The following is a 242,236-nucleotide window of genomic DNA, read 5'->3' as shown; positions in this document are numbered from 1 at the left end:
TTATAATTTTTCTCTTTTTATTTTTCCATTTTTTTCCCATTAAATTTGTTTCTCTTTTTCCTTTTATAATTTTTCTCTTTTTATTTTTCCATTTTTTTCCCATTAAATTTGTTTCTCTTTTTCCTTTTATAATTTTTCTCTTTTTATTTTTCCAGTTTTTTCCCTGTAGTTCTTTGTCATTTTCTCTCTCATGTTTCTCTACTTCTTTATGTCACCATTTGTGTTGGTTTGTGGTTATAAACGTGAGTCTTGTCTGAATGTCGCTGTTGCTCGTCTTGCCGGGAGCAGAATCGGCGTCGCTCTGACCTCAGACCGTTCGCTGGACGGTCGTGACGCCGCCGCCCTCCTCCTGCCTCCCTGATTGGTTTTTATACGTTATCTACTCAAGGGGAAAAATCCATTTCAGGTGCAGCCGTGCAGGAACAGATGGCGGCGCATGTAATGATTACAGAATCTCCACGTTAAAATACTTTAATTACTAAGTCAATAATGGCTGCAACAATTGCCGGAGCTTTAGTGTAAAAACAACAGAAGGCTGAAGGCAAACTTTGGGCCAATGTTTAACCAGAACCCGGCCTCCATGTTTGAGCCTCGGCTTTAACTCGTTTTATTTGGTGAAACAGACTTTAACACAGAGAGAGAAGGAAGAAAAACAATTTTTTTCCATGTTAATTTCCTTTTATTCACTGCTAAATCAAAAAATTATAAGAAAGTTAAGTGTTTATTCTTAGCTTTTTAATGTTTGTGTGGTTTTCTGTCAGCTTTGATCGGGTCTGCTTATTTTAAATGTCCTGTGTCATTTTAAAATTAAACATATTTACATTTTAAGGCAAATATTTTCAGTTTCTTTGGCTTAAATAAATCGGCAACAGAGGATCTAAAGAAAAACATGACAAAAGAACTAAAGAGTTATATTTACCCACCAAAACCTGAATAAAAACAAAATAAATCTGAGAATTTTATTGACATTTCATGAAGAAACGTGTGAAAACAAATTGAAAAAACACAATATTTATGAAATCAAACAAAAACTGAATAAATCAAAAAACAAACATAAAAATACAATTTATTTTATTTACAGTAAAAAATCATATTGTTTCAAATAAATGTGTGTGAATTTAAGTGACTAAGTGAATAAATAAAAAAAATGGAAATAATTAAAAAGTTAAAATCTTCAAAAACAAAAGAATTTGATAAAATTGATTTGTTTTTTATGTTTTTTTTAAACATCACAAATATTTTTGGAGAAACAGAAATTCCAGGTATTATGCTGCTTTTTAATCTAAAAATTATCTGCACATTTCTGTAACATTTTAGATTAAATCATCACTCTTTAGTCTTAGAGGCTTATTTTAGATGTGGTTTTAAAAAATAAACTATCAGAAAACTTCCTCTTGCAGCATTAAATGTTGTCCACTAGGTGGCACCAGTCGACCTGCTTCCAACATTTTAGACTTGCTGTCATAAATAGAGAAAATTGTTAAATTAAATAAACATTTTTTACTAAAGTGAATTTAAACAAGTTGTCTTAATTTTTTCACCTCATATGAAGTAAAATTATATATATATATATATATATATATATATATATATATATATATATATATATATATATATATATATATAAAATTAAACAAAAAACATTTATTTTAATTAACTAGACAGATAAAATAATATCTAAAGATTAGAAGAAAAAATATACAAAAAATAATCATTTTAAATAAATTGTTAATCATGTATTATTTTATATTACGTAGTTGCGAGGTTAAAAATCATCTCTCTGAGTTGATCTGATTGTTTTTGTTTTGGTCATCTTCCTGAATTTCACTTTGCCACATTTTGCAGATATTTTACGGCCTCTCTCTGTTTGGGTTACAAGTGACCAAAATGACAGGATGAATTTAAAAAATGCGTTTTCCTTCTGCAGGAATCCAGCAAAGAGAAAAATCTTAAATTCTCGACTTGAGTTTGTGCCGGATCTGCTGTGCAGATGCAAACTCGCATCGTTTTTGTGAAACAGCAACACTCTTGGCCTCTTTTCGGGAAGAAAATTTGGAGAAAACATAAGATTTTCAGGTCTTTTCTGCTTTTGCATTACTTGAATTCTTCAGCACTGAGAAGCTAAATTGAAATGGACAAAATTGGTTTGGAAATGTGATTTTTAAATTCCAAACACAATATTAGAAAACATCTCTGTAGCATTTTGGGCAAAAAAAACCAAAACACATTTCTTATGAAATATCTGTAATTGGAAATGAGACAAGATGTGTATCTAAAGATAGTTTGAAAGAAAGTATTTGGGATTTTTGCAGAAAATATTATTTATTTCTAATTCAGAGACTGATGGGTGTCTATCAATCAATTTTCTCTTTAATTTATAATTTCACAGAGAAATAAATCAGTGAGTGGCTTTTTTAACATAAAAGCTCAAAAGCGTCAAGTATCAAATAATTTTTATTATGATAATTAGATTGAAGTGAAAGTAAATAGTTTCTTAACTTTACAGTCTGGCTGATTTAAATAAGTCATTTGGTTTAATTAAAGTAATTATTTTACATCTAGTCATAACACAAAAGCGGAAAACCTTATTGACTGAAAACAAACGTGGTGACGATTTATTTGTTTTTTTAAACATATTGATATTTCATATAGTAATGATAAATTATGACATATTATCCAGTCCTTTTTGCAACATAAAATGTGAAAATTTCACATAATTTCTACATTTTTTATTTTAAAAACCATATTGCAACAATTTAAAATAATATAATAGCCACATTTTTTAATATGTATATATTTTTAAGTGTTTTGGTTTCTGCCTAATATTTTTGTGCATTTCCAATTCACTTAAAATATAAAAACCTGCTTAGCTTTATAGCATCACTGCTTAGTTATTACAAACACATTTTATATCTTCATTTAATCTGCAACAAAGTGTAAAAACCAGAATGTTTTAAAATTTAAAAATATAGAAAAAAAATATTTTATTTGCATTTTTAAACTGCAGCTCTTTTGATCAATATTAGATTAAATTACCTTCAGTTGCTAAGAGACTCTTAACTTCAGAAATGACAGTTTGGATGTTCAAACATTTATCCTATTAGCTAAAAAATGACAAGAACGTTTAATGTTTCGCTGATAAATATGAAGCTAAATTCACTAATTGGCCGTTTTAAAGCTAATATGTTGTAGTTTTCAAAACCAAATAAATGAAGTGTTGAGTGCATACAGGATGAAGATCTGTGGAGCAGTTTTCCATCTTTTTCTGCATGGATGCACACACAGATACATTCTTTAACGATAAAACGAAACGAGCTATTCAGTGCTGCTGCTGCTGTCCTCCATGCAGAAGAAAAACCATAACGGCAGATAAAAAGACTTCGCTGGCTTCTGCTCTTTTTCCTAACTTGTGTCACCTTGGAGCGACTGACATTAATAATAAGACTCCTAATTGCGTCCTTAGCAGATCCTCAGTAGCTGCAACAAAGGGCCTCACATCAAAGTTGAATTTAATTTCTGAGTTAGAAACGTCGAAGGTTTCTGCTCTTCATTGTCTGGTTTTGTTTTACCTTTTGCAACCCTGCGATAAATGTTTTTTCTCCAACTGTTTCACATATGTATGTACGGGTGTTTCGTAGCGTTTTAAGACGTAAAGATGTACCGATGTTTTAATTAAACACCAGATGGAAAAAAAAAAAAAAAGCAGATGCAACATGTTAACGCTTGACCTTCGCTTAAAGCGTATTTTTAAGCCGTATTCAAGCTGAAGACAGAAGAGAAAAAAGGTTCAGAAAGGGAGAAAAGTTGTGACTCTGTAATCACAATATGCCTTTTACTCCTACGTGTTTTCAGCCCTTAAAGCGCCCAAGGTAAAAGACTCTGCCAAGTTAATTGCGTCTTTTATCTGTCTGGCTGAATAAAAGCACAAAGCCTTTTACTTATATGTGTAAAAACTGTTCAGTCAGAAGTTCTTGGTTGAGAAAAGCTTTCAATTAAAAACAAAAAGCAACAGAATGTACAGGCTGAAACTCATGTTCAGCCTGTAATATTAATATATGATTACGCTTTGATACTTCTGCAGTTTGTTCATTTTGTTGAAAAGCAAATAACAAAGAGCAAGAATGGTTTGTAGATTTCCAGATAACTGTAAAGACTCCAAGTGAATCAGAGAAAACTGTGTTTAAGACAGAAATGAAGATATTCAACACTAATTTGACCTTTTGTTTCCAAATTATACAAGTTTTCTCTGTTTTGAAGAGATTTTCTTCAACTCTTGATTAAAGTGGTTTGGGCCACTAACATTAGTTTTGCACACTTATAATTAATTAATCAATCAATCAAGTTTATTAGTATTTCACATTTAACCAGCAAGGCAGTTTCTATGCTAATGCGCTAACAGGTTTCCCCAACTCAAATTTAAGACTTTTTAAGACTATTATGAATGAAACTTAAGACTTCTTTCTCCACAGAGGTGTACAAACTTCATCCAGCCAACAGGAAATAAATTTGCACTTTTACCCATGACGGACACAAAAGAGCTGTGGCTAACATAGGCTATGTTAGCTAACATAGCCTAGCTAACATAGCTAGGCTATGTTAGCAGCTAGTTAGCAGTGGCCTAAATGGTCAAACTCATTTTCAATTTGGATGGAAATCAAGATAATGAATTGTTTCAAATGGCCAGTTGTTCCAGAATGTACTGATAAAACCCATTAAACTGTTAAAATAATAATAGGAAATTATGATCTATATGATGGTAAATGTGACTTTTTCTTACAACAGCGTATTACGGCCACTGTAGAGAAAAAGAGTAAATCTTTGCCAAAAAATTCAGAAATTTTAAGTTTATTTTCTAGAGCAAAACTTGCTAGAAAAACTGATTACTCTGAGATATTTTCTGGTAAAAACCTGACAATTTCTGAGTTTGAAAAAGTTGAAAATTTGCCAGAAAAAAAATCTGAAATTTTGAGATTAATCTGAGAAATTTTCTAGAAAAAATATGGAAATATCAGATTTTTTTTCCCTAGAAAATGTCTGATATTGTTTTCAAACTTTCAGATATTTTTTCTAGCAAATTTTCAAAAAATTTCAAACTGAGAAATTTCCAATGTTTTTTCCCTAAACATTTTCTCATATTAATCTTATTCTGATTAATTTCTCACATTAGTCTAACTACGCCTTCATAACAAAGTCACATTTACTTAAATTTCCAAATTTGATCACCAACTATAACAGTGTTTCTCAACCTTTTTCAGCCCAGCGCCCCCCAGCCTTTATCCAGGTCCCTCACCGCCCCCCACCAAAGAATTTGCAGGCCACTGACTATTATTTTATCATTGTATTACTATCACTATTGTAGATGTTTTGATTTTTATCCTATTTTCTGTATTTATCATCAAAAATAATTTCCCAGAGAACAAAAAAGTCATGGGAATAGAAATTATTTTCACAGGCGTCTACGAAAAATGCAATGAACATTCAAGTTAAAATCTGTAGACCTAACAGCAACCAGAGTGGAAACAATATTCTTATTCTGTGCCATTTTCTAGTTGTTAAATATTCCACAAAATGACCAGATAAAAGATGTTCAACATGCCAGTTTAAACTTTGAACTATTTGCAAAACGATTGAGCTCTGCAACATTAAAACATGGATAGAACTGTAACTACATTAATCATAACTTCTTCTCTTCAGTGTTTGTGAGTTTCTGGTGGTGCAGCTCTGTGCTGCCTTCAGGAGAATGGGACATCAGAGTATCATCCATAAAACTTCACCCACATGGCATTTATTGTGCAAACCAGAGCTTTCAGTGGAAAAACAAAAGTTCCAGGTCCTTTTAATGCCATACAAATATGAGACAGAAACATGGATTATATATTTATATAGATCTGTCTATTGATTATAGATTAATAGTTTTACTGGACAGAAATTACAAAGAACAAATCTGGTTCTTAATCAAATCCTAATGAGTCAAATTGAAAGTGTCATGGCGTCATCAGCCTCATGACATTGACACTGACATGAAAAATAATATTGAAGAAATAAATATATCAAATCTAATTAAAAACATAAATAAGTGATCAGTTCTTTACTGTTATGGTCTGTAAGATATATTTATTCTCAGTACTAGATATGGTCTCAACAAACCCATGGCACTTCAACAATATTATTTTACCTTTTATCTGGAAATAGTGTTTGTTTATTCTTGCCATTCTGTCCCCTGTATTAATTATTGCTCGAAAGGTCTTGCCATACCAGTTTATTCCTCTGTATTTACTTTAGTTTCTTAGTTTATTCTTGCATTTTGTTCTTCATTCATTTCCATTTAGTTTCATTTGATTAGTTTTATCCTCTCTTGGTTTATTGCTATGTCCACTTTAGTTTCTTTCCTGTTGCTAGATTTATTTTATCGTTTATTGACCATCAGTAATCTTCACTCATCACCTGCTGCGCCGCCTAATCGTCATATGTTTCACATCATGTGTTGATTTTCCACTGTTCAGCGTCGGATTCTCTGTTTTTATGCCATAATTCACATCTAGTTCGTCGCTCCGTTTTATGTCCCGCTTCTCCTGTTTAGAGTTTTGCGCAATGTAGGAGTCCTTTTTTTTTTAACCCCCTACGGTGCAGGGCGGTCGGGAAGCGTATCGATGGGGAAAATGCAGACTGACATAAACCTTTTAAAACTACGGAAACAATTTCTGCATTCTGATTATTGAAGTTTAAAAGTGCTGTGTTGTTGTATCACCCCCGTTTCATACCGGACCACTTACAGCACCGGTGTTAACGCTATAAAATGAACGCGCTCTATCGAGGTATCACCCATGGAGGGATTTCTTTATTTAAATGGGTTCATTTTTCAGAGGGATACAAAGTCGTGATTTTACTAATTACATGTTTATAAGAGCGATTTTCTGTTGTCCTTCCATGGAATCGGGCAGCTTTCAAACGGAAATAAAACACCTTTTAATATACGTTGCTGTTTAACATGATCACAGAACTGCCAAAACATATGTACAAAAATACCAGACAAAGTGAATCACAGCAACGTCATCAGCCGGTGTAACGCTGAACTGATGCGGTGAAGCTACTAGCAGGAGAACGGAGCTGCGCCTAGAAGCTAACAGAAGCTAACAAACACTGAAGAGGAGAGCTGCCATCGAAAACGTTGCAGCCAAGCATGGTTTAATGTTACACAATACAGTTTTAGCAAGTTGCTCAAAGTCTAAACTGGTATTGTTGTGGATTTAAGGTGTAAAGTTTAACTTGGACCAAACGCCCCCCAAAGGCATACCAGCGCCCCCCTTTTGTAAAAATTTCCACCAGCGCCCCCTGCCGTCCTCTGAACGCCCCCTGGGGGGCGGTACCGCCCACGTTGAGAACCGCTAAACTATAATTTGACATCAAAGAAGGCTGAGGCAGCAGCAGAGTAGATGTAAGACATTCTGCCACCTGCAGGTCGGAGTTGGCATTACACCAACCAAATATTTTTCACCCTAGCGGAAAATTTGCAATAGACTCAGAATTATGCATTAGCGTGAAAAAGCGCTGGGATTTTGCATGAATTTGCTCATTCACAAAAAACTGGAGGGGCTGATTGATGTAATTTAGTTGCTTACAGATAAAAACTGCCTTGATTTTATTGATAAAATATTTAAACAGCTTTTACCTTTAAGGTTCTATCTTTGCATCCCTCTGAAGTCTAGAGGGCCACATAGAAAGCTACAGCGGTTCGTTTGACACAGTCCAGTATGTACATTTGATGCTTTTTTCAAATTCTTTGGTTCAGTAACAATGAGGATGTAATGAGTAAAGAAGGAAAAAGCTCTTGACTTTAACTTTTAATTGAAGTTAGACAAGAAAATAGATTAAAATATTATTTATGTGTACATATGGATCAAAATATGAATCAGGAATCATTATGTTGTACCAAGTAACATGCTCTGATGCAATTTTATTATTTATGAAGAGTTCACTGCATGTTTGTTGGTAACTTAACATCAAAAATATTAAATGGCTGAAGAGTTTAAACTGAATTCAACCTGAACTTCAAATAAAAAGTCTCAATTTCTGGACTTTATTGGGTTGAAATGCACTCTGTGGACGTGTGAGGAACTATTTTCTCTTTTTAATTCTGTTCCCTCTCAGTCAGTCGCACAAGGAACCGTGTGAGCGAAATTTCAGTCTGTAAAACGAAGAAGAGTTGACATTGTGTACATCACAACCTTGACGAAGACTCATCTCTCCAACTTGACGCCACTGAAGACCTTTTACCTCAGTCGTTCTCGGAAAGTTTTGAGTTTGTACATTCTTCATTTTTTTCTTTATTTCTTTTTATTTTTCACTTCATCCAAACTAAAACTATTTTTTTTTCTCTTCTATCAAGAGGATCTTTGTCCTTTATTGAGCTTTTGTCAGATTATCCCATTCATGCAACTCAAGTCAAGGTGCTTAAGTCTCTTCTTGAAGGGCAAAAAGCGAGAGAGGTATGTGTTGGGAGGACGAGTTACACACACACACACACACACACACACACACACACACACACACACACACACACACACACACGCAAACATACACAGAAATACTTTAAAACTGGTTTCATGCCTTCACAGGATTCTGTCAATCAGCCTCTTCAGCTCAGCTGCAGTTTGAATTTATTTCATGTTTTATATTCAGAATTAAGTGTATATATAGAGGGGAGATATATTGCGATATATAGCATATTAACCTAATAATTAGCTTTAAGGAGATAAAAATACAACACTAACTGTATATTTGGTCAACAGGGTTAATCCACAGAACAGTTTTTTATGTTTTTTCTTCATCCTGATTTTTTGTTGACATTAGTGGCTTTTTTTATTTTATTTTATTTTTTTACAGTAATCAGACACAAAGAGAGATAAATCCCCAACTGTTTCATTATTATTCACAAATTATCAGCCAGTCTTACCTCTGGATCTCTATATTACATTTTCAGAAACATCCGCAGGAGTCCGAAAAGTTTGATCTGAAGATGTAATATATATAAAAACTTTAATGATTTTCTCTCCGTTCACCTTAAAGAAATAAAATTAATCTCCATCAAACTTGTAAGAAACAAAGCGACAACAGACTTTAAACTTTCTTTTGCTTTTAATCACTGATCTTCACGAAATAGACAAAGAAAATGAGCAAAACCTGCAAACTCAAAACTAGTTCCAGACAGTTTACCTTTCAGATGGAAAAATAACTTTAAGACGACACATCGAGGAAAAATCGGACGTAAAATTTGACAATATGAAGGACAGGTATTCAGCTGAACACACGATGTTTTCTGCAGAGCTTGAAAAGAAAAATAAATTTTCCTAAAAGAACGTGGAACTCGACTACAAGCTCCAGATAAAGCAGGAAGGAACAAGACGAAGGGTGAAGATTGCGAGTAAAACTTTCGGAAACGTAAGACATGTGGTTCTCATGGTAACATCGACTTATTTAAAGTTCAGAAACATCAGGCCAATGAAGACGCCTCGCAGCAGCACCAACACTGTAAAATATTAAGTTAAAACTGGTAGGATATATTTACAGAGTCCATCCATTTTCTTTCACCCTTGTCCCTCAGTGGGGTCAGTGGGTGCTGGTGCCCATCTCCAGCTAATGTTCCGGGCGAGGGGCGGGGTCACCCTGGATAGGTCACCAGTCTGTCACAGGGCAACACAGAGACACACAGGACACACAACCATGCACACACACACTCACACCTAGGGGCAATTTGGAAAGGCTAATTAATCTAACAGTCATGTTTTTGGACTGTGGGAGGAAACCGGAGTACCCGGAGAAAACCCACCATGCACAGGGAGAACATGCAAACTCCATGCAGAAAGACCGGGCCGGGAATCGAACCCAGAACCTTCGTGCTGCAAGGCAACAGCTCTACCAACTGCGCCACTGTGCAGCCTATTTACAGAGTCGTTTTGAATTTTTAACTTAAATCCAAATGTGTATATAGTTTTGTACAGATTTGGTTTATTTTGTGCTCTGCGTCGTTTTTCTGCTGTTTTTGCCAGTTAATGATTAATCGATTACTAAATTATTTGAGAATTATCAATTAATCATATTAGTCAGACTTACTATTAATACAGTGTAGAGCTGACCTGCTGATTATGTACGGTTGTGATCTGAGAGTGTTGTTCTTTCAGCAGATTGTCTTTTTTTTTACCAGTTGATGAAGAATTGTTATTAAATTTGTTGACAATTAGCGATTAATCACGATTAATCGATTCAGACTTTCCGTCAGTTCACTGTAGAGCTGATCTGCTGATTATTTTATAATTAACCGATTAATAATTTCATAGCAAAAGATGATTAACAGAACATTTTCTTCTTAGAATTTGAACCGGGAAAAGCTAAAACTGTACCTCGTGTGTTTTGGGTCGAACATATTTACAAAGTTTTTTATTATTATTTTTTTTATCTTAGACTAAAATGTGTTTATATTTTGTACAGTTTTGGTTTAATTGCATCTCTGAAAGTGTTGTTTTTTTTTTCAGCAAAATGCTGTTTGTTTTTACCAGTTAATGATTAATGACTGAATTATCTGATTAGTCACGATTAATTTGTTTAATGATGTCACCTGCTGAGGTTCTAGGTGTTTACTGGTTTTGCTGGAAACTGCCAGATCTGGCAACCTTGATCGATTATTACATGCCTGCTACTCGTCAGACGTCGCACCAAATCACGTCCAGATTGGACTCGACTTGTTTTTGTTTTTTGAGTGAACCTCAGACCTGATCTTCAGCTCATCACCAGCCTCGGATGGAAACCTTCTCCTCTACATGTTGTGTCCTAAAAGTCCTCTGTGCTTCTTGCCCGTCCCTCATTACTGCCTCCTTAAAGGACTATTCTGTATTTCTGCACCGTTGTCTCCCTCGTCTCATCCTTTCTGACCTTCTATTGTGAGTTGCTTGGAGACTGACAGAAAAGAAGCGCGGTCCAACCCTTTATGCTCTCCTTCCCTCCCCTCCTCCTCGCGTCCGTCCATCCGTCACCCATCCATGTCTCGGGCCCTTTACCCCTCCGCTCTTTGTTTCTGTCTTTCCCCTTCAGATATCAAATGCGCTCTCACTTTCTTGCAGCATTCATGGAGCACAGTCGACCACACTTACAATGTCAGCCGTGTGTGTTTAATGGGCTGTGCGCACAAACACACACGCGTCCTTTATTCGCAGGCCTTCATTGTCCCGCCTCTGGCCTTGGGATGGGTGCGTGTTATACCTCCTCTGCCCTGTTAAACATTTGATTTCAGGCGTCTGAATTGTTTCTGCACGGCTAAATATCGAATTGATCATCCCCCTAAAACTGAGCAGCCGTCGTCGTGTATTAATAATGGCACCAGCTTTATTTTTGATTTGATTGATTCCCATTTGTCTGTGTGTTTTGCACCTGTGCTGCAAGGACTGAATGGGAGGAATATGTCACATAGTGATCTTTGTCCTCTTAACAAGCCAATTTATCAGGTGGCTCCGAGGTCCTTGGTGGACACGGGGCTTTTCATTATCCAGCCTCTCCCTCTTCTTCTTTCCCTATTTATCTTCCAATTCAAAGAAATCCTTCAACAGAAAAAACTTAATAATGAAAACCATTCCTCTGATAGAAAAAAACATAAATGACAGTGAAAGCAGCTCTCTTCTCCTTCACAACCAAACCGTTGAAAAGAGGATAAAGATGAATCTTCTTAATTAAAGAGCGTGAGTTTTCAAGCTAACGAGACTTCTTAATTAAAATCGTCCTGAAAGGTGATGAGGTGATGAAGAGGAGCGAGACTCTAGACCAACACAAAGGGACGTTTTCGAATGTAGCATCCCAGCAGAAGTGTGTTTGAAACGTGATCATCAAATGCTTTGCTTTAACATAATTACAGTTTGTTTTGCTGCTCAAGAGGCGCGGCTGACTTCGAGCCGGACTCCCAGGTGATGGGATATTTATTCACCCCGGCAAACGTTGAGCCGTTTCCTTCTTCCGCTTGGTGACACCTGGGAACAGGAATGTAGCTGCTGCCCCTTCGGCCTTTATGTCCAAAGCCGGTCCGGATAATCAGCAGCAGGTTCCACTGAGAGGCATGAAAGCAGCCAGATGTGGGTGGAGCAGTGACAGAGCAGGACAGATGATTAAAATTACATACACAGCAATTAAAAAACAAAGTGTAGTTTATTTTAGAGAGTTGTGTTTCTCCTCCTCAAGTTAGCAGTTTTAAATTCTTTACATAAAGTTTTTAAAGGTGACCTAATATGAAAAGTTCATATTTTGAACATTTTTATATCTCCTTTTGAGTCTCTACTGGTTCTGAAAACCAACCAGTCATTTTTGGTAATAAGTTGATTTTTTTTTTTTTTTTTGGTGTCTGAAAAATGAACCATTTTAAAAGCCTGGAAGCCCTACCTGTTACCTAGCAACCCCCGCAGCACTCTGCCGTTGCCTAGCAACCCCCGCAGCACTCTGCCGTTGCCTAGCAACTCCCCCAGCGCTCCGCCGTTACTTAGCAACCCCCACAGCGCTCCACCGTTTGTCTCTAAAGTCTTGTTCATTTGTGGAGTTCTGAATGAGTAATCGAACCAAAAAAGCAAACTCTGGTTCACAAACCTATATCTCAGTTCGGTTGAAGTAAACTCTGGCACGGTTTGAATCCATATGTGAACACTAGAGACTGCTCTAAAAGCAGGAAGTGGACCACAGCGCAGGGCATTCTGGGTAAATATATCCAAAATAAACACGCTAGTCTAACGCTAGCAGGATGGCTCGTGGTTTTTTTACCGAAGAGAAATCCTACAACTGCGGGAATTTGACGCTACTTTGTAAGAAGAAGGAAGTTACGCTCGTGTCTTTGTGAGTGGTTTTTGTGTAGTTTCCTTCAGTGGTTCCTGGCGCAGCGCTCCCACTGGTGAGGAGGGGAACAGGTTTTCTATGAGTTTGGTTTGTTTGATATAGTCCAGTGAGAAACTGAACAGCAGCATCAGAAAATGCAACAATTGTTGCAATTTTGATCCCAAATCGAACTGAATCTACTGGACTGTCAGGTGTGAAAACAAACTAACAAACTAGGATCTAGAATGTTATTAATAAGTCTAAAAGCTACTTATTGGGTGAGTTATAAGTTAAATTATAAGCATCAAGTGGTTTTATTGTTAAGGGTCATTATTAAGGGTTTATAGGTATTTGCTTTAGATTCACAAAAACATTTTTGACCGTAGATGTTGAAGAAACTACATTTTAAGGACTTTTTCAGAATGACTTTAACACAAACAAGATTTTTAGACTTTAAAAAAGACCTTGAGATGCTTAAAACACACACACACACACACACACACACACACACACACACACACACACACACACACACACACACACACACACACACACACAAAGAACATGCATGATTACAGGAAAAAGGCATATCACACTTTTCAATGTCAACATTTTGTAGCGTTCTTTCTTTATTTCTCTTTGCGTGGATATAAAGTATGTAATCTATTTGGAAATATGTTTGTCGGTAGCAACCATTTCAGTCTTCTTTCATGAAATCCTGTATGTCTGCTTGGTTTTATCACAGTGGTGTGATTTGGCGGTCAGGTCAGTTTAATCAGGAATGTTTTATTGCTCCATGTCTATCAAAAATATTTAGTAATTAAGTTTCTGGTTTCTATCTGAGTTAGAATTAAAGAGTAACAAATTACACCTGGATACGTTTGCAGAAACGGTCCAAAAATAAACATGTTTTCAGTGAACATAATGCATTTCTTATTACTAGAACAATAATTTTCTGTAATTATAACTCAGGTTTGCCCCTGGATTTAATTTTCAATGACCGCAGTTTGGTCTGGTGCACCAGTGAGTCAACCAGTTACCTCCTGCCTGATTCTCAGTAAACCTCTTCATGACCTCAGCCTCAAATAAACACAAAAAAACATATTTTCTCCATTATTCTCCGTCCTGTCCCTCTGCTGCCTTCTGAAGGTTTTCAGCTGTTTTAATCTGTCTCTTTTCATGCTTCCTTCAACTTTTGAGGACATTTACTGGCGAAATGCACTTCAGAGCCCCTCGCTCTAACCTTAACGCAACTCATGATTAAATTTTTATGTGTCCTCTTTGGTTAAAGGACACAGACAACCTTGCGGCGTTATAACTGCTTTAAAATTACCTCTTTGAGACAACTTTGGGTTTTTAAATCCTGTTTTCTTTTGTCAAGTTTATATTAATTTTAATTCCTATACTTATGTCTTTGTGTTAAATGATTTAAAACCAAAACATGTTGTAGGAATTTAAAGGGGACCCAGTATGCAAAGTTTATATTTTGCATGTTTTATTCATCCATTTGGGTTTCTACTAAAAACAGCCAAAGCACATTTAGAAGAATAAAAAGTGCTTTTTATTCAAAATAGGTTAAAAACATTTTGGGTCAAAATGTTACAGAAAATGATGTACAGAACTTACTGTTGTATGTTCTGTACAATGGCTGCTGGAAAAGACGTGTTTGGTTGTCGACTTGGAATCGAGAAACGTTGATTTTGAAAAAAGATGAACAGTATCTGTGCAGCCATTTTAACATCCATCCATCCATTCATCTGTACACCCTTGTCCCTTAGTGGGGTCGGGAGGCGCTGGTGCCTCTCCAGCTGGCGTCCATTTTAACATGTGAGTGTAAACGTTGAGGTAGGAGGCGTGGCCAGCAACAGCTGGTTTGAATTTAAAGTGACAAGACGCCGATAAAAGAGCTCAACATTGGCAGAACTGATCAGACTGAAATCTCATTGTCTAAGAATAATTTAGCATAAAAACTTAATTAACAGGTTTTGTATAGGCCGTAGACCTAACCCAGCCTGTTCAAGGAAGCATCCAGGGCAGCTTTATGTTCCTTAAACTGCAGAAATCTCCATGTTTCACAGAAGACCTTTCAGATTAACATGACTGGGTCTAACTTTGGCTCTCAAGAAGACGGGAGCCACATGACTTTTGATTCATGAAGAGCCTCATAGAGCTGTCACGCTGGAGGCAGGTGTCTGTTCCTCAACCCGGCAGATAAAAACCGGAGTCTGACCTCATCCCTAAACACTGCAACATGGCGGCTGGGTGCTGAACTCTCGCGCTGAGGTGGACGGCCCTTTTCTAAATGTTGGGCTGAAACCCGATCGGCCTGGCGAAGCTGCAAAATGATGCCCAGAGTTATGAGCTGTCATGGTGATGGATGGCCCGACTCTGGAGCCAGTGCCAGTTCTCTCTGTTGCCACATTTGTTTCTGATACCTGGACAATTTAATTACTGCCATGCAGAGTCTCTGCTGCTTACAGCTCTGAAGGCCATAAACTTATCATTATGTTTCTGTAAAACTCTGTTGCTCTGCAAACAACTCGCTCATTTAGTTTCTAAGAAAACTGATGCTGAGGCGAGGCTACATTTATGATCTGACAGTTGTTTTAAATAAGCAAACAAGCTTCTGTAATTAGAGAAAGAGCAGAAGATATGCCACGCCCCCTAGTCTCAAAGCCCCATCAACAACTCTGCTAAACGTTATGAATATTAGAAAAAATATAAGGTTAACAATAAAACATTTGTCTTTTCCAGCAGCCATTGTACAGCAGTAAAACCAGCTGACCAAACGTTGTGTTGCTAGGTAACGGGGCTGATTTGTGACGTTATATTCCAGAGCTTTTTGAAATGCAAAAACACAAAATCTCCCTCATGTTGTTAGTCTAGTTTCTTAGATGAAAAAGTACAAGTTCCACTAGCTGATTATTTCACTTATAAGAAGGAAAAAGTCTTGTTATAAATGAAACAACCTGCCATTTCTTTGTTTTTATGTAGTATATTTAATATAATTTAAGTTGGGCCACAAACATCCACCATTTCTGTACCCAACAAACTTGGGAACCCAGACATTAAACTTGGACAGTCAGGACTTTAGCGGAAGGTTTTCAGTTTTGTTGCTGAGATTAAACTAAAATATTTCCTAAACCAACAAATCAGAAAACCTTTGACCTAAAAATGTTTTAGAAATCTTTCCACCTTTTTTTTTTTTAAGGAAAAAACACCTGGGACTGTTTTCAGGACCCACGAGAAATTGCCCTTTGTACTTTTTTTGTTAAAATATCTCATGTTTAAATCACAAAAATGAAGGATAAAGAAATTATTTAGTGTCTTTAATTGGAAAGAAATTGGCCACTGAGGGTTTTCAACTTTTGGTCATATCTCTGTTTGCAAAATAACTTGAAGATAGAAAAACTGACATTTTAAACATTTTTCTCACCAATAACAAAATAAGAGATTTGTTTCACTCGAATGTTTTATTTTTAAAAATCTAAAACTATTTCTAGGTCTCACTAAATATTACACTGCAAAACTTTTCCAGTGCAGGTAAAAGTCAAATATACTTGGTTGCGAAACCAAAGCAAAATTTTAATTTCCTTCCAAAACACTTGAACTTTTGCAGTATGGGCAAAACACAAATAAAGAAAGGCAACGACACAATGCCTGCTGATTGTCACTAAAGAATTGGGAGGTTTTTGAAATGGCTCATTTTCCAGACACAAAAATATGGCTGGGTGCTTAAATTTATTTTCTTTTTTTTGTGTTGTTTTTAAGTGCGTGTGTTGTTGTTGTTTTTTTTTATAGAAACATTTAAAACCAAAATATAAAAATTTGCAAAATGTGAATTTGGCATAATCCCCTTTAAATTGTTATTTTTTATCCTTCTCTCATATTAGAAATAGCTTAATGATGTGAAATATTTAATTTTGTCAAAAGAGAAAATCTGTTTTTTGTTTTAATTTTTGTATTATTTCATTATTTTTGCGAGCTGTAATTCTTTGTTCTGTACTTTTAAAGGTTTTCTGCTCTGACTGATCTGCAGCAAGTGCCTGCAGAGAGTCGAGTGGCTCATATTTTTCTCCAGAAATGAATTGTGACGAGCCGTGAATTCCTCCCCTCGCTACACCGACCTGAATTCCTCATTTATGGACTGTGCAGTTCAACTTTTTATTGAGACACTATCGCAGGATTTGTGTCAGGAATCCGTGTCATGTTGGACACAATCCCACGAATGTGGCTCGGTTCTAACGCCGGTAACCCAGTAATGCGGCTGTAGCTCAGATTTCTGGACTCGACCCGTTAGCTGGTTCTGTGGCTCGTCTGCATTCTGCTGATTTCAGGTTACATTAACCGCCTTCAGCTGCTATTAACACATAGTTAAGTCACTTACAGGATTGTCAAGAGGAATTTTTACAATGTGTGTAAATTAATGGAGCAAAATTTACAGCAAAAAATACTAGCTTGTATTTGCAACTTTAAATACATTTACATTCTTTATAATGCAGCACAAATATTTAGTTTTGAACTAAATATTTAACTTGCAAATTAAATATTTAGTTTACAAACAAATATTTAGATCTTTGTTCAATATGTACATTAAATTTGAAGCTTATTATTTGGTTTGCAAACTAAATATTTCAAACTGAATGTTTAGGTCAAAGTTAAATACGTAGTTTACAAATTAAATATTTAATTATAGCAAAATAATTAGTTTCAAATTAAATGAATAGTTAGCAAGCTAAATATTTAGCTTGTGAATTAAATATTTAGTTTGGACCTGTGGCAATAGTTTGTAAGTTTGTGGCACCATGAGAAACTTTAGTATTTATTCACTTTTCTACTTGACACTTGATTGGCCGATGATTTCAAAGTAGCCAATCCAGAAGCAGCATTTGTTTTCCTTGATTCTGATTGGCTGCATCTCCAAAATCAGAAATAAGGAAACGGTAGATGTTAGCTTCTACTGTTGTGCTAAAATTAACACTGTATGTGTTAATGCATATTGAGGCATATTTGGTGGTTGGGTAATTAAAATCTATAATTGTTTTTAGCTGCAGTCTTAAAATTTACGGATTTCTACTATCAGTAGAAGATTTCATCCCAGTCTTTTATAGTTGTTTTCTAAATATTTTTGTTCAGTTTTGGTTCTTTGACATCATTTTTCTGAACACCTGAACAGTTAAAAGGCATATTTTTCAGCCTCATTACACGACAGTACAGATGGTGACGTCCCAGATAGCACACAATGTTAAATCAACGTTGAAAAATAGTAAGAATCGTTGATTTTTGGTTTACTCTACTAGGAGTTGTACAGTCTGACTCCTCCTTTTTACACTAGTGGTTTGTCCCAACCAAACAGCCACTTTGCTGCTGGCTTGTTTGCAACTGGCTTCTGAATTGAATTCTCCTCTGAGCAGTTTTATGGTAAGTTTTTCAATATTACTTTGATCTTAAATGTGTTTATTGAAAAATAAGGGCATTGTTTTGTGCCTATAGTAATCCTGGTTATTTTGGGGCAAAACAGATATTTTTAATTAATAATTGAGGTCATGTCTCATATTGTATTATTTTCATCCTACCCTCCACTCCAGGCCGAAGTATGAAATCCTGTGAGATTTTGTGGGATTTGAGTTTTTAAAATAGGGAGTGGCCTGTTGTTTGGTCTGAGAGAGCATGTGGTGGACAAGGAAGTGTAAGGCTGGCTGCTCCAGGTAGGCTTTAAATTGTTCTGATAGTAATCACTTGTTTTTCATTTTTTATTATGATGTGCTTAGGGACATGCTTAGACGTGTGTCTGTTCCAGAACAACTGAGTTATATATTTGCATGATAGTCTGCAGCCATCAAGAAGTGGAGAAGGTTGTTAATCATCCACAGATGATTGCACCCCTATTTCCCTATTTCACCCCTATTTCCAGGTGAGGCAGAAAGGAAACACTTAAAACGTATAAGGCAGGTGAAACACTGAACTAAACCTGCTAATGACTGATTCAGTCTGTTGATTCTTGGGTTGGTAACTGGTTAAACTGAACTGGACTATTATTACTTGTGTGGGATCTTTATCAGCACGTAGACATTTTTGAATGAATTTAATCAACATATTTGGAAATATTTGTAGTTGATTGAAGATTAAACCAGCTATTTGATGGAAGTTTATTCTGTATAAATTATACATAATTTTTCCAACTACAGTATAAATCACCTTTTGCTCCATTTATCTGTCTCTGGTGTGTTAAATAAACCCTGATCCTCCCTGAGTTTTATCTTTAGGTTTTCTGATAAACAGCCTTTATTTTAAATATAGTGTAGGGATAAATCCTACACTAGACTGCAGCTTCATAGGTAAATGTAATTGTACGTGTAAACATTGAGATAAATATTAATGAAAGATTAAGATAAAAATTTGCTTAACAGTGAGTGTACATGGGGAACTATATGGTTTGTATTTGTTCTCAGACCTGTAACCAGTACACTGTTTAATCTTTCAATGTCTTTCAGAACTTTTCAAATGTTTATCATATTTCTAACCGGCACCTTCCTCACTCTTATTTTTGTGTTTTTCAGCCGTTGCTCTGCAGTTTGACTGAAAGCTGACTCTTAGGGACTGCAGTAAAACTGTCAAGAAGTGGCTTCATTACACTCCAGAATGAGAGGAAAGTGATGCCAACCAGAGTCTAACTGGGGTTACCACAACTAGTACCGTTTCCCTCGTTCATACAGTACAAAGCTGAACCTTATGGACTCTGTTCTTCTGTGGACAATAGACTGTTATTCTGACAGTCAAAAATGGGTCAAATGTGTTTAAAGATTTGTTCCTCTTTTCTTAAATAAAATGTTATATCAAACCCATGTTGTCATTTTTAAACTTTTGTACACAGTTTACCCATGATCTGCCAATAATATAGTGTTTAACACCAGTGAAGAAACTTTTAGTGGTATGTTATGTAGACCTATCAGACCTAAAAATGTACATAAATCCTTAGCTTTCATTCAATATGAAATCTACCCAAATCTGCATGTAGATCCACAGTCAAATGAGTGTTGAATCAATGTTGATTCCTAACTGATTCAATGCAATAACACAAATATGCATGTAAATTGACATACAGGTGATGGTTGAATCAACATTGATATGTCAGTTATGGTTGGAACCCAAATGTTGATTCAACATACAAGTCACCGACCACTTTCAGTGTTGTTTCAATGTTTCTGGCTGACATTGATTCAATGTTGTTTCAATCATTCTGTGGTATCTGGGGTACAAGAAAGTCTTCAAAGGGGAACAAGATCAGCCTGTCAAACGTCTCAGTTTAGCTAAATGTGTGAAACGATGAACTTCCTGTTTTGTTTGGGTCTTTGCAGAATCAAGCAGAAGAATCCAGCAGATCTGTTTGGTGTTTAGTCGCAGATCTATGGTCAGTTCTATAGATCCATCAAACAGATACGATTTTATTTAACTTTTGACAAACTGCTGGTTTCCAGTTTGATCTCTGAAGGGTTTGATCTGACTGTGGTGAACAGCAGCAGCAGAGCTCTGCGGTTTTAACTCTGTGATCAGAATAAAACACATCATTGATGTGTCATTTATACACCAACCAACTCAGTTTATTTTAAACTTGCAGCAACACATTTGCAGACTTTTTTTTATAGTTCAGGGATATATCACTTTGCAGGCACTGTGAAGTTTAAAATACCATCAAGACATGTCATATTTAACCTGCAGAAAAATCCAGCTGACCTGATGATGAAGAGGCAAATCAAAAGTCTAGTTCTAAAGATCCAGGTACAACTTTAACTTTATAAAAACCTGCTGGTTTCCACTTTGACATATGAAGTTTTATCATGTGTGAAATGATGAGGAAGTGTTTGGTGACAACTTGGTGAGCAGCAGCAGCAGCAGCTCTGAGGTTTTAACCCACAATAACTAGAAAATAGACGTGGTTAGGAAGTTTATGGGTTTTATTTCTACATCCGTCAACTGAACCTGCAGCTATAGAACATATTACATAACAAAAACTCTTTTTATTGTTTGTTTTACATGTTTTAGAAGCTAAAGTGGAAAAACTGAGAATATGGTTTGACAACATGGAAATATATTTTTACAGATTGTATTTTAATTTACTTCCTTCAGTCTGTATGTTCAAACAAAAAAGGTCAGAAGTAAATAAATGCTTACATTCTTTCTCAAATACAGTAAATATACTATAGGTTACAAACCTCAAATCAAAACTCGAATGATTTACAGCAACAAAATATAAATAAATACCTAATGTCTCATAAAATACACAACTAACACTGTAGCAACAGATTTTATGCAAATATCTGCTTTACTTTGGTTTGATGTTTGTTTTCTTCAGGAACCGCTAAGAAATGAGATCATGCATTTCAGATAGTTATTCTATAAACAAAATAAACAGTAAAATATCATCGGACACTTTGTGCATGTCATTAATAGAAACAGCAAAATATAAAAACTCCTTTTATTGAAAAATGTGAAATTTTTTCCATTAGTAGATGATAATATTTTTAATTCCAATCATTTCTAACATGTGACATTATTATGAAGCACTGAAATGACAGCAGTTTGAAAAATACAAATAGTGACAATAAAATATTACAAAAACCTTGTAATGTTAAAGTTTACATGACCAACAGGTTTTATGGAGAGAACAAACAGAATAATCCAGTTTTAATATAAATCAATAATCAGTTTCTGAGCTTTATATCAATTCATCAGAAGCTTTGTGAGTATTTTCATTCTGCAGATTATCAAACTGTTTCATTTTTCTTCCTCATTTTAGTTCTTGTCCAAATATTGACGCTCACAACAGTTAGTGAAAGAGCAGCTAAAGCCACAGAGACGATGATGAAACGGCACAGAGCTGAAATAAAGGAAAAATAGATACATTATTCAGTTTTAGGCTTAATATGATTACATGTTTAGATATTTAGCAAAGTATCTGTTGAGATAAGTTGCAGTTTCATAATCTATCCTAATGAAGTGATGAAGTCCTGACCTCTGACCTTCCTTTATTGTTTATCTGGTTTATTCATGACTCTCAGATTTTATTCATATTTATATGAAGCCTCAACTCATAGGGATGATAATTATCCAGGACTTTATAGCTGATTATTCTCATACAGAATGAAATACATTTACTGAGTATTATTTATTTATTACATGTGTTTTATTTACATATTTAACTTTGTTACATTATAAATCATTCACTAACCTGTGAAAAACATTTCTGGATTAGGAACAGCAAATTCACAACAAATCAGAAAAATGAACATTGGAGTCATTTAATCTTAATGGAAAACTATAAATAAGACAATAAAATTAATCAATAAAACTAAGGAGTTGTTGTTACAGGAAAAAGATGAGAGTCAATAAAGACCAGAAAGAAAACATCAAATATATACAAACAGTTATAAAAGCAGCTGAGAAAGAAAGCTAAGATTAAAAATCACTGACTTCATAAAATGAAAACTAAAACTCAGAGAATCCTATCCTAACTAAAAATAAAAAACATGAAAAAAATAATTTTAATATTAGGTCTGAAATAACTGATGGATTTTGATCTGGATATTTCCAGATGTCATATTGGTTGGAGCTGAAGTTGGAGAGACTTTAATAGAATAAGTGGCTTTATTTGTAGCTGGGCTCCAAATGGAAATATAAAAATAAAATACAAATATCTCACACGTAGAGCAGGTAATGTTCAAGATTATGTTGGTAATTCAATATTTCATAAGAAATAAAGTGATCTAAATATGTGTGTTTTAGAAAAGTGTAGGAATGCCAGGTAAATCTTTAAATTATATTTTAAGACAAAATGTAAAATATACTAATATTATGTTCAGGATATTAGTCAAATCATTACCTTCAGAGATTTTTGAAACATTGTCTGGTTTTGGTCTGGTGGTTGTTCTAGACGTTTTGTTTCCAGGTTTGGTTGTTGGTTGAACTTCTGACTTTTCTATAAAACAGGGAAAAAAATGTGTATTTGTAACTTTAACCTCTTCTAAATTTTAATAAAAATACACAAACAATTGGAAAAACAGTGTAAATGAATCCAAATCATGAAGCCAAAGACATTTTCATGTGACGTTGCTGATATTATAGCATTTCTCATCATCTAAACTCAGAAAGAGCCATTCAACTGCAAACATGCCAAACTAAATTAGAATAAAACACATTGTGTTCTATAAATATGATGTTAAAGATATTAGTAAAATCATTACCTTCAGGAGTTGGTGAAACGTTGCTCTGGTTTGGTCTGGTTGTTTTTCTGTTTCTAGGTTTTCTTGCTGGTTTAACTTTTCTTCCTGAGATTCAATAAACAAAACAAATTAGAAAACATTTAATCTCTGAACAAGTTTTAAAGCCAAAGACATTTTCATGTGACGTCGCTGATCTTCTACAGTTTATCATCGTCTCACCTGACGGCTGCAGACTGAAGGTAAACTCTTCACTAGATCCAGTTTGAGTCACTTTACACTGAGGAAACTTTGACCCTGATGATAAAGTGACAGCAGCAGAGCAGACAGACTCTGATGGTGATTCTTTGTTGGTCACATCCTGATAAAACCACTGAACTTTGTACCAACAGGGGTCAAAGGTCACCACAGAGCAGCTCAATGTCACCCTCTGGTTCTCCTTCTGTTCAGTCACTGATGAAGACAGAAATGTTAAAACAACACAAGACCAATTAAAATTAATATTAATTACTGAAACAAAATGTTCTGATATGAACAGATATTGAAAATAATGACTGAACAAATATTAATACTTACGATAAACAACAGACAGATCAATATCAGACTGATGAACCAGAGTGTGATTGTTTTTGCCTTTTGTGTCCCATTGTTGACATCGATAAAGTCCAGCATCTTCCTCTCTGATCTTCTTTATAACCAGAGAACATTTTGGTGTCAGACTCAGTCTGTCTGGTTTATAGATGTTAATCTGACCATATGAAACCAGAGCTACTGCTCTGTTACTTGAATGAGCAAATATCCAATCAGTATCTCTACAGCTCTGTTGACCATCGATCACATCTGAACATGACAACATGGCTTCATCTCCAGCTCTCTTTATAACAGATGTTCTCTCTGCAGTGACTGTTGGAAGATAAAACAGGAGCATAAATATTAAATCTGACCACAGTGAGTAAAGCAGATCTATGATCTGTAGCTCTATAGAAATGTTGAGTGTCTTCCTACCTGTGAGCTGTAGGATGATGAATAAAAAGCCTTGAATCCATGGGAGTTGATCCATTGTGCGTCTGTTGCTCTGACAGTCAGACTGACTGACTGAACACAGATGGAGCTTCTACTTCCTGATACTCACCACTTCCTCACTCTGACTGATGGAGGCTCACAGCTTTATTTGGTCACATCTGGTTGGTTTCAGCCATTTGCATTTAGAAATAAGTTATTGCTCATTATTTAGATTGTATTTATTTTGAAGTCCACATTAAAATCTACAAAATAGTAAAAATGCGAACATTAAAACACTGCAGACGTTCATGTCTTGGCTTAAATTATCTCATAACATCGATTCTCCAAAGGTACGATTATAGCTAAAGTTTGCATATTTTCATCATTGTATTATTTACAAAAACCTTCAAATGTTCTTTTGGCAAGCAGAGCAAAAAACAAACCTCTTAGCGCTGAGATTTCTTTCAAGCATTTCACATAAACTGCTGTAGGATGGATTTCCGCCTGTGATGATTCTGATAACAGAGAGAGTTGGGTCGCGCTCGTCGGCCAAAGCCTGCGGATTCTCAGCATTCCCTGCAGCATAGCAGCCGCGCTTCGCAGTGTTTCTGCAGCTTGTTAAGAGGGGATGCCGGGCATGGTTCTGCCCGTGTATATTTTCATTCAGTCTGAATGCTTGGCACACTGGGACGGTAAACAGAGAGGCAAGGTGGGCATAGACGGCATAGTTACTTTGCACTTGTATGCGATGAGAGAAAACATTCATTAACGGATCTAATTTACATTTCTCACGGAGGCGGCGCCGCGCTCAGGGTGTGTAATTAACACCATTCAGATGCGTGGATGTTTTAAACAAAGAATCGCAGAGATTTGATGCTCTTTTTTTTCCTGTTACTGCAGTCAAAGACTGCCTGGTATCACTTTTAAAGGTTAAAGGTCAGCTGTTATGCTTCCTTGAAGAGGATGGGATAAGTCTATGAGTGATACAAAACGTGTTCATTACATTTGTTGGAACAAAATAATTCTTAGATAATTACATTTTGAGCTCCTTTCAGAAACGGCTGCATTAAGGCGCCGTCACTTTAAATCCAAAGAAGCTGCTCCTGACCACGCCCCCAACTAAAAGTTTACACTCGCACGTGAAAGTGGCTGCAACAGTACGTCTTTGAAAAGCGGAAGTGGAGCCTTCTGCACACCCAACTAGAATGCAACAAGTGGTTTCTGCTTGGTAAGTCAACAACAAAACACTTTTTTTCCAGCAGCCATTGTACGGCAGTAAAATCAGCTGACCAAACATGTTCAAATTTGGTTGCTAGGTAGGTTTTTGAAACGACTCATTCACTGCAAAATCAAAAAGTATTTTTGTTCTTGATTCTAGTGCAAATATATTTGCAAACTTTAAATAAGACATAATTATTTTACAAGCATTTTGTTTTAAGTCAATAATTCCTTAATATTCTTGAAAAAGTTTTAGTTCCACTGGTGGATCAACTTATTTCATGGAAAAAAAAAATTGTATTACAAGCAAAATAATTGATCAGTTTAACTTGTTCAGCAATATTAAGAAATTGACTTAAAACAAACTGGACATTTTTTAATGAATTTGCACTTTTATTTCCTTTTTCACTGCAGAAACACAAAATTTTACCAAGTATTTTTAGTTTAGAATGTAGTGCAAATATCTTAGTTATTTTAAATAAGAAAAAAAAAACTTACAAGCATATTTTCAGCAAAATTTAAGAACCTTTTCTTCTGAGTCAAAAATTCCTTAAAATTAATGAAAAGTTTTACTTCTAAATAATCTACCAGTGGAACTTGCACTTTATCAACAATATTAAGGATTATTGACTTAAAACAAGTTGCATGTAAGTTGATTTTGTCTCGTTTCAAGATGTCTGCACTAGAAAACAGAAATATAAAATATTTTGTGTGGTGAGATGAAATGTTTTCTTGATGCCAAATATCAGCTGTTTTTGCAGAAGTGGTAGAGACCCAAATGGAAGAACAAAAACGCGCAAAATTATAATTCAGCAAGACGGTTGCACTTTAAAAAGTCGAGTCTGATTAAAACACATCCATCCTGGACATATTATTGTTTCCCTGTGACTTTTCATGTCTTTTTCTCCTGTATGCGAGTCTGTTGAGCTCCTCTCTTCCAAGTATGGTCACTATGAAGGAGAGCTGTCGCTTGAGGGCCTTTGGTGGAAATTAATGGGCTCCAGCCAAGGGCAAGAAAAGAGGAGACAGCTGGGCCTGTCAGCACCGCCAACAGGAGCGCGGAGAGGCCGACAGGGAGGCGAGGCTGCAGGGAGCAGAACAGCAGAACCGCAGCGCGGCGGGATGCTGCCCATGTTACAAAATACAGAGGGAAAAATGCTTTGATGAAAACAGAATTAACAGTTTGCGGTGAAAAAACAAGGCGATGCCAAAAGGTCACCCCATGAAAACAACTGGAAGTATTTCTAATCTACTCCTGAATTCTTCCTCTATATGTAACAGGTTATATTTTAGCAGAAGCTTCTATAGATGGAATGTAAAATTAAGACCCGGGAATCCAAACAACGCTTTTATTGCTGCCATAAATTGGTTTATTGTACATTTAAAATCGATTTTTCCTCAACGACACAATCAAAGCTTCGGCCTGAAAATCAAGCAGATTTTTTTGAAGCCATCAGCTGAAATGAGGCTGGAAGCGCAAATAGTTTTTTTAAATAGTTGCTTTTAAAGCATCAAACATTTTAAAATGGTCAGGCAAAGACACAAAGTCTTACCAGGTATTTTTGATCTATTTTCTAGAAGAAATATCTTAATACACTTGAAATAAGATTAAGTTAATTTATAATCCACGTATAAGAATTAGTTTTAAGTCAATAGTAGTTTATATTGATTAAAAATCACTAGTTAGAAGTGAAATAATCTGCCAGTGAAATATTTTCCCATACTTCTGTTTAATGCAGAAGTCCAATGATTCATCTCCATCATTTATCTCTTAGCATCAGTAAAGCATTTTTCATGTTTGCTTGCCTTTTGTTCAATGTTCTATTTTTTTATTTACTCATTTTGTACCTGAACACTAAAAGTCACAGCGATGGCAGCATGTTGGGGTCACTGTGGAAAAACGGAGAAAAACGGCCAAAAAATCTGAAACTTTCAGATTAACCTCAAAAAAATTCTACAAAACACTTTGAAATTTCTGAGTTTCAAAAGTCAATGTTCAACTTTTGAAACTAAGAAATGCCCACGTCTTTTTGTGGGACGTTTCTGAGATTAATCTAAACATTTCTCTGTTTTTTCTGGCAATTTTTTTACTTTTCTAGTTCAGAAATTTCCTTATTTTTCTGGAAAATTTCAGAGATTAATCTAAAAATTTCTGAGTTTTTTTTCTTGCAAATTTTCAGCTGTTGAATCAGAAAATCTTTATTTTTTTTCTTAAAATTTTATGAGATTAAGCTCAAAATTTTTCAGCTATTAGGCAAAAATGTACACCTTTTTTTATCTACAATGTCCTAATTCCACCGCGTGTTTTAACATATTTAGACATATTTCAGGTTTGAACTACTAAAATAAGCAGATATGAGAGCTGAATACTGCGGTTCACTCCATAGAAAGTCTTACAGGAATACATATTTACTGTTTCTTATTGCTAATAACAGTTTGCTGGGGAAATATGAAGACAAAATATTCTGTATTTTCACTCAGAGTAAAATTAGAGAAGCTGCTTTTGTTCCTGCTTGTTTGGCTGATTTGTGTCAGAAAACTGAAGTTACGTTGGGAAAAGATGTTTGTTTATACAGGAGGTTTATTTCTAACATGAACTCTGACCTGGAAAATCAACAAAATTGATGAAGATCCTTATAAACACAAATATCTTTTTAATTTAGCATCAACGCATCAAAACATAAAAGCAAAGAGACGGAGGAAAGCGAGTTCCTCCATTCTTCATATTGCCAGAGAAGTGGAAGAGCAGAGAATAAAATATTTGTCCTGCAGGAACAGCTGTGCAGACAGTTGGGCTGCAGCAGCGGCTGTGATGGAGCAGCCAGAGCATTTCATTTTTTTATGAACGTGACTTACCCAGCCTATATTTAGGGGCGTGAAGGACAAAATTATTTACAGCTCATCTAATACATGCATGGATCTATATTAGATGAGCTACATGAAATCATTTAAATGCATTTTTTTCTTTTTACAAAAATCTAATGTACAGAGGTTTTTTTTTATTATAAAATGTGTGTATTAAGCGGAACCAAATCTCATAATGTACACACTTAAACATGAGAGCAGAGAGACGGACAGATGAAGCTCCGTCCTTGATGAGACGCCGGTAAACGCAGGTCACGGTCGGGTCATCCTCCTCATCTGGTCCGACAAAACAGAAAGAGTCTCAATCAGAGCAGAAAATCAGCATTAAAGGCTCATTGTGAAAACATACGGAGCCTTTACAACCCGTCCAGCTCACAGCTATGATGCCTTACAATGTGGGTTTAAACATCATTAACAGTCGCTGCGTGCCGGGTGGCTCGTTTGATGAACTCATTAAGGCTCAGATGATGATTTTTTTTTTTTTCCAGCAACTTCCATCTAAAATAAAGACTTTTTCACCCGAAAGCAGGAAGCCTCGTGCGGAAAACGTGTTATTTGATTAAACCAGAGGAATTACATCAAACATGTTTCTAACTACATTTCATGAACTCACAAGGTGCAAAGAGAGATTCGGGAGAAGACTCCAGAAACACGGAGTCTAGAAAAGATGTTTCTTAGCAGACCGACATGTTTCAGCTTGTTGCCCTTTTGAGATTTGCAAAAGACCCTGATGAAGGCGAAACTCCATGGCCTGAAAATAAACTTGATTCCTAAAACTAAAGAAGAAAAAGTAATTGTTACATGTGGAAATTATTTTTCAAAAGTTGGACTTTTGCAGTTTTTATACTTTTGAAATTAAGAAATTTACAGGTTTTGCTTTGTTTGTTTTTTAAAGAAAATTCCTGAGATTAATCCAATAACTTTTGAGTGTTTTTCTTGCACATTTTCATTTTTTGGAGCTCAGGAAGCTCCTTGTTTTTTCTAGAACATTTCTGAAATTAAACTCAAAATTTCGCAGAAGTTTAACTTTTCTTTTCTATGTACAGTGACCTTGATACGCCGTCGTCGAAATGGTTTGTGGTGTTTTACCGAAGGCAAAAGAGAAATCCTACAACCATTTTTGTTTACATTTCGTGAAGAAGTTTTGCTCAGTGTTTTAGTCAGAAGTTTTCATGTCGTTTCATTCAGTGGTTCTTGTTACAGCGCCACCACAGGCGAGGAGGGGAACTGGTTTTCAATCAATTTGGTTCATTTGACAATTGGAATCAATCAAACCAGATATCAGCACTATGAGCTGTGAAAACACTGAGGCTGCGACTCCGGTCCTTTAGTTCTATTATGCTGCAATGTTTTGAGGCTTTTCTGCTTCAAAACACCAGGATCAAATGAACCTGCTAACAAGACACGGAGGAAATTCAGCCTTTCAGTTCTGATGTATGTGGAAGTGAAGGAATGCTAGTGCAGATTTGCAACAGAGTATTAGGGCCATTGTACATAAAAAATGTAGCAAATTTCCATTAAAAAACTTGGAAATGTTGATGTTAAGCTTATACATTGTATTTTTAAAAAACTTTGATATTTCTGAAATTGAAAAGTTAAAAATGTTCAAGAAAAAAGTTTGAAATTTTCTTGGGGAAAAAAATTGAATTTTGAGATTAATCTCAGAAATTTTCTGGAATTTCAGTCTGGAGTTTCAAAATTTGACAATTTTTGACTTTTGAAACTCAGAAATTTCCCAGTTTTGCTAGAAAATTTCTGAAATTAATGTCAAAATTTCAGAATTTTTCCTTGTCTACCTCGGTTTTACTGCTGTACAACGGTCTGTACAGTTATTTTTTTCTCTTGAGCATTTTAACAATAATCTAAAAACTCCAGTTTAGATGGAAGTTGTTACACTGATGATTATCAATTAGCATTTAATCTGCTAAAAACTATTTAGAAATTCAAAATAATGTCCAACTTTCCTCGCACATTACAAAGTTTTCACATTTAAGGAAAGACGTAAAGCCCTTGGACTTGGACAGCCTTAAAATTACTTGAATCCAGCCTTCCTTGTAATCTAATTTAATCTGAAGAGCGTCAAACACCTGCCTCTTCCAATAACCTTCCCTCAAATCAATCAAACCGGTGAGTGACAGCGGAGACGACACCCAAAGTCCTGATTGAAAATTCCTCATTGAACCTTGGCCGACCCGGTTCAATAATACTCAGAACCCAACGGCTGAGTGGAGCCTGAGAGATGAGCTGAGCTGGGCTTCAATGGGGGATATTCTGGGTTTTAATGGCTTCTCTAGGCCACTCCTGCGGGGGAACAGGTGTGCTGGTTCCTGGAAGAGGTCAGCTGAGAAGGACAAAAATCACAACAAAAACTTTACGTTTCTTGGATTGCTGCACAAATAATTATTAATAACTATAGCAAATTAACCAATTTACAAATATAAGCATACATAGACCAAGTAAAGATAAAAGAAAGGTTTTTTTATGGGATAGAATAAGGTTATGTTGGTACATTTTATGGAAATCATTGATGAATATGATGAAGATCAAAACCTTTCAGGTTTCAGAGCTGGATGGAAACAAAAATTCCGTCTCATATATTCATAAATATTGAAATTTGATATTATCAATGTGCTTTGTAGAAAGTTAAAGCCTAAAAAAAATCATCTGATTAATTCCTTGCAACTGTTTTTCCTCTTTCATTGTTTGACTTTAACAGTTTTTAGTCACATGACCCGGTTTTAAAGTCCATTTAAAGTCCCTCCAGAACCAGAACCAGAACCAAACATTCAGCTTCTGATCACCAACAAATGCCCAGAAAACGGCAAAACTGCAGAAACACTGACTTCCTTTAAATCAAGGCTGAAAACCCACCTGCTTACAGGTTACTTTGATTAATACACTGAAAAAAGAGAGCAGCTTAAAAAAATGCAGATAATTTATTACATCTAATCGATTTAACTTGATTAAACTTAATTGATTTATCTTTGATTAACATGACAATTTAATAAACTTAATATATTTACTTAGATAAACTCAATTTTATTAATGATCCATCCATCCATCCATCCATCCATCCATCCATCCATCCATCCATCCATCCATCCATCCATCCATCCATCCATCCATCCATCCATCCATCCATCGCTGCTCCTCTGTTGCTCCTGAGTGGGACAGAGAACAGGCACAAGGGGAGGTCCAGAGCAAAATGAGGATCACTGATGAGTTGATGCTCAAGTATTTTTATTTATTTATGTTTAGTTCACCACACAACCTGCACCTGAGTACCTGGTAGTCAACAGCATAATATCTAATAATTCTAGTTTTCCTTTTTTTTTTAAATGACTAAATCTGATATTACTAACACCTGCAGTCTGTTTTAAATGTGAGAAAAAGTTCTGTAGGTAAAATCAAATTAATGTAGAGCTTAATTCAGAGCTTAGATGATAATTATAAGAGACTGGTTAATTGTTCAGACATGAATTTATCTATAAATGTTTATTTTAGGAAGATAAAACTTTGATCCCTGCAAGCTTTTTTAGTTTTCTTTTTTTATGTTTGAAACTGCATTGAAATTTAGTCTGATTCTGAGCTCAGATTTGAATTTTGAAAACTTTACATGATTTTAAATTAACGTTTGCTTGTTTTGAGATGACGAACACGTCATTATGAGTTTTGGGTGCAATAGATGGTGACCAGAAACTTCCTGGCTCAAACTGGAACCAAACAATCTGACCTCTTGAGTTTAGGAGGCCGCTGAGAGATCCCAGGAGTTCGTAGCTTAACATTCTTCTCATTGGTTGGTTTAATTTGTTTACTCTTTCAATTAGCAGGTGGTGACTGTGACATTCTTTGCAGCTGCTTTGGAAACCTACAACTAGGAGGAGCAGCGCTGCACCCTTTCTAAATATAATATTTCATTTGAAGTGGCTTGTTTATTTGAGCTTTAGATGGTCGATATTATCAAATATTTAATTTTAGGGAATGTTTGGGGTTTGTCTGAGCTGTCCTAACATCAGACCAGATTGTTTAATCCCTGCTCTCTTCTTTTTGGATGATATTTTAATGAAATTTATGTCATTTAGAGGGATTGCATTTCCTCTCCTGCCTGAAAAATCCAGGAAGTTCATGAAAGTCTTGTCAACCTGCATTACTTCTGGAGCTAAACTGAAAAAAAAGGAACTAAAAAAAAAAAATTAAACTGAACAATTATTTTTGAAAGAAAAACAAAAAAACTTGAACCTTTCTGAGTTTGAAAAGTGAATAATTTCCAAGAAAAAGAGACAAATTTTGAGATTAATCTCGGAAATATTCTAGAAAAGAACTTTTAAATTTATGAGTTTTAAAAGTGAAAAAATAGCTAGAAAAATATCAAAAATTTTGAGATAAATCTCAGAAATTTTCTTGAAAAAAATCTTTAAAAGTTCTGAGTTTAAAAAGAGAAAAAAACTGCAAGAAATAAATCTGAAATTTTAAAATCAAGGTCAGAAATTTTATAAAAAGAACTTAAAAATTTATGAGTTTCAAAAGTCAAACATTTTCAACTTCATCAGAAAATTTCTAGAAAGGACTTGGACATTTTAGAGATTAATATCAACATTTCTGAGGTTTTTTTTGGCAGAAATTTTTACTTTCGTTTTTATTGTTTTATCTACAGTGGCCCTGATATGCTTCCATACAAAGACGTGTTTCTGAAGGATCTATTGTTTCTGGAGGGAATCAACTCAGGTGCTGTCTGAATTATTCCAGGTTTCATTTGTTTATTTGAGCTGATTTTTTTTTTAATTTTATTTCTGACGTTTCTTCTTCTGTCCTCAAACTGCGTGGTCAGCTGTAAGAACCTTTCACAAAAGAGATAAAAACGCGCCCAAATTCCCAAGAAAACTAATAAAATTATATATAAAAAACGGTGTCCTGCTGGAGGACAGACATACAGAAATGAGCAGCTTCTGATTTGTTTCATGTTTCTTAATTAAAAGCCCATTAAGGCAGAGGTGGAGCTCTGGCTCCTGATTGGTGGGTGTGCGCGCGTGCGGTGGGAGGAGGCGGGGCCGTGGGGTCGCTCCTTCTCGGGTCCGGGCCGCAGTCCGGTGCGTAAAGAGCGCAGAGAGCGCGCAGAGGAGTTGAGCACCGGCTTGGACTTTTCCGATTCCGTCTCTCCGTCCGACCTGAGCGGCTCTAGATGACGCTTGGTTCTTCTTCGTGAGTTGTTCGCCATGAGCTGCCTGGATGTGATGTACCAAGTGTTTGGTCCTCAGCCTTATTTCAGCTCCTACAGCCCCTACCACCACCAGGTACGCTGCATTTCCGCACGGCTTCTCTTTACGTCGGTCTAAATTCACAATATAATCGTAATTAAACTGAGTTTAGATTGTTTTTAAAGTGACCAGCGGTTCAAATCCGTCTGAAAAGGTAATAAAAAGACGTTTTCTTCAACTTAAAGAAGTTACTGAACCCGTAAAACTGGATTGGTTGATAGTTTTAAATACTTTTAATGAATAAAAAATGTGTAAAAAAGATTTGACACAGTTTTCCATTTATTTATGTTTTGTTGGATAAGTTAATATTTAAATAAAAGACAATTAATTGCAGTATTTCGAAGTTTTATGCATTTATAAACACAATATGCATCTAAACTATATATTATAGTAAATGCATCCAGCTAATCTATGTAGCTGTAAGGCAGGAGTACTCAGGCTAATTGCATGTAAAATAAAAACTAGTTTGTAAATATTTACTAACTAGAGTCTTAGAGGCAGCAGGTCTGTTTTCTGGTCTGTTCAGACTTTTTAAAAGTTTTTTTTCTCTCTGTGTATCAAACTCTCAGTCAACATGCAGACGTGTTTCACATGGTGTGAAAACTCACTCTGTCCGCCACCTAAACACTCTGAGACCCAACCTGCCGTCATAATGAACAGTTTCACAGCTGATTTGTTTTATTTCACGGAACATTTCCACCTGCATGTCTAATTATGCTGCGTACATTTTGGCTTTTAATCAGAAAATACAAACAGCAAAACTGATTTCACCAACTTGCGCGTTAAAAACATCAGGAAACAAAACAGTTCAAAGTTTCTGTGTTGGTCTTAGATGTGGAATTCAAACTAAACATCACCCGTGTCATCAGATCCTGAAATAAACCTCTAAGAGGTTTGCAGGTCAGAGGTCAAGGTTTTTTTTAGGTTAGCAATAATAACAGGCAGTAAGTTGCATCAAGGCAAACAAGAGCAGACATGATGTATGTCTGTTTTTACTCCAGAAGCTGGCTTTCTACTCCAAAATGGAAAACCCCCAGGAGCTCAGCAGCCGACTCGGCCCCTCGGGGCCGCCGGCCATCAAAGAGGAGGACAAGGAGCTGCCGCCGGGCACCGAGTACCTGAGCTCCCGCTGCGTCCTGTTCACCTACTTCCAGGGTGACATCAGCACGGTGGTGGACGAGCATTTCAGCCGAGCGCTCAGCCAGACGAGCGCGTACCTGACGGCGAGCGGGAACAAGGCGCCCAGAGGTTCGTGGATCCGCCGTTCAGCCGGTTCAACGCAACTTTAATAATCTGCAAACGGAGTTCCAGCTGAACTTGGAGTCAGTTTCTACTTCAACACTGCAGCCATACGATGGTTTTGAGTCCAACATTTACATCTGAATCAGTTTTTAGTGCAAACTGAAGAAGTATTGTGGGACAGAAACGATTAATCAGAATAAACGTGATTAATCGATTATTAAAATAATAATCAACTATTTTAGTAATCGACTAATCTATAACTGGAGTACACAGACTCAACAAAAAGACTATTTGTAGAAAAACAACATATTCAGAGCAGTAATTAAACCAAAACTGAACAATACAGTGTTGGAAATCGCTCAGTGTCGATTCGATTTTTAGTATCACGACTTGACTAATTTATCTAATCAGATGTTTTAGATATTGTGTTTAAATTTTGTAAGTGACAAGAGGAAAAAACTTTTACTTAAAATTATTCCATCAGTTTATATTTAAACAAAATTAAATGCATAAAATTCTGTAACTTAAATTACAAGTATTGGGTTGGTTTAGCCTCCTGGCTTTTTCTTATCAAAGAATTATTCAAAATACATTTCTACAAACAACTAAACAGACTAAAATAGATTTTTGAGCATCTTGAACTGATCCCCGGTCTATGAAATGTGATTCTCTGTAGAATCTTTTTTTTTTTTCCTGCACCTCTAATTGTAGGAATGAAACGATTAATCAGATTATACGTGATTAATCGATCATTGAAATTTTGTTGTCGATTAATCATTAACTGCAGTATACAAAGTAAAAAAAACCCCAATATATTCAGAGCAGTAATTAAACCGAAACTGTACAAAATAAAAATACATTTAAAATAAAAAACATCTTTATCTGTAAATGTTTTAGCCGAACTTCGCCTGGTTCAATTTTACTTAAGGAATGCTGTGTTATTGCAATAAAATGTTTATTTTCTTACTTAAGAAAATATTTTAATAATTTTTATTTACACCTTTAATATATTTTAATGTAAAAAGACTTGTGTAGTTATATCTGTATTTTTTTTAGCCGATTAATCGATTAATTGTCAGATTAAACCATTTTTATTCATTTACTTAACCTTTTATTTAACCAAGTGAGCTGATTGAAAACAAAGTCTCATTAAAACCCAAAGTACTGTAATAAAACAAAAACACTCCTGATTTTCATCCACTGCTGCTTTGTGCAGATTTCAGATCAGTTTATCGGCACAGAAATGGACCGATCAGGGTTTCCCTAATCGATCAATTTCTTGTTTTCTTTGAGTTCTGAGCTGCAAATTAAATTTTCCTAAAAGAACAAATCAACATGTAGCAGAGAAAATAATGTGCTGCATTGTTCTGATGGAGGTCGTTTTGGATCCAACAGAAATTTAAGAAATTACAAGATTCTTTTATTGTTTCTTCATCCAGGTTTGCGTCTCTAAGCTTTATCTGTTTTCTATTAAACTCAGAGTCATTTGATAATTCAAGCTGTTGGTTATTAGACAGAAAAATATTCAACCTTTTCTGCCTGTGATCTGCTAATCACCAATCAGAGCCGATCACAGGAAAATTGACCGTTTCCAATCTCTGCAGCTTTGATAAAACACATTTAATGAATTTATGTTTTCTGTTTGCAGATTTGCATAGATCACACATTTATCCTCTTACTGCTCTGTCTTTATGCTTCATATAAACATTTTTTTTACAACATAAATCAAGCTTTTCTTTTCAAATAATGGCTAACTGATTAAAACAATTGTACTAAGACATTTTCTTTCCACCGTAAACCACAGTGAGGTTAATTTTTTTAATGCATTTGCACAAAACCTCTAAAATTCCAGTATTTTTATGTAACTGAATAACTTTAGATTCAGCAAGTAGATTTGCTGTGTTCAGAGAAAACTATTAGATTTTTCGTTGCTTCCCAAATGCTGGAATAAATAAATGTTGTTGGCAAACGGCATGTTAAATTGCAAAAACCTTCAGAATTGATGCATAAAGCTTTATATTTAAACTCCTTATACATTTATATACTCATTTATTTATTAGGCTCTTCAACTTGGTAAACTTTATTAGGCTTCTTAAAACTCAACGTTTACACTCACACATGAAAATGGCAGCAAACAGATGCACAATTGTACAACCATACATTTTGAAAAGCATCGGTAGAGCCTCCTGCACAACCAACAAGAAAGCAGCCAGTGGTTTCTGGATGGTTAAGGTAACAACAACACACTTGTCTTTTCCAGCAGCCATTGTACAACAGTAAAATCAGCTAACCAAATGTGCTGGAGCTCAGCTTGGGTTGCTAGGTAACAGCCGATGTTACAAGGCAACAGTGCAGAGCCTGCAGATTTGTAATACATTTTGAAGGTTTTTGAAACGGCTCATTTTCCAAACGCCAACAATCATGAACGTATTGCCAAAAACATCTAGTTAGTTTTTTAAGCACTTGTTCTGTTTTTAGAAGCAGCAGAAACCCAAACGGAAGCACAAAAATGTGCAGAGTTTGAATATTTAAAAGTTTGAGTTCTTCAGACTCTGTTCTTGTCTTTTCTAAACATTTTACTGAATGTTTTTTGAAGTGACTCCATGATTTGGGTTTTCTCAGACGGCTCCTTCCCCATGAGTCAGAGGAGTTTCCCTCCGTCGTTCTGGAACAGCTCCTACCAGCCGGCGGCCTCCTCCACGCTGGGCGGCGCTCTGTCCGCCCCCCATGCAGACATCTCCTTCCCCGCCGACCCATACTCCTCCAGCTCCCTACACAGCCACCTCCACCAGCCCAGCCCCGACACCTGGCACCCGTCGCACCACCACCACCATCATCACCACCACCCTTATTCGCTAGGGGGCGCCATTAGCGCTCAGAGCTCAGCCTACTCTCGCCCAGGCGTCCACGAGATGTACGGCGCGGCGTTCGACCCGAGGTACAGCTCCCTGCTGGTGCCGTCAGTGAGGTCGCACCACCGACTGTCGTCGGGCAGTTCGGTGCCGGGGCCCAGCACCTCGCCCTGCGACCTCGGCGGGAAGGCGGAGTCGGGGACGGGATCGGCCTGGAGCGGCTCCTTCGCCGGAGCTGGAGCGGAGATCGGACTCAACATAGATACAGGTACAATAATCCTCAGAAATCAGCCGACATCTTTCATTAAAGGGATAGTTCAGTGTTTCACCTGGGGTTGTGTGATGTAGAAATTAACAGGCAGTATCTTACTTCCTGTAGAAAGTAGAGAACTCGGTTTGAGTGAACGGCTACTGGACGTAAGAACTAAGACTGTTTTCACACCTGATAGTCTGGTAGATTCGGTTTGATTGTCCACCAAAATTACAACATTTGTTAAATTTCCAGCTGAGGTTCACTTTCACACTGTTGTCTCAATCAATCTAAACCAGTGGTTCTTAACCTGGGTTCGGCCCCTCAAGGGTTCGATGAGTCGGTCTCAGGGGTTCGGCGGAGCCGCGGAGGTAAAGACACACTTGTGTAAAGTCGTGATGACGCCCAGCTTTGCCATCACTTGCTGCAGAGGATCACGTTACATTGCTTAGCCAATCAGAGGATCACGTTACATTGCTTAGCCAATCAGAGGATCACGTTACATTGCTGAGCCAATCAGAGCTGCGGAGGAGCTGATGGAAGGAGCTCCACTCTCAGCATGAATTTGAACTTTTGTCTTTATTTACTTCAGCGCAGCTCACAGTTTTTACCAAATTCTGTAGCTTTCGGTGAACTTCTAAATCTGCTCCTTAGTCGCATCTTTTCGGGCCTGCTACTGCCTCTAGTGGCGTGGGGTGGTAACACAACTAATATAATTACATTACTAAATCAGAATACCGCAAAGTCTTTATTATTAATTTTTCATTCTCTTAAGAATGTAGAGCTAATTAAATGATTTAAACAAAACCTTAAAGTGGTTCCAGTTTCTCTCGATGGTCAATCTGCTGAAACTGTGGCACATTTTAAATACCTTGGGTCGTTCCTGGACAGTCAGCTCAACTTTGCTGAAAACACTGACTATATTCTGAAGAAGTGTTCTCAGAGACTCTACCTTTTAAGAAGACTTAGTGACCATGTGGTGACCCAACTAGACTGTAGTTGGGTCACCCCTATGTCTTGAATTTGGGGGGAAAAAAAATCATATTTCATATTTTATTTATCACTACATAAGGGTTCAGTGAATGCGCATATGAAACTGGTGGGTTTGGTACCTCAAAAAAGGTTAAGAACCACTGGTCTAAACCCTTTGAAAAACCTGTCCCACTCCTCGCCTGTGGGGGCGCTGCACCAAGAACCACTGAAGGAAAAGACATGAAAACCTCTGAAGAAGACGCTAAGCACAACTTCCTTTTTCATGAAATGTAAACAAAAATGAAGTTTCATCAAATTTTAGCGGTTTTGGCAAAACGTAGATATTCCACTAATGTCGAAAAATCACAATTTTGCAATTACAATGTTTCTCTTAAATGAGAAGAGAAACATTGTAACTGCTTCTCCTCTTCTGAATAAGTTTTTAAACGTGAATAAGTTATTAAAAACATGCCACTTCCTGTCATCTTCCTCTTTGTCGTTTTCGACAGTAGTAACATCCAGCTGTAGATCATGCGACTCGTGTGAAGAGAAAAAAAGTTTTTCCTTTGCAGTTTTGCAAAATAAACCAATTTCAATACATCCCAGCGTGACAACTTGAGTCTTTTTCTAAATTTCCATGTTTCCATTAAGTGAACTCATGAACCAATTTGTGCGATTATAAGTTTAATGTAATCGCAGCTACGGTGTAATTAAATGAAAATCTGTTTCTGTCCCTCGGATCGACTTACACAAAGTGCTTTTAACGAACAAAACGTCCGTCAGTCGGCACCTTCACTCCAGCTGTCAGCTCCATTTTCTGCTGCTGTTGCTTTTTTCCTCCTTCTTCACCTCGGGCCACTTCCTACTGCTTTTATCAACAAGCTTTTGTCAGTGTCTAATCTTCCTTTTCTTGCCTTTATCTTGTCTCGCTCTTCCTCCTTTTCTTTCTCATCTTTCTCAGGTCTGCAGGCGCAGGATAAAAGCAAGGATTTGTACTGGTTTTAGAGACTCTTCCTCACCTTCCTCTTTCTATTTTGGCCTTTTTTCCCTCCAACTCTAAGAAACTGTGAGGCAGAAATCCGTTTTTTAAGGGGGTGTAACAGCTTCTGGTCTGCTTGCAGCTCTGCGCTACAGTGGACTGTGCAGCAGCGGCGGCGGCGGCGGCGGCAGCCCTGCTGAGCTGAACGCCGACAGCATGGATGCTAAGCAAGCGTGGATTCAGAAAACCAGGAGGGAAACCGATCTGAACGGATACGGACAAAGACAAAAGCCTCTGTGCTTCTGTGACAGGGAGGGACTACATTCCTAAGCTGGGAAAGAAAAAAAAGAAACGTCCGGAGGGACAGACGGACAGAAACACATGTGGGTTTCGCACTCGAAGGACTTGGCAGACCCTTCCTTACTGGGAGTGTGTTATGGCTGTGCTGGTGTTCAGGACAGGACCTGGCAGGCGATGAAAGCAGGAACAGTCTGGACACTTTGGTGTTCGGGGGAATCACGTTCCGACTGGACATATCAGCTCAGAAACAACAACAAAAATCAGGATTTTTGGACCTCAACTGATTTCTGAAGCATTTTAGCTGCAACAGCAAACCTCATCCACGTCCAAACCGTATCGAAGGTTTGCAAACGGCATCAAGACGAAGCATGCTAACTGTAAATCCTGTTTTATGAGTGTACAGTGACATTGTCCTTAAAGGTATTGCACAAAGTGAATAAATTTCAAATCTACAGATTCAGAAAAGATGGCAGCAAACAATGTTCTATTTTTTATTTTGAAATCAAGCTTTGACAGAAAGTAGTTTCCTAATTGAAAACAAAAATATTTATGTTTTAATTATTTTAAAGGCAGACAAAACGGGAAATACCTTTGAGTTTAAATGCGACTTTAAGTTAAAAGTATTTCAGCAGATATTCAGTGCCTATGAAACGTATTCATACCATTGGAGGTTTTAACGTTTTTATAACTTTTACATCATAATTTTTTAATCTTTGACAAATATTGTAAAAAAAAAAAAAAACAACCTTTTAATGTCAGAGTGAAATCTGATTTTTACAAAATAATAACAAATGGATGAAAACTATTTAACATTAACATAAATATTCTCTTTTAAAGTTGATCAACAGAGGTCCAACCAAATGGGGCTTGAAGTCTCACAATCAGTGGAATGGAGATCATCTGAGTCAATCAGTATTTAATTGATCATAATTGATTTGTAACAGCAATAAAAAGGGTAAAGCATTTATTATTTTTAATTATCTGGAGAGTACTTTTACTTATATTCGTATATTTTTATTTGTGAAATTGCAAATTAAGCCAAAAGTCTGAAGTATCTGTCCGATAAATCGCTGATGATGTTCCGATTTCTTTTGTGCTCTAAAATATAATTCAGAAATTTAGCTTTGACTTCTTGAATGCAGTCAGACTTCCTCAAAAAATATAATTATATTTACTGTTTTTTCATGATTTAAAGCTCAGATGACAGAAAATTATTTCAAGTTCAGCTGTGAGGCTAAAATCTTTAAGATTTATCCACGAGTGTAAAGCAAAATAAGAAAACTGTCAATAAAAGTAAAATCATTGCTAAGTTCAAACTAGATATTTCACATCACTGCCTTCCTAAAATAATGGCCTAAGTCACTTTTGCCAAAAGTAAAAGTAATTTATTTATTTTATGTTTTTTGTCTAAATCATCTTTCGACAAAAAAGTGATTTTTGCAAAAAGAAAAATCAGTTTGGTGATGATACGTCAAAGCACTCATTATTACACACAAGCTCCTTATTTGGTACCAATTGAGACGGAGAACAGGCACAAGGGGAGGACCAGAGCAGAATCTGAATCAGTTATTGTTTATATGCACAAATCACATTTCATTTTAGTTGTTCATCCTGCCTTCAGCTGAGTGTCTGCTACAGCGGTTTGTTAGCTAATCCATGTCACCTGTTGCCTGTTTGACCCTAATGTGTGTGATGTCATCGTGATGTCATTGTGATGTCATCTGAACCCACCTACTGGAGCAGGAGTTGATGTAAAGAGACATAACTCTCATCTGTAGTTTCTAAAACACTCCACAGTTTTATGTAAAAGTGGCTGATAAGGATACGGCAAGTCATTACGTCACATAATGTCACACTTTACAACACCTGATAGGAAATATGTTGTGACTGTAATAATCTCGCTAGACACAAACGATCCTCAGCTGCTTCATTAAGCAGCACCTGGTGGGGATTTTATTTCTCTGAATGCAAAACGCATCGACCTCCTTCACAGCTACATGGTGGCGTTCTTTCTAGTCAGGGATCAAAGGTGCTGAGTGGTTGGTTGAAGAAGAAATGGAGAAAAAAGTGACTTCACATTGAGAGGAATTGTTCAAATTGGGGAGAAAAGTAAATGTTCCGACTGCATGGTCCTTAAAAATACTTCTTTATTGTTGTTTTCTTTATCTTATGTGTGTTTGAGTGGGAGTTGCAGCAGATTGGTTAGATTATGTTTATTTACCTAATTATAATTAGGCCAAAATTACGGAAGAGGATAAGTGCCACTACGGAGGGAAAAAATGTGACTTCAACCTCAGAATTTTATATTTAATTTAATTATTTTGCCTTTTTTTCCCCTCATAATTCTGACTGTATTTTTGTCAGAATTCTGCCTTTTTCCTTATAGTTCCATATTTAATAACTTTAATTCTTGAACCCACTTATTCATACTAAAAAAGTTGTTTTCATCCCATTTTATTTCAAATATTTTTTTTATTTGTTCTTAACTATAAATTCAAGACTTCAGATCTTAATGCATATTATTACACAACAAATAAATGATTTAACTTCACTGGCTTACAAAAGAAGTCAATTTTCAGACTCGCATCTGGACAGTAATTTAGATTAAATAAGTTTTAGGGTCATATATTGATTAAAAACTGCAACAAAGCCAGTAGAAATAAATTACTTGCATAGTGTTGAATATTGAGTTTAATCGGTCCCGTTTCATGTCTTTGTTCTGGACATTTCATGAATCATTACCTTCAAAATATCTCCAGGACTGTGTCAACATGAAAAAATGTAAACTTCACACCAGTGGCTGCTGAGAAGAAGAAGAAGAGCATGATGAATGAGAGGAACGTCGACTATTTGAAGCCACTTGACTCTTTCTCTCCTTGCACTCGTGCAGCTGTCAACGACAACTGCTCTTCAACTTGGTAAACACACACACACACACACACACACACACATGTCCCTGTGTGCAGCATGCAAGCTGAGCCTCCGACCCTAATAAAGGGGCCATTTAGTGTGAGTGGAGTCCGGCCCTTCTGGGACAACTGGTGTGATGTAACTGGAGGGGAAAACACACCACTGTCCAAAACCCATTTCTAAGTGTTGAGTTTTAACAGCTTGTGTTTCTGCTCCTCACTTTGGGACTTGGTATTTAGAATTAAAAGTAGATATAACACTTTCAAATGATTTATATACCAGAACAAATTATTTAATTTGAGTTTACATTGATCTTATTCAGTGGTAACACTGTAAAAACACAAAGCATTAAGTATTATTTCTAGTGCAAATACCTTAGTAATCATAAGTAAGTTTTCAGCAAGATATAGCTGCTCGTTTTAAGCCAATAATTCCTTAATGTTGATCAACTTAAAAGAAGCGGCTGCATCTTTCTGAAATGTTACTCGTAAGTTAATTTTATCTTATTTGAAGTGGACTAAGATATTTACACTATGAACTAGACCAAAAATACTTGGTGAGACTTTGTGTTTTAGCAATAAGCATCATGTATGGTAAGATTCTGTCATCATCAAGAGATGTTCACTAGTCAGTTAAACATGTTTTTGGTTTTTGACAACAACTAAAATCCCAAAATACTTTAGACTCCTTCTAAAAAATTTTATTTCTGCCTATTTTAACATTTCAAACACCAAATATACATTTTTATGCTTTAATATGACCAGTAGAAACCATGTTAGCATTACAGCTTTAGGTAACATCTGTAATCGCCACGCTTCAGGCTACAGCCAATCAGCATCAAGGAAAACTGCCGCTGGTCCTGGATTGGCTGCTTTGGCAACACCAGCCAATGGCGTGTCAAGTAGCATATTTAAACTTCTCTTGCTGTATTTTATTTAACATTTTTTAGAAGTGCAAAAACAACCCCAAAAACAGGACAATTTCCAACAAATAATTGATCCTGTCATAACAACTAATTTATGTAATTGGACTTAATTGTCCCAGAAGGTATGATAATATTGTTGTTTTTGTAATAATTTTCAAGTAACATAAAAGTAATGACATCATAATGCAATTTCTGAGTTTCATACGTCAGAAATTTGATAAAAAATCACCCAGAAATTTTGTGATTAATATTGAACAAAAACATTTTCAAAAAATATTTCTCAAAAATGTCCATTGATCTCAATTTCTGAATTCTAGCAAAATTTCGACTCTTTTTAAACTCAGAAATTTCTTTTTTTTCCCCCATAAACTCTTTTCTAGAACTTTTTTTCACTTTTCAAACTCAAATTTCCTTGTTTTTTATTTCATTTTATTTTATTTTTTATAAAATTTGAGATTAATTGTAAAAAATCTTTGAGTTTGTTTTAGGATTTTTTTTCACTTTTTAAACTCAACTTTCCTTCTATTTTCTCTTTTTTCTACCTAAAATGGCCCTGATACTGCTTGTAAAAATGCCCTTAGATGTTGTTTTTACGTTTATATCTCGCTCTTTACTGTCCGTGTTTTTTTGTTTTAAATTTTTCTGGATGTTTCTTGTTTGAAAGCTATTTGGGGGAAATTAAAGGAGAATATGAGGCGGGAAAACAGAAACGCTGCAATTTTTACCGACTTCAAAATAAGAGCATGAAAAAAAAAATTGGCTGATTTAAGAAATAAATGTTTGTAAATATTTGGTTTCAATTGTCCTTAGTACCTTTTAGGTATTTTTATTTTTTATTTTTTGCTTTTTAATGCCGATTAAAGAAAAAAGCAAAAGATTCTCATCTATATGTGGTATTGTGATGTACTTACGTTTCCTGGGAAAAATTCAGATTTAAAAAATTGTATTGGTTTCATTCACTAATTGGAAGCAAAATGAAAAAAGGAGGAAGAAGTCGAACAAAAGCCGCTCCATATGTTCCGTTTCTCAGCCGCAGCGACGCAGAAGCAGCTGTAGATTGATTTCAACCTCTGACTCTGGCGACGACAGACATGAAAAGGGTGGAGTGCTCCTGTTCCTTTTGTAGTAAATACTCACAAACACTCATGTATTTAATTTTCTGTTTCTCACTGGAGCATTTAACCCAAAAAGAAAGAGGCTTTACAAAGACGCGAGCGTTGATTCAGACTGAGGAGGTGTGACGCTGTGCTGACTGAGTGAAACAGAGCTGAGGTCAGGGACGAGGGCCTCCTTTTAGTCAGGCTGCCATTGATTCGCCGCTTTAATAACTCGTTAGCATCATTATCTATTAATCACAACATATAATGCACTGTTTTTGCATTTTATATTTTATATTCACGATCTTTTATCAGCTACCAAATCTTAGAAACTGTAGTCATTCACAGTTTAAACGTGTGCAGTTATTCTAGTTATTTCAATTAATTTTATTCCCAGTGTATTTGCTCATGTTTCACTTCTTTTTATTTATTTAAAAGGAAAATGGACATTTATTAAGAAGAGCACTTCACTCCTTCATACAGCGTGCAGGATTTAGCCATGTACATGTCATTTCCTGCAGCTCCTGGCAGGTCAATGGTATAAATATGACCAAAACTTTAAATATAAGGTTGTGAAATTACAAAATAATTAATAAAAAGTTGTAAGAATAAGCAGCAAGCTCTAATTTACTCACAGATTATATTGTAAGATAAAAAATGGTTCCAGGATGCCAACATTCCTCCCGTTTGGGATCCGATATTCCCCTCTGGTTACATTTCTTATTGATAACGTTGAGTTTATTCAACGTTTTCTATAAAAATAAGGAGTTATTTTGTCTTCACAAAATAACTGCAGCTCTAATTTCTATTCATTTGGCTCAAAACCTGACAAAACAAACGGTCAGTAGCTTTGTAAGTAATAGCGAGGACAGAAACTAACAGAAAAAAATACCATGCGATTAGAAATTACTCAATTTACAATAATTTTGACTGAATTATGTAGTGAAAATTAATCGTCAATAATCCAGAAGATTTCGTACCAGAGAGGTGCAGAAAGAGGCATTTTTTGCCTTTCTTCTTTTCAAAACAGCACAAGCTCAGTGAGACTGGGTGGGAAGTAAAATCGATTTTCTGCTGGCTAGAAACGTTATCGATCAATTCTCGCTATTTCAACTCCTGACTCGCCAGCAGGGGGCGTGTCTGAGTGAGATGGTTTTATACCTGCAACCAATAGAAAAATTCAACTGCAGTGGCAAGCGTTCAACCCAAGAGGGCAGCACTGAGACGGTTTTAGGTCACAAATTGCAGAAATGAACAAATTTACATGAAAATGTCAACATTTGCACAGAAATATAAAGATACAATCTTTAGGAGCCAATTTTTAAAGTTTATCTGCAAAAAAAAAGGCGATTTTGGGTTTTGTTAGTCTTTGATTCATATTCATGTGTTAACCATTTTAACATGTAGATTGATTTAAACCAGAGTAGTTCAAGCAGGTGAACCAGATGAACGTGAGTTTTGGATTGAATTGCTTGCACTGGATTTTGTTTAAGGGGTATAGCAGTAAAATGGGGCTGAATACATACCACAATTTTCTGATTTTATTAGGAAAAGAAAATTCTGCTCTACGACATAAAAAAACACTTAAGTTTGAAGCTGTAATTGACAAACTTTGACAAAATATTCCGTCCAAATAGTTTTTTTTATCTCATAGTTCGGCTGATTTCCTGGCCGCTATTGATTTTTTGCGCTTTCTCTTCGGCACCTGCTGGACAGAAGTCCAAATGGCTAAACGCAGATCGCTTTCTGAAACAACGGAAGCCGGACTGCCTGCTTCTCCTCTACCTTTTTGAGAACAGCTGCAAAAACATCCGAAGGTTAAATGAACTATTTATTGGAGGAATGTCCAAACATGAACACAATGAGAAGAAATGCAAGGAATGAAATGACTTTTATCATTGTTGATTTCATTTAGATGTCCTTGTCTTTTTTTATAGTCATCACTTCCTGCTGCGCTGATTCACCGCCAACAAAACGATCAATAAATTCCTGAAAACCCCGCGGAGGAATGCGAAGCCCGCTAATTCCTCTGAGCTGCGGAACCGCTTGCTACCGCATTCACCGCACATTAACAACTCATTCAGCTGATTCCTAACACTGAAAAAAGCTGAGTGGCTGCCAGCTGTGCAAACGGATTCTTCTCAGTGAGATAACCGTCTTTCAGGGGAAACATTTACAGTTTTCATTCAGAGCTGCGTTACAATCCAGCTGATAAACGTTGGAGGAACTCTGCTACAGTTTTGGACATTTTTGGGCTCTGATAATTGGTTTGAGATGTTACTGCTACTGTAAATGTAAACGAAAGTTATTTTGATGTCGTGTAATTTTCGGATGTGAAGCAAACTCGGCTCTAACTGAAAAAACTTTCCTTCAAAAACCAAGACACCAAGACGAGATGTATAAAAGATCATCTGTGAAGTTAGAAACGTCTTCACTTCCATTACACATGTCACAATTGCAGTGTTTCCATTAAATAAGAAAGTAAGTAAGTTTGTTAATGTGAGAAGTCGTAACAGGCACCAACATTATCCTTCTACCACTTCCTGTCGTCTTCTTCGTCTTTTCCAGCAGAAGCAACGTCCAGTTGTTGATCACTGATGAATAAAGGGTTGCATGGCCATCAGACGAGATGTCAGCGTCTTATTGAGGTGGTGGAGTCACAGCAGCTGTATGCGGGAAACTGTAGTCCGACATTATAGCTGCGGATTCAACTCAACTTTTTATGAACTGTGCAATGCTGGGAGCGCTCAGGTGGGAAAAAACATCCTCCAACTACTTTCTGACTTCTTCTCAGTATCCGCTGTTCCTTTCCAGTTTTGCAAAATATATTTCAATATGGCTGATGAAATAAAAACTGAAATAAAAAATCGTGGCCACGATTTACTCATGGGAAGAACTTGCTTAATTTGTGGGCAGGACTTGAAGCTGCAGTATGTGACTAATAAAAATAACTTATTTGTTGAAACTGTCACCATATGACACAGATAATCTGTGAAAAGACTGATCTCCTTCCTGAGTTAATATTGCCATCTGAAGAAATACACCCCAAAACAACCAATCAGAGCCAGGAGGCGGGTCTTAGCGCTATCAATCAATCCGACAGCACTAAGACCCGCCTCCAGGCTCTGATTGGTTGTTTCTAGTTAGCGCCGGGAAAATTCAGAGTTCTTTTCTTTCACATATTATTTGTCTTGTACTATTAGAGCTTCAACAAATGTTAATAAAAATAAAAGTTACATAGTGCAGCTTTAATATCTTATGCAAACAATTTCCTAATAAGTCGTGCAAACGGATTTTCCATGAAGTGATTTTATTTTCGTAATGTAAATCCTCTCAGTTCTATGGTTAATGGAAACCCAGCTACATTCAGTTGTTTTGGAGCAGGAATCATTTCAGGATAGTAACTTTTGGGAATGGACTCGGCATCCCTGAGTTCTGGACGTTTCCGTCGCCATCTGGCAGCTTTTCCCGCCAGAAACATTCCTCCAAACAGCAGCCACAAGTTCAGGCATGCTCTGCACCGATCTCTGTGAAAGTGGAAACATCAATAATCAAATTGCAACATTTTTGCACCTTTGTAGGGACGATGAGAAAAAAAACTGCAGACAAATTGTCCAAATTTTGATAGACGGTTTGTGCATTCCTTAAACTCATCCTTTTTCCTACTTGCTCTATTTGGTCAGATAATTTCTTTTTCTCGTCCTCCGTCGTTTCGGCTGTGATCGCCGCAGTCTGAGCAGATCCCAGCTAAGTGAAGTTCTCGGATTTCTTCGGCGTTGACGGCTGTTTATGAGAGACGGAGCGGAACAGCTCCAAGACAAAAGCGAGTGAATCCCCCGGCTCTGTTCTGCAGCATTCCCCGAATTTCTACAAATGCTTGTGACAATTTGGAGGGCAAGAAGAAAGACGCAGGGCAAAGAGGGATTCACCTTTTAACCTTCCCGTTATTACGCTTTTGTTCACCTTAAAACACAAATTGCAAGCAATTCAAGGTAGAAAAATAATGTTTTGGTTTTGTGTTTCACTCGTTTTTGTTTAGTTTTCGCCGTTTCTGTTTTGGCTGCAGTTGGAAGCGCTGGAGTCTTTCAGGACGCAGTTTGCACGGTTTCTCCATGCATGTGTGGGTTCTCTCTGGGTACTCCATCTTCCAAAGACATGCCTGGTCATCTGTCTCTATCAGCTGCCCCTATAATGGTTCTGTGTGTCTTTGCTGCCCTGCAACAGACCAGCAGCCCGTCTCCACACTGCAAAAACATAAAATCTTACCAAGTAATTTAAGTAGTTTCTAGTGTAAATATCTCAATACACTTGAAATAAAATCAAACTAACTTATAAGAAACTTTTCAGCAAGATATAGGAGCTTGTTTTAAGTAAATAATTTCTTAAAATGTATGAAAATTTTTTGTTCCGGTGGCAGTTTATTTAACTTATACCAAGCCATTTTCCCATGTCATAAGTGAAATAATCTGCCAATATAACTAGTTCTTTTTAATCAATATTAAGGAATTATTGGCTAAAACAAGTTCCTGTATCTTACTGAAAAGTTTCTTATAAGTTAGTTTTGTCTTATTTTAGGTGTACTAAGATATTTGCACTACAAGATGGACCAAATATATTTGGTATTTTTGTGTTTTTGTTAGTTTGATCTTGAAATAAGATCAAACAAACTTTTCAGCAAAATATAGGAGTTTGTTTTAAGTCATTAATGCGTAATTATTGACGAAAAAGTAATATTTACACTGGCAGATTATTTTATTTAAAACATGAGAAAATGTCTTGTTATAACTTAAATAATCTTCCAGTGGAACTAGTACATTTTCATCAATTATAAAGAATTATGTACTTAAAACAAGTTACTTATAAGTTATTTTGTCTTATTTTAAGATATTTGCACTGGAGACCAAGAATACTTGGTAAGATTGTGTGTTTTTGCAGTGTAGTTAGTACTGTGTACTGGCAGAGAGTTAAGCTGCTGGAGGAAATCATTTTGTTCTCTCTCTTGCCTTATTTGCTGTTGTTTCCACTTTATTTCTGTCTCTGGGTTTTCACTAAATCGAAGCGACGCCAGTCTTGGCATTTTGTTCTGCTGTGGCACCTTCTTAAAGGGGGTGTTGGCTGAGCTACTGCTGTCAACAACTTACCGTTATTCTTCTAGAGGTGATACACTTGGCCTTGCCTTTCAGTGTTTAACCCTGACCCTCTCCTAGAAAAAGCTGTGATTCTGGCTGTTTTCACACCTGATAGTCCAGTTTGATTGGGGCCCAAATTGCAACATCTTCTCCATCCGTCAGTTGGCCCTAGGAATGGTTCTGTGTCTGTGTTGCCAAGTAATTTAGGTCTGGTTGTCACATTTGTTACGGTTTCAGCTGCTGCAGTTCTATTTTTCATTTCACTTGTGAAACGAACCAAGCCCTTTGAAAAACCTGTTCCCCTCCTCGCCTGTGGTGGCGCTGCACTAAGAACCACAGAAGGAAGCAACATCAAAACCTCTAAAGAAGACACTGAGCACAACTTCCTTCTTTGCAAAATGTAAACACAAAAATGGAGGTAAATTTTAACGCTTTGAGGATTTCTCTTTTGTCTCTGATAAAAGAAAACCAACAAAAAAACAATTTCTCCCGCTAGCATTAAACTTACACATTTACTTCGGTGGTATTTACCCAGAATGCCATGCGCTTTTTGCTTTTACCGCAGTCTCTGGTCTGCATGCGTTCACATCTGCATCCCTCCAGTTCTCACAATTCCACCATCGTGGAAATTCAATCAAAACCAACATTGTCTCGCACTTTTTCATGCTGCATAATTGGGAATTTGTAACAAATTTTCTGCAAAAAAAGTAAAAGAACATTGAGTTTCAGTGATGCTAACTTTCACCTGCAGGTGGCAGTATTTCTTACTTCTACACTGCTGCTTGTAGTTTTAATAATGTCAATTTATAATCTGGTAGATATGCCGATTAACAAAATATCAAATTTACTATTATACATAAGCGCAAATATTGGAAAATTACTTGCAAATATTTCAAAATTAGCATCACAAAATAAATTAGAAATCCTGGAAGGACTGAATAATGTGAAAAAATGCTCGATGTTATTTAATTTGAATAACTTTGTCTTGAAGAAGATGTTCTGGCATAACTGGCTCTGGAGAACATTCATGATCTGATGAGTTTGAGTTTGATTTAGTGTTTTCATCAATATTTTCTAGGTTTTTAACTTTTTCTGCTTATTTTGTTCACATTCAGAACATGTTGGGAAACTTGAAATTTAATTGTAGTAGTAGCCTTGCATGTCAGTTTATTTATTTTATGGATATTTTACGAGACATTAGGATGACATTATCTAATCAATGCGATGTTATTTCTTTATTTCTTCCCACACTTTATAGCATAACAGCTAACACGTCAACATCTGTGTCCATTTCTCATAAAACCGTGCTTTTCCTGTATCCGTCTAACAAAAGCATATTATTTTATTTCGCCTTACGGAGAGCCAAACTAACCAAATGTCAGAATCATTCAGCCTTTTTCAGCGTCAGTAAATCAGACGACAACAGAAAAACCCGCTGCCAACGCTTACATCAACAACCTCAGTGATGGGAACCATTAAAAAGGTCTTTAAAAGTGTCGATCAGCTTGTCATGGGCCAAGCGAACTGAGAACCATGTCTGCTGGAGGCACAGCTGCGGTTCTTGTTATCCTGCCTCCGGCTGCCAAACTGTCAGCTGGACGGTTAAACAAATCCTGCTGCTGAACTCACACCGACGGAGCTCTGTTTAGATCACACATGATTTCCATTGATTTAAAGTAGACAAGTGAAAACTGTAATGTGGGCTGAACCATGAACAACGTGGTGGTTCTTTGCCAAGCTCCATATTCAAAAGATTCACTTTTGAGCTTAACGAAGCTTTCTGATTCGACAAGGTTCTTTTCAAGGTCAAGGAGGGTTTTAGTATTTATGCGCTGTTCAACAAAAAGAAAACATGAAAACGATGCATCTGCTTGATTCTGTTGCACATTTTAGCAAAAACAATTCTTTGTAAGTTCCTTGGTGAAGATGGAGAGTTTACTTTTTGAAGGAGGGGATATAAGGAGTAAGCACGAACAGTCAGTAGCTGCATCTCCATTACACGTGAGCAAAACTTTACACTAACGTCAAAAAAAACAAAATTTCACAGTTGTGGCGTTTCCATTAAATAAAAACACAATTAAAATCACACTTTAATAAGTTTGTTCATGTGAAAAATCATTAAAAAAACATGTCGCGTCATCATCCTCCAACTACTCCCTGTCATCATCTTCTTCTTTGTGGTTTCCACCAGTAGTAACAGCCGGTTGCTGATCATGTGACTGTAGTGGTACAAAGGAAGAGTTTCTATTGTAATTTTGCAAAATACACCAATAAAACCAACCCAACCTCATCCTAGTGCCAAAGCTTTTAGCCAAAACACAAAAGTTTTTTTCTAAATTGGTTTCCATTAAGCAAATATATTTTTTAAATGTCAAATTGTGCAATTATATGGTCATTGGAAAAGCAGTTACTGCCCTGCCTGTAATAGAGAGTGGTCAGATTTGTGGTTTTTCTGGTTTTGTTGCTGTTGAGAAGTTTTGTACTCGCCCGCTACGTTTGCTTGGCTGTTTTAAGCTACAATATTCAACACAGTATTTGTACAATTCTGAATATAATCATTTCACTGGTGTGAACTGTATGTGGATGTTTAGCTTAATTTACTCAGTTATATTTACTTTTGCATCATTTTGGAAAACAAATACTTTTAGGAGTACTTTAATTACGCTGTACTTTTTACTTTTACTTGAGTAATTTTATAATGAAGTAATAAAATCGCTACTCTTTTTGAAGAACAAGCTTTTTTTAACCAAAAAGTAACCAGATGCTCACCTCCAGTTTTTGTTAAAGTTTTGTATTGAAAAGAAACTGATTTTTTAACACTTGGGCTGTTTTTAGAAGCAGTAGAAATCTAAATGTAAGTACAGAGACATAAGTCTGAATCTCAAACTTTCCTCTGATGTTGCTGGATTTCTACCGGTGGTCCTCTGATCTGACCCGTTTGACCACAGTTGCCCCCCAATCCGAGCTAAAAATACCTGAACCAAAAGAACCCGGAGCGCCTTAAAGCCCTGCTTTTACTGGACTTTGCTTCCTTCTTTTCAACATGGCCGTAGATCAACCGGCCTTCGTTCTCCACCAATCACTCTTCATCCCCTCCTGTCTCCGTCTCTCACACACCTGTTGCTTCTCCATTAGGAACACACACAGACAGAGAAACCCCGAGGCCCGGCGCTGCTTGCTATCACTCGTTTAGGAAGTGTGGAGGAGGAAGGGCGCCTCCTCTCAGGTTACCTGTCCAGGTAAGGTGTTTGTTTAGCGTTACCTCCCAGCAGGCCGGACGTCCAGCCTGATGTGCGCGCACACGCACACACACACGCACACGCGCACGCGCACACGCACACGCACACACACACACACACACACACACACACACACACACACACACACACACACACACACACACACACACACAGCACTCTGAGAGGTGAGGCTTTGTTGATGTTTGAGAGCTGATACCCATTATGGAAACCCTCAAGATCGTCCTCCATGTTTTCTCATTCTTACCGACCAGCAGCAGCAAAGACAGACAGACTTTATACTCATTCATTTAAAATGTACGAATTGAGTCAAATTTTGTTGCAAGGCTTGAAATAAAATATAATAAAAAAGTCCAGCAGATTATAGAAGATGATTCTAAAAAGTTTAAAATCAGAATAATTTTCCCCCAGTTGATCTAATCCTCTTACTTAGCAGTCAAAGTTTTAGCCAGAAATAGTATATAATATATATTTCAGATAAAATGCATCCAACGTTTGTTACGGATGAGGGAGAAACGATTCATCACTGCTTCTGAGACCTTTAGACGACAGAAAATAGAGACTATTTTTGGAAATATGGTTTTATAGCGTAGCAATGACCAACAAACAAACTTTAACTTAAAGTGTGATTCATGCAAACTCGCACACTCATGAAAACAGAGCAGGAATTATTTTAATCTACTCAAAATGGGTAGATTAAATTACAATGTGTCCCAATCAATGGTCATACTGTAATATTCCCACATACAGTTATATTAAACATAATAGCTGTGATTGCTTTTTTGTAGTATCTGAAGTGAAATAAGCTGACTTGCAATGGTTAATTTTTTTAACTTTGATTATGTGAGCCACATTGTTTCATTACAAACATAAAATGGAAATCAGATGGAATTAGATGCTAGATTTATATATTTTGTTTGTTTTGCCAGTTTTTTTTCCAAAGTGTAGTTTTAACCTGAGCAAACTGAATTATTTGGAATGAAAACAAAAGAAGACTTGTTTAGAAGTCTATTTAGTTTGAAGGAACATGAAGTTTATGTAGCTTTCCTTCCCTCTGCAGCGGTTTTAAACTCTTCAGCATTCCTCAGTCTAATGCTCTGCAGGAGGTTTGTGTGGCTCCTCAGAGCCGTGACAAAACAAACCGAAAGCTCGCTCAAAGAAACCCGACACCTTCTGAGCAGCGAGTATATTTAGCAGAAAGATTTGTTTCTTTATGATGCACATCTTCTTCTTTCAGCTCAGTCTGACGCAAAATACCTCCCTTATTTTCACCCAAAACAGAACTAATGAAGATTTAAACATTTTGAAAGGTTAAACACATTTTATACCTGATGTACTTTCTTTAAGATGCATATCTTTATGACGTAAAGGAAACGCTATACATTGAAAAATCTGCAAAGGTTAGAAGATTCCATGTCATTGTTCTAAAGGTTTCTAAGTCTAAAAAATGTCTTGTTCCACTTTTTCATTGCAAAAACACAAATCACAAAAGTATTTTGGTCTAGTTTCAGTGCAAATAAATTAGTTCACCGTGAATAAGACAAAACAAACGTACAAATATCTTTTCAGGAAGAAATAGGAGCTCATTTTTAGTTAATAATTCTTGAATATTGATGAAAACTATCAGTTTTGTAGACCAGTAGATTATTTCACCTTTAATACAGGAGTAATTTCTTGTTATAAGTCAAACAATCTTTCAGTGGAACTAGTACTTTTTAATTTCAAGTGTACTAAGAAATTTGCACTAGAAACTAGGCCAAAATTACTTAGTAAGATTTTGATTTTTGCAGTGAAAATTTGGACAAGATGTTTATTTTGATTTTATGAGTTATAATTTTGGGTAAATATCTTGTTCTATTGGCAGTTTATTTAACTTAGAAAGTTTTTTTCATTGATATTAAGGAACTATTGACTTAAAACAAGATCCATGTCTTGCTGAAACCTTGCTTGAAAGTTAGTTTTGTCTTATTTTAACTGTGCTAAGATATTTGGCTAGAAACTAGAGTTTAATACTTGCTAATATTTTAGTAAACCTACATATTAGCAGTATTTTAAGTAGAGAATAAAGCGTATTTTTGTAGGTCTGATTAAATGAGTATTAAAGCAGCAAACTTCAGCCCAAACAGGAGGCGTGGAGCGGCTGGAAGTGAGGCCTCTGCGGGCTGACTGTGGGAGAACAGGTGGGCATAGTTTCTGTCACGCAGTGAGAGATTGATGGAGTGGGTTAGAGCGCTGACGGCGGGTATTCCCTTACAGTAATGGCTGAACCGGAGACAGCTGGGCACTGGACCCGATGCGTGCAGCGCGGCGCGGCGCCCACGGCCGCCACATGGACATGCTTTGTGTTCCTCCTGAAAAAACTTCAGATGGGACGCTAAGCTGCAAGCTGACCGAAAAAGGGCGATAGATTTAAAATAAACCATAATAAAAAACAACACACCGCTCTGTTACTATTTAAACATGTTTTTGACCGATACAAAATTATTCTTGTATTACGAGATTTTAGGGATCATTTTCATGGTCACATGCGGGCAAAAACGTCAGTAAAGCAGCCATAATTTGTCTCCTTTGTGGTGACATTTAGTCAGTGGCGACCCCTAACGTCAGGGAGGATAACTACAGCAATCAAAAGTGAAGCGTCTTCAAGACCTTGACTATTCCTGAAGAAAAAACGTATTGTATGATGTGTTGGTTAAGAAAATGTTATAAGTACAATTACTTCGTTACTGTTACAATTTTCGTGTATTTGCACTTAATTAGATTTAATAATGGGTACTTTCCACTTTTACTCCACTACATTTTACAGTAAGTATCTGTACTTTCTACTTCACTACATTTCTACAAAAGTGTCGCGTTACTCGTTACATCCAATTCGCATTGCTCTTTTTTTCCGTTAAAATGTGAAGTTCAGGGACTTAAGGTGGCGCCGTGAAATCCGAGCAATAACGTGACTTAGTGTCTGTTGTCACCCATCTCCTCCACCTTAACTCGCACGCGGAGCTCCAGACATGCGCAGTGGTTTCCTCTGAGCGGGAGAAGATGTCTGTCTAATCGTCAGTAATATAATAGTGCTGCATAAATTGATATGGCGACATGTAAAATCAGCAGCACTTCGCTTTCACAGACGGTGAGGACTTTGTCCAACTTTTAGCGTCACTTGGAAGGAAAGCTTAAAGAAAGGTAAGCTATGTGGACGTGATGCTAGCTAAGCTAGCTGTACTGACTGAGACACACATGTTGCATCCGGGATTTAAAAAAAAAAAAGTTGTCACCCATGCACTGAATTATTGTGTGGAGGTATTGACTGAAGTGTCACAATAATGGGACAAGCTGTGACCAAAGTCTGCATTGATATGACATTCAGGAATGATCCGATTCTTCTGGACTGATCTTTACTGATTACATTTATTTAAACTCTAAGTATTTATTATCTAGGTGTTTTATGGGAATGTGGATCTTTCAGATCAATTTGAGAAGCAATTTTGATAGGTAAAAGTAAATTTTTTTGTGTCACGTAGCGCGGGGTGCTGGTCTTGGTCTTGGGTAGGTGGTCTTGACTACAACTCTGCTATGTGGCTCCTCGGTTTCATGTCTTCCCCACCCACCTTCTTTCCATCCCCTCTCTGTTGGATTTCTTTAAAAATAAATGCCAGTAGTAGCAAAAAAAAGAGAAGTTTATGTTATGTTAGGACAGGAGACAAGATGTTTCCATTCCTGAAATTATGATGCATAGAATCACATATCTAAGTCTAAACTATGTTACAGAGTAAGCACAATAAAAACATGCTTCATGTGGCATTGTTCATTAAAATGACACATTTCTAATGTTTTAAAATTTAATACGATCGGTACACTTAATGATATTGTATTAGGGATTAGGTAATGCATTCAGCAAGTACTTTTACTTTTAATACTGAAGTATTTTTAAAAGCCAGTACTTTTTTACTTTTACTTAAGTACAAATGTTAATGTGGTAGTTTTACTTTTACTCGAGTACATTTTTGTCTGTGTATTTGTACTTTTACTTAAGTAAATTTTTTGAGTACTTTCTCCACCACTGGTGTCACAGAACTGATCAAGCCTTCAATCTCACAATTTGGCTTTATTTATTATTCTCAAAGACATATTTGAATAAAATGGAAAAAATTATTCCATGGGATTCCATAGATGCAAATCTTGAGCAAAAATAAAAGAAATAATAAATGTTGCTACTTGTACTACAAGTATTTCAGTGAAAAACATTCAACAGCCTTTATTTTTTTAAAGCAATTTCCTCTTTTTTTTCTCTCAGATATTTTTGTAGAACCAACCAACATGGACAAAGATGCTCTGGATCGAGTAAAGCAGTTTCCTCAAACGCCTCTCTCCAATCTGATGAGTTTGATACGATGAAGCCGTTTGTGCTGAACATTTTTATCCGTCCATTTCAGGTCTTTGGCCAAACGTCGAAGGCGGACATGCTAAGCTACGTCTTCGCCGTTTCTCTCGCTCACGTTCAAAACCTCTGTGAACTCCCCAAGGCACGCAGAGCGAAAAATACCGTCACTGTTTGGAGTTTGAGAAGCGAGCAGTGTTTAATCACACATCCTTCAAAACCGCATCGCTGCACAATGAGTCCAGTCAAGGGCAAGTCTCTTAAGCAATGCTTTAATCAAAGCAAAAATGCACTCAATTTAAGGAACAATGTCTAAAAAAAACCATCATTCTGCGGTGGTTTTGCAGGGCCTTCCGTCCGATGAGGTTGTCACTGAAATCTCACAAAGCGCTGATGTTTTGAAAGAGCAATAAATTAGTTTTTTTCCCCTGGTCCATAATACAAAACGGCCATGATATGTTCGTTGGTCTTGATAAGGACGGTCCGTCGGGAGAAAAAAAACGATTATGCATCTGCTTCAGGATAACCGTTTGTAGAATAGGATGTATTAATTTAGCGTTAGCTCTCACTTATGATGTTATCCAGCTTTAGAAAAGAGGAAAATGTAATTTAATCTTCTTCACACCTTTGATTACACATTTCTTCCATAAAGAGAAAGGAAATTCAACTCATCTGGACTCTGGAAACATCAAGAAAATGTCTTACAGGTGGTGCTACTAAACACAAGTTTTATCCTGATCCCTAAGAAATGGTTTTACATTTAAACCAGTTTAATACACCAGAACGCAATGGTTTCCTAAAATCCCTAAAGGATATTCTTAGAAATATTAGTAATCTAAAACACTGATTGCAATTGTCAAAGTTTGAGAATTATTACTGCAGTATAAGTGAACAGATTTTAGCTAATGTAGCAGCTTATTTCGCACCAAACTCCAAACAATAAGAGCCGTTTTTAGGAAGGAAGAATTGTTGTGTTCATATTAACAACACAAACTGGTACAGGATAAAATTTACATCTAATCTGTCTTGTTAAAACCATAAACTTAAATATATTTTATAGGAATTTTAAACAGTAACCCAACTTAAGGTGCCACATAATTATGGAATGGAATAAATTTTATTTTACGAAAAAGCATCAAAATTGTATTTGTCTACAGCCTTCCTGACATTCACTGCAATTACACTGAAAAAAATAAATGGAGCTCCAACTTATTTGGTCACAAATAATTGAAGTTTGTCAAACTTACTTTATTTAACTTGACAATAAACTAAATTAGCTTGGATAAGCCTCATTTGATTACTTGTGACCAATTAATTGAATATATTTAAGTTGGATCACCTGTTCTATTTTTTCAGTGTAGTCTGGTTGTTTGTTTAGTCCAGTGGGAAGCTGAACTTCTACCCAGTATAAAGTCTTTTACAGATTCTAACTGGTATTTTATTTTGTTCCAGGATCATCCTGGATTTTTCTCTGTCCATTTTCCAATCAGATTTGAGCAGCTTCCCGGTCCCCACAGCATGATGCTGCCACCGCCATGTTTCATGGTGAGTATGGTGTTTTCAGAGTGACATGCAGTGTTTTCATGTCGGTCCTATAGTTTAATTCTGCTTTCATTTGACATTATCTTTTCCTAAACATTATTTCAAGTCATGGAGTAAAGTGAAGTTTATTTGTTTAACAAAATAAACTTGCCTTAAGGCGACAAAAATCAATTTATAGGACAAAAAAAACCCTGCAGTAAAGAAACAAAAACATAAGTAATGAAAAGTTGCAATTAAAGCTGGAAAAATTTATTTTCCACTTATTCAAAAGCAGCTCTAAAAAGGGTTTTCAGCCTTGACTTAAAGGAAATCAGTTTTTCGGCTGTTTTTCAGTTTTCTAGAAGTTTGTTCCAGATTAGATTAGCATAGAAATTGAATGCTGTTTCTCCGCTTGATTCTGCATATAAAATTACATTTTAGATGGATCATTTAGTACATTTCTTATCTTTTAAAAAAATAAAAACATCATTTCAATTTTTAGGATTTAAAATAAAGATAAACATAAAAGAGGATGAATTTTTTAAAGCACATATTCCAAACTAATAAGTCCTAGAAATGTTGCTGGGACTTTTAGTGTGAATTCAGAGCAAATATTGCAGTAAAAACAGATAAAAACCTGCATTTACAAACATTAACTGGCTAGTTTTAGTTTTTAGTCAAAGTTATTAAGATCTATTGTGGAAGAGCCAAAGAGCCACTTCTAGACTATAATATATCAAAATTATGAATGACTCAAAGTTCTGTTTCCTTTTTAACTTTAGGATGCTTTAGATCTCAGCTTACCGTTTTTGCACATTCAGAAGATACTCATGCTTACAGCAACCTACAAAGCAGCTAATGAAATGCATTTAAAAGAAACAGAAGACTTAAGAGTAGGAAAGTGTATTTGGTGTGTTTTGTTGTCATTATTTAGTCCCACAGTTCAAAAGAAAGAAGCAACCCTGAGCTGCAGCTGCAGAAAGAAGCCCGTATTTTATTTTTTAAGGAGAGGGCGGCGTTCCTAAATTGAGGTCTGACAGTCGGATATTGATTGAGCTGAAACCTTGGACGCTGCAGAGCCCACACCTTTCCCTCGGTCTGCTGGATTGTTCTGGAAGAGACTGACCTTCAACTTGACTGATGGATAGTCCGTTAGAAAACAATGGCTGAGACCTGAAACTTTCCCGAAGAAAAGATGAGTTTTTATTAGTTTAACTAAGCTACAATTAAAAAAAATAAAAGGAAAATTGAAGGTCGATTCAAGAGGTTTAGTTAAAAATATATTTAACATTTTTATAATTATTTTCTTTCCAAATAATAAGTGAGGAAAGGAGAGAAAATGGTAAAAGTGTAAAACTTTTGAGCAACATTTACTGAATTCTGCCCTTTAAATCAAAGAAATTTGACAAGTTTTAGATTTTGAACTTAAATTTGTTTTTGTGAAAACAGTAAAATGTGTTTCTTCAAGAGTTGAGAACTTAAAAAAACACAAAGAAGAAAAAGGCGGGAGTGGAAACTATTTCCCAGTAGGGCTGAAACGATTCCTCGAGTGATTCGAGTACCTCGATTATTACAATTCCTCGAGGAAAATTGACCTGCCTCGAAGCTTCGTTAATTTATGTTTTATCATTTAGCGCACCGTGTTTCAGCCGGAACATTATTTGCGTTGCGCGGAGCTCTGACTTCCGCCTCTGAGTTGTTGACGGAAGCTACGTGTTAGCGGCATAACGTCCAATCTTCACGTTCGGCCCGCGGGGATTTTACTGATTAGTGATAATTCCGGGTTTTCATCGTTTTTGTGGGACCAATAAACATCCTTAAAATGACCGGCGCGATGCCGGGAGTTCGGCAGCCTTTCTGCTCCGGAGCTGCTGGTTGAACGGCGGGAAGAAGCTGAGGAGGATTTGTACAGGTGAGCGGAGAGACTGAACACGGCGGGCGGCTGAGGGTTGATGCTTACAGGGTAAGAGCAGCTTTACGGACGAACCGCACAATAAACATATCATCCCGGTCTGAACAAACGGGAGGCAGAACATGGCTGGTAGACGAGTTTCTGAACGGAGGAGCCGTAAATATCCCGTATTGCTCCCCCGGTCTACAAAAAAGTAACTGGTAGGGAAGCACAAATGTGGAAAAAATAGACTGATGTTGATATCCGATAGTAACACTGGTGTTATGGAAGATTTACCAATATTTTATTTCATAATTGTTTTTATCCGATTACTCGATTAATCGTAAGAAAAATCTATAGATTACTCGATTACTAAAATAATCATTTACAACAGCCCTATTTCCCAGGATGCTTAGCGGCTGGTTTTTGCATCTTTTCTTGCACCGTGAGGGAGATGGATGTGTGTGTTATGTTGTGTGTTATTGAAACAAACATTCATTTCAATCAGAAAAGTGTTTTCTCACACTATTTAAGCCCCGATAAAAATATTTCTGAGCAGAATTCAGTGTAAAGCTTAATAAAATTCATAATTAGATCAGATATTTTGTTCAACCCAGAATTTAAAATCATCCAGCATTAATTAAGAAGTTATTTTTCTTGATAATGTGATTGAAAATGATACAGAAATGAGGACAGTTTTCCTGCCTAATGTGAAATTATTTGGTTAAAATTATAAATGATCGATAATAACTATAAAAACAATCTTGAGACAACACATCTCCTGTTAAATCAACTTTATACATTTAATTTCTGAATAAAACCAAAACATTTTTCCAATTTTCTTGACTTGCATTCAAGGCAGCAGATGAACAGTCATTTTTAAGTTATCTCCTCAAAATGTTTTACAGTGTAGAACCATATTGCTGCTACAGTTTATCTGAAAGTATATCAATGTGTCAGAAAGACCCAGTCAAAGTCCAGACCTGTGTGTATACATGCGAGATGTAGTGGTAAGACTTTACAGCTTCTGTTTGTTTTTTGTCTGAACTTGAGATATTTTGCAAAGAAAAATTGACAAAGTTTCATTAAAACAGCAAAAAAAAGTGATTTTTATAAATTAACTCTGAAAAGCTGCATTTTTATTGATTTTTATACATTAAAAATAAATTATCTTTTCTTTAATATGTTTTATATGGACAAAGATCAACCGCTTTGATATCGTTGATATTCTGTTTTTCTCTTAATGTGCAGTTTAACCCAAACACGTCTGCAGGTTTTCACTCTTTGATGCGCTGAAGGTTGTTCAACAAGCTGAAGCTGCAACGGTGCGTCCTGTGATTAAATTTGCAACTTTCTTCCGCAGAGATCCGCCGTTCTCTTTATGTTCCCGCCTCTCTCCTACTTGTACAGGTTTTTCTTTCAGGTTACAACCGAACAAAGACAAAAATGTGTTTGAATTTTAAATAAAACTCAGACTTTTAATTCCTATAAAATGTCTTAACCTTTAAAATAAAGTTGAACAAAAGTAAAGGCAGCACCTGATTTAGCTTTGTGGTGCAGATCCTTGGGCCCACCCACTCCCACTCTGATGCTTTGTGGTTCCCGCTCAGCGCTGCGACCTTCTGAGCAGGAATCAACACATCATCAGAGCCGTTTCACTTCCCATCCTTGACACCACATTTTTCGACTTCGGCTGTGTTTGTTGTCACTTTCTTTTCACACGCTGATGCTGTGAAGTGTTTTCTCTGCATTATTCATGCCTCTCTCTCTCTCCCGCTCTCGGCTCAGGGTGAAGGTGGAGAGGCTCCAGGCTTTCATTCAGGGAGCCAAGCGCCTCAAGGTTGCTGCCGATCAACAGCACCCTCTAGAGGCCAGGAGCGGGAAATGCTTTGGAGGAAAGGCTGTGACTGAAACCAAAAACTCTGATTATTGATTGAAATCAGGTGGAATACAAAGACCAGATGATGCAGATTAGAGGACATTTTATATAAACTAAAAGTGTGATTTTTATAACATTTTTTTAAAACTCTTTCTTAGCTTGAAAGACTGGATTAACTCTCATATAAGAGAGGAAACCAAATTCAGGATACATATATTACTTTATATACAGAAGAGAATTAAGGCCATTGGGGGGAAAAAAACAAACTTTTTTCTAAAATGTCACTTTATTTTAATCTCAGAATTCTGACCTTTTTTCATATAATTCTGATATTAATCTATTTTAATCTCAATTCTGATTTTAATTTCACAGTTTTACATTTTTTTTCCCTCAAAATTTTGACTTTTGATCTCCGAAGATTAAAGTCGGATTTTTATTTTATTTTAGTTACCGTATTTTTCAGACTATAAGCCGCTACTTTTCCCTCTACGCTTTGAACCATGTTGCTTAAAGCCCGGAGCGGCTTTCTGTGGATTTTTCTTCAACCGCCCGCTAGGGGGCTCTCTTTAGCAGGAAGTGAATCATTGGAAGTCAAAAATTAGAAATCAAAGAAGAAAGTGCTAATTTCCATTTAGGACAAGCACATGCTAGCAGCAGTCACGACGGATTTAATACATTTCTAAAGATGATGCGGCTTTTAAGTTGAGGACTCTGGATCTGAGTACAGGAGGGAAATAGAACCGCGGCTTGAACAAAACCATGGTTCGGCTTTGGAGACGGAGGACTGCGTCCTTTATAAATCCAGCAGATTTATTAGGAAAACCGAGACCGGCGAAGATAGCAGCAGGTTATAGCCGTGTGGCTTATACATGTACGTTTCTAATTTTATATATTTTTTAAATTGTATGTGCGGCGGCTTATAGTATGGTGCGCTATATAGCCCAGTATATATATATTTTTTTTACAGTGGCCCCAATCCTCTTTCATGCTTATGGGTAAAAAAAAACTTAAATTGTAATAAATAAAAATTTTCCAATTAAAAAAAATCTAAAAATTTCAGAAAAGTAAAATGTTCTTTATCAATCCGACTGCCTGCCATCGTCTCATTTTGTATTTAAATAAGTCAAAGGTTTTAAATATCCTCGAGTTGAAATCCCCAAATATTATCTCAGCTTTTTACAAAGAACTTTGAGAAATGCAAATCTATCATTTGAGGGTCAAGCTTGCCTCAACCTTGATTGCGTTTCTCTTAATCTTTTTCACAATATTTTCATCTTGATTAGGAAAAGTTTGTTAAATCTTTGGATTAATGTAGAGAAAATCGAGATCCAATCACCAAGAGACTGACCCAACTTTATCTAATATTACTGTAACAGATTTAATTCTATTGTTGGTTAATTCAGATTGATAAATGTGGATTTAATCGGACTGGGTTGCATCTGAAATGTTGCACTGGGATGAATAGGATCAACAATACCGTCTAAACTTTGTGCAGAGTTTGTAAAATTTATTTCCGTCCTCAGAAAACTAAACTCTGGATGTTCCCGTTTTACTGAAAGTAGGTTGTTTTGAAATGACTTGTTTGCAGAGGAGGACACTGATCTCTCTTAGCTGAAGATTAACAGTCGATATTGATCCTGTTTCATCTGGTTCACATCAGCAAATCTGCAGTTTTGTCCTCTGAACATTCAAAAACAGGCTTTAGTGATCGAGTCAAATTCATATATTCACCAAAAAATAAGAAGAATATCAGAGTAATCATAGAAGGAAACAAATAACAGTAAGTATTTGTTGCCTAAAAGTAAAATCAGACCAGAATTTGCAGATTAAATCAAACAGAATCAAAGTCCAGGAGTCAGATTTTTAAAACCTAACATGGTGGGTTTAAAACAACAGATTGGGTTGTTTCAGACCGACCTGCTCCTTCTTTACCAGAACACAGAAAGTGGCTCTGTGAATGAAATACTTTGACAATGGGGTGCTGGACTGCTGATCTGGTCCAAAAACCTACCATAAACAAGGATTCTGACCCTTTGCTCTTTGCTGTCCTCGTCAATGATTGACGAATAACTGAGCCGTCTTATTTATCCTCCCAGCTGAGCAACACGGACCGTAAATATACATCAGAAGGGGCGTCTGGTTGAGTCGATGATGAGCTGCTAGTCTGAATCCTCAACATGGACTCATACAAGGCGGCTCTTCTGTTTGGAGCCTTCATCTGCTCTGGTAAGAAACAAAAAATGTTGATTCCTTGAACTAAGACTTAAAAAGATGGTTTAAAACCGATTTCACACAAACAGGATTGGATCAAATACTTCTGGTTTGTATTTTTTTGTTTAAATGATTAAAATGTGATGTATAAAGCTGCTGCTTTATACATATAGTTACCAAGTTCTCCTTTAAGCAAAGTGCTTTTCACTGGATGTTTTCCATTCATCGAATCCGACATCTAACCTGCTAAATCAAATAAAAATTCAAATAAAATGGTCACATTCTTATGTATTTATTGCAGTTTGCAGCTGTTTTGTTCCAGTCCTGTGTATCTTTCTGTCCTTGTCCCTTTAGTACTCAGGAAGTATGGAGTGAATAAAGCTTCTGTGCAATCTTTTTTTTGCTCAGAGCCTTTGCAGGAGGATTTTAAATCGCTGATTAGCTTTCAGATAAATCAAAGAGGAGACATTTGATCGGATTACTCAAGCAGAAAATCATGAATCATGTTGTATGTAGCTTTTTCTTTTGTATAAAAACCCACTTTAGACTTTCATACAACTCAAGTTTTGTTAGTAGGAAGAAAATAATGACTTTAATTTGTATTAAATCTTCCGTGTTCCAGAACAACGCAGCTTTTAGGCTGCATTTTTTTCTAATTACACCCATTTTTCGGGTGAAATAATTGAACATTAAGCATTTTAAATCAATGAACATTAGAGTAACAAGTGTAGTTAGACAACTTATGTCTCAGAAACCATCTTTAAATTAAAACTAAACCCATCTTGCAGAAAAAATGTAAGACATTTTGAAAGGACTAATGTCTTTTTTCATGATGTGTGAAACAAAAGAAGAGTTGATGGCTCACCATACTTGAAATCAGATTATTTTTATGCAGTTAACAGATAATTTAATGAAACTAAAAATGATTAACATTGAGTTATATGATGCTAACTGGTCAGTGTAGCTAAATGCCACCAACTTAAATAACACAAAAAGAGATGACAGTGAATAAAAACCTTAATGTAGTTTGGATAAATGTGATTAGTTAATTGAATCTAATCCTGTTTTATTAAAATGCTAAATCTATTATTATGTTTATTATTTTTTATCTTATTTTTAGCTAGCATGCTAGCAGGAAAGCAGAAATACATCTTATGAGAGGAGCACGAAGAAAATCAAACCGTTTTAAATGTTTTATGATTCATGAAAGTTTTGTTTATTTATTGCATAACTTGTTTTTCTTGTGAGTTTAAAATTTGTTTTGTAACCTGAAGTCGGACATTTTGCTCACTGATTGTTCAAAACACTCGACTTTCCATGCAGAGCTGAAGAGTTTAAGTACGACAGAAACACAAACAGACAAAAATCTGTAAGATTCTGGAGAAATGTGATTCAGAAAACATCTTTACATTTCTATTTTAGGAGCGTTAGGAAATGTCTGAGTGGTTATAAAGATGAGAACATTTGTTAGGAATTTAAAGTGTGTTGAATGAAACCCTGAACATTTAGAAACCTTTGTATGACTAAACTTGCCATCACATTTTCTTACATAACGAGGGTTCACTAGGTCATGGACCTGCAAACATCCATCCATCCATCCATTTTCTAACACCGTTGTCCCTCAGTGGGGTCGGGAGGGTTGCTGGTGCCTCTCCAGCTAACGTTCCGGGTGAGAGGCGGGTTCACCCTGGACAGGTCGCCAGTCTGTCACAGGGCAACACAGAGACACACAGGACACACAACCATGCACACACACACTCACACCTAGGGGCAATTTGGAAAGGCTAATTAATCTAACAGTCATGTTTTTGGACTGTGGGAGGAAACCGGAGAACCCGGAGAAAACCCACCATGCACAGGGAGAACATGCAAACTCCATGCAGAAAGACCCCAGGCCGGGAATCAAACCCAGAACCTTCTTGCTGCAAGGCAACAGCTCTACCAACTGTGCCACTGTGCAGCCGACCTGCAAACAAATTTAGATAAAACAGTTAATGAATTGTCTCAAACATCCCAGTTTAGCTAGAATATTTCATATTTTTTAATTTATCATAGAATGAAAGACACTTTGGTGTCCAGCAAACAGTCCAGTTGTTATTTTAGGCCATTTTTTAATGCAAGTAGCATATATTGGATTAAATAAGCACTTTTGTGTCATTTATGTTGTCATTACTTCTTTTCGGTTCATTCACTTCAAAAGAAGTAAAAAACGAGGAGTAATATCAGCAGGTAGTGCATCCAACAAACATAAAATCAGCAGTTTTTTAAATTTTCTACCTGAAAATAAGTACTTCTGTTTAACAAAAGTAGACAGATAAGATCATCGTCTTTAATTAATGTATAAAATGTTTATGTTTTATTCCAGTTGGTGGAACAGACGTAGACGGTTACTCCAAAACCGAAGGTGCGTGGGTCCTCTCTCTGAACAAGAGGCAGTACATGGTAAACAACGTAGCCGAATGTGCAGCCAAATGTGAAGCTGAAACGTCCTTCAGGTGCAAGTAAGTCGTCCCCTAAAAACTCCCATCTTCTCCAGCCTCTGCAGTGAATTCAAAGTTTGATGCGTCTTCGTCTTCCAGAGCTTTTGTTTTTGTGGAGAAGGATCAGGAGTGTTGGACAGCAGCAGCAAATTCAAAGACGGAGCTTGTTCTGCGCAGACAGAGCTCCACTTTGTATGAAAAAAAGAGTGAGTTGCTTTTTGTTTTACTGAAGACGTTTCCACCTCATTAAACTCGTCGTGGGTCAATATTGACTCTGTGGTGCAACAGCAGCGACGTTTGAACCACGTCTGTAAAACGGCAGCGATCAATGACAAGCGAAACACTTGCTCTTGATTTGTGGACTCAAACATCACCGTTTGGTGCCGGTTGCACGATTCCGTTTGGTGCCGGTTGCACGATTCCGCTTGGTGCCGGTTGCACGATTCCGTTTGGTAGAAGTAGCACGATTCCGTTTGGTGCCGGTTGCACGATTCCGCTTGGTGCCGGTTGCACGATTCCGTTTGGTAGAAGTAGCACGATTCCGCTTGGTGCCGGTTGCACGATTCCGCTTGGTGCCGGTTGCACGATTCCGCTTGGTGCCGGTTGCACGATTCCGTTTGGTAGAAGTAGCACGATTCCGCTTGGTGCCGGTTGCACGATTCCGTTTGGTAGAAGTAGCACGATTCCGCTTGGTGCCGGTTGCACGATTCCGCTTGGTGCCGGTTGCACGATTCCGTTTGGTAGAAGTAGCACGATTCCGCTTGGTGCCGGTTGCACGATTCCGCTTGGTGCCGGTTGCACGATTCCGTTTGGTAGAAGTAGCACGATTCCGCTTGGTGCCGGTTGCACGATTCCGCTTGGTGCCGGTTGCACGATTCCGCTTGGTTCCGGTTGCACGATTCCGCTTGGTGCCGGTTGCACGATTCCGCTTGGTGCCGGTTGCACGATTCCGTTTGGTAGAAGTAGCACGATTCCGTTTGGTAGAAGTAGCACGATTCCGCTTGGTGCCGGTTGCACGATTCCGTTTGGTAGAAGTAGCACGATTCCGCTTGGTGCCGGTTGCACGATTCCGCTTGGTGCCGGTTGCACGATTCCGTTTGGTAGAAGTAGCACGATTCCGTTTGGTAGAAGTAGCACGATTCCGTTTGGTAGAAGTAGCACGATTCCGTTTGGTAGAAGTAGCACGATTCCGTTTGGTAGAAGTAGCACGATTCCGTTTGGTGCCGGTTGCACGATTCCGTTTGGTGCCGGTTGCACGATTCCGTTTGGTGCCGGTTGCACGATTCCGTTTGGTGCCAGTTGCACGATTCCGTTTGGTACCAGTTGCATGATTCCGTTTGGTACCAGTTGCATGATTCCGTTTGGTACCAGTTGCATGATTCCGTTTGGTACCAGTTGCAGGATTCCGTTTGGTAGAAGTAGCATGATTCTGTTTGGTACCAGTTGCAGGATTCCGTTTGGTAGAAGTAGCATGATTCTGTTTGGTAGAAGTAGCATGATTCTGTTTGGTAGAAGTAGCATGATTCTGTTTGGTAGAAGTAGCATGATTCTGTTTGGTGCCAGTTGCAGGATTCCGTTTGGTAGAAGTAGCATGATTCTGTTTGGTAGAAGTTGCATGATTCTGTTTGGTACCACTTGCATGATTCTGTTTGGTGCCAGTTGCATGATTCACCCTGGAAAACTACTTTGTTTCATCTAGAATACCTCCTGGAGTGCATCAGTGGAAACGGAGCAGATTACAGAGGAACCAAAGACAGAACAAAAACAGGAAAGCTGTGTCAGAGATGGGATGCAAAACTTCCACACAGACCCAAGTATCTATTCACAGACTCCAGATTCATTCCACTTATCATTTTATATCTTTTTTCTAATGTTTCCTTTTTTGTCTCTCCTGAAGTTACTCGCCACAGACTCATCTCCTGAATGACCTGGACTCAAACTTCTGCAGAAATCCTGATTCGGATCCCCGAGGACCCTGGTGTTACACCACTGACCCAGAAACCCGCTGGGAGCATTGCAATGTCCCCAACTGTACCGGTAGGTCTACAGTAAAAAAACAAACAACTAACAATAGAGTCTCTCTAAACACAGATCATACCAGAAACCTTGATTTAGGGTAGAAGTCGGCAGGTTTAGGGATTGTTTGGACCCGTTGAATGACGAATCAGTCCAGGAGAATAGGGGAAGTGGCTGCGGATGGCTAGTGGCAACAACACCGCCAATGTTGAAAACACACAAATAAGAAATGCAATTGAAAACCCCATGCTTATAAGTTTGTTCATGTGAAAGGGTCATTAAAAACATACGGCGCCATGATCCTCTGACTACTTCCTGTCGTCGTCTTCTTCATGGTTTGTTCCAGTAGCAACATCAGTTGTTGATCATGTGACTTGTGATGGAAAAAAAAGTGTTTTCAATGCAGGTTTGTTAAAATTAGGCAAAATTTTACAGGAAAACAAGTTTTTTCAAAATAAGTGCAAATTGTGCGATTTTATCGTCAGTGGAAACTCAGCTAGCATTTCGCTGATGTCAAAAAAACAATTTCGCAATTCTGGTGTTTCCATTAAATAAGAAATGCAATTTAAAATGACGTGAATAATATGCTCACCCAATGTCATTAAAAAAACTGTCTTCTAACTACTTCCTGTCATTTTCTTCTTCGTGGTTTCTGTAGCAACATCCAGTGATAAGAAAAAAGTTTTTTTAAATAAAACAATTTCAATAAAGCTGAAAAACACTTGGTCCTAGCACAAAACCTTTTTTTCTTTTAGTGAAAACCATGTTTTTTTTTCTTATCACATTTCCACAAAGCAAATTTATTTTCCAATTTGCAGTTTTAAGGTAACAGCTGGAAATTCTTTACATTACAGGAAAAGAACGCATTTCTTGAAATATTTGAAGGCAGAAATCTGTTAAAAACCCAAAGAGAACAATTTTAGAAATCAAAGTTTTCACCATTATTGCAATTCAGGGTCTCTCTCTTGATATTTTTGTTTCATAACACTCCTAACTTCTTCAGTGGGTGTCAGATCTGGAACTCCATCTGGTTATTTTACCACATGAACAGTTTTTCATACCTTTTGAATGACGGTTACTGTTGTGTGTGAGAAGAAACTCAGGCATCAAACATGTCAGAATCTAATTAGCATGAACAGCGACTTCAAAGTTTAGAAGTGATTATGCTCTTGCTTAAGTTGAGGTGGAATGAAAACATCACAAGGGAGAAGAGGGGAGAATATTTGACTGGTTTTAAAAAATGTCAACCTTCTGACTGGTTTGCAGAGGACTGCATCGTCTGCAGCGGTGAGAACTACAGAGGAAAAACCTCCACCACTGAAAATGGCTTCACCTGCCAGCGCTGGGACTCCCAGAAACCTCAAAATCACGGCTACAACCCGTCAACGTAAGACCAAACTGACCAGGTTTAATTTTAGTCTCAAATACGTGTGATTTAGGGGATAAAATACATCTTGTTGTAGTCTTCCAGAGAAGTTCCTGGAGGAGAACTACTGCAGAAACCCAGATGGAGATCCGCGGCCGTGGTGCTTCACCACCAGCCCGTCCAAACGCTGGGATTTCTGCTCCATTCCTCGCTGCAGTGAGTCCAAACATTTCTCTTTATTTGCTCCGACTCGGACCAATCCTCTGCATCCTGTGAATCTCAACTATTTTATCAATTTCAGAACACAATCTTTAAGTCTGTTTTTATTTCTTATACGAGCCTTGTACTTTTTCACATTGTTGGATGTTTATGTGGGAGATTTTAAACAAAGCAGAAAGGAAAATGATGCATGGCATTCAAAATAATTTACAAGTAATTTATTTTGACGGAGTGTTAGGGTGAAGCTAAGAAAATGTAAAAAAATAAATCAAGTAATAAGATTACCAGAGTAAAAATTAGAGCTTTATTAAATTACAATTTCATTCTTAAAATACTATGACTTTGTTATTTTGACTATTCACTTACGACTTTATTCGCGTGATATTTTGAGTTTATTCTTGAAGTGCTGCAACTTTATTCTCTGAATTTTAAGACTTTATTCTTGTAATAAAATGTTTTTCTTAGTCTGGCCCTTTTACTCCACTGAACAAATGCAACGTATCCATAAATAAAAACCATGTTGCACATTTCCTTCCACTTCACAAACTCTACTTTCATTGATCTGTCACAAAGCATTTTAAAATTATACATAGTAGTTTGTAGAAAAACTCCAGGTGTATGAACAACTTAGAAAGGCGTTTTCCCTGAGCTCTGCTGGTTTCTTGTTTTTAGCATCGGAGCCTCCCACCATCGTCCCGGAGACGACCTGCATCACCGGCGAGGGTCAAGCGTACCGAGGAACGATCGCCGTCACGGAGACGGGTAAAACCTGCCAGAGCTGGTCGGCCCAGACGCCCCATAAACACAACCGCACACCTGAAAACTACCCCTGCAAGTGAGTGAGAACAAAACACTTCTTAAATACAGCGATGTGGATCGGCTTAGGAATATTAGTGGGATTTATTAACGCTCATGACGGAAGAAGAGAACAGACATTTTCCGCATGTAGAGATGATTTTCTCGAGAAAACAAAGTTTATTTGAGATCACAAGATGATTGGTGTGTTAAACCTGATTACATCCTTCAAATGCTTCCAATCATCTCGAGAAAACCTTTGAGAAATTAACTTGCCATCTCACGAAAACTGTTCAGCTCGAGAAAACTGTTGGCATGTTACCTCATTATTTCGGAAAAATAATCGGATAAACCAGTGTTTTTCAACCACTGTGCCGCGGCACACTAGTGTACCGTGAGTGATCGTCAGGTGTGCTGTGGAAATTATCCAATTTCACCTACCGTATTTTCCGGACTACAAGCTGCTGCTTCTTTCCTACACTTTGAACATGCAGCTTTTCTGTGGATTTTTCTTCAACCACCAGGGGGCTCTTTAGCAGGAAGTGAATCAAGTGCTCATTTTCATTTAGAACAGTATGCTAGCAGCCATGCTAGCAGCAGGCACGACGGAGAAATGTTTTCAAACTCATATGATGCAGCTTCTAAGTTGAGGATCTGGCAGGACAGGAGGGAAATAAAACCGCTGCACGTAAACTCAGTGTGAAAAAATAAAACAAAACCGGATTTGGAGACGAAGACCTGAGTCCTTAATATATCCAGCAGTTATTGGGACGCAGCTCTCTGCTGGGTCCTTATGGGAAACCGAGAGCGGCAGAGATACCAGCAGTTTACGGGAAGGGGGTTGGTGGGTCTCAAAAACTTTGAAGGTGCGGTTTATGGTACGGTGCGCTCATAGACTGGAAAAAAAACGGTAATTGGTCTTAAAATATTTTTTGAAAACAAATTAATTATCTGCAAATAATGCCATCTGTAGTGTATCTGCTGTAGTAGTGACTAGCGGCGTAATCATGTAATTTTATTACCACTAGATGGCAGTAAGTACAGAGCATTTTACATTAAAACAATAAGAATGATAAGAATGACTATATGTAATATAGGCGGCTACAGAGTATCTTTGTTTACATTTTTGGTTGGTGGTGCCTCGTGATTTTGTTCAATTAAAACAATGTACCTTGGCTCAAAAAAGGTTCCAAAACACTGGGATAAACGATATGTGGAGAATGTCCATTCCCAGCTTCAGTAGCTCACGCCATTAAAAGCCCTAAAAACATTAATAATTGCTTTGTCTGCGTTCTTCTTTTTCAGAGGTTTAAACAATAATTACTGTCGTAATCCTGACAACGAAAGGAGGCCCTGGTGCTACACCACCGACTCTGAAACTCGCTGGGAGTACTGCAGCGTGCCTCGCTGCGGAGACGCTCCAGATCCGGGTACAACAAAAAACAAAACATTTCTCACTTAAATGTAACTCACAGGAAACATTTAGAGTTGGATAAAGAAAAGTAAGGCCAAATATTGTGAAAATGTGGTTTCTCCGTGCAGCTGAAGGCGTGGTTCCCCCTGAAGAAGACGACTGTTACGACGGGAACGGCAGCAGCTACCGGGGAATAACGTCACAGACGATCAGCGGGAAAAAATGCCAGTGGTGGAGTTCACAAACTCCTCAAAGACACAGCAAAACTCCAGAGAGTTTCCCCTCAGCGTGAGTATTAACCGAGCAGTGATGGTAAATAAGACATACATTTTATTAAATAAATAGATTTACATTTTTTAGATTAACTGCCTCCACTCAACAGACGTCTGAAAAACCTTTAAAATACAGTAGAATAATCTCACACTGAAACATTTAAATTAAATATGCACATAAGAAATACTTAAAATAATTATGTCAAACCTTTTTGTACTGTTGCTAATAGGTTTTGTTTCAGGCCCTTTTGATAATAAAAAACAGTCCAAATTACCCTCAATCACCAAAGTGCAACGTTTCAAAAAGTTGAAATGACTTGTGTAATGGTAATTAAGGCTAGGAAAAATCAAAGGGCCTATTTAATATTTTTGACGATATATCATCTATATATCATCTTCAGCTACGAAATTAACAAAAAGAGAATGACCTTTTAATCAATAAGACCATTTTTCAATCATTAATACATAAATTGAGTGGGCGTGTCGCCACCGCATTTCTATTAAAAAAAAAACAAACAAAGTACGTAAAACAAACGACTCTTCCATAAGTTTGGAAGACGCCAAGACAAGCAGCTAGCGACAGCAGCAACAACAATGGAGATCCGAGTTCACCTGTGACCCGGAACTTAAAGTGTGCCGTCAGTTTGACCCGCCAAAATAAAATACGGGTTGATTATTTTGTGCAGGTTACACTTGCAGGCCACAAAAATGTTATGTTTAATATTAATTTTGTAAGTAAGTGAATAGTAAATATTCCTTTGTATTTTTGTTTACCTTTTACCGTAACTAAAAATGAAATATGTTAATTAAACAAACATAGTAGGCAGATAATTGAGTTGTTGTAAAAAAAATAATTTGAAAATAAGTGTTTATTTAAAATCTAAAACTCTGATCTACTTAAAGCATAATTTAAATGTTTTATGTTGCATTTCTTGTGTAGAAATTGTTAATAGTTGTGACTCGATTTAATATTTAAACAAAGCAATTATTTAAATGGGATTTTCTCCCTACTGATTATTGTACTGTAATGTTCTGCTTAGTTTAGATTTTGTGAGGTTACTTTATGACTTAATTTTACAAACTGGTGTGCTAATATGTATAAAGTTTTAAGTTTTACTTTTTTAATATAAAGTAATCAGTTTTGCCACAATAACCGATAACCAGTTATCGGTTATTACCGATAACTGGTTATCGGTAATAACCTTTGGATCATTACATTTCCTTTAGATTCAGACTAAAACCTCACCTGCTGAGTTTATTTTGAGCCATAATAAATGAAACATGGAAGAATATATTTTATGTGTGTTGATAAATTTGAAACCGTAATATTTGCTACTTGCTTTTCTCAATGCATTCTGTCTTTTATGACTTTGTGTTTTTATGATGTGAAACATTGTTTATGAAATGTGCTTTACAAATGAACTCGATCGATTCGTTGGACATAAAGCGTGAAGCTTTTGTCTTTCAGGGACCTGAAGAGGAATCTGTGCAGGAACCCTGACGGAGACCGAGCGCCGTGGTGCTACACCACCGACCCCGCAGTCCGCTGGGAGTACTGCAACCTCGAAAAATGTTCCCCCAAACCCGCAGGACCCGCAGGAGCGCCAAGCCCAACTCCGGCTCAGAGAGGTGCATCTTTTTCTTTTTACACCATCCTTGTCGTGGTTTTACTCCTTGATAAATTGACTTTTTTTCGCTACTGTTTAAGACTGTAAGATTGGAAATGGAGCGACGTACAGAGGCCCGACCTCCATAACGTTGGTGGGCGTGACTTGTCAGGCGTGGAGCGCGCAGAGCCCGCACCAACACAGCAGCTTCACGCCAAGGACCCACCCTGATAAAGGTCTGGAGGGAAATGTAAGAATCTTACATGTTTTTATTTATGCTATGTAGATTTATTGACAATTATTCATCACTTTTTAGTGTTTTTACTCATAAAATCTATTAAAATTCCTCTTTTTTCATGCTTATAATCTAAGAAAATGTTAAAAAGTTCAAATATTTGTACATGATCTGAATTGTTCAATAAATAAAATTACAAGAATAAACTCATATTATGACAATAATGTTGGAATAATACAAACATATTACTATTATTATGACTTTTTTTTTATATTATATTGATTTTAGTCTAGTAATACTTCAACTTTATCCTCATATTATTGCAACATTTTCTAAAATTATTTCGACTTTATTCTTGTAAGTCCATGACTTTATTTAATTCTCGTATTAAGTATAAAATAATAAAGACATAATTTTTGTAATATTATGTCTTTGTTCTCATGCAAGTTTATTCTCGTAACTTTTCTACTTTATTCCCCTTATTGTAGTTTTAAATTTATCTTTGCATGGCTCTAATTGTGTATGAAAGACGCCCTCGTTGTTGTCTGTTTATAATCACTGTGTCTCCATAAATCTTGACCAGAGCTGCAGAAACCCAGACAGCGATGTGAACGGACCGTGGTGCTACACCACTGACAGTAACAAGAAGTGGGATTACTGCCAGATCCCTGATTGTGGTGTGTAAATGTTAATTTATACCTGTTGAGTATATGACTGAACAGAAAAACCTTTACAGTTTTTTTCTTAAAAATCTTCTAGATAACACCAAACCAAATCAAATTCTCCTCTAGAATCCTGATTCCAGCTGCTGATTTGTTACCCACTTAAAAAACAAAAAGTTGGAGTGTTATAAAACAATAAATAAGTGAGTTCTAGATTCATAAAGTATAAGGATAAATGCTGGTACTCCATGTTTGATTCTTATTCTGGGTTGCCAAGTAATAAACTAACAGGAGTTTCTCTGTGTTTTGCTTGGATATTAAAAGTATGAAGCTGTGTATGTACGTATGTTGGTGTAAAGTAATAAGTCCTACACAATTTCTAAAAGTAATAAACTAAAAAGTATAGAGCATAGAGAAATGACAACATCAGAAAGTATATGGCACATATGGCAAGACTTGGACATGGAGCCATCAAAGGCGGTGACAATCACGCAGTGTATCTGTTTGTTGTGTATGTGTATGCATGTGTATGACCATGATCCATGTAGCTCGGTCTCCCAGGCAACAGTCTGATATGATGGTCTTATCTAAGAGCAAGTCCTTGGAAGCGCTCAGTTCCACAGATGTCTTCAGAAGGGAGTGAGGTGGGAAAGAGTGTCTTGTTTACAAATTGTCCAGGAGATTTGAGATAGGGGAGCCAGTTCAGATGCAGACAAAATGGTCAATTTCAAACTACAATCTGCAATCAAAGGAATAAATCCTGGAAACCAACAATGGATTAAAATCTTTATCATTGAAGTTTAAAAAAGAAGGCATTTTTCTCAGTCTGCCACTATAAAACTTGAGGACTGTGAACTGTCTTTGTAGCTGGAATGGACTGTGGGACGCCGGTAAACAAGCCGAAGCGCTGTTTTGGTCGTATTGTTGGTGGCTGCGAGTCCAAACCTCATTCATGGCCCTGGCAAATCAGCCTCCGAACCAGGTGAGCAAGAAAACCCCCCAGGAAATGTCAAAAATGATAATGGAACCAAAACACAAGATTTTCAACTTATTATTTATTATCAAATCAAATCAAATAAAATGTTATTTGTATAGCACATTTCAGCAGCAAGGCATTTCAAAGTGCTTTACATAATTAAAAACAGAAACAGAGTCATGTAACATTGAATAAACAGTAAAAAAGAGAGATAAAAAAAATTGAATAAATTATTCATTATAATTTTTCACAAGACCAATCTAAGGGTGTTTTCACACCTGACAGTCTGATTAGGACCAAAGTTGCAACATTTGTTACATTTTCAGCTGCTGTAGTTCACTTTCACTCTGCACCGTGTCAAATGATCCAAACTAATTAACAAACCTGTTCCCCTCCTCTCCTGTGGTGGCGCTGCACCAAGAGTCACTGAAGGAAATGTCACAAAAGCTCTGAAGAAAACACTGAGCACAAATTCTGTCTTCACACAAAGTAAACAAAAATGGAGCAGAGTCAGATTTTAGCAGCTGTGAAATTTCTCTTTTGGGTTTGGTAAAAAAAAAAAAAAACTCTTTTCTCCTGCTAGCGCTGAAATAGCATGTTTGTTTTGATTGTATTTACCCAGAATGCCCTGTGCTATAGTCTGCTTCCTGCTTTTGGATCAGACTCCATTCTACTTGGCTTTCACATCTGCATCCAAACCGCACTAGAGTTCACTTCACTTTGGTCCATCTGGCTTGTAGATAAAAGAACTTTAGTTGGATTAAAGTGGACTATACAGAGCTGGTGTGAATGGACCCTTGGATGATGAGGTTTTAATCTGGCCAGTCCTGCCTATTTTTGGCTCCTTTCAGAATGAGCTGTCTCTTTAAATCTGCCCCCAATCTCAATGGGTACGCTTGCATGTGAAAATGGCTGCAAACAGATGTGCAATTATGCAAACCTACATCTTTGAAAAACAGAAGTGGAGCCTCCTGCACAACCAATACGAATGCAGCAAGTGGTTTCTGGATGATAAATCAACACAAAACACAGCGCACTCCACGGTTAAACCAGCTGACCAAACGTGCTGGAACAATGCTTGGGTTGAATGGTAATAGGGTTAGGCTCGGCTGGGGTTGCTAGGTAACAGCACACTGCCTGTCGAAAACATTAACTCATTGCCAAAAACTGGCTGTTTTTTTCAAGCACTTGTGCTTTTTTTAGAAGCTATTGAGGCCCAAATGTAAGTACAAAAATGTGCTAAATGTGAATTTTGCAACACCTTTACTTATTTCATGGTCTTTTCTATTACCAGCACAGGAACCCATTTCTGTGGTGGCACTCTGATTCACCCACAGTGGGTCCTCACTGCTGCACACTGCCTGGAAAGGTCAGACAACAGAAACTTTACAGCAGTATGCTTGTATAACAAACCCTGTAATTAAAATAAGTCTGGATGGCTGGTTTGCATGGACTTGCTCTGTGGTTGCAGGTCCAAAAGGCCCGCAGCCTACCAGGTAGTCCTGGGAATACACAGCGAAGCAGCTGCAGAATCATCCAAACAAATACGGCAGCTGGAGAAACTGGTGCTGGGACCTAATGGAGCGGACATTGCTCTGCTCAAACTGCAGAGGTTGGTAAAAGTCTGATCATGATCGTGTCCCAGCGCAGCATGGTGTTAAGTCGATTATGTAATCCTATAACTACACACTTTTGTGTTTTCAGCCCAGCTGTTATAAATGACAAAGTGCTTCCTGCTTGTCTGCCAGAAAAGGACTACATTGTTCCCAGTGGAACAGAGTGTTACGTCACTGGTTGGGGTGAGACGCAAGGTACGTCACAAAGCATGGCAACTAAGATCCAAAATGTTCAGGACATTCTCAGCAGATGGGTAAAAACCAAAAAATAAATCAGCCCAAAACGTCCTTGATTAAAATACTCACAGCGGGAAAAAAAGCACAATAAATCAAGACTTGCAATACATCAGGATAAATATCAAAAATGCATAACATTACATTTCAAAAGCTGCAGTAAAGCTACAATATCAAGCTTTTATAATAATGTTTTTACATATTGTTGAAACATATAGTTGAGACCTCCTCTGCCTTCTCCCAGGGCTGGTTAGAACCACCAATTAGAGAGAGGGGGCGGGTCTTAGCGCAGTCAATCATGTCCTTTTTGTTAGCACTGGGAGAAAAAGTTTCCCTGTCAGCAGATCTTGCTGAGAATGCTAAGGCTAGTTAGCATGGCCACTGAGTTGTTTCTCCACTATTAGCACATTCAGCAGCACGTTCCCAAGGTTGATTGACAGCATTAAGACACTCCTCCAGGTTTTTATGTGTTGTTTTTGACTGGGAGTGGTATATTTCTTCAGACAGTAATAGCATATAAGGAAATAAATTAAGGACATCTTTTCACAGTCTCATATTTTACTGTTACAACAACAAATATGAAAAAATAAAATAAATTAAATTAAAAATTACACACTGCAGCTTTAAAAACTATTGGGGACAGTGACATGCGGTGAGGTTCATAGCTGGTGAGGCACCAACTTAATTATAATCGGATTTACAAATCTAGACCCAAGAGGGAACTTGAGAGAGTAGAGAAGTTCAGTGACCCAGCAGTCCTTAACGCTGCGGCCATTGCTTCAAAGGTTCACAACGACGTCAAGTGCAAGAACAAGAAGTCCTTGCAGCAAGACTTTGTGAAACTGAAGGTGGCCCACCTCCTCAGCCAGGAATCATTTATAGCTGAAATCCTGGCTGAGAGAAAGAAAAGCAAGACCCTCCAACAAGAACTGGACGGAGTCCAGACTTCCTTCAAGGAGCTGCAGTCAAGGTACAAAGCCGACGTTTCTCCAGTGAGGCAGGAGGCCGAGTCACAAAAGCTTTGGGAAGCAAAGCTTATTGAGGAACGACGGCTTCTGGAGGATCTGAGAGCAGAGAAGGACCATATGTTTCAGGAAATGTCAGAGAAGATCGCTTTCCTCGAAAACAATGAGCAGCTTGTGAAGGAAGAATTTAATCAGGTCAAACTTTCATACAATGATCTCAATTGCAAATACGAAAGTGACATTTCTGGATTGGAAAAAAAAGTCAAAACATATCGGCAGCAAGTGAAGCACGAGAAAGACACCAACCAAAAACGAACAAAAAAGAGTCTGAAGCTCATCGACAAACAAAGAGCCGAGAAGGACCATATGTTTAAGGAAATGTCAGAGAAGATCGCTTTCCTCGAAAATAACGAGAAGCTGTTGAAGGAAGAATTTCATCAGGTCAAACTTTCATACAATGATCTCATTTGCAAATACGAAAGTGAAGTTTCTGGATTAGAACAAGTCAGAAGGTGAACAATGAGAAAGACACCAACTCCAAAAGAACAAATGAGAACCTGCAGCTAATCAACAAACTGAGGGCTGAGAAGAAGGAGCAGTTCCAAAATATGTCTAGAGAAATTTCAATAATAAAAAAGATGGAGAAGCTGCTGCTAGATGCTCTTGATCGGGTTCACCTTTCAAACAACGAGCTAAAAAGTAAATATAATACAGACGTTATGGAATTACAGCAGCAGCTCGAAACATACAAGCAAAAGACAACGAAGGAGGAAACGACTCTTTTAAACAGAGAACAGAACCAGAAACGTATCTGGGAGTTAGAGCGCAGGTTTTCTACTGCACTGCATCAGAAAGTAGAAAACCTGGAGCTCCAGCTAATTCAGGAGAGAGAAGTTCACCTGCAGAAATTGGAGGAGATGAGTTGTGTGAACGAGTTAGAAAGAACAAAACAAGACCTACTTGGGCAAGACACACTGAGAGCTGCAGAGAAAGAAGATTTCCAAAGGCAGGAGGGAGGAAACTCGCAGAGCCCAGTCAGCCTGGTCAAAGCTGAAAGCCAAGAGGGATCCTCAGAGGAGGATCATTCAGGAGAGACGATGGCAGGTTGTTCCTCGGATCCGGAATCTGCAGAACAGAATGAGATCACTGCAGAAACCATCCTGGAGGATTTAGTTGATCCAGGCGTTGAAACCATCCAGGATGGTAAAAAGAAAAAACCCAAAAAATCAATTTGGAAAAGAATCCAAAATACTTTCCGGTTGAAGAAAAAAAAGAAAGCAAAAGAGTGAAGAGAGTCAAGAACAGGAGTAGGAATGATTTTGATATTTGGAGAAGGAGAAAGACATGCGAGAGAGGAACTGAGGACAGGAACCAAACGCATCTTCCTGTCCTCTACAACCGCCATCTTGTTTTTAGGCACTGTGTTTAGAGAAGTGATCAGATAAGTGATCACAGAGGCTCCAACCTCTCAGGAGGCTGCAGCCTCTGTGATCAGGGCGACGCTCCGTCAAGAGGAAACTTGAAAAGGCAAAGATTTCCCCCCACATTGAAAAAGATCCCTTCAATTGTAAAAAACATGGGCAGCACGGTGGAGCAGCGGTTAGCGCTGCACTTTCACAGAGATGATCTGTGTGGAGTTTGCATGTTCTCCCCGTGTTTGCGTGGGTTTTCTCCGGTTCCCCCCACATCTCCCAAAACGGTCAGGTCAGTTGGTCACTGTAAATTGCCCCCAAAACAGTTAAAGAAACTGTTTTGGGGGCAAAACAGTTTCTTTTTTGCCCCCAAAACAGTTAAAGAAACTCCAAACTGAATTAGCCGAACGTTTTCCCTTTTCCCTTCGCTGTTTTAGCCGCAGACGGCTGGACTTTTTGCTGTGTACTGTGGACTTTTGACGGTTATTGTGTGATCTTTCTATTATTTAGAATAACAGATTCAAGATAGTATAACAAACTTAACAAAAAAGCGCAATTTAACATAAAAAACTGTAGAAAAGGGGAAAAGAAGAACAATCCATGAAAGTATGAAAACAGAGAACTTAATCAGAAATCATTTCTATTTCAGGAATAAATCGATTTTCAGATGAATACTTTGTAATAAACATAAAGCTTTTGTGTTGTTGAGCTTATGTGTTGTTGAGGCAAGGAAATGCCTAATTCTCTTATTTTTTAACCAGGTTTACAACAAGACTGCAAATTATGTTTGTTTAGGATGTTGCTTGCAGGTTTTGTTTGTCAACCTGGATTTAATTCCTAGTCCTGGAATCTGCTGCATGTCATTCCTTCTCTCTCCTCCGATTCCTCTTCAACCCTCTCTCTCATTTTCTATTTCTTACATAATTAATAGGTTACTTAATACACACACACACACACGTCCCCTCCATGGGGTGCCACCTTATCGTGGTGGGGGGGTTTGAGTGTCCCAGTGATCCTAGGAGTTGTGCTGCTGGGGCTTCATGCCCCCCAATGCAGACGGTCCCAGGTGAGGAACCAGACCAAGTGCAGCCCAAACATGATGAATACGACCGTTGGAAACGGATTCACTCTAAGAAAGAACTCTTTGGATTAACATAAAACAATCATGAAGATATTTTCCTCCTGATTACTTTGCTTTATTTCAGCACTATCTAATTCTGTTACTCCAATTTAAATCAAATGTTTTGGCTCAACTTCTGAGGTTGATTCAACTCATTAAGTTGGACCCAATGTAATTTAATAGAGCCAGCCCAACTAATTTGCAATGTTTTGGACTAAATAATTGACTTTATTTGATTAAGATGAATGCAAATGTAGTTGAAACTGACTTATTTTACAGTGGTGCTTAATTAAGTTGATCGAACTCATGAAAATTAAGTTAGCTCAACAAACATGCTTCATGCTGAAAGAAAGCTAATTAATCATGTGGAAAATCTTTCCATGATTGAATTACGTTCAGACATTTCACGTTAATTCAGTGCTATTAAAATAAGTGTTTTAACCCCATTTAAGTGGGTGAAATCGTAGAACAACATGTTAACACTTTATTTGAAGGGGGGTGAATCAGACTGTCATGACACTTTCATAGACCTGACATAACTCCTGTCGTGAACATGAATAAGCCTTTATGAATATTTATGACTGTTGTCATAAAGCGTCATTCGGTAAATTATGACACTTTTAATACAAAGTTGACATTATTCAAAATGTCTTTGCTATGACAACTCAGTGACGTGCGGTGAGGTTCATAGCTGGTGAGGCACAGACTTAATTATAATCGGATTTACAAATCTAGACCCCCTGCATGTTATTGTTTACGTAAGGAAATTTCGCGCGTGCGCACAAAGCTGGAGGGTAAAAAGACTATTTAACATGTGATGCTTAGCCGCGCCGCCGCAGAATAATTTCGTTATCTCAATCAAACATAGACATGTAGATATTATTAATTTCGTGCTGTGCTTAACAGCAAAGGGAGAAACCGTTAAAGTACAACTCACAACCACGCCTTTCTCGCTCTCTGAATCAGCGCAGCTACTGTATGGCTAGCTGGCTGTTACTGTGTCTTACTCTGCGGTTGTGCAGTTACAATGTCTGGGATCATGAGCGCCCCCAGCGATGAGGCACGAGAACTGCCTGCCTCACCTCGAATCTGTTCTCTGCCGTTTCTGATCGCTCCTCAGCACACGAAACACGATACAGAAACAGTTGATGACAATAAAAACACTGTACATTATAGACATAAGCTAAATTATGGAAAATCAGTTCATACATTAAATGTTTTTAACCATTTTATTGTCGGCGTACAGACAGGAGGAGCATGCTCTCAGTATGGCAACCGGTGCAGTTAGCAAGAGGTTGCGCAATTCCAGGTGAGGCACAGCTCACTGCTGCCTCACCGGCTTCGCTTCCACGCATTTGAATGGGAAAATGCGAAAATTCAGCTATTTTTAAGAAAAAAATCATCAGATTTGGTTAAATTAAATGGAAAAATAGGTACTTTATAGTACAGACCACAGGGTGAAAATATCTTTATAAATGATATATTATTTTTCCATGATGACGGGTGATGAGGTTCTGTCTCACCTGCCTCCCCTGAGCACGTCACTGATTGGGGAAGTCTTTCAGGAAGGATAACCGCAGGAATGTGTGTTGCAGGTACAGGAGGTGAAGGTACGCTGAAGGAAGCTGGATTCCCTGTGATCGAGAACAAGAAATGCAATCGGCCATCTTACCTGAACGGAAGAGTTAGAGACCACGAGATGTGTGCCGGAAACATTGATGGAGGAGTCGACAGCTGCCAGGTGCAGAAAGCTTGTCATAATTCACCAGATACAAATTGGGAAGTGAATTGACAACTCTAAAAAGTGAATTAGTTCAAACATCATTTATTAGTTTTCTAAGTATTTATAATTTATACAGATTGATTATATTGTTTAATGTTGGAGAGAAGGTGTAATTCATTAATCTACCTACTTACTGTTCCATTAAGCATGTACAAACTCATCAAGGACAGGAATGTCACTGTTTTAGGGCCTATTTTGATTTGTTTGAAGCAGTGGTTTCTTTTTTGGTCAATTTCCTATGACAGGGCCAGATAGAAAAATAAAAAAGGAGTAAATTTCCACAAAAAAAAATCAAGAAAAAACAAGAACATTTTTAGACTTTTTAAAATTTTTTGGAAATCGCTGCAGCGGAAATTATTTGTTTTTATTCATATTACTAGTTGTTCATATTTTCTACCAACTTTAGAACTCTTTTTTTTTTTTTACCAAACTTAATTTTATTTTTGTTTTATTATTTATCTACCTGTGATGTTGTGATTGTCGTGCAGTGCTTTAGTCAGCTGAAGTTGTTCTAAATGTGCTACTTAAATAATCTTTGACTTGAGAAATTTTGAGATTAATCAGAAACCTTCTAGAAAAGACATCTCTTCATATTTTTTTACTTTCTGAGCTGACTTGTGGAGCTCATTTTTTTTCTAGAAAAATTCTGAGATTAATCTGAAACATTTCAGAATATTTTGGCAGAAATTCACTCTGAGAAAAAAAGTCAGAATTCTGAGATTAAAGTCAGAATTCTGACTTTTTTCTCAGAATTCTGAGATTGAAGTCAGAACTGTTTTATTTTTTTCCAGTGGCCCTAATCCTCTTCCGTACTTATCTGCCATCGTAGTTATTGTTGCATGATCTAATTCTAAAATATAGTTTTGATACATTTTTTTAGAAGTATTTTTTTCTTCCCTTTAACAAGCTGCTAACAGCTTTGTTAGCAACTGTAATAGCTGCTTTGCAGCTATCCATCCATCCATCCATTTTCTTTCACCCTTGTCCCTCAGTGGGGTCGGGAGGGTTGCTGCTGCCTCTCCAGCTGACGTACCAGGCGAGAGGTGGGGTCACCCTGGACAGGTTGCCAGTCTGTTGCAGGGCAACACAGAGACACACAACCATGCACACACACTCACACCTAGGGGCAATTTGGAAAGGCCAATTAACCTGACAGTCATGTTTTTGGACTGTGGGAGGAAACTGGAGTACCTGGAGAAAACCCACCATGCACAGGGAGAACATGCAAGCTCCATGCAGAAGGACCGGGGCCGGGAATCGAACCCAGAACCTTCTTGCTGCAAGGCAACAGCTCTACCAACTGTGCCACTGTGCAGCCCCGCTTTACAGCTATTACAGCTTAAATAATTTTTCAAATTCAGCAAACTTAAATGTCAACATGTGTGTGTCTTTTTGTTTTTTCCAACAGGGTGACAGCGGAGGTCCTCTGGTGTGTTTTGACCAGAATAAGTACGTCCTGCAGGGTGTGACATCATGGGGTTTGGGATGCGCCAACGCCATGAAACCTGGAGTCTACGCTCGCGTTTCCAAGTTTGTGGACTGGATCGACAGCACAGTAAAGGCCAACTGAAATGTCCCAGCATGAAATGTGACTGGAGGTCAAAAACAGCTGCACACCTTCCTGGTTTTGGGTTTATGCGAGTGTTTTATGTAACGGGATTAAATTGTATGTTATTTAGAAGAAACCTGGAACCAATATGTGATTAAAAGTTTATTGATGAAAATTCATCCGTATGTTTTTTGAATTGATTGAATAAAATAATAAATTACATTGGTTTTGATTATCTTATTTTCATCTTCATTCTTTTAAATGCTTCATGTTTATCATATCAAATAAAACATTTTAGAATGCTTTATCTGATAGCTGACATTTTTCATGTCAAAGTGATTATCTTTTGCAGAGAAGGATTCTTCATCAGCATCTACAACAACTCTTTGAAAAACCTTGGATTCATTGAGTCAACATTTAATTTCCCTCAGAATTAGTAATGGTTTTAGCTTAATTGAATTTATAACAGGATCTGCAATAATTTAAACAGCAATTTCCCCGAAATTCATCAAAATAAAACATGTTTAGAGGCGCAAATGTGAAAATTTGTTCTGCAAAGAATTTATTCTGCTGTTCTGTTTCCATGATGCTGTTTGACTGAAATCCTCCTGAAAGCTTCTGCAGAACAGCTGAGATTGTAATAAAATGCTCTGGTTTCAACCTGAACACATCATTAGCAGTCTGTTTTTAGTACTAGATCATATATAAAAGCAAACTTTTTATTTGTAAAAAAAAAAATTTAAAAGCATGAATAATTTTCAATAAACTTAAAAATGATGCACTCTTTTGTTTGGTCAATATCAGAACATGGATTGTTCTTGTTTCACCACCACAAAATTTGAAAAACTCCAATGAGCATAAAAAGTCAAGTTCATGTGCAGCACATTTCAGCAACAAGGCAGTTCAAACATCATGCGGTTTTGTGTGTTTTTTAAATGAACAAATTGTTAAAATGTCAACCTCTTTTTTTAACATTAATCATTGAGTCAGCAGCAGAGTAAGATATTTGGCATGAGCAAACAGAGTCCTGCCATCTTGTTTCTAACAAATGTTGCTGAAGAAAAGTAAAACTATTAGCCAAATGCAAATAATTTTCTTTTTGGCCAAGCGCTCCTTTATTTGGTGCCTTGTTTTTAATGTATAACTCCACTGGGTCAATGACAATCTCTGCAAACACTGGCTTCCCAGCATTACTGTTGCATCACTGTAGAAAAAAAAGTTACAAAATTCTTTATATCGTTTTGGATTTTGTATAGTGAAGGAAACAAGTTTTTGATTCATCAAGGATTTTAAAAAAAGTTTTCCTGCTTACCTGTCCACACCTGCATTAATTGCAGCTGTTTAAACAGACAAAAATTCAGAAAGAGAAATTAAAAATGGATCAAACTTTGACAGTGTAAATAGCAAAGCTTCACTTACTGGAAAGAAAAATATATAAACAAGGACTATGGACTGTTGCTCTCTGCGTTACTTGTCAGGCCAACCATTGGCTAAAATCTGAACTGCCCTATTCATCCAATACATTATATTTATCCCTCTGCAGGGATGTTTGAGTGCAAATAATGACCAGCTGGTGTGAGGTCCTCACCATGGACTTCTACAAGGTAGCATTTCTGCTGGGAGCCTTCATCTGTACTGGTAAGACAAAAAATATCAGAGTGATTATTTTAGTCAAAATAAAAATCAAATAGTTGGTAAATGAAGAGTGAAGGCCAAAGTGTGGTGCATGGCAGCTTCTCTGATGATCTCAGGGCTGCTTACAATGCAGCCACACCTGAACGTAAAGAGCTTTCAAGTCATCTGGACTTGATAAAGTCCTAAAGAAATGCAGGCAATTTACCGTAAACATGACGGTACCAGCTGAAAGTACATTACCTTTCTAATACCATATTTCATTCTTTGTTGTCAGGGCTGCGAGCTGACCAGCCTCACAACGCCACAGGTAAGCAGATTCATCTCAGCTGTTTTTAAAGTGACAGGACAAAAGTCACTAATGTCATATAACAAGATCTATGTGTAATTCAATAGACATAATTTCAGCTTTGTTCAACATAACTGAGTTTTTTGCTATGTATTTGTAAAATTCCCACATAAATATGGGAATGAAGCCAATGAACTGTATTAACTCTTCGCATGCCATTACAGGACTCTACTGTTCTGCTAGGGGCATCAGGGCAACATCTATGGTGGCAGCTTGGCAACCACTGTGTTGATGCACAGTGATCTAGAGCTGCATAATATATCAAACTATATTTGCCATCACAACATCAACATGTGCAAAATTGCAGTTCAAATGACTGCTAATACTTTGGCAGTGGGATAGACTTTCCATGCCATTGGTGTTCATATCTGATGTCATGTTTATTACTGATATACTTAAGCTCAGAGAAAGTGGTTGGTATGTCATGATAATGTAAAAAAAAAAAAAGAAAAACAATTTAGGAAAACATGTGTTAATCCAACTGATATTATCACCAAGATATTTGACAACTAAATCAGTGTCATGTTTTCCTAATTTGGTGCAGCTTCAGGTTGGTCCATGGGACCACATCTACTTTGGATCAATGATCAACAATCAATATTTAAGTCAGAACTGTGGCCATATGGCAGTAGGCCTGTATTTTAGCATAGCTTTAATGTCATTTATTTTTCCACATACATTTGTAACTGTTTTCTTTTTTTCAGGATCTCTGTGTGAAATGTCTAAAGTTGACATTGTGATGCTAGTGGAGGGTTCTTGGAGTATTTCCACCATAGGCTTTCAAAAAATAAAATCATTTATATCCCAGGTAGTTCAGAACCTCCCCATTGGTCCCGACCAAGTGCAAATAGGTATTACTTTATTATCATTTGAAAGTGTCATTTAATGAGCTAATTTAGTTTACGGTCAGTATTGGTCAATATTATTGTGTAAACGTATTTTTGCTCCAAGATTCTGTCAGATTTGATCTATTCATGTCTGTTTTTGTTTAGGTTTGACTCAGTACAGTAACTACAGAAAAACTGAGTGGGACCTGAACAGGTACGATAACAAGCAGATGATGCTGCAGGCCATTAACTCAATGCGACAAACTCCAGGAGGCACATTAACGGGTCAGTATTGAGTCCACAGCAGGGGTCTCATCACGAGGAGATCTGGGATCTGAGTGGGTCACAACTCAAAACTGGGACTTTGTACATTTCTTCTGTTAGTCTTGCTGGAGCAAAATTAAACAGAAGAAGCAGTTGCGCAATATTGACTCTTTGCAACGTCACTTAATCACTGGAGGCGCCATGATGGACATGGGAAGTTATCGGGAGTATTGAACACAACGACTGAAATAGTTTCCCCAAGTTATTTTGCCAGTTTATTCATGGCTTTCACTTGAGTCCACACCTGGTTACAGCTCATAGAAAACGGTGTTTACAAAAATTTGAAATAGCTAGCTTAGCAACAGACGGTACCTCCTCATATTTGACGTGATCAAAATGCCAACTTGGCCTGAATTCACACGATTCACATGATTTATATCACTATGTCATAAACAGCGTTTCCTCTTACACCGGAGCTGCCTTAAAAGTTTACAAAAGACAAGATGCTAACCAGTTTTTTCTGTGCCTGCTGAGCCACAAGAGTTCGGCATTGTCTCCATGGTTACGGTTAGACGCGTATCTCCTCCACGATGCAATATTTGATATCTTTCTAATCACACTTACTTATAAAGAATATGGACGTTAATCTTCTTACCTTGTAAAAATGTTCGTTGCAAATCTGCGGTTACACCGTGAACTGCCGTTCATTATGATTGATGGCTGCTTCGACTCCGTATTAAAAGTTATGACGACAAGCTTGGTTTGTATCCCTGTCTGTTTATGGAGCTTACCGCACAACAGCCTATCACATTTTTAATGAAAGTGATATTAGGCTGCAGATGTCTGTTTAAATACAGAAGCTTCTGAATATTTACTGGGTCACATGAGCACAAATTCCAATCAGAACGCTTAAAACGGGATTTTTTGTTTCCTAGGCATGTAATGCTGAACATCTCTTCACCTTCTGAATTTCTTCTTTTCATATACAGGAGAAGCTCTGGACCATGTCCGTTATCACAGCTTTCAGCCCAGGGCAGGGATGCGTCCAGACGCAAAAAAGAAAGTTGTTCTGATCACTGATGGAGTTTCTTTTGATGAAGTAGGAATCCCTGCACAGAATCTGAAAGACAGGGGGATTGAGATCTATGCTATAGGTAACATCTGTTTTCTGTGAATAGTCCAGTTGTTCTTCTTAGATCAGTACTATAACAGTGCACATTCCCTATAGGTGTGGGCCCAGATGTTTACAAAGAGGATGGCATTAATCAACTGAGGACCATTGCTTCTGAAAATCATTTATACTTTTTTTTCACCCATCAACTCCTCCTTGACGCTGCCCTCAGTATCTCCAGCGACCTCTGTCCCGCTGCTACCAATCTGGAACAACAAGGTACGAGTGTATAAAATGCCATGTTTGACCAAAAGTCATGAAATAATAAAACATACATACCCTAATCTGCATTTCAAATTATTTTAAAAGTAGATAAGTCACAAAGAATAAAACCATTGACCCAAACAGGAGCCACTTTCCTCTGGCGGTCGGAGGTGGAGCATGGCAGCTTGTCTCAGATTGTCAGGATGGTTTACAGTGTAGCCACAGCTGAAGGGCTGAATGTAGTGTAAACGGCTTCCAAGTTTTTTTCTCCACTTTGGCAGTGGAATAAACTTTCCATGCCCTTGATATTCACCTCTGATGTTACATTTGTTACTGATATACTAAAGCTCAGGGAATGTGATATCATGATGGTGTGCAAAAAAGAAAAAAGTTAGGAAAACTTGTGTTTATTCAACTGATATCACCAAAATATTTGGCAATAAAATTAGCATCATGTTCACTTGAACCAATGTATTGTTGATCAACAATACATTTTTAAGTCCCATCATCAAATTGTGGCCATATGTCAAAAAGATAAATAAGCCTGAGCTTTAGCATAGTTTTATTTCACATAATTTCTCACATAACTTTAAAACTGTTTTATTCTTTCAGGATCTCAGTGTGAAACGTCCAAAGATGACATCGTGATCTTACTGGACGGCTCTGATAGTATTACCAGCACATGCTTTCAAAAAATGAAATCATTCATATCCCAGATAATTCAGGACCGTCCCATTGGTCCCAGCAAAGTGCAAATAGGTATTGCATTATCATTTAGACAAAAGTTGTGTAATGAGTAAATTTAGTGCATGTAATATGTTGGTATTTCTCAATATTAATGTTAACATATTTTTGCTAAAGGTTTCTGTTTGTCATGTCTGGTTTTTGTAGGTTTGACTCAGTACGGTCTCAATGCAAAAACTGAGTGGGACCTGAACAGTTACAATAAGAAGCAGTCCCTACTGGAGGCCGTTAACATAGTGCAACATTTGCAGAGTATTGCACGCACAGGTCAGTATCTTATTGAGTCCACAGCAAGGGTCTATGGAGTTCTGGGACTTTTGGTTCACAACTCAAAACTGGACCTTTTCACATTTTCAGCGGCTCAACTTTTCCCTCAAAGTCTAACCTGGGTCGACTTTCTACTGTTAGTTTGTCTAGAACAATATGAGACAGAAGAACCAGCAGTTAGAAAATGCTGAGTCACAGATTACCATTGAGATTTTCTTTCATTTTTGGAGGGGGAGCCCGCAGCACCACTATTTTAATCAGACAGAATTTGAGCCTCAAAGAAGCTGCTGGACAAAGTTCATATGATCTATGTGATGCATGAATCTCACAAATTTGTAGCAGCTACACATGTATGTTTTTAAATGTCTCTACATGATAGACTACATTCAGTGAGAAAATGTTACTCTGTAAGAGTTTAGAGTTTCTGGATGCTGTGAGGACAAATTCCAGTCCTACAGCTGGATTATTTTTTCCAGACATGTTATGCTCATTCCTAGAACGTCTCTTTACCTTCTGAATTTCTTCTTTACCACATGCAGGAAAAGCTCTGGATCACGTCCTTGAACACAACTTTCAGCCCAGTGCAGGGATGCGTCCAGACGCAAAACAGAAAGTTGTTCTGATCACTGATGGATTATCTGTTGATCAAGTAGGAATCCCTGCACAGAATCTGAAAGACAGGGGAATCGAGATCTATGCTATTGGTAACATCTGTTTTCTGTGTGGATGTTTCAGTTTCATTAGTTAATGAAAAACACATTACCTACAAGTCCTTCTTCTTATAACAGAGCACATTTTTTATAGGTGTGAGCCAAGATATTCACAAGTCACATTTCATTAACCAACTGAGGACCATTGCTTCTGAAGATACTGAAAATCATTTATATCTTTTTTCAAATTACCAATCCTTCCATAATGCTGCCATCAATATATCCAGAAACCTCTGTCATGATGCTACCAACCTGGAAAAACAAGGTATGTATGTTTAAAAATTTAGCTTGTTTAAAAGTCACAAAAGCATAAAATAATAAAAAATAAATCCCTTAATCTGCATTTCAGCATTTTTTCAGTAAAAAATAAAGCTGTTGACACAAATACAGCCCCTGGAGCCACTTTCCTCTGGCGGTCAGAGGAAATAAAGTGGAATAAAAATACCTTTAACAATAAGCATGTCTGTATTGGCTGAATGTACACTGCCTTTCTAACACCTGCTGACATTTCATTCTTTGTTCTCAGGGCTGCAAACTGATCAAACCAACTCAACAGGTAAACAGATTCACAACCTGATTTACACACTTTGACAGTGAGTTCTGCGTGTACTTGTACAGGTGTACTTGTACAGGTGTACTTGTGGAAGCACTGCAGGGGTGAAAATAGTTTTAAATTCTTGTCAGCAAATCACCAGTGCCTTATTATGTGAACCAAACCAAGTAAAATCATAAATATTTTACTGTACTAAAGGTTATCTGTGTGGATAACGCAGAAGTAGAAGCACTTCACAATGTGGAAAATAAATATATTTTGGTTCTGCCATACGGGGTGGAAAGTAATAAATTACATTTACTATTGTTATTAATTATTTATTTTTCAGACAATATAGCCCCATTGAAGGGCTACTCCAAAACAGAAGGGACGATGGTGCTTTCAGAGAATAGAAACCGGTATGCAGTAAAGTCTGTGACTGAGTGTGCTGCCAAATGTGACTCTGAAATGTCTTTCACTTGCAAGTAAGCTCCCTACTGATGACCAAGATTATTCAGTCCTTGCAACTCTTCCAAATGTAATATCCGTTATTTTTCATTTTTAGATCTTTTGTGTATCTGGAGCAGAACCAGGAATGTTGGACATGGGCATCAAACTCAAAAACTGGACCTGTTGTGCAGAACTGGAACTCAGTTTTATATGAAAAAAACAGCAAGTGTCATTTTATCTTTACTTGTTTTGCTCTGTAGTATCAGGGATATTTGAAGACGTTCTTTCAGACACATCTTCTCTCGGCTTTGTGTAGAATATCTCCTGGAGTGTGTTAATGAAAAAGGAGCAGATTACAGAGGAACAGTGAACAGGACAAAATCAGGAAAACTGTGTCAGAGATGGGATGCCATGTTTCCTCACAAGGCAATGTATGTGTTTATATACTGTAATTTTACAAAATTTTGTATTTCTGTAATTTTTCTCAATGTTTTCACACTCAAGGTTCACACCACAGGAACATCCCCTTGCAGACTTGGAGTCCAACTTCTGCAGAAATCCTTTTGGGATTCTCAGGAGCCCGTGGTGTTACACCACTGACCCAGAAACCGTCTGGGAGCTCTGTGACATACCCAACTGCACCGGTATGATTCATTCATTTATGTATTTGTATATCGCAAATAATAGAAGCCAGTCAACTGAGCTGAACTTATAAATATGTTTTGTTATCAGCTGTTTTTTGAGATCTTTTAAAAAATAAATTAGCCAGGGGCTGATTAATGTTCTAAAATATCCTTTTGTTTTGTGTTTGTCTTTGTTTCATGCACCTTCAGAGGAGTGTATGCACTGCAGAGGAGAAGATTACAAAGGAAAAATCTCTGTAACGGAAAATGGTTTCACCTGTCAGCGCTGGGACTCTCAAATCCCTCACAATCATGGCTTTTTCCCCACAGTGTAAGGAAGACCCTTCAAATTTCAGTGTTTGTGCAGAAGTAGGTTTAAACTTTTTTTTTCTTCTGTTGGTATTCAGGAACGTTAGGGACCACAGTTGCCCACTAATAATTAAAATTGGTGAATGTTTGAGTCCCCCTCTAAAATAGCTCCTTAACTAATAGTTCAAACTCCTATTATACTTTAATATGAATTAATATGCACAACAGCAGAATCAATATCTTCATTTTTCCCCAGAGTTCGGCCAATCAGTACAAAGAAAAATGGAGGGTGATCCTGGATTGGTTGTTTTACAAACACATAGAAATTAAAAAGGCTAATAACAGAATCGGCGCTTTCAGCAGCAGTTTTGAAGGTTTTAAAATAGTGAACTTTGTGTTTGAATTCGGCTTGTTTACTCACTAATTTGAGTCGGCAGCGTATTGTTGTTTGGGGGGCTGGAAACACTCAGCCTATTAAAATATTATCTTGTGGATTTCCCCCAATAAGCCGGGAAAAGCTTATTGGCTGAAGTATCTAATTACTTCATATTTGGGTTCCTGTATTGAACAAAAACAAACCAAGCCGAACACGTTGCTCGCAAACTGAACCGTGGCTTTTATTGCGTGTTGCTATTGGCAACTTCTGCACCAATCCAAAGACCCTTCTCAAACAGTAAAAACCAGAGCCAGAAGGAGGGTTTTAGTGCTGTCAATCACTCTGGTGTATGCACGGCTCACATTCACACACAAAAGCTGTGCCTTTGTTGATCTTTTTAGTTTTCCTGAAAAGTTTCTGGAGGAGAACTACTGCAGAAACCCAAATGCAGATTCACGACCCTGGTGCTACACCTCCAGCCCATCTAGACGATGGGATTATTGCTCTATTCCTCGTTGCAGTAAGTTGCTGTACTTATGTTTGAAAGTAGTTAAAAAATGATCAAATTTTTTTGAATCGCTCTTTACCCTGCACAATCTGCAGTAGTTCTTATTATTCTATTTAATGAAAAATATATTTATTTAATCTGCAATAAATAAAATAGAAAAAAGGGTCAACCATATAAGCACACAAACGCATGTTAAATAAATACTAGATAAGCAGAATCGTTTATTGGTGTTTGTATTTATTGTAGTTATTCTGAGTTCAGTAAACTGTTTTCCGTTTCCAGCATCAGAGCCTCCATCTATAATACCAGAGCTGAGCTGCATTACTGGTAATGGTGAATCCTACCGCGGTCTCATTGCTGTGACTACATCTGGTAAAAAATGCCAGAGGTGGGCGTCTCAAACGCCTCACAGGCATGATTATACGCCAGAAAGCTACCCCTGCAGGTAAGAGAAACCACTGGAACTAAAAGGACTAATGTGAGTGACTGGATCAACGCCTCTGCACTGAAAACAATGGTGCTCCAACTTAAAAAAAACAAAAAAAACTTGTGTCACATGCAATCTAATTAATTTAGTCAAACTTACTTTTTTCACATTTCTTTAACATGACAACTTAAGGAACTTGATTACTACATACTGTTTTGTTTTTACAGTATTTATTTTGGTTCATTTTGATTTGGCTTGTTATTATTTATCATTAGCCACTTGGCTTATAACTTCTGTCGTAATCCCGGGAAAGACCAGAGACCCTGGTGTTACACTACTGACCCTGAAACTCGCTGGGAGTATTGCAATGTGTCTCGCTGTGCAAACACCTCGAATTCCCCTGAACCAGAAGCAACATGTGAGTAATAATTTTGCATTAAAATGAATTACAAATTCCAAGGCAAAACTGAAGATAGAGCAAGGCTGTATCTTTCTGCACACTAGAAAAACTCAGGTTGGAAAATTTTTATCCATAATTCCCAGTTTTCCTACAGTGGTTGGAACACTGGGCATTTAGCACAACATTATTTTGGTGTGTGAGGTTTGCAGATGCTAATCTGCAAATAAGACATTCAGACCTGCAAACTGAAAAAACCCAGATGTAAGCAGATGTTGCAAACAGCAAGCAACTCGGTACATTTGTTAAACAAACTTAAAGAACAATGAAACATTTTTAAAATACATCACACAGACATAATTTAAAATAAACAGAGAACAAAGGCTCTCATGTACAGTTACACTGTGTGATATCCTTAGTAAAACTCCTTTTACTTAGTAAAACTCCTTTTACTAAGGAGTTTTCACTTAATGTACAGAAATCTTCCAAAACTAGTCTGTTGGTATGAACTCAAAGTCTTTGAGAACACCTAGACAGCGACTCCCCACTTTTCAAAGTCACCCTGTTTACTTAAGAACAAAATATTAGTTGAGATAACATTATGGAATAAGTAACTTCTTTAGTTCTTTGATTTTCTTTGACTGGATTAAACTTTGCAACTTCATGATGTCAAAAATGTTTAGATTATGTTAGGAGTTGAGCTGGCATTAGATTATCGCACCAAAGAAGGAAAACTACATTTGATTACCTTTTAATTATAGTGGCTTCTTGCCATTTTCAAATCACAGACATTTTGTGCAATGACTATGTTGCCCAAACTCAACTGATGTCATGAACTGGATGCTCCCTGTTTGTGAGACGCACAGGTAATCCGGAAACAGGAATTTCCTGTCTTGTGTGAATTATTTACCAAAATGCAACTACATTAAAAGTTGAAACAGTGAAAAAATCCACTTATAAAGTTAAGATTAAACAAATTAAACCAATAAATAATCAGATTGACTTGTTTGTTGAAGTGCCTTGTTCTTGTTTTATCGTTTGGTGTTGTTTGCAACCATTATACTTCAAATAACAACAGACCCAAACCTGACCATGACTGGTTGTCATTCATGTTATCATTAATATGCTGCAGATCTACATTTGAAATGTTTTCCATTTCCAGTCAATGATACCAAGGTGAAGGGCTACTCTAAAACTGAAGGAGCGATGGTTGTCTCGGTAAAAGGAGGAAAGTATTCAGTTAAAACTGTAACTGAGTGTGCTGCCAAGTGCAACAATGAAACATCATTCTTATGCAAGTAAGTTCCCACTGGACATATGAGTTCTTCACTCAGAGAAGTTCATCAAAGCTGAACTGGGTCTTTTTTTACTTAGGTCTTTTGCATATGTGGAAAAGGATCATGAGTGTTGGACAACAGCATCAAATTCAAAAACAGGGACTGTTGTCCACAGAGTCAGCTCAATTCTGTATGAAAGAAAAGGTAAGTCTTTAATTTTCAAAAACCTTTTGCTTTCATGCCAAAGTTATTAACATTTAGTTTGTATGATAACATTTGTGATGTCTAACACAGCAACTTAATTATGTCTGCTAGTTGGGGGGATAAATCCTAAATGCTCCCTTTTTAATAATCCAGATTTTCTTTTGGAGTGTGTGAAAGAAAGTGGGACACATTACAGAGGAAAACAAGCAAAAACAAAATCAGGAAAACTGTGTCAGAGATGGGAAGCAGACACCCCTCACAATCCCATGTATGTTGTCCCACATAACTACATTATCATTTTTTTTCCCTCTGTAACTTTGGAAATAACTTTTGTCAATTTGCCTGCTGTAGGTTCAAACCAGAGAACTATCCCCTCGCAGACTTGGATTCAAACTTCTGCAGAAATCCAGATTCGAAAAGCCAAGGATCCTGGTGTTACACCACTGATCCAGATACCGTCTGGGAGCACTGCGATATACCCAGCTGTACTGGTAGGACTCATTGTGTAATCCCCTTTTCTATATCAATCATATAACAAATACATAGCTGATCTTTTTTTTTTATTCTGATGACTGATGGGATCATTATGAAACAAATATTGATCACAGAGAGTCCACAGGAAATTGAAGTTGTGCTTTAAAGATATGGGATATTTATGTGAATATTCATTTTATTTTTCTACGTGTGGCATGGACCTTTTTGGATCCATGCTACACGTGGAAAACTGCTATTTTTTACATTATTTTTTTACGCGAGTACATTGGTCATGATGACATCATTGGTTAGTACCAATTCCTTGGCTAGTACCAAGGAATTGGTACTAACCAATTGCTTTTAAAAATTTGGTTAGTACCAAATTTTTATTTTCATCTATATACACTGCAAAACACAAAATCTACTGTATGTTTTTTGTACCGTTTCCAATTATAACATTATTGGTACTAATCAGATGGTACAATTAATTGGTTAGTACCAAATGCTTGATACTAACCAATGATTGCATCATTGGTATTAACCAGGTACAAGCAATGGGTTAGTGCCAAGTAATCATCAAACAAATTGGTACTAACCAATAATTTGGTCACGTTACTATTTTCCATACACCTTTTAAATGCATTTGAGGATTTACTCAAAAAGCACTCATACACTAACGACTGAAATGAGTGATATGTCCTACAAAATGATATATGTGATTTTGCTGTGCGTTTGTATTACATGTCTACAGAGGACTGTATGCAACCTGGAGTTGATGTCTACAAAGGAAAAACCTCCATTACTGAAAATGGTTTTATCTGCCAGCGCTGGGACTCCTTGGAGCCTCACAGTCATGGTTATACACCTAAAGTGTAGGTTTATGATGGAAATTTTCATTGTTATAAACACAATAAATAGCTAACTCTGATCATTCTGTACTTCTGTAGCTGAGCTAAACTTCAAAAACCTGTTCTGATAATTGTCTCCAAAAGTTTTCCAAACAAGTTTCTTGAGGAGAACTACTGTAGAAATCCAAATGGAGATTCCCGACCTTGGTGTTACACCACAAGTCCATCCAAAAGATGGGATTATTGCTCCATACCTCCCTGCAGTAAGTCCTCAGATTTCAATGCCATTCATTTCATTATTGACCAAATCCTTTGCTCTGTCTCTGAAACTGAATCACATGGTCTGACCGCTATATTCTGCTTTTCTTAGAGGACGAAAATAGATCTCTGTTACTGGCTATAAGTGACCCTTTGTGTGCCACAGGGAAATTATTGTAAATTCGGTGCCTTTGTCTTCTACCAAACATTGATCCTTGACCCAAGTCGTACAGTTTACTGGCATTTAAATAGTAACAATGTGGTAATTCAAATTGGCCTTAAGACGATAAATGTTTATTCTGATTTAAAGTCAGACAGTCTGGGTAAAAAAGACGTGTGTTCTTTTAAATAGTGTATGTAGATTCCTGGTTTCAGCTGCAAGTTCACTTCTTAAAGACAGGTTTTGGAGTGGTTTGGTCAATGCCCAGACTTGGCATGACATTAATTAAGCATAATGTAAAATAATCACAGTTATCATCAACACATGATTTTGTTGCCACAATCAAGTATTAATTTCTACAGGATTTGGGTTGTTTTTTCTTAATTAATGAAATTATAATTTTGCATTTACTCAGCATTTATCTTAATTTAAATAGTTTGGTCATCTGAAACATTTAGGCTTGAGCAAAAACACAGTCAGAGGAGATCTGTACTCTGAACTGTACACCAACTACGTAATATTTGAGGTAAAACCAACAAAAAATCAGATCAGAAAGAAATATTTTAAAAATATTGTCAAGAGTATATCCTTCATATGTCTTTGCTTTCAGAGTCGAACCCTGAGCAGGTCTGTATCACTGGCCGTGGTGAGGCGTACCGCGGCGTAGTTGGCGTAACGGCGAGTGGTAAAACATGCCAGGAGTGGGCAGCTCAAACGCCACATTACCATCCAAGCATTGTGCCAGAGCAGTTTCCAGACGCGTAAGAGAAATAATTTGATTAACGAAGCCAGAAGCAATGAGTGTTTTCAGTAAAATAAGGCATTCGAGTCAGCATAACTGAGTTGAACGTCTTATTTCAGAAAAACAATCAAGCTTTTATACTGGATTTCTAATGGGTTTTGTTTCACAATTGTTTAATCTGTCATTTTTTTTCTCTCAGCGGTTTAGATAAAAACTATTGTCGCAACCCTGATGGTAAACAGAAACCCTGGTGTTTCACCACTGACTACAAAACACCCTGGGAGTACTGCAGCTTGCCAAACTGCAATGACATCCTTGCTTCAGGTATAAATTAAGCAAAGTATTTTATGGTTTCAATTTAATTTGAATGAAATGATGTCACTCCAAACAGCACAGCCAGGAAGTTCCTTTATTTTGGCCGTACACAAAAAGAATCTAAAATGTGTGGCTCTGAACTAATGGAAACCAAATGATTGATTTCCATTTAAACATTACACATTATTTGGATTTAGTGCCGTCTAAACCCAGAATACAATGAAAGTATGTTGGGGAAATATCTAGACGGTTTTAGAAAACATGAATGAAACTAATTACAATAATATAATATCTTTCTCATCCAAGCTGAATTTGTAAAATGTTGCAGAAAAGAGAGTGTGAATTAGGCCTGTTTCTGTCTAATTTGAAGCGAATTAACTCAGCAATGCAAAGGGTAATTTTACTGACAAGATGTCAACACCTGATAAAAGCATTCATAAAGAAACGTTTTCAAAATAAATATGTTTTAAATTAAAATAATGACAAGTACATCTAATTTTCATTCGGTTTAATTAATATTCCACCAGCTGAACAGAGAATTGACATCATGCAATCACATGAAAACATGTAAAGCACACTTAAATTATGATCATGCATATGAATTGTCATGAAATCTGGAATAAGCATGTGAGATCTGTCCAGGTACACGCAGAAAACGGAATAAAGGCCTGAGAAATAACAGTAAACCTTGTATAATGATTAAATGATGATTATGGTTTGTAACAGTTTTAAAATAATAATACACATGCCAATGAAGGAATGTCTGTAATGTATAATCAAAAATATATGTTCTGTACTTTTAATCAGTTGAATGTTATAATACATTATGGAAATTGAGGTTTGAACAACTTGATTGTTGAATAATAATCATTGATTATTAAAGATTAAAAATAATGAGTGAGGAAGGAACATACTGAAGTAATAGGTCGACGAAATAACACATTATGTTTTGTAAAAACAGAAAGACTTAGAAGGAGAAACTGGGTGAAATGAGTCATCACTGAGTGGGGGCGAGGGCGCGGCAGAATCAGAAACAGATGGTCAACGGAGAACAAGGAAAGTACCGAAAATGTGGTAATGAGGTATGAATGAGTCATAAGAGAGTTGGGGAAAGTTGGGACTTTCCACAGACAGTAAGACGCAGTGGGAAGGTTCTAAAGTAACGCAGCCCTGCCCCGTAGACCGCCCTGGGTTGAGAGGGCTTAAAAACTAGAGCACAGGGGAAGAAAGGGGTTCTTCGTCCGCGGCGCAGAAGAGGAGCCAACAAGAGGAAGCAGGCTAAAGACCAGCTGAGGACCACACCCCGGGACCAGGGGAAGCTCAAAGACTTCACGCCGCCAAGAAGGGACGAGTTCCACCCGCCACCGACCCTGGTTCCAGATCCGACCAACTCCTCTGCCTCTACCCAACGCTCTCAACTCTGTCGCAGCCGACTTGGAAAAGAGACGGAGGTCATTTAAAGACAAAGATTCTGCACGTTATAAGGACAACGCACGGTTTTGCTCCGCTTCTCTTCAAGAAAGAGGACTTTGCTCCGGCTGGACAAAGACTCTGACCAAGGACACCTAAAGATTACAGCTGCCGAGACCAAGAACCATCGGGTATGAGTTGACCTGCCTCCCCCAAAGCCTCGCTCAGTGAACTTAGTGACACAGGTTAGGGATAAGAATAAGTATAGGATGTGATTGATTTTAATTTAATTTTATTATATTTTTACTCACTTGATAACCTTTGGGAAATCAACCTGCTTGTCATATGCCCCTGCTAAAGCTTGCTTAATAAAAATATACTCTAAAATTACAATGAGAAGTGTGGACAGTGAGTTTACTTGTGTCAGTCTTAATTATTGTTGGTTCTCCTAAATATGTTAAAGTTAACATACATGATTCTAGAGACAGGGTGGCTTTGTGTTTTCCTCTGGTGAGTGTTAAAATAATGACCCTGGGACTTAAATCTAAGTCTCTGAATTTAATCTAGCCGTTAACAAGTGCCGTTATTTTAGGAGAGGAGCTACCGTTAACAGGAGAGGAGCTACCGTTAACAGGAGTGGTTGTAGGGGTTATGCAGCTGTGAGGGCTACTCAGCTGATTGTTCCTCAACTGTAAAGGGTCATAACTTCTGAATCGAAGGTAGTCAGAGCTAGACGAGTCCTCTCCGACCCCAGTTTAAACAGATAATTCTCCACAAACTATCTCTAGGGTAAGACCCAGGTTTTGGGGATTTTCCGGACCTGTTGGACAGAGAACTGGGCAGTAGTGAGTCCGAAGAGTTGTGAGGTGTGGGCGGGACTTACTATTGGGTAGTAACAAACAGAATTGTTCACCCACATATGCAGGATCAAATGTCTGAGGGTTTCAATATTGATACTGATCTGCAGATGAGTGGGGGCCTGGCAGTAGTTTGTACATACTGCTGGAGTTCTTAAAAAACATATTAATATATTATAAAACTAACGATCTGTTGAGCCACAGCAGTTTGTTAGCTGTGTGTATTTAACTTATTTACATTTGGTAGATGATTTCAGACAGTTTTTGTGTTGGTCAAAATTTGTTTCTTTTTATATTTGTTTTATATTGTCTATAACCCATTAAACATATTGTGTGATTGTATATATAATTATAGTTTTTATTCTGGTGACCATATATAAAGGAAAGTAAAAATTGATGTATTGAAGTCACATATTTGAAAAATGTGGAATATAGTCTGTGATATCGTTATTGAGGAAATTAGAAATATGATATTTTTTGGCGTCATTGCCCACCCTTTCTCTGCAGACACGTTAGAGACTGGAAATAATTTCCAAGTCCCCTAACTGTTAGCCCAAGGCTGAGATCTGAACAAGTTCAACAAGTTTGTTTCAAATGACAGGGGAGTGTATGCACTGCAACGCTGAGGACCACAGAGGAACCGTTTCCTGGACTCACAGACCCCTCACCAACACAGCGCACATGGAGTGTAAGACTTCACCTGAACGTTTTCATATTTTTGAAGTACGTACTGCGCATGTTTAAAAGTTTTGTTTTTAAGAGGCTCCATTAAACCTTAGAAACTTCTTAATGTTCCTTGTTTCAGTTACTCTGGATGAGAACTACTGCAGGAATCCCAGTCATGATCCCCTAACGTGGTGCTACACCACAGATCCAGCCATGAGATGGGATTATTGTGTCATCCCCCGCTGCTGCAAGCCGCTCTGTTTCAGTTGATACTTTCACTTGTGCTTGTAATTTCATGCTACCTAAACTAAGTGATGTAAAAAAAAAAAATGTTACAACAGATAGAAATCAGATTGAAAAAACATTTTCATTAATTCAGTCTAGAAATTTTAGAACAAATTTTACACATTAAACCAACATTGTTAAACAATGTTTAAGTTGCTCTATGTATAACTGCCTAATCTCTGCCCAGACACATAAAGAAAGCTTTGGCTCACTGTGAGCTGACTTGCCACAAAGTCAAGTTAGAACGACGTCTGCAAAGTTCAGGGGATGAATGAGGCCGTTTTGACTGAAAGGAGAAGCTGTAGATATAGCCAACTCAATTTAGAAGAAATCTGTTGTGCACCATCAAGCTAAATATTATTAAAGACAATCTGAATTTATGCATTTGTTTTCCAACAGTGAACTTTGCCAACTTTCTTCTTATTTTAGCATCAGCGCCTCCTGCCATCATTCCTGAGCTGAACTGTATAACTGGTAATGGTAAAAACTACCGAGGCACAATTTCTGTGACTGAGAATGGTAATAAAGGCAAAAGGTGGTCAGAAACTCCCCATACACCTGGAAAATACCCCTGCAGGTAGGAGACACAACCTACTATGATTAAACAGTTAGTTGTTATTATGACAGAAAATAATATTATTCTTTATAATAGAAAGAAATTCAACTGATGAATATAAAGTTTATTTTATATGCGTTAGTGGCATTATTTACACATAATATTTGGTAACAAAAGTTGCTTTTTAAAAATCTTTTTCAGTGATTTAGACAACAATTATTGTCGTAATGTGTTGGGAAAGGAAAGCCAACCATGGTGTTACATCAATAGCAAAAAGTGGGAGCTCTGCAACGTGCAACGATGTTATTTCTACTCTTCTGGAGGTACAGCAAATACAAAATATGTCTAAGTTATGTATGTAATTATAGGTGCTTAGATTGAAGTTAACTGGTCTTCATTTTGGTTTTCTGAAGATATTTAATCTCTAATCAGAAAGGTTTGTTCATTTGTAAACAATGGTTGGAGGTATCAGGCTAATGAAGTCATGCTAACAGGAGTGTTGTCAACAATTGGGCCATAAAGAACACAAGCTGTTGCTCATTTTCTTAGAGACATTTTCTCAGTTTAACAACTGTTCATTAAAACGGCAAGAATAGTTTCAAAAAATGAATGTGGTTTGAAAAAGTCTTGTACAATTGACAACAAACAATCAGATTTCTGATATGTGATGAAGCTTTGTTATTACAGGCTTTTTGAGTTTGAAGGACAATTTGGTTTTGTGATTTGTTGCAACCAGTTTGGCCTCCGAAAGCAAACATTTCAGTACAGTAAATGTTTAGCTACGATTAACTACAGAAATCAATTTGTTTCTCAGTTGTGAATTTTGCTTAAGTATACTCAAAAATGTCTTGAAAATGTTTCCGAAGTTAAATATTTTTATTTTCTAACTTTAAATGATATAAATATAGTAGGATGCATTGCATACCTACATTTTAAGAGCATTTTGAATCATTATGTATTGTACATTTATGCATCTCACACACATATGACATTTTATCGGTTCACAGTCGAGCTACAGAACAATATTATTAATACAACTGGAATGATATTATGCATTTGAAACTTTGCTGCGTTAAATGTTTTCCACACACAAAATACGATAACATTTTACCATAATGTATGTTCTATTATGTTTTTTTGACAATTATTGAATGATTAATTTATTTTACGATGTGTTTTATAGTGCGATGCTTCTTTAAGTGCCACAATAAAAAAAACTACAAAAAGAGGAAGAAAAATGTAATTTTTGTTGAAACTTCAGCTTTGAACATTATGTTTTAAAATCCAGTTTGTTGTAAATTGATTCCAGCGCATTTCAGGTTGACTTAAACCTTTTTCGTTGACTGAACCAAGAAAACAATACAATCCAACTAAAAAGCTGACCATCATGTTGCATTGTGAAAAACAATAAAATGCTTAATTTTAGAAGTAAGACTTTGTATTAAAAACACATTAAAAACAAAAATGATTTCTTAAGTTGAAGCTAATTTGTTAAAATAAAACTAAGCCACTTCATTAGTTTTCAAGACGTGCATCACTTCCTGATTTTCTTCTTGTTTCCCCTTTTTCCTGAGAAACAAAAGACTTTAAGTGAATAACAATAAAATTGTATTATAGTGTGTCAAAACAAAATAAATCCACAACATATAAGGTCCAGGATAAAATGCTAAAGTCGTACTGAAGACTTAGCATGAAGGGTTAGTGATGTTTTTTTACCGATCAGGAAACTCAACGTCCTCGATGGTATCAGGCAGAGCAACTCCTCTGGTTTCAGGCAGCAGCAGAACCAAACCTCCAGCTACCAGAGCTACAGCTCCTGTTCAGGATAGCAAGAAGGTCAACAAAGCCAAAGTGGATCAACTTTAACCTGAACCAGACGGTTCTGGTCAGTATTTGCTTTTTTTCATAAACTTAAGATCAGTTTATACCAGATTAAGACATCTTTGGAGCTTTGCCACGTTCAGCATTATGGGAATTCATTCTGTCTTTGGTTTTTGTCACATTTAATAATTGAAATCATCAGACATCCTGTGTAAAAACCAAAATATAGTTTTTTAAATAGTGATTTAGTTTCTTCAGAAAAAAATCAATTGACACTGTTTAAAAATATAATTTCCCCTGTTAAATCACAAATACAAAAAGAAAAAATCTCAATGTTTGGTCCAATTTCAGCAGCCAGTCTCTGCCTGGCCTGTAAAAATCAAGAAATCACTTAAAAAGAACCTGGATGACAACATGAAGTCGGCTTTAAGTTACTAACATCGATCAGACTGCAAATAGTAGCAAAGGCATTTTTAGGGTTTTTGGATTGGCCGGTCTGCACAGGTATCTGGATATCAACCCAAACAAGGGAACATATATATAATTAGAAACCTACCAAAGATAATGAGAGGCAGTTCAAGCCAGATGCTGGCCAGTCTGTAGAGCAAGAAGGGAGAAACAATTCCTCCAATATCACAAAGAGTGGAGCAAACCGACACTCCGAGGTTCCTACAGCACAAGGTTAGAGAGATTAGTTGAAGTAATCAAAAACAGTCAGCTCAACGGATGCTTATTCATTGATCACCTGACACAAGTTGGGTAGAGCTCAGTGTTAACAAACACCACCATCTCAAAGGCCATGGTGATCCCCAGCCGACCGATGCAGGCCACTATGGTCTTTAACCAGAACATGCCTGAAAAACAGAAAGTATTTATGCAGCGGCTGTTTTTATGCTTCTTCCTAATTTTAGCCTTTAAGAAGTCTTACTGTCAGGAATGAAAGCAGTGACGATGCAGGAGATTCCAGCTACGATGTTGGCGGACGCAAAGGGAAGCCGACGGCCGATCCGCTCAATCGTCAACAGGATGAGGAACGCGGCAGGAAACTCAACCAGACCGGCGATGAGGAAGTCGACGTAGACGTTTCCTCCTGTTAGCCCCACCCGCATGATGAGGCCCTGATAAACCACAGCACTGGTGAACCTAAGGAATAAAGACATGAATAGTTAAATCTTTCCTCTGTGCAGGGCTGGAATGATCTGATGCTTTAGATGAGCCTCACCAGTTAAACATGAGGATGAAAGTGTGTTTTCTCATATTGGGAGTTCTGATCAAGTCCAACAACGAGGCAGAGGTGGACTCAACTTCATCATCAATTAGTACCTATGATAAAACACAATTCACTAAAATTACAAGAGCAACAGTAATGCAGTTATGGATTAAATTATCCAGTACTGGTAGTACTGGATAATTACTACCAGTAATTATCCAGTACTACTGGATAATTACTATAAACGATTTAGAATTGTCTAAATCCTTTTAATTGAAGGATTTAGACAATTAAAAGAAAATTGTCTAAATCCTTCCACTTCAGAGGAAAGGAATAAACTAATGACAGGATTTACCTCAAAATGAGAGGAGAGTTTCTTCCTGTTCTCCTTGGCAATAGCCTTGGTTATTTCCAGAGCTTTTGAGGAATTGTTTTGAGAGATGAGCCACCTTGGAGACTCTGGGATAAACCTGGAAGATAAAACCACAGAAACATTTTAATCTCCAAGCAGGCAAACGGGTCGTTTCTTTATCATTTTCATATGATCAGTTATCTGTATTCTGACAGCAGCAGAATGCAGGTTGCATAAACTTGGAGGATTAATAAGTTCTCAGAAAAGCTTCCCTGTACCTCGTCCTTCTAATCAATAGATGAATCATTTGCTTGGCATAGAGATTTATTAACGGTTGGATACGTTCACTGGACTTATGTTCCAGCCTAGTCATGCATCAACACAGTGAGCCAATCAATCTGCTCTGTGTTAAAACTCTGGAAAATGAGTTAAAGTTTCAGGTGATCATCAGTTCAAAGGTGAAAATGTGGCCTCTGTTCTGTGATTTTACCATCAACAGAACATAGAAAATGTTCAGATCGAAGGAAAGAACTGACAGCAGCCAGTGGAAATTCTTCATGACATAAAATGAAGTTTTTAATCCGTAGCAACACAAAGTTGCTGAAGTTGCTTGTTAAAAAAACATCTATAATGGACAAACTCAAGCCCGTTCAGTAACGCACTGCCTAATCCTGTTTGCGCAAAAGAGCGTCATCACAGATCCTCCCTCCTGGCAGCTGGAAGACTTTAAAACCATCACTGCTCCCAATAAACTCAATAAGTGATAACATTTTCAACTTTTTAAAATCCTTGTTAAGTCTGTTTTTTTTATACAAATATACATGTACATGAACATTTTTGAAATTACCTTACTCATTTGCACACTTCTTTGAATCTGGGTATGTTAATTTAATATTATTTCATCTTATACTTTTATCATGGTGTCACTATTAGATTTTTCTTTGTTCAATCCTTGACCATCTTGGGATCAATGTTTAGTTACATAGATTATACGCGTCTCCAAGTTGTCAGATAATTGTCAGATTATTCAGTAGAAGCATTTTGCTTGCTGTGAAGAGTGATTCTTCATCTGTGCCGACAGAGAGTCTGCATTGCGTAGCGTTAATTAAAGCAATGCTAATTGTTGCACTATTTGGATTGCAATTGCAGCATAAATATGAAAGGACACATTAATTTTACATGCATTGCAAACCTAGTCATGTAAAATGTGTTTGGCTGGTAATAACTGTGTAATAAATATTTGTTACATATCAGATGCATAGAAAGATACACAATTACAATACGGGAGTATTTTTGAAGAAATCTGCAGATTAAATTCTTTCAATACCCCAATTTACTACAAAAGCAAACCATCCATAGTGTCAGGTTATAATAAATAATAAAAATGAAGGCCATCATTGAGCTGCAAGTCTTTACATAAGGACCAAAAACTGCAGTTTATTACCAGTAGTAAGCGAAATAAAGAGCATATGGTGCCGTGAAGGCAACCTGCAGCCAGCGCCAGTCAGTGATGAAGTAGGCGAGCAGAGGGAGGATGAGGAGCCCGATACTGAAGAACATCTGATACAAAATGCCGACTGTGCGTCTGTACTTGACCCCAACTAATTCTGTTACTAAAACAACAGAAAAGGCAGAACATTAAGCCACGTTCTGTTTTAAAGAGAGAAGAAGACGACGAAATGTGAACGCTCATCATTACACAGCACATATATGGCCATCCAGCCTCCTTTGACGCTGAAGCCGAAGATGGCCCTGAGCACCAGGATGACGATGTAGTTTGGTACTACAGCCAAACCGATTCCTGCTACTACGTTTATCACGTTGGACATGAGGAAACTCTTCATCCGTCCAAATCTACAGAGAGAAAAAGCAAAAACAGCACATGATAGATTTTCCTAATACTCCTAATTTTAAACTACTGTCTGTAACAAATGGCTAAAAGTTTGTTTTTTCTTACTTTTTTGGGATATTTTTGTTATTCTGTGTAGGTATTCATCATGGCCCTACCTGTCAGCAAAGTAACCAAAAGCAAAGCTGCCAACCAGGAAGCCCATGTTGAGAGTTGACTGGTACATATCCACCAGCCATCCATCTGAACACACCAGGTTGAACTGAAAATATTTCAACAGAAAATGTGAAAAATTGCAAAGTGAAAATGTTAAAATAAAAACAAGAAGCTAATCCTGTGAGATTACTAGGCGTCAGGTGTCGGCGTGGTGCAGTAAAGGGTGGACATGTACAAACATTTTTTATTTTAGTGATATTTAAAGATGTCAAGTTTGTCAAAGTGTTATTTTATTCACAGAATAAATAACACTGTTATTTAGGAAGAGCAGTGTGGTTTTCGTCCTGGTCGTGGAACACTGGACCAGCTCTACACCCTCAGCAGGGTCCTGGAGGGTTCATGGGAGTTCGCCCAACCAGTCTACATGTGTTTGGTGGACTTGTAAAAGGCGTTCGACCGTGTCCCTCGGGGGGCCCTGTGGGGGGTACTCCGGGAGTATGGGGTACCTGGCCCTTTGATACGGGCTGTCAGGTCCCTGTATGACCGGTGTCAGAGTCTGGTCCGCATTGCCGGCAGTAAGTCGGGCTCGTTTCCGGTGAGAGTTGGACTCCGCCAAGGCTGCCCTTTGTCACCGATTCTGTTCATTACCTCCATGGACAGAATTTCTAGGCGCAGCCGAGGTGTTGAGGGGATCCGTTTTGGTGGCCTTAGGATCGCATCTCTGCTTTTTGCGGATGATGTGGTCCTGTTGGCTTCATCGGAACGTGATCTGCAGCTCTCACTGGAGCGGTTCGCAGCCGAGTGTGAAGCGGCCGGGAGGAGGCTCAGTGCCTCCAAATCCGAGGCCATGGTCTTGAGCCGGAAAAGGGTAGAGTGCCTTCTCCGGGTCAGGGGGTCGTCCTGCCTCAAGTGGAGGAGTTTAAGTATCTGGGGATCTTGTTCACGAATGAGGGAAGAAGGGAGCGGGAGATCGACAGGCGGATTGGGGCAGTGTCTACTGTGAAGCGGGCGCTGTACCGGTCCGTCGTGGTGAAGAGAGAGCTGAGCCAAAAAGCGAAGCTCTCGATTTACCGGTCGATCTACGTTCCCACCCTCATCTATGGTCATGAGCTTTGGGTCATGACCGAAAGAACGAGATCACGGGTACAAGCGGCTGAAATGGGTTTCCTCCGCAGGGTGGCTGGGCTCTCCCTGAGAGAGAGAAGCTCAGTCATCCGGGAGGGACTCAGAGTAGAGCCGCTGCTTCTCCACGTCGAGAGGAGCCAGTTGAGGCTCGGGCATCTGGTCAGGATGCCTCCTGGACGCCTCCCTGGTGAGGAGTTCCGGTCCCACCGGGAGGAGGCCTCGGGGAAGACCCAGGACACGCTGGAGGGACTATGTCTCTCGGCTGGCCTGGGAACGCCTTGGAGTTCCTGGAGGAGCTGGAAGAAGTGGCTGGGGAGGGAAGTCTGGGCCTCCCTTCTGAAGCTGCTGCCCCCGCGACCCGACCCCGGATAAGAGGAAGAAAATGGATGGATGGATGTTATTTTATTCTTTGAATTCATTTTGGTTTAGTCAAGAAACTGTTTTTCCAGACAGTTATTGGTGTAAACAGCTCTCTTGCTCCTTAGGGTTGATGGTTGCCATAGCAACCAGTAACTGACGGCTCCTCTCCCTTTTTCTGTTGCCGCGGGTAACTGTGGTTCACACTTGGATCAGCACTGTGTTTTCTTTACGAGCATTATATTTTAAGACATATGAAACAATTAAACACTGTGCAGTCGTACACAATGTTTCATGAGTAATTTTGCCATTTTTGTACGTTTTTAACTGTTATTATTACTAATGTTTAATTTTATAACTGCTGCTCTGCTGTCAACCTCTCATAGAGTTATTCCTCTGTAGTTTATTATATCTTATACTGGACTCAAAATACCTGGAATCACCCAAAATTAGAAAATTCATGCATGCAAAGAATACGTAGATAAACTACAGCTAAGATTTGTTCTAATCCCTGCTGTACTGCAACCTTTTGTTGTCTAATGTGAAATATTGCATGGATTTAATAAATTTTTTTAAAAATTTTGTTCAAATGCACATATTTGTTTCTGACCTCAGTGACAAATGACTTCCTGCCTTGATAATGATATTCCCATCCTTCCTGAAAGACAGAAAACAAAATAAAAAAGAAACTGGTTCATTAAAAACAAGTGAAGGACACCTAAACGTTTGGATGTAGATTTGAGTTACCATGTTGGTGGGTGTTTGGGACAGTATTAAAGATGTCAGTTATAAAAAAAATGTCTTAAAAGCAAGCCCATATATTCACAGGACAAGAAGGTTTTCTGTGAAATGAAAACAACTCAACACCAAAATTGCATTGTTTGACAATATTTTGCAATAGAAACACTGCTAACGAGCAGATAGTTGAAAATCACTTTAAATGATTTTATTTTGGTGGTTGAAGCAGGTACTTTATCCTGTGGTGGACAACTTGTGAACTTAAAAAAGTTGAGCATAAAGACCAACACTTCAAAAGTGTGAAATAACCGGCAACCCCTTAAAAACCATTTACTAACATAAACAACTGCATGATTGTCTAATTTAACTTCGTGATTGACGTTAACGGGAAACGTCTGATTCATCTATAATACCAAAATACTGATGCAAATTAAACTTTTCATTGCAACCCTGCACACCCTCCTTGACTAAACTACTGACACTGATTGTAGCTTTGGCAGCGGTTGCATGAATACGATATATATATTAAAAATTTACAACAAAAATAAAATTTGTTCCTAGGTAATTAGTTCGTCTGACGCCACAAAGAGACGTTTGTTGCTTCTTTCACAGCTCCAGATGTAAACAACCCCGTTACATTTTTGCAGGAGGAGGAAACGGGAATGTGGAGCAGCTCTGCTGCCTCACAAACAGGAAAAAAACGTTTCTTTAAAAGATTGTTTAACTTCAGGGTCACAGAGAAGCTAACAAGAAAAGCAGATCATTTCTGAGGAGAACAACATTGTCTTCTGTACATTCATTGTTATTATTCAATTATACAATTATATTATATATTATCAATTATATTATACAAAACTTTAGGGTCTGGAGAATGTGCTTCAGTAAACCTTTAGCAGAACGGAGGTCACAGATGAAGACTTGTTTCTGAATCAGAGGTGAACGGTTTTGTCTTTTTTGTTTATTCCTGTATTGTTCCGACAATCAGAGATCAAAAACAAGGATCTGAAAAGGCGATGACTGCCAGAACATCACAGCGGTTGTTTACCTCCATTGTCAGATCGCCGTCGATCATTACGTTATAAACCCATTATGTTCTCTGACCTTCAATAACTGTAAGACTTTCACAAATAAGAGCGAGGTTACACCGCTGGAGAGACAAAAATGAAAAATTGCTTGGTTCTTTGTGTCTTGTTCTCCATGAGAGTGGGGGGGAAATTATTCTTGCACACTTTGCACCATCGAAATGACCTACACATTCACACCATCTGATGGTGTAAATGTGTAGGTCTAATGAGAAAGAAAGAAAAAAGTCAGTTTATTTCACTGTATTGTTGGTATAACAGTGTAATTGAAACAGTGACACATTTCAAGGTTCTTGTATTCTGCAACTTTTCCACTAGAGGGCAGAATTAAAAATACACTTTCGCCTGTTGCAGAGATCAGAGATACACTGAGGCAATAAAAATTATTTTAATTCCATATAATGTGTGATTTATTTTAAGTAGCTCTACAGGAACTTGTTCTTGCCATCAGCTGGAAAACGTCCTATCTACTGAGGTAGAAGGTTTGAGCTGCTGCATTTTCAGTTTACTAAGAAACTAGAGAATTTGCTGTTCTTTGCCAAACAACCACAAGAATGAAAATCTGCCAGATGAACGCATGAGAAGATGCTGAAGAGAGCAGATGAGAGACGGAGCTGAAAATATTTTTGCATCAAGTTCAATGGAGAAAGCAGTGACATGCCTGCACTCAGGAAGTGTTGGAGAAAAAAATTTAAAACTTACATCAATAACGCTTATAGTCCCTCGAAGCAGACACCTGTGGCTACGTTTTGATGCATAAATTATTTCTCTGTTGTGACATATGTCCAGACAGCAGCATTTTGTTTGTGAAAAAGCAGTCAAACTTCAAAACGTTTCGGTTACTATAGTGACGCTTTCTGGCAGCTGAAGATTTCCACCAGTGGATTACATTGACAAACTGAAAACAGACAAAAATCTGCATAGAACTTAAATCGTGATTTTAGGAAAACTGTAAGAGATATCAAAAAGATGAATGATTTGAAGATAGTTTAACACCTTGTGACTGGATTAAAAGTGAAATTGAGTTTCTACGGTAAAGTAGGCAGAAGCAGTAAGCTGTCAAAGAGCACAAACTTTTTGCTCAAATTTGTGGAATTCTGAAGAATTTCAATGCATTTCTATAGGGTTGAAATTGACATAAAAGTTTAAATATTTCAAAAAGTAGAATAGATTAAATTACCTAAAGTAATAGTGCAGATCCCCAGAAGAAGCTGAACATTTTGATATACGAATTGTTAAAATTGGTTGCATAAGTAAACTCAGAAAACATTCAGAACATGGAATAATAATAAAAAGGAGAAACAAAATCTTAAGTGTCAATACTGAACCCATCCTATTGCAAAAACCTGACCTTGCATGGTGCAACAGCCACTCCGCTAAAGTCCAGTCCTTCTGGGTCACAGCTGAGTTCTGTGTTGTTCCAGTCCACCTCATGCTGATCGCAGCTGCTGTGCTGCAGGACTCCTGAGACGTTGACCAGCGGCGCCGTCAGGCTGCGACTCTTCTCCAGGCTCCATCCGCAGGCCTCCCTCCTCTCCACCAGCGCCGAGTCCCGGCACCAGTGATCCGGCGTGAAGCCCTGGAAGACAATCCCAACGTAGACGCCGGAGAAAGGCAACGACAAGAAGCAGAGCATGGCGAAGATCCGCTTCTGGCAGCGGCCGAAAGAGCCGGCCTCCTCCAGGAGGTCATCAAAGGTCGCCATCCAAACGCTGAGGTTTGAGTGTTTGATGCTGCTCTGTTCGGCTCACTGTGAAGGTCTGCCCTCAGAGATTTCCAACGTTTAAATGTTGCGTCACTAAGCAGGTCAATGTCCGGAGGTAAAGTCCAAAAGTTTGGTGAAAAAAAATCTAAAATCTGCACAAGAGGGAAAACCTTCATTCTTTTTAATGAGTGAATAACAGAGGAGCTATCCAAACTTTAATACGCATAATTTGTAACTAAAATTCACAAGCAAGCTTTCAGTTTTCAATGAAGTATTACACAATCACAGGTTCAAGGAATACAGATAATCATTGGTATCCAGGAATGTTTAGGATTCAATGATTTACATATTTACAAACGGCTTTAAGTGGAGAGAAAAAGAACATCTTCATAACCAGCTTAATAAACATTAAAGGAAATATAGGAAGCAGGATCAGGAAAAACAAATGCTGCATGTTTTTTCTTCTTCTATCCAGAATAAAGTCAAAACTTTAAAGAAAAATGATAAAATGTTGAGAAAAATGTCATAATTCAGTTTTAAAGGTAAAACATTGACAATAAAATGTCAACTTTTGGATGTTTATATCCTAAAGCAGAAATTATTTCCCTCTTATTAAATCTTATTCTAAAAACATAAATCATATTTACATGAGAAATAATTGATATTTACTTTTTATACTGTTTTCCATCTTAAATCTTAAAATGAGAACACAACAGCAGCAAAACTTCCTGATAGTTTTTTCTTCTATATAGAAATACAAGTATCTTTTCTCCACATAAACAGACCAGAAACAATATATAGACAATTATTTATGAACTTTAACTGAATAAAGGCGAGTGTGAACTAATGAAGGTTCATAGACAATTTAATTTGAACACGAAATCATGAAGTAAAAACTTCAATTTTTAGCCGCGATATGTTTCGGCTGCATGATTATCGCCCTCTGCTGGCCGATGGGCATCACGTCAATTTCAGGCAGATTAGTAAAATTACTAAAAATGTGTACCTCTGAACAAAACCGCTCAACACTCCAGTTTATTTAGAATAAAACTCTTTAATAATTTAATACTGTAGCCAAACAGCAGAAAACATAAAAGCAGATTCATCTTAGCTCTAGCTTCTGTGAATATGTGAACAGCACAGCAACAATATAAGGTTTTAATAAATCCAAACATATAAAAACAGAGTTGAGGAAGAGAAATAAATAAATCAGACAGCTGCTGGTTCTTTGCAGGACAACACGTTGCTGTTGGGCAGCAGGTTGGCCAGCTGCTGGCTCTGCAGCTTCGTCTTCACCCTGAACACAAACATCATGCATGGAAAAACCTTCGATCACCGACAACTGCAACAACTAGCAAAAAAACCCCGAAACCGATTAGTTAACTTATAGGATAGAAAATTTTAATTTTAGCTTAGTTCGCTTCAGGAAGACAGATAATAAACACAACTTTTAAAATATTTTGTTGCATATGGTTAAAGAATGATAACAGAGATTGGGTCAGGCTAAGAAAAAATTAATAAAATAAAAATAATGAGAATTGCGAGAAGTCATAATTTTGCGGAAATAAACTTGTACGAGAATAAAGTCATAATATTACAAGATTAAAGTTAAAATATTATAAAAACTCTGACAACAAAAAGAGAATTAGAGAGATGCTAAGACAATAAAAAAATACATATTAGAATAAACTTGTATGAGGATAACGTCATTATATTGTGAGTTTATTCTTATTTTGTAAAATTACAACTTTATTCTTGTACGTGTCTTTCTACGTGCACTTTTATTGCCATCACTATTTTTTAGCCTGGCCCTAATACTCCGCTGTAAAAACATAGATTATTGTGGAAGCTTAGTTTCCTCTGTCAATCTTTTATTTTTCAGTAAAAAGTAATGTCTCCCCCTGCTGGCTAGAAGATAAAATGCATGCTTAGAAATCATTAATATTGGTTTTATTTTTAGACTCCGTTTAGATCTACATCCATGAATGAAACTGGACATTTAAAAATATTCTCTTTTTTTGTTGGGGTGTTTTTGTAGCATGCAGCTCACCTCTCAGGAAACTCGATATCGTCGATGGTGTCAGGCAGCGGCACACCTCTGGTTTCTGGAAGCAGGAGAACTAAACCACCAGCCACAAAGGCCAAGCATCCTGCAGAGCAAATTATAAACTCAGCTTTTTATAAACATGTTTACTTCTCATTTTTTGTCACAAGTAAAATTTCAGTTATTACTTAAAATGAGTACACAAAACAAGCTCCTCTTTCTTGCTGAAAAGTTACTTGTAATCAAGTTTTTTATTTATTTCAAGTGTACTAAAATATTTGCACTAGAAACTAGAGCAAAAATACTCAGAGCTTATGTTTTTGCATTATGCCATTTTCCTTAAGTTACACCGTAGGTTGTTTAAAAAACTAATAGCACACCAAAAATGATGAGTGGGAGCTCCAGCCAGACGACGGCCAGCCTGTAGAGCAGGAAAGGAGCGACAATTCCCCCAACGTCACACAGAGTGGAACAAACCGACACGCCAAAGTTCCTAGAAAGACAACAACAAGTCTGAGATTTAAGATGCTTCTCAACCGAAGCACACAAACAGCCAAAAAAAGAGTCTTACCGGACAAATGTTGGGTAAAGTTCAGTGTTTACGAAAACGACCATCTCAAAGGTCATGGTGATCCCCAGCCGACCAACGCAGGCCACCACAGTCTTAAACCAGAACATACCTGAGAGAAATAAACTGTCAAACTGCTGAAAAACCTGGAACAATAACTTTGGTTTTCACAGCTGATGGTCCAATATACTCAGTTTGATGGGGGATCAAAATTGAAATATTTGTTACATTTTCAGTTGGTTACGGTTAACTATGTGTCAAACGAAGTTAATCCTACGAAAAACCAGTTCACCTCCTGGCCTGTGGGGGTGCTGCACCAAGAACCACTTAAGGAAACAAAACGAAAACTTCTGAATGTAAAACAAAATGGAGTGGCAACAGATTCTAACGGATGTAGGATTTCTGTTTTGTCTTTGGTGAAAGACCACGAGCCATTTCTCCCACTACAACTAAACACACGTTTGTTTTGGTTGTATTTACTCAGAATACCTTGTGTTTTAGTTCGCTTCCTGCTTTTGGAGCATTCACAGATGCATTCAAACTGCACCAGAGTTCACATCAACTGAACCAAGACCGAGGTTTGTAGGCGGCCAGAGTTCGCTTTAGAGTCCGATTACACATTCACACCTCCCCAAACGAACCAGACTTTTTAGAGTTAAGTGAAAGTGGACCAAACAGAGCTGGTGAGAATGTTCCCTAGTTTCTCCTGAGAGCCTCACTGTCAGGAATGAAGGCTGTGATGAAGCAGGAGGCGCCGGCCACGATGTTGGCGGTGGCGAATGGGAGGCGTCGGCCGATTCGCTCGATGGTGAAGAGGATGAGGAAAGCGGCAGGAAACTCCACCAGGCCGGAGATTAGGAAGTCGATGTAGACGTTTCCTCCCAGAATTCCCAGCCGCATTATCAAACCCTGGTAGACGACTGCACTGGTGAACCTGGAGGCACCCAGACACAGAACGAGCCTTAGAAACTTATTTTTGGGATTAACGTAATGATAGAAGCATTAAAATTGTACCCTAAGATTTTGAAACTCTGTCAAAATCAGGCTCAAATTAAATCCAGAAAGATTCTCTTCAGCCTGGGAATTAAAGGGTTAAAGGTATTTTATTTATTTATTTATTACATATTTTGTTATAAGACAGATAATCTTTAAAAAGATTGATTTCTTCCACCTCTTACCTGAGCTGATATTTCTGTCTGAAGAAATGCAATACTCCTGGTCAAAAACAACCAATCAGAGCGAGGAGGAAGGTCATAACGCCGTCAATCATCCTCATGTACTTGTTGCTAAATGTGCTACTGGTGGAGAAACACTTACCCTTACAGGAAAACTGAATATCTGCCATAATGGGTGGCTACGCTAACTAGCCTTAGCATTCACAACAGGCTCTGCTGACAAGGAGAAACAATCAGCCATGATTGGCAGCGCTAAGACCCGCCTCCTGGCTCTGATTGGAGATGGCACAGGAGCTCAGTTTTTTCACATCTGTCTCATACCGTGTTCTTATAACAGAGTCAGTTTCAACGAATTATTGACTTAAAATAAGCTTCTATATCTGCCTGAAAAGTTAAGTTAGTTTTGTCTTGTTTCAAATTTACCAAGATATTTGCACTGGACAAACAAAACTTTTGTTTTTCAAAACCTGGTGTGAAACCAGCGTTTGCGTTGAGTTTCAAGAGAAAAGCTCACCAGTTGAAGCTGAGAATAAGCGTGTGTTTCCTCATTTTTGGAGTTCTGATCAGGTCCATGAAGGAGGCGGTGGAGGAATCAGCGTTATCATCCGACAGCGTCTGTAAAACACAAACATTCAGGCGTTTCACACGCCTGGTTGTCCGTGTCCAAACTGAGGAGGACAGGTGAGTGTTACCTCGATCATCTTGGACAGAGTCTTCCTGTTTTCCTTCGCCATGTCTTTGGTGATCTTCACAGCTTTGGACTTCCTGTTCTGAGACAGCAGCCATCTTGGAGATTCAGGGATGAACCTTAGAGGTAAAAACAACAAAAGAAATCAGGAATCGTCCACAAATCCCAGTTTTTCACCTCATACAGTTTATCTAAAATATGAGCTAATTTAGAAATATTTTCAAGACATTGTGAAGCATATTGATGGCAAATATGACTTTCTATTACTCGACACATCAAGTGAGGCTGAGGCAGCAGGAGAGTAGAAGTAAGAAATACTGCCACCTGCAAAAACCTGACATTTTTCTTTGTTCGCTAAAGAAGTTCACTGTTTACTCATCAGTGAGGCGTTCAGGCGTCTCACCAGTAGTAGGACAGGAAGAGGATGTAAGGGACGGTGATGACGACCTGCAGCCAGCGCCAGTCCGTGATGAAGTAGGCGAGCAAAGGGAGGATGAGGATGCCAACGCTGAAGAACATCTGGTAAAAAACTCCTACTGTCCGTCTGAACTCCACACCAACGATCTCTGTGACTGATGTACAAACATTTGTTTTGGATTTTTTTAACTACAGATTTAATTTAGTTTTATTTATGTAGAGCAATAATGACTTTATTAGAACTGAAAAATCTCTTGATGCTTGTTGTACAGGTGGCCGATGTGTTCAATGGCGTATTGTAAAGGAAAAAAAGGAGTAAATTTCCACCAAAAAACTCATTTTGAGATTAATCCCAGGAATTTTCTAGAAAAAAAAATCTGAAATTTTTGAGCTCCATAAGTTGAAAATTTACGAGAACAAAAAACAAAAAAAGAAATCAAATTTGAAATCTCAGAAATCTTCTGTGAAAATATGGAAAGTTTGAAAAGTTGAAAATTTGCTAGAATTTTTTTTTTAATTTTGTCCTAGAAATTTTCTAGTAAATCTGCTAGAAAAACCGTGGACTATTCTCAGCTTTCACAGTCGAAAACTGTTTACTTTTGGAAATTTCCTCATTTTTTTTCTCACAAAATTTCAACTTCAAGTACAAATTTCCAAGTTTCTTTTATGGTTTTTTCCTGTTTTTCCTACCAATTTTGTTTTTTACTTTTCATACTTAGAGAAATTTCCAACCTTTTTCTAAAAAATGTCTGAGATTAAACTAAATAATTTCTCAGTATTTTGGACTTAAAATTTTATCACAATATTTTGTGATACTGCTGTAATAATAAAAGTGATGATAAGAACTATTTGTATATTTCTTTGTAACTGTATGCTTGTTACTGCATATCACAGAGTTTATAGCACCACAAACAAATTCTGGACAGTTTTAATTGTTTTTAAACATCGTTAATTAGAATTTAATGTGACAACAATATATCAAAATCTTATCATGATAAGAAATGTATCACGATAACTGATAAACGATATGACTTGGATGTTAAACAATAAAAAGATTCTTACTGAGTACGTATCCCGCCACCCATCCTCCTTTCACTCCGAATCCATACAGAGTCCTGAAAACCAGTAAGGAAATGTAGTTGGGAGCCACGGCCACCAGCATGCCGGCGATCCCGTTCAGCACGTTGGACATCAGGAAGCTCACTTTCCTCCCAAACCTGCAGAGACACAAACATTTACTGGGAAATTATCCCAAACTTTGACATCGTCCTGCTGTTTAAACTCAATCAGAGCAGAGAAAGCAAACCGACCGGTCGGCCAGGTAACCGATGGCGATGCTGCCGATCAGGAAGCCAACGTTCAGCGTGGCCTGGTACAGATCCACCAGCCACCCGTCTGAACACACCAGGTCAAACTGGACACAAAATCCGGGTGGGACATGAAATTATTTGAATTTTATTTGCATTAAACAGAATATCAAGCTTTTAGAAATATCAGTCTTGGCTAAGATTCTCCTACAAAAGAGATTTTTAATCTGTGGGATTTTCCTGGTGAAATAAAGGTTAATAAAATAATTAAATAAAAAATAAATAAATGAGACTACAAACTTTTGGAAACCACAAAACTACATTGCATTAATTTCAGGAAAAAAAACCTAAATAGAAAAAAACAAGGAACTTTTTTCTGAGTTTTAAATATTTTAAATTTTTGACTTTTCAAACTGAGAAATTTTCAAAGTTTTTCCTCAAATATTTCTGAGATTAATTTAATAATTTCTGAGATTTTTCCTGGAAAATAGACTTTTCCAACTCAGAAATTGCTGTTTTTTGTTGTTTTTTTTTGCAAATTTAAAATTTTTCAAATTCAGACATTTTTATGTTGTTTTTTCAAAAATGTCTGGGATTCATCTTAAAATTGCTGAGTTTTTTCTTTTGGCAAATGTTCAACTTTTCAAACTCAAAAATGTCAGTCGTTTTCTAAAAATGATATTTCCTGTCTTTATAGTTTTATCTTATTTCAAGTGTAAAAATATTGATACTGGAAACTAACTTGGTAACATTTTGTGATTTTGCAGTGAAAACCAAATTTCTCCTGCAAACTTTGCTCTGGCAGAAATTTTGATCCTTCAGCAAAAGCAATAAAAACAGAACATTTTTATTTTCCATCAACTCAAACTCAACTTCCCTCACCTCGGTGACGAATGACTGCCTCCCGTCATAGTCGTACTCCCAGCCCTCGGTGCAGCCGGCCGTGGGGGTTGCGCCCCGCTCCGTCTCCCGTGGATCGCAGCTGCTTTCCGTCACATTCCAGTCCACTTCGTAGCGCAAACAGCTGCTGCGCTGCAGAACCCCGGAGATGTTGAGCAGCGGCGCCGTCAGGCTGCGACTCTCCTCCCGGCTCCATCCGCAGGCCTCCCTCCGCTGCACCGCCGCTGAGTCCCGGCACCAGTGATCCGGGGTGAAGCCCTGGAACACGATGCCCACGTACACGCCGGCCCACGGCATGGACACCATGCACAGCAGGGCGAAGATCCGCTTCTGGCAGCGCCCGAACTTCCCCGCTTCCTCCAAGATGTCGTCAAAAGTGGCCATGAGTTTTGCCTCCAAGCAGCTGATCTGTATGCCGGGCCTCTCTCTGCGCACCGACCATTCAAACTGCGGGCCCAGTTTGGCCCAGTTGGGTTTTTAACGGGACCAACTGGAGCAAAGGTCCACTGAAACGCGTCTGTTCTTCGCATGCCGTGCAGCAGAGCATGAAAAACATTTGCTGTGATTTTTGCAGACGTCAGACGAACAGTTAGAATTTGGCGCAAAGCCTGCATGAATTTCTCAAAGCTTCGTTAACATAATGGCATCTGGTGGAGCAGCTTGATGGAACCAGTTAAAGTTTAAATCCTGCACATTTAAACCCGCTGCGGTCTGAATTAATTCAGACAAACTCGCATCGTCTCAGACGAGTCTGAAAAGTGTTTCTACGGAGCGAAATTGGGGCCATACAGTTTTTTCAGAAGAAGAAAAAAAACAAAACAAAACAAAAAAAGATTTGAAACTGAACAGAAGCTTGAAACTGGAAAAAAAAAAGATTGGAAAGAAAAAAAACAAAGATTTTACATTAAAATGTTATTTTGAAATTGAAGTTTGAAACTGAAAAACAAAACAGATTTGAAATTGGAAACGATACACTGAATAAAAAGATTTGAAACTGAAAAAAATAAATTATTTTGACACTGAAAAAAATTTTAACCTGAGAAATTCTTTTAGTCACTGAAAGAACACGGAAGTAGAAAAACAATTAAATTGAAGATTTGAAACTGAAAAACATGTTGAAAACAAACTTTCAGTTTCAAATTTTTTTTTTCAGTTTCAAACATTTTTTTTTGTTTCAAATTTCTAAATTACACTTTATGGCCCCAATGTAGCTCCGTAGAACCTAAAAAATAAACTTGATTCCAAAAATAGTTTTGGACATTTTTAACAGTTTCACATCCTTTTTACAGTTTTGAAACTTCTTCAGTTTCAATTGTTTTTTCTGGTGCACAAAATTTATTGCCCCAATTTAGCTCCATACAGAGTACAATAATGTAAGAAAAATCAAATGAATATTTAATAAAAACCGTCATCAGGATGAGATGAAACTTCACAACAGAGTGCAGATCTCTTATTTATTCAAATAATGCATTATTCTTTACATCAATTTTTTGTTTTTAAATAAGAAAACTGAGAAAAAAGCTGCAAAAAGAAAACATAATTCAGACCAACTCAAACATAACGAACCCCATCAGTACCGAATCATCATCCCAGGGAATTTTTATGCCACAGCTTTCTCTTAACTTCAGATTTCAACCTGAAAGAGTTTCACAGATGAGAAAGTTCAGGAGAACGTTTAGGACAGAACAGCCTCATGCAGATGAGAAGAAACGGATGCAACAGAAATCGGGAAAAAGTTACAAAATTCCCAAAACAACAGTTCAAACCAGAATTCATGAACGAGTGATTGAACTGGGGCTGTTTTTTATTTTTATTTTACATTGATGTAACTTCAAATCAACAGTTTAATAATTTAATTTCATCTTCGAACCCTTTGATAATCTGAAATCATGCTGAGGAAAACCCACACATCGTCTCTCTCTCCCAGGACTAAATCTGATTTTTAAAATGAGATATTTGTGATATAAATGATAAAAACAGGAGTGCTGACGGGTGTTTGCGGTTTGTTTTTGTTCAACTCGTCCATAAACATACTGTTAGACTCTAATAAAGAGCTTGACATAAAGGTTACCTACAGAAGCTTGAACACTCCAGTTAGTCCAATCCTAGAGAAATTTCTCTCATAATTTGCACTTAAAATATATATTTTTATATATATTATTCTAAAACTTTGTTCCAGTGTTTGTTACAGGAAGTGACATAAAGTCTCAAATAGATTGTGTTTAGGTAGATGATGGTAATAAATGCAGCTAACAATACATTTTGTTTCTATTTATCAGGTTTTTTTCAAGTGTTTTGAAGATCAAGAAGAATATTTTTTGTATTTTTTTTAGAGGAGAAGATAAACTCCTTCTTTGGGGGCGTAGCAGTACATGTGATTGTCCCAAATCCCTCAAAGTTGGACAGAAGGAGCATAAAACTATGGAAAGCTGAGTTGGGAAAAAATGAAAATCCAATCTAAAGCTCTCCACACCAAAGCAATGCAAAGATCGCATCAGCTAATGGTGACAGATGTTTTATTTATTTTTGAAACATTTAAAGCTTTTGGTAACCAATGGTTACATAGGAGAGCATGTTGGGAGTATGGCAAGCCAAATGGTCATATAATCAAGCACTTTGCTATGCCTGGTTGTGTCTAACATTAGTAAACTTTTAATAAGTAACAAGGCTCCTAAATAAAGTTTGTTTTCTGTCTCTAAATCCAGATCAACATGTGGTTTATATGTACTGCTACACCCACTTCCTGTTTCTGATTGCAAGTTGGACGCAGCAAAAAACACAAAATCTTACCAAGTATTTATGTCTAAATTCTAGTGGAAATATTAGAAATGAGACAAAACTAACTTATAAGTAACTTTTCAGGAAGATATAAGGGGTTGTTTTAGGTAAATAATTCCTTAATATTGATGAAAAAGTTCTAGTTCCATCTGTAGATTATATCTACAAGTGGATTTATGACACGGGAAAAATGTTATAAGTGAAATAATTTGCTAGTGGAAATAGCACTTCCACCAATATTAATAAATTATTGACTTAAGCTCTCATCTTTATGAAAAGCTACGTGTAAGTTAGTTTAGTCTTATTTCAAGTACACTAATGTATTTGTCCTAGAAATTAAGACAAAACGTGGTCAGGTTTTGTGTTTTTGCAGTGACAACAAAATGAAGCAAAAGTTTTTGCATTGATATCAGATCAGATTTAGATGTTCACTATCATTTATTAATTAATTTTTAAAGCAAAATTTAAATAAACTTGCAAAAAATATTAAAACTCTTGTTTGACCTGTTTTTTAAATTTTATCATTTTGTGGGAGTTGCTACTTTTCTTAAATTCAACGGCGTAATTTGGTGAAAAAAAAAAAAGAGGATGTTTAAGAAAATATGAACTATTTTAAATCCTGTAATTACTCAAAACTATAACATCTGAGCACTGATTAATTGGCAAACCAAGCTGCCCAAAGACTGTGTAAAGAACACTGCAGATTGGTTTTATCTCTTACACCAAACAAATACTGATGCAAGGTAAATCCTGTACGTTTTTGGCCAAGTGTGAACTCTGACGCTGAAAAATCTAAAACATTTTGAAGCAGAAACATCAGCAAGACCTGCAAACTAGAGTTTATAACATAAAAGAGCAGGAAAAAAATCTAGATAAGTGACTGAAATATGGCTTCCAATCTCCAGCTTCCCTTCAGTCGACCGTCCATTCCCACTTAAGGCTTTCATACAGAAAATCAGTTAAATAATCATAAAATAAACGTGCGTGCCAAAGCGGTCGAGAAACAAAAACAAAACATGATCATCCATTTACAAAAAAACCTATTCGCCGGACAAAATCATCAAGGAAGGCATCAAACTTTCTTTTTAAGGGGAAAGAAAGGAAAAAACCTGCTCTGCCAGCAGCTGTAAACAGTGTCTTCGTCCCTTAATTACGCTTCACCAGCTTCCCAACACGTTCCTAAAGAAAAAAACCTAACAAATGTTGTGCTGATTTCATCAAAGTGCTAAATTAATGGCACAACCTTATCCCAAACTGAAAAATAAAAATACAGAGTTGTGGTTTTCTCACCGAGGAACGTGTGCAATCGGGTTTTAATTGAGAGACGCAGGTACTAAAGGCCTGAAGAACAGTTTTAAATAACGAACCTCTCAATAAATTAAAATCAACACCGGCGGTCCGAGTCCGAATCGGCCGAGAAGAGGCGCAGCGGAGGGGGAAAAAAAAAAAAAACGTAATCTGTTGGTTTCGCCGCTGCCGTCTTGGAGACATTCACTGAGAGAAGAGTTCAGGCGGTTCATCACACCCTGAGGAGATCCTCGTCGCTGTCGTCGTCCTCACGCTTCCGGCTGCGAGGTTTGCTGCTCTTCCTCGCCCTGTCCGACTCCTCCAACAGGCCCACCAGGTCTTCATCACTCTCCTCCTGGAACAGAAAATTAAAAACACGCCGTGAGGCTTTGGAGACGATAAATCATCCCAGAAACTATTGTGATAAACGATAACATTCTAAACTAATTTAACAAAAATGGCACAATAACACAAATTTTACTGGTTGATAAATTGTCACAGAAATTGTAAAAAAAAAAAAAAAAAAGTAATTCTTGTTTTAATATCTGTATTGGTTCCGATGTTGAAAAAGAAAATCTAGATTGTTTATTGGTGACAATGTGTCTTATCAATAAAGGCAAATCTATTCATTCTAATTCTAAAAAAAGGCCAGTCGACTGGCGTGACCTCTGACCTGCAGGACGGCGCTGCGCTGAGTCCTGGACGCCGCCGGCGGTTTCAGCACTCTGACGCCCGGGACGCTCAGCACCTCGTCTTCGCTGTCGTCGTCCTGCTCGTCCAGAGAGAACGAGCGCAGCCCGTCCGTGTTCACCGGCTTGGTCCTGATGTGGCCGTTGCTATGGTTACTCCTCCCGCGGTGCGAGGAGGAAGACAGAGGAGTTTCCAGCTCCTCCATCAGCCACTCCATCTCCTCCTCACCGCCTTCCTCATCCGTGTTGACCTGCGGGTCAAAGGGCGGATTTAGCAGCAGCAAACTGAGAAGTCCTGCGTTGGTGAAGGCGACGAGAACGAACCTTTGAATATTTATATGAGACTTGATTTCCTCTCTTGCAGCAGCCGGTGACCTTCTGCATCACAAGCTCCCTGAAAGGAGACGGGGAATGTTTGACGAGAGAGAAGAAACAAAAACTGATTTTTTTTATTAGGCTGTTTTCACACCTGAAACAGCCTCATAATCAAATACTGGAACCAAAGTTTTAACATTTGTTTAACTTTCATCTGGTACGGTTCGCTTTCACACAGAGTCAAACCAAACTGATTGAAAAAAACTGTTCCCCTCCTCGCCTGTGGGGGCGCTGCATGAAAACCTCTGAAGAAGAAACAGAGTAAGACTTTGGAAACATCAAAAATGCGCTGAGCTGACGCAGTGTTGAGCTGAGGTACGCGGTCTCCGGTCCGCTTGGCACTCGAACAGCACCAGAGTTCACTTGAACCGAACAGAGACTGAGGTTTGTAGGTGGACCAGAGTTTATGAGTTCAACTACACATTCACACCTACAGAACAGCGAATATTTAAAAAAGTTTTTTGTATTAAAGATGCAGTGTTGGCTTTTAAATCCTCAGAGTTTACATTTTCGTTTTCAATAAACAAACTGGACTTCCCAGACAAACGAACTGCAGGTCGATTAAGGTGGACTGAACAGGACTAACCGTCGTTCTCTTTTGTGCAGCAGATATCCCAGCAGACAGACGACCAGAACCACCAGCAGGAGGGTCAGCATTATTCCCAACGTGTGGCTGCGGCGGGAAGAATCCATGTCGCCGTCCGACGTCTGACGATCGACGGTTCTGCAGGGAATCGACCTCCGTTTGAGTAAAACCTCTAAAACCCTCGAAGGCGTGAGGCCAGGAGACGTTTACTCACATCAGCCCACACACGGCTTCTGTGTGCCACACAAACAGGTACTGGCAGTCGTCCGTCTCCCGCAGGAACTCCGGGATGCCGACGCCGACCGACGGGTTGCAGTAGAAGGTGATGGTGGAGTAGACGGTTCTGTTCTCCTCGCCGTGGCACTTCGAGTCCGAGGGAACGAGAACGTCCAGGTTTCCTCCTGGAGACGCCAAGAAAAGACCTGAGACCTGACATTTAAAGACTTTCTACAGCTTTGCTAATAACTTGTTTTGTTTGCTTCATACATTCGTCTAAAAGACCAAACATTCTTCAGGATTTTCTCTGATGTTTGATTAAAAGTTTTCCTGACTCTGAGCCACAGTGAGGAGTTCATGTCTTCCTTTTCTAGTGGCTGTTCCAGTGTTTTCAGCAGATTAATCAAAGTGCTTCTGAAAGCCTTTTTTTGTTTTTTTTTACTAATCATAACTTGAAATTCTTGGCAGCCTTCACTTAAAACTCCAGAGTTTTGACACTTCAGATTTTAGATTTGTGCCGGATCCAAAGTTGAACACCTTTATTTTAGATAAACTTTGCAATGCTGAGCTTTAAATAGGCTAATCACAATGCTAACAAGATTAGCATTTATATGCTGCTGATCCAAATAAACTTGAGGAACCAGCTTTTCTACAACAATGGCAGGTTTTGGTGTTAATCGCATAAATTACCTTTGATGTAATACTTGGCCTTGTCAGAGGAGCCGATCTTGCGCCTGTAGTCTGCGTTCAGCTTCACCTGGCAGATGTTTGCACCACGGCACTTGGGCAGGGAGTTGTTGGTGATGCCGGACAGCTGGATGTGGTAGATGTAACGGTCGCCGTTGGTGCGGATGTCGCCAGACGCCTGATGCGCTCTGACAGGAATAAATAGTTTCCACATTTAATGCTGGGCTGCAACCAACGATTGTTTTAGAATTTGATTAATCGGATAAAAACAATTGGAACATTCTGCAGATTTTTCATCTAGTTCTTTTTTAAACAATATTAGAAATTCATAAAAAGGTGCAATAAACAATTTAATTCCTTTACTAAATAAGAAAATAAACATTTTATTGCAGAAAATAAACAAAAACACTTCAGCATTCCTTTAGTGCACTTTTAATGCTAAAAATACTTCAATTTAATTTATATATATAGCACCAATTCAGAGCAACTGTCGTGTTGAAGCACTTTACAAAAAATTATTTAAATTACTATCATGTTGATGTTTTAAAAACATGTGAAAATCTTTCTGCTTGACTCATCTAAACGGTATAAAGTTCTGTTGATTACTCCTTAGATTCACTAATTAATAATTTGATAGAAAAGATGCTTAATAAGATATTTTTTTAAACAAAATTTGAACCAGATGAAGCTAAAACAGAAACACTAGAGATGTTTATATCTTTGTTCAGCTTCTGACTTACCTGGTGTAGAGTTCTCCCAGATTCAGACTGGTTCCGGTGTCGGGAACCTTTATCATCCCGTTCTCGATATGGACCTCCTGCTGCTTCACAGCGCAGGCCAGGCGAGTCTCCCAGCCAATCACAAACTCACAGGTCGCCGTGTCGACCCTGAGCCACGCGCAGAACAGAAACCGTCATGGAGGACTCAACAGACTCACGTTCATATTTACAGTGAATGAAGGCGAAACTTCAGACACGGTGAGGAAATATCAGGTGAAGATTTATGAGGAAATGATTCAGTTTTAGTTAATAATAAACATCCTGAAAATGAAATATGAGATAAATTCTGAGCTAAAGAGGAGAGAGTTTATTTTATAATGTTCATAAACACTTTAATGCAAATTATTAAAGGAGTGAAGGAAAAAAGAAGACATTTTACAGAAGAAAAGGAAACAAGAAAGGAAGGACATGAAATATTTTAAAGAAAAATAATAAGAGAAAAAACAAAGAAAGAAAGAAAAAAGGAGAAAAAGAGACAAAGGAAAAAACAAAGAAAGCAATAAGGAAACCAATAAAGGAAGAAAAGACAGGATAGGAAAAAGGCAGGAAAGAAAATGACACAAAGAAAGGAGAGAATAAGAAAATAAGTCTGTGAGGAAGAGATGAAAGTCATGAAGGAGTGAAATATTTTCCAGATTTCTACAGATCTGGAAATTACTGCCTGCAGCATCACAGGTAGAAGCCAAGATAGCACAACTGATTTGAACAAATCAGCCTCTTATGTCCCAAAACATAAATATTTTAGATAATGACTTAGCGTGACATGTCTAATGTCTGACAGTTTTCCAGGTAAAAGTAGAGTAAGATCCGTGTTTGCTGTGTTTTACCTGAGGAGTGACGGGTGACCCACAGTGGAGCCGCAGCTCAGCTGGATCAGCGTTTTGGCCTTCAAACCGTTACCGCACACATCGTCTCCGTCTGAATAGTTCACGCTTATCTTTCCATCTGCAGAGGGACGCAAAACTGATGAAGAGGCTTGACATTTACAAAACTTTAGAAAAACAGCTGAACCCGTGGCTCAAAAACTACTTTTAAAATGTTTCTGTTGAGAGAAAATATTTCCTGTTCAGGTATCGTCTGTACGTTTCCTACCAGTGTAGCCCATTTTCTGGGTGTAAGCCCAACCCAGGGTCTCCGTCTGTCCGGATTTGGAGTGTCGGCACACCGTCGCCCCCGTTGGACAGCTGGTCAGCCCACCATGGATTCCCTGACACAGGTTGAAGTAATACCTGCAGGAAGAGATCCACATTTATATCGTCAATGTTGCTAAACGCTCCATTAATCACTCAGACTTAAAACATGTAAGAATAAAAACCTAAGGACGTTAAGCCTTTGAAGGCGAGGTCTAAATGGCCGTCCCAGTCTCTCTTCTCAGTTCGTCAGCCATGAAGCCATGTAGCGATAGCTAGCAAAACTACTAATAACCCTTCACACACCACAAACTCTAACTAACACACTTATAGTCCCATCGAAAACACTCTTAGTAAAATCCACAGCATCGCTACACCCTTGTCTCTTGCCGTATCCAAATTCCCCCCCACCTCCCTCGTCTCTCTCTGCGTGTATTCGTTCTACCTAGCAACAGACAGTCAACACATTTTCATTGGTTGTTTCAAAATGTGGTGCATTTAGACCCCACAAAATAAGGCGGAAATGATCGATCTTATTTCTGGCTTTTTTTTTGAAGTAAATAACCACAAAACCAATATAAAAACACCACTTTTATAAAGTTTGAAGTCCGTGCTGTCCAACAGAGTTGAAATGAAAACTCGGTATGCCGTCAGTGTTATTACGAAGCCTTATTAATGCGTCACATGCTTGTAAGCCGAACGGCGGGCAGCGACTGCATAGGGTTAAGCTTCAGCCCGTTGTTTACATCTGGATTTACTGCGTCTGGCTTCTCCTGTAGCAAAATTATGACATAAATGTTGACTGAAATGTGACATCACAGCTTGTGACTGCAGATGCTTTGAAAACTATCGGATATGATGTAGTTCTACATATGGAAATGGCATCAATTGATTTTTTTGTTGTGAAAAGATCAGAATTAGGCTGTTCAGACTGCCATGAAGAGTTTGGGTTCAAAGGTCACAATCTCCTGTTAGTTTGGTATTTAGAAGTGAAAGCCATGAACAGTTGGCTTTCGCCAAAAGGTTTCTCATTCCACTTAATTAAATTATTTGAATTAATGTCTCACATGAAACGCCAATAAATCTACTAAAGTTTCTAATTGTGACGAAATGTCGGAGTGGTGCGAACATTTTTCCAAATGAACTGGACCTCATCAGTGAGTCATTAAGTTCTGCAGAGGTCTGTTAATCACTCATCGATTTAAAGCACAAATGTTAAAGTGGACCATCGCCTAAACCAGGGGTCACATCAAGGTCACGAATGTCCTCAAAGAGACCGTCGTGAGACGTTTAAGATGTCACAGATTCCTCTCTATTTGATTAAATGTTCTAAAATTCAATAATATTTAACATCCTTTCACAATTAAGGAATTTGGTATGCAGATAAAAACCTTTTTTGAATTAAGCATACAACTGTTATGTTGACGTTTTTTGGGCCACAAAATAGCTACAGTGGGCCGGATTTTGTCCACAGGTCTTGAATTTGAAACACGTGATCTAAAGCATGCAGGAAATACTTCTTAATTTAGCTGAAAAGATTTTCGAATATTTAAAGTTATGCAAAATGAACTGCTTTAATGTTTCTGTTGTTCCATTTGGGTCTTAACTGCTTTAAAAAAACAAAAAACAAATACCTGAAAAAAAACAAATACCCTGCCATTTTTTGGGAATACGCTAATATTTTGGGGTGTCTGGAAAATGAGCCATTTCAAAAACCTTCCGTCACCTAGCAACCCAAGCTGAGCTCCAGTGTGTTTGGTCAGCTGGTTTTACCACCGTATAACGGCTGCTGGAAAAGACGAGTGTTTTTTTGTTGACTGACCATCCAGAAATCACTTGCTGCATTCTTGTTGGTTGTGCAGGAGGTTCCACTAATGCTTTTCAATGATGTAAGGTTGCATTTCTGTGCATCCGTTTGCAGCCATTTTCAGGTACAAGCGTAAACGTTGAGTTGGAGGAACTAAATTTTAATTATCTAAGAACGATTTTGTGCAAAACAATGCAACAAACACGCTTTGCAGGCCTATTCTGACCTGTTCATAGGTCAACTTTAAACACAAACACCTAAAAAGACGAAGGCATGACAAACTTACGAATATCCTTGGCTGGTGAACTTCCACGGCTTGGTGCGGGACGACATGGATCGCAGGTCGAACGTATGATGCTGGCTCACCAGTTTGCACTCCATCTTCGTTGGAGGACAGACGGCGCTGGTTTTCCACTTGAACGTGGCCAGGCAGCCGTTGGTCTCGGACAGCAGCTCCGGGGTGCCGTGGCCTGCAAAGTGTTCGCAGGTGAAGAGGATGGACGACTGACGCTTCGCAGAGGTTGGAACTGAAAGAGAAAACAGAGGAGAATTTTACATTGAGACATGGTGTCTTGCAAAAACAAGAAATCTAAACTTGGACTAGGCCGCTCTGATACGATCCCATTGTTCCTCTGAGTATTTCACAGAAGTAACTACAAAGGACAGTGGTTGCATTGGATTTTATTTAGATGATCTCAAGTTAAGGGAGCTGAATACATTTGGATTTGCATGTAAAAATCAAATTGAAAACATGCAATGTTTTCTTTTCACTTCATGTTGACAAAAGGCGCAAAGATTTTAAATGCTTTTGTTTTTATAAAGTTTTGTTACACATTTACTGGTGTTAATTAGATCACATTTACAGATGTGGAATAGTTTTCGCCTCACCTGGTTCAAATTCTGTTAAAAATTAAATTTAAAAACTCTAGGTTATGTGATTTGAAAATCTTTTAAGTTTTAATTTTTGCAGCGTTAAAGAACGTCCCGACCTTCTCGCCGTTCGGGAGTGAAAAACTCTCACCTTCTCTGCATTGTCCAAACTTCTGGTCCTTGTCGTAGTTGGAAGTTGTGGCACACCACTTCTTGCCATCCATACTTCCGTCTTTGGTGCATTCGCTGTACGACTTGTTCATGTATGTGAACGGGAACACGCACGTCTCATTGTTGGTGGTCACTAGAAGACACAAAAGCTGCTTCTTTAACTGGTTTCTGGCGTTTTGATCAGCAGGAAGGAGACAGATGTTTCTGCTACAGTGACGCTCAGCCTGCTGCAGGGAAAAGCAGTTTTAACACTTTTCAGACGGTAAAATTCAGGCACTTTTAAACCATTTTCAAGATAAGCTGTCAAACCTTTCCAGCACTGCAGTTTGGAGATAAAAAAAAAAGTTTTAATTCTTTAAAACTCACCTATTTATTACTGCTAATAATAATGTCTTATGTCAGTTTTCTACATTCTATGAAGACAAAAATAAAGCAAAGTTTTATGTTTTGAAATGTCTCTTTCACAAATGCACTAAAAATCTGACAATTTTAACAAAAAATATTCTAATTACAATACAAATAACTGAGTCATTAGGAATAATAAATATTGTGTTAAGGTAAACAAACACACTAGATAAAGTTACTTAAAAAATCTCTGAAAATATTTTCTGCCATTTAGCAAATTTAATTAATTTTAGTAATTCTAACTGACCTAAAAAAAAAACGATTAATTGGATTTTAAAAACATTTATGTGTTTTTATTAGGTGTATGAAAATATCTGGTTTCCACTGTAAATAATGTTTTCCAAATTAGATTGCACTTTATTATAAAACTGTCAAGTCTGGATATCAAAACCTTCAAGGATTTTATACAGAAATCAAGCACTTAAGGATTTTAAGCACCTGAAATATGCATTTATAATACCAGAGTTTAAGTTTGTTTGTTTAGTTTAATGCTGCACAACAATTCTTTTAAAAATATTTTATAGTTTTTGGTTCTTTTTGTAAAAAAAATAGTTTATAAAGCTATGATTTTGTGTCATAAAGGAGCAAAGCGTCTTCGTACTGGCTTGGCATGGATCTCCTCCTCCGTAGTGCATCAGCACCGCCTGGTCTTCGTGTTTGAAGTCCATCGCCATGGCTTTGCTGATGCCGAACGACGAAGCGGGCATCGTTGAGCCAGAACCCGGAACCAGGCAGACCGCGCTCTGCTTGCAGCTTTTCTCCGCCACCGAGCCGCAGACGTTGATGTGATACGTCCCGGAGGAGCCGCTCACCTGCAGAATAAAGGTATTTATCTCTGAATCCAGGCAGACTGGAACCGGAACGCGAAGCCGCCGATCCTCACCTGGACTTCGCCGGAAAGAGATTTGAGATCAAACGTGAAATCCAGCTGCGAGTCTTTGAGCTGGCAGCCGCTGGTCTGAGTCGCATCTGGGCAGACGACGGGAGTCGCCCACTCAAACAGGTAGACGCAGCCCTGCAGCCTCAGCATCTGAGGGGAACCCTGGAGGAAAACATTCAGAGATTAAAGACGGGGAGGCAGGATGGGATCATTTCTGATGAGAGAGAGCAGACGGACCAGCTCCAAGCCTTTCTGGCAGGTGAAGACGATGGTTGAACTGTAGTTCTGATGAGGATTTGCTGCACACCGGGTCGAGCTTTGGTAGGTGATGAACACTTCACCTGTTATGTTGTTCATCTGTGGGCCAGAGGTTGAGCGGCCGATATCCTTCAACAGACAGAATTACAGAATAAGAGACAAAGCTAAACTTTAAGTTGCATTTATGTGTTTTTAACTCCAATTAACACTTTAAAAAAATCATGAAGCATAAATAAGTTAATGTTTTTTTGGTGTCAGGAGAACGAGCTGCTTCAAAAACCTCGGGAATGTTGAGTCATGATGCGCCATTTTATTAGAAACTCTAATTTCTGAGTATTTTTAGTTTAACGTCTTGTGATTTTTTTTCAAGCTGAATAATAACGTGAATACAGAAACGAAGGTCGTTTCATCGGTGCACTCCCTCTTTACAGAGCTGAAAGATTTCTATAAATAAAGCGACGACAGAATGAGTGTTGATGATGGCCGCTCGGCTTATTTTGGTATAAAACCAGATCAGGTGCCAGACTCCTCACCACAGGTGGCCCGTTATCGGGGTCCAGGCAGACTGCAGCTCCAGGCGGGCAGGTGACATCGGGGATGGGATTCAAAGGCTCGCAGAGGTTCAGGTAGAAGTCAGGAGAGTTGTCGTTTTGGTCCACTTCATCATCTGATGGGACAGGAATGGAGAAGACGGCCGAGTTAAAGAGGCAAATAAATGAGTTAAATAGCAGGTAGAGCTGAGCAAACCCACCTGTAGCCGTGTAGTATCCAGTGCGGTGAATGAGAGGAGACAGGTCTATTAGAGAGGAGCCGTTGTGGACCGAACAGGTCACCTAATGATTTAAATAAATCACATAAAAAGAATTAAAATGAGAACGTTTCACAGCACAGCTGCATCCACTAAACCACTGCGATAAATCCCCACTTTAAAGCAGTGACAACATTAAGTTCCAGTGTTTGGTGAATAATTTTCTAGAAAACAAAAAGCCATAACATCTAACAGTCAATACTATTCAAATTAAATTGGATTTTTATTTTAAAACAGATCTGAAATAAGATTGTCGTAATAAGAAATAAATCAAATTATGATTTGCATGATTCATCGTCTTTCTCTTTTCTCTCTTTCTACCAAAAGCTGGATGACAAAAGTCTTCATCACTTGGTCTCAAGTAGCCTTATCAGGACAGTTTAATTTACACAGACTTAAGAATTGAATTTATTTGTTGTTTTGTTTGTTTATTTTGGGGATTTAAAATTCCTTCCAGTTCCAACGTAAAATGTTTGCTAGAAATGAAAGTTTACCGAGCTTTGAGGATGACAGTTGAACTGTCATGACATCGCCACAGTCTCAAAACAACAATATTATCTTTTAACACAATAACATATGGGATAATTTATCATCCAGAAAACCTAAACCATGAAACACGTACAGTTTGTTCACAAGCCAGCGCTGTGTGGACGGAGAAGAAGTGTGTGCACGTTTCAGCGTTCGTGCTGATGAAGACCGGCTCCTCTGAGGTGGAGCTCATGTAGGACGGCCTGAACAATCACATACAGAGGGAAAAATAAACGTTAATGGTTGTTATAAAAGTTCCTTTTAATATGCATGGTGTCAAGATAAAAAAATAAAATAAAAAAAAAGCCACCAGATCCCAGAGAAACAGGAAGTCGTGGCTGCAACTTGAGTTTATCCCAAAAGGGAAATTAAATGTATTTGTGACGCATTTCTTCCAAGTATCGTCAAAAAGTCTTTGTGAATTGTGATGCTGCTCCGGTAGCAGTCAGTGTTGCAGCGTATTCGAAGAAGCCTCTGACTGAAGACTGTTGCTGTATGATAATCTCATACCCGTCACGACCTGCCAACAGCTCAATATCCAGACAATATTCCATAATTCACCCCATTTGCTTTTGCTGCTCCTTTCAGTTTGGCTCTATGGATAAAGAGATGTTGGGGATATGATTGTTGGCATTATGATGGATGGAAAAGATGGTTTCAACTTCCTCCTCCTCTCTGAATAACTGAAGCTTCTGTTTCAACTAACCTGGGATTTGTTGCCACGGTTATGTAACATTACTTTCCAAAGGTCAAAAAGGAAAAAGTAGGATTAAAAAAAGGTTCCAGCTGCAGAGCATCCAGAACCAGAGGGAATAATAGAATCGTCATGACGCCTCAATGTTTTTATCCACCAATATGGCAGTAAGCTAACTTTGGCTCAACTCTGATAATAAAAATAATGGTTTGTAAGTCTTAAGTCTAATTCAGACAAGGACTAAAACAATTAATCAGTTTAATCGCAATTAACCGTCAACTAATTTAGTAATCGATTAGTCATTAATTGGAGTAAACAGACTCAAAATAAGGCAATTTTCTCAAAAAATCCAACATATTCAGAGCAGCCAAAACTGTTCAAAATAAATATACATTTTGCATTCAAGATTTAAAAATCTTTGTCTGTGAACAAGTTTTACCCAAAACTCCTCAAGAGGCGTTTTTTCAGTTTCACCCAGTTCAAATTCACCAAAGAAAAGCTGTTATTGCATTTAAAGCACTAAAATGGTTACCAAATTGTCTATTTCCATCTTTTAATGTTTTTCTTACATTGTTTAAAAAAAGGATTAAGCAGTTAAATGCGGCAGAATATGCCGATTTTTAAAATCTAATTAATCCTCAGAATAAACGATAGATTAATCGATTATTATTTATTAGTTGCAGCTCTAATTCAGACAGAAAATCTACTAAAAATAATGATAAATTATCGATTATTATTTATTAGTTGCAGCTCTAATTCAGACAGAAAATCTACTAAAAATAATGATAAATTATCGATTATTATTTATTAGTTGCAGCTCTAATTCAGACAGAAAATCTACTAAAAATAATGATAAATTATCGATTATTATTTATTAGTTGCAGCTCTAATTCAGACAGAAAATCTACTAAAAATAATGATAAATTATCGATTATTATTTATTAGTTGCAGCTCTAATTCAGACAGAAAATCTACTAAAAATAATGATAAATTATCGATTATTATTTATTAGTTGCAGCTGATTCAGACAGAAAATCTACTAAAAATAATGATAAATTATTGATTATTATTTATTAGTTGCAGCTCTAATTCAGACAGAAAATCTAATAAAAATAATGATAAATTATCGATTATTATTTATTAGTTGCAGCTCTGATTCAGACAGAAAATCTACTAAAAATAATGATAAATTATCGATTATTATTTATTAGTTGCAGCTCTAATTCAGACAGAAAATCTACTAAAAATAATGATAAATTATCGATTATTATTTATTAGTTGCAGCTCTAATTCAGACAGAAAATCTACTAAAAATAATGATAAATTATCGATTATTATTTATTAGTTGCAGCTCTAATTCAGACAGAAAATCAACTAAAAATAATGATAAATTATCGATTATTATTTATTAGTTGCAGCTCTAATTCAGACAGAAAATCTACTAAAAATAATGATAAATTATCGATTATTATTTATTAGTTGCAGCTCTAATTCAGACAGAAAATCTACTAAAAATAATGATAAATTAAGGAGTAGCAGGAAAAATACCTGCAGATGAAATTGATGACGGTCTTGTGCTTCAGGTTGGGGTTTGCAGAGCAGGGACTGCCTCCTTCATACGTCAGCTCCAACACGTGATCTCTGTACGTCAGCCTGGTGCTCGCTTCGCCGCCGCTGACGGCCGTGTTTCCCCCCTTAATGCAGACGGCTGCACACACAAGTTAACATCAACACATCCTCGTATAAAACATTTACATTTTAAACATCTCCAAGCACTCCAGCGGTTGTAATAAACTACTTTCATGTGCTGCAGGTTTGTGTTTCTAGTTGAAGAGTGGATAATAATTTCAGAGGGTTTTGATGTATTTGCACGCAGAGATGACGCAGAAACTCTGTAAACGGTAACCAGGTGAGACCAGCAGGACATATTTTAATTGTACACCAGCAGTGGCTGGAAACATCTGAGCACAGGAGACAGGATTGTTCAATAAATAACCTTATTTCTTTACTTTCTTGTTAAAAATTAAAGTAATTCTCTGTCTCTCAGGCCGTCTAAGCGTTCAGTTCGACACATACCGGTTCCCGCACTGCATCCAGAGTTCGTCACTTCCCCACAGATGTTCAAGCGAAACATTTTCTGCGGCTGGTTGTGATCGTAGACGACGTAATCCTCAGATTTCTTCAATGGATTCAGGTCAAATAAGTGACCTGGAGGAGGCAGAAATAATCAACATGGGAAAAATGTGAGGATCAAATCTAAAACAAGAACATTGTTACATATCATCATCTCTGATGATATGTACAGTGGGAATGAACAAACCGACCCACGCAAAGCATTTATTTTCTTCTCATTTTGATAATCATGGCTTGCAGCTGATTAAAATTTTAGATTAACTAAGAATAATAAAAGAAGATATTTAACACAAAACGTCTGCCTGTGTGCTGTACAGCACAAATGGACCAGAGGCGACTTTTGCATGAATCATTGCAGCCATGCAGTTTGGCATGGAGGCTGTCTAAGCTAACAGCTGTATTGAAATTTGTGTTTTTCACAAAACTGCAATGGAAACAACAGGATGTTGATGCTGGCGGAAAAGACGAAGAAGACAACAGGAAGTGGTCAGAGGAAGATGGATGACTTATGTGAACAAACGTATTCACGTGTGATTTTAACTTACTTTCTTATTTAATGGAAACAAACCAGTTGTGAATTATAAATTTTTTTACATTAGCTTAATATCACGGGCTGCACAGTGGCACAGTTGGTAGAGCTGTTGCCTTGCAGCAAGAAGGTTCTGGGTTCGATTCCCAGCCTGGTGTCTTTCTGCATAGAGTTTGCATGTTCTCCCTGTGCATGGTGGGTTTTCTCCGGTTTCCTCCCACAGTCCAAAAACATGACTGTCAGGTTAATTGGTATCTCTAAATTGCCCCTATGTGTGTGTGTGAATGGTTGTTTGTCCTGTGTGTCTCTGTGTTGCCCTGCGACAGACTGGCGACCTGTCCAGGTGACCCTGCCTCTCACCCAGAACGTTAGCTGGAGAGGCACCAGCAACCCTCCTGACCCCACTGAGGGACAAAGGTGTAAGGATGGATAGATTAGCTTAATATCAGCAAAGTTTTGTGCATATTAAGCACAAAACCTTGTGCAGCAACTGCCAGTTTGCTGCACCGTTCTGATAAACTGAATTCTGAGTTTTCATTAGATTGGGCATCGCTGTTAGAATGACCTGTAGCGGGGTTGGTAACTCTGCAGTCGGAGTGCTGGCTGGTGGTCAGAGGGCAGGCGGCAGCCGTCGACCACAGGAAGGTGTAGATGCAATCCTCTATCACCGAGATCAGGATGGGTCTGGAGTCCTGAGTGGGACACAAGAGAACAGCCACATTTTAATGCTTTTTTACTCCCTGTTTAGAAAACTGGGGAAAAAAACCAACAACTAATGATTAATTTAGGAATTTATTATTCTAACGATTAATCAAATAATTGGCACATTCTGCAATTTTTCATTTAACCACTCAAACCTTTTTATACAATACTAGAAGTCCATTAAAATGCAAATAATCAATAATTCAATTTTTGAATAAGAAAAATAAACATTTTATGGCCTAAAATGTAGTGACACCATTCCTTTATCATTTGTAGCTACAAAAATATATTCCTAATATTAACATGTGAAAAACCCACATGGGTTATTTTGTATTAATAATTGTTTTTTTTGAGCCAGATAAAGCTAAATCTAGCACTTTGAGAGTTTAGAACATATATACAGAAATGTTTTTTTTTATTTTTATTTCATTTTAAATGCAATATGCATATATTTTGTACCATTTTGGCTCTGAATATTTTGTTCTTTACACAAATGGCCTTTTTTTAGTCTTTTTGCTCCAGTCAATTAATCGGTGACTAAATTAGTTAACAATTATTTCAATATTCGATTATCACGATTTATCCAATTAATCACGATTTATCCAATTAATCACGATTTATCCAATTAATCACGATTTATCCGATTAATCACGATTTATGCGAGTAAACGTTTCAGACGTAGAATACGTTTGCACATATTAATTCTACTGTGAATAAAATTAAACATTCAGCATCATTTGGGGAATAAGGACGTGAGTGGAGTTGCGTGTCCTTCGCAGCTCCTGGAGCCGTTAATCCCAAACAGATGCGATTACTGTTTAATCTGAATAATGCCAGAGGTGTGTAGCTGGAGGCTGCAGCGTCTCTCACCACTTTGTCTTTGTCGCACTGGAGGCGGATGATGCTGCTCCGGTTGTTGCTGCCGTCCGGACAGCGATGGCCGCCGGTGTACTGCAGCTTCAGGATGCCTCTGTCCATCTGAGGACCGGACGTCAGCTGCCCCAGACTCACATAGTCGCCCCCGTCCTTCAAGCAGGACGCTGCGCTGGACGGACACTTCCACGAGCCTGCAGGGCGACGTGCAAACGCTCAATGTTTGACTTCTGGGTGTTTAGTGAACGTGGAATGCTTTCAGAGTCATACGGACCTCCCTGCTGCACCAGCGACCTGCAGACGTTGATGTAGAACATTTTCCTTGGGTCTTGAGTCGAGACGTCCACCTCCCAGTTCTGAGAGTCCAAAGCCAGAGGGGAAAGGTCGTAGGAGTGGCCCTGACCGTCGCTGAAGATAAAATGAGACAAAAAGATGCACAATTTTACGTTTTTGGCTTTAAGTTAGTTACTTATTTTGGCATCAAGACCTAAAGTATTAGGTTTTTCTTCAAAAAAATTAATTCTTGATAAAATTGCTGTTTAAGTCAAGGAAAGAAAAAAAGTGAATTTTTTTGTAGCTCAAACATGAAGTTTGAAAAGTTGGAAAAACAAAAATAAAAAAATAAATAATTAAGTCTATTTAATACTTTTGAGATAATTAAATAAATTAAATGACTAAATAAATACATATACACCCCAAAAATGATCAATTTTACATTTTTAAAATATTGTAATTTTTTGTATTTGGCTACTTTATTTTTCTACTAAAATAAATTTAAAAAAATTATATTTTCAAAAATTATTTCCTTATTTAAATTAATGATATAGCTTTTTCCCCAAAAACTTTTTTTTTGTAAATTCTTTTTTATTTTTATTTCATTTAGAACCAACATGAAGAAAATTACTTTCATATGTTCGCCAAGAGTGATATAATCTTTTACAGTACTGCTTTCAGTTGGCTATATTACTACACTTCCAGATTTTTATCCACTTATATTTAAAAATATAACTTTTGTTGCATTGTAACCAGAAAAAGGGGAAAATAATCCTATTTTAGTCACAGCCCAGCTAATTTATGCCCCCTAGTGGACATTCCTGTCATTTCAGATTATCCCGGTCCTGTAGGGTTTCATCAGCATGTGCTGACAGCGACGAGGCAGAACGTGTTTCATGCATGTTTACTTGTAGGAGCAGCTGGTGGTTTTGACTGGGATGCACGCCAGCGCAGTGGGCCAGCTGAACAGGTAGGTGCAGTCCGGAGTCTCCTTCATGAACTCTGGTACTCCCTGGAGACGGAAAATCCCAAACACACATTTTAAAGTATTTAAAACAAAAATGTAACAATCATAAATGAATCCTAGCACATCATTAGACAGAATAAATAATAAATATCAGAGCTGCAACTAACAATTATTTTAGTACCTGAGTATTCTGATGATTGATTAATGAATTAATTGGATAAAAAAAATTGGCCACACTATATATTGCTTATTTAACCACTTAAGCCTTTTTTATACAATATTGGAAATAAATTAAAAGATACAAACACATATTTAAATCCTTTAGTAAATAAGATAATTAACATTTATTACCTAAAACGCAGTAACACCTCAGTGAACACAGCAAAAAAATCTTTCCAACATCAACATATGAAAAGCTCAACTCTTTCTGCTCGACTTAACTGTACAGCTGATCTGTTTATCATTTAAATTAATCAATTAATAATTGGATAAAGATTTTTTTTTATCATTATTTACAGAATTTGAACCAGATAAAGCTAAAACTATGACAGCTAAGGAGTTCAGGATAGAACATTTTTACAGGCAAAATGTTTCGTTTTTATCTTAAAGGCAAAAATGTGTATATTTTTTGTACAGTTTTGTAATTAATTGCTGCTCTGAGTGTGTGGTTCTTTCAGCAAATGGCATTTTTACTTGGAATCGTTACATTCCAGTTAACAATTAAGCAATTACTAAATTAGCTGACGATTAATCAGATTAATCGTCTAAAGTGAGCCACAATGTTCCCAGAACTGGTGACACCTACTGGATGCTTGTCAGGGTTGCAGGAGAAGCTGATGACTGTGGATCTATTATAGATTTTATGGCAGACATCCCCACTGGTGTAGTTCAGGAGGATCTGATCCCCGACGAAACTCAGCTTCTGGTTGGACAGTCCTACAGAACCAAACACAAGAGGTTAGAGGAAAAACTAGAAACAGAAAAGAAATGGAATATATCAACACGTCCTTACCAGCGACCTTGTGAGTGTTTCCAGCCACCTGGCAGGACGACACTGCGTCTTTGGTGAGGCAGACATTTTTCTGCAGTGGGCTGCAAACCGACAGGTGGTAAATGTACTTGTCACTAGTGACGGCAAAATCTCTGTCCTTCAGGGAGCTGAAGTCAAACTCATAGCCGCTCTTGGTGTCACGAACTCGACAGTTATCCCCTGCAAAGAAAAGACGATTCTTGCTTCAAGTTTTGTAAATCCTTTGGATCGAAAACATCTGAATGTTGGAAGGTAAACCTGGTTTTACCTTGGACCTTCCTGATGGGGCAGGCCTCCGACGTCCTCCAGCGGAAGATGTATTCACAGCCGTCTAGACTGTCAAACACGGGGGAGCCCTGGAAGTAAACAGCCATGCATCAAGACAAAGCTACATGATCGGTTTTGGTTAGTTTGCTGCAGAGGTACGTGGTAATTTATTCAGCAATATTTACTCAAATTAAAGATGGTGAATTGAATTTTCCAGGAGAAAAAATGCCAAATTTGCTACTACAACAGGCCCACGTCTATTCACGGATTTAATCAACTGATTGTTTGTGGACTCCCTCACTCTGATCCTTCAGACTAGCCAGAAGCAATTAGCAAACAACCGGTGGAACTAAATATCAGCTGAGATTATAACAGGAACTACTTCACAGGAACAGGTTAGTAAAGGAGCCACGTTGTGATGACTTCCTGAAGGCAGTTTCAGAAAGACTAGGAGTTTTTAAAGAGACAGTACTGTATTTCCACTCTCACTGGAGCTGGAAAGACTCACCGGACTGTCGTCACACTGCAGTATGATGCGCGTTGAGTAAGTGGACGAACTGCCACACTTGTCTCCGTTCTGGTACACGATGCTGATGGAGCCGTCCTCCGCCACCTGCGGGCTGGACTGCATGTATCCCAGGTTGAAACCTTTCCCACCAATCACACCGCAAGCTCCGAGAGGACCCACTGAAGGGGAGGTTTACGAGAAAAGGTTTGAAATCAAAGGCAAAGGTGGAAAAACGGAGGGAAGCAGAATGTCCTGCTGTCCTAACCTGGACATTTGTCCACAGCCGGAAGCGGCTTGCAGACGTTTATGTAGAATCTGCGTGACTGGCCAGCGTCCGTTGGGATCCACGGAGAGTCGTCCACATTTCGGGCCAGGTGGCTCAGATCGTACTCATTTCCACGGGAATCTGAAAAACAATCGAGTTAATCGAATTAATCGTGATTAACCAATTATTGAAAACATTGTCAACTAATTTAGCAATTGATTAATTGGAGCAGCCAATTTAGAACTGAGCCTTCAAACCAGTAAGGAATAAAGTGAGTCGGGGTTCCTACCAGCGATGGTGCAGTCAACGGCAGCAGGGACGCAGGCCAGCGCGGTGGAGAACTCAAACAGGACGTTATGAACCACATGGGTGGATGAAGAGCTCATTTCCTCATGAACGTACGTTACTGAGCCCGGGTGAGAGTCTGGGTCGCACACAAAGTTAACGATGAACGTGTCTCTGGTTCCTGGAGAAAACGGCAACAAGAAAAAACTCATATGAATTTTAACACTACAAATCATGGAGTTTCTTAAAATGTTAAATGTTTTTCCACATTTTTTATGTTTCCCTGGCCTCCTGTTCGACTACAAACAGGAAACCAGTCAGCCACAGGGCAGCAGCTTTTCTGCTGTTCGATGTGTTGATGCTTCCTTAGCACTGAGAATTTGTTCTCAGCCATCTTACCTGATGAAATAAAGGTTTAAAAAATACAATTCAATAAAAACAACAATAGATTTAGGACTCCAGATGTGCTGAAATCAACTTTAAGCTTTAAATAACTTTGAATTTTGCTGGTTTGAGTATTTTAGAAAATGCTGAGTAACCAGAATCATTTGTGAAATTAAAACTAAAATCCAGTTTTTAATTAATTACCATTATTTTACATTTATTGTAAAGATAAAACATGTTTTCAGTACCTGTTTGATCGTCCAGCTGCCCCCTGTAGGTCAGCTGCAGTTCACCGTTGGTGGAGTATTTCAGCGTCTTCTGCAACCCCACTGGGGAAACCGGCTGCCCGTTCTCCAGCTCACAGCCACCCATTCCCGACCCACATCCTGGGGCGTCTGCGCAGATGTTCAGCTGCAGACAGGAGGTATCACTTCTAAAACTCCTGCATACATCTCATAATAAAGGAAGCGTAATTCGCTTTGTTCCATTTAAATAAGGGAAGACAAAATAAGGAAAAACTAACAAAAAAATTTAACTTTCTATTATCAAATGAATTTCTGGATTTTTTTTTTATGATCTAGAAGATCCTGCACTGTGACAAACATTTAAATGACACATTAGAAGCTGCGTTTTCATTACAAATACGCTCAAAGCTTTGTCTATATCCTAATGTGAAAAACAATTTTGCGACTGATGCGTTATCATTAAATAAGAAATGGAACTAAAATCACAAGAGAATAAGTTATTAAAGTTATCCTCCTGCTGTCTTCTTCATGGTTTGCGCCAGTGGCAACATCCTGCTGTTGATCATGTGACTCGAGTGATGTGAAAGAAATGTATCCATTGCAGGTTAGCAAAATAAACTGAACAAAGAAAGTCCCTTTACCCTAGCACCAAAACTTAAATCAGTGTGTTTCCGTAAAGCAATTTTATTTTTGAAATGTCAAATTGAGCAACAGAAACATCGCTAGTTTCACCAGTCAGTGTTTTACCAGGAAGTCTTTGCCGTTAGCAGTTGTCCGGTATCCGTCCTTAGAGGCCAAAAGCTGGAGGTTGTACTTGAAACTTGAGTCAGGGTCCACAATCGCACAAGTCTGAAAAATACCAGCAATCAACATCTGTCAACATTTTACCTTCAAGTGAAAAGGTGATCTTTACTGCAGGTGTGAAAACGAGGAGGATGTGGGAGAACGTACGTTATTCTCGACGGTCTGGATGGCGCAGGCTGCTTTGGTCTCCCAAATAAAGATGGCAGTGCAATTCTGGTTTAACTCAAACTGCGGCGACTTGACCTTCAGAGTGAGCAGCAGAAACACAATCACATCCAGCTTCATGGAGAACATCCACAGGTCGCTTTTATGACAGACTGGACTTACTATGGCTCCTCTGTGGCAGACCAGGTGGATGAGCGTCGTGTAGGACAGTTTCTGGCCCTCCGACATGCAGACAGAACCGTCTGTGAACTCCAGCAGCAGACGGTCCCGGGCCTCGATGATCGGCCCTCTCTTGGACTTCCCCATGTTGCTGACGGACACCACTTCCTTTGGCGAGCCCTGAAAGCGAAACACGATTAACAAAAGGCTACGATGCTCAGCTGCGGTGGGAAAACTTGCGCTGATGCACCAGAAGCAGAGCTAATGCTTTGTTTAGCTCTTTTACCGACTTTAGAAACATTTAACTTAGTTTAGCGCACTTAGCTTCTCCTAATTAATTTTTACAGATTATTTCTAAAGCTCTTAAAATGAAATTGCTGCTTGAGGGTTGTCGTCTTTCAAAGACAAATTTAATTCGAGCTGAAGTTAGCGCATTAGCTTATGCTAAATCAGTCATTGTTAGGATTATTTTTAGTATTTTCTCCACTTTTTATTCAATTAGCTAATTAGTAGACAATTATTCCAATAATCAATTAATCAGCCTGAGAATAAATATGAAAGAATTTGATTAAATGTAGTTACTGTGTGAAATTTAGTTACACAAATAATTTATGAAAGGATATTAAAAATGAAATGGGAATGTTTTTCAAATGCATTTTTTGTGTTTTTACTCTAAATGAACATTTTTATCACTATACTACCACAAAATATTGTAGTAAAACTTTCAGTTTTACTAATATTTGGTGAAGAAAAAGGTGAATTCAGACCTTTTCTGTTATGTACTTCATCTGGCAGACCGATGCGTCCTGGTCACATCCTGGAACGGGAACGATGGGCCGACAGACGTTGATGTAATACTTCCTCTGACTGGAGACGTCGGCCATATCCATCGCCACCCAGTTGTTGGCGGAGGTGGACCGCGACAAACTGGAGGCAGAAGAAGAAGAAGCAATCAGGAAGTTGATCGGTACACTGCAAAAACATTAAATCTTACAGAGTAAAATTGATCTAGTTACTAGAGCAAATATCTTATTACACTTGGAATAAGACAAAATCAACTTACATGTAACAATACAGTGAGTTTTAAGAGTTTGCTTTAAGTCAATAATTACTTCATATTGATTAAAAAAATTCTTATAACAAGATATTTTTAACTTACAACAAGATATTTTTCCAATTCAAGTGACCTAAGGAATTTGAAACTAGACCAGAAATACTTGGTAAGATTTTGTATTTTTTGCAGTGACTGTTTTGAATTCATTTTATATTCAAGCAACAAAATGAAAACACACATTTTTAAACAGTTTTTACAATGAAATCAGATCAGATATAGAATTGCCGTTTATACTTAATTTTTATTTGCAAAATATAAAGAAATTTATATTGCATGTTTATATTTATGTTGTTTTCTTTGTTTATTTTGGATATATCTCAGTTCCAGCGTTAAAAGCTCATTAGAATTTAAAGTTTATTGATCTTTGAGTATGTGTTCTTCCATTATTTTGCCATTGTTGCCATTATGTTACTTAAAAATGGTATAAAACAATAATATTATTGTTTTTCGCAATAACGTCTGGGACAATTTATCATCTAACAAAATTTGCTAACGTGACAGACCTACGCCGGACAAAATCATCATCAAGGAAGGCATCAAACTTTCTTTTTTAGGGGAAAAATAATAAAAAACTGCTTTACTAGCAGCTGTAAACAGTCTCTTAACATTTACCAGATTCCCAACACTAAAGAAAAACCCAACAAATGTGATGATTTTGCAAAAGTGCTGTAATTAATGCTAACTTTACATTTAAAAACAAAAGCGTTACCTGGACAGGTCATACTGGTCCAGCGTGATGGGATCCGTCACCAAACACTCGTGAGGCCGCTGAGGACAGGCGTAGGATGTGTACCAGCGGAAGTTATAGGTGAAGTTATCTTCCACCTGCATTCAGAAAGTGAGAATCAACAACATGCAGAAAGAGTTTGAAGGACGTCAGAAGAAGGATTAATTTTACCTGGAACTCTGGGCTTCCTGCTCCAGCCTCGGGGTCGCACAGGAAGGAGATGAGCGTGGATCTGAGGGTGTGGTTTGCATTGTTGTACTGGGAGCCTTTGCTGTATGTCAGCTGGATCAGGCCGTCGTAGTAGGACAGGAGGGAGTTCGCCTCCCCGAGACTCCAGGAGCTGAAAGCAGGAACAGATGGGAGTTAATCCTGGAGGTTTGGATTGAGCGCAGAGATTTGGAGGCGGAGGTTCACCTCTGTTCCACTTGGCACGCTCCGGCCTTCTCAGGACACGCGGCGGCTTTGACCGGACCGCAGACGTTGATGTAGTAGTCGTAGCCGCCGCTGGTCATGTTGTAGTAACCGCCGTTGGGTTTGGAGAGAGGAGACAAGTCGAAGGAGAAACCTGTGGATGCAGTTGGAGAGAGGAGGATTAAAAACTGAAGGAGGAATAAAGGAAACTCAAACCAGGTCAGGTTTTATTAGTACGGAACGAGAGAAAGTGAAATTTCCAAAACACAAACTATGTCCAGACTAAAGGAATCTCCATAAATTGCATTTTTAAAGATACAGATTGCAAAGCATCTTTTATTCATGTTTTTTTTCTCCATATTGTTCTTTTTTTTTAAATGAACAAAACAACTGAAAATGAAATGAAGTGTATATAAATGTAAATAATTCTCCTTGTGGAAACTGAGATAATTCACATCACTTTTAAGCGAATTTGAACAATATTGACATTCTGAGTTAAAAGGTGCATCATCACCAGTAGGTGGTGGTAATCCACACCAAATAGCTTCTTCCTGAGTTAATAAACAGAAGGAGACGACGGTAATGACTTCACATCAAAGCGCTTTTTATGTGACGCCGACGTGATAAAAAGCACGTCGGCTGGGGGATCCAATTAATTCACAAGGTTCCCAAATGGATATTTTATTGAAAAAACTGAAGCCACATATTTATCCTCCCCTTGTTTCTCTTTTCGGATTATAAATATGCAGCTAATAAATGATGTTGTTATCTAAAATTTCTGAGAATTAGCCTAAAATTCCTGGACTCTTTTCAACTTAAACACCAACTGGTTGAAGATTAATTAGGCTCTAGACCATCAAAAAAAAGCCAAATATGTAAAAATCCCTTTTAGATCATTTTTGATTTCCAATGAAGTTGATTAAATAAACAAAGGCAGCCAAAATAAAAAGCTAAATATGTTTTTTTTTCCTCATGCTGGGGTAGTTTAGCATGAAGTATTGGAGACTTGTGTTAGTGTCGTACCAGCCTGGGGGTCCTCCACCGTGCAGTTGTGTCCTTTCGTTCTGGACAGGACGCAGGCCGCAGCGGTGTACCACTCCACCTCATAAAGACATTTATCAGGGGAAACGCTGCGAAGCATGGGAGGTCTCTCAAGATGGCCTGCAGGACGTGCAGGAAGGAGGAAAAAGAAGGTTATCGAATTAAAAAAAGATGCTAAAGAAACAAACACAGAGAATATGGCGGTGAAATCTTGTGGTTTATTTCACCTGGTTTGCATTTGAGAGTCAGTATAGTTTGGGTCTTCCCCTTTTCACAAAGCGCCCCTTCAGTGTACGTCAGTCTGATGTCACTTCCCTGTTTAGTGATCCGGGGAGGAGAGAGGAAGCTGCCCAGGTTGATGGTTTTATTATTTTTATCTGAATCAGAAAGAAACAAAGATCATTAAATAAATGACCCATCATATGCAGCATAAATTATAATGATACACTGCAAAAACACAATATCTTACCAACTATCTTTGGTCTAGTTTCTAGTGCAAATATCTTAGTACACTTGAAATAAGACAAAGCTAACTTAGAAGTAACTTTTCAGCAAGAAATAGGAGCTTCTTTTAAGTCAATAATTCCTTAATGTTGACGAAAAAGTTCCAGTTCCACCAGCAGATTATTTCACTTATAACATGGGAAGTATTATTTTTCAGGCCTAAAAATGCTGCATCAAATGTGACTTAAAAGACATTTGACTCCGTAGTTTAATGCCTTGAAATTGGGCTTCTGTCTCTTTAAAACTCCGCCTTCAGGAAGTCATCACAACATGGCTCCTCCATTAACCCTTTAACAACGTTTTTACCAGCTTTGCTGTGAGAAGTAGCTCCTACAATGAGCTCAGCAGTTGCGTAGTTGCTAATTGCTGCTGGCTAGTCTGAAGGAGCTGAGTGAGGGAGCACTGTTCTGGGAAACTGCATCTCAGAGGAGGAGCTGCGTCTCGAAGGCGGGGCCAAGTCCACACAGGCGTTTAGCATAGCTGAATGGTTGCCATGGAGACTAAAGCATTTCTCAAACATGCATGAAATAATCAAGGCAACACTCCAGGTTTGTTTTTGATGACATTATAACATGATGTAAATCTCAGAATCGGCACTTTAAAACAAGCTCTCTTATGTTGCTGAAAAGTTACTTATACCGAGACATTTACTGTGGAAACCAAAATCACTTGGAAAGATTTTGTGCTTTTGCAGTGTAATATTTAGGATTCCTGTTGACGTCTTACCCACAGCGCAGAAGGAGGCGTCATCTGGGCAGCTGGCAGCTCCTCCTCTCCTCAGGACTTTGTGGCAGATGTTCAGGAAGTAATGCGTGTCCGGTTTGGTGGCTCTGCCGTCCACTACCACCCAGTTCTCACCGTCCTTCGACTCTGAAGCAGAACAGAGAAAAAGACAAAAGATCAAGACAAACGTGAATGATTCCAGGTTTCTCAAATTTCATTTTAGTTCAGAACTATGAAGTGATAAATTCGTTTTTTTCCATCAACGGATTCCTTGGGTTTCCATGATTCTGAGAGATGTCAGCGTGCCTAGAGCGGCCATCTTGTTTGCACTTTGAATTCAAGTCAACTCTATGATGGAATATTAGGGACAAGCTACGACTTTGTGGAATATTGTCTCTGGAAATTGAGCTGTTAGCATATTAGCATGAGGCTGTCACACAGCAACAGTTTCCAGTCAGAAGCTCCTTCAGATTTGTTGCAGCACTGACTGCTAGTGGATCACCGTCCACCTTAATACTTGGATGACATCAAATGAAATAATGTTAAAATAGCGAAAAACTCAATGGAAGGACTAATTGAGCAAAAATAATTGCTGGTCGGATTAATCAGAGGTGGATTTAAATAAGATGTAAGCAGGAACTCACCGGGATATCTCGTAAGGCGTGAGAGGTCGTAGCGTTTCCTGCCGTCTCTGACCTGACACAGCAGGTCCTCCTTCTCCTTGACGCAGGCGAACGCCGTGTCCCAGTTAAAGTAATACGTACAGTCCGTCTCCCCGGCAAAAACCGGATTCCCGTGTCCGTTGTTTGCTGGAAAACACAAAGAGAAAAATAAATAAAATCACCTTATGACAATATCTGACTTTCACCTTCGAACTGCACCTTGTTTTCTGATGCGATCAGTTTTAAAGCTATAAAAGCAGTAAATGCTCAAGAAATGTGATTATGTTACAGAAATGTTAAAAACTGTCCAACTCACCTGCAGTTTTGTTGCATTGGAAGTTGATGATGGTCATCCTCTGGAAGCCAGAGGAGCATTTATCTCCGCCAGGATAAATCAGACTGAGGTCTCCATCTGAATACCTGCAGAGGAGAAAATAACAGTTTAATGAATATCAACTGAGAACAAAGCATTTAGATACTACAGATTCATTAAAGCTGTTGCACCTTTTTATTTTCATACAAATCCAATTCTCAGGTTTTTCAAATTCAGGCCAGAGTTTCCTCTTAATTTGTAATGAAACATCATCAGATTGTGACAAGTTTACAGGCCAAACCTGAAGCTATCAAAGGTACCAATAGATATTTTATTACTTATAATTTGGGCTGAGCGGTAAATGAATCTTATCGATTAATCAAATTGCATTGTTTTTTTTTTTAAATCTGTATTTTTTTTCGTCAAAACAATGATTGGGATTCAATAGTTCAGAGTGATGTTAGATGTTTTCTGTATCATTTGTTGTTGTTTCACTACTTTATTTTATTTTTTTTAGGAAAGATGTGAGGAAATTTTTTTTTTGTTCTTTTAAAAATTAGATATTTTGTTTTTAAGCCATATTGCCCACTTATGATTTATAATCTAGACAATAATATCAATCAAGTTTACATTTATTTTACTTCGCGAAAACATGAAAACATCATAAACCTGCCAGTAATTGTATTTGATCAAATAATAAACATTTGGTTCTCTGTAGAAAACTTTAACAACATTTAATCAGTTATGAAACATTAAGTTTTATGAATAAATATGTTGAGATTAGATCTATATTTGATTAAATCTAAAGAGCAGAAACCGGCACACAGAGACAAACATTACCGTAGCGTCTGGTTCTGGAACCGTCCGGCCACCTTAGAGCTGCTTCCGGACTTCTTCATCTGGCAGGACGAGGTCAAAGGGTCGTTGCCACACACGTCAATGCTCCCACACACATTCAGGTAATACAGGTAGCTCTCAGAGCCTTCACCGGACGGAGACGGGATGAAGTAGGGCCGTTCTGAGGCTGAACGCACAAAACCAACAGCATGTCTCTTAAACTCATGAAAAAGATGACCTGACTGGATTTATATTGGTGTTAAAATATAAATATATATATATATACGCTGGTTTGAAAACTACATAGAAATTATCGTTTTTATGAGCTGAAATGATTTAAAGTTTCTTTTGCACTGCTTTCAGACTTCAACAAGATTTTGAAGTATTTTTTAAAACTGCTTAATGTTCAAAAACATAATAAATAAATTTCCAGGCTTCATTCAAACACATTTCAAACTGCTTCTATGCTTTTAAAAATTATTTTATTTCTTTTTTGTGCATCTGTGCTATACATCATTATTCCTTTTTGCAAAAGAAAGAAAACTGCTGTCAAAGATGCAACATTTGAGTTTGAAATTCAGACATTTTTATTGACACCGTTTCTAAACGTGAAGCTTTGACATTAAAAACTAAAAGTTAACTGAATAAATCACGTTTTAGTTTTAATTTAAATGAACAGATTTTAGGTAAATTTAGCTTATTTTAAAATTGAATAAATGACAAAATGACACAAATACAGGAAGCTTAAGAATAAAGATATCATTTAAATGAGAATTTAAAAAGACTGTTGAGCCTAAAGCTACAACATCTGGTCTGAGTTTGATTTTCTAAACTGAGAAAAACGTTTTTTAGTTAGTAATCCTGGACAAAAATACAATACATTCAATCTAACAATCAATCGATTACAGACTGAAAACAATCAGATTTCATTAAAAGCTTCGAAGCTCAAACCATTTTTGGTGTAAAAATGCATCATAACAGCAGGTTTGCCTCCATATTCTCAAAGATATTTACGTTTCCAGACATCCAGATGTTTTAACTGATCTGAAGTATAAAAATAAAACTTTTCGTTGGTGAAACAAACGGACGGACGGACGGACGGACGGACGGATGGATGGAATATCTCTAAACCATTTGTTTTTAAAAAAAGAAATTCAGAGTTTTTATGGTTTTTCAATGCAGATCATTTTCTCTTTAGTGATCAGCGTTGCATGGATGTTCATATTGATATATTGTAAATTTAAACTGGTGCATGTGAATAATTAAAAAAAAAAAGCTCGTGTTTAGACTTACGGCTGTGGGTGAGAGGTGAAAGGTCGATGGAGATGTCGTGCTGTTCGCTCGTCAGTTTGCAGGTGTGACTCTCCAGGTAGTCTCTGTGACAGGCGTACTCAGTCACCCACTCCACCTCGTAACGACAGTTTGACTCGGCCACCATCTTTGGGACGCTGCCCTGAAATGAGAACAATCAGGAGTTACCTGGAGGCAGAGGAGGGAAAATGATACTCAAGCAAGAGTAAAAAGTATTTATCCAAGAAGTTACTGGAGTAAAAAGGTATTGGCAAAAAGGCGACTAAAGTTACTGAGTAACTGATCAAATTATGAATCATTTAATATTTAAAAATTATATCACATGGACCGAAATATTTATGTGGAAAATTTGGTATTTTAGAGTTCACACTGCAAAAAAAGAGAATCTTAAGTAGTTTTAGTCTATTTTTTGGTACAAATATCTTAGCACACTTGAAATAAGAAACTAACTGTCAGGTAACTTTTCAGCAAGATAATTAATTAATGTTGATGAAAACGCCCTAATTCCAATGGCAGATTATTTAACTTATAACAAGACATTTTTCCAATTTTACAAGTGAAAAAATCTGCCAATGAAACGAGTCGATTCTCATCAATATTAATAAGTCACTGACATGAAACAAGCCCTTACATCTCACTGAAACATTACCTGTAACTTAGTTTTGTCGTATTTTAAGTGTACTAAGATATCTGCACTAGAAATTAAAACAAAAATACTTGGCAAGATGTTTTTACAGTGCATAATGAAAATAATTAACAGTTACAAAACAACAAAATCAGGCAAAAGAAACAATTTTCCAAATCAGTTTCTTTCAGTGTAGAACTTACGAAACTTTAACAAAAACTGCAGTGAAGTTACTTACAGTAGGAAGAGTTTTCAGAAATGTTACTCATGTAAGAGTAGCGACACTTCAGAATAAAGTTACACAAGTAAAAATACTCATAAAACTAAGTTTTTTCCAAAACGTTAGTACCCAGCTAATGCCTGAAAGCTGAAAAGCTAAATCTGGGAACCAGATGAGTCGATGGGTTAGCAGCATTAGCAGCATTAGCAGCATTAGCAGCATTAGCAGCGTTAGCAGCGTTAGCAGCGCTGGCTGTGGGACTTACGGGATGGCGGCTTGAAGGACAGATGAAAGTGATGTTGACGGTCGGCCGGTGTCCTCCACATCTCTCCGGAGGCGTCGACTCGGCGCTTAATTCATACTGTAACCTCAAACTGGAAAGAAAATTACACAAGAAATTTAATTCAGTGGATTTTTTTAAGCCAGAAACAATTAAGTTGATCAACTATCTCTAAAACTTTCTGAAAAAACTGCACAGTGGAATCGTTTCATGTTCAGTTTTAACAACAAGCAGGAGAAGAGCTGCAGCGATGAGAGACTCGCCTGTCGCTGGACACGGCCTCCAGCGGCCGGCTGGGAGCCCCCATGCTGAAGGAGCCTTGTCCGGTGACGAGGCAGGCTGCAGAGCCCTCTGGACACGACTTATCTGCAATGTCTGCAGGACAGAACAGAAGAACTGAAATCCTACAGAGACAAATCCTACCTGCCTCGTTAATGAAACTGATCAGTTCAGCATCAGACGGGGAAATTACTGTCTCTAAACAGGAAGCTCTAAAGACTAACAAAAGATGGACACATTAAAAATATATGATTATAATATAAATGATTAACTTAATAATAATCTCAATATTGGGTTGTAATGGTTAAGTAAAAAAGTATAAGACAAACAAGCATAACCTCAAACTTTCACTCAGTAAATTCAATCAAAGTACTATTTAGTGATAAAAGTCTAACAATTTCAAAGGTTTATTAATGTTTCTGAAATTTAAATTGAAGGTTTTTCAATTGACCTGCATCAGAGGGGAACAAATTGAAATCTAAGCCCTCAGCTTTCTATGACGGGCCATTATAGATAGAAAAAATAAATACATTTCCACCCGAAAAATCTCAGAAATTTTCAGAAAGAGTGTCAAAATTTCAGAGAATTTGCAATAAAAAAACTCAGAAATTTTGAGATTAATCTCAGGAAGTTTCTAGTAAAAGGTTCTGACAACGTGTACAAAGTGTTTGACCAACACTAATAATGCCACTACGTTCAGCAGCCAACATTGACACTGATTTTTCTTTTTTTTTTTTTTTTACAGAGAAACGTGCAGATGAGGTTTAGGGCCACAGAAAAATGCAGATTTTTTTTTTTCCATCAGAATTTCATCTTTAAACTTCTGAGATAAAAAGTTCAGAGAAAGAAAAATCTGAATTTTTTCTTCTTCTTGTGTGGCCCTAATGCTCTTCCGTAGAAACTGCTTTAAAAAGGCATGATCTTTATAAAACTTTTTTTTATAGGTTTTATTGGCCCTAGTGGCCTTTATTTGATAGTTAATTGACAGGAAGGTGGGTAACGAGAGAAGGGGACATGCAGCAAAGGTCACCAGGCCGGGAATCGAACCTGCGACAGCCACATCGAGGACTGAGGCCTCCGTATGCGGGTTGTGCTAAACCCCTGCGCCACCACAGCACACCCCGTTATTTCTAAATCTAATCAGTTTTCACTCACTCAGGCTTCGGCAAATGTTGATGTAAAAGTCTAAGTCGTCGTTGCCGTCGTCGACCAGGTAACCGTCCTCCACCTGGATCAGAGGGTTCAGGTCGTGCTTCTTACCGTCCGAGTCGAACACGTAGCAGGGAACCTAAACACACAGCAGGAACGGGAACTGGATTTTACATGACGCTACATGTAGGATTATTTTAGTGTTTGATTATTCTGACGGTTAATAAAATAAAAACATTGGTGCATTTTGCAGATTTTTCACTCACTTAAGCTTTTTAAACAATGTTAAAAATACATAAGAAACAAAATATTTAAGAAAATAAACCCTTTAAAGCCTAAAAAGCAATACTGCATTTCTTTAGCAAAGTCTTGATCATTATCATTTGAAAAAAATCCAACAACATGTGAAAAGCTCAGGCCTTTCTGCTTGACTTATCAATACAATGTAGGGCTGAAAAACAACAATCAACTGATTATTTGTTTTTTTTAGATAAACAGATCAATAGTTGGGTAGTAAAACGTGCTTAATCTGACTTTTTTAACAGAATTTGAACCAAGTGGAGCTAAAACAACCACCTGAGTTCTGGATAGAACATATTTAATAACAAGGAAGTTTTTTTAATCTTAAATACAAAATCTTTATATATTTGTAGAGTTTTGGATTAATCACTGTTCTTTCTGCAAACTGCCTTTTTGAGGTCATGTGCCAGTTAACGATTAATCAATTACTAAATCAGTTGACGATTATTTCAATAATCGAGTCATCACAGCTAATCATGATTAATCGTTTGAGTCCTAACTGGTTACAAATGTTTTGGTTACATCAGTGAACTTTTAACAGAAGTAAAAAAAAAAAAAAAAAAAGAAAAGTAATTTGTGCCTGAAATGCAGCGTAAATTCATTTCACGCTGACAGCATGTGAGACCAGCTTTCTGCTGCGCAGCACAAACAGCAGCACTTCATGGGATGTGGAAGCTTCACTTTCTGTCAGCTGACTTAATTGTTTCTGCAGAAAGATGCGGTTTCCTTTCTCACTCAGAAACCTACAAGCAGGACCTCCAGTCAGGACTCCTACCTCTTTGTGTGGTTTGAATTTGTCCTTCTTGCAGGCAGCGTAGGTCTTCCACTCAAAGTAATGAACACATTCAGACAGCGCCACGAACTCTGGGGTGCCCTGTTAGACAGAAGTGTGAACAAAACTGTTTCGTTATAAACAAGCAGAAAACAACGTAAAGGACATCGGCTTTTTATTGAGTGGGTGGCTTTTCGGAAAGATTCGTCATAAGTTTCCTGTGTGACCTAAATTATACGGAGTTTATCTGCTTTTACTTATTCAGAAAAACCATCTTTGGAGCTTTATTTTTTAATAAACTTTTTCTGTAGCTGTAATTTCCAGGTAAATGTGAATATTTGAGCTCTGCAACTCTTTGGTTGGATCCAAGCTCATCTTGACGTTGTTTGCAAGGATTTCCACAAACCTACCATCACAAACAAAAACGGTCTCCATTTTTTTTTCACTTCTGTCACCAAAATCTTAGGTTTAGTATCGACTGATATCAAATACAGAAAAACAGCTGAATTGATTTAAAATGTTTTTTGTGTTTTTTTTAATAAACAGATATGAACGTACTTATTTGATAACTCTGCACCAGCACAGCTCACTTAAACACACAAATGGCTTCAGAAGCTTCGTCAAACATGCAAAAACAACTTTAATTTGTTCAGTCAAAGAAGCATATCAGCCAATGCAAAAATAATAAAGAACCATCATTGCATTGAAAAATTGTGCAGAATCAAACATTGAAGCCCAACAAGACAAATAAATAAATAAAAAGTTGAGATGCTGAACTTGGCTAGACATTTTGCCAGCATAATCTTCTCTTTTTATCATTTCATCGTTCTTTTTTTTATTGAGTTTCATTTCGTGTCAGACATAATGACCTGCTAAGCCCCTCTTCTTCGGAAACAGAACCGCTCTCATTGTGACTCGACAGGAAATGACATCACTACCAAAGCTACAGCAACTCTCCCTCCCTCTTTCACACACACACACACACACACACACACACACACACACACACACACACACACACACACACACACACACACACACACAAGACCGCAGAACAGCACACACCCTCAGAGTTAAAGTGATCAGATCCAAATCAGCAGACACCTGTTGCTCTGCATTCATTCTATGCAGAATATTAACGTTCTGGAATTTGCAGGAAGAAAGAGAAAAATTGTTTTGTACGATTTTTAAATAATTTGCATTTTGAAGCCTGGAATAAGTGATCGATATCATGGAGAAAAAAAAAACATTTGGTACGGAAACTAACTAAAAACGTGGCAAATTCAGATTTTGCACGTTTTTGTTCTTCTATTTGGGTTTCTGCTTATTCTAAAAACACTTATTTCAACTTATTTGGCATTAACTTCATGTTTTTTTGTGTGTGAAATTAAAAATAAGCTGATTGTAACGTCACAAATCATCAGGCACTGCGTCGTTACCTAGCAACTTCAGCAAAGCCTAGCCCATTACCTAGCAACCCAGAAAGAGCTCCAGCATGTTTGATCAGCTGGTTTTGCCGCTGTATGCTCTGTACAATGGCTGCTGGAAAAGACAAGTGTTTTTCTGTTGATTGAGCATCTAGAATTCCTTTGTTGGTTGTGCGGGAGGCCCCACTTTTGCTTTTCAAAGATGTACGGCTGTATAATTGTGCGTCTGTTTGCTGCCATTTTCATGTGCAAACGTTAAGATGAATATAATAATCCAACAGATTATATGGATTTAAAGTGCAACAACTCAAATTAGGAAATGAGCAGAGACTAAAGTCTCATTATCTAAGAATGGTTTTGTGCAAAAAATGTAACGAACATGTTTTGAATAGCCAATAGGAAGAATAGGTCACCTTTAAAGTGTTTTTACACCCCAAAAATGTACAATTATTATAATCCTTAAAGGCAAAATGGTACATTTTCATATTTTTTATCTAATTTTGCTAACCTCACCTGTTCAAGGACGCCTAATAAAGTTCCCTTTAAATTGAAATGCTGCAGAATTTGTGTTTGCATTTCTGTAGACGTATTAAAACACATGCATGGATTTTCTTTAGGCTGCCAGAACAAAACAGCTGTGCAGAGCAGGTGTTTGCTGACGTCAGGGAACAGACGAGAATAATACCGATCAGTCACTTCCATAAATCCTGGTAATTAAACATCTCCTGTTCAGGGAGAGACCGGTCCCAGTCAGGCCGGTCGCTGTGGGTCTTACCATGGTTTTCCCACACTGGAAGTCGATGCTGGTCTGAACCGGGTTGGTTCCTCCGGGGCATGTGTTGGTGGTGTTGTAATCCAGCACGGTGCCGGAGAGCATCTGCAGGGAAAGGTCACCTGCAGAGTAAATGAGGAAAGGGTCAGCATGCTGTTTTATCTGCTGAAATTATTCATTTTCATCATTAGTTTTTATCTCCAAGCAGACAGTTTGACAGATTAATGTCTCAAACTCCCAACCTCCACGTTTATTTTGACTGCAGGGTCAGTTTTCATTTTTCATGTCAATACTCGACCGGAAAGGAAAAACTGTCTGCTATGGGAAAAGCTCCGCGCTGCCTGGATCTGAGTTTTAAAAACTGACAGCAGGCCAATGATTTTTTTATTTATTTATTTTTATAAATATTTGATATTTATTGGCTGCAAAGAATTCACAGACAGATAAAAAAAACTGGAACACCCGAGCTTCAGATGAGAGAAAACAAATGTTTTTCCTTGTGATTGAGTGAATATTATCAGTGATTTTATGTGTTTATGTTTGTGTGAACTCTGGGTCAAGATAGGCTTCTATCACAAGACAACAATCATTCAATGTAACTTTAACTGAGCAACCAGATGACCGACAAACCTACAAACTGCAGGAGATAAGGAAGAGCAGTCGGCCTCTCCACAGAGAATCTGAAACCTAACTTAGCAACGCACGGTACGTCATTATTAATATGTAACAATTTCAGGTATTTTTTAATGTTTTGGTATCAGTTCAATAAGAAAAAACTGGACCTTTACTGCTTTATTTTAAAAGATTGTAATGAATTTAATATTTGCACATTGTTAATATCTAACTTTGCTGATATTCTTCTGTTACATTCTGCACCTAAATTCAATCAGTCAAGTTTATTGGTGTAGATTAGAACATTTCAGCAACCAGGCAGATAAAAGTGCCTTTGCATGATAAAAAAAATAAAATAAAATGTGAACACAAATATTTTATAATGTCCAAGATGAATAATAATTGTGATGAAGTAAAATTGTTTAATATTTGAAGCCAAACAGAATTATTTTGTAAGAAAGACTGAATTAAAAATACACCAAAAGCTGCATCCTTTGCAGGAAATGAGGAAAGTCCAACAAGATCACATCTGATGTGGAAGAAACACGATGCAAAAGGGATTAAAAGGTAAACAGAAAAGCAGCTGGGAGAAATGAAATCATTTCCTATTCAGCCTGTTTGTTTTTGGAACGTTTTCTTTTTTTAAAGCACAGCTACAGAAAAGGTTGCATCACGTTTTACAGAAACTGTTTGGCATGTTTCGACCTGAGGGCATAAAACATGTAGCTTAAAGTCTCTGTGTGGATTTTACTTCCCTGAGTTCTGAGAAAAGTCACGTGTTTCCTTGAACTCACTGTTAGTTTAACTTCTCTAATTTAGCCTTTGGAATACAATGAGTCAGATAATTTTAGCGGCTAATCGTAGTAAAGTGCTGAGCAGATAAAACCTCAAGCTAGCAGCGCCGTGTCTGTGTGAGCTGCTGATGCGTTCAGGGGTCATGTGAGAAGTCAGTCACAGTTATTTAACTCCAAATCATCTGACCTCTCTGCTGCTTGGTCACCACTTACTCATTCTTCCTCTTTACATAAGAGCACTTCCTCAATGCACTAAAATAAATCCGTAATAAAAACAAACAACTGCACAAGTTTTCACTTGTTTTTAAACGCGTGTTGTCTTTAAAGCTGCACGGCTCCTTGTTGCAGCCGGGACTCTGATATCAGATATTCAACAAGGGGACTTTTGTGACCTCGGCTGCAGGACAAGCTGTTGTTTTAGCCTGAAATAACTCTGTCTGGCAGCCAAAGAGGTCAGCAGAAGAATAAAGGAAGTCTTAGCCGGCCTGAGAATGAGTGAGACATTAGCTGCAGCTTTCTTATTTACATTTTTTTTTAGCGTAGACATATTTTAAAATCAGACAAAGAATCACTGAATGACTTCATATATCAAAGATATTAAATTTAATTCAGAATTACTTTATTTATCCTAAAATTAAATGCTGTCAAAACTAGCTTGGCCTGACACGATACATTTGCAGGACGATAAATTGTCCCAGAAATTATCGCGATAAATGATAAACTTGCTGTTTCAATACCATTTTCAAATATAAAGAAAATAGCAGAATAATACAAGATCAATCAACTTTAATTTTGTAAAGAACACTCCACACTGCAACTTTAAGATATTTTAAATATAAAAAAATAAAACTCAACAACCAAAAACAATAAATAAAAATGAAACAAAACAGAACGGAAACCAAAAAGATTAAACAAACTTCCCTTCACAAAATATTCATCATCAGAATGGAAATCATCAAACTCATTTTAATTTGTCAACTCATAGACTTTACGGACGGAGTAGCTGTCAGTGTTGCAACTGCATCTGAAGAGGCCTCTGACTGAAGACTGTTGGTGAATGACAGTCTCATGACTAACAGCTCAATATCTGAGCAGCAGAGTTAATATTCCACAGAAACACACTCTGGGTGACACAATCAGTTGATAGCAATCTGCTATTCCAGCTCCTTTGCTTTTGCCGCTCCTCTTTACATCTGACTGAATGGTTAGAAAACCAAGCGAAGAGGCAGCAGAGTGGGGGAAAGGATTTTTACTCATGCATCTGCATCCATGAAGCCTCCTTTCCAACTCCTCTGTGATTTGAGGTCGCAATTCAGGTGTTATTGGAGCTTTACAGATGCTAATTAGCTGCTCTCAGTTGTAAAACCTTGTTGCTATGGTTGCACATTATAACAACTGTCTGAAAGTGAAAAAAAAAAAGAAAGTAAGAAAAAAAATCCTCCCAGCTGCACAGCCAGAGGGAATAATTATCCAAACATAAAACACCTAAAAAAAAAAGTAAACAACGTTTAGAAAAAGAACAAATGAGAACAAACGTAGCAGCGATACTCCAACATGCTGCCACCATCAGCGATGCAGTTCTAGAATAAAAAATAAATAAATTTGGATTAAGTTATCCAAACCTAACTGGCCCAATGTGAAACAGTAAATGCCTCCTAAACTACAATTGTAGTAGTTTAGTAGTTTCACTTTTACTCAAGAGTGAAACCAAAATGTAGTTCAGAGCTAAAACTGAATTAATTTTTCTAAATGGGTTCATTCATGCAACAGAAGGGGCGTAACATCCTCCTTTAGGAAGAAAACAGGGGAAAAAAAGTCAATATTTCCTGAAAACATACCAGTTCAACTAGCAGATTAATTTGCCTATAACAAGGGAACAATATCTTTTTGTAAGTAAAATAACCGGCCAGAGCAACTGAGTCTTTTTCATCAATATTAAGGAATTATTTACTTAAAACAAGCTGCTGACAAACATGAGGAAGAGGAGGAGGAGGAAGAGGGACTCTGCCTGTTCAGCACAGAGATCAGATCTCTGATGAAGCACCAACAAACTGATCCATACAGCATCAGATCAATAGTTCAGTCAGCAATAAAACCTCCTGTTGTCGACAGGAAGACTGAGAGCGCTGTCAGGTTGAGGCGGCATGAAAAACATAAAAACATCAATTTTTACCTCACGCTCAGTGAGGAACACACAGCATGAGAAAACGCTGAAGTAGGAGGATTACTGCAAGGTTTTTATGCTAATATTATTCTAACAAAACTCTCATTTCATGCTTCCTGCATGTAAAAAGTCAAGATTTCTGCATTTCTGTGACATTGAATGAGAGTTTTTCTATGGGAAGATGAGACATTTCTGATATAAACAAAGCATCTGGGTATGAAATATCATGATAAAAACTGTGGAGTTCAGCCATTTTTATCTGAATTTAATCATGTGAAACAGGTTGTGGTCAATAATTCATGATTACATTACGAGAATAATGTTGTAATATAACAACTTTATTCTTGTAACATTACTTTGTACGATTTTATTCTTGTAATATCATAACTTTTTTCTTTCCTTGATGTGATCTCTGTTGCATCAACCATAATATTTTGTATAAAACAAAAACGAGAAGGTCTTCTTATATTTCTGCAGCTTTTCATTAATCTATTGGTGTCTGTTAAGTTTAAGTAATATTAAATAAAAACCTTCAGGAACTCCTGAAACACTTAAAAAATGTTCAGTTTAAATAAAACAAATACAGAAAAGTTACAAAAAATATTCACTGTTTTACAGAACGATTTTGATCATTCAATTTTGAGTTTTAATTGCTGTAATCTGTCTTGGAATTAAGATATTTCTGGATATAAAATGGATCCGTTTATTGTTTAATTATATTCATCTGAATTAAAACAACAGCTTCAATAACCAGTCAGAACACGGATTGATCTGTTTCAGATTTAAGGCAAACTTTTCCGTTGTATAAATATGAAACTAGTCCTGCTTCATTCAGCCCCCCTGCTGTGAAGGAACCCTTTTCCTTGTCACCAACAAGGCTGTCATCTCGGTTTGCCTCGGCGGTGAATGACGGATCCTGACTCGATTAGCAGCTGTGACTCCTTTAAGGACATATTAGGCTTTATTTAGCAAAAACAGTAAAATCTTACTTAAAATAGGCCAGTAACGTCCAACTATCTGATGGTTTTTCACAAATACTGAACTTAAAATGTTATGAAATTCAAATAAAACTTCCAACTGAAGCAGATGCCTAGTGGTTCTAGACTTTGACTTCCTAACTGCAATACCTTCGCAGAGTTTAGGCAGTAATTGAAGTTCTGTTTTAAGTGAAACTTTGTTAAATTTAAGGTTCGAGTTCGATGAAAACAACTTTGAAAAAGAAAAATTTTGACACATTTAAGATGCCAAGTTGACATCAAGTTTCATTGCATTTGCAAATTTAAGTTTTCATAAAGCAAAGACTATGGAGAGCAAAGAGTGCCAAATTACAACAATTATTTAAATACATCATTAATTTACTAAAGCTGGAATTAAATACAGAAATTATTTATTAAATATAGAATTGATCAAATGTGTCAAGAAAACACTGACTGTGGAGGAAGCTGCCACAGATTTCAGACATTATTAACGTTGGTCCCGCGCACCAGCTAGCACAGGCTAACGCTTTCTCATGAACTTTAGAAATATTTCAGACCAAACTAGAGATACAGACGCCGTATTTACTCACCCAGTTTGTAGTCAATAAATTGCAACAATTTAATAATGTCATTGTAGTTATTTCTGAACTTTTCAGTGAAGATATGATCTTAAAGTCGTAACAAACTTGGAAAAAGTTAACTTGACTTGGCTCTTCTGATTGACTGAAGCAGCCAATCAGAAGTCAGGATTTCTACAGAGGCAGTCCTAATCCCGCCCACTGAGTTTTGATGGGCGAAGTTGACAGTTTAAATTAGGGCTGAAACGATTAATCGGATTAATCGATTATTAAAATAATAATCGATTTTAATAATCGATTAAAATTATTATTTTAATCGATTATTAAAATAATAATCGATTAATCATCAACTGAAGAATACACACTCAAAAAAGCCATTTGCTGAAAAACATTACTTAAATAATCTATTGTTGCAGCTTTAGTTTAAATTCATTAATTGTTTGCTACAGTTATAGTGCAACATAATTTATTTAATAATGAAATAATAATGTCTAATTATTAAAATTAAATTAATAAATTTAATTGAGGAAGATATAATTAATTGCATATTTAATTCTGTATTTATTTATTTTAAAAATTAATGACATTTAAATAATTATTTCATACGTCAATTATTTCTTGTAATTTGGCACGCTTCACTCTCCATAAGAACATGGCTGAAGACATATCTGACGAAGCTATGGCCTAAATTAACCTCTGACCTGCAATGTTCAACCAAATGCAGACACGTTTCCACGTAGTTCAGTCCGATATACCACCAAACAGAACCACAGTGCTTTGTACTCACCGACTGAGCGCTTGTCTTCACCGGTGAGGTTTTGGGCGCAAACTGCAGTGCTGGACCCACAGCTGGTCGGTGGTGAAGACTCACAAAGCTTTATGGTGTATTTCACTTTGTTGTCCAAGTCTACAGCTTCCCATTTATAGCTGAAAGACAGATAAGACAGAATTAACTAAGAAAGAATTGAAATCAATATTTAGTCCATAGAAATGTGAAGAAAACATCCAACATCTTCAATGAAGTGTTCTGCAATTAAACCCGGATTGAGGTTAAATTGACTTTTTCTTTAGTAAAGTGACAAAACCAGGAAACAAACAGCAGCCAGTGTGAGCATTCAGGTAACTGGTTTTCATTCCTGTCTTATTACTGAGTCAATATTTAGACAACAGCTGCACTGACAGAGCTCCAGCAAAGAAAAGCTAATATTTAGTCTCATGTTTTGCATCTTTTCTGCTGACTGCAATAAAAACACAACGCAAAAGCCTAGAAAGGTCCCACGTTTCCCTTCAAAGTACTTTTGTAATCATTTTCAAAACTGACTTTTTAGTGATTTTATGTTAAATGTTTTACTATAGAGTAATTTAAACTGATGGGAGGAACCAGTGTTTCATCTTTTCTAAACTAAATCTGACTGCACTTTGCCACAGACACCTAATTTATTGTCACCATTTGATAACATCTCTAAGAAAATACCACAATGCTAGCAAAGCATACAGTTGTATTATTTATGCCTGAACACAAACAATTTTTATTTTATTTTACACATCTGAGCTTCGTGTTTGACTCTTGAGGAAACACAGTGACACAGATAAAAACCTGCATTTTTTAATGCAAAAATAAACCATCCGTTGCGATATTATTTTTGTGATGCAGCCATGAAAGCACATCAAACTTTCCAAATATTTTTCTGGCATGCATCGCATCAAAGCTGTACTTTGCATCCTGTGCAGAACCTTCTTCCTGCAAGGCAGCAGTTTGTCCGCCATCATGTCAATTAACGCAGGAGGATCAGCACCTCTTGTGATGTCATCAACAAATACGCAAGAACAGAGTCAGAAGTTTAATTTTGATTGATTTTCTATTTATACTTTCTGTATTAAGATGTCTATTAAATTAGATTTTTCTAGATTTATTTATATCTGGACAAAATATGGCAAAAATAAATTTACTACCCAGGAACTACAGATCAGTAGCACTTTAAAATGTGCTCGGAAAATGTGGTTTTACCGACTGAAAGCGGTACCGCCGAAGCTAAAAGTTGGTTCTGTTACGAAAACAAAGAGCTGCTTTTAGCTGGAGATAAATGTCAAAGGTGCTGCGATGCTAGCAGATGAACGAGTCTGGGGAAAAGCGATTTAGCGCTAGCTAACACACAGATAACCCGGTTTAAATGGTTAGCTGAGGGGTTTAACTAGGAAATAACGCTGTTTAATGCGTTGTAACGTCTGTCTGTGTCTGGAGGAGGTGTGCTTGTTACCTGCAGAGGTCCTGGTACCACAAGCTGCTGCGGACCTCTTCTGCTCCGGACCGAACCGAAAAACATCCCAAACCGATGTAAAGCCACAGAGCCAGCCTCAGAGGCCGGCGTTGAGTCGGTTTATCTCGGAAAAACATGTTTCTATTCAGCTGGACCCCGAACGTGGAGCCGAATTAAGACGACATGATACAGCAGAGAGTATCGGCTCTGAACCGAATCAGTAGGAAGTGACTGAATCACATGACAGGACGTCACATGACTCGGAGGGTGCTGACTGCAGAGGCGTTTGCGGGCAGTAGGAAAACTAATTTTCAATCCACTAAAAGCACAAACGTCGCCATGTCCACTTCAGCATGGTGTGTTGAGTAATTTCGGAATTAAAAATAGCATTTATAGATCGGTTAGTCCTCTTGTGTTGGTAATTGGCTAATATATCTCATGGACAGAACATGTTACTAATTGATTACAACTAGTTTGATTGACAGTAAAATCTATAAATAATGTAAACAATTAATGAGACCACTGGTCATTAATGGTCCCATAAAAAATTTGAAGAAACCATGGCAACAGCTAAAAGTTGAAGTAAAATTAATGAAAACAACAATTCAAGACTTATTAAAACTACAAGTAATGTTTAGATTAAGGTTTGTAAATAAAAACAAATAATTCAAATTCAAATGAGAAGCATTTTCTCTATATTCAAACCCACGTACACATTACGTGTCTTAAATAAGAGTTAAGTAAAACCCTTGAATAAAAAGAGATATGATAGTAGATAGAATGGAAATAGATATTGAATCTATTTTCTTTACAGTAACTTTTTAATTGTGATTTTATTTTAGCATTTTTATACTGGAATTAATGTTGCAAATAGGCATAAACAACAGTGACAGTTTAAAAGAAGAAATATAACTTGGTTGAGTTGTTTAAAGTGTACTATGGCTAAGTGGGACTGTAACAGAGATCGACCTTATGAAACAAAAAATGCATTTGTTTCCAAATCAATGACTTTTGAAAGCTAAATAGGATTCTGTACAATTCAGGATTCTTGGCAGAAAACATGTTGGAAATCAGAACATAACTTTAAAATCATTTGACATTAAATTATAACAAAAAAACAAAAGTTCAGCCAGTATTTGCTGTTGTCTGTAGTTTCTGAATGCAGCATGAATGAAACTCGTTACCTAATGTACATTCATGGAAGAACTACAACTGCCTTATTTCACTCGGACCCTTTAAAACGCGCTCTTAGCAGCTTGAAGGCACATTTTTAGAGCTTGATGCTCCTGAATGGACGCCACGACAGTTTGAGTTCTCTGCCGCCATCTAGCGGCCATCTTGTAGAAACACGCTGTGCCAAATGGCATAGCTAGACTTTCTAAACAGCCTTGAATTTCTTTCTGTGTTGGCATATTATTGTCTCATGTTAGGTTTTTAAATTAGTGCCTGATCGCATTAAATAGCCCTATAAGTATCGTCTGGATATAAAGAAGCTACAGATCTTGTACCGCTGTTAAACATGATCCAGCTGCAAACTAGAAACGGCACCAACTGGATCTGAGCTGCTCCCAGTTTCAACTAGAAGGGAAAAATCTGGGCCTAAGATGTGAAAACTACAGAGTTCCTCCACTTGAACACATTGCGACTACAAGCTTGATGCAGTTGCTGCATAAAATGAACCTTAACATGCACTGAAAGCCTTGTTTTGTAAAATGCATTAAATGAGTATATTTATTACTAGAACACATGTATTTAACAAATGGCTGTTTTGTATTCAAGTTGAGACATTTTTTAGTTTAGTTAAAGTTTGTACAGTTTTAAAATCCCAAAGTTGTAAGTTGCATATAAATTCAACTTTTTAGTAGCTGAAAAGGTTGTGTGTAAGCAGCCTTGTACTTCAGACGTTTAAGCAGATGAGTTGCTACCAACTCATCAGATGACTTATAACTCATGTTGGGACTATGGCCAGAAGGGAACACTGCAGAAAAATAAAACCCCACAATCTTAAAGTATCTTGTCTAGTTTCTAGTGCAAATATTATATAGAGGAGTTCTTCAAACTGATGCAACATTTTGGGAAGGTGAATAAGGATTTGTGCACTGAAGATAAGATTCACTCACACGGTTTGGAAGAAAGGCCAGCAGAAACTCGTTCGGTTTTTCACAGGAGCATCTTCACGGCCATCAGTCAGTCTTTTTCGCCCATCACTGTTTGGTTTGGGTCAACAAACCAGTACAGGTCCGGACTGCAACAAACGAAGACGGTTCCTTCCCAAGCGGTCTCTCTGGACACATTTCAGCCAAAGTAGTTGACTGCTCCATGAAACAAAACACTACAATCTACTTAAAAAAAATTATTCAGAAACATTACATCATTTCCTTTAAGTTTTAGTTGAAATTTTTGTTCTGCAGGAAAGGATTTACATGTTAGAGAAAACAATCTTTCTCTCAGAAGTGTTGCATACAGGCAGCTTATAACTCATGATGCCCTGTGAGTTATTTTGATTCACTTAAAAGGAACAGTACATTTTCATAAAACACAATTTATAAGTTAAAAGCCAGAATTAGTAAAAATTGCCTCTTTTTCATCTGTATTTCCCCGGTTATGATGAATGAGACTTAAAACCCAACACACTAAAAAGACAAGCGATTACTAAGAAAGTAGACAATGCAATACATCAAAACAGATGCAATTTCTTTAGTTTTGACAAGTGAATGAATAAATAACTGATCATGTTACTCAGGTTACTGACTGATTTATATAGTTATTCTCTTCCTTTTTAAATAGCTTGTTTTGTTTACTCAGGTCACATTTGTTTCATATTAAAATTCAATTGAAATATTTGTAACCCAAAACAGAGCAAGCATGTTTATATCTCTGCATATTTACGAGCTTTTTGCTTGAGCTTGTCGTTATTAAAAGCCTTCGTTGTCATCAGATCTGCTTCTCGGGAACTGATGATTCTGACATGGTTCAGACAACTGATGCTGCATTTTGTGAGCAGGTGGAGCTCAAAGAACTGACAGGCTGTCAGCAACTCGCTGAAAGACAAGACCTCTGCATAAAAGAACAAAACTACTTTTATTCTGAGTACTTTATACGAAGGTAAGATAAAATTATCTGTTTTTACTTTGGAAATGAAAGGAAAATGTAAATTTTTTTGGCCTAATTTAAATTTTTCATGTAACAAACGAATAACATCAAATCTGGAATAAGTCGATTCACATTTAGCATGAATGATGCCTGTGCTGATTATCACTGTGTTTGTGAACATCTGTTTGAATTGCAGCAAATATTTTCAGCTAATGGATAATTGATGCACTCTCACCCTTCTCTCGGTGCTGATGGGTCAACAAAGTGTCGGGTTTGTTTGGCCGTCTCAGATTTACAACTGGAATGCTTCAGCTCACACAAGAACAAGCAGCCAGGCCGGGTTAAATGTTAACTGCATGTTTGTAAATGCTTAATGCAGCTGAACATTTATGAGAGCTTTAAAATGGTGCCCAGAGGAACGTCTGCGCTGTTTATTTCTAACCCAACTACTTGTTAATAACTACCAGATGTTAAAATTCCAACAAATTCTTGATCTCAAGCCAAAGAAGGAGCATTTTTAGCTTACACTTTTTTAAATTATGGGCTTAAATATGTATATCTGAACAACCCGGCATTAAAAAAACATGTTTAATACGGGAGCGTTCTAGAGTTCTGAACTTAGCTGCTCCTGGCTGCAGTTCCTGAAGCTGCATGGCTGCGTCGCTGGTGTTCAGGCTGCATGACCGAGGTCCACAACTGGTAAGTATGACGGCTTTTTAAGGCCACTGCAGATGGAAAAAAAAGTATGAGAAAATCTTTGAGAAAAATCTCAGGAATTCTGTGATTTATCTCAGAAAGTTTCAAGAAAAAACTCTGAAATTTCTGAGTTTGAAAAGTAGAATATTTGGAAGAAAAATTTTTTAAATTCTGAGATTAATCTCAGAAATCTTCTAAAAAAAAGAAAAAAAAAGTATCCTGAGTTTGAAAAGTAAAAAATTTGCTAGAAAAAAAAAATTGAAATCTCAGACATTTTCTAGAAAACCTTAGAAATTTCTGAGTTTGAAAAGTCGAAAATTTTTGACTTCTGGAAATTTGAGTTTTAAAAGTTGAGAATTTTTTACTTCAACTAAAATATTTTTGACTTTTCAAACTCAGAAATTTCCATTTTTATTCTAAAATATTTCTGAGATTAATCTAAAATCTTCTTATTTTTTTCTTGCAAATTTTCAGTTTTGCAGCTCAGAAATGTTCTTGTTTTTACCAGAAAATTTGAGAGATTGAGATTATTATGAAAATGTATTGGGTTTTAGTGGAAATGTATTCCTTTTTTTCTATTCACGATGGCTTTAACACGCTGTCGTAGGTGAGGGAAGTGCTCCTGGAACGAGGATGGAAAGAATATGACAAACGGAAACGTGAGGATAGAGACTGGAACCTCTACTGGAGGGGGTCAGAGTTTCACAGCTCAGAATATCACAGCCTGCTGCCATGGCAACGCCTCAATCACCATCCCAAAACTGCCGGCATCACGCGAAAGGTGATGCTTTGATATACAATTACTGCTATTTTGCATATATTACATTTCCACATTTCCACTAATTCACCTGTAGGTGTAATATTAAAGTGACCCAACAGAACCAACAGTCTTTCTATGGATGTTGCTTCAGTACAACAGGATAATTCATTCAAAAAGGGGAAAGACAAGAGTTTTGTTGTTAATTTACCATCCAGAAACCACTTGCTGCATTCTTGTGGATTGAACAGGAGGCTCCACTTCTGCTTTTCAAAGATGTACGGCTGTATAATTGTGCATCTGTTTCTTATTTGGATTTAAAGTGACAGAGACCCTAAAACAGCTCAAAATAGGCAGAACTGGGCAGATTAAAATCTTATCCAAGAATTATTTTGTGCAAAAAAAAAAAAAAGTAATGAACATGTTTTGTTTAACCCACAGGGATAATCTGTTCAAGAAAGCATAATAGGTCACCTTTAACAATTTCATTATGAGTTTAATTGAAAGTGAAATAAAAACGTGTTTTTATTTCTAAAATGTTTTTTATTTCAACAGAAATATACCCAAATATAGAATTAATTAGCTTTACTAATTGCTTTTTACAAGCTGCTGTTTGTTTGAACAAAATTATAAAATGAAACAGAACAGAAATGATGAAAAACTAAATTATGCTCTCTTAACTTCTTTGGAAAGGACTCATTGGTGCGCAACCTGAGGAGAATGAAGGCAACATTTGGTTCAGCTCTATACAACTTCAGTCCAACAACCTTCATCCTTCCCAACGAACACACCAGTTTCCTGGCTGAATTCAACAAGCTGCTTCCTAACAGAGAACGATCAGTTTGCTGGATTTGTAAACCCGTTGACCTCTCCAGAGGTCGAGGTATTTTCCTCTTCCGGGACATGAAAGACCTGGTCTACAACTGTTCTGTAGTGGTGCAGAGGTACATCAGCAACCCGCTGCTGATATCAGGGTACAAGTTTGACCTGAGGATTTATGTGTGTGTGAAAAGCTTCCATCCACTTACTGTTTACATCCACCAGGAGGCGCTGGTGCGCTTCGCCACAGAGAAATACAACCTGTCCTCTCTGTCTAACGTGTTCGCTCACCTGACCAACACCAGCATCAATAAGCGCGGTCCCTTCTATAAAACCCAGAAAGGACAGGTCGGTTCAGGGTGTAAGTGGACGATGAGCAAGTTCAGGTATTTCCTCCAGAACCAGAACATTAATGAGCCGTTTCTGTGGCAGAGGATCAATAACATCGTCACGCTGACGCTCCTATCCATCACTCCGTCGGTACCGGACTGTCCGAACTGCGTGGAGCTTTTCGGCTTTGACATCCTCATTGATAGTAAGTTCAAACCCTGGCTTCTGGAGGTCAACCACAGCCCCTCACTGACTCTGGACTGCCAGACCGACTTATCAGTGAAGAAGGGGCTGATCAGTGATCTGGTCGATTTGATGAATTACACACCTATTGATGGTCTAAGATGCAGAGCTTATCAGACACAAAGAAATGTACAAACTAGCTTCAATGCTAACATCTCAACACCTGTTCCTTCACTCCCCAAGCTGAAAGATAGCAACTTTCAACAGAAAAATAAAAAGTCCTCTAAAATGCATCATGAAAAGACAAAAAGACACCTTCCACCTATTGAGACTTTACATTGGATACTCGGCTCATACTCAAAGACGAACGTGGTGAAAACAGGTCTTTCATCATCCCAGATGAAATATGCTCCTCAGGTTACTGGGGTCACAAACCGAGACGACGCTGAAACACAAGATGAAATGGAGAACGAGGTTTCCTCTTCGGTTCTTGGCACTCAGGGCAAAAGGTCAACATTCAGACCATCTACAGATTCCTGGAGGCTTCCCGACATATACAGGTATACGTTTTTCTTCTTACTACTTCATACTTTGAGTACCAATAGCCAGACTTTCTCGTAATCTGCTGATTTATTGTCCTGGATTTCAAAATGTCGTTGGAAGTTTTTCTTTTGGGACTTTGGCTGCTTTTAGGGCGTTTTCCCGTCTGCTAGTCTGGTAGTTTGCTTTCACACTGCTCAAACCCAACCTAATTGAAAAACCTGTTCCCCTCCTCGCCTGTGGGGGCACAGCACCAACAACCACTGAAGCAAATGACACAAAAACCTCAGAAGAAAACAAGAGCGCAACTTCCTTCTTCACAAAATGTAAACAAAAATGGAACGGCATCAAATTTTAGCAGTTGTAGGATTTCTCTTTGTCTCTGCCTAAATAGCGCAACCCTTTTCTCCTGATAGCGCAAAGCTAGCATATTTGTTTTGGTTGCATTTACCCAGAATAAGTAATAAGTACCAAAGGAAAGAAGAAAGAAAGACAAGAAGTAAATGGAGGAAGAAAAAAAGAAATAAGGAGGGAAGGAAGAAATAAGTATCAAAGAAAAGAAAGAAGGAAGACTGACAAAAAGGGAGCTAACAAAGGAAAGGAGAATTAGCCTACAGAGAAGAAGTCTTTAACAAAGGAAGGAAAGAAAAAAAAACGAAGAAAAGAAGTAGGATAAAAAAGGAAGTAAACAAAGAAAAAAAGAAGGATGGGAGGAAAACTACTATTCTAACTTGATTCAAATTTATACTAATCATGAATAAAAAAAAATTAAAAGATTTCAGGCAAATTAAAGCAGAAAAACAACCCAATGAATGAGTTTAAGTAAATAATTGATTCTAGAAAACTCACTCTTCCATATACCAATATAGTTCCATATATGACATTGTTCACTTGTTTATTACACTATGTCCAATAAAGTCAAACTCAACTCAAATGTTGCTTCACAGGAAACGGCGGAGGCTCCATGTTCGGGAAGCAAAGCCTCTGATTGGTCAACATGTTCCACCAATCAGAGCTGGAGGCTTCATTCGGACTTTCCCATTTAACCCGGCAACACTGAAGGCTTCCCGGGTCAAACTGGACGTCCCAGTCGTCTTACAGGAGCTGCAGAAGCTGACGGCTCAGGTGGCTTCAGGCCGACCGGAGGAAACGACAGGAGAGGAAGAGGAGGAGGATGAAGACTGCTTTGATTCACTGCTGTGGGGGCCAGAAGACCCCCCGCTGCTCAGTCAGTGGTTCAACACCAAAACATAAAAAATACCTGATCCAAGACACAAATGATCAGGTGGAGCTTTGGCAACACGAAGCTTTTCTGCAGAACTCTGACTTGTTTTTATTTAAACTAAGGAAGGAAGGAAATAAGTAAAAGTAAAAAAAAAATTATAAAGCTGATCCAAGAAACAGAAATGATCAGATTAAGTAATTAGGAATATTAGATTAAATTTGCTTCAGTGAAGCTCAGATGTTGTGTTTTTTGCGTCTTTTTATTACATGTTATTAAACAACTAAAATGTTTTGATGAAACCAGAAAGAACATCAGGAGGTCAGCTGGTTCTTTTGTTTCCTCATTAATTATTCACAGGGTGCTTAAAGGCCTCTTAACAGGAAAAAGAAACAAACACAAAACCTCAACAATGAGATTATCAACTGGAACATGATGCACATAAAGAATCCATTAAGGAAATCCAGTTAGCATCTTCTATTTCCTGGATTTCATGTCATTTTAGTGCTTTAAAAATGTTCTATTTCCCAAAGCCCTGATTGGTATTTATCAGCATCGGAGATTAAACTGAGAGCCAGAGGAGGGCAGCAAGTCTCACTTTCAACCAACTGATGAAGTTAGAGCAGAAAACAATTTCAGATGATTTACACTGAATCTGAGGGGGAAAATATCAGAGAAATTAAGAGTGGTTTGATAAATTCTCGTTAGCGTCTAATTGACCTCTTGATGTAAAGTGAGAGTGTTTTGTGTCAAAGTTTCCACTTAGTAAATATTAATTTATACAGTTTGGTTATGAAACACAGAGGACTGGAGGAAGGGATTTATGAACGTTTCTTCAGATAGTGATGACGTGAAAGGGAAGGAAATGTTTCAAAATGAAAGGAATAAAGAAAAGAAAATTTTATAAAATGGGGAGAAATGAAAGGAGTAAAAGAAGATAAAGAGAGGAATGAAGGAAGGAAGGAGATCAGAACAAGAAGTCAGAAAGGAGAAAGGAAGAAAGACTGAAGGAGAAAACAGAAAAGGAAAGGAATGAGTAAAAGTAGGAAGGAAAAATGAACTGAATGAAGGGGGAGTGAACAAAGAAATGAAGAAAAATTAATGAATGAAGGAAAATGTGATGGAGGAAGAAAGAAAGGAGAGGGAAAGAAAGTAAATAAAGAAGGAAGGGCTGAGGAGATAAGAAAGAAAACAGAAACAAAGGACATAGTAAAGAACTAAGGAAGGACTGAAGGAAGGAAATAAACAAAGGGAGAAAGGAAGTAAGAAAAGTAAAAAAGGAATGAAGTTTTAAAGGAAGGAAGGAAAAAAGAAGAGAATGAAAACAAGTTTTTAAAGAAAGGAAAAAGTGAAAGAAGAAACAAATGAATAGAAAGGAAAATGGAACGAAAGAAGGAAGACAGAAAAAAGGAAGGAACCTTTAAAGGAAGGGAGGAAGGAAGAAATTAAAAAACGAAGGAAGAAGAATGGAAGGTAGAAGAGGAAGGACGAATGAATGAAAAAAGAAACAAAAGAAGTAAAACTAAACAGATGTATTGAAACGTTCCAAATTTGGTTCTAAGTAATTTGATTGGTTTTTATTTGAGTTTATTCTGAAATCTTTACTTTGTAAATAACAGAACAAACTCATTCTGGTCTGTTGGTATTTATTCAGTAACAACTGGTTCCCATACAGGCTCATCTGGGAGTTTAACCCAGATTCTCCAGTTCAGATAGAGTGAAACTGAACAAAATCAAATTCAAAACATGAGTCAAATTTATCTGATTTCTGTTATTTTCCATCTTTCGAAATCCTCCATGTCTTTCTAGCTGTTACTGGAAACACAATCTCCAACGGTTAAACGTCATCATCACACCTGAGGCATAGCGACCTGATAGTTGTTTCCCAGATGGAGGAAGGAATCCAGCCACGCTGAGCTGAAATTTACTAAAGAACAGATCGCCTGAGGCTTTAGGTGTCTAACTGTCGTCTCCTGTTGATCGGGTTGTTCGGAAAATAAACGCGTTAAAAGGTTTGTGTACAAGTCGGGTAGTTTTTATTCAGGTGTAGTTCCACCAACCAGCCACTAGGGAGCAATTTGAGCTTTTCCTCCGGGAAGATTTCACTGACTTTAACTCTTTTTTCTTGTCTGCTTGTATTTACACACACCCACAGAGACAGTGACAGAGTGGGAGTGGGTGTGTGTAAATGGAGCATAGAGTTACGCCATTATGGATTCACCCACCTTGTGACAGACGTTCATAACTGATATCATCTTCCAGTTTTGGTCAAAGTGAAACTTAATGTTGCGCCATGTCGCAAAATTGACCGCACTGTAATTTTCCATAACTGTACCTGTTATGGGAACAGGTACAGTTATTACCTGTACCTGTTAATAGGGTCATATCAATAAAGTCATAATAAATGAGAATAAAGTTATATTTCGAGAACAAATTCAGGAAAACAAGAATAAAGTTAGAATATTATGAGAATAAAGTCATAAAAGATTAAAGTTGAAATAAAAGGGAAATAATCTATTATATATATATATAGAAACATGTTAATCTCGTTTCCTTTCAGAACAAAATTACTTGGTTTCATGAAATTAATGTTTAAATGTTAATCCTGACTGATACCTTTTCACAATGAGCTTATTTTAATGAGCTCTCGGGTGCCTGTTGGATCCTAAACACCATTTCATTTAATGGATATTTACACCATGAAGTATCTGGCATCTGCCAGTAATTCCTCCTCTTCTTGTGACACATTCTGGTATTTAGGTTACAAGTCATTCTCGATTTGACAGGCATTTAAGGGAATTATGGGAATTACAAGTCGGTTCCCAAAATAAAAAAATAAATGCACCAGAACTTGTCTCACACGTGCGCCAGCGGAAATAATAGTATTTTAACTACAGCAAAGAATTTAATACATTTGAACCAATACATTTGTTAAAATGTTCTGTTTTTAATTTTTAAAAGTTGAAATATTTACTCCGTTTGAAAGTCTGAAGTGGGTTCATAAAGTATCCATTCACTGCAAAAACACAACATCTTACCAGGTATTTTATGTTCAGTTTCTAGTTTATTTTTAGTCAGTAATTCCTCAGTTTCTTACTGGCAGATTGTTTTATTTATAACATTAATTAACAGATTATTAGTGAAATAATCTGCCAATGAAACTAGAGCTTTTTCATCAATATCAAGAAATTATTTATTTAAAACAATCTTCTATATCTTGCTGAAAAGTTTCTTGTAAGTTACTTTTGTCCTGTTTAAAAGCAGTAAGATATTTGTTCTAGAAATTAGACATAGAGTGCTTGGAAAGGTTTTGTGTTTTGCAGTGTTGTTATTGAAACCCACAGCTCTGGAACACTGGTACCAGTTTTGACATGTCCATGAATTGGAGGGCAGTGTGCTGACAGGAATCCTGAAAGGATTTTCAGTACCACGGAAAAACAGTCATGATTAACGCAGACACACTCAGTGATGCGTCGCGGTTAAGAAAGAGTTCGTAAAACTTGTGTTTTAATAGGCCAATGTGAGATTTATTGTTGTAAAACAGGCTTGTGGTTTCGTTAGCAGCAGCTTAAACTGTCTTGTAAAGTGGAAAGGAATATTTCTACGTCTAATGGATGAGCAGAACTGGTTTTAGCACATTTTAAATAAACCCTGTGCAACGATCAAACCTAGTCATCATCATAGGTTATTTCAGCCTCTTAAAATGTTTTGTTTAACCTACACTAACATTAAAACGATTTATGTCAAGCTCATAATAAAAAAAAAAGGTGGTTAACATGAAGTTAATTTCAGCTTTGAATAGACTTTAAATATTTCTGTCAGTTTATTCAGTCACTGAATGGCTTAGCACCAAAATACACGACAGACGTCTCGTATCAAAGAAGCAGCATTCGGTTTTTATGCTGCTCCAATGTGGATCAAACTTCCAGAAAACTGCAAAAATGCTGAAACACTGAATTCCTTTAAATCAAAACTAAAAACCCACGTTTAGTAAGATTAATAATAACTGGAACTTCAATGGAAGAATACAAATCTTACCAAATACTCTTGGTCTATTTTCTAGTGTAAATATAGTTTTTTTTTTATATACAAGACAAAACTAAGTTAAAAGTAACTAGCACTGAGGATTTGAGTTTAGCAAAGTCCAAGTTCCTGAAGAGGAAGAGAAAGAAGAGAAAGAAGTATGTGTACCAGATAATCCACTTCTTGTTTTTGCCATACTTCCTGTTTGATTTGCCAATTACTCGCCTATACCATCTTTGTTTGTTGAATCAAGTCAGGAAGACGATCCCAGGAAGCTACGAACGTGTTTTTATATTTGTTAATTAACCCTTCTTGGTCCAACTTGTACTTCCTTCATCACATCTGGGGAGAAATACATTGATAAGAGCTTACTTTACTAATACGAATAAGTAGTAGCACAGCAGTGAACCAATCCAACTTGCAAACAGTTAATAAGTGAGCAATCAAAACAAAACAGTTTGTTATTCTCCCATACTGTGTTGGTAGGTTTACTTTGGCACAACCTACTGAATGGGTTTTTCAAGTTGTTCCAGATTTTACTTTTGTTTTCTGTCCAGAAGTTCTTGTGTGCGCAGTTCTTAAGCTTGAATTCAAGCCTAACTATTCCCGCAGTGCTGCATTATGCCAGTGTTTTGGTACAACTGCAGACGTCAGTGTTGCAAAAGAACCTTATCATTGCACTGTCACCTCTGTGTTTTGTCAAACAGACTGAGTGTGTGGCAGGTGGGCTGAGATGTTCCCTCTTAGTAATATTGAGATACAAATCATGCAATGTTTTTGGACTCAAGAAGTTAAGAAAAATCCAGGTACGTTAGATTAAAAATATTAATTTCATTGGCGAGAGTGTGATAAAGCTATCTTTATAATCTATGTTACAACATTTGAAATATGTTTGTGTAAACCAAAGGTCTGCAACCTATGTTGACGCAGGAATGCATCCAAAAGTGACAGGACAGTGGCACTGGAGCTGCAAACCTCTGGTACAAACCAACTCACATTGACTACATCCACACAAACATGCATGCAGGCAACCTTGACACCATTACAACACTTTTTTACCTATCATTTCCTAAGTCTTGCATATGACGCAAGAGGAGATTGGCAGAGCATTGGCTTCTTGTGGTACAGATCTGCAGATTATTTTGTTTGCTCATAAGCTTCTCAGGAGACAAACATAGTAAACCAGTAAGAAAGCAAAAACAGGCAGCAACTGATAAAATGTCAACAATGGAACCTTAAAAATGATCAGATTAAACCAAATAATCTGCTGCTAAAGCTCTGCTTGCATGCCATCAAACAACCGCAAAAGGTTTGAAAAGGTTGGAAAAGTTGAGTGGAAAACATAGTAAAAAATGGTAAATGACAGAGGTAAGTGGACCTTTCAGTGGATTGTTCAAGACTCTGATTCACAAGGTGTGTGAACTGAGGATGGAGTCTGTGCTTGGAGTCTGAATCAGAAGCATTTCAACTGGGCTAAGAGGAAAAAGGAGTGGATTGTTGCTCAGTGCTCTAAAATCCTCTTTTCAGACAGAAGGAAATGTTTTGTTTCATTTAAAAACTGATGATCCAGTGCCTATGGAAACATGGGAGTTGAATATAATCTTGAGGTTTACAGAAAAGTTTCCACAGTCAATATTGATTTCCTCGTCTTATCAAAGCTTCAGATTCAGTCAGGAAATTCGCTGTGAGTGTTGTTGATATAATTACACTCCAATGTATGTCCAAGTGGGAATCCTGGAGGCAGAAGATGGGATGCAGGTCTGTGAGCTTGGGAAACTGGTGACACTGGGAGGATGGGTGATCTTCATGCTCAATGTAGCCACTGCTGCTACCAGTAGTTCCTGCTGTTGAATGAATGGGAACTGCACCGATTTTCAGAGGCGTTAAGTCTTGACATGTGTTGTTTGGCACTCTGTGACTAGACGTAGCTGTGGTTCCAGCATGATGCTGAACTCTGACCGAGTCGGACCTGCGCCTTTTCCGGGTCTCGACCTGCTGCTTGTGTGGAGAAGGAGCTGTGTTTTTGTTTCATCAGGGCCTGCAGATTGAATTTCCATGTTCAAGGTTGGGAATGTGTTGCTTCAATGCCTGAAAACTAACAATAACTTCCTGATTTCTCCAGGCAGGCTCAGTGGGAAACACTGTAGTGTAGTTAAGGGGTGGACAGTTAAAATAAAGACAGCACTGTATTCTATTTTTTTAAAATGAGTGCTTCTTTTAAACAGAACACAACACAAATAAAAGGCAATACAAAGCGCCGATCTATGTTTTCGCATCCACCTGAATAATGTGTAATTGCGCCACTGTCCTTGCGGATTTAATCTGTTTTGGCATTTGTCACCTAAACTGTTATCAAAGATAACCTGGGTACATCCAAAATATCATTTTAAAAGGCTGATTTTATGGCAAAATCATCAAACAACATTATCTCTATGTGAAAGAGATACTGTACAAGTCTGTTTCTGAATGACTGAAAAGGATAAAACCAGAATTTTACAAGGTCTAGTCAAAGTCCGGACTTTAATCTAACCCTTAAACATGTCATTTATAAATCCCTCCAGCACTATGGTAACTTTTGATAAATACAAATAAGCAGCGTTTATTGCATTGCTTTGGCATGGAGTGCTTCAACAGAACTTTTGTTATTGGATTTAATGATCTGATTTAATGATTTATTTAGCAGTTTAGACATTTGTAGCTGCCTTTCAAAGTCAGTGATGATCATTTCCAATGAGTCTGAGACAAAAGTCCTTAATGAATCATTTATGAGCAGCAGAAGATGAGTGTTGAACAAATTTGAAAGGAGTCGTTTGATAAAAATCTTCTTACACTGAACGGCAATGAATCAGCTGCTTATAAAAAATCTGAGGGTCAACCAGTGATGAGTGTCTGGGACACTGTTTGTTCATCTGACTCACAGGTATTCACCTCTCCAGTAATCCATCAGCGTGACGGTTTCTCCGGACACTAAAGGCTGAATAATAATGGTGTTATGTAAACGGTAGTGTCAATGTTGAGCTCCCATTATGTAAGCTGATGCTATAGTGGAAAACAAACTGGATGTGTGAAGCAAAGGCCAGTTCTGTTTCCTGTGGCATCTTATTTTTAACCACAGAAACAGACCATCATAGATATTTTTAAAAAAATGTCATGCTCACATTTGTTATGTGAAAAAAAGTCACAGACTTTTTGTTATTAGCAGGCGGTTTTGGTTTCTCTATTACAACATTATTGGTACTGAAACAATGCAACATTTATAGATATGCAGTGTTGTTGTTGATGCAATTTTACCAAAACTGGGATGTTACCAACATTGTGAAAGTAACAGTATCATAATCCAGTAGGTTATTCATCCGTTCATCCATTGTCTGTAACAGCTTGGCTGGGATTCAAACCCAGGACCTCCTTACTGCAAGCAGAAATGGGTAAAGTAAACAAAGGATTTACTCAAGTAAAAATAGCACTACAACATATTTTTACTCAAGTAAAAGTAAAAAGTAGCCGTACAAGAAATTCCTCAAGTAAAGGTAAAAAAGTAATTGGGCTAAAAGGCGACTCAAGTACTGAATAACTAATCAAAACATCAATTATTTAATATTTAAAAATATCCAGACATGCTGAAATTTTGGTGTTTTAAAGATCAAATGAAAATAATTCACATAGATAATATAATTACAAAATAACTTTATTATAAACTGCAGGTGTGCATCTGGTTCTGGAGGAATTTTAGTTAAAACAGTTTCTCACAATGGGTTGAGTCCCCAGAAATCTTACTCAAGTAAGTTTAAAAAAAAAAAAAACTTACTTGAGTAAAAGTAAAAAGTGGAATGTAGTAAAAGTACTCCAATAAGTTATTTTTTTCTAAAGAGTTACTGAAGTAAATGTAACTACTTGCTACCAAAAAGAGTGCTGTGCTGGCTAAATTATTTTATTTAATTTAGTTTGTTTTTATTGCACAGATTCACAACACATGTTGTCTCAAGGAACTTTTAAGAAGAAAAGAAAAGTCAGTTCAATCCAATCATACACAACAAATAACATGCTATTGTGTTCATGCTTTTAGTTTGCTGTCCTGCTTCTTTGATAGCTTTGCAAAATTAATGAAATATTAATGTTAGGATAATCTTTTTATCTGCACATGTTGTCAGTTAGATTAAATGTTGGTAAATGTGGGAGAAATGATGAAGGTGGAGCAGGAGAAATGGGATCCTGCAACAGCAAAACATATCAACCTCGTGAGAGACGACCCGGTTCAAAGTGAGGAGTCGCCTGAAGAATGAGTTATAGCAGCAAGTAGCTTTACTCCGAGAGCTAGTGATGTCACGGCTTGGCTTCACTGCCTGAGAACAGTAGTCTGATTGTTTATGTTTATCAGCTGGCTGCATATTTTTCTCATCCTCAATAAAACTCTATTAAATGTCCACTGGGTTAAATAATCAGAGTTTAAACTCTGAAGTTTCCACGTTGGTGCTCTTCAGTAACAGGATTAAGAGTTCAGTGTGATATTTCTAGGAATCACTCATTCTACATAAACTATTGGTCATTTGTAGGTGCATTTTCTTCATAAACCGCAGAAAAAAACCCTGTTTTTATTGTTTAGTTCAAAATCCTCTATTTATCATCGATGGGTTTTTGCTTTAACTCTGGGATTTATAAATAGATGAATGTTCTCCTACCTTCTATGCTCTGGATTTTGACAGCAGAGAAAGTTCATCAACCACGATTTTATAAAAGTTGTGTGCCACTGTGTGAAATGTAGCCGAACAGACAGAGTTGGCAGCACTGTTGCCTTGCAGCAATCCTAGCCTGAGGCCTTTCTATAGGCTTTCTCTAAAGGTCCAGAACAGACTGGTCTTTCTAAATGATTGTGTGCCTCTGTGATGGTGTCTATTGTTCTGCAAAAGGTAAAGTTTACAGTGTTCCTTACAGCCTATTAATGCCAAGAAAGTTGATGAATTTCAGCTTCCCAATCTATAAATATTATGTTCCTATGAAAAGCATCTGTGAATAGGCGAATTCCCCACAAATACTGAGCATTGAGTTTTTAAAGTTGTCTGTTCTGTAGTGTATCAAGTTTATCTGAGTAAGAATCAACTCAAATGGAGAATAAAAGTAATTTTCTTCTTTCAGAATTGCATGATAATGCTTTGTTTTTCCAGTTTTATGCTGGCAAAAGATGATTAATATCAACATTATTACTAGAATTAAAGAAACAAAGATTTGGGTCTATCCACACTATCTGGAGTGATTTAATCATCTAAACTTCACTTTTATGTCCGGGAAGGAGCCCCACTCTGAAACCAGACCTTGTTGACATGTTTCAATCTGCAACATTGTCTGAACTTGTTGCTGGAGTAGAAAAGGCGTTCAAAGTATGCAGAGTTTGAGGCCCGAAGGCAAACCTCCATTTTATGTGCATTGTTTCTCCTTCAGGATGCAACATTCCTCAAAGCTTCATTTACTTTCCTGTACATAGACCGACAGCAGTGTGTAGGCTTTTCCTTAATTCCCAGAGACCCATATCTGCATACTCTCTGAGGAGGTTTTCTTTAAATATCCCTTCAGAGCACAAATTTTTAAAGTGACATTGAGTCGCTGTCAAAAACTCAGTCTTGGGACAAACTGCAGCTTCTGGGATTTACTCAGACGATCAACCGTCTCACAGCTTGCACCAGGAAACCATGGCATGCTCTGCTGAAAGGTGAAATGTCTTATTTCTGCTCCAGCTGGCTTTCAAGTTAGGTCACGTTAACATGCCTTGACGTGACTCTTACTTCGACATGTCAAGGCCTCACAAGTTTCCAGTTGGGCATTCAGGAATCCAAGCACTTCGAAGTTTTGTTTTAGATGCAGCCAGGTTTTGCTTAGCCCCTCTAACAGAAGCAGAACTATGAATGAGATGTTGCAAACTGGTTCTGGAGCTTTTAATCCAAAAGTGGAAAAGCAGCTGATGACTCACCTCCTCAGCCAATGAGGAGCAGCCACAGATTCAGGAGAGAGCAAAAACTCAGAGGGGATGTTGCTCAGTGGACCTGAGCTACTGCAGGAAAGGCTTCCAGCGCGGATCCCGTCGCACAGAGTAGGACTGAAACTTTTTAAAAGGCGACTTTTTACACACACAGCAGGGCTGAAACCAGAGCTCTGAACCATAACAAAGGCAAAGAAGAAACTTGTTCAACAGGATTTCTCTGTTCTTTGGAAGGTAAGGCTTGATCTACCAGCTGACCTCAACATTTTATGGAACAATTTGCTCTTCAGTTTTTCTACATCTCTGATATTTTCTTATTTGTAGACATGACTACATCAAACAGCACCTGTCCTGTTGATAACAAGGATTTGTATAAGTTCTACGCAGCTGTGATGATTGTGATTTTTATCTTGGCTTTGCCTCTGAACGCATCGGTCCTCCACCTCTTCATATTCAAGCTCAAGTTCTGGAAATCCAACAGCAACAACATTTTCCTCTTCAACCTGGTGCTGGCTGACATTCTGCTGCTGATCTGTTTGCCAATCGAGGCTCATAGCTTCATTAATGGAAACAGGAGGAGCGAGGATAAGTTCATCTGCAAAGCGATGCTGTTTATGTTGTTTTTAAATCGTGGCGCCAGCATCGCATTCCTAACGGTGATCTCTATCGATCGATATTATAACGTGGTGCATCCAAGCAGAAAAAACCTCCTAAAAGTTCTGAAGAAATCTCCCTACATCTCAATATTCATCTGGTTGTTGCTTCTGCCTCTCACCATTCCCACCATGATGAGGAACTTTGACTGCTGCAACAGCCTCGACAACGATAACACGACTAACACGGAAAATAAGACTTCTTGGGAGGCGGTAAGGCTCTTTTCTTGTTTGCATCACCACTGAAATGGGTGAAATGGGAAAAACACAGAAAATGTGATTCATAAAAGATCTATGAAATCTTACATTGAAACTCTTTTGCAACCAGTTTACCTCCTTTGTAGGAAAAAGAGTCACAGCTTATGACAGTATTGCAATAAGTTCTGATGATACTTTTCAGTATCATCTCGGTTATACAATGCAATAATTTGAAAATAAGAAAATGAGTCAATCATTTGGCTGAAAGTCTTGGGAAAGTTTGTCAAACTACTGGCTGATTTTTTTAATGAACATTCTGTTGGGCTGTTGGTGTTTATGACAATCTCAATTTGTTTTTTGTTTTATTATTTTTCCAGAAAACTGAGGACATAGCCAGAGAGACAGTTTTCTTCATCCAGATCGTCATTCCCTTCGTCATCCTGGTCTATTGCACCGTTCGCATCGTCAATCGACTGAAGAAGAAAACCGTTGGGGATAAGACGAAGCTAAGGAGAGCAGTTCTTCTCGTGACCACCGTCATGGTGGTTTTCTCCTTCTGTTTTCTGCCGTGCACCATCGCCAGGGTGGTGCTGCTGTTCTTTAGGGTCAAAGGCCATGAGGATTACGATGAATATCACGAGCTTAACGCAGAAGCCGTATTTGACGGCCTTATGGTTCTCTCCTACCTGGACTGTCTGCTGGATCCGGTGGTTTACTGCTTCTGTAGCACCAAGTTTAAAGCGCTTTATGTCTCCAATTACTTATCTTTTTGCGTGAAAGAAACCCCGGAGCAAATCAGCAGCTCAACAGGAAACACAACACAGTTGGAACGCAACAAAGTGACTTCAAGTCCTGCTGGGTGTTTATGAGCCGATAGCTGCTGTGCAGCAACCAGACTGACTGTGCCTCGGATATGAGGCCCAAGAGAGACTTTATGTTAAATTATGCTGTGAAGATCAAAAACATGAGGAATATTTAAATTCATTTTATATCCTAGATGTAAAAAGAAGTGCTAATGTGGTCATAATTCTAGATTTAAAGCTTCTACTGATGTTGACTTAAGAAGTTCAGAAAGATTTTTTATTGTTTTTTATATTGCCAGTACTTTTTCAACGGAGTTGTGAGTAAAATATGCACATCTGTTTTTGTTTTCTTCTTGAACTGTGAGATGAGTTACAGAACTCCTTCCTGCTACAGGAATCCTCTGTTCAAATCTGTAGCAGAAACTGTTAAGAGAATATTTTTATCCTGAAAATCTAAATGCAAGGGTGCTTTGAGTAGCAACCATACTTATGCAATGAGTCTGTAGTCATTGTTTTAGCAAAGCAAATCAAAGTTAAGTTTGTTATCTACCTCTCTTTCTGACATTTACAGTCATTTTTATGAGATTTAACGGTTACTGTGTGTGATTTTGCTGGGATCTGCTTCACTGTTTTAACAGTTTGCAACATAATCACAAAATACGACTTTAAACTTCCCTGAATTACAGCAGAAGTAATGACTCCTCCTTCTTACCTAGACAGGTGACGTATCCCCCTGTGACGGAACAAGCCCAGCTGAATAAACTCCATCATTTTAGTAATACAGGTGAGAAATGATGAGTAAGTTGCTCTGTGTCTGGTTAAAAAATAGACTAAAACTCCTCTAGATAATCTGTAATCTGTTGCATCTGACGCTGACGTCCATGAGTCACAGCCTTTATGGAATATTACCCAACTGTCTTCCCAGGATAAAATTTCAACCTCTGGGTCGAAACATGAATCAACCGGCAACAGTTTTAATTCCCTAAAGGTCACACCTGCACTTTTAGTCTGGGGAACCATAAAAAAGAGTAAATATTGACAAAGAGTCAGATGGTTTCTCCTAACAAACAGTTTGCTGGTATCCGATACTATCCCAAAGTTTACAAGCACATAAAATGTCAACGGTGCTGCACAGTGGCGCAGTTGGTAGAGCTGTTGCCTTGCAGCACGAAGGTTCTGGGTTCAATTCCCGGCCCGGTCTTTCTGCATGGAGTCTCCATGTTCTCCCTGTGCATGGTGGGTTTTCTCCGGGTACTCCGGTTTCCTCCCACTGTCAGGTTAATTGGCCTCTCCAAATTGCCCCTAGGTGTGAGTGAGTGTGTGTGTGCATGGTTGTGTGTCCTGTGTGTCTCTGTGTTGCCCTGCGACAGACTGGCGACCTGTCCAGGGTGACCCCACCCCTCGCCTGGAACGTTAGCTGGAGAGGCAGCAGCACCTCCTGACCCCACTGAGGGACAAGGGTGGAAAGAAAATGGATGGATAAAATGTCAACACCATGGAGGCGTGTCTTGTTTACTTGCTCACTTTTCTCAAATTTCACCTCTTTACTGTGTTAATACTGTATTTTTTATATGAGTGTCTTTATGTGTCCTAAAATAATCTGTTAAATTTATTCTGGGTTGAGTCTGTTGTGAAAAGTAATCCCATATCATCATGCTGCCACTGCTGTGTTCCTCTGTTCTTTCGGTAGTGCATTTTCCTGTCTTTGGACCAAACAAACCTTCAACAACTGTGGCCTGAAATGTAAATGTTGTGCTTTCTCAGTGCGATCTGTCATTGCTGTTATCACGTCGTAAAATGATCAGTAAATGTCTTCTGTACTGATATTCGACAAACACTTTGACGTCATACATCCAAAGAATGACTTTTGTTTACAAGAGGCATAGTGTAAATAGTTGTTACAACATATTTAATTTCTACTCTTTGCTCATTTATGCAAACATTTAATCTATATGTGTATTTTTGATACAAATAATTAAAGCAAAGATTAAATATGTGAGTATGAGTGACATCTACAGGCACAATGTGCAAATTACAAATATCCCAACCATCCAATCTCAAGCTAAAACGGGAGAAAACGTCACATATAATTATAACTATCATAACTTTGTGTTGTTTGGTTAGTTTAATCTGTTAAAATGAGCAGATTAAAATACTTTAAGACAGAAGGATACACAAATCTCTTGGAGGCAAAAATGTAAATGAATAATACTCTGCATTAACTTGGCTGCACATTCATAAACAGATTCTTTTCTGAACAACATTTTTATTTACATTTTAACATTCAGTCGCTGTTTTTTTTTTATCACACATCTTAAGTTAAAGCCAAAACTAACTGGTACTTCAAGCTGGTCTGAAACAATTAATTGATTAATCTCTTGTTAAAATGATATAGTAATCGATTAATCATGAACTGGAGACACTCAGTTAATGAGAATTTTTAAAAGTCTAATGAAAAACTAAAAAAGGCGTTTTTTAAAAGAACAACATCGTTAGAGTCGTAATTAATGTTAAAAAAATACACATTTCTGCATTTAAGATGAAAAGAAAAGGCTTTGTCTGTGAAAATGTTTAGAGCTCCTCGAGTGAGATAGTTTTAGCTTCACTTGGTTCACATTCTATAAAGAAAAATAAGAATAAATCTTTTGCTGTCCAGTTTTTCATTTGAAAAATGATCAACACATCAACCCTGGATTGTAGTTTCTGAGCTCTACATGCATCCTTTGCTACAAACGATCCAGCGCCCTCTAAAGGAGTGCTATGTTACTGCATTTTATGCAATAAACGTTTATTTATTAGATAATAAACAATAATTAGATTATTTAAATTAAATAAAATAACATAATTTAATTAGATTATTTAAAAATATAATTACATTTATAGCTTATTTGCATTTCCTTATGCATTTTTAATATTGTCTAAAGTAACATTAAGTGGTTAAAGAATGTGCAATATTTTTATCAGATTAATAGTCAGAATAATTGATACAATACTGAGGTAATCCTATTACACATCTTGACCAAATCTCTACAATTTGTGGAAACATTTTCTTTTTACCATCCTGGATGGTTTCAATGCCTGGATCGACTAAATCCTAAATGTTCTTAAACGGCCAGATTGTATTGATAAAAACCAATTAAAATGTTAAAATATCAATAAATAGGTGTTTCAGCAGTCAATAAGTGTTTCTTAGAATAGCATAACATCTTTTCACACCAATCAGTCCATCCAGGATTGTTTTTGTGGTTTTCAGCTATCAACATTACAGATTTTGTGGTGCTAATTTAGAAATATTTGTAAGGAATTTTTACGATATTTGCACTAATATATGATGTTAAATGTGACCTTTTATTAATCCTCCATTGCTCATGAACTATAACTTGACATCAAGTAAGGCTGAGACAGTCAGTCTTGAACCCAAATGTTTTTGGTCAATTTTGAGAAAAACATGTTGATAAACTCAGAAAAATGTGGGTATCTGTTGATTTTTGTGTGAATTTTGCGGTTATTTGTGAAAAACTGGAGGGGCCTATATGTTTATTGGCCAGTGGGTGCAAGACAGAACACGCATACACTCTGTGTGTGTTTGTGTGTGTGTGTGTGTGTGTGTGTGTGTGTGTGTACGTGAGGTGTTGCAAAAGTAACGTGGCACTGGTTTTGTGCAATATTACCTCATGTCTAGAAAATAGTGTGACAGAGCAGAATAATGAGGCAGCAGCAAAGGGAAGTTATATGTGATGCTTTGCAGGAAGTAAAGTTCAAGTTGGAAATCATTAGCTCTGCATGTTTTAGTGCAGGAGGTTAATTTAATGTTTTACTTCAATAGAGCATTCGGTTTAAAGTGTGATTTGTTTCCAATACGTCAATAAGTGCTTTGGTTTGGATTTTGAAATGAGCACCAAGATATTTGTTAATGTTGAATGAAGTCATTCTCTAAATGGAAACGCACCAAAAGCAGCAGTGAGAATAAACACAGCGCTTAAAAACAATATGCTGGTGCTCGTTTACTCCCACCTCTGTGTGATCAGTGTCCACTGGATGATAAATCCTTCCTCTGTCTCAGTGGGTGTGGTGGAAACAGAATCATTTCTCTGAGTAAACATAACTAGACACGTTCAATGTGAAGTTATCTGGTTCTGGAATGCAGCTGACAGACATTACTTGTCCAATCAAACCCCTGAAAATCACAGTTTGAATGATCGTCCCTCACTGTTTGCTATAAACAGAATGTGAGAATTTTCTTTTTGAAGGATTGTCTTTATTCTAGCTAATCCGTCCATGCAGTTAGCCACAGGAGAAGTAGGCTACACCCTGAAAAAAGGATATTTTAAATAAGTTTATCACAGGAGCATCGATCAGAAGTTTGATGTCAGAAACTGTTGACATATTTTACTATTTTTTAGGTTGTTTTCCTTATAGTCCGGTAGACTTGGTTCGATTGGGGACTAAAATGGCAACATTTGTTATTTTCAGCTGCTGCGATTCTCTTTCACATTTAACTGGCAAACGAACCGCATTGAAAAAACCTGTTCCCCTCCTTGCCTGTGGTGGCGCTACACGAGAAACTACTGAAGGAAACAAGAAAACCTCTGAAGAAGACGCTGAACACGACTTTCTTCTTCATGACATGTAAACAAAAATGGAGTGTCGTCAGATTTTAGACGCTGTAGGATTTCTGTTTTGTCTTTGGTAACAAACAACAAACAATGTCTCCCTACACACTAAGGCTAGACTGATGTTTGTTTGGTTGCATTTACCCAGAATGCCTTGCGCCTTAGTTTTTGAATGGGACAACATTTAAACATGAAATTCTTGTCTCTACACTTTATATCTTATTTTTGTCCAAAAAAAAAAAGCTGAAAATGTGATTATGTTCTTTGTTTTGATGCATTTATTATGCATTTATTAAATAGGAAATGCTGCTACCCAATCAGAGTCAAACCAGGAAGAAAGTGGCTCACTACTTCGTTCATATTTAAAAAGATGTATGACATTTAAATATTTCAGATCCAGTATGCATTCCATTCATTTTAATTACTTTAGGTAAACACATGCAGACTTTCTAAAGATCCCAAGATCTAACCTGGAACTTAGCTCAAGAACAAAGTCCTCAGGTCAGTTTGTATAGACGTCAGACATCTTTAAATAGTAAAAACGTACAAGCTGAGAGCTGCAAGTACAGCTACTGGAATCCAGAGTTAATCATGTTCAAGTTGCAATTTATCTGCATTTCATTTCACCATTGGACCTCAAAAGTAACCAATTGTCTTTTTGCAGTACTCCACAAACAGAAGTTCTTGTAAAATCTGTGTTACTGTGTAGCTGTTAATTTTTGAAAGTGAGGCAGCCATGTTGAAACGTGAAATTCCTGTTCATTTTTCAGGCTCAGATCTTGCACATTGCACCTTCTGGATGAAAATGAATTATGTGTTTATACATAACTAGGTTTAATGGCCCAGAATGTTTTATTGTGTGATCTGTAAGACGTGTTGTCATTTTTCCCTCAAACCAGAGCAGCTCTGCAGGTGGAAGGGTGGAGAGAGGGACTTGTAAGTTTACAACCACATGGATTATTTCCAGAGTTTACCATCTAGGAAATGAGTAACCAAGTAAAGGCATCAGGATGGTGAACAATGTCTACCAATAACACTCAGAGTGTTTTCAGAAGCATTAAAATTTAGAGCAGCACGTTGCAATAAAACCGCCATAGCAACTAGTCACCAGCCATTAAGACAAAGAAAACGAAAAACATGAGTCGCTGCTAGTTTAAAATATGTCTTTTCTTTGCTCATCTTCAAATATTTTAATATTTGATGCATATTCTGATACTCAGCTGCCATCTTTTGTTTTGTAGGTCAAAAGCAGGATCTAATCTATCTTTTTTGTTTACCATCAGACATTTATGTAATGTTTTCCAGAAAAACCATGATTTACTCAGTGATGCCTGATGAGAGGAATACTTCGATAAGTGCCGACATGATGCTACAACAGAGAAACTTTCAGGAATTTCAGTTGAAATACAAATTAAATACTAACCAGTCAGATTCTTCATAACAAGGGCTAATTCAGTCTTTTTGTTTCATTTTCCTCTTTAAAGAAAGGAGTTTTGACGTTTCACAGTTAGTTGAGCCACTCTCTTTAACCACACCTCCAGATGAAATATACGTCCTTCCTCTCTGAGGGATCAGTTGCAGCCTTGCCTGAAGTGTAAACACACACACTCAGACGGAGTGTTTTCTCCTCCTCTCTGCGCTGCGTCCGATTTCTTTTGTTTGTTTGGCGTCTCTGTTCCCCTGGGATCTTTTGGCATGGATGGCGAAGGATTGTCTGGGTTTCTCAATCACTGCCAGGATCTGTGAAAGGAACTGTTGAATTAGACGTTTATGAGGGAAGAGAGAAAAATCTGTAGTGACAGACCGTGGCAGAGTGAAGACGAAGGATTCAGTTTGAGATTCATCAAAATGTGTAAAATTACTATATTACCAAATGACACCTGCTTTACACCGAATCGAGACACTTACCAAGTCCTCTCCTACGTGATGACTGTGGAGTTCATTCTGGGACTTCCTCTCAACCTCTCGGTGCTCTACGTCTTCATCTTCAGGTATCACCGATTTTCAGCTGCGAAGATGAAAATTTTATGGCAGAAATTTTCATGACATTAAGGTATAGATGTAGTTAGATTATGAGGTTCAAGTTTGGTAGCAAAGGCTGCTGAGAAGCATTTAAAACATAACATCTGCATAAAATATCAAACAACTTAAGTACATGTAATTCACTGTTAAATTAGGTTGCATGTGCAAACACACACAAAAAACTTTTATGCTATCTGTTTTATGTCAGATGCTTAAATGTCAAAGTGCAGTTTATAGAAATTGGGCTGCATGTCAACAAAGATGCCACCAGATTAATATGTTGCAATAACTGTTCTATCAATCCACGACAGGCCAAACACAGTCTAACTTTTTTTTGATGTAATCACACATTTCCTGAATTAAAGTGTTCTCTGTAAATATAAAAAATAGCAGCCATTTCCTGACATGTGAAACTTTATCAATGATAATATTGCTGAGAAACCAGAATAGTTTCAATCAATCATCTGCAGACGCCAGGAACCAAACGATCTGAGCAGATCAACGTTCTGTTTCTCTTGACTGAATGTTCTGTGAACTGTTTCCTCTTCAGGTATAAATTCTGGAAGAATAACAGCGTGTTCCTCTTCAACATTGTGGTCGCTGATTTTTTGCTGGTGGCCTGTCTTCCTGTTAAAATTCACCACTATCAGCACAATCTGAGGCACAGTGAGGATGATGCCGTTTGCCGTCTGATGCACTTCATGCTGTTCCTCAATCGAGGGGCCAGCATCGGCTTCCTCATCACTCTGTCCCTGGACCGCTACTTCAGCGTCGTCCATCTTGGGAGGAGAAACTGTGTGAAGGTGCTGAAGAAGTCTCCACTGATCTCTGTGCTCATATGGGTGTTCTTACTGCCGCTCACCATACCCACCATGCTCAACAAATTCGATTGCTGCAACAGCCTTGGCCGAAATAACACCACGACTCTAGAAGTTTTGGCGGATGCTTTCAGAGAGGTAACATTCTGGCTTCACTAATTCACATCAATATTAAATGCACAGATATTTACCATTGATTCAATGATGAAAAATTATTTTATACAACTTCTACAACCATATACTTGGCAATCATTCATAGACAGGCAGAGTTTGGCAGTAACATTTACTCAATTATATTCACCTGAGTAACGTTTTGGGGAAAAAAAATACTTTTAGGAGTATTTTTATTAGTGGAAATATAAACATTTGCAGTTCATATTTTGTTTCTTCTGATTATGTAATTTTTAAATATTAAATGATTGATAATTTGATCAGTTGCTCAGTACTTGAGTGGACTTTTTACCAAATACTTTTTTACTTTTATTTGAGTAAAAACATGTTGAAGTACTGCCACTCTTACACCTCTGTATATAGGCCATTTTATTACTCTGAAAACATTAAATACAAACCCAGAGGAGCCAGCTGCCTACAGGAGTCTCTACCCCACATGGGAGAGGTCTAAAGTAGTGATGGGACTCAATTATGATTTTTTTTTATTTTTCAGGGTTTGTGTTTAATTAATTGCATTTTAATAATAATATAAAAAACACATTAATAAAATAACATTTTCAATTCTAACCCTTTTTTGTTTCCAAATTATTGAATAGATAGATAAATGACCTCAACAACTAAGACAAATATTTCAGGAATCCTTAATAATTTTAGGGAACTTTTTTGGTATTTCAACTGTGGACGCCGACAGCTGTCAGCGAGGGACTTAGCATTGAGATGCTAATTTAGGCCAGAACTGCTTCGCTGATAAGCTAACTGCTTTTAGCACAACTTGAACACAACAAGAGTTTGTTTTACAGACTTTTTCAGATTATTTTTAAAGCAGAAAGAAACCTACAGCTGGCAAAGAGAAGGAGCTTTGTTTCATAACCGTTACTTGCGGACAGCGCTTGTGCGTCAGATTCATGGACGTACCAGAAACGCGCGAATACGAAGGTTCCACTCACAACTTCTGTGTGTAAAAAATAAAATGCGATTGTGTTAAAATAATAATAATAATAATAATAATAATAATAATAATAATAATAATAATAATAATAATAATAATAATAACATGTAAAATCTAATTGATTGAAATTAATGTTAAGGGTAACAAAGTTGTTAGACTGAACAAAAATACAAAACCTTGGCCAATAAAAATGTATATAGTTTATATGTAAAATATTTAGTTTCATTGAAGAAAGGAGAAGGTTAAAATCCAAAATGACTAGAAGGTGCCAACAAAGCAGAGGAAAACACATTGTTTCTCTATAACAAGACTAAATAAACAGATAAATCAGAAAGTCAACATTTAGTCAACACATTTGTAAAAATATTTAAATATCCCAGTACTTTGAAAAAATTCTATATTAATTTAAGAGACAGGGTAGAAGCAAGATAAATGCAAAATGTAGCTTTTTAGCATACAGTGCTGCATTTAAGTTGACCTGCAGCTATCTACATAAACCTAGTCTCTCAGAGAAGCAACAATTCAGGCGATTAATTATTACCTACACTGGTAAATCTTTCCACTTCACTCACTAACAGCTGCATTTCTTTAGGAATCACCACTGATTTTAAAATAAAACCTGCAATATCAAACCACATAAAGCACTGCTATCCTGAGTAATAAGCTTTTTCTCCCTTTCAGACTGTCTTCTTCTCTCAAATCATCATCCCCTTCATCATCCTCATTTACTGCACAACTTGCATCATCAATCGGCTGAGGAGGAAATCGATTGGGGAAAAGGCCAAACTGAGGAGAGCCGTGTTCGCCGTCCTGTCTGTCGCCATCGTCTTCTCCGTCTGCTTCCTGCCGTGCACAATGGCTCGGCTGGCGCTGCTGATCGTGAGGCTGAAACAATGTCAGGCGCTGGAGGATGTGGTGGTCCAGGTGTACGACGCCCTCATGGTTTTGTCCTACGCCGACTGCTTGTTGGACCCACTGGTTTACTGCTTCTGCAACTCAGGCTTTAAGGTAGCTTACATCTCCACTTTCTTCCCACCATGTCTGAGGAAGAGACTGCTGAAGTCTCCCTTGACCACACCAATGGTCACAACAACAGGAACTACAGCAACTACAACTACAACTGTAGTCCCAGGCGCTAAACTGATTTCATTGCAAATGATAGAAAAATGACAATTAGTGCATTTTTCTGGTTTAAATGTAGCTCTCATAAAAACTTAACTACTGCTCCACCCGTTAAGGTATCTTCTCAGGAACAAAGCTTTAAAATTTTCCTATTATTCTTCATTGAAAATGTTAGGATAGGTACATGGTATATATAAAATATGTTACATTACATTTGTTGTATAAAATCATTCATAGAAAATGATTTTTGTGTGATCATTTTTGCTCATTTTGAGCCATTTTAGGATGTCCTGTCACTTTAAATCCAAATAAGCTGCTGCTGGCCACGCCCCCCCAAATCAACGTTTACACTTGCCCGTGAAAATAACTGCCAACCGATGCGCAATTACACAACCGTACGTCTTTGAAAAGCATAAGTGGAGCCTCCTGCACAACCAACAATAATGTAAAAAGTGGTTTTTGAAGGATTACTCAAAAACAAAACTCCTGTCTCTTCACTGTAGTTGCTAGGTAACAGTGCAGCGCCTGTTGATTTGCGATGTTGCATTCAGAAGGTTTTCGAAGCAGCCAATTTTCCAGACACCGAAAAAACATGAACTTATTGCCAAAAACATCTTTAATGAAAGTTGTTTTAATGTTTAAATTGCAGAAAAAGTTGGTTTCAGCAAACTAGCCTGTAAATATCTGGAAAGTAATTTATAAATTTATTGTTTGTTTCTGAAAAGTTACCAGTAGGTCATTGAAATGACCCATAACTTCCATTTAGAAAAATCATTTGAGTCTCAGAAAGCTAACCTGTGAATTTCACAAAAGTATCCCATGTGCTTCGAGTTGGCAAATGGCAGACTTCATGAACATAAACATTACATTTCACAAAATTACTTTGTTAATTTCAGGAAAGTAACTTCCTGGGTAGTAACTTTTTAGTTACAGATAACGCATGAGTTCCAGATAGGGAACATTTAAGTTCTAGGAAAGCAAATTGCAAGAAACTGCAGGAAAAAGTAACTTGGGACTTTCAGAAAAGTACGAACATCCATCAGGATGGCAACAGTTACGTTCAAAGCAAATTCTTTAAATTCCAGAAAAACAGTGCTTCTCAATTCCCTTCCCTTTATGTTTTCGCATCCACCTGAATAATGTGTAGTTGCGCCCCTGCTGTTAGTCATCCACAGATTAAATCCAGGTGTTTGGCAGAAGAGAAACCCTTAAAGCAGGGGTGTCAAACTCCAGTCCTCGAGGGCCGGTGTCCTGCAACTTTTAGAAGTGCCTCTGCTGCACCACACCTGAATAGAATAATTAAGTAATTAGCAAGGCTCTGGAGAACTGAGGAGGTAATTAAGCCATTTGATTCAGGTGTTTTGTACCTGTGGCACATCTAAAAACTGCAGGACAGCGGCCCTTCAGGACTGGAGTTTGACACCCCTGCCTTAAAGCATACAAGGCAGGGGGCGAGAGGACCGGAACTGAGAAACACTGCAGTAAATTAACATGCAAGTTTTAGGAAGGTGATCTGTGAATTGTAGAAAAGTAACAACAATTTCAGAGAGTGACCTGTTTCAGGAACCTAAATGTAAACTTTTAAATTATGGGGATTAAAAGTTAAAGTTTCATAGTATAAAAGTCTGTGAGCTCCAGGAAAGCAAACTGTGAGTTTCAGAAAAAGTACCTTTACTTTTTAACTTGTTAGTGTCAATGAAGTAACATCAATTTGAGAAAAATAACGTGTGTATTCCTTGATAGTAGCTTTGTAGTTATAGATAAAGAGCCTCAAGTTTTACAAATGTAACCTGTGAATTTCGGAGAAGTTCTTATGTGTCAGGACAGTAACTTTTACTTTCAGGAACTTAAACCTAACTTTCTAAATGTTGGTAAAAGTAGCCTTTAAGTTTAAAAAAATAACGTGTTAACTTCAGAAACACAACATGTGAGATCCAGTAGACTCCCTAGTTATTATTAGGAAAGTTTCAAGAAATAAACCTGCTTGCTGTGGGATAATAACCTTTCCGATTTTTACATTTTAAAGTCTACATTTTGTTTTGTTGCATTTTAATCCAAGTTGATATTTTATCCACTTGGATAAAAAAATCAACTTGATGAGGCAATCTAGTGGAAATGCTTCTGCACTTTTTTCACCGTAGGGCCTCCATTACTTTACACATTAGCTCTTCGTGTGAAGTATGTTTAATCCTGTGATGTTTGTTCAAGTCAAAACATATAAACCAGTTCGGGTGTTTAGATCGGTCTCATCTTTTGGTTAAAATATTTACATTTTTGTGTTCAAGTAATATAGTTTATGATGTAAATATTTATATATCCAAGAACTTACATATTTATTTAAATTTATTCCAAACCATAAGTGAAAGAGTTGAGATTTTTTTTTAGGTATATTTTGCAGGTTAGTAAAAAAAAGGAGCCCAGCTCATTGTTTAAGACTTTGAAGTGTTGAACTTTTTCTTTCTGAGTCATAAATGTTGACTGGCCATTTTGCCTCCAGTTTTGTCATCACTTTATTTGACTGTTCATGTTGTTGAATCTGTTTCATGTTTCAGCCACGGCTACAAAAATGTCAAATAAATCTTTTTATGCTTTACTCTAACAATTCATGTGGTGTTGTTTATCCGAATTAGATTATTTATGGTCTGTGATGCTGACTGAAGAGCTTTGTATAAGGCTGCTGTAAATACAACCCACTCAGGAAGGAGTCTGGGAGTTTTCTCATTCATTTTCTCCAAACACCCAAAAAGAAAAATCTCCAAACCATCCTAATGAAGCCTTCCTTGCAACATCTAAATATTGATGTTACTTGTATCTCTTGAGGCTCAAATTTCCATTTTTATTTTGCAAGCAATTGCAGAAGTTGGTTTAGATTGTATTATCTGCAATTACACATTCACAGAAAACAGTGAAGGTGTGGACACTTTTACACTGTGCAGTGTTGCAAGAGTAAATGTGGAGGTGGCTGCTAAGCTGGAGCCCACAGGTCTAAGCAGGAAAATATCTGGAAACCATCAACAACTCAGAGGAAAAAGTATGATAACATAAACATAGATATGCAAAGCATAACAAAAACTCAGAGCGGCGTTGAGTTTGGTGCTTCTGATGTATTTTGAAATGGGCTTCTCTCTCTGACCACCCAAGCAAGAAAAAAGTTGTGTAATGCATTTAGGTCTTGAAATACAGTCGGAAAGTAATTTTTAGACATTCTATGTCTAAATTCTGACCCAAAAGGATTAGTTCCAAAACGAGAAATCAGCATCTCATCTGTAAACCTTAACAGGCTGCTTGGATTATAAAACTCTTGTCTAATTTTCCCTAATGATTGTTGCTCGTTGGTTTTGCTGCTTTGCAAACTCCACTGTAAACTGATAAACTACTGCCCTCTAGTGGTAAGAAAACAAACTTTCAGATTCAGCAGAATTATCTTTGGTTAAAAAGAAAACAAATAATGAAAAATTAATAAAACAGGATATTTGTTTTATTAATTGTTTAAATTCAGATGATTTCAACTCCATTTGGTAGGATTGAACTTTAAAGTGTATGATTTGGAGTAATGTTTTGACCTTCCCGACTGGCTAATCAGGAGATCCGGGATGTTTCCCGGCGGGCAGGTCTGACGTTGGTCAGTGTGAAATTAGCTGCTATCCCAGTATGGCAGGACATTTTATGTCCGTAATTACAATGTAAGCAGTGAAATCGATTATATATTAAAAAGGCCTGCCATATTCGCTGTCCCTGGCCCACGTCTACCTCCCCTGGTGTTTTTATTTTGTTTTTGAAGAACCTCCGACATAACGGGTCAGCATTCCTGGTCATCAGGGTTTAAAGATGGAAACTTTGATGAGAAACGGTGGCGCAGAGAATTAAAAAGGGGAAAACCATGGAAACAAAATTGGAAACTTTTTCACAAAAACGAGCTAACGGGTTTTAAACAGTGAGTGAATGTTATCACAACAAACACAATAAAGAGGAAAGTGTAGAAAAAAAATAACTACGACTGTTTCTAAAACTGCGATTTATAGGATCAGAGTTGAAGAGTGACAAACATCAAAAACAGGCGAAATCTTCTCGGATAAATATTTTCTGGGTCAAAGGAAAATGTTTATTTCTGCGTTATTGTTATTGAAACATGATCATGCTGTACACTCACCTCCAGGGGGCAGCAGAGGCCAGAGTTTAAACCAGGGACAAATTCAAATTCAACAAACTACTGGCATTTTATGATAAGCTTACAAACTAAATGAGGACGGTAACGTTATTTGTCAGCTCATTTAAAACATGATCTTAATAAAAACTAATAATGTTGCTTTCCCCTTTTGAGACAAAGTTTGATTTTGGAATATTTGAACACCCAAAATCATCAGATCAACAAAAATCTAGATTGTCTGTGGAGAAAACAACTCAGATACCAACAAAGATAATATTATAAAATAGTTTTACCTTCTCTAAACATCAGAGTTGGTGTTTTACCTAAAGGACACATTTTGGGGGAATTTCTTTTACTTCCTTTTAAGAATTCAGTAATCTTATTGTTCTATAGTTTTATGAAGTAAATAGATTCTCTTATGTGAGCTGTTGATCTCTGCAGCTCCTCCAGAGTCACTTTGGGATCTCAGATGATGGAAAACTTTGTCTCATGTTCCTCCCATTAATCAAAAAGTTGTACTTATAAGTGTAATGATCTGCATTAGATCTTTTATTTGTGTGGCCAATAACTGTAGAGGGCGCTACATGCTAAGTAACAAAACTATTGAATTGTATTGTATAAGGTAAAATATCCTTTTTTTTATTAGCTTAACTTCATGTTTTAATGCTGTTCTGTCATCAAAACATTGCAGGATTTCTCGTGCATGTTTGAGAAATCCTTTAATCTCCATGGCAACCATTCAGCCTTGCAAAACGCCTGGGTGGACCTAGCCCCGCCTTCGAGATGCGGCTCCTCCTCAGAGCTGCAGTTTACCAGCTTCCTGCTCACAGAGCAGCCCTCCCTCACTCAGCTCCTTCAGACTAGCCAGCAGCAATTAGCAAACACCTGCTGGAACTGAGCTCCTTATAGGAGCTACTTCTCAGTAACATTGGTAAAAATGTTGTTTAAGGGTTAATAGAGGAGCCATGTTGTTTCAGAAAAGCGTTAAATTACAAGGACAAATTTCTTTCAAGTCATATTTGTTATATTTAACATTTTTATCAAAATTAAAGGTAATTTAGTTACTTCATTACGCTATAAAATGGCCTGGAAAACACATCACACTTCCCCTTTAAGTTCTTCTGGTCTAAATTACCGAGAATGAAATGAGACGTAAAAGTTTTTGACATGAGGAAATGATTTCAAATTTGCTTTCAAATGGCAGAGTTGCTTAATATTGCTGATAATACCCACTTTATTCCAAAAATAGTGCTCCAGATCAGCTTCCAAGAGCCAGTGAAGCTGCAGTCCAAGCCAGCAGAGATCCAAGGTGGCGCTCTGCCATCTCCAAAGAGACCCGACTCTTCCTTGGTTTGCTGTGTGATGTCGGCGCCAGGCTTCGGAGGCGTCCAATATTTTCTCCTCCTGCTGGGGTGTGTGTGAGTTTGCATCCAAACACACACGTGTGCATGTAGTGTAGAGAAACACACATGCTTGGAGATTAACAGTGATGACAGATGAGGCCTGGACCGGAACATGGCTTCGGGCAAAGATCAGAGGAAAGAGGTCATTTCACGACACAACATGCACACAGAACACTACAGAGCAAATATTTACAATAAATCATCTGATCTCACCTTTATGACACCGATCACCCAGATTTTATATATAGATGGGCAACTTCAATGTGCATAGAGGATATTTAGTTTAACACAAACAGAGGTGGCAGAGTAGCCTAGGATTTTACTCGAGTAAAAAAGTATTAGACAAAGAGTTTACACTAGTACTGAGAAACTGATCAAATTATCAATTATTTAATATTTAAAAATAAAGTCATCAGATGGACCAAAATATAAAAAAATAAATGGACATTTTAGTATTTTAAGGTCCAAAATGACAATAATTCATACAAGTAACTAAAAAATAACAAAACCAGGTAAAAGACAAATTTCCCAAATTAGTTTCTTTCAATAAAAAAACTTTAACAAAAACTGCAGGTGTGTCCAAGTCTCGTAAATTTCTGGTTAAAACATGTTTGTTTTTCATTCAGTGGGTAGAAAATCCAGAAATTTTACTCGAGTAGAAATACTTCAGAATTAAATTACTCAAGTAAAAGTAAAAATGCGCAGCCTAGTAAAAATACTCCTGAAGTACTTTAAAAAAAGTTACTCAAGTAAATGCAATCGAGTGAAGCTGCTAATAAACTAAAACCTTTTATAAAAGTGAAAAACCAACAACTTCCAATTTAATTTACTCTCATCAATCATTCATCCTGTCAAGAAACATTTTGTCTTATTAAAACAAATTATGTGTGGAAATTTTGTCTATTTGTGTTTTTTTTTGTTGAATATTTCTAATCTATTTGGAAAAAAAAGCAGTTCATTGAAGGATTTTGTCAAAGTGCTAAGAACCAACATTCTGCACAAGTGAAATGTTTTCATGAATAAACCTGCACCAAATGGAATTGTGTCGATTTTATTTCAGCAAAAATACATTTTCAAACAAAGCAGGAAAGTTTAGTGCAAGAAAAAACTCAACATGTCTAATTTCAGAGGTTGCTTTATTCAAAACAAACTGCATATCTTCTATTATTCTATATGCATGTATGATTTAAAACAACTCATTAAACAGACTATAAAAATAGTCCTAACAAAAAAAAAGAAAAAAAAAGATATTTCACAATTTTTTCAAAAAGAATTCAGCCTTACAGATGTACAAAGCAAGAATTTAAAAATCCTGTATGATAAGAAGCAGGACAACATTAGGTGGGTTGGTTTGACGATGGGTGTTTTACAGATGGGTGAGGATTCCTCAGGACTTTTCCCTGAGTCCGATGGGACAGGTGACTCCCGTCCCGCCCAGGCCGCAGTATCCGTGTGGGTTTTTACTCAGGTACTGCTGGTGGTAATCCTCAGCGTAATAAAACGGTTTGGCTTCAGTGATTTCTGTTGTAATTGAACCAAAACCTTCTTCTGCAATAACCTGAGTGAAGCAGAAGGAAAGAAAACAAAAAATGTTAAAAAGTCAGACCATAGATGTTGACGGGTGTTAAAGAAAGACTACAAATTTTCTTTAAAGGACGCAATTACTAAAAACATACATTAGAAGGTGAGCCGGAGTCAAAACAATCATTAAAACTTCATTTCATGATTTTACATGATTTTCTCCACACAAATGTGACTTGTTTTTATTATTATTATTATAAATGTGAACTGTTAGCTACATTACTTTTAGCTGCACATTGAAATTTGCCAGATATTATTGGCCATGCTTGTTATCCATGTTAATTGTAATTTTTTAATCATCAACCTGCCGGAGATTAGATGAAAATCAGCCTTTCTTGGATGCCCATGTGGATTAATATGCACTGTTCCCTTATAAAATAAATAAATTCAAAACATTTAAAAGCAAAAATCTGAATTTTAAAATGAGCCCTAAAACATTTTGTGTCACAAAACAAAAAAAATCTCTTTCCAAGTCAGATTATCAAACCTTTTTGAAAGGACAGAATATAAGCAAAATGACTGAATAAACATAAAAATCATGTAGTTTTTCCTTCAAGGGTTTCGTGAATAAAAGCAAACTGAAAGTATAACTATCGATGATAATCATACAGATGGATTTTAACTAAAGAATCAACACAAAACCAAAATAATGTTTATTTGTATGAATATTTACACAGAAAAGTATTCATGCCACTTGTACATTTTCACATTTTGCTGTTTTACAACAAGATTTTGTGCTTTAATGAAAGTCCAACACAAAGTAGAGCGTATAAATTAAAATGATCTACAAATAGAAATAGAAAATACTGAGTTAGGGGTGAATTAAATTAACTACTAACTGGAACAACATAAAACTAACTAGACATACTGAACTTATAGATATATGCTTTTTTGTGTGTATGAATCTATTTATTAGCCTTTCAACCTGATGGAAGATAGATTTTGTTCATACAAGCAGATTACGTCAGCTTATTATGGCTACGCTACACTAGTCTGCAAAATGATGGCGCAAAAGTTGGGGTAAAATGCCAGAGTCTGTTGTTGTTCCATATTTTTTGAAAATAGTGTCTTCTGTTGATTATGCATTACCCAAATGCATAAATACAATAAAATACTTTTTAAATTCTGCACCTAAAAATGAACCAAAACATGAAAAAAACTACAACTACAATCATAGCTAATAAACACCAAAACAAAACCATGTTTAACTAATAACAACCACTAAACGCACTCTAAAAACTAACTGAAAGCAAATTAATTAGACAAACAAAATGTCACAATGAAATAAAACTAAACTATAATGAAAAACCCAAAACTGCTGGGTTAATAATGTCTTCATTTAGACAGTATTAACACAGAGGGGTTGCTTTTCATGTTCTGATGGTCTAAATCCAACAAATAAAGCTCATAAGAGCTTTTATTAGACAGAAAAACGATTAAAAACAGACAAAATGTTGCTAAAAATCTGCTGCAAACAAAGAAAAACTTGATCATTTAAACCATAAACCTTCTTATATTCTCAAATAAAACTTTCTTTTTGTCCTGGTCTCATGTTTTCTGTCTTTAACGCTGTTTGTGTGTCTGCATTAAACCACATTTACCTGAAGAATCATTAACCTTTCAGCTGAACTAATCCCATCAACACCTCATCCTGCCAAGCAGCCATTAGCATCTTATACATCTGAAGTGTAGAAAAACAGACTTACACAATCGCTGTATCGGTTGGCAATGACACCTTCTCCGGCTTGTTATAAAAATTACTCAACCAGATGGTGTGTGGGTAATTTAAAAGACAAAGAGAGACGGTGCGCATGAAAACACACACACACACACACATGCACACAGACGGTGATGAAAGTTTAATCTGCGATGGAAGATGCTGCAGCGTTTTTAGCTGGGAGGTTTACAGCTCAGCTTTTTGTTTGATCATCTCATGGATGGTGGAGGAGATAAATATGGCTTGACATTTATTCGCTTAGGCTTTTATTTGCAAAGCTGTTCCTATTTCTCCTCGACTTGACAGCAGCAAACCCAAAACTCTGAGTTCATTAAGTTTACGGTTATTATCCTGTTGGTCAACAATCATCCCGGCTGATTCTGCAGCTCGGCGCAGGATCAGCGATTCATTTTCATCAAATGGAGAAGACGAAGGCGCTCCCGTTTTACTCAGTAAAAATTTTATGTGAATGTAACGACAGTCTGGGCATCCAGGTTAATTATTTAGAGGTTGGCGTTTCATTTGATTTAGAGGAGCTACTCAACTGGAAACAAACTGCGTGCTATAATTCAGAGCTTGATTATACGCTCCATATCCTGTCATTATGTGCTGTGTGTGGCTATCTGTTCAGAAAAGGTTAATAAACGGCGTAATAAATCATCTTTAATATATTTTATAGGTTAATTAAAGCGCTTTGATGCGACAAAAATTATTTTATTTGAAAAGAAAGGTGGGAATCAGCTTGAAAACGTTACCTCGAATGACACATAAAATGGATCATTTCACAAAAATATGCATTTTAAATTTTCTAATAACAGAAATAATGAAAAAGTCAGGATAAAATGTTGCAATTTTGGTTGCAACATTTGGAACTGCAATTCCAGCTGTAACAGTTTGCTTTCACGCTGCCCTGTCAGACAAACTAATTAAAAAACCTGTTCCACTCCTCACCTGTGGGGGCACTGTACCAAGGACTACCGAAGGAAATGGCAGTAAAATCTCAGAAGGACACTGAGCACAACTTCCTTCTTCATAAAATATAAATAAAAATGGAGTGGCATCAGATTTTAGTGGTTGTATGATTTATCTTTTATCTTTGTGTAATCCGACTAAAACCTCGTTCTGGGTTTGGTTACAGTGAACTTTGGTGAGGTTCGAATGCGTAAGTGAACACCAAGTGGACTGGAGACGACTCCAATAGCAGGAAGCGGACTACAGCACAGGGCATTCTGGGTACACAGAACCAGAATAAACATGCTAGCTTAGCACAAGCAGGAAAATTGACTCGTGGTTTTTAGCCAAAGACGAGAGAAATCCTACAACCTCTAAAGTCTGACGCCACTCCATTTTCGTTTACATTTCGTGAAGAAGGACGTTGCGCTCATGACTTCTTCAGAGGTTTTTGTGTCGTTCAGTGGTCCTTCAGTGGTTCCTGTTGCAGCGCCCCCACAGGTGAGGAGGGGAACAGGTTTTTGAGACAGTGCAGTGTGAAAGAGAATCGCAGCAGGTGGAAATGAAATGTAACAAACGTTGCTATTTTTGACCCAAATCAAACCTAGTCTGCCAGTTTATCATGTGTGAAAACAATGTACAAATCATCTACCTGTTGCACAAAATCCACAGGTTGCAGACTTATGACCTGGATATTTATAAACTTTACATATGGCCATGACTTCATGAAAGAAGTCGCCTAAGAACTTATTAGCAACATCATGTATGAAGTAAAAACTTTACGACCGACTGCAACGGGGGGATTTTCTCTGAACGAGGAAAGTTACTTCTGTTGTGGATTTAATGCACTAAAAGCAGAGAGGAAAAATCCAATATGAATAATTTCTCTAAAAACTCAAAAAAACAATGTTTTAAAGCTCAATTCAAAACAGCTTTAACGTTAAACCCTTGTGACGGCACTTCACATCTCAAAAGTCAGTCCTTTAGGGAAATAGGAGCTCTTTTGTTTTAGCGCAAAAACAATCACACTAAAAGTGTCCTCAGTAATTTCACACATTGGTGGCTCTAATACTTTGAGAGAGGTAATTATTTGAAAACCATTTTAGCTTAATTGACGTCAGCACTTGGAGACCGTTAGCAAAGAAATCAGCAAACAAGCCCAGAGGGTCTGTGAGGCTTCAGAAGCAGGAGACAGGAAGCGAGTTCAGCTCAGCTTTCAGTCTGATTCATCACTTCCTGTGAAGTTCTAATGGACTCGATCTACGGTTACACATCTAGGTAAACTGCAGCTGCAACACAGCAGCTGTAATGGGACACTGTCAGGTCATGAGCTACAGTTAAAAACAGCTGGAAGGACTTGATGACAAAGAAAAAGGTATATTTTCATGTATCTTCAAACATCAAGAAAAACATATTATTATAGTTTTAACATGCATGTTATTGTTTACATCCAGATATTTAGCGCACAATGCAGGAAGGCAAAAAGACGACAGTTTTACATGCCGTACGAAGCCGCGCTGCAGCAGCAGAACATCCCGTCAATGGCCTTTGTTTTTTTTTGTTCTTTTCATTTTTTAGTTTATATTTGACGTGTGTATGGAAATGTTAAATGTTTGTTATGATACATTTTTATGGGAGGGTAAAAGTTAATTATTAGTGACTAAAAGTGGAATAAAATCAGTTAAATCTGCATTTGAAACTGAAAAACTCTGGTTGGTTCATCCACAGCAGCTGCAGCTCTGCATGTCACACGTATTTCCAAGGATCTGTGTGGAATAGGGTTGGGCAATATTGACTTAAAACTATATTGTGATATTTTATGGTTTTATTTTGATATTGTAAAAAAAAACAAAAAAAACAACAAAAGACACTATTTATTACTTGTTTTCTAGGAAACTGCATGGTACAGCATTTATATCACCACAAACACAAATAAAACTTGAAAATCATTCTCAATGTATCAATAATCTGCACAAAGTATCGACATTTAATCAAATTTACTGACATTTATTGATGCTCTTGTGGAATAAACAACGGAGAAAATAGCAAATACAACATTTTAGATCATACTCTCACTAATTTTTTTATTTATAGTGACAACGATAAATCAAAGAAATCCTTCATGATAAATTATAAATGTCCGTCTTTAACGTGAAATCAAAGTCCTTATTTTAAATAACTACCAAAAAATCTGTTAAGGGCTAATTTAAGACTGAACTGGGATTAAACATGGCTGCTGTCCTGTTTACACCAGTTCTGCATGTGAAGCTCAAAGCGGCAGCGTACCCTGCTGTGGTGGCATCTTTATTGTCCCTCCTTCCTCTCAGTGTTTTCAAAGCATTTGCTTGTGCTGGAGCCTGATGCTGTGTTAGCTGCGTGCCATAAATGCATAATTCACATCCATTAATTTGCATGTCAGAGAGGTAGATTGCTCATTTGGTATGCAAATACCTCCAACTGCTCCGGTAAAGCAGGGAAATGTGAACAACGCTGATAAGCGGCCGGAAGGAATGGAAAAAAAGAAAACAGAGGCTAGGTGACGGCAGAAGAGAGGGAATCTGTGCACAAAGAGGCAGAGGAAATAAAAGCAGCAGTTTTGTGTTTAGAAGTGGATATAAGAAAGAAAATGGATCAGCCAGAAAAGATACCAGAACAATGAAAACACCACGCTTTCAGGAGCCATGCCTGCACCCACAGGCCGAGCACACATTATTACATCAAGCAACGATACGCACACACACACACACACACACACACACACACACACACACACACACACACACACACACACACACACACACACACACACACACACACACACACACACGTTTACCACTACCTGCCATTTTAGACGCAGTGCACACCCTAATGATGGGTAGGGGGCGAGAAAAGAAAAGGGAGGCTCCTTTCATGCTGCAGACAACCACCAGCCGCCTGCAAGGTAATTTCTGCAGCGTTGTTGTGCCTCACACACACACACACACACGCACACACACACGCACACCAAATTACCCAATCACGCTCTGTGTGAACAATACAATCAAGGCAGCCGGCGAAGCGAACATGGTCAATACCGTGACACCAAATGAACCCGTCTGTTTTCCTGCTGGGTTTTTTTTTTTGTTGAAGTTTCTCATCTCTGGTTTAAACTTTTATTTCACCCTTCTCTGCTCCTCCATCTACATTTTTCATGGCAGCCAAGTAAAAAAGGGAATAAAAGAGCATTTAGCTTTGTATTTAACCGAGCTATTCGGAAATTCAGGTCAGCGCCTGATCGGCAAGGCTTTGACACAGTCTGGGTTTTGAGAAATAACGAATTGGGTGGCTGGATAAAAAGACTTTAAAGTGATTTTTTAGAGCACAAATTTATAAATATTTGAAGGTACGAGGCGAAAAGAAGAGAAGAATTTACAGAAATGGCAGCTTAGGCCCCTCATCATCCATTGGACTTTGTTCTGGTACAAACAATAAAAATTATGCATCATCAGAACAAACCCAAAGTGTGAGTAGAGAGTGTGTTCGTTACTTTTGCAACTGAAGCGATTTTTGAGTAGGACAGATTTAATGCCCAGATGGTTTGGCATGGAGTGTGTTTGCTAAAGGCCAAGCACGTTCTCTCTCTTTCTCTCCCTCTCTCTCACACACACACACACACACACACACACACACACACACACACACACACACACACACACACACACACACACACACACACACACACACGCAGACACAGATGGGAGGGGGTGGGTGAGCCAATCTGGTGCGGAAAAAAATAAGCGGAAACAAAATCTAAGAGAGATTTTCAGGAGGACATGGTTGTTAGAGCCGGAGTCAGGAAATCTCTCTGTTACGCAGAGAAAGTTGTCTGTGAGAAAATAAGAAAAAAAACGGAAACCAGAGCACCGGCGGTCTGTTTCACTGGAAGAGAATCTTTGATGTAGAGATGAAACCGATCTGATCCATCATCGGTATCAGAGCCGGTGCTGATGTCATTCTTAGATCAAATCTATGGCCACCAACCTGGACTCAATGGCTTCTGTTATTTTTACTGAGATTTACACAAGTAGACGTCTACAGCCAAACAGACGGGAAAATAAACAGCTTGTCACTTTAAATCCAAATAAGCTGCTGCTGGCCACAGCCCCCAACTCGACGTTTACACTTTCACGTGAAAATGACTGCAAATAGATTCGCAATTATACAACCGTCCATCTTTGAAAAGCAGAAGTGGAGCCTCCTGTACAACCGACAAAAATGGATGGTAAGTCAACTACAATAGACTTTTCCCTTCCAGCAGCCATTGTACGGCGCATGCAGCGGGGAAACCAGCAGACTAAATGCGCTGGAGCTCAGCTTGGGTTGCTAGGTAACGGCGCAGTTTCTAATAAAAACTTTTTTCTAGGAATTTTTTTTACTTTTCAAACTCAGAAATGTTTAGTGTGTTATGAGAATTTCTGAGATTAACCTAAAAATATCTAAATTTTTAGTGGAAATTTATTCTATATTTTTTTTACTGTCCACTGGCCCTAATATTCCTCCATAAACAGGTGGGAGTTCAGGTTTATCACGTTTCTTGTTAAACACCTCGAATGTCTGAAAGTATCTTTATTTTAGACAAAAACAGAAAATTATAACCCAGGATGTAATAAGTCTGATTTCCAGGTAAATGTTTTGCACTTTTGAGCTTTTTCTTCACTTCCTCATCCCTGCGACAAACCAAAGATTATTTTTTATATATTTTAAAACTTGTGGAAAACAAGCTGCTGAAAGAAATCAATACGTTCAACGTCCCTTAAAAGAGCCTGACCTTCAAAAGGATTAAAGCTTCAACAATTTCACTCCGGCACAGTTTTGTATTGAAGCAGTTAGAGTCACAACAATCTCTACCATCTCTGTTAATTAACCTTTTGAATCTCCACTCCTCACCTCTCCGCGTGTTCACCCTCATCCTTCCGTCTCTCCTCTGGGCTGCTGTTCATAGATCTGCTTACAGTTTTCGTCCCACCTTCCTGTCGGCTGACTTTGTTTTCTATTCATTCTAAACATAAAAGGCCTCAAACCAGCTGAAAGCAATGGGACAACCCCAAAAAGCCCAGCAATAACAGAAAATCCTTTCACGCGTTTTATTTTTCAGACAGATATCGCTGAAAAGGAAAAAGAAAAAGGTTTCGAAAAGAAAAGGAAGGCCAAACAGGGTGAGGAGAAGGAGAGAAAAAAAAGACTAATGAAGACCAGACTACACTAGAAAAGAATAGAGTAGCCTCTACCCCCGTCAGTTTCCATGGAAACAAGCCCTTTGGTGCGATGGCGGTGGAAAAGCCTCAGCAGGAGAGGAGTCGACGAGGGAGGCGGCGTGTGAACGGCTTTTTGTGTGAGTGGACTTCAAAAGCGTTCGGACGTATATGAGCTGCATGTACAAGCAGAAATAAAAGGGACGGTTCTGATGAAGGGAGCGGGTCCGGAGAGCAGAAAGGGATGCTGGGAAGTGAAGTCAAGCTGATACGAATCCTGATAAAGATGAAAACATTTGCAAAATACTGATTTTTAAAGAACAATGTGCTTCGTATAGTTAACTGAAACTAACAAAGTGATGAAAACTGAAGCTGATTAATTATTTTTAGTAAATTAAATAAATAAAAACTAATTATTTAGTGGGGAAAAACTACAACTAAATGAATGTTGTTATAAGACATGCTGAAATTATGGAAATAATATTCTTCATTTTGGTGTTTATGAATCTCATCTATTTAGAACTTTAGATGTGGAAAAGATGCTTTTCTCCACAAACAAAACGTTTACTACAGCTGTCGGCAAATTCTGCTTCATTTTTCAGACTGAATTCTGATAACGCCAACTACTGATTTACAAAAACAGAAACCATTATGGAGCAATTATTAATAAACAATGTGAGCCATAGTTAACTAAAACTGATGAAATAACCAAAACTGAAGTTGAAAAATGGTAGATAATGGGGAAAAAACTATAATTAACTGGAACTATGTTGTGTGTTTATAAAAATAACTAAAACATACTAAAATTATAGATATAAAATCCTTTGTTTTTGTGTTCACAAATCTATTTTTAAGCCTTCTGTTCTGATGCGAAATAGATTTTTCTACGTCAGCTGTCGGCAAATTATGATACTTCATACTCTTCCGGGAAAAGCAAAAGTATTCATTAACCAAACCACATATAATCACAACATGATACCTTTTTGAATTCTGCACCTAAAAATTAAACAAAGTATGAAAAAACTAAAACTATTACTACAACTAATACAAATGTAACTAAAACTATACAATATTTAACTAAATTAGCAAATGCACTTGAAAAACTAACAGAACTGGACAAACAAAAAGTCACAACAAAATAAAACTTAACAATGAAAAACCCAAAACTATTAAAATTCAGGTCATTAGGAGTGGCAGATCAAGACTGCAAAGCATGCCTGATACTAGGGTTTAAAGAAATTTTAAACGCAGTTTTGGTTAAGAAAAGTTGGAAAATTACAAAAAATATATAAAAAATTGATACTTTCAGTTGTTTAATAGCAGAAAAGCAGCAAAAACAGCCTGATTTCAGTGAAAATGGGTCAAAACTCTGAGTCAGAAGAGTGGCTAGGAATGGTAAATATTTAACAAAAGGGTAAAAAAAAAAAGAAAATCACCAGATTAGATCTGACCTCAGCAAACAGCAACAAAACTGAGGCAACGCGCTGCAAATCTGTGCATACAGTTATCTTAAGTGAGAGCAGGGATTTTAATGAGCTCCGTTTTTAATCCCCGCCCCCCTGCACAGCAGCCAGCGGGCGCCGGGGAGGATAACGAGGAAAAATGAACACGGAAAAGTCAAAATGCTAAATGTTTAAGTCTGTGTCAGACAAAGGGAGAATACAACACAGAAGAAACTTTGCTCAGCATGTTCTCCTTTAGTGCAAGGAGAAGATGAATTCATTTCTGGATTTTAATGCCTAAACTTATGTGAGAACCAAGTTGGAGGAAGAATGAAGACTTTTACTTAACATCTTTAATAATAATACAGAACAGCAGCAGCTCATTTAACACCCAGTGCAGTCTTTCTTAAGCTGTGGTCCCCGGGCCAGTGGGGGTCCACAGGCGCCCCCTAGTGGTCCACAACGTACTGCATGTAAACAAACTATTTGACGTGAGCTCGAAGAGTTAACTTAGGAAAAGATTGCGTTTAAAAATATTAGTGGATAAATGGCTTATGACTGGGTCACTTAAAAGAACAGCTGAAGTGTAAAGCTTTTCAGGGTGAGTTTCAGAACTGTTGTTTTTGAGTACTATTACAATACATGACATGTCCAACATAAATCATTTTATTTTAGGTGTTAAGATGCAGTTAGTCAGCGTGGGGCGCAGCGCTGTTCACTGCCTCGTCACCACTGGTGGGACATGCTGGTGACGGGGCAGTGAACAGCGCTGCGCCCCACGCTGACTAACTGCATCTTAACACCTAAAGTAAAATTATTTATGTTGAAGGAAAATGTTTGTTTTTGCTAACACAACTCAAATCTATTATTTGTTTATTATGCTTATAAATTATGCCTCTTGTATTAAAGAACTTTTTTGATTTGCTTTCCATCACTGGAAACATTCCACATTTTCAGAATCTCTAAATAACTCAAAACACCCAAATTATGGCCAGTCACGTTTACCAAACCGCACCACCCTTCTCATTCGGAGGAACAGAGACAATGAGTCACTAATATTTTCATTTCAGGTTGTATATATTAAGATGTTGTGTGACTGCGGGGCAATTAGGCGGTCCGTGAGTGTTTGTTGGTCCTTGGCCTGAAAAAGTTTGAGAAACACTCCCCTAGTGGTATGGAGGACTTTTGTGGAGCAAAGTTTCACACTTGCTGTTGCTCTTGCTATATGCGGTATTTTTTGTTTCTATTTTCTGTGATTGCAACATTTTTTGTTTGCAGCTTTTTTCTGCTGCATTTGTCCCTGGTGAAGGCTGTTTTGTGGTTATTGTTGGGGTTATTTAGCTCTTTTGGTTGTTTTCTCTTCAGTCAGGCTCGTGCTGTTACATTGGATCATCTCTTTTGTCTCAGTGAGCCGCTCTGCCAGGCCCATTTCGCTTTGTGAATTGGTTTCCTTTTGACCGCCTGTTCTGCAGCATCTCTGTTTCGCCTTTAAATAAAACTCTAATTGCAATCCATCTGTCCGACCCCTGATGTTGTCCTCCTCTTCCCACTGACCCTGACAAAAAAAAAAAAAAAAAAAGAAAACTCTCTGTCCTCTACAAACTTCCCAGCTGTCTCATACGCAGTTTGGCTTTTCTCCAGATTCTTTAAAGGGATCCACATTTAGTTGTAACAATAGACTTTATTTGAAATATATGTATTTTATATGATAAAACAATACAGTAATAATACTAAAGGCTGGTTAGGTTTTATAAATCTTAATAAAATATTGTCACACGGACTTCGCCATGTTGCTGCATTGCATTCTGGGTAAATGATGCTCTGTCAGATTGCGCTAGCTTAGTCCAGCTAACAGTTTAAGCCTTTTCAAATTTAACTGGAGCGCGTTGAAATTGATGGAAATGTAGACATCAAGAGATATGAATAATCAAGATGAGGAGAAACAAACAAACAGAGGAGGAGGAAAGAGTTGGCCGAAGAAGCTGTTGGTATTTTGCTGCTGCCTTCAGCTTCATAAATTAAACAATGAATGAAGCTGAAGGTACCTCTGGTTGGACTGTGTGATCCAGTAAGCGCTTCTATAGTTCTGTATCCAGTCCAGTAACAGTTTAGGGTCTGGTGTTGGTCTGTGGTTTCACATTCAGTACCGGCACCAGTAGCATAAGCTGCGTTAGCATTTCAAAGAGTTTCCTGCACTACAGGTCTGATGTTTGTCCCAGTGTTTTTCGCTCTGGCAGTAGTTGGGTTTGGCCGCTTTGTGGATAAAAACTGTTGGTACCGCATTCATTTTAAGCTTGTAAAGGTAATGTTCACCTGTTAGAGCCTTCATCAGTTTTGCTCGTACAAATTACTTAAAGTCTTTCGGAGAGAAATGTTGAGAGCACAAATTGGTGCTTCGGAAATTGTGTTCGGATTTTTATGACCCTGCTCTTCTTATATTTAATCATGTGGGAAGTGATCCAAACTAACCTCACTATTTTATTTTATTTTTTAATTACAGCCAACAGCAATGCAGTGTAGAACTATCTAAAATTACACAGCTCAAATGCTATATGACAAACAACAACTCTGGTAAAGTTAGCCTTCATGAGTTTACTCTGTAGATTCCAGTACAGGATGGATCATCAAGCTATCAAGTGAAAAAATGGCCACCTCCATGAGTGAAAAATATAACAGAAATCTTTGAATAATGACTTTTGCCGTAACAGCATTTTGTAAGTTAAAAGGAAAATTACAACTTGTTTAGGCCAACATGTTCAACTAATGGTGGATCCCTTTAAAGTCAAAATGCTTTCGTGCACAAATTGTTCAGATAACAAAGACTGGTGGATCTGTTCACCTTCTGGTACTGATCCTTGGAGGCCAACGCTTCCTCAAGCTGCTGCTGAGTGTAGGCGTAGATGGCAGAGCGGTACGTTGTCCCGACATCGTTCCCCTGACGCATTCCTGAAAACACACACGTTCGTTTTTTAAAACGAGGATCTCGATGGCAGCGCGGCGTCTTTGTCTTCGGTTCTTGGCAAACGACAACTGACAGCATTTCCAAAAATATAACCTGTCTTCTTCTGTCTTGGCAGAACTGAAAGCTGTTTTTTCATGACTGATCATGTCATCGTTTCACTGTCGGCTTGTCAGTCTGTCAGCCTCAATGTTTCAAGCTTTCCAAGGCTGGCTCACATATGTGCTGCTCTGTTAATCAGTCGAACGTAGGAACGGGTTTTAAAATGATAGATATATCGATCATATGTAGCAGTATGTAGCAAGCAGAAACTAGCAGTGGGGATTGATGTGTTGTTGTCACAATAAATTACAATTAATAATGTTTAAACCCCCCAAACTGTTCTTGCTGTCAGTTTTAACAAATATGTAAAAAACACATTTTTTATAAAAGTTACAAGCTGCAGCTTTAAGTTCGTATTGCCCACACCCAACAGAAACTCAAAAATAAACCCCCTCCTGTTCTAGTTCCAGGGTTTAGTGACGAATGTTGCGTTTACCTTGAGTCGGATCGTGACTTTCCCAGAAAACCTTCAGCAGGCTGTTGAAGCTGATCTCCTCTGGATGGTAAACAACTCGCACCACCTCAGTGTGTCCAGTTCTGCCTGCGAAATACAACCATAAACGTTAGAACTTAAAAATAAGTACCGTATTTTCTGCACTATAAGGCGCACCTTCAATGAATGGCCTATTTTAAAACTTTTTTCATATATAAGGTGCATAGAATAGACGCTTCAGTTTGGGTTGCCAATTTGTTCCGTACTCTATTATTACACATCCACATTTGTAAAGAAATTGTCCCCGAGTGCTTTGCATAGAAGGCTGCCCCAGTCGTTTCACTCACGGTGTTGGTGTTGTGATATTGTGCCCAACTGCTTTCTGGGTAACGCAGACCAACCGACACGCTGCCGCCGCAGTCTCCGTCTCTCTATCCCCCCCCTTGGCTTTAAAAGTATTATCAAACTTTATTAACAAACCAGCGTTCTGACAACTATCCCAGCATGCACCGCGCACTTCTTCTTCTACGGGGGAAAATTAAGTCGACAGCTGCTTACTGTAGTTGCTTGACTTGTTGTGGCTTAATTTTGGTCCATATATACCGGATTATAAGGCGCACTGTCGACTTTTGAGGAAATTGAAGGTTTTTAGATGCGCCTTATAGTGCGGAAAATACAATAAATGCAAAATTATTTTTCATCTATTAAGGAAAAAGAAGCTACTCAAACCAAACAATTGGGCAATGTTCACACAGCGAAAGTGACCCAAATCAGATTTCTTCTCCCATTATGCAGCACTTGTTTCTGATGTTCATGGCAGTCGAATCGGCCCAATTCTGATCTTTTCTCCCCCTTAAAGAAATTGGATTTGAGCTCCTTCCAATTGTGGAAATTAATCGGATACGTATCCATCATGTCGCATTTTACCCAGTTTTTACTTCATAGATGTGAGACATGCATCATAATTCTGCACCAGACCCAGTAAACCAGGACATATGGAAATTATAATTATGAAATTATGAAACACTGAAGCGCATCTAGAGATGGGCATTTATCACATTGTTTACCATTTATAGGAATTTAGATTTATTGTTACTCCAATAAATTCTAATGAAAGACGTTTAAAAACTCTCAAAACTGTCTTTATTTGGATTGTTACATTTTACAATTTCCCCCCACTTTTGTTCCACAAAAGAAACAATAAATAAAAACTATTTTGAAAAGATTATTAAATGCATTTAGTGCAGCTCAGTGATACAGGTCAGACTTTTTTTTTTATCAGACTGGTGTCCTGAAGAATCAAATGTTTTTCAAGAGCAGTATTTGTGTTTGTGAGGTTGTGATTGCTTTAGCATGCAGATACAACTTAACGTAACCTAATCAATACTTCTTATCGCCACTTTTATCATCATTACATTAGTAGCACAAAACATTGAGATAAAACTTAAAGTTCATGCTGCCCACTGCTCAGTGCATCACATCCCACCACTTTTAGTTCTGACTCCAAACCCAAACAGATTTCTCTGCAGTCAATCAGAGAAGTCTGGTTCTGTCTGGACCAGAACCAAAAGAGGAGAAGCAGCATTCAGCTTCTATGTTCCACAAATCCGGAACAAACTTCCAGAAAACTGAAAAATGTCCGAAACACTGAATTCCTTTAAAGGCCCGATTGTTTAGAGCTGCTTTTGTTTAATCAGAACTGAAACGTTGATAAACATATTTCATGTTTATTGATGATTTTGAAGATGACATTTGACAAAATGTAATGGTGACTGTATGATGTTTTCACGACTTTGAGCTGCCTTGATAAAAACTTGATATAATCCAACTTTAAGACTGTTGGATGATCCTCTTTTTGCTACAATCGCAAAACAAACAAAATCAAATCAAGCCCTTTCAGCAGGTATTGATATTGGCAGAAAGTACTAAAAATAATATTTTGATTTGGTTGTTTTATATTTTTGAGGCATAAAGTGACTGAATCATATAATCCTTACCATGCCTTCATAGCGGAAGCCTTAATGCTTTAGAGCTTTAGGATTTCTTTTTTTAGATGCACGACCTTAAAAAAAGAGCAGATTTACACAAGAAAGACACAATATACATCAGATGTCCTTGAAAGGCCAGGCTGGTCCAAAACTGATTTTCTGCAGAAGAAAGATTCCCTCTGCTGCGAGTCAAACAGCAGCTGGCGCTGGTAATGAGTGTGACCCATTACGTGACACCTCATCTTCTCCACGTCTCTCATTCCACCTCCACTCCTATGTCTTTCTCTGCCTTATTACTTTTTTAATATCAGGAGTTATGGATTCCTACGGCAGATATTGGCGAACAGAGACAAAGCAGCGGTCCGCATTAAATTAATGTCTCACCAGGCCAATCTCGCAGGAATAAATTCATCTCGGACTGGATGGGAAATACAGTAAAGATTGGAATCGGAGCAGAAAATAAAGCGGCAGCTGGTAGGAAATGTACATCCAGGTGCCAAATGATCTCATAATCAGGCTGTTACTCAGAATGAAGCAGTCAGGTGAACGTGTTGGATTACCAAGCGGACAAATTTTCTAATTCTGGAGAAGTTTTAAAGCCTTTTGTGCCAGAAAATAAGTTTCACTGTTTGCAGCATGAAAAAGACAATGTAAACCGAAAAAGTGGCCAACATTACTATCATTTGTGGTATTTTTCTTCACATTTTGCACATCTAATTTGACTGCATACTAAAAATTACATATACTGTCTTTTTTTCACACGGTCTGTGTACTGTTTTTATTTCTCTCAGCCTTGGAAACAACATAAATGAGTCCCAGAGGAAACCTAACACCAGCAGCAGAATGCGACTTAACTCTCATCCCTTTCAAAGCCTCAAACTGTTTAGCAGAAGAGCTGCTCAAATCCAGGTGCTTTGCCATCCTGGAGCTCAATCAATAATAACTGGTATAAAGAAGCAGAGTAAAGTTATGTGCAACTTCATGAAGAAAAAAAAAAAGGTTTATTGATAGTTTGATGCAAATATGAAGTAAAGCAGCTTTAAATTAAAAGGATAAATGGCTTCAAACTTGTGTTATTTGTGCTTTAATCACCATTTAGTCAGAAGGTAATGTTGGTTTGAGAAAATAAGATTTCTTGTTATGATTTTTAAAATTACTGTTCATGCATCATATAGCCTGCGTGTAGCTAGAATGTTCTCCAGTTAATTTCTAATTATTTTTGACTGTTTATTTCAGTCTTCAAAATGATAAGTGCCCTTCTTGACACAAAAATACGCCTGGAATGACCCAAAGTAGGGAACAGTATGTACAACCAGGGACTCTCCTGAAGGTTTGCATGTATGCACACAACCGTTTTCAAGCAATTGTTCTTCTGACTTGTATAAAAAAACAAACAAGAAACATTTGCTACTTAAAATATGCATGCAAAAAGAAAAAAATAAAACCTTGTGCAGTGGAAACCAGTATTATTGTGACTGATTTCATAACATCAATGAAAAAAAAACATAAGCAAAAAATTTATAAAAAGAATGGAAACAAAAAAGTGATTTGAAAATGAAAAATGTTGAAAGAAAAATAACGTAAAAATAAAAAAAGATTTTAAATTGAAATAAAAATAAAATTGAAAATGATATTCGAAAAAAAATTTTATAACTGAAAAAACATTTGAAACTGAAAAAATTAATATTTGATGCTAAAAAAAAATAAATCAAAACTTAAAAAAAGATTTGAAACAGAAAATTTTCAAACTGAAACTGAAAACAGGAAAACAATAAAATATTTCAAACTGAAAAAAGAAAGATCAGTTAGAAAAATCGTAAAAAGATTTCAAATCAGATGTATGAAGAAAGCTGTCAATAAATGAGACACAAAATAATAAGACTCAACCTGAGAGGAGAACTGAGCAGCGTGGGAGTTTTTACATCTACAAACTGGAACTTCTTCTCAAAACAGAGTAAAAATATGCAAATCTAATCATCACAAATTGGACCTAAGCTGATTTGAAAGTAAATATTTAACCAACAGTGAATATTCACGTGTTGTCTTCCCTGAATATGTTTAGGCTGGAGGAGCACTTTATTCAGCCAAGTGGCCTCTTTCAGCAAAGACACAGCTAATTAAAAACACTCCATTAAGAGTTAAAACCAGCTCCTATTTATGTCTAAACCGTCAACAACATGCAAACTATGAAATGCTACAGTAACTTTCTGATAGGAAATAATGAAGAAGGAGCCAAACACACAAGAAATATGATTTAAAAACAAAACAAATCTCCTCGATTTGTCCGGGGAGAAAACATCTACATGAGTAACACAGTCAACCGTGACTCTAAACATGACTCACAAATTCATACGTGGGATTTCCTCTCCTCCAGTAACCCTCCAAAGCCGATAAGTCAAGCGCTCAACTTGTTCCTTCAAGCATTTCAAATGCATTCAAGTTCACTTTTACACCATATATCCAAATGTTAGACAAGAATTGAGGAAAATAAAGAACAACTTTCAAACTTGTGCAGTTTAGTCTGTAACCTTCAAACTGTGTATTGAATATATTCAGCATTTTATCAGCAGTTATCTTTACTTACTGATTTTTGGTGCAGATTTACCAAATCATAGCAAATTAGAGATGGGTTTCATATGCTCAAATATAATAATTTAAAGGGTACTAATTATGGAAATTTTGGACTTTGGTTTTCTGCTGCTTATGAAAACAAGTGATAAAAAAAACACCCAGCCGGTTTTTGCAAATAAGTTAATTATTTTTTTTTTTGGTGTCTGGAAAATGAGCCGTTTCAAAAATCTCCTGAATGTAACGTCACAAATCAGAAGGAACTGCCAAGTTACCTGGCAACCCCAGGGAAGCACAGCCCCGTTACCTGGCAACCCCAAGGAAGCAGCACAGTCCCGTCACCTGGCAACCCCAAGGAAGCACAGTCCTGTTACCTGGCAACCCCAGGGAAGCACAGCCCCGTTACCTGGCAACCCCAGGGAAGCACAGCCCCGTTACCTAGCAACCTCAGGGAAGCACACTTCTGTTACCTGGCAACCCCAGGGAAGCACAGCTCCGTTACCTGGCAACCCCAGGGAAGCACACTTCTGTTACCTGGCAACCCCAGGGAAGCACAGCCCCGTTACCTGGCAACCCCAGGGAAGCACAGTTCTGTTACCTGGCAACCCCAGGGAAGCACAGCCCCGTTACCTGGCAACCCCAGGGAAGCACAGCCCCGTTACCTGGCAACCCCAGGGAAGCACAGCCCCGTTACCTGGCAACTGAAGATGTTAACCATCACTGCTCCCAATAAATTCACTAGATGTTTACGTCCCTGCTGTTATTTTGCTAATTTCAAATATAATTTATGCTGTTATTTACACAGCTAAGTTTCAGTAATGATCAGCAGTGTGACAGGAAGATGGAAAAACATATTTATGATGGGCATTTTTAACACTGCAGAAATTATTTTGACCCCGTCAGAAGTTGCTAAAGTCAATAATAAATTCAGACTTGTGCATTCAAAGCTGCAAATTGTAACTTTTATGAAAAAAATGTTTTTTTATATTTGTTATAACAGTTACTACGTTGTGACAGTACGAGACAAATAATCAGTGATTTTTGTTTCCTCTTTCTTCTCCCAGTGCAAACTAAAAACAACCAATCAGAGGCAGGAGGCGGGTTTTAGTGCAGTCAATCAGTAAGGCCATGCTAAGGCTAGCTAGCATGGCCACAGGTTAAGGCAGATAAACAGTTTTCCTGTAACGTTAAGTTGTTTCTCCACCATTAGCACATTTAGCAGTTTGTTGATAAGGTTGATTGACAGCGCTAAGACCCTCCTCCTGGCTCTGATTGGTTGTTTTTAATCGGGAGCAGGCATTTCTTCAGATGGCAACAGCAGCTCTTTTCATACATTATCTGTCTCATAAACTGACACAACTTGGTGAAAGTTTTAACAAATATTTTTTAGTCCTTGTTTTTTAAAATCATATAGTTGCAGTTTTTATTTCCGAATTCTCATCATCATCTAGTAAAGATAAACTCACAAACAGTTTGACAAAATAAAACCGAGTGAGACACCAACAGACAGGTGGTGATGCGGGGCTAATGATGGATTTACTGTGTGCTGGCGGAGTGGAAGAGTCACTGGGGGGTCTGGACACACATCACACACACAGAAATAGTCACTGCTCAGAGCGGTCAGGCATCAATAGCTGCCTTATCCATGCCCCGGTTTAATAGGGCCTGAGGGAAATGAGGCGCTCCTCTGTTTCTGTCCTGTTTTCCACAGTTTATTAACAGTCAGTAGAGAACACATGCATGCCTCTGTGTGTGTGTGTGTGTGTGTGTTCTTATGCAGAGGCTACCTGTGCACACTTCCTCGTACGTGGCGTTGGGCGTGTAGCCGCCAGAGTAGCCCACTTGGGTGGAGTAAACTCCCTTCTCTCTCCAAAACTTCCTCTCTGCTCCCCAGAAGCAGCCCATGCCTTACAGAGACCAGAATGGAGATGTTAATACATCACATCTTTTCTCCTGTTTTAAATTCATTATTTGCTATATAGCTGGTGTGTATTTTGACACTTACCAAACATCACCATCTGTGTCCCCTCTGGAAAGGGCGGAATAGTCCTGTTTCCATTCACATCATGTTTGGCTGCACAAAAAGGGACAAAATATTGAAGTTATTAACAATAAAAAATGAATTTAGCAAATGTTCCACCTGTTTTCTTCAACTCCACCAAATTACAAAACAAGAAAAAATGACTGGGAAACCACACATTTATTCCCAAAAGCTTTGGAAGACATGTTGGAGTGAATGGCATCCTGAACACTTAGAAAGTCTGGTTGCATCTGCCAATAAACTGAAAATTATATGGTTTTTTTTTAACATAATAATGATTGAAAACATACACAGCGACAGACACATAATCAATAACCATCTCAGTCTGATATTACAGTAAAATTCTATAAATTAGAATATACGTCCCAATTCTTCTCTATTGTCAGGTTTAAATTACCTTTTGAAGTCCTTTAAGAAAATAATAAACATATTTTTAACACACCAATTTCAATAAACCTTTTTTTTTTTTTGCATCTAATCAACAACCGGATGTTACCACTGGTGGAAAATACGAAGAAAATGACAAGAAATGGTAAGAGTATGACGTGCAGCATGTTGTTTTGATGACTTTTTGCAAGAACAACTTATTCAAATGTGATTTTAATTGAGTTTCATATTTAATTGAAACGGGCTGCACAGTGGCGCAGTTGGTAGAGCTGTTGCCTTGCAGCAAGAAGGTTCTGGGTTCGATTCCTGGCCCCAGTCTTTCTGCATGGAGTTTGCATGTTCTCCCTGTGCATGCGTGGTACCAGGTACTCCGGTTTCCTCCCACAGTCCAAAAACATGACTGCCAGGTTAATTGGCCTCTCCAAATTGTCCCTAGGTGTGAGTGTGAGTGTGTGTGTGCATGGTTGTTTGTCCTGTGTGTCTCTGTGTTGCCCTGCAACAGACTGGCGACCTGTCCAGGGTGAACCCGCCTCTTGCCCGGAACGTTAGCTGGAGAGGCACCAGCACCTCCTGACCCCACTGAGGGACAAGGGTGTAAAGAAAATGGATGGATGGATGGATTTAATTGAAACGCCACAATTGTGAAATTGTGGCGTTTCAACATGACAAAGTTTTACAAACATTTTTAATGGAAACGCAGCTAATGAGTCCACTGGTTTAATTGACTTAATTGAAGGGAATTTTTTTGTTGTCATTATTACACCATATTATTCTTCCATAAATACAGAATACAAGAGTAAAAAGGTTATAGAAACTCTGAAAATGTAGTCTGAAAGCATGTAAACTCACAAAATATTCAAGTTTGTTTCCCATTATTGTTCCCTTTCAAATGTTTTGATGCATAAATGTGCAGCTTCATCCTCACTACAGACGGACATGTTCATTAATCGAGAACGTACAGAGAAACCCAGAACGCGGCACAAAGTCTACCTAAAAGCTGAGAGTACACACAGTGACCCAGTTAAAGAGGGTTTGCAGATTTTCAGAGCAGCTGCGCTCAGTCCAATCAGCGGCGAGCCAGAGGTGCATGAGGACGAATACGAGGCCATGCAGCCACCTGGCTGAGCCAGCGCGCATTAACTCCGGCTTGCTGCAGGCTGCGCGTGTATGCAGATGGTTTACTGAGGGGGAGGAAGACGGATTCAAAAAAAATTGGAATGATGGGGAGAATAAAAATGAAGCAAACATCTGGATCCACACACACACACACACACACACACACACACACACACACACACACACACACACACACACACACACACACACACACACACACACACACACACACACACACACACACACACACACGTTCAGCGTCTTCATGCATAGATGCATAATTGTCATGAGGGCTGCATGCTGATAGACAAAAGCATGAGAACGGGTGCCGCCAAGCAATCAGCCACACACACGCAGAGTGATAATCAGCTTGAGGTTTCTGTTCTGCTCTCAGCATTCTCAAGTTTTGCAAACACGCATCATCTGCATCTGAGTCAGTGAGTTTAGTCTGGTTACATGAGGAGCCTTTCATTGTGGAGGATTCGGATGCTCTGTATTCTGCACAGGGAACGTTTCAGCTGCTGCAGGGAAAACATCTCATCCTCTTTAAAGAGGATTATTCATGTTCCTGAAGCCACTGCTGTTTTTTTCAGAACAGCATCCAGACATGCAAAATTCATGTGTGTTTCTTTCTGAAAACTCCACCTTTAAAAAATGTCTTTTTTAAAACTGTCACCATGTCGTGATCACTTGTTACGAGACAGATAATCTGTGAAAAGACTAATCTCCTCCATCTCCTTCAAATTTTTGAAGAACTATACCAAAAACAACCAGGAGGAGGGTTTTAGCGCTGTCAATCAAGTTTGTGTACGTGCAGCTAAATGTGCTAATGACAGAGAAAACTGTCTATCTGTTGTCATTGTTGGTTATGCTAACTTAGCTAGGCTATCATTGACAGCGCTAAGACCCGCCTCCTGGCTCTGATTGGCTGTTTCTAGTTGGAACTTGGAGAAGGCAGAGGAGTTTGATTTGTTCACACATCACCTGTCTCATAACTAACTGTCACCATGTTGTGACAGTTTCAACAAATATGTAAAAATTACATAACGCAGCTTTAAAATATACAATTTTGTAGCCTAACAAACAATAATAACAACATGACAAATATATACTTCATATAAAAAGTATTCAACCTTTTGGATATTTTACCCATTTTATGTCTTTTAAAAATCAATTATGATCAAGATAATTTGGATATAAAAAATAAAAAACACTGATATTGAAATGAAAACTAATTTCAACAAAAATTAGGTACAAATACGTAACGACTGAAATAGATATCTCCTTTAGAATGACTGACCTAATTCAACACAGGTCCATCCAATTGGTGCAAGAAGTCTCACAAAGAGTAGAATGGAGATTTACTTTACTTTTATTTTCCAGCTACACAGCGACCCGAAGCATCCAGCTAAATATTCTGGAGTGACCTAATTTTCAACTAATTTCAAAAGTCGCAAATTTCTACAAAATTTCAGAGATTAGTCTAAAAATATCTGAGTTTTTTTCCAAGCATATATTTGACTTTTCAATTTCAAAAATTTCCTTTTTTTTCTAAGAAATTTCTGAGATGAATTTAAAATTTCTGAGATTTTTTTTTTTTAATCTACATTGACTCCAATACGCTGTCATAGCAATCATCTATTTTCTATTTTATGTTACATATTTCTATTTAAATATGTAATTGTTAGTATTTTGTAAAAATCAGTTTTGACTGTGACAATATTTTTCATCCAAAAAGTCACTTTTGTTATCATGATTGATTAGTAAAAGCAATAAAAATATAAAACATCCGAATACTTCTTCCAGGTGCTGTAGGATTGCTGGGGGGTTTTCTTGTGTTATTTTGGACAGCCACAGTAAACCAAAGCATAACTGAATTATTAAGCTAACATTTCCCAAAAGGAACAAAGCAACCAGCTCCTCCTGCAAAACCGACTTGATTTTCAGCCGCAGAAGCATAAAGACACCAGAACAAAGTCAGCGATGCCCCAGTTTTCAGATGCTACAAATCCTGCAGGAAAGCTCCAAAATAAAACATGCAAACTAAATGTAGAGTGGAAATAAAGGTTGGTGAACAACACACACAGCATTCTTCCACATCCCTCAAATCTTAATGATTTTAAATGGAGATTTAAAATCCCGAGACGGATCCTCAGCCTCGTTTCTCCTCCCTCCTCCGCTCACATTATCCTCTGTCCGTGTGTGTGTGTGTGTGTTGGTAATGGCTGCCTTCAGGGAGCTGCGAAGGCATGTTCATTACAGGACACACACACGCACACACACACACACACACACAGAGATAAACAATTTAAATGTAAATGTCAGTAGGAAAGAAAATAAGTCCAGACAGAATACTAATGAGTTTAACAGCTCGCTGAGTGTGTGACAGGAGAATCAAGAAACAACAAAGCAGCAGCAGAAGATACAGATCAGCTGCGTATTTTATCTGTCCTGCTGTGCAGCTGATGTACTTCAAATGTAAACATCTTCCTCAGATGAAGAGTCCAACGACACACCTTCAGTCGATGGGACTTGTTCAAATAAGTGGCGACAAACGAGTGAAAAGATTCCATCTTTTTGTTGTTGTTTTAAACTGATTTTGCATCTTAAAGATTTTCTTTATGATTGTTGATTTCCTGAACAAACAAAAGTATTAATCAACCACAATGAATGCATTTCTTTTTACTTTCTGGAATGAAGATTTGGTTTATTTGACCTGTGCATCCTCACATGCAGACACAATAAGTGCAATGTGCTATTAGAGCCATGCTAAGAAAATGTAAAAAAAGTAAAATTACGATGATAAAGTCATAAGATTACAAGAATAAAGTCATATTACAACTTTATTCTTGAGATAATACAACTTTATTGGTATATTATTCTCATATCATTTCAACTTTATTCTTTTGCAACTTTTTAATCGTCTTACTTACGACTTTATTCTCATATGACTTTATTCTTGTGCGAGTTTATTCTCATAACTTTAGTCTCGTGATATAACTTTATTCTCAAAAAGTATTTTTTATTAATTTATTTAACTCAGTATTATGCATTTAATTTATCTTTGGGATCAATAAAGTATTTTGAATTTATTCTCCTATTATTACAACTTTGTTCTCATAATGTTATGAATTTATTCTGGTATGACTTTATTCTCAAATTATACCTATTCTTATACAATTACAACTTTATTCTTGTCTGGGTCATTTTAAGTGGCTTTTTAAAACTTATTTTTATTCGTTGGCATTTAATTGAGGCCTGATACTGTAAATTTCAGTTGTGATGTTCTATTTTTATTGTTTTTTCATCCACTTATTCTGTTGTTATCGTCTTTGTACAGCAGTTTTAACCTGTTTTGAAAAGTGCAATATAAATAAATTTGACATACAAATGTATTTTTATTGTTGTAATATTATGACTTTATTCACATACAAGTATATTCTCGTAATTTTATTTTTCAAGCTTTTCTTAGTATGGCTTCAGCACTCTGTTGTACTTAAAACCATAGCTTCAAATATATATATTTATATAAAAATAGGTATCACTGTGGTTTGAAACAAAAGTGACCAAGTTGGTCTCTTTTAAGTTAAAACCATTTATTTTTTGCTGATCTCCTCCATGTTTTAAGCTGTGAAGTTGTTGCCATTTCATCTTCATGCTCAATCTGAGCCATAATCAACTTCTGCAATCAATTAAAGTCGCTGGAGGCAACATCAGACTAATTTTAGCACATATGTAGTACTAAAACAGTCCACTTCGATAACAGCATGAGCCGTTTTTAAATTCATTTTTTGGATGAAGCCACATTAATATGGGAAGGACAGATGAGCAGAGCAGAAAGCCAGACCAAGAAATTCCTCAGAGAATGAGGTCAGTCTTTAAAACCAGACTGTAGATTTATGATTGAATAAGACTAAAACATGACGAACAACACCAGGCTGCAGAAACAGAAATCTAGTTTTCAATACAGTCTCTGGGTCTGTGTTCTTCTTTTCTTATATCAATGCGTCACAAAAAAAAACACTAAATTCTTTATGATACTATAAAGAAAAGCTGATTTCTGTTTTTTGGTCTAATTTCTAGTGCAGACAGTAGATTATTTCACTTATAAGATGGGAAAAATGTCTTGTTATGAGTCAATTAATCTACCAGTGGAAATAAAAGGTTTTTTATTAACATTTAGGAGTTATTGACATAAAACAATCTCCTACATCTTGCTGAAAAGTTTCTTGTAAGTTAGTTTTGTCTTATTTCAAGTGTACTGAAATATTTGCACTAGAAATAGACCAAAATTACTTAGTGGGATTTTGTGTTTTTGCAGTGTATTGTTGTCGTAATGCTAACATTTCCAACTTGATACCATTTTCAAAACTGGCAACATTTCTTGAAGAAACAGAAGGTTTTATGTTATTCTTATATTATTTTGACTTTATTCTGGTACACATTTATTCTCATAATTTAGTGACTTTATTACCACAATTTTATATTTTTCATTTATTTGCTTTTTCTTCATATGGCTCTAGTACTCTGCTGTACTAAAGAGGATGCGTGCTTTTTTGCTTTTTTTATGTATTTCAACCAAAATGAGTATCTTTGAATGTATTTTTTAGTACTCACTCTATCAAAGTATCTGTTATTTTGACTATCAATAGAAGTATTTTCCTCTAGTAATCCTAAAATATCCATGAAATAAAAACAATGCTTGTTAATCAAAAATAATTCATGTATCCTTCTTGTTTCTAAATACTGCACAGCTCGTGTCTTTTAAACTCCTTTAGACAATAACAGGAGACATTTACAAGGTTGTAACAGTAAAAAGAAAAGCAGTAACATATGTTATATTTCCCAGCTGATGCATTAATTGTCACTCCAACAGGATGAAGCAGACTGCATCAGATGTTTGCTCCATGTCATGTTTCCTAAACTGATTTCAGCTGTAAGAGCCCAGTTTGTGCTGGCAACTAATTTGCTTTTATTTGGTTGTGAAGAGCAGTAAAAGAGGTTAGAAAGCATTTCAGGACACTTCACATCAAACAGTAAGCCACTTCATTTTAGCTGCAGTGTGTGTGTGTGTGTGTGTGTGTGTGTGTGTGTGTGTGTGTGTGTGTGTGTGTGTGTGTGTGTGTGACTAACTAGGATGCCTCCCAGTCTCTTTCTTTCCCAGCACCCTGAATCCTGTCACAATAATAAGCCTGATCAGAGAGCAGGCCTTTATCCATGGTGACATCTGTACCACACACACACACACACACACACACACACACACACACACACACACACACACACACACACACACACACACACACACACACACACACACACACACACACACACACACACACACACCCTCTATTAGTGCTGCTCTATTTCAGCTGTGTGTGTAAAGGCAGCCAGAGCAGCTCCAGAATCAGCCAATCAGAGCGCAGTACACTCGGCTTTATCTCTGCAGGCCTTCATCACTTTTTAATTTTCTGTTGAGACGATAAAGATAACAAAAGACACTCCTAAAATATGCAAGATAAGGAAACAATCAACGGGTCAGCCTGGAAGTTGCTTCATGATGGAACAATCTTATTCACATTCATTTCCACCCTAAAGACTGGACTATTTTTAAAGAGAGAATTATGGAAAGACCAATCTAGAAGGCATTTTAAATGCTACATAAAATCTTGTAACTCTTCTATTCCTCTTCTTATCTGCCATTTTATTAATCTTGCATTGTAACTCTAGTGCTAAATTATCCCCAGCATTAATTTTCTTTGCATCTTTTATTCACTTCCAACTTGTTTAGTTTTAGTTTCTTGTGACTTTTTATTAAATTCAGTTAGTTTTAATTAGTTTTTAGTGTGTTAGCTAGTTATTATTAGTTGAATGTTGCTTAATTTTAGTTTTTATTGGTTGCAGTAGTAGTTTTAGTTTTTTCATACTTTTTAAATGCACGATTCAAAAAGGTAAACGTATTGTATTGTGACTGTGCATACATTTATTGAATAATGAATACTCAACAGAAGATATAGTTTTCAAAACATGTTCAACAATCGGCAACGGAGTTTCACTCCAACTTTTTCTGTTGCCGTTTTGCAAAAGTGTGGAAAACGGCAGCTGACAACAAAAAGGAAAGATAAATCTGAAAATTTTAATGTATTATTAGATAATGTATGACAGCAAAAGATAAAAGTTTTCTGTGGAAAAATGTTTACATTTTTCAACTTTCTTGTGTAGTGTCGCTAGCGTGCGTGACCACGTCTACATGTTGACTATATTCTATGTATTATATTCATTTCAGATGTTGTAAAAATACTATATATTAAATATGACTTAAAATATATTTGACTGTGATTTAATGCCTTTAAATTGGGCCTCTGTCTCTTTAAAAACTCCTGCTCTTTCTGAAACTCCGCCTTCAGGACGTCATCAAACATGGCTCCTCTGTTAACCCTTTAACGTTTTTACCAGGGTTTCACTGAAAAGTAGCTCCTATAATGAGCTCAGCTGATGCTCATCTCCACCTGGTGTTTGCTAATTGCTGCTGGCTAGTCTGAAGGAGCTGAGTAAGTCTCGCTTTGTGAGGCAAAAGCTTGGTATGTTGGAAACTGCAGCTCGGAAGAGGAGTTTCGTCCATGGAGGCGGGGCTAGGTCCACTCAGGAGTTTTGTAGCTGAATAGTTGCCATGGAGATTAAAAGATTTCTCAAACATGCCAGAAAGAATCGAGGCAACACTCCATATATGTTCTTGGTGAACATTATAAACATGATGTAAAGCTACTTTGTTGAACAGATTAGTTGGCACTGGATCTGGAAGTTTTTTTGATAACTCAGAGAACTCAGCAGCGTAAAAACCGACTCATTGTGATAAAATACTGACGGGTCACAGGCTTGTACATCTCCATCTTTGCTACCGAAACATCCCGGTTGGCACGGCGACCGGAGAAGAGTTGAAACATGTACTGAATGTTCAGGAGCCTCTCCTCACCTTCCCACCGGAGCTCCAGAGTTGACAGTGATAAATGAAGCACTGCAGTTAATGTCTGGCTGGGGGGAGGATGGGGGAGTCCACACACACACACACACACGCACACACACACACACACACACACACACACACACACACACACACACACACACACACACACACACACACACACACACACACACACACACACACACGCACACACACACGATTGCCTACACCGTGCTGCAATTAAATCTACAAAGTAACCTCCCCCCGCCGCCCCCCTCTGCCAACGTCTCTCACTGATTGCCTGGTTTCTCCATCTCTCTCCTCCTCACGTTCCCATCATCCTCCATTTACCCCCCTGTCCGTTTTTTTTCTCTCAATCTGAGCTTCTCAATCAGCTGCTCTGATTGCTGTCTTTGTTTTTATTACCGTCCGTCACGACAGCCATCAGTGTTATCCTTATTGCTCTGTGTGTTTGCCTCTCAGCGTATGGGAAAAAACTCAAGGAAGTTGCGGCAAGCCGGTTTATGCAAATTGTTAAATTGCAGTCGCACCATGGAAATATTTAACACAGGAATTCAATTGCTGCAAAAATTTAAATATATTTTCAGCTTGGTGATTTATGCATATCGCACGGCCAGATAGTAATTAAAAAAACATAGCAAGCTGAGCTAATGGAAACGAGTTGTAATTTTTACTTTTCTGTTATTGACAGACATTACGTCATCCTTCTTTGTATTTCATAACTAGTGCGACTTCATAAAAAGCAGGTTTCCATACACACTTCTGAGGATACATGCAATATTATTAGCACATTTTGAAGCAATTCTTTTAATAAATAAAGAAAGAATATTTCATAATAGTGCAGATATGGCAGATATGCATATTCTCTTTACAGCACAGTGAGCTGTAATGTTTTGTGGATGAACCAAACCAGGTTTCCATCAACATTCTGTTTTTGCACATTTTTAAGTATCACTTTAAAAAAGGTTAATAGAAACAGAAAAATTCAAAAGGATTTTCTCAATTTCACAAAAAAGTTTGGTGATGTCTTTCCCTTTTGACACTTTGTCACAAAAAAGGGGAAAAAAGGCTGATATTTATATTATTACACGTCTTTCTGCTCCTTTTCATCCATGATTTTGTTTAGCTGTTACATAAATTATTCATATTTACTATTGAGTGAATTAAATAAAAAATAAAATGAAATAAAATAAAATTTCATCAAGTGTGGCTGTAATAAGGAAGATACAGTTACAAGATTGTATCAACATACAGCTGGACAATAAATCAATCTCAATATATAATCAGATGATCAATATCAATAGAAAATACATCTGACAGAATATTTAATAATTTCACTGACCAGAACCGCACAGCCTTGTGGGAGATGTAGGCAGAGGAAAAGTTTAGACCAGTGGTTCTTAACCTGGGTTCGATCGAACCCCAGGGGTTCGGCGGAGCCTCTGCCGCGGAGGTAAAGACACAGTTGTGTAAAGTCGTGATGACGCCCCGCTTCGCCATCACTTGCTGCAGAGGATCACGTTACATTGCTTAGCCAATCAGAGGATCACGTTACATTGCTTAGCCAATCAGAGGATCACGTTACATTGCTTATCCAATCAGAGCTGCGGAGGAGCCCTGATTGAAGGAGCTCCACTCTTTTTACCAAATTCTATAGTCTAAATCTGCTCCTTAGTCGCATCTCTTCGGGGTTGCTACTGCCTCTAGTGGCATGGGGGTGGTAACACAGCTAATATAATTACATTACTAAATCAGAATACCGCAAAATATGTTGTGTGCCGGGGGAGGGGGGGGGGGATAAGAAGGGTTCGGTGAATGCGCATATGAAACTGGGGGGTTCGGTACCTCAAAAAAGGTTAAGAACCACTGTGTTAGACACTCAACGTCTCACTGCTAGCTAAGCTCCTTGGTTACCTAGCAACTCAATCATTCTTTGGTTACCTAGCAACACGTAACCAGCAGTTTAAGGCTTCACCACTATGCCTCTTCTGCTTAAAAAAAAGAACCACAGCGTGGAGTGAAAATTGTAGATACATTAGAAAAGATCATGCCAGTAGTTTGGCAGTATTTCAGAAATTTTAAACAAAAAACAATTAATCAATAATTATCGATACTGACTGAAATGAAACGCTTATATCATGATACGTCTTTTTCAGCCATATTGTCCAAACCTACAAGAGCTAAATATCTCAGAAAAATGGAGGCGCTGACGTTTGCTACGTCAGAACATCTTCCCTTCAGGACATTGACTCTTTTTCTGTAAAAACATAAACACCTCAAGTGAGAATATAAACTTTTTTTGTGAAATTGCTGAAGTTTTTCTTCAGTTCTATTCAGTTTAAGTGGAAGCTTTCATGGCTACCTTGCAAACAAATAAAAGAAAAAAAAAAGAGATGAATTACAAAAAACCCTCACTTTTTTCCACTTAGAGTAAATATTAGAGATGTGAAACTTTCTGTAGATTCATTTCCGATTTTTAGGGTCAGAGTTCAATTCAGAAACCATTTTTTCTATTCAAACTGTTTAAACTATGTGACTGATAAAATGACAAGGCAGTGTAAACAAATAGAAATTTCTTCAAATCAATTCATACTTTACCAAATTCAGTCAGTTTAGACTTGATCAGATTTAGGTTTGTATGTAAAATCCTTACATTACTAGAATTAGGATTCCTTAGCTGCCTGGCTTTTTCTTAAGTAAAACAAATATCAAAGAATATTTTCTTTGATAATATCCAAAGAAAATATTCCAGCATAATATTATTATGTTAGAAATCTACAACGTAAAAAATATCAAAGAATAATATAATAAATATAATTTTAGAAAAATAATCCCAGAGTTAGGAATTGCAATTCTCAATTATTTTTTTTTCCCCCTGCACCTCTAGTAAATATATTAAATATTACACAGTGGATTAAATGATAGCACTGTTTTCTTTGTCAATGTTAAAATTTGATCACATTTACCAACTACATGAAAAGTCTTTCTTATATATTTACTCCAAAATGAATGATTACTGGCACCAAATTTGAGTATTTTCCTAGTTTACTGTCCTTTCTTCATCTTTCTTAAGCCCTGAAAACAGCTGACTGACGGCTGTGAGTGTAGTTAGAGTGGAGGTGGGGGTTAATAAGCCTCCACAGGGTCTTTCTGCAGTGTGTGAGTGTGTGTGTGTGTGTGTGTGAGAAAGAGAGAGAGAGCTTCCCTACGGGTTCGACTCAATCGATTGCTCACAGCCATTAGTCGTGAGACAGTGTGCGGTGCAGAGAATCGGACTTAATGCACTTTGCACTGGCAGACTGATTGGACCCTTTCAGACCTCTATGTGTTATAGTAATGGCTTTTTGCATTCACACTTTCTGTAAGTGGATGCTGTGGAAAATGTTGACGGCTGCAGCGAGACAGAGCTGCGATGCATGTGGAATATTTCACTACACAGGCTGTAACTCACACATGAAATGTGATTGTTTATAGCAGAACGACAGAATCGTAATGCTGGAAATAAATCTGCAACACAAATTTAGAGCATCTATAAATCACAGACAGATGCTGTAATTCACATCATTACATATTCCTTTAAGAAAAGGTTATTTCTGCATTTCCTGTTAAAACTGGAAGTGATTTGGGAGTCGAAGTAACTCTTAGCCCAACTCCTTCATATCAATTTCTCAGATTTTTCTGTGACCGCTGCCTTTTTCAGGTAAGATAATGACCGCTCATAAACACTTCACACAAGCATTAATTTGCAATTTGAGGGCGTCTTCAACTGAAATATGTTTCACATCATCAAATGGAAAGTTTAGATATTTACAAAAGACTTTGTATGAGAAGATTATCTATGCAAACACTTCAGTAATGACCGACCTTGCAGCCTGAGCCTTTTTTGCTTCTCTTCATCTTTTCCCTTCCCTCCATCTGTGCCAATCTGCAGGCTGTCCTCATCCATTATGCCTCTCACATTCACCCCTAAACACTTGTCATTTTTCCTGTCAAGGTTATCAGGGCAGTGTCGACAACAACGAGCCGCGCTGATGAAATCTTGCACAAAGAGAGGCTCATTTGTCCACAAGAATCCATCTGTGTTGTTGTGGAAACGGCACTGATACATGCAGACGGACTGAAGCGAGGAAGCAACAGCCTGATAAGACTGAAGACACTTAACATGTACAAGAAACACGGCTGTCAAAACTGATCCAGGTTGTCAGGAAAAATCTGACTTGAGTCCCGACATTCAAGCAAATCAGTGGATTTTCACTAACAAGCAAATGTTTAATGATATAAACGGTGAAAACAAATTAAGAAATGGCAACAATTACGATGCTGCATGTTTGACAGCTTTGATTGTGTGCAGATGTAGCTGCTGTGGGTCTTTCATGTGGAAACAGGAAAACATCTGGCTTCACCGAGCTTTCAGCTGTCACACTGTGAGCTGCCAGGAAGTTAAAGATACTTTTTTTTTTTTTATCACAACAAAACTGCACTGAAATCTCTCAATATAATGCCAGTATTTACAAAAAAAAGATCCTCATAAAACAGCAAAAATGACACTAAAACAAGCCTCCCGCTGCCCACCAGCACAGCAGCTAATGAAGGGACTCTGCTGCACCAGCAGCCAGATGTCTGAACATCTGCATCAAGCTGTGATGAAGGAGACACACTCTTCTTCATTAGTCTTTTGTCCATCTGTATATAAAGGTGGGGAGACTTTCAGGCCAGCATAACATATCACACGCAACTAAATATGAAGTTAATTCCAAAGAATTTTACTGGACGATAAATTGTCCCAGAAATTATTGCGATAAACGATTACATTGTTATTTTAAGACCATTTTCAATAATAATAATAGCAATAATATAATCATGCGACTGCAACTACTTCAAACATCAAAAAACATTTAAAATATCCAAAATAAGCCAACAAAAAAACCTAAACAATAATTACTGAAATTGATTTTAAGGACTGCAACCAAAACTGCAGAGATTCTCACAACTGAATTACTAATCATTCAGTTCAGACGGGAAAAACGGGTTAAAGTTCGGACTTTTGTAGAAAAAAGAAAAGTGCAAACTAATTTTGTTTAGTTACATGTCAAATGTTTTTCAAAATATCAGCTTTTCAGCGATATAAATGGCAATTATTAAGTGAGTGGCAATTAACTGAGTTATTTATTCTTGTGATGAGTGGTTGTTATTTAATCATGTTGTAAATTAAAACAATTTCTATTTGAACAATTTATTTTGGCAGGGTTTTATTTTTTATATCAAAAACTGCATAATAAAAGTCTTTCAGTCTTTCAACAAGCCCTTTTATGAAGGGAAATTTATTGTTTCTGTTGATTATTTGTTTAAAATAACTGCCAATTCCAGTGTTGAATGTTGATTGGAATTAAAGTTAATTGATCTTTCAAAATATGTTCTCGCCTTATTCCTTAAAATGGGTTCAAAACAACAATATTACAGTTTATCACAATAACTTCTGGGCCGATTTATCGTCCAGCGAATTTTTTTACCGTGACTTTATACATCATTTAATCCCCTTGTAACCAGTTGAACCTTTAATGTGGAAACTAAACTGTGAAGTCATTAAAAAGTATCTTACCAGGTTTTGATGCAGAAAACACTGAGGATTCCACACCACTGATCCCAGTATACGTACGTCTCTATTCAGATCAGGAGAGCAACAAAAGCACCAAACTTACTTTAAAGACGCGACAGTAATTGATGTCGTAAAATCTAGAAATCTCCACTTTTGGCCTGCTTTCTCTCTTCTCGCTCTGCTGCGTTTCAATGCGTTTTCCATTTTAAACTTGGACACCAGCAGTATTCCCAATAGTTTGGTCACTGACCCAAACCTCTTGCTTGGTGTGAGGCTGGCCTTCTTCTGGCTCCGACTGGCCTGTCTGTGGTTTAGCATTGTCCAGGAAAAAACCAAACAGTATAAAATCTGTTGTTTTTCTGTTGTCCTCCAAAACCCAATCACGTCCAACGACCCCGCATCTGACTTGTGAAGAAGACGGAAAAAAAGAACAAAAAACAGAAAAATATCTTCTTTTGTCTTTGCCTCCCAAATCCCAGAAGTTCAGTTTCCAGTCGATTCAGTTAAAATATGGATTTTTTTTGCTTGTTTTTTCGTCACAGATGCTGAAATTGTCCCCGTGCTTCACCACAACCACCATGCCTGGACGTTTCCTGATTTCCTCTGGCGCTGCAGCCCTAAACCAGACAGACAAAAGAAAGGAAGCCCTGCCAAGTCTCTCTACTGCAGGCATAGGCTTTTCATTTCCCCTCCACTCCCTCGTGCTTTCTTCTGTTCCCCAGAAGCGTTGGCGAAGCTCCAGCAAGTCTGCCATGCCGCCTGAACCTTCCCGTCCGTCCCGATCGTCGTTTCGCTGCGGACCCCCGCCCTCCTAACCCCTTCGCTCCCACAGCCTCCTTCTCCAGTCCAACCCCTTCCAAACCGGCCAAAGAAGTCCAACAACTTCACTCGGTGTTTAATTGTTGATTAAATCTGAAAACGCTCAAACATTTTAGCACAACGCTAATCAGATCTTAAGTCTCGGATACAGCTGAGTCAACACTCCATTCACCAGACAACCTTTATATTTACTGCTTGTAAGTAAAGGCCAGCATAAAGGGCAGTGAGTGTGTGCTTCTGTGTGTCCTGGGCCCTTCATTCAGTGCCAGAGCCGACCTATTCATCATGTGCCAAGGCTCAGCGCCCTCACTTGTACTGAAGAGGGGGCATCTTGGTGCCAACTGCCCTCACTGCCAACTTAGCGCTGCTGTCGGCCTGTGTATGCACACAGAAAGCTCCCTATCTCACAAACACACACACAGTGCCAGACATGTTTATTGGCACCACTGGTAAAGATGTGGTTAAAGTCTTAGCATATCTTTTATTGCAGCAGCATAATCTCAGTCTGAAAAGATTCTCTAACATTAAAAATGGGTGAATTTATTCACTGTTTGCATTTTTTATATAAAAATCTGTGGTAATGACTGTTTTCACAACATACAAGCCTTTATTTAATTTATATGTCTGAATTTTCAACTTATCAAATTGTCAAGGAACTGGTAAGGATTGATATGCAAACTTATATTTCTCTGGGGTATAAATATGATGCCACACACAGATTACTAGAGACTAAAAATCTATTTTTTTGGTTGCCAACACTCAAGTTGGCTTTGACATGAAACAAAAGATGAAATCAGTGATGCTGTGGCTCTATTTCTCATCCTGAGGAAGCTGAACTAAATGTAGCTCACCTTGCCAATATTTAACAGTGTCCTGCTAGAACACAGATTGGTGTTGTTAAAAAAAAGTAACTATTTTACACATTAGTGATTTTGATTTGATATTTTTGACATTTATTTCATGGTGCATGGGTGATACTAATCTAAAGACATGTATACAACACAGACAAAACTCTATTGCATTATTTTTATATGGGTTGCAACTACCAACAATTATATTTCTAAAATTTTAAAAAATATATTCCGGAAACAATTGCTAAAGCCGTCATAAAAGGCAGCTTTCTGGTTCAGTTGAATAATTTCTTGCTAGGCGTTTCCCTCCCCAATATGGCGGATCTAATGACGCAATGCAACAAAAACCGGCGCTGTTGAACCTAGGTACGCATGCGTACACAACAGCAGGTGCCGCTAACTGACTAAAACATCTTTTAGGACTTTTTACCGTAATTTGTTACCCCGGTCACAGTTTTACGATTCTACAGACATTATTTACTGCCAAGAACTACGCGAATTAAACATCATAAACAGTTAATTTCGGTTCAAGAAGCTTGAAAACAAGTTAAGTTTGGTTAAAGCTAGCTTAGACTTACCGGAGACTTTGACGCTGTCGGCCCGGCCTGGTAGCGCTGTCTCTGGGGTTGGCATCTGTGTTTTGGAGGCCATGTCTCCCATTCTACTGTTGATGAAGTGACGCCAAACCAAACGCAGCCTGGAGGAGGAGACCATTGAAACCAGAGCAGTTAGTTACCCACAGAGCTGCATAACAGCTAGCTTACCTAACGTTACCACGGAGCTGATGTAACAGGGGCGCAGCGCTGTTACACAACACACAAACACGGCTCTCCGTAACTTATATAAACTTATAAAAACACAATAAATGCTTGAAACTATAACTATGACAGAAAATACTTCGTCTCAGAGACAGGAGTTGTTATTTCTAACTAATTCCTCTTTCTGTAAAGAAATAATTTTATATTTACATTGTAGGAGGAGCAAAGCGGTAATTTCTCACATGAATTAATATATTTTTGTTAAATTAATGTTACAGAAATTTAGTCAAATAAACAACTAGATGATTAATATTAAATAACAAATTGTGTGTGTGTGTGTGTGGGGGGGGGGGGGTTGGGGGAGGATCTAAAATAAAAAACATGTAAACTGAAAAAAAAAATTTCAAAACTTCTTTTCAGATTGAATGTTTTTTTTTCACTTTTTTTCAGTTTTTTTTTTTAGTTTGCAATTATTTTTTCCATTTCAATTTTTTAACAAACTTCCTGGCCCCTATTAAGCTCCATAAATACCTTTCTTAAAAGTTATTTTCAAAGTGTACTCTTAATCTGAAAGTTGAGCCTCATCAGAAAGCTATTTTTCTAAGATATTGATTGTAATTCAGAGAATTGATACCCAGGAAGGAGATAAAGCCGGTTCAGTCAGCACCAAGCAGAACCAGTGAGTCAAATGGTTTCCTGTTTACTAGGAGAAAGATGGAAGAACGCTGCTTGTGCTGAAAAATGTTCCTATTGGTGTCTGATGATGTCTGTATGAAAGGTGAGAATCATCAATAATTCAGCAGAAGCAAACCCGCCAATATCACCACACAGGAGAGTTGTGGGTTTTTTTCTGCATCACAAACTCATAATAATTGAGTTTGTTATAAAGACCACAACCAAAAGCTTTTAGATAATAAAACATCAACACTAAATGGTTGATCTGGTTTGGTGGTTTTGAACTTAAAGCCTCCATTCACACAAAGGGTGATTCTTAAGTCCTCAAATGGAAGCAAAACACTCAAAAATGGTTGGTTTTAAGGAGGATATTAAACGACATCAGCCTTTATTAATCTGTATTTCATAAATAGTAAAAGTGACAAAGTAAAACAACTTCAAAGGAATAAAAAATACATATAAATCAGACATGTTTAATGCATTAACTTCCTCTCTAAATAATAGATTTAAGATGTTCGTTTTTCTTTATTTTTTGACTTGTGATTAACTTCTTTCTGATTCAAATTTAACTACCTGGATCCCACATAGTTCAATTTTGGCATCAAGAGGGAGAAAAGGATCCAGAATGATGATATTACCACAAATAACTGATCTTAAAAAGGTGGAAATGAGTTTCAGATTATTTGTTGCCTACATGTGCATAAATGCATAATCCTCCTCCAGCGCATTAGGGTCATTGTGGATTAAAAAAAAAAGGAGTACATTTCCACCAAAACCTTTTCTTTTTAGAAAAAACATGGACATTTCTGAGCTTCAAATATCAAAAAATGACTAGAAAACAAAATGCTTACATTTTTAGATGAATCTCAGAAATTCCTTAGAAAAAACAAGGAATTTTCTGAGCTTGAAATGTCAAAAATTTTCTAGAATAAAACTTGGAAATTTCTGAGTTTCAAAATCCAAAAATGTTTAACTTTTGAAACTCTGAAAGACAAGATTAAAGCCCGACGACTACCTTGCTGCAAAACTGGAAAAGTGATGGAAATAAAACAGATCTTTGACATCCAAATATTACAACCTGGCATCACTTCATGATGTTTTACTGTTACAATCTTTCTTATTTAAAGGAAAACACATTTTGGTTTTAATGAAATCTAAATCTCTCACCCCGGTGTTTCTGGGGTGAATAATATTTCCGCCATATTTGGCGCCCCCTCTATGCAGCGCCCCCATGCTGCCCATGCAGTGGATTCCCATGTGCTCTTATCCAGATCCATGAGCAGATCTTCAAGTAGCCTGGTCAAATATCCTTTTAAAACCAAGTGGAAAGCTGAAAAATGTGAAAACTGAGGATTTTTTCAGAAAAAATACGGATCTTTGACGTCCAGATCTTAAAACCTTTCATGAAGTTTTACTGTTACAATCTTTCTTATTTAAAGAAGTCATTTCGGTTTAATGATGTATAAATCCCCAGTGTTCTTCACTAGGAATAACTTGTCCACTATTGTTTGGCGCCCTTCCAACGCAGCGCCCTTAAATGTAGCGCAGATGCCGCTTATCCAGAATCATGAGCAGATCTTCAAGTATCCTGGTCAAATATCCTCTAAAAGCTGAAAACTGTGAAAACTGAGGATTTTGTCTTGACATCCAGACCTCACAGCTCATAACGATGAGTGACGGTAATTATCTAAACGTGAGACTGAATCATGTTCACAGCGGCCATATTTTGGGGGAAAAAAAAAAAAAAAAAACTTTGCGTGTTTAATATTTCCGGAAACCATCTGGATTCACCTAAATTATGGGCAGTCAGGTGGGGCGAGCCAGATGCTTTCACTCGGCCTTTCCTCCCCCTTCCTGAGGAGGATGAGGATGTGAAAACCTGCCTTCATCTGACTCCCTCTCTCTCAGAGGACCACCCCTCCCCTCTCCTCTTTCCTCTCCATCTGACTGCGCCCGACTTCTTTCCCTCCATCCTGCCACAGAGCTCCGCGGACTGCACCCAGCGCGCCGAGGAAGGAAGCGACATTTTCAGCTTCTGCATGTCTTCTTCTTCTTCTACTTCTTCTTCCTCTTCTTCTTCTTGACTCTGGACTATGTCTGCTTAGCGATCTCCTCTGGAGGGTAAAACTCTTCATCTGCAGAGGGGAGGACGGTGTGATCTCTGCATCCCCCGCATCACCATCATCATCACCATCATCATCATCATCATCATCCCTCCGCATCCCTCCATGGAGAGGATTAAATCCCGCAGAAGCCGGTCGCTTTTTGTTTTTTAGTGAAAACGCGCCGTTTATTCTGCTCCTTGCTTTCGGAAGGTATTGTTCGGATTTGCGTTTGTTTGAAACTGAAATTGACGCTTTTAGCGCGTTTATTTGCAAACGCCGCAGTGTGCTGTCGCGCTTTGCGGAACTGCTTCCTCTCCTTGTCATGAAAAAAAAAAAACCTTTAATATGATAAAAGTGACATTTGTCTCCTTAAGAGGCCATGATGTAATGTGATGCTCTGACGAGAGAAGATAGTCATTTTTAGAGATGTTTTGCAAATATTTCGTTTCTGTTTGATTGCTGCATATTAAAATTGGTTAATAGTGGCTTCAAACCTCCCAGCCGACCCCCACAAAGGAGCCCATCCTCCCCCCTCTGCGTTTTTAGCCTACATGAGCTATCTGGGTCATTTGCATTTCTGCGTTTAATGAGGCTGCAGATGGCTCCGTTTCTTTTCATTTCTACCTGAGAGCCGCTGAGCTGCACTGATGCACCTCTCATCTCTTTTCTGCATCATTTTCTTCCTTTTTTTTAAAATTTGGAGCTGACATGATGTGTGAACTGATGCGGGATGATGGGTAGAGCTGCAGCCGCAGCTTCCACCCCTGCAGCAG

General features: G+C 37.6%; 11 protein-coding genes and 2 long non-coding RNA genes across 23 annotated transcripts; 7 read left to right on the top strand and 6 right to left on the bottom strand.

Moving 5' to 3' along the window:
- Window positions 1-21,135: 21,135 nt before the first annotated feature.
- Window positions 21,136-25,286, bottom strand: LOC108165769 (uncharacterized). Its single transcript, XR_014085640.1, has 5 exons — window positions 24,063-25,286; window positions 23,634-23,960; window positions 23,082-23,510; window positions 22,721-22,816; window positions 21,136-21,718 (listed from the first exon to the last, which is right to left on the bottom strand). It is a non-coding gene; the product is annotated as an uncharacterized LOC108165769 (long non-coding RNA).
- Window positions 25,287-33,068: 7,782 nt separating this feature from the next.
- On the top strand, window positions 33,069-40,457 carry vgll2a (vestigial-like family member 2a). Of its 3 annotated transcripts, none has more exons than XM_008397218.2 (4): window positions 33,069-33,433; window positions 34,402-34,645; window positions 37,262-37,759; window positions 39,835-40,457. In XM_008397218.2, the coding sequence occupies exons 1-4, from the start codon at window positions 33,356-33,358 to the stop codon at window positions 40,020-40,022; spliced, it is 1,008 nt and encodes a 335-aa protein (XP_008395440.1). In that variant the 5' UTR covers window positions 33,069-33,355; the 3' UTR covers window positions 40,023-40,457. The 3 variants fall into 3 exon arrangements, with proteins under 3 accessions (XP_008395440.1, XP_008395441.1, XP_008395439.1); XM_008397219.2 differs by having other exon boundaries at window positions 33,075-33,433; window positions 34,399-34,645; window positions 39,675-39,956; XM_008397217.2 differs by having other exon boundaries at window positions 33,077-33,433; window positions 34,399-34,645.
- A 24,634-nt stretch (window positions 40,458-65,091) lies between these two features.
- On the top strand, window positions 65,092-86,143 carry LOC103457236 (plasminogen). Its single transcript, XM_008397216.2, has 19 exons — window positions 65,092-65,202; window positions 67,553-67,688; window positions 67,767-67,873; window positions 69,367-69,481; window positions 69,565-69,704; window positions 70,950-71,070; window positions 71,147-71,265; window positions 71,941-72,103; window positions 73,369-73,493; window positions 73,606-73,765; window positions 75,218-75,378; window positions 75,458-75,606; window positions 76,175-76,268; window positions 77,121-77,235; window positions 78,524-78,598; window positions 78,701-78,841; window positions 78,934-79,040; window positions 84,172-84,317; window positions 85,768-86,143. Exons 1-19 carry the CDS (start codon window positions 65,154-65,156, stop codon window positions 85,927-85,929), a joined length of 2,385 nt encoding a protein of 794 aa, XP_008395438.2. The 5' UTR covers window positions 65,092-65,153; the 3' UTR covers window positions 85,930-86,143.
- Window positions 86,144-87,331: 1,188 nt separating this feature from the next.
- LOC145549838 (matrilin-1-like) lies at window positions 87,332-93,374 on the top strand. The gene is made up of 12 exons (XM_081602798.1): window positions 87,332-87,546; window positions 87,818-87,850; window positions 88,594-88,740; window positions 88,882-89,001; window positions 89,970-90,134; window positions 90,209-90,370; window positions 90,968-91,114; window positions 91,247-91,366; window positions 91,906-92,070; window positions 92,171-92,341; window positions 92,603-92,632; window positions 93,319-93,374. The coding sequence occupies exons 1-12, from the start codon at window positions 87,471-87,473 to the stop codon at window positions 93,372-93,374; spliced, it is 1,392 nt and encodes a 463-aa protein (XP_081458924.1). The 5' UTR covers window positions 87,332-87,470.
- On the top strand, window positions 93,180-104,295 carry LOC103457234 (plasminogen-like). 3 transcript variants are annotated; one of them, XM_081602312.1, is made up of 18 exons: window positions 93,180-93,489; window positions 93,563-93,702; window positions 93,892-94,012; window positions 94,768-94,886; window positions 95,157-95,319; window positions 95,577-95,719; window positions 96,861-96,996; window positions 97,073-97,179; window positions 97,333-97,447; window positions 97,531-97,670; window positions 98,405-98,525; window positions 98,646-98,764; window positions 99,530-99,680; window positions 99,861-99,985; window positions 102,845-102,931; window positions 103,049-103,156; window positions 103,624-103,771; window positions 103,952-104,295. In XM_081602312.1, the coding sequence occupies exons 1-18, from the start codon at window positions 93,470-93,472 to the stop codon at window positions 104,097-104,099; spliced, it is 2,211 nt and encodes a 736-aa protein (XP_081458438.1). In that variant the 5' UTR covers window positions 93,180-93,469; the 3' UTR covers window positions 104,100-104,295. The 3 variants fall into 3 exon arrangements, 2 of the variants coding, with proteins under 2 accessions (XP_081458438.1, XP_081458439.1); XR_014085540.1 differs by lacking the exon at window positions 103,952-104,295 and having other exon boundaries at window positions 102,845-102,966; window positions 103,624-103,708; XM_081602313.1 differs by lacking the exons at window positions 103,624-103,771; window positions 103,952-104,295 and having other exon boundaries at window positions 102,845-102,966; window positions 103,049-103,188.
- Window positions 104,296-104,974: 679 nt separating this feature from the next.
- On the bottom strand, window positions 104,975-114,225 carry LOC103457235 (solute carrier family 22 member 2-like). Its single transcript, XM_008397214.3, has 12 exons — window positions 113,792-114,225; window positions 111,231-111,278; window positions 109,141-109,244; window positions 108,833-108,987; window positions 108,578-108,746; window positions 107,137-107,251; window positions 106,794-106,894; window positions 106,500-106,714; window positions 106,317-106,425; window positions 106,128-106,240; window positions 105,467-105,566; window positions 104,975-105,319 (listed from the first exon to the last, which is right to left on the bottom strand). Exons 1-12 carry the CDS (start codon window positions 114,143-114,145, stop codon window positions 105,253-105,255), a joined length of 1,650 nt encoding a protein of 549 aa, XP_008395436.1. The 5' UTR covers window positions 114,146-114,225; the 3' UTR covers window positions 104,975-105,252.
- Window positions 114,226-114,762: 537 nt separating this feature from the next.
- LOC103457233 (solute carrier family 22 member 2-like) lies at window positions 114,763-122,576 on the bottom strand. Its single transcript, XM_008397212.3, has 11 exons — window positions 121,227-122,576; window positions 120,348-120,451; window positions 120,100-120,254; window positions 119,024-119,192; window positions 118,625-118,739; window positions 118,447-118,547; window positions 117,477-117,691; window positions 116,761-116,869; window positions 116,570-116,682; window positions 116,196-116,295; window positions 114,763-115,442 (listed from the first exon to the last, which is right to left on the bottom strand). Exons 1-11 carry the CDS (start codon window positions 121,626-121,628, stop codon window positions 115,355-115,357), a joined length of 1,671 nt encoding a protein of 556 aa, XP_008395434.2. The 5' UTR covers window positions 121,629-122,576; the 3' UTR covers window positions 114,763-115,354.
- A 108-nt stretch (window positions 122,577-122,684) lies between these two features.
- igf2r (insulin-like growth factor 2 receptor) lies at window positions 122,685-166,874 on the bottom strand. Its single transcript, XM_008397211.3, has 51 exons — window positions 166,632-166,874; window positions 165,161-165,300; window positions 159,252-159,370; window positions 157,053-157,151; window positions 155,984-156,116; window positions 154,813-154,924; window positions 154,535-154,643; window positions 153,407-153,566; window positions 152,117-152,300; window positions 151,280-151,383; window positions 150,946-151,110; window positions 150,305-150,448; window positions 149,302-149,451; window positions 149,057-149,194; window positions 148,037-148,187; window positions 147,794-147,962; window positions 147,605-147,720; window positions 146,549-146,708; window positions 145,785-145,961; window positions 145,605-145,700; window positions 145,401-145,502; window positions 144,657-144,819; window positions 144,029-144,205; window positions 143,740-143,880; window positions 143,475-143,653; window positions 142,968-143,055; window positions 142,682-142,879; window positions 142,475-142,605; window positions 141,611-141,714; window positions 140,704-140,837; window positions 140,427-140,623; window positions 139,420-139,546; window positions 138,269-138,400; window positions 137,741-137,900; window positions 135,593-135,701; window positions 134,914-134,995; window positions 134,696-134,829; window positions 134,142-134,291; window positions 133,908-134,066; window positions 133,626-133,836; window positions 132,600-132,752; window positions 131,865-132,105; window positions 129,734-129,870; window positions 129,469-129,586; window positions 128,603-128,749; window positions 127,866-128,050; window positions 127,174-127,360; window positions 126,960-127,097; window positions 126,323-126,392; window positions 125,983-126,249; window positions 122,685-125,664 (listed from the first exon to the last, which is right to left on the bottom strand). Exons 1-51 carry the CDS (start codon window positions 166,766-166,768, stop codon window positions 125,542-125,544), a joined length of 7,407 nt encoding a protein of 2,468 aa, XP_008395433.2. The 5' UTR covers window positions 166,769-166,874; the 3' UTR covers window positions 122,685-125,541.
- Window positions 166,875-170,899: 4,025 nt separating this feature from the next.
- On the top strand, window positions 170,900-175,446 carry ttll2 (tubulin tyrosine ligase-like family, member 2). The gene is made up of 3 exons (XM_008397210.3): window positions 170,900-171,201; window positions 171,871-173,069; window positions 173,997-175,446. The coding sequence occupies exons 2-3, from the start codon at window positions 171,898-171,900 to the stop codon at window positions 174,301-174,303; spliced, it is 1,479 nt and encodes a 492-aa protein (XP_008395432.2). The 5' UTR covers window positions 170,900-171,201; window positions 171,871-171,897; the 3' UTR covers window positions 174,304-175,446.
- An 8,041-nt stretch (window positions 175,447-183,487) lies between these two features.
- Window positions 183,488-187,908, top strand: gpr31 (G protein-coupled receptor 31). Its single transcript, XM_081602175.1, has 3 exons — window positions 183,488-184,496; window positions 184,587-185,128; window positions 185,491-187,908. Exons 2-3 carry the CDS (start codon window positions 184,589-184,591, stop codon window positions 185,980-185,982), a joined length of 1,032 nt encoding a protein of 343 aa, XP_081458301.1. The 5' UTR covers window positions 183,488-184,496; window positions 184,587-184,588; the 3' UTR covers window positions 185,983-187,908.
- Window positions 187,909-192,153: 4,245 nt separating this feature from the next.
- Window positions 192,154-194,509, bottom strand: LOC108165742 (uncharacterized). Its single transcript, XR_001776069.2, has 3 exons — window positions 194,379-194,509; window positions 192,438-192,537; window positions 192,154-192,269 (listed from the first exon to the last, which is right to left on the bottom strand). It is a non-coding gene; the product is annotated as an uncharacterized LOC108165742 (long non-coding RNA).
- LOC103457230 (hydroxycarboxylic acid receptor 2-like) lies at window positions 192,227-198,213 on the top strand. The gene is made up of 3 exons (XM_008397208.3): window positions 192,227-192,520; window positions 193,102-193,507; window positions 195,171-198,213. The coding sequence occupies exons 1-3, from the start codon at window positions 192,300-192,302 to the stop codon at window positions 195,657-195,659; spliced, it is 1,116 nt and encodes a 371-aa protein (XP_008395430.3). The 5' UTR covers window positions 192,227-192,299; the 3' UTR covers window positions 195,660-198,213.
- Window positions 198,214-202,278: 4,065 nt separating this feature from the next.
- msraa (methionine sulfoxide reductase Aa) lies at window positions 202,279-238,757 on the bottom strand. 7 transcript variants are annotated; one of them, XM_017302300.2, is made up of 7 exons: window positions 234,524-234,730; window positions 222,139-222,207; window positions 221,921-222,040; window positions 215,581-215,685; window positions 214,923-215,029; window positions 207,862-207,968; window positions 202,279-202,719 (listed from the first exon to the last, which is right to left on the bottom strand). In XM_017302300.2, exons 1-7 carry the CDS (start codon window positions 234,603-234,605, stop codon window positions 202,626-202,628), a joined length of 684 nt encoding a protein of 227 aa, XP_017157789.1. In that variant the 5' UTR covers window positions 234,606-234,730; the 3' UTR covers window positions 202,279-202,625. The 7 variants fall into 7 exon arrangements, with proteins under 7 accessions (XP_017157789.1, XP_008395429.1, XP_017157790.1 ...); XM_008397207.3 differs by lacking the exons at window positions 207,862-207,968; window positions 234,524-234,730 and adding an exon at window positions 238,504-238,744; XM_017302301.2 differs by lacking the exon at window positions 207,862-207,968 and having other exon boundaries at window positions 234,524-234,695.
- Between the last annotated feature and the right edge of the window lie 3,479 nt (window positions 238,758-242,236).

Source organism: Poecilia reticulata, chromosome 21 (genome assembly GCF_904066995.2).
Source record: "Poecilia reticulata chromosome 21, P_reticulata-male-v2, whole genome shotgun sequence".
Taxonomy (NCBI): Eukaryota; Metazoa; Chordata; class Actinopteri; order Cyprinodontiformes; family Poeciliidae; genus Poecilia; species Poecilia reticulata.
Note: the sequence above shows the minus strand (reverse complement) of the source record. Positions and strands in the feature narration are given on the sequence as shown.

Bases quoted from the DNA above. Each gene is read 5' to 3' on its own strand.
- gpr31 (XM_081602175.1), top strand. From the start codon at position 184,589: ATGACTACATCAAACAGCACCTGTCCTGTTGATAACAAGGATTTGTAT. The intron at 185,129-185,490 runs GTAAGGCTCTTT...TTATTTTTCCAG, and splicing joins ATAAGACTTCTTGGGAGGCG to AAAACTGAGGACATAGCCAG.
- vgll2a (XM_008397217.2), top strand. From the start codon at position 33,356: ATGAGCTGCCTGGATGTGATGTACCAAGTGTTTGGTCCTCAGCCTTAT. The intron at 33,434-34,398 runs GTACGCTGCATT...TTTTTACTCCAG, and splicing joins ACAGCCCCTACCACCACCAG to AAGCTGGCTTTCTACTCCAA. The intron at 37,760-39,834 runs GTACAATAATCC...GTCTGCTTGCAG, and splicing joins CGGACTCAACATAGATACAG to CTCTGCGCTACAGTGGACTG.
- msraa (XM_017302302.2), bottom strand. From the start codon at position 238,639: ATGGTCTCCTCCTCCAGGCTGCGTTTGGTTTGGCGTCACTTCATCAAC. The intron at 222,208-238,503 runs GTAAGTCTAAGC...CTTTTTGTGCAG, and splicing joins CGACAGCGTCAAAGTCTCCG to CCAAACATGATGTGAATGGA. The intron at 222,041-222,138 runs GTAAGTGTCAAA...GGTCTCTGTAAG, and splicing joins GACACAGATGGTGATGTTTG to GCATGGGCTGCTTCTGGGGA.
- LOC103457236 (XM_008397216.2), top strand. From the start codon at position 65,154: ATGGACTCATACAAGGCGGCTCTTCTGTTTGGAGCCTTCATCTGCTCT. The intron at 71,071-71,146 runs GTAAGACCAAAC...ATCTTGTTGTAG, and splicing joins CACGGCTACAACCCGTCAAC to TCTTCCAGAGAAGTTCCTGG. The intron at 84,318-85,767 runs GTGCAGAAAGCT...TTTTTCCAACAG, and splicing joins GAGGAGTCGACAGCTGCCAG to GGTGACAGCGGAGGTCCTCT.
- ttll2 (XM_008397210.3), top strand. From the start codon at position 171,898: ATGAAGGCAACATTTGGTTCAGCTCTATACAACTTCAGTCCAACAACC. The intron at 173,070-173,996 runs GTATACGTTTTT...GTTGCTTCACAG, and splicing joins AGGCTTCCCGACATATACAG to GAAACGGCGGAGGCTCCATG.
- LOC103457234 (XM_081602312.1), top strand. From the start codon at position 93,470: ATGTTTCCTCACAAGGCAAT. The intron at 103,157-103,623 runs GCAAGCCGCTCT...TTCTTATTTTAG, and splicing joins TTGTGTCATCCCCCGCTGCT to CATCAGCGCCTCCTGCCATC. The intron at 103,772-103,951 runs GTAGGAGACACA...AATCTTTTTCAG, and splicing joins CCTGGAAAATACCCCTGCAG to TGATTTAGACAACAATTATT.
- LOC103457233 (XM_008397212.3), bottom strand. From the start codon at position 121,628: ATGGCCACTTTTGACGACATCTTGGAGGAAGCGGGGAAGTTCGGGCGC. The intron at 118,548-118,624 runs GTAACACTCACC...TGTGTTTTACAG, and splicing joins CTCTGTCCAAGATGATCGAG to ACGCTGTCGGATGATAACGC. The intron at 115,443-116,195 runs GTGAGCTGCATG...GTTTGTGTTCAG, and splicing joins GATATCGAGTTTCCTGAGAG to GGTGAAGACGAAGCTGCAGA.
- LOC145549838 (XM_081602798.1), top strand. From the start codon at position 87,471: ATGACCAGCTGGTGTGAGGTCCTCACCATGGACTTCTACAAGGTAGCA. The intron at 89,002-89,969 runs GTCAGTATTGAG...TTTCATATACAG, and splicing joins TCCAGGAGGCACATTAACGG to GAGAAGCTCTGGACCATGTC. The intron at 92,071-92,170 runs GTAACATCTGTT...CATTTTTTATAG, and splicing joins AATCGAGATCTATGCTATTG to GTGTGAGCCAAGATATTCAC.
- LOC103457235 (XM_008397214.3), bottom strand. From the start codon at position 114,145: ATGGCGACCTTTGATGACCTCCTGGAGGAGGCCGGCTCTTTCGGCCGC. The intron at 106,895-107,136 runs GTAAATCCTGTC...GTTTTATCATAG, and splicing joins AACTCTCCTCTCATTTTGAG to GTACTAATTGATGATGAAGT. The intron at 105,320-105,466 runs GTAAAAAAACAT...TTTGTTTCTCAG, and splicing joins GACGTTGAGTTTCCTGATCG to GAAAAAGGGGAAACAAGAAG.
- LOC103457230 (XM_008397208.3), top strand. From the start codon at position 192,300: ATGAGGGAAGAGAGAAAAATCTGTAGTGACAGACCGTGGCAGAGTGAA. The intron at 192,521-193,101 runs GTATCACCGATT...TTTCCTCTTCAG, and splicing joins CTCTACGTCTTCATCTTCAG to GTATAAATTCTGGAAGAATA. The intron at 193,508-195,170 runs GTAACATTCTGG...TCTCCCTTTCAG, and splicing joins TGGCGGATGCTTTCAGAGAG to ACTGTCTTCTTCTCTCAAAT.
- igf2r (XM_008397211.3), bottom strand. From the start codon at position 166,768: ATGTTTTTCCGAGATAAACCGACTCAACGCCGGCCTCTGAGGCTGGCT. The intron at 144,206-144,656 runs GTACTGAAAACA...CGTTTTCTCCAG, and splicing joins GCAGCTGGACGATCAAACAG to GAACCAGAGACACGTTCATC. The intron at 132,106-132,599 runs GTGAGAGTTTTT...TTTCTCTTTCAG, and splicing joins GTTTGGACAATGCAGAGAAG to TTCCAACCTCTGCGAAGCGT.